Below are 226,265 nucleotides of genomic sequence, written 5' to 3'. Positions count from 1 at the left end.
TATCAGTCTCGCAAAAAGTTTATAAATGTCTAAAAAAAATTATTTCAAGGATGTGTGGGCGGAGTTTGTCGGTCAAGGTCAATTATCATGCTAGTTCCACTAAACATTATCAATCGTGTGCGGATGTACACTGAAACACTCTGCACATCCTGTTAGCAAAAGATCTTTACTCCGGAAATAGATTGTGATTGGTTGAAGTATAAAGAAACTTGAGCTTGCATTTTGTAAACATTGACACGCAATCCTTTACTTACGCAGTCAAGTGACTGGTTCAGACAATACTTTTTCTTTGAACTGTCACTAAATACGCGTGTACATCTCAGTCAGTTACAATAGAACTGATGCTACAAATTACCTGAAATTTGGTGATTCTACATAAAGGACTGTATAACGACGTGGTGTTAACAGATTGTTTTACTTGAGCATGACTCAGCAGGACTTTTACAGGCTATTTAATAGGTTGGTAGTATACAGTAGCGTAGGTATGGGATTGTAATCTATTATTCAATTTGGCTTAGCCTAAGAGGTTTTGTTGCTACGCCTAGTTACTTAAGCTATAATAATGAAGTTTAGACTATTGACCATGGTATATAATCCAAGGTGACACCATACACTTACAGCTCGCTTGGGGCTGGGTCGAATAACTAAAAATGTGTCTATGTGAGGTACAAGTGTTGTATTCAGGGAGCTCATACATGTCTATCATTTAGTTAGTCAAAGTTGTGCGAATCGGGATAAATTGTGTATGAATAAAGATTTATTTCTTCTTGTAACAAAATTTTATTTTTTTGTCCAAGCTTCATGCATGTTTGTAAAATATTGCTTGTTAATATTATTATAGGGTTTATTTGCATAAACTGTAGGGTGCAATCGTCAGTACACATCTTTGTAGATATCAATAGATGTAAGCAGAATAGAAAGCATAACGCAGCAAAGAACAGCAAAGATTATACCAAATGCTATCAAGATCACTACTGACAACACATCCGTAAGGGCTAACTTACTTAGTGTAATGAAATTGTTTATGAATAGCATTTCTTACTATTTGTAAGACTGTTAGTAGTAATATCGCTACTAGTAGCATCAGTAATACTACAACTAGCAGTAGTAGTAGTAGTAAAAACATTCGTATTATTAGTAGTAGCAGTATTACTAGTAACTCTCGTACTATTAAGACTTATGGTAATACGAGTAGTACAGTACTAGTAGCAGCAGTACTAGTAGTAGCAGTCTTAGTAATGGCAGTCGTAGTAGCAGTATTAGTAGTAGCAGTAGTAGTAGTACTAATAGTAGCAGTCTTAGTAATGGCAGTCATAGTAGCAGTATTAGTAGTAGCAGTACTAGTAATGGCAGTCGTAGTAGCAGTATTAGTAGTAGCAGTAGTAGCAGTACTAATAGTAGCAATGCTTCCAGGACTCAGTAACCATCTAAATATAAACTATTAATGTTAATATTGGGAAATTGAACCTTCACAAAAGCCGCATTTTTAACTTTTTCTATTCTTTTCGTTTTAGTATCTATTTAGCTCATTTATATCAAGAGATAGAGTGTATCGAACACTGATCACTGTGTGGAGGAACTGCAGAGAGGTTGGTCTAAAATTGCCTACATAATTATGTTATGTGTACCATTAGTCCTAGATAATGATCAACAATGACAATATGCTCATCTGCACTGTTCTATTAGCGCTCTGTCCTACAAGCTCCAAACACATTATATATACCTTAGGTATGTTGACATGTAATTATGATTTAATGGGCACTGAGTGAAATAAATGTTATGTATTACTTTCTATATTATTCGTAAAAGAAGCAGATGCATGCTCACAGCTAGCTCTTTCGTAATATATAAAGGCTGTTGTTTTAGGCTCAGGCTCAGCTCTCCTCAGATGACTCTGACCTCAGTGACGTTGAATCGATGACGAGAATTGTAAGTGAGGTCACAAATAATTAATTTTGATAGGTCAAAATTTTTATTATGAAACGCAAAAAAATATTTTGACCATAAAAACAGGTTTTTAGGATTAATATGAATTATTAACGTGTTGCACACAACATGCATGTACAAAAGAAGCTCTTCATATTTCCTCACTCATCCAGGCTCCAGAATGGAAAATGTGATGGCGTGTGGTGATTTCTATTTGCTTTTGATTGTTAGTCAAATTTAGATTAAAGTATCTTTTATTTTAACAGTGTAATTGTATAAGGTTACAGACTAATTCAGTGCATTTAGCGTAGTTTGAGCAAACAAATGTTTTTGAAGGCAATATCAGTAACAAGGTAGGACAACCCTCACAAGAATAGTGGTCTGGTATAACTCTGCTAAATTTCGTCTAACATTTTGTGGCTATGTAGTAGTTGATAAGCTGTAAGTAAATTGCCACCAAGTATTTGCCATTAATATCCATAAAAATAAATTTCAAGTAGGAAGGCCTTACCTTGAATGCCGTATTATTAGGCGGAACTTTTCCTAATTTCTTCTATTGTGTTTCCTTTTTCACCTTCTTCCTCTTAGCCTGGAAAATTATTTGCGACTTATCTAGCCTTCGTGTTCATTTACTAATAAATGGTTCTTGATTCTGCATCACCTGAGTAGAGAATTCCATCTCCCTCCTTATTTACTTCAAGCAGCCGAGTATAGCTGGATATATATATATATATATTATACCTTTATTATATATTATATCTATATATATTTATTAAATAATAATTGAACTGAGATTGCTACCGCAAGTTTAAAATTCAAACGCTCTACCACTGAGCCATACCAGCTGCACTGATTTCAAGCGTTTTCATATACATTGGAACTTCGGTTCTCGAACGCTTCGGTTCGAGACCATCTCGGTTTTCGACCAAAAAATTTGAGATTTGTTCGTTTTGGATCTCGACCATAAATTCTGCTCTCAACCAAACTGGAGCATGCACATTTGAATTAAATGTTTGGAGTAGCTCCAGAAATAGTATGTTTATAAGCTTAATGACATTGTTGTGAGCCACTTTCGGAAGGTTTTCAAACAAAGGAAGAAGTTTTGCGTCATAAATTCTTTACAAAAAGGAGCCATCTGGGAGGACGTCGCCTCTACCGAAGAGATTTTCTAGTAGACTTTCTGAAGAGCTCCTCCAGTCGAGTTGCCTTAAATTGTTTTGGAGAAGGATTCTTCTTCAAAGATGTGAAGTAAATGTGCCTTTACTGTTTCTATTTTCTTTTTCACACGATTTTTGATGTAACTGATCTGTTGAATTTTTTTGCTGTTTCATTATCAATTTCTGCGATTTTTGGTATTGTATCATAACCTTTAATGTTTTCGATGTTTTAAGAGCAAAGCATATGAAATGTTTACTTTTTGTTTTCTTTTTCCATCATCATAGATAGAAAATCTTTCATTAAAATTAAACACAATCTATATCTACCCGTTTTTATTTATGGTTGTACAGTTTATGGCGTAAAATGTAAAAAAATACTGTACCGAAGTTGTTAAATCGACTTGGAACCGATTAAAACTTACACATTAATTATAATGGGAAAACTTGTTTCGGATCTCGAACAACTCGGTTTTCAAACAACTTCTGGAATGGATTGTGTTCGAGAACCGAAGTTCCACTGTACACTATAACGTATGCTATAACACACTAATTATTTTAGCTCTGCGCCCACGTGTTATGATGCTCCTGTTAAGAAATATTTTGGGACCTAAGTATACTCAACACTAAGCTTTTTTGTCTTTTTTTTGTTGGGGAAAATTTGTTCTGTCCGACGTTAATAATTTATCTCAAACCTAAAAGTTTGGCGATTTGTGTAGTGATCATATAATGTACGTTATTAAAATATATACGTCGCTGAACTTGCCATGGCGAGTTATCCGTATACGGTATATCCGGTATCCGTTTTAATAAAAACTATTCGCAAACTGATTAATAAAATTTTTAATTCATTTAAGTTAGATTCAACGTTTATGTTACACGTCTGTCTCGAAGGTAAGAATTCTTCACGTAGTACATTGTAATGTTATATTATTTTGCGGATCATAACCACAAAATGCACTAAAGCCATTGTAGGCACCTATAGTTACTAAGGTTAACATAGTATTTTAGTACTATTTTTAATGATGATGATTTTTACCAGGAGGTGATTAAATTAGATGATGACAATGGGTTTCGATACCACTCTATGTATGTCTATAGCCTACGATATTTTCGCATGCCAACACTGAAACAAACTGAAATCATAATGGTATACCAAATAATTTTTGATTGTAATTGTAGCGAAATAGACTATATTTAGCCATTACTTGCTAATGATTTTACATTTAAACACCTTTACATTTTTATTTTTCCTCCTAGTTCATTTCAACGAAACACTTTCAAGTTATAGAATTTTTAACTTACAGTTGTTTAAAAACCTTTACAGTTGCTTTATTTATTTTTAATTTAGTTGTTCTGCACAAAAACTTTTTTTCGTGGTATGAAGTTTTAAAGTTACAGCTGTTTGACAAAGTTTGAAAACCTTTACAGTTGTATTTATTTTCTCTCAATTTATTTCAACTGCATTTCTCTCATGATGTGTAGTTTGAAAGTTAGAATGGCAAATGTTGTTATATGTTAAATACAAATCAATTTCTGTCCAAAGACTTTTTATTACCTGGGCAACACCGGGTAGCACAGCTAGTCTAATATAAGAGAAAGTAATGAAAAAGAGACTAGGTACACCGTAGACATCTTGTACAATCACCTGGCTAATAAGAAACTCGGCTTGTCTCAAATTCTTTTACAAGATGGTGATATATATATTGGTGGTGAGCTGGCTGCATTTTGGTGCTCCGAGTGTGGTGACTCTGTCTGACTCACAAAGCAGCGAAGCTCTGAGCTTACATGAAGGATGAATGCTTTTAGCAAGTACAGTATTTCATTCAAAAGAACATCTATTCAGTTAATAGAATCTACTGTGTTAACATACTCGATGGATGGTGTGCTGATCTACTTGAAAACTGATCATATCTATTGATTATTTTTATTGATAATTTATAGCACTTGATTGGGTTGTGATCTACGATTGGTAGATGCAATTATATTCATTATAAAGTTATATAACCAAGTTAGACAATAATAAAAAAGTGAAACCAGACCAGTAATCATCAATGTCGCAATATAAAAAAATATGGTTCCATCACGTAACCGTAACACTAGCTCCGACAATTTTAAGCTAGCTAAAGTCACCTGTAACAACAGCTACTGGTAATTAGTATTGCAACTGCTGGTTAATAGTATTGCAACTACAGTGGTGAGTAGTACCGCAACTACTGGTGATTAGTACCGCAACTACTGGTGAGTAGTACTGCAACTACTGGTGATTAGTACGGCAACTACTGGTGATAAGTACGACAACTACTGGTGCCTACTACTAGTATTACAACTGCTGGTGAGTAGTACCGCAACTGCTGGTGATTAGTATTGCAACTACTGGTGAGTAGTACCGCAACTACTGGTGAGTAGTAACGCAACTACTGGCGAGTAGTATTGCAACTATTTGGCTCAGTATAAACAAAACGCACATTCACACAGTCCTAAGAATTTTCACTTGTTAATGTTTATAAAATAAGGCCGTATTACTGTATCAACACCAACTGCTTCATCGATCATGCTTTTCATACATTCTACAATTTGTCATATAGCACAATTTAAAATCGTTCAGTACTCTACCAATACTCTATTAATATGTGTTGAAAGTGTTTATTGAGGGATGAGCATCTTAATATATGTATACGACTATTAATACTGTCAAACAATAAAAATCGATAACTGTGTAAAATTGATGTGCCTTATAATAAAAACGCTTACCCTTATCTTATCATAGAACAGATCAGCTTTCAGTTTCTTTACTAACTGGCTTTTTATAACCTTCTTAGTATTTGAAATGATGAATTAAGTTTTTAATAAAACTTGCTGACTCATTGCTAGTCAGTTCCTGCTTTGAATGAATGTAAGAATCAGCACTGTAACTAACGAGACAGCAGGCAATAGTTTTCGAGTGTTGAAAGTCTCTCGCTGCTGTCTATTGATAGGCGAATTTCTCAGGCTATGCAGATGAGCAGTCTCCCAAAGAAGCCTCGCTCTTTGAGGACTCCACATCAGAGCGGAGCATTTCCTGCACAGGTCTGAATGCTTGCGCTGAGAGGGAAGCTACTGCACCAAGTGTAGTGAACCTTTCAGCGCCCTTAGATAGCCCAAACCTGGAAGAAGATACTGCCGACTCCACACCATCCTCTGCTGATAGCTCAGAATGCATTACTGCAGATTCAGCACGTCTCAACCAGATGATTTGGAAACCTTGGACAACAGGTTGGTCATAATACTTCATCGATACAGCTGATAGTTTGAAATTATGGCAGTCATTATGAACAGGAGCGAGTTCCCAAAAAGTTTATTTGTCATACATGTACCAAGTTCGAGCAAACTGATTGGCTCTTGTCAATTTCAAATCCAATCACAATGCTTATATTTATGTCTATGCAGCCATGGGCAGTACGCCAGTAATGCGTAACCGCTCTATAATGCTTTATACTTTCATATCAAAATTTTATTTACCTTCTCACTAAATTTTCAGTTCAGTTTTCAAATCCAACTCACCTGGAACAGCAAGGGTCACTCTGCTTAAACAATAAAGGTATGATAGAGAAATGTAAAAGTTTGTTTGTGACCTGTAATTTGGACATCATTTGCCAGAAAAGATGCTGAACAATGCTCGAACCTTGTCAATTCGATGTTCACTCAAACTTGTAATAAGGTTTACTACCCTCTTGTTTGCTAATATATGCACGGATGTACGTATTATGCAGTCATGAGGAGCCTTCAGGGTGTCTACGCAGTCATGCAGTGGAGTGGACTGTCAGGGTCAGTCCCGGCTGATGAAGGTAGCGCTATCTACTCGGCACTTATTTTCTGGTAAGGTTCGCATCTTTAAAGCTCTTCTGTCCCTAGAGTTCTTTTTATAATAATTAAGCTGCCAGTGATAGGGCAGCATCAAGTAAGTACAGAAAGGTGTAAAAAGAAGTCCTCAGGCACAGCTAGAAGCAGGTAGCTTAGCTGCTAGTCGCAGCAGGTCAGGTATAGACTCCAGCTATTTACTCACTGTGGCAAAAGTTTTTCAGTTAATGTCAATATTTTTATCTTTAGTTTAGTTTGCCATACCAGTAGTTTGATGCATTTAGAAAACTATGTGAAGCTTGTCAACCAGTTGCTAGGTTTCTTCATGATGTGCAAAAAGTGTGTGTTACAATCATTTATGTGTTTCGCATGATGAAAGTCACGTTCATCTAACAGATGGTAGATCTTATACTGTTTCTTCCCACAAATATTGTATTCTTGCCACAACTCCAATAAAAACATTATTAGCCGATACTGATACTGATACCGATACGATATAGCGGATTATTAGCCGCTACTTTTTTCCGAAGTTTTGAGCCATGCGGCCTATTTAAAGGCTGCGGCTATTCTGTGGTTTTTTTCTTTCACCCCTAGGGTCACACTAACCAGAATCTCCGGTTAGCGCGCCTTTAGCGGTGAAAGAAAACAGTGTCTAACGGTACTGTTCCGTATTAACCGTTTGTGTAGCAAGGTTAATAAGGTTGGTTAATAAGGTTGGTTAATAAGGCTGGTTAATAAGGTTGGTTAATAAGGTTGGTTAATGAGGTACAGTGCCGTTAGGTGCATGTTAACCAGCAACCACTGTTCCGTATTGTTTTGTTTTAAACAGCAAAGTTGCTGCCGTGTTGAAAAGCACTGTTATGAGTTCTGCGGCCTATACAAAAGGTGCGGCCTATGTATTGTTTTATTATCGTTTTTTTTTAAATAGAGCAGATGCGGCTTATATAGGGGTGCGGTTAATAGTCCGTAAAATATGGTACATGTTTATTCTCTCTATACTCCCATTTTATGTACATTGTACCCTTAGAAGTATATTTTCAGCACGGGGCTGTTGATCGCTATGACTCTCTACCTTACTCTGCGGATGTTTATATTCGAGAGGGAACAGATCGACTACATGTTACAGAGGCACCCCAACCAGCATACCTTGGACATACATTACCGGGTGGATGCAACTCTTGAGCTTAACCATAGACTTTTGTTACGATTGATGGACGTGCTGTCCTCTCTTCATAAACTCATACAAAACACTTCCTCCGACCTCTGTACATAGCCCTCATAGCTAACAATTATTCTAGTCATGCTCGTTAATAAAATTTCTATTTTTGTTTCAGTTGAAACATTTTTACGCAATTTAACATCATTTTTTATAAAATTAATTTGTTCTAATCCTTTTTATTTACTTGGCAAGAAACTCGCCGTGGTGGTTATTTGAGAAGGGTGCGTGTTACATCATAGTTATGATGGACAAAGCGTGTAATACCAAATTCCATAAATCACTTTATTCTGATAATATTCCTTAGAAACATTTATTCCTAAGAGCCTTCAATTGGCTGATCTCACTTCTTGACTTATTGTCATATTTTTGTGCAATTGATGACTCAGAGAAATTGTGCATTTGTTTGTGTGTCAGATGGTATTAGTCACACGTGTTGATTTATTATTAGTTGAGTTTTAAATATATTCATTTTGGTCTCAATTGACTAATGGCTTCACTGGATGTCAGCCCATAGAAAGGAGAACAGGTCTTGATTGTTCTTTATCATGTACCGTACTGTATATTGTATGCTTCATGCTCGCTACAAATGTGCTATATGGCCACTATATACATGCCTCCACTCTCTGTACACGTGTTCTGCATGCTCTCCAGGCATGTTTTGCGCACTATGTATGCATACTAACAACTTTCATGAAAGGAATGAGATTGAGATAGGAAAGATTTGTAGTTGTTCAGGTGAGTTGAACTGCTACCACAAACTTCTCTTTCTCCCTATTTAAAGTTACCCCAAGAAAATTATTGCTTTCGACACAATAATAGCTTTTAAAGCATAGTTAATCAGTCCATAGCAGTAGGTTTGGTGAAAAGTCAAAATTTACAGTAGGTGTTGTATAAGGATATCAGTCTATAGTAGTTGGGTTTGCGGAGAAGTCACCGTTTACAGTAGGGAATTTGTGAGAAAATTGGTTTACTGCAGTAGGTTTGTGAGGAAGTCAAAATTTACAATAGCAGATTATGGGTAAGTAAACTCTATACGCAGATTAATGTGGTAAAACAACTCCTTAATAGGCATTATATTAGAAATGGGTGGCTCGTGTTCAGGGAGAGTATAATAAGAAACGGTACAGCGGCTGCACTTATATTGGAGGGTGAGTGGTTAACCTTATAACTTCGGAATCACAAACCATGGGAAAAATAGAAGGCAGATTTCTGAAATCTATCGTGAGAACATACGCTGCAACCACCCTTGAAAGAAGAAATTAAATTTGGGCCAGAATATATTTAAGGGAGAGCATCGGAGGGGAGGACTCGAACTTGGTGACATCATGATATTTCAGGTATAACAAGTTCCTCGCTGGCTTTGCAATCAGACAGTTTCCTGTTGCTGACTCTTGGAGACAATAATCTTGTGTGAAGGATTTTCCCTAATACCTATGTATTAATACACCTTCAAGAACTCACGGACTATAGTTTAAGTGCTGTCAGATTAATATTAACCCTAATATCCAAATAGGCCTAGATAGCTACACTAAACTATGATGAACAGTGTTAGCGTAGCCACATAACCCTGAAAGGATGACTTCCTGGTTATTGATAATGCCCACAGCTACACTAAACTGTGATGAACAGTATTAGTGTAACCCCATAACCCCGAAAGGATGACTTTCGTGTTATAATTGCCACTTCAATAACGTAGTCCTATGTAATTGAGACAATCAATTGACATAGGATAATCAACTTGACATAGTGATATGATGACTATGGAAAGTTGTACAAACTCAAACAATATCTGAGATTATCAGATATTGATAGACCAACGCTGTTCGGTGATAAGCCATTACAGCCTAGAATAGCATAGCATACGACTAAAATCTCTTATCAACAATTTAGATTGATAGATATAACAACAAGCTTAATTTCACAGGTTATAATTCCTTTTATTTACTAATTCAGACTAAAACATACCTTGAATATAGAATAAGACTTAGAATGATATTCAGATAAAAGCAGGAAAAAGACTGAGTAAAAATAAGGTAACACATTATTATATACCTTCTAAACATAAATGGTAGACCAATAAACTTAAAGTCTCTATATACTTGGTCCAATCATTATCCTTTCACGTGTAGGCTGTAGTTCCGGAGTCAGCAGAAATACCAAGCTGACCACCGTTCTTAGCAAACAACATGATTCATCATTTCGTAATTTCAGTCTACCTGCTATTTGTCATGAAGAAGGCAAAATGCTCAGCCAAACAAAAATGGCCAACATATCGCAGAGATAATGTATGCTATAAATCCATTACCCAGCCCCTTCCTTTAAATGACTTAATTAAAAAAAAGGGCATTTAAATCGAGATAATATACAACAGTAAGAGTAACAATAATAATAATGTGAGTAAAAGATTAGAGTCAGTGGGTTAAAGTTTCCTTGGATGCTCTCTGGAGTCTTTTTTCTTTGGCAGCAACTTTGGAGGCGAGACGACGCTGAATGGATTTCAGTTCCCTCAGTTCTTCGGGTATGGTGATGATAATATAATAAAATATAATAACACGAGACTAGGTATATATATATGTGTGTAACTAACTACTTCCCAACACAAGATGGGCCTGTGAGACGATCACAGCCGTGGCAATGGAGATGATCCATCACTTACTTGCATAATCTACGAGATAATGTTCAGTGAACGTCTGTCTTTTTTCTAACGCCTCAGGCTGAGCGGTGGCTTCTACTACATTTTCCGCGGAAGCTCCTTGCTCAGTTGACTGTCGCTCTTTTGGGTTTGGTAATAGCGGAGGAAACTCTTCTAAACTAAACAAAGGATCAGGTGCCTTTTTCTCTCTAAGTTTTCTAGCTCCTTTCATGTTAGGATGGCGCACAGGTTCCGGGATAAACGAAGCCTGACCCGCTTCTTCCACACTCTCCACAAACGGTTTTAGTCGACCTTCATTTTGAATGGATTCCTGACCATTCCGCTCCAGTTTGTAAGTGTGGTTGGGCCTCGCCTCAGTGATTCGGAAAGGACCAACAAATTTAGGACACAGTTTCTCGCTCTGCCCCCTCTTCTTTCTTTTTCATGTCATGTTAACCAAGTCACCGATTTCGTATAGTGGGGGTTCGTCAGAATCATCCGTTCGAATTTTGAGCTGCTGCCGCAGCTTGTCTTGGGCCTCTTGAAGTCGCTCCAACAACTCTAGGGCATATTGTTGGGTGGTAACATTTTCAGTATCTGTTACCCCATAAACGATTTGATCCGGGAGTCGCGTTTCTCTTCCAAACATAAGATAGTTTGCTGTCTCGCCAGTTGCAGAATGGGGTGAGGCCCGGAACCCTCTCATAATTTGAGGCAAGAGAAGATCTCAGTCCTCTTGTTGTCTTCCCAACAGGAGACTGCGCAATGAGTTCCCGAGCGTCCGATTCATTCTCTCTACCATACTATTCCCTTGAGGGTGGTAGGGAGTGGTTTTACTTTTGGCTATCTTTCAGAGCCGACAAAGCTCTACCATTAGGGCGGATTGGAATTGTGCGCCCTGGTCGGAGTGTATTTGTTCTGGCAATCCCAGGTAACAGAAGATACGGCTATCAAGTGCTTCTGCTACTACCGGAGCAGTGGCATCAGGCAGAGGTAGAGCATCTTGCCATCTTGTGAAATGGTCGGTTATAATCAGAATCCATTGGTTCCCACGTTCAGTTTGGAGGAGTGACCCTACTAAATCCACAGCCACTTTTTGTCAGGGTCGGCAGCTGTATAGCCGTTGGGGGTTTTCGGATTGTGGAACTGTGCTGTGTTTCGTTGACAAGTTTCGCAAGTGTGAACGAGCTTGCGAATTTCCGTCATCATGCCGGGCCAAAACCACTGCACGCGAACGCGACGAGCAATCCGCATTATACCACTATGGGTCAGATGATGAGTCTCCCATATAACTGTTTTACACGCCGCTTTGGGACAAATAGTGCAATTATGCATCCGTCCATTCATTTTAATCTGAATCACCAGCCCCTCATTTAGAATCTTTAGGGATGGTAACAAACTGGGTAATTTCCTTAACTCCTTACTACCGCCTTCAAGCTTTTGCCGTGAAATCTCTTGACCGCTTGCCACAGCATTGTAAATGTCTGCAACCTCACTTGGCTGCTGTTTTTGTAAACTCACAACTTTGTTATTCATAGACTGCGAGTCCACGAAAGAAATGGTGGGAGACGATCCCTCCATTTCCATCAGGTTAAAGGGCGCTGAGCCCTCCACCATGTTGCTACTACGTTCACTAGGTCCAACTAAATCAATTTTACCTCTAGTGGGATAATGGCATGGTACCGGAGATGATCCGGTGCTCCATTCTGTACGATTTGGTGGAAATAGAGATGATCTATTTTCATCCACCATAAGTTCTGCCACTATTTCTTCTTTTGTAGGTCCACCATCTCGGATCTCTATTTGTTTACATTGCTTACAATCAAAACAAGTCATTCGACTTATACCATCCGCGTTTCTGTGGGGAATACCTTTCCGGTGCTCGATCCGATACTGGAATTCTCCGAAAATTTCTAACCACCGAGCCACCTGACACGAAGGCTCTTTTCTTCTAGCCAACAATATCAATGAGGCATGATCCGTTCTGACAAGGAACTGACGACCATACAGATAAGGTCGGAAGTGTTTGACACATTTGATGACGGCAAGAAGTTCCCTTCGAGTTACGCAATAGTTTCGCTCAAGAGGGCTGAACAACTTGCTGTAATGAGAGATAACTCTTTCTTTGCCATTTTGGATTTGTAACAAGACTCCTCCTATACCTTCAGCACTAGCGTCCGTATCAAGAATGAAAGGGAGGCTAGGATCTGGATACCCAAGAACTTCTGAAGTCACCAAACTCTGTTTCAAACTTTCAAATAATTTCTGACATTCTGGCAACCAACAAAACGAAGCAGATGTAGATGTTATCCGGTGCAAAGGGCTAGCAATAGCTGAGAAATTAGGAACATACTAGCGGTAATAACCCGCTGTTCCGAGAAAAGCTTTTAGTTCACGCACACATTTTGGAACCGGCCAACTCTTCACATCTTCAATTTTCTCTGGGTTGGTGGCAACACCATCCGCGCTAACAACGTGGCCAAGGTATTTCATTTCAGCTTTGAAAAGTTTGCATTTACGTGGCTTTAACTTTAGAGCTGCTGCACGTAAGCGTTCAAACACAGCCGCTAATCTCTCAACATGTGAATCAATATCGCCACTGAACACAATAATATCGTCAAGATACAAGAGCAAGGTTTTCCAATGAAGACCTCTCATTACTCGCTCCATGAAGCGACTGAAACATGCAGGAGCAGAAGTGAGCCCAAATGGAAGTACTCTCCACTTCCAAAGTCCATCTCGAGTGACAAATGAGGATTTGTCATGCGCATCTTCATCTAGAGGAAGTTGCCAGTAACCTGAGATTAAATCGAGGGTGCTGAATATTTTACTCCCTGCTAAGGCATCTAGACTTTCGTCAATTCGAGGCAGAGGATGGCAGTCTTGTTCGGTGACTGAATTTAACTGGCGGTAATCAATACAAAAACGCCAATTTCCATCTTTTCTTTTCACCCGGACAACCAGCGAACTCCAAGCACTATTAGACGGGGTGATGAGCACCTGCTCTGATAGTTCTACTATCTGCCGCTCAACTTCCGCTTCCTTTTCTGGTCTAAGCCGTCGAACTTGCTGCTTGATCGGTCGAGTTCCTGGTTTAACAGGTATGGAATGTTCGACAAAATGCGTACGGCCAACATTAGTGTCCGACCTGCTGAAAACATCCTGAAACTCCTCTAGCAGCTTCCCAATACTATTTCTTTCTTTGTCAGTTGTACAAAGCCTTATGGCTTCCAGATACACCGAGCGAATGTGCTCAGGCATAGAGTCTACAGAGAGATGATCTCCAGTTCGACTACTACTCTTATTTAACACATCAGTTATCTGGCGTATCTCTACCTCTCCCTCACTGGGAACCTCCACCGCATGAAACATTCCAACGCAACTACCTGCATTTATCATAATCGGTGTCTGTGTTATATTTATGCAGCGTATTGGAACTTGTCATTTTTCATTTACCTGTGCTAAACATGTTCTCAGCATGAACCCAGGGGTTGCCTTGGGATTCTCTTCCCACCTGTCAACGACTCCTATTTGATTTGTAGTTTCTACACAAAGCCTACCTTTCACTATCATCTCAGAATGAGCCGGAATTGTAACCTTGTGAACAACTTGAACTTTACTTTGCAGTCTATCGCCATCTCTACCTTTCATTTTCAAACTCTGCAACCTAAAATCCATAATGCATGCATTGTTTTCTAAAAACGGCATTCCTAGTATCGCATCCTCCGTGATAGGGCATACTAGGAATTCAGATACGAAAGCAACGTCTCTGAGTCTCCCTGACAATTCAATTGTCCCTGAGATCTCCATATGACTACCATCTGCAAGTCTCCCCTGAGACCCATATGGCATCAATTGATCTCTAACTCCTGTAGACATTCTTTCAAACACATGCTGCGAAATAATATTAGATGTGCAAACAGGGTCTATCAGAAAATGAACAGGTCTACTTGACAACTTCCCGGGAAGGAAATAACTTGGGTTGATGCGTGCAGGTTCTGTTACCTGTGATGAACAAGGTAACTGCCCATCTGACCCCTCTACAGTCAAGGACGAGAGACAATCATCGTCTACAGTAGAAGCTTGGACAGAGTTTTTAAAATGTGACCACTCAATTTTGCCACAGTCAGCAGGCCTTACTGCTGTGGACCATCTCCGTTTCCTGCCTTTGAGGTTTGCGTCTTCAAAGCGGGACAATTTATTTTTAGGTGAGGGCCCCCGCACTCATAGCATTGCAAAGGAGTTCTCGATCCATTGTTAGATGCGTGGCCGGAGGATCTACCTGTAGCTGTGGATTTTTGCTGTAGAAGCTGTTGCATAACCTTTGTGTTTGTTTCCATTTGCTGTAACATTTTCTCCATCACCTACTCTATTGGCGATTTCTTCTCGACAAAAACCTGATCCACTTCTACGGAAGAAACGTGATGTTTTGTTTTTCCCGAGTTATTTTCCACTTGGAAATACTCCTGAGCAGCTGTCACAGCATCAGCTACTGACTCTATTGGAAGCACTAACAAATGGCGTTGAAGCGCATTATGATTTAGTGCTCGGGTGAAGGAGTCAATGGCCAAGGTGTTTCGTACTTCCTGACCTGCAGCTGGGTAAGCAATATCAACTAATCGCTCCACCTCAGTTCCTAGTACGTGTAACGATGAGTTAGCCTCGTACCTTAACTGTCTTAGTTTATCCCTAGCCTGTCTTGGACTAATGCCAAAACGAGCCCGTAGACTTTGAAAGACGATTTCAAGTGCCTCCCCACGACTGCAAGCCGCAGCCACCCCTTCCAAAGTGCATTTTAGATGTAATAAGGCAGCTCGACCTTCCCATTGATTAGCAACACTAATATCAATGAACTGCTACAAATACCATTCAACATCTCCGCTACCATCATACTTAGGTAGTTTAAAATTTGCCTGTCTATTTAAATTCACGTTAGCCAAAACCTGAGCTAATTGGTCCATATTTGCGCCTCCTGTTGCCATTGGTTCAGGTGACGCTTGACGACGCGGACGCATTATAAACTATATAGAATCCCACCGCTGCCACCAGTGTGAAGGATTTTCCCTAATACCTATGTATTAATACACCTTCAAGAACTCACGGACTATAGTTTAAGTGCTGTCAGATTAATATTAACCCTAATATCCAAATAGGCCTAGATAGCTACACTAAACTATGATGAACAGTGTTAGCGTAGCCACATAACCCTGAAAGGATGACTTCCTGGTTATTGATAATGCCCACAGCTACACTAAACTGTGATGAACAGTATTAGTGTAACCCCATAACCCCGAAAGGATGACTTTTGTGTTATAATTGCCACTTAAATAACGTAGTCCTATGTAATTGAGACAATCAATTGACATAGGATAATCAACTTGACATAGTGATATGATGACTATGGAAAGTTGTACAAACTCAAACAATATCTGAGATAATCAGATATTGATAGACCAACGCTGTTCAGTGATAAGCCGTTACAGCCTAGAATAGCATAGCATGCGACTAAAATCTCTTATCCACAATTTAGATTGATAGATATAACAACAAGCTTAATTTCACAGGTTATAATTCCTTTTATTTACTAATTCAGACTAAGACATACCTTGAATATAAAATAAGGCTTAGAATATATTCAGATAAGAGCAGGAAAAAGACTGAGTAAAAATAAGGTAACATATTATTATATACCTTCTAAACATAAATGGTAGACCAATAAACTTAAAGTCTCTATATACTTGGTCCAATCATTATCCTTTCACGTGTAGGCTGTAGTTCCGGAGTCAGCAGAAAGACCAAGCTGACCACCGTTCTTAGCAAACAACATGATTCATCATTTCGTAATTTCAGTCTACCGGCTGTTTGTCATGAAGAAGGCAAAATGCTCAGCCAAACAAAAATGGCCAACATATCGCAGAGATAATGTATGCTATAAATCCATTACACTTGGCTCACTAAAGCCTAAATACATGTGAATGGCATTTGCGTGTCAGTCTTCCGAGATTCGCAATCTCCATATTATATACAAATTTCTAATGTGCACAAACTTAATGAACTCACATAGGAGATGTCAGGTGTGATGTCGTCACAACAAAAACTATACTTAAATGTTGAGGAAAGGTCGGAGACATCACAGAACATTTCTTATCACACTTATTTGTATTTATCGATGTTTTGTTAGCCTGAGACACTGTAGAAGACACATTCAGTCAATATTCAGCTACTCGGTAATTTATACTTAACAACTTGTTATTTTGAGACGCTATGAGAGATACGTTTGTTTATATCATTAATGGCTTTCAAAGCTACATTTTTATATATCCAAAACTGCTAACATTAGCAATTGGAACTTTTGCTCTGAGATAGTCACCCAATAAGCCATTTATTAGTATGATTACTTATTGATTAGGGTATGCCATAGCAGTTTCGTGGCAAATATTTGAGTGGCACAACCCCAGAAGAGTGGTAGCGTTATTAAACTCTCTAGTAGTCTAGAGCTGAACAAGCCAGTGTATGTATGGAGCTCATTGTTACAAGTGAAGTTGTCATTTTTATTGAAGTTTATAGCTATTTAGAAAACCAAAATACCTGTTTTTTTTAAAGAAAAATTAAAAGTTGTCTTCTTACAGCTTTCGGTGTTCACAGTCTGTAAAGACTGCGGTAAATGCAATCACATTTATCAAGGTCAACTTCTGCTCAAATATTAGTTCTGCTTGTGTCATACCGTCGTGCATTGCTTAGTTTGCAACAAATGCAAGATAAGCTCAAAACTTTTGAAGGCATGAGCCCTGGTTGAGCCATAAAAACTTCTTAAAGCTAACAAACTCTATGAGGAACTCATGAAATCCTAGCAACAAATCCTGCGAAGCTGAAGCAAATGCTAACACTGCTAAGCCAAATGACGAAACACCGACCTCAAGAACTTGGAAAAATAAACAACCAAACCCTGCCTAGCGCAAAGAAACCTTGGTATTATTAGCAGTGCCAACGAGAAGGACATTTAAAAATATATGGAGACATATGTCTCCACAGAAAAATACTATGACACACTCCCAGTGTCTACATCTGAAGCTAAACTAACCAAAGAGCTTAAGACATCTGGACATGAACCAAGTCAAGTGGGACCATGCAGCCACATGTTATATTCCAGGGTCAAGTGGGACCATGCTGCAACATGTTATATTCCAGAGTCAAGTGGAACCATCCAGCCACATGTTATATTCCAGAGTCAAGTGGAACCATGCAGCCACATGTTATATTCCAGAGTCAAGTGGAACCATGCAGCCACATGTTATATTCCAGTGTCAAGTGGAACCATGCAGCCACATGTTATATTCCAGAGTCAAGTGGAACCATTGTAACTGCTCCCCTAGATTTTGTTGCGTATGGTACACTGATGTTGGGATGTATATACATGTATGTAGCTTTATTTATACACACCACAGAACACCGTGAAACTACAAAGATATATACACTTGCTTAACATAACGTTGCTACCTAAAATTATATAAGTAATGAAACATTGCAAGTAAGGTACAAGTACAGTTACAGTATTGTTGGGTTTAAATAACAACAAAAATAAAGGTGATTATAGTTAAGATGCAATTACAAAAAATTCAAAAAATAAAAATGTATAACCATACCTTATTGCACCTTTCCAGAAAAGAGTTAGTTAAGTATTTGTAGAAACTCCGCATACTTGCATATAACAATACTTGCAGAATATATGTATAATATGCTTGAATAATATGAGTAAAATATAATCGATTGTCACTGTCAGATATAACATATATCTGAAATACGTAAAACCAGAGAACTCACATCTTGACAGTCGAAGCTCTGGTGTAAAAGTGATGAAGACAAACACTCGCTGACAAAAAACAGTGTTGAAAATTTCAGAAAGATTGTGATTCACTGAGTAAAAAATAGCCGAAATAACATGATTGCAGCAGTGATATAACAAAGTTAGCAGCGTCTCTCAACAGGAACTTTGTTGATTGAAATAATATTGCCTGTATTTGAAATCCTTTTGAATCATCGCACTTCATTGTGCTGTGGCTATTTCTAATTCTGGTTCTGGCAGCCTTTTCTAGGATAAACAACAAGACCAAATAACAAGGGTGATAGAAATGTTATTAGAAGTTTCTGGAAACATTACAACCATGCAACCACATGTTATTTTTCAGAGTCAAATGGAACCATGCAGCCACATGTTATATTCCAGGGTCAAGTGGAACCGTGCAGCCACATGTTATATTCCAGAGTCAAGTGGAACCATGCAGCCACATGTTATATTCCAGAAAGTCAGCCTGATCTAGGTTACCTATCTTACTACTGGACAGGGGTGATCCAAATCAATACATGCAGCCCACCTGTACAACTGAATACAGAACAGTTACCCTATGTCACACCTCTAAATAGATTGTTACCAAAGGGGCAGCATATTAGCCGACATAGCATTCTCCCCATTGAAGGCCTAATGGTGCTCAACTTTGCAATAGGTAATCAAACCTGTTCACATCCACTACGAACACATCCTTAAGTTTAGACTTCCTCAATTTGCATCATTGTCAAATTGATTTGGAAAGCCCAATTTCACATACTCAAAGACACGATCTGTTGTTTTGATCCTCATGCTGGGTCACTTATAGTCCATATCTAAACTATTAGTCATACAGAAGTGTCTCCATGCGCTGAGTTCCTTTTACCTGTTTAACACAACAAATCATGGTGAGATCTTTAGAAGGAAGTGACCTTAGCCCTAAAATAAAAAATCAAGTCTTCTCTAGACAAAAAAATCGAGGACTACTCTGGCTGCATATTTGTAGTATATATATTAAATAAGGCAAAGATACCTCATTACAAGATTAATGCCACCTGATGGAGCTTATTCAATAAAACAATACTCTACTGACATGGGGTGGCCCAAAGAGAAGTAATCATAAAGTTGATCAAGGAACTATGTTGAGACAAACCCATTTCATAAGGAAAAGACACCTGGAGCTTCTGGTAGTTTTGGTTCGGAAGACAGATGGGAGTTTGCAATTGTGTGCAGATTTTTATAACCACAATGAAAGAAATGACAGATACAGTTCTTATTACTTATGTGATAGCAAGGATAGCCTTTGAAAGAGCACAGTAAGTCAATATAATAGCGAGCTTGCCTTGCATGAAATGTATAGGTCCTACACAGGCCTGCCAACCCAAGAGTGGGGCAAGGCGTGAGATTTGGTTTTGGGGCAATTGATATATCAATGATAGTATATATAAAATTGTGGAAATTGGGGCAAAAATCTCACGCATTTTCATTTTTTCTTTGGGGTGATTGCGTGAGTCTCACGCCCAATGCGTGAGAGTTGGCAGGTATGGTCCTACATACATTGGTTAATTACACGTGTGAACATCTGAAGAATTGCCTTGCTTTGCATGACAGGTATAGGTCCTACACTGGTTAATTACGCATGTGAACATCTGAAAAATCGAGGGAAAATGCAACAACCAATGCTTCAAAGGCTACATTAATTGGATGGAACCAATTATGAGCAGAAATAACCAGACTTTAATGCACTAAATCGGGCACTAAATTTACATGTTTAAAAAGCCTTGGTGTAGTGTCTTCATTACCTGCAGAAAATTGATGTAGATTTGTGAATCTTGAAGTACATGTATTGGTGCTTATGCCTCCACTGACACCTTTGGTTCTACGTACTCGCTTGAATCCGCCTCATATTCATCAGTGAAAGTATAGTAAAAAATGAATTTTCTGTTCGATTGTGGGGAGATAATATCGAAATACAAACTCGGAAAAAAAATCATTAATGTCTCGTGATGTGCGCGATACTCCGTCAAGACAAAAGGGTTAGATATAGTTGCAATACGAAAGGTATCTACTGAATTCTAAGCGAACATTCACAGACGTCTAGACTCGCTTTTTAGTTCAAACTTGTAAAATTGTTTGCCTTTATTGTGGTAACCATAGCTGAACAAAACAAACTTGTTTTGGGTTGTAAATATCGACCACCATTACGACGATGAGTTGGAAGAAGTGACGTAAGTGTATTTGCTGACGCATCGCGGACGTGTTGTTTTCATTTACGAGTACGGTTTTACGAGTGCATGGGCGTTATACGAACCAAATTATATCACAATGACCGATGTGAATGTTTTAGACATGCTGTTCAACGGAGACAGTAGCATTTTAGATTTTAAGTCGAACAGTCATCCAAACTCTGAGGCTTTCTCAACTACCGACTCTGATGGTCTACACCCTGAACAGCAACATTCGTCTATATTTGGAGGAGACTTACATCCATATCAGTACCATCCTGAAAACACCAAAATGTTGAATTTAACCTCTGGTGTATTGGATTCTGAATGGCCGTCATCTTTATTGTCACCTACATTGGTAATTTTAAACCCTTTTGACTAAACAGTTTTATTTCTACCAGACAAGCTCTAATAATTAAATCTTTTTACCTCTTATCTCAGACGAGGTAGAACTTCCTAGCGATTTAATTTAAATCTAAAGGGAAGCCTCTATTTATTGGGTTTGTTTTGAATCAGGGTATAATTTGGAGAGCAGCGCACTGCTGCTTAGGATTATTGAGTTTTGGTTGTGTGCCATTTTACAAATCTTGTTAGTTGCACTTTCTTAAATCATACGTTTTCCAAATTTGCATTAGATTTGCAGTGCGACTGTTTGTGAATGTATCATAAGCTTATACGTCCCACAACTTTTGTAGGATTCCATCGACCACAATGAGTTTTTTACTGCATTATTGGATTCAAACTTACCTGACGATGAAAAACAGCAGCAAGTTCAACATATCCAACACAAGACTGTTTCTGACCATGCCTATTCAATTAACCCTGCTTCACCCCACAGTGACAGTGGGGTGTCAAGTACTGGAGCATACTCTCCTAGCTCCGGTCATGATGTTGATGACCTTACATTTGATGTCGATCGTGATTTATTTGGGCCGTTGGGATTGGAAAAGTACAGTGATATGGACAGTGATTTGACCAGTTCGGTCAGCCCGATGCTGCTTGATTCCATCTCAGATTGCAGTTCAAGTAGTCCTGTTTTAGCTGGGAATGAATCTCCTGTTAGGTTTGGTAAGTCTTAAATACTTCTCTTTACTTTCACTGATATATTATTTGCAGTTTCAATGTGAATAGATTATAAGCTCACCTTCGTTGCTACTACCAATTGAGTGGTTTAGTGGTGCTCACGGACTGCGCGCGGCACATGACGCTCTCGGGCGTGGCGAGGTGGAAAGTGAGACGAACTTGATCACTTCTAGGAAGTTGACGATGCTGATTAGATTTTGTTTCCTTATCTGTAAAACATATGTATGTTGTATTCCGTTATTAATCGGCTATTATGTTTATTCATGAAGACTTTGAAGAGTTCGGAGGATCACCTACACAGACTGAAGTCAAAGATTTAACCATAAGCACAGATGAGACGACAAAAGTGATAAAAGTTTTATCGGTGAATGGAACTGCTCATAACCAAAATCTACAACAGTATGTATCAAAAAAGGTATGACTATAAAATCTTATTAGTTTATATAGTTTCTAAAATGTTCTATATATATCGTTGCTTACTGCCAATCTGATTCATTTTCTTGTTTTTGCATATAAATGATTTTTTACATTATGTGTCTTGTTGATAGCCAATCATCGCGGACTCTCCCTATCCAGAGCTGATGTTGTCAGATGAAGAAAAGGATCTGTTGAGAAAAGAAGGCATTGTTCTTCCATCACATTTACCGCTGACTCGGGATGAAGAAAAGGTGTTACGCTCTGTGCGGCGACGCATACGAAACAAGGTAATTTGTTTATTAGTTTGTGGATCAATGTCATCATTGAGAAACAAATTTTTATTTGTTAATTGGATCTGCTAAAATATAGCTGCCCTGTGATTACTCTACTTTGTAAAAATATTGTTAATGATTTGTAATAGGATTGTATAGTTTGGGAATTGTTGCAGAGTTTTGCTTTGTTGACAGTGGGGCACTATTTCAGCTAGCCGGACCATTAATGTAAGCGTGCTTCGATTGAATATACTGTCATATATTGATATAGGCTTCAGCGAGAAACAGCCGGCGAAAGAAACAAGACTACATGGAAGCGCTAGAAAAAAGGGTTAAACGATGCACTGATGAAAAACGACAACTAGAAAAAAAGGTTATTGACCTGGAAAAGCGCAACTCGTCTCTCATAGGCCAATTAAAGAAATTACAAAGGCTAGTTACAGACAGTACCAGACAGACAGCAAAAACTGGAACCTGTGCAATGGTGAGATTTATTTATGTTCTGTCATCATCATTCATCATATGTATGCAAGATTGTAGATTGAGATCAAAGATTAGGTTTGTACACCAAGTCAGCAGTAGCTGCCAGTATGGTGCCAGTTTATTAAAAGGTATACTCGATGTAGTGAATGTGCTTGTGCAAGAAGGCTTAACATGCTTGCAATTTAAGGTTGGAATATTTACAGCATCTCTTCTTTGTATTTTGTTTATTACGTTTGTTTTTGTTTAAAATAGAGTAGACATACTCAAATTCCACACGTTGGTATGATTTGAATGAAGGTAACTGAGAACCCATATTCTGCAAACTAACTGAACCTAAGATTGCAATATGCTTACAGATTCTGGCACTCTCCTTCGCACTTGTGCTTCTCCCAAATTATCGATCACTAGTGGGTAACGAATCGACACAGGATGCTCTTGTCAATGTTCCGTCTAACACCGCTGGCCGACAAGCTCGCAGTCTGCTCTCTAAATCTGATGACTTTGCTTCACCTTCTCAATATGCAGATAAACCGGTCAACTACATTCCTTTCACTAACCTTGGTAAAATGGTAACACCATCTAGCATACCAATCGATGACCCTGTGGATGATGGGGACGATCATTTGCTCGAGCCTATCGATGATATGATGACACTTAAGCGTGGAGGTGTTTCTTCTTGTCATAATGAAAAGGTTATTCACATGGAAATAACAAAGTTACCAGATGATAAATCTGAACCACCAACGTTGGTACACTCAGTGAATGGGACATCGAAGGATGACACTTCTGCAACAGTTGAAAAAGTTCGACATCCTCACCTGCCGATGGAAGTTGGTGATGAACTGTGAATAAACAGTGTATTTGATAGCATTATCTGTGGTTCTATAATATTTATGTCTCGCACTGTTATACATATGTATTTGTCACGTTATCAGTTGTGTGAGGAATCAATTTTTGCCATAAGAATGATTAATAATCCTGCATGTATATGGTGTCTCAGTAAAATATACAAATGTACAGATACATAAAACTTTGTACTGGAATTAACTAACCTTCAGCGTGCTCATGAATTAGAATCTGTGGACATATGGCTTTTTGTCATTTTGTCTAAAATGGTCTAGATAGCAGTATTCACCAATATGTTCAAATACGTCTTCTAGTACTGATAATTGCCATAGAGCAGCTATAATTTAGTTATTTAACATCACCAGCTACCTAATAAAAACAAAGTTGGTGGAGCTTGCTAGCAAACATTGAGCTAACAATTTTCATATAATTATGCTCACGGCAACATAGTCAATAGTGATTTAGTAAAGTGGTAGCAACATACAAAAACACTTGCGAAACATTTTGTATTTCATAATGATTTTCACATAAGTCGTTTCCATAAAAATACAGACTAATCATCAAATGAAACATTGCATCGACAGGCGTTTCTGATCTATGGTATTTCGATGGTTTGTCAAAGCCAATGAAGTTTGTTATGATAATAGGAAGAAGGAAATGAACAAGTTGGCTATCTTTACAAGAGTAGCTATTGTTACTAAACAAAGATTGTGAATAATCAAGGAAATGACGCGCAGTCATGCGCCATTTACACACATCTTCAATCATTCATTTACAAGAAGATTTATGGCCAGCTAATAAAAATTAGATCAAGTAAAGGCTACCTTGAAAATTTAAAAAACTAGACTGCAACAGAGAGATAAGTTCAAGGTAATTAAAAGTTTCTCTCTGGGATTTCTGTATTAATAAGGAAAAGAATGTTGTTGCTAGAACACCCCACAAAGCAATATAAACTCACTCTTGCTATGTGGTAGTGCAAGCCAGATTTGAAAAAAGATGCCAGTGTTGGCACACAACAATCCCTTATTTCAAGAGTTAACTAAAAAAACCGGCAATTTCCTTTTTTACCTCCATGCATGTGGAAAGCTCACTCAAAGGCTTGATTGCGCAAACAGCCTTCTTGGCCTTCAAAATAATATTGTGATAAATACATACCTGCCACAAAAAGTTGGTCATTGGAACAGGTTCTCGAATTAGACAGCTTTATGGTCCACCTTTAGGCGTTTAACAAATGAGAATTCTCAGGTCCATCTTTAAGTATGGAGAATGACAACACTCTCACTGGTCACTTCAGGTTGGAAGGACTGCAAAATAGTTTATCCAGGTGAAATACCTGCTGCCTTGAACAGCTGCTTGCTAACTTGAGCAGATCTAAAGAACTTTGAGAAAGTCACTGATGAGCATCAGTCAGTGCTAGGAAACCTATAGAAAGATGACTGCAACGCATGGTATTGAGCTAGTTAGAGACGTATAATTCTAGCTAAGATGTGTACGGTAATGAGACTTGCATGGTTCAAACCTACAGCAGCTGTTTAGGTAGTTTAAAGCTACTTGTAAGATATTGTGGTGGAAGGTAGGCTAGTAAACACATAAATGACTGACTCAACTCGAATCAGTACAGCCAAACAACCGATCTGGGACCGAATCAGAAGAAGGAGGAGCCTAAACCCTCGACAGACTACATAAAAGCCAAGCAAAGGCACAGAGACTCAGAGTTATTTGCACCTTGCTGATACATGTTTTCTACTGTATTTTAAGTAAAGCAAAATATATACCTATTTGAAACATGCTGCAATGTTTCTGCTAGCTTAGGCGCAGAGCTAGTAAAGGTGCCCCGCAAGCATGCTTTAAACTGGTGGCGGCAGCGGGATAAAGGTGATCCTTAGCTTCGCATCAAAGCTCCGAGTGAATGAACTTTTTTCTGCCTTGAAAGTGGCAGTGAAAAGAAACCCAAGAGCCCTTTAGGCCTGCCTGAGAAACGGCAGCCCTGACCGGATGAACTTTGCTCTGTCTTAAAAATGGCAGCGGAAAGAAACCCAAAAGCATTCAAGCCCTGCCTGAAAAATGGCTGGTTTAACCAAGCCGCTTCCTAAGGAGCAGCAGTACGACACGGTCTGCTTTAAAAGTGGCCGCCATTGTTGTTTCAACAGGAACTGCCTCTTTAGCAGCTCGACTCGGAAAGCATCTGCCTTAAAAGTGGCAAACCCCACTGGAAATAATCCCTTGACGGGGTAGTAAACAGATGAGCCAGAAGAGCCGACCTAAGCACTGGTCGACTAGTGGAGGCTCTGGAATAAGTCATGATAGTGCCTCGGAATCAGGTGCTAGCACACCATTTCAAGGCTTCCTAGCACACCATTTCAAGGCTTCCCAGCACACAGAACTGGAGATGTTGAGTACTTCGTCATTCAGTTCTGAGAAATGGCTGATGCAAACCACTAAACAGAGGAAGTAACTCTTTTACACTTGAGGGAAACACTGAAAGACCAGGCCGAGGACTGCAAATGAGGTGGAACTCCATTTAGGGTTCGAGGGACTGTTTGGACTGTCTCCCTGACAAGCTCAAAACCGACTCAATACTCAGAGATGAGATGAAAGAACGGCACTCAAGGAACATGCCATGAAGGCCCTAGCCGTGCCTACACTGGCAGATGTCATAAGTGCTGGTAATGATTTCCTCCAGATACAGGAAGAACGCCAGCCTACCGGCGCCCAAGTCCGAACAGTGGAAGAAGGGCCACCCAGCCAGATATAGACAGCTGGCCTAGCTGATCCAACAACTCTCTCACAAGGCGGAGCTGCTCCAAGAGCAAGCCTACTCCAATAAGAAAGGTAAGCCCCCTTAAGACACTCTTTGTTGGGGGTGCAGCAGCCAGCGTCACATTTGCAAGGATTGCCTAGGAAGTCGGCTCTGAGAAACGGCAAAGGGCCACAGCAGTAGCACTGGCTACTGGCTGTACCAAGGCTTTCATTCCCTGGAAAAGAGACAAGATCATCCGAAGCCCAAAAGAAGTAGATGGATGGTACCACCCTGTAAAGACTGGTCAGAAAAAGTATTCCGTACAAGATTCTCAATGAAACCAGCGTCACCCTAAACCTGACATGGCTAGCATTTCTGTTCTGACAGGCGAGCGGGCAGAGTGCAGCCAAAAACAAACAGAGAGGTAAGTTTAAAGGTTGACTTGCAACAAAATTTACATTACAGTTATTTGGTATCAAAAGATTCACCATGGCTTACTCTGTTGTGTTGTAAGTGCCAAATATGTGGAAATGTGATTACAAGCTCTTAAAAGCTCAAAAACGAAAAGCCGCCATAGATTGGAATTCGTTTATTTTTCTGACGTAGCCATGACAGTTTGGTTATTGTCTTGTCATGTGATGTTCTCACGTGAATTGAAAGGCCAATACAAAGTTCAATATAAAACTTATTGTAGTACTAGTTTATAGCAAACACTTCGGGTTTTACCGAAGACCCCGTATCAAATATAGATGCTCGCTACTTTACAGTTTTGTTTCGGTTTGGTGTAATTGGCAAGTCGTAATCTAAACATGTGACCTAATACTTCGCAAATAATTTCTGTAGCACTTTTCGTTTATCACAAGTGACCAACAGGCTCATCATGATTATCAGACAATGATATGTACTCATTCAAGCTAAGGCTGAAAAATTAAACGAATTTTTATGGTAAGTTATAAGATATCACTGCTAAAAGTGACAGCATTACGATGACGATAAAATAGACGCGTAAGAACAATAGACATAGTTATATTGAATGCGTGAAGTATATTTGTGAAAATATTTCGACGAATAAGGTTGCATGAAAGTGTAAACAAAAACCATCTCTCACAACTACATAACATTTGAGCCTTTTTGGAAAGAGAATCCAAACTACGGCAGTCTCATGTGGCTGCGATTTTCTGTTAGTTTTTGAGCTTTTAAGAGCTTGTAATCACCTTTCTACATATTTTGCACCTACAGCACAACAGAGTAAGACATCGTGAATCTTTTCATATCAAATAACTGTAATGTGAATTTTGTTGCAAGTCAACCCTTAACCTTTCCCAACCAGCCTCAAGACATACAAAAGATTTGAGCCAACCTCCACCAGGTGGAATAGTTGGATGCCTGCCTTAAAAGTTGCAGGGCCAATTCACTAGCCATCTGGAAAGATGAGTCAACTGAATCCTGAGAGACCGAAGAGACTTGGCGGAAGGACATCAATTCACTGCAAGATCAGGAAATGCTCAACCTCTCTGAGGGCATCGAGGAAAACTCAGCCATGGCCCAGGTCCTGAGCTGACCCCATTCCACCATTCATTTCCTTTTCGGAAGGTTGGAGGGCTAGCCCGGCTAGTTCTTGTTGAACACGTATTGACCTGTTGAACGCGAACACCTATTAAAGCAAGTATTCAACCAGTTACCGAGAACTGTGTGGGCCTGGCTTGAAGGGAAGAACAACCATGGGCTGGTGGCGGATAGAACAAGGCTGCCATTTTATGGAATAATTAGGCTCCTCATTTGGTTAAGGGATGTTGCTGACTACAAAGACTAAAGATGTCATTGTAGTCAGCTAGTTGAAATACATTTAATTATAAGACCCATGACATGATAAGATCATGTCATGTGTGATTTCAACGCCAGAGTTGCACAAGGTCACCCAACCTGGTCCGGTGTGTTAGGCATACATGGTTGTGGAAAGCTAAACAACGATTTTTTTTTCTCAATCTGCAGGGAACTCCAACTCGGCATTACCAACACCTGCTTTATGCACAGATAAACTCACAAATACTCATGAGTTCATCTGAAAAGTAAGAACTGGCACCTCATTGACTTTGTCTTGTGTTCTTCCAGACATCTGGGATACAAAGACAATAAGCGAGGCAAACTGCAGTAGTGACCACATCATGATAAGAACTGAAGACAAACTTAAAGTTGGGAAAAAAATAAAGAAAGGAAGAACATCTTGCTAAGAATGGGATGTCTCACGAATTCAGAGAGATAAAGTGCAACAAGATCTTGAGTTGCCTCTCAATGAGAAATTAGACTGTGAAACTCAAGAAGGTTTGCTACTGAAGCAAGCCTTCAGCAGCAAGTTGCTGTAGGCTATTACCAGCTGATATTTTGACGTGTTTTTGAGAATACGTATTTCGCAAAAGATTTGGTACAGTTGGTGTTCTTGAGTGCTCGTGCCCTTGCTCATGTTCTTGGCCCTGTATATAGATTTATATGTGTATAAAAGCTTCCGACCAGAGATTTGTCTATTTGTGGCAATGCGCACATTTTGATAACATGAGAACAAGGGAAAGTTTTTAAAGAGACTGTGTATGATGCATCAAAAGAACACTTGGGCACTGTCACTAGAAAACATGAAGACTAGTTCGATGGAAGCAATGCTGATCTCCAAAAACCTATTGATAAAAAAACCAGGCAAGGGCAGATATGCTTTCCAAAAATACTTATTTCAACAAATCAAAATACTGAGTGGCCAGCAGAAAGTTGACAAGCAGATGTGGAGAACTTGGTAACCAAATGAGGGCTTGCAAGGACTGTTGAACTACAGTGGTTTACCGACACCAATGACATAAAAGGGTTCTACCAAAGCATGAAGACTATTTGGGGCCCATGTGTGAGCCATCCTGACTAGCTATTGCCCAGTGACAATGTAATATTCCTAAGAGAGAAACAAGATCTTCTTGCAAGATGGACTGAGCACATCAGCAAGCTACTGAATGACACACTGAATATTGACAAAAATGCCATTGAACACTTGAGACAAGCCCCAATCCAAAACTGGATGAGCAACTCTTCGGAAATAGTTAAAATTATTGAAGCAACTGAGATGCTGAGTAAAAAGAAGTTACTTGACTCTAGTGGAATCCACACCCATGCCATAAATGAAGAAGGCCTAAACCGATGAGTGCTTTTCATGAGGTCATAGAAAAGGCATGGAAAACCTCGCAGCAAAGCCCGTAACCATCATCAAAAAGAGTGACTGCAAGGTGTGTGTCAACTACAGAAGATTTTATATTATTATCTATTTCCAGCAGTCTTCGAACGGGTCTTTCTTAATTAATAGATTGACATTATATGCAAAAAAATTCTTATCTGAGACTAAGTCTGAATTCCGTAGCAAAAGGAGTACAGCAAATATGATATTTGCTTTAAAGCAAATTAAAGAAAAATTCATCGAACTAAAAATACATTGAACAAAAGATGTCTCTGCACATAGTCTTCATCAACTTCAGCAAAGCATTTAATACTGTGGACCAACCAACTTTCTGGAAGATCCTACAAAAACTTGGAGTTCTCAATCACTTTACCAACTTGATCAATGCTCTACACACCAGCATGAAGGCCTCAATTAAGCTGAAGGGGGCATCATCAGACCTATTTCAAGTCAAGAATGGTGTTAAACAGGGTTGTGTGTTGGCTCCGTCACTACTCTCCATCTTTCTCTCAGTTGTTCTTCAATATAATTTTGAAAACTGCGACAATGGCCACTGGATACAAAGTAGGCCTAGAGCAGATATGTTAAATGTAGACCAATACAAGTCTGCAACAAAAACACGGAAAATATTAGTTGAGAAGCTCATGTTTGCTTATGACACTGCCTTTGTTGCACACATTCATGATGGCGTGCAGAAAAGAGTCAGCAGATTTGCTAGATTTATTAAAGCCTTCGGACTTGGATAAACATCAGAAAGACAAAAATTTTGCTTCAACCCATCCCTGAAGTACGTTACATAGGTTAGAGTACGTAGTGACATCAGCAATGACGAGTTTGCCAGTGTCAAAAAGCTCAAATATCTTGAGTCGACAGTTATGTGTAACAACAAAATGCATGATGAAATAAACATGAGGAAGTCCAATGCCTCAATCTTTTTTGAATGACTAAAGACGAAGGTGTGGTATAGCAAGGTTCTGAAATTCAAAACGAAATGCTCTGTATATCGGGCCATAATTCTATTGTCTCTGTTATATGGAGCCGAGACATGGCCAGTATACAAGCTACATTTGTAGCTGCTCACAAATTTTAACCCTATATGATGAGGCATATACGCCAGATTCTAAATGCAAGTTGTGGGATTTCATCCCGAATGAAGATATTCTAGCTCAAGCCAAGCTATCTAACATAATATATGAAATTCTCATCCGAAGGAATCTAAGATGATCCTGGAATGTATACAGAATGAAGGACACCAGACTACCCAAACAGGTTCATTTGTCACAACTCAGAGAAGGGAATTGTAGTATTGGCGGACCGCGGATTGAGTTTCAGAGACACCGTAAAATGCAACCTAAAGGAAACGAAGATACTCATTGGAAGCTGGCAATCTCTCAGCTGAAATCAAGGTCAGTGTAGAAATGTGGTCCATGGGAAGTTATCTTTGGATGCGGGACAGCTAATAATAGTAGCATCTATAAACTGGAACTTTTGTTGACATAAAGCATTTGTAGATTAGCTATGGTAACACATGAATTAAAGTATTATCAATGCATGGAAGGATGCCGATGGGTAGAACTTGCGAGATAATCTTGCAGCAACACTATAGATTCTGTGATTGACACACTCTGTGTAAGGGTGAATGTTTGCAGTGTTAAGTATACAGAAATATTGCTTCAGTCTAATGCAAGCAAAGTACTTATTGTGTACAGTTACATCTACTGAGCTACAAGTGAAATACTGTAGCACTTGATGTAGGAAGTAGATAAATGCTTCAGTGAATGTATGTAATGCATTTTGCTAAAACTTCACTAATGCTGCTCGTGTTTACAAGGATTCCAGCGGCTACTGAATACTGGTCTTGGTCCATTATACATGCTGTTTGCAAAACAAACATTCCTTAGCAGCTGTTTGGTGACAAATTACTAATTTATTAAATCAACGAATTGCCATTGATCCTTTTGCTATTTAGAATATCAAAAGTCATAAGGTCATCGACCAAGTGTGATATCTACTGTATATTAGAATACACTTTGTAGGTGACGAATCTCAAAATCTGAAACAAGATTTTAAAACTCTTATGTCACTGATCAGATTTATATTACTAAACCAGACTTATGGCACTGATATAATAGCCTGATTTTCATTTAGCCCCCCATTCAGCGTGCCCAAATATTTTAATGCAAGGTTATGCATCGAGAGCATTGCGAGCAGCGCAGATAAAATATGTAACAAAGTTTTTTTTAAAGAGAAACAGCAGTCCTTTTTCCAAAGTCATTTAAAGGTTCCATGTCATTGCTTTTGCTTCAACTTGTACGAGCAAATACCTCACAAAACTGTATTTGTTAGGCGGCGCAACTCATCGACTAGTATAATTAACGTAAGAGTTATTTACTCTTTTAATAAGGTATAACAACTCGACATTTGAATTCCAACAGCTGTAGCCGTTGCATTCAAGGCTATTTCTGGCGTGTTTTTGAGAGCCCGTATTTCGCAAAAGATTTGGTACGGTTGCTGTTTTTGGGTTCTCGTGCAGCAAACGTGATTTCGGCCATGTATGTAGATGTAAAAGAGCATAGATATAGTAAACCCTAGATATGCGAATAATCAAAACAAGTGAGGCCTATAATTAGCACGACGCAACGTCATGGTGATGTGCAAAGCGAATCAGCTGATCTATCAACTCCTATTGACTTAGCACTAAAAACTGCTCAATTTTTCCATAGTTTGTGCATCTGAGACTGCATATTTTATTGAAAATATGTAAAACTTATATGCAGTAATACTTCAACTTACGAGTGCCCTAACGTACGAGAAACTTGAGGTGTGAGCCAGCTTTTAAGCAAGTTTTAGCACTAAAATACGAGCCATGTTTGAGATACGAGCACATGAGACAGTTGCCAAGTATGTCGGAGGTGTTTTATGAGAACAGCATCACTCTGTATTTTTCAACTGCTCAGATTATACTTTTGTACCATGTTTTTTGTGCGCGATTTTCAGTGCAGAATTATGTGAATTAAAAGTACCGTGCGTAGACCGAAAGTTTTCCAGTAAAAGGATAGATAGTGCAAAGAAAAAGCGAATGATAACAATTGATATTAAATGGAAAATTATTGAAAAATATGCAAAAGATGTATGCGTGATTGAGCTTGCTCAACAATATGACAGAAATACATCCACAATTATCAAACACAAGGATTATATTCAAGGCATTTAGTCTGCAAAAGGACTAACCATAGTTTCTAAACGATGCATCGATCTTCACGACCACTGATGGAGAGACTGCTTAGGTTTTGGATAAAAGACAAACAATTGGCCGGTGACTGCGTAACTGAAACGATGCTACGTAAAATGGCCGGTGCTATCTATCAAGACTATAAAAAATAGACATTTGGACAAGTTGGCTAGCGGTCGTGCATTAACCCTTGGTGACAACACCTGTGTTCGTCCTGATCGCAACACGTTGAAAGGGCGACGAAGGCAAACGTCCTTAGATAGGTTTCTCTTAAAACGGCCGGCTGGTCGTGAAAGCGAAACAAAAGAAAAATTAGCAAACCAGCGAGAAATTTAAAACTATGAACGCCGAAGAAATTTTAATTGCGTTAAGTTAAAGATTAAAGTTTGCTTTTAGGTTTGCTTTTAAGTTTGTCTTTTAAGACTTGGATAAAATTTTAATTTATCAAAGTCAACTGTTGTAATGAAGGATAACTTATTTCTCCCTCTCTGGCAAATGCTAGCGTTAGCCGCTATTGTATGTATTTAATTTTACATTTTAATTAATCACATTTCCTTGCATTATTTTTATTTGTTGCTTTTTGAAAGCATGTGGTAAGTTAGGACAATAACCAACATGTTCTTTCTGTTACAATATATTGTTTTGAGTGTTTTATTTGCATTTTCAAAGTATGAAAACCTATCAATATATATTTAATTATTCTATATATAAATAAATTGCACCAACATGCGAGTAAATTGACATACGAGCTCAGTCTCTGAATGCATTAAGCTCGTAAGTCGAAGTATGACTGTAATGACTTTGGATGAGAAAGGCAAGAATCTTACACACATGGTAATGAATAATACCAATGATTTAGAAGCTTCTATATCATTGATAATACAAAGAGTGGCCAAATAGAAATTAAACTAATAACAAACTAATGAATCAAATGAGGTTTAGAAGCAGTTACGCTGGACCCGTGTATTAAACACCCATTAGACATGACTTAAAATAACTAGACGAGATAGTTTTTGTCTAAGGTTGGTTGAGCTAGATTCCTGCTTTGAAGCGGCATAGTGTTTTCTGATTTTAGTATAGCGATTTACTATAGTTTTGAGTAGACTGTTGGCATGCACTGTACATGTAAAACCTTTATGGAGGTTATGTAATAAAACATATATGTTACTGTCTGTGATGTTACTTGTTTAAAAGCTCTCTGTGTGATACCACAGCTCTCCATGTGTGAACGTAGGCACTTTTCTGCAGCAATTCATATTCGGCCTATCAATCTGGTCACCAATCCTCCTCTGTTTTTAACTGAGATTAGGGTTATGTCATCACTATTTCTACTTCCCACTACTTCGACATCGGTCAAGAACTTGATACGCTCATCTCATTTGAGTTAGAAAAAATCCTCATCACCGAACTCCTCATCTTCACCTTCCTCAGCTTTTGTCTCTTCTTTCTTTTTCTTTCTAGCCAGAGAATGTAGCAGGAGTTGGCCAGTTTTTTCAGCCCTGCTCACATCCAGATCAATACAGTTAACATTGGGATTTGGTGTGATATCTGCTTTTATGAACAGTGCTCGAAGTGCAGATCTAAAGCACTGCACATCCGGGTTATTGTTATAGCCACCCTTAGATCGTATTGTGGAAAACAGAATCTCAATGTGATCCTGGTTGATCTTAAAGGTTAGGAAGTAGTTGATGTAAGGGTAGTTGCTGAAAAGATATTGAGCAATGTCATGTACAGATTTGGCTGCTGACTCAAAACCAATGATGAAATGATGATGATTTTCCTATTATTTTTCACTAGCAGCTTTCAGCTTGGTATCTTTAATCGGCATAGATAGCTTATGATATTGTTGAGAACTTCTCGTTTTGAGTTGAAGTTCTGTTATGGGCAATTCAGGATATACCTGGGGTGTTGTGGTCTCTTCTGATGACATTTCACTAAGAATTTGGTCTTATTGTTATGTTTATGACTTAAAAACTAGCATGCCAAGCGTGCTTCCACTACTAAACTTATTGCTCAAATGAAGGCTTTGATGCTGTGATGCACATCACTACGACGTAACGTCGTGAAAACAACAGCCAATTATAGGCCTCACTTTTGCTCCATTGTATTGATAGCTATTCGCCAATCTAGGGTTTACTATATCTATGTAAAAGAGCGACCGACCAGAGATTTGTCTATTTGTGGCGATGCTCATGTTTTGATAAAAACATACACGCGTCAACTATCACCGAGTTGTCTAGTTGCCGAGCTGCCTTAAAAGCATAAATTTTATCGCCGACCTGGGCAGATAAGTTATCTACGGTTTGGTGCGTTTATCGTGGTTTGTTGATAGGTATTTCTGTTGTTTAAAATTATAAGAACACAAAAGTAGATTACAATTAACAAAATAGTTTTGTAGAATAAAATACGTAAAAGTTTCTTACGCTACTTATACGTCTTTTTAAACTAGGTCGACAGCGAAACAGCAACACAATGATTAATAAAACTAGATACAACGAAACAGTATTTAAACACCAAAGCTTTTTGAAAACTCGTTTTCAGCTTGCTTATACTCTTAGGTCTGTTTTTTTAATATGGAATGTCTGTGTGTAATAGAGTTAGTTGGTCGTACTGGGATTAAAAGTATTCTTCAATTTTACACCTAACCCACTGTGTCAAATGATGCGTAGTTAATAGTTTCAGTTTGATAATGAAATAAATGTACCTCAGGCTCTTACTTCAGACGAGGTAGAACTTCCTAGCGATTTAATTTAAATCTAAAGGGAAGCATCTAATTATTGGGTTTGTTTTAAGTCAGGGTATAATTTGGAGAGCAGCACACTGCTGCTACGGATTATTGAGTTTTGGTTGTGTGCCCTCTGATGTCTCGAATTGTTCGAGGCAAAAAGCTATTGTGGTAGATATTTTTGTTTGTTGTTACAGAGTTAAGTTCTTCCCTGGAGGCTCTTCTTGTTTTATGTCATATTTTCTCTGTATTGGTTGATTTCATCGTATGCTTCAAAGAGGGGATGGTGTTTTTCTTCATTCTGAAGAATTCTAATGAGCAGACCGAGTCGGTGGCTTGTTCGCCTGTCTTCCAGTGATTTTATACCTAGCTGGTTTCTTGCTTCCAAAAGTATATGTATATAACATATACCTAATAGTACGTAGTAATGGACTCTGAAGCTGTTAATCTCATTTTCTTCTCTCGAATCTGTATTACTACGATAAAATCATTTCTTGGCAAGAGCGAAAAACAACACTGTGTTCATGATTATTTATAGACTGTAAACTAACGACGAATTTGCTAACTTGTTTTAAAAGCGTAAATCCAAGAAGGCTATTGTCGTTATATAAAAATCTCATTGATATGGCTGACGTTTTGTAATATTTAGTTTGGATCACAAAGGTAATTACTAAATACACATATAGGTTATTGCAACATAAGTAATTTTAGCTGCTATATAATCCTAGAAATTCCATTGTCATACAGCCCACGACCAAAGTGATAATGGAAAAAAGAAAGGGTACTGTTGGTTGTTGAAAAAGTAGTTCTCAGCAGGAATTGACAGAGTATAGTGTAAATGAGACTTGTTTGAGATGATATAAAATAAATTTGAGAGAGCACGACTCTAAAAAGGTGCAACTAACAATTTATTTTGGAGGTAAAGTTGGGTTGAAACTAGGTATACGAGTAATTGGTTAATTGTTGATATTACAGTATCTGTTATAAGTATACAGTATCTGTTAAAGGTCGCGCAGTCTAGTCTCCTCTCTTTTGCGTTGTAAGATTTGGTCATTGATAGCTAATCAAGTGATGCGCTCCCTAGCGAAGTTGTTAACAAGTCATTGATGTTTCGAACATGAGAGAGAGCAACAAACGATATTCCAGTGGTCATTTCGTGGTGGCCTATATCAATGACAGCTTTAGCCATGGTAAGACCTTGACTCTTGTGTATTGTCAAACCCCGTGCTAGATCGAGAGGAATGCCTGTACGGCTAAGAGTGGCATGGCTGTACAACCTAACCTACGGTACGTAATTTAACTAACAACAACAATAAAGAAATATGTTTATTATATCTCTGAAATGCAATATTACAAATAAAACGGCAAGCTGCTGTGTAATATACGGTTTGAAAGTTGGTTGTGTTGTGAATGTAGAATGGTTTTGACAGCGATATGTAACAGAAAGCAAGCGTTGGGATTCACGCGTCTGGAAGTTTTATGCAAACTGGAGTGAAAGAAATATTCTTGTCAAAAAGGGGCATTGTAGTTCCGCCCTAGCTTGTAGATAAGATGTAAAGGAATCTGGCTAATGTTCTAGATAATTTAAAATACCTTCGGTAATTGAACAAAAACGTAGGCTGATAAACTGTGTACCACATTTTCGTACCTGTAAATCGGTCTACGCCTCAAACAGTTTACGTTAATTACACAAACCTTCGGCAATTAAACAATGCCATAGACTGGTGAAATGAGCACGTTTTTCTCGTGAAATGCGCACTGCTAAATAGTTCTACTATCTGTCGCACAGCTTTATTGGCGTATCGTAGGTTGGTCTTAACTATTATTAAACCAAGCTTTTCAAGTGTTTTGTGGCGATTTTTGGCCGAATTAATCATTCTATTTATGTATAATCCGATCAGATGGGTTAGTTTTAAGATATTGCGGTAACCGTTCAAAGACTTGGTAACATATTTAAATAGGTTTATATGTGTTTTGTATCGTTATTATACTTTAACGACTCTACAAAAAAAATGGTTAAATTTGTTGATGAGATTTCGATACAAGGGTTTCCGACGTTGTTGATGAATAATTTTCGTAAGTTGTGTGCACATGCATTTATCATAAAAACTCTCAAATTTTGCTCCGTTCGTTTGGTCGTGGGATTACCTGAAGAAGTATTACCAAAAGAATATCAGTTTTTGTTGAGTATTTCATTTGGTTTTACTTAGATTGTCTGATAGTCCAATGTTTTGTAAATGCTAGCTGCTTGCTAACTGTGTCTTTTTGCATAATCTTTGTGAAAAAACAGTTTTTATGACGATGTTTCTTTAAGATCTTAGTCGAGGAATTTAATAGGTGTGTTTGAAATTAATTTGTTGTAGAATTTATTTTTGATGCCGATTTATTCCTATGTATAGCTAGTTCGTTTCAAGTACACCATTGTTCTATTGATTTCAGTTCTCTGTTTATTGTATCAATATCTTTGTTAATGTTGTTTGATTCATAAAACAAATTAGTATAATTTGCATTCAAAGACCAAATTTGGTGTTAGATTTTTTGTAACTTGTACCTGATCCTTCAGATATATTAAAAACAAGGTTGATCCAAAGTTAGACCATTGATGGACCCCACAGCATTCAACTGAGAGCTAGTATCTTCAATTACTGTGACTTGTTTTCTGATGGTATAAATAGACTATTTGACTTTCATATGCAGCTTTTAATATCACCTGTAAGTTCTGTTTATCCTAAAACCAAAAGGTTTACGTTTCAGAATATCATTGTTTTCTAGATACGTACAAATTTCATGATTGACAAGTTGTTCAAAAACAGGTAATATAGAAATAGGTCAATAGTTTGAAGTAAACTTAGTGAGTCATTTTAAACAATGGTTTTTCTTTGGCTGTTTGAAAAATGCTGTTTTTTAAACCAGAGTTTTTAATGTAAGCTAACAGAAAAGCAAAATCTTCAGCAGCGATTGTTCCTAGTCAAGCAAGGATTAAATCTAAACAATTTTTTGGTGATGTTTAATTTGATCGACAGTGACTCTGAATGAGGACTGTCAACATCATTAAAAGGAAATCTTGCGCGTATGGAACATTATAAAACTTTTCCAGATTTGGAAATTGAGAGAGCTTTAGCAAGAAAGGCCCATATTGATGTAAAGTATATATTAAAGGAATTGGCCATGACGAGAGCATCAATTATCTCTATATTGTTTTGCAACATAATTTTTGTAGCATCTAAATAACATGGCACTTGGCAGTAGCTGGCCTAATCTTGTTGTAAGAGTAATACATGATTGTAATTGAACACATACAATGTTTATTTCAGTGTTCATGCCGATTCAAGCAATTGTAGTTGTATCCAAAAATTGTGTTTATAAAATCTCTTGGGGATACTTGTAGGCTATGTGTTCTGATTTGGTCTTAGCCAGTATTGCGAGTGCCCGTAGAGCTTCTTTGGTACTGTGTGCAAATTCTTTGTATCTAGCAGATTTCTTCACCAGATCATTTTAGGTTTTGGTAATACACAGAAAGCGCTAGCCATTGCTCAATAAATGTAGCTACATTCGTTTTTTGAAGGCTACTAACATGTATTGTTTATGGAGAATACCAACTATCCAAACAACGATGGCTAATTTTTATAAAAAGTTGGTATTTGTGCAATTTATAAAAAAGCTAGCTGCAGAAATGCTTTTGATTAAAACTTCATTCATGCACATCCATGATCATTCAACCTATGACCACATGGTCATGGTCTCCTCATCCCACAGAAATGCACAAAAGCTAAAGACGTAGCTTCAAGGTAATAAACATTAAAATCTTTAGCAACTGTTTAGGACCCACATTCTGTTAGAACAGTGTTGCTGTTGTCGACAAGCGATTCTTTCTTATTGGTCTGATACTGTCAAGTATTCCAGCTAGCTTAGTACTTGCTTGACGGTTGTCAGTCAGATAATTCTACTATACTATCACCCACCCTTTAGCTATGTTTGTTGTGAACTATGAAAAATAGTAATTTGACTAACGAGTATAGCATTGTTCTCAATGGAGCGTCTTTAAAGCTCTCAAGTCTAGTAAGTAAATGCGTAGGAAAATATTTTAGAAAACTTTGTTCTCCCAACAACTGTCAATAACATATCTATATATAAATCTCAGACTTGTCTGATATTCATCTGCCCTTCATCTGTCCAGTTTTAGCTATACAGTTTTAGCAACAGAAAATCACCTTCATACTAGATTTGAACTTGTGACATTCAAATCACATGCCTATTAACAAGCGCGGATAACCACAAGGCTAAGACGTTCTTATCACACCCATTGCTCTTACCGTATATCCTTGTCGCGATTGCACACGCTAAATGTGCACTTTTTATTATTAATTAATACAGTGCTCCCTCGGGTTACGATGCACCTGTTATACGATTTTTTTGCCTTACGAAGTGGAAAACGATGTTTTGTCGACTTTTTTCCACCCTACAATATCAACAAAAACTTCTATTGAAATTAAAGTTTGGTAGTCGGTGTGCTGATTATGTAGAAATAATGAAGGTGCTGATATGCTATTCGCCGAAATCTTTCTCACAATGCCTGAAAGAGGTATGATGCTCGCTTGCTCTCTATTTCAATTCAGCTTTATTCGTAATAAGTTGTTTTTTAAGAATTTTACTAGGGGGTATTTGCACCCCCTGGTAAAAATCATCAAAATTTTATATATGTACTGTACGTAAATAAATGTAGTAACAAAATAACATGTTAACCTTACTAACTATAATTATACAATAGGGGGATAGTATAGTACTGTACGGATATAAAATTTTGATGTTTTTACCAGGGAGTGTTTGCATTAGATATTTGCTATGAGTTTCTATACCCCACTATACGAAATTTTCACCTTACGATGTCAACACTGGAACAAATTAAAATCGTATGGCGAGGGTCCACTGTACAGTAGGATACGGTAAAAGCGATCGGTGTGATTAGAGCGGCTTAACCTGGTGGTTACGCGTGTTTGTCGGTAGACTTGCGATTTGAATGGCGCGAGTTCAAATCCACTACGAAGATGATTTTTCACTGCTAAAACTTTATCGCTATAACTGGGCAGACGAACTATAGACAGACAACAACTAAGATTTATATAGATAGATTATTACTATCCAAAATGTTGAAAAAAATCTTCAGCTCACATCTTTTGTTTTTTTTGTCATTTACTGGGTCAAAGGATACCAAAGGGTAAGAGAAAACAGCAAAATGACATGATTAAAAATAATATGCCAACATTTACATTGTCTAAATGTTGTTGTATGCAATATTCTAAACTACTGTGAAATTCCAAATTACATTGCGGTTTGTGTTTTACTGCTATGTAAGTAGATGCTACAAGCATGGCATTATGGGTCTTGTCTATAATGATGGAGTATTATTAAAAATCCTTTGTGATTTTCAAATAGTCAAAGCTAGTGCACCCATTCGTTTTTCAATTGAGGTAGAAGTAGGTATCTGTGTAGGCAATGCCAGTTAGCACCTGAGGCTACCAGCTTTTGTGGATCAAACTTAATTGAAAGAGAAAACTGCTTCATCAGAACTCAGCTACAACTTGAGCGGTTTTTAAAAACATCAATCATATAATTCGATAGAATGAAACAATGACAGGCTTGCTATTCTGTTTTTTTTTGCAGTAGAGTTTTGTAATATTCATAACAATTCAAACAAAACTATGTAGTCAAAAATATTCAATTATGCAAGAAATGCATGAATTTACTCAATTTTGAAACATCAAGGATATAAACCTCCAATATTTATGACAAATTACATCATTAAACGTTCCGTATCTTGGTGTTATTTCCGCTGTAGTTATCACCCTGAAAGGACTCTTATCACATTTCTTTAAAAGAAAACAGACAAATATGATGGCATACGCATGTTCATCTAGCTATCTGATTGATACACCTGCATGACGAAAGTGCTTGTTAAATAGTTGTTCCATGGATTTGTCTGGTTAGCATCAATGGGTCAAAAGTATTCATTACGAGTTTGAAACTTGTCCTGGTCTTTTTCTTTAGACATCTAATTAGTAGTGCATCATGTAAGTTGGTAGCTGTATGGCTGTAGCACCTATTACTTTTAGACAAATCTGCTTTTCGGTATAGAGTTGTTGTGCTGCAGCATTCAATCAAGGTGAATATTGTCCTAAAAAGATTCGCTGCTGAGCATATAGTTTAATGTTCCATTCCGATTTTTAGACAACATAATCAATGGCTCGAGGCCACCAAAAGGAGCAGTCAAAGCAGAAAAATGCCAAAAAAGCTGAACAAATGGCTAAACAGAAAGGACACTCAGCTGCTGATCAGAAGAAAGCAGCTGCTGCAGCCTTGACATATTCCTGCACAGTGTGTCGAGTAAGTAGGGCTCTTTGGGACTATCAACAGTTTAGCTGATGGCTCCTTTTTTCCTTTTAACTCTCGTATTTCTCAAAACTAAGTGTTGGTTGTTGTGTATCCAAGTTTCATTTATATGTTTAGTCTCAGATGCCTGACCCTAAGACCTACAAGCAGCATTTTGAAAGCAAGCACCCTAAAGCCACGTTGCCTGCTGAACTCAAGGATGTTGCAACGTAAAGGACTTGTTCATCTTAAAACGATTTGGCTTCATCTGGATCTGGATAGCACATATCTCTACAGTTTGAAATTATCATTATGTATTTATGAGGCATTTATGGCTTTCCTTGTGTTTCATAAACTATGTTGTTTGCAGTTATGTACCATCAATGCTCGCATTACACATGTGCCAGTCACCGAATCTAAACTTTTTTGTGTAGTATAAACCATTCACCACCTCTAACGATATCTTTATATATAATTATGCCCAACCACTGACATCTGCTCTTACTTTGTATTTTGTAACATTAATATGTTTTAGAGTGGTACATGTAATTGCAAACTGTCACAATATTATAAATGAATTGTGCATAGAATAAATCCAAAAAGGGATAATGATGACTTCGTAGGCTTTTACAGGAGATTCAAACATACGATTTAAATGCTCAGTGCTCAAAAGTGTATAAAAATGCTGGATGGACTGGCTTACAATTAAACTTGGATATAATAATTTGGATATAATGATGTCTAAATAATGTCTCGAATAACAACTTGTTGCGCGTTTCTGCCAAATAAAGCCATTAAAATATTAGGCTTTACCAGAAACAGTTGAACCATCTTCTGGTATGTAAGCTCTTTACTGCACCATATGGTCAATCAGTGGTAAGTGTTCATGAAGATATGATTTCTGGCCTGAATTGAACTCTTGCACCGTTTGTCCATTAGCTCTTAAAATCCATTTGGTCGTGAGAAGTCCTTCGACTCCAACTGGACCTCTTGCATGGATACGAGTTGTGCTGATGCCTACCTCTGCTCCTGTAAAAGACCTTAACCATGCTAAATACAGCATAAGTATGTCAATACAATCCATCAATATTATTATAGATGGTGTTCAAGCAACACAAGGCTACAAAAGTGTCAATTAAATCTGATGTTTAAAGTTTACTATTCTATACCATATTAGAAATTAGTAACAATAGTGATATCGGCTCCATATCAGACCTTGCTTGTACCAATATACTAGTAATGGATTTGCTGACATTGTAGCCATCAATTGGGTTAACATGAGCCAGGGAGTGAATACACATGGCTTGTTGTTAAACTAGATACACGCCCGACACTGAAACTCAGCGTAGGCTATAGTCGTAGGCTATGAAATTTACCTAAACCAAAACGGTAACCATCTGAGAATCGTGTACTTGCATTTCTCATCACGACAGCACTATCAGTGTTTTTCAGGAATATCTCCGCTCGCTCATCTGTAAAATCAATGAATTGCATGAGAATTCACCTAGTGTCAGCTTTGGCCTAGGATTAAGTGATTTGGTTAATCCCCTAATGGTAACGGAACTTGATTTGTGGTATCTGTTACTGTTCAGATCTGCTTTATAATGCACGACAGTAATCTCCCTGAGTTGGGTTCTCTTATACTTCCACATCATGCTCTACCGATAGTAGTAATGACAATAATCAAATGTAGGAGTCAGCTAGAGAGATTAAAAGTGAAACATCAAAGGGTGCAGGAGAAACATTAAGGAACTGGAGAAGAGACCAGTAAGAACACTCATACATTTTTCCATAAGAAGGGTTAAATTGCGAGCCTGCTGAGTTGCTAACAGAGTGTGATGCAATCTCTAGCTTAGGCATGCTTAGCATGCATTTAATGCGAGTAATTCAAGCTTTACTCCTTTGGTGTAAAGCTATCAGTTGAATCCTATCCAATAAAAAGGAATGGATTTGCATTTCTAAAATATTTGAAAAGATCTATGATTAAGAAAGCAGTTGGCTAAGAGCTGAAACTAGTAATGCTATTTGATTGAGACTCAATGCTGACCCACCATTGCTTGTCACGATAGAGTCGGTGTGACTGCTGCCGTATGCATTGATGTGGCTGACAGCATCCTCAACGCCATCTACCACCTCTATTGCACAAGCCAAGTCTCCGTATTCAGTCTTCATGGAAGCAGCCAGGGGTGGGCCATATGGCAGCATGGCATGTAGGCGGGGCCCGCTGAACACATGGACCTGAAGGGATTCACAGTCGATAGATAACCATTACTAAAGGAGCCACAGAACAGTGATCTCTATTTGCCAATGACAATTTTATTGTCAGGTTATCATTTCTATGAATTTTAAAACAAGTACATGTGCTTCTACACTTGCATTGTGGAAACCTACAGAATAGTTGTTTAGCTATGTGGGCAATCAAGAGAATAAGAAACAAACTAACAATGTACATGTACACTCAAATTACTAGGGTTAAACTCTCTGTATCAAACTTGTGGTCATAATTTCAAAATTAACTGACCCTTTCGCTTTGGAACATTTCTAGCAGGTTATCAAAGAATGAACTTTTGACTAAATTCTTGTGGAGAAGAAGAGTTTCCATCGCATGGCATGTGGCTGGGTAGTCACACTTCGCGTCTCTCACTACAAACCAAAGAGACTAATAGTGACACTCTGTACTCCTGTACCATATGCAATGTGGTCACTCTAAAGTCCTAGTCTAGAGGATATACATATCCGCTGCATGATTGTATGATCCTACAAACCATCAAACTCTACAGTTACTATAGATGACCCTACCTACTACTAGCTACGTATATAAATACGCTGCCATTACAAGCCTTGGTGCATATCTAGCTTGTACACACCAATTCTAGAGTTTTTGATATATGGCGTATAGGTCGCTATAAAATGCTGTATTAGGAACGTACCTACAGCAAGAGCCATCTCAGGATCACACTCATTGTCCACATACACGTGACACACTCCTTCGCTATGCCCAAGTACAGGTATGCCTGCACTCTCCTCTTCTATCCTTGTGACTAGTTCTTTGCTGCCTCTCGGAATGACGAGATCGACATGACCACGAAGCTGTAGCAAGTCATAGATATCTTCCCTCTTGTTAACCTACGCACATTTATAAACTTCAAATGTTTTTGTGGTTGCAAATGCTTCTGTAGCTAGCAATGAATATTGATAAATATGTAGACAGTTGAGCAAGCGCAGGAAGCTTGGAGACCGTCACAAGCAAACTCTTTGATCAGAGAGCTGATGCACAGACTGCACCAAGTAGGTGTTGTGTGTAGCAGCCGCATGCATATCAAGATTCCTATAGGGTGTAATGCTTACGCGTATGTGCATGTATAGCATTCGCACAGCCAGCATTACACTACACAGTGAAAACATGGTAAGTGCTCACATTTTAATTTACTATTTTTAATGATGCAACAAAAGCTCGCCAAAAAAAAAATTAAAATGAGGCTGAATGAAATACACCAGAACAACAGCTGTAACTTATTCCTGAATGAAAGTCACTAATATAGATAGTTTGCACAGACTCATGAAAATAATTGTTTCCATAGTCTGGTCAAAGCTATGCAGCTCCGAGTTCAAGAAATCTGTCTATATGTTTGATCGAGCTAACAACTCCAATGCCTACACGGAGCCCCAAATCTCTCCTTTCAAATGGCTCTGCAACTACTAAACGGGTGAAATTCAATAGTAATGTAGATGCTGATACCCATACCTAAGTGGTATAGCAATTTGGTAAATAGTGAAACAAGATATGAAGCAGGACATCTAACACTAGCCTCCATGCATTTAAGACAGACAAACAGTTTAAAACTTTCTATCTTGTTAGTAGAATTAAGCAAGAGTAAGCAAAAAATCAAAATATTAATAGGAGAGCAAGATCATCAATACTTTACTAATGATTGGTAGATTTGATAAGTTGTTCTTATATAACATATAAAATTTCAAATTTATAGCATATTATTCGACAGCACCATTGCGATAATCTGGTCCTACAATTGATCGGCGGTCATAACTCCTCTTCTATTACACATGAAAAGCTAGTTTTGGTTGCAAACTGTTGCAAACATACATGTATCAATGATTGCAATGAGCTTTTACGCAACATTTGCAAACATTTTATGCAACATTGGTAAATACATTTATCCCACGACCAAACGCGAGCGAAGCGATTGGTTGGGAGATTTATGATAAATGCACATGTGCACACAACTTCCGAAAATTATTCATCAACAATGAGACGAACTCTTGTCTCAAAATTTCATCAACAAATTTAACTATCGTTTTGTAGAGTCGTTAAAGTATAATAACGATACAAAACACATATAAGCCTATTTAAATATGTTACCAAGTCTTTGTAAACCGTCGAAATTATCTTAAAACTTACCCATCTGATCGGATTATACACAAATAGACAGATTTATTTGGATGAAAATCGTTATTAAAACTTGCTACGCCTCACTTTTATTAAAGTTAAGACCGGAAATTGAAACGCCGAGCAACAGAGAATAGAACGATTAAGTCGTGCGCATTTCACGAAAAAATAATGTGCACATTTCACCAGTCTATAGCATTGTCGAATTGCCGAAGGTTTCTGTAATTAACGTAGGAGTACTGAAATCGTTTCCTTTTGCTGATTTCAAAGTAACTGACATTTTAGACAATTTTGGGTACTTTGGTATTCTAACTGATGACCAACGCAGTGTAAGTAAAGGAAATGATGATGATATTTTTTTCTAACGATTCTTATGAGATTATTACGATATTTAATTATAAGTTTGGATATTCTTCTTGATATTGTTAGCTATGACGTTTTGAAATGTACACAAAATTGTGCATCGGTTTTCTATTATTACTGTATTACTATTACTAAGTTTGGATATTCTTTTTGATACTTCTTGATATTGTTAGCTATGACGTTTTGAAATGTAAACAAAATTGTGCATTGGTTTTCTATTATTACTGTATTACTATATTAATAATATTGGTTATTTTAATAATATCAGTGCATTTTACTTCTAATATTGCATTTCTCCTATTGCAAGGAGAGAGATATAAACATATAATCTTTTCCTTTCATTATTGCTGTTTGTCATGACCAAACACTTTTTTAAATAGATTTTCTAAAAATCTATATAAATATCACTTCTTGATATTGTTAGCTATGGCGTTTTGAAATGTAAACAAAATTGTGCATTGGTTTTATATTATTACTATATTAATAATATTGGTTATTCTAATAATATCAGTGCATTTTACTTCTAATATTGGCCAATATTGCATTTCTCCTATTGCAGAGGAAGAGATATAAACATATAATCTTTTCCTTTCATTATTGCTGTTTGTTGTATATAATATCACCCACACCCAGTACATTACAGCTACCATTGCAGTTATCCTATTGCACTGCAGTGCCATTTGACTGCTAATATTGCATTTCTCAACCATCAGTACCCTTTCTTTTTTCCAACATCACTTTGGTCGTGGGCTGTATGACAGTGGAATTTCTAGTAAAATAAAAATACGTCTTCAAAATTAAAATGAAATAAATATCTTCCCAAAATCCTGAAGAACCATTTGAAAAGTACAACGCCAGCCTTTATTTGCACGCTACCTCCAACTGACCACTACTATAAAGGAAGTGTTAAAAAATAGAGCGCCATGGCATTCAATTAGAGGTTTTACGGCAAATACCAAAATATGCCAACCTCTGTGGACCCAGTTCCTCGACTACCTGCAGTGCTATTGTGCATGTTGGCCTCATACCTTAATATGTAAGAACTAAGCTTTCATTTATTTTTTTTAATTTAATCAATATTGTAACTACATGTATATTATATTTTTTGCTTAATGTGATATCTCCACTAACTGATGAAATAAAACGCGCGCGCGCACACACACACACACAGTTTTAGAAAGCAAGAGCTAAGCAGCTCAACTTAATTGAAGGGAAAGTGCTAACCAGAGCGACGGTGTCTCGGGGCGCATGTGGCTCAAGGGCCTCCTGAACCAGCTCATGAAGAATGGCATTACTGTGCATTGCCTCAGAACCACCTTTGAGTAATAGCCCATTGCCACTGCTAATAGCCAGGGCTGCAATTTGAGGAAGGCATTCTGGACGACTTTCGAATATGATGAGAAGGACTCCAATAGGTACAGTGACTTGCATCAAGTCCATGCCCTTTAAATATATGAGACCATCATAACTTGTCAACACTCTTTTCTAAAACCTTTTTTCTTGTATGCATTAAAGCTTCCAACCAAAGAAAATAAACAAGCAAATGTTTATGTTGCTACACGTTTATAAACACTGCAATTTTCAGCATAGAATGGTGACTTGGGTCAGTTTGACATTCAGAATAAAACCAGCCGAATAAAAATACCTCTGAAACAACAGTGTGCTTCTTCACCTCCCCCAACACGGAATAGGATCCTGCAGCTATCTGTCTCAGTCCAATAGACAGAGAAGCGAGCTTACTTGGATTAAGCACAAGCCTAGCAGCTAGTGACTCGGCAATACCTGAATAATAGCTTCTGCAATGAGTATGCAACTCCAACATACTATTCAGATGGCTCAAAAGGAGGAAGGATACAGTGAAGCCCTGACATACAAAGTTAATCTACTTCAATATTTGTGGGTATCTCAAAACTGTCATGTGTTAAAGCAAAAGTTCTTATGAGAATACATCATAATTCCTTTAATTCGTTTCTCACGCTACAGGTAGTCATGAACAGCAATAGAAAATGCATTAGATATACTATGAGAAATACATGTGAAATACTAAACCAATAAAAAGAGTTGTTATTCTCAAATCGCCTTCAAATTAAAGAGAAGCAAACCGAGGGGTAGCCTTGGTGATAGATAGAGGAAAGGAATGTGACAGATGTGCTGATAAGTAGAGGAAAGGAATGTGACAGATGTGCTGATAAGTAGAGGAAAGGAATGTGACATATGTGCTGATAAGTAGAGGAAAGGGATGTGACAGATGTGCTGATAAGTAGAGGAAAGGGATGTGACAGATGTGCTGATAAGTAGAGGAAAGGAATGTGACAGATGTGCTGATAAGTAGAGGAAAGGAATGTGACAGATGTGCTGATAAGTAGAGGAAAGGAATGTGACAGATGTGCTGATAAGTAGAGGAAAGGGATGTGACAGATGTGCTGATAAGTAGAGGAAAGGGATGTGACAGATGTGCTGATAAGTAGAGGAAAGGAATGTGACAGATGTGCTGATAAGTAGAGGAAAGGAATGTGACATATGTGCTGATAAGTAGAGGAAAGGAATGTGACAGATGTGCTGATAAGTAGAGGAAAGGAATGTGACAGATGTGCTGATAAGTAGAGGAAAGTGGTCTAACTTAAATTATGGAAACAAATCATTTATATTTTTGTTTTCACATTTGGTATATTTTACATTTTATTCATAATTATCATTGCATATTTTTTTTATTTCCACACGTTTCCAATTTTTTCTTCCCACCAATCTACTTTCTTTCTCACAATAACTAATAGACGGTTTAGCAAATCTTTACAGAAGTGAGCTGAAAACATTTGCCCATGTTTTATTATAACTTTCTATTTAATTTTTAAAAAAGCATTGCTGTCTTTCTTGCTATGCTACTACTACCACTCATAAGAGTTTTCTTTAAAACTACAAAAGAAAGATGTGAAGCAAGATATAATGTATGAAGGTATAACATATGAAGGTATAACATGAAGGTATAATGTATGAAGGTATAACGTATGAAAGTATAACGTATGAAGGTATAACGTCTGAAGGTATAACGTATGAAGGTATAACGTCTGAAGGTACAACGTATGAAGGTATAACGTATTAGGGTATAACGTATGAAGGTATAACGTATGAAGGTATAACGTATGAAGGTATAACGTATGAAGGTACAACGTCTGAAGGTATAACGTTTGAAAGTACAACGTATGAAGGTATAACGTATTAAGGTATAACGTATTAAGGTATAACGTATGAAGGTAAAACGTATGAAGGTATAACGTATGAAGGTATAACGTATGAAGGTATAACGTACGAGTTTTCTTACATTCAGCAAAAGTTGTGAGCAAATAATTGTCTCAACATTACAAGTCACTTTCAGCAAATGACGTCGGAAGATTCCCAAACCACTCTACATTTGTAAGTTTGCATATCTTAATAACTCTCCTCTACATAATCTCGTTCTAAGGCATTTGAATAATGCTAAAGTGATCGGAAGTAGAAGTTCCGTTGTATGTATGCAGCCAATAAAAGGGAAGTAATAAATGCACCCAGTCGATAGAAAGGAAGCAATAGATGCATACTGTTGATACAAACGAAGTAATAGATGTATGCTGTTGATACAAACGAAGTAATAGATGTATGCTGTTGATACAAAGGAAGTAATAGATGTAAGCTGTTGATGGAAGGAAAATAATAGAAGCATGCTGTTGATAGAGACGAAGTAATAGATGTATGCTGTTGATAAAATGGAAGTAATAGATGTATGCTGTTAATAGAGAGGAAGTAATAGATGTATGCAGTTGATAGAAAGGGATTAATAGATGTATGCTGTTAAGAGAAGGACGGTAATAGATAGAAGCTATTGTTGATAAAAAGTAACAGATCTATCATGTTAATAATGAAGAAGCAATGCATATTGTGGCGAAGTGACTAGCAATAGATATATGCAGAGGTTGAAAGAGACATGATAGATACACTGCTGACAAAAGAGGAAATGACAGCCATGTAGACAGGTGTATAATACAAAGCTACCGGTTTTAGTTAAAAAAAGGCTACTTGTATGCTATTACGCAAACAAGCTTGACGAGTGACTCATTTGCAACTCCAGCTCTCTGTTAAAACAACTGCTTACAGATAGGCGGTCCTTCATTTTGTAGTTGGCTTCCCATGATGCAAATGAGACAACTCAGATATGCATGCAAATCTAGGCATGGCATCTGTCAAACTTGTTGACTATCATATCTTGTTGTTTATGAACTAAGCAAACAATACAAGTTGTTTAAAGGATATATTATTACCTTGTTGGTTGGCCAGAGCTACATCCTTCTTGTTGGCCTCTAAAATTGCATCCTGTTTTTCAAGCAGCAGATCAGCCAAGCGGTATATAATATCAGCTCGCTTTTCTGGGGCAATCGTCTGAAGCACTTTGCTTCCCGCACGGGCTATAAATTCCAACATAAACTGTACCCAACCATACTGACTCATTGAGAGACAGCAATATTATAACGACTGACCCCATTCTGTTCATATATGCTGGGCAGAAGAACAGGATAAATCAGCATAAGATAGCATGGTGAAGGGGTCAGAATAATGAGCATTAATGCAGACCATGTTGAATACCTTTGGAAGCCTGCAGCTCTGGCGGATTAGACTGTTGCTCGACGTTAGTGAAGAAGGTGCCAATTTTTCTACCAGCCATTATGGCTTTGATGGTATGCTGGGCTGAGCCGTTGCATATGACGACATTAACTCCATTCTTTAGGGCCCATGTAGCGGCACTGACCTGAAGCAAATGTCACAGAGGCGTGTAAACCTTATTGCTCCAACTTTAAAAGACCGATCTAACAGGTACACAAATTGACAAAGTATTGTTGGAGCCGTTGTAAACCCCCCCCCTACATAGCAGCACAGTGCATATTAGAGGCTTTTATTGCCATCATGTTTGACACTAGAGACCTTGTAACACTGCGGGCAACACTTCGAAATGGAGTATGACATGTGCTTTTGTTAAAGCAGAAGCTGTGCATGTTCTTTTAAGAACATTTTGCATAAACAATGGCTCTGTGATCTTGGATGGACATGTCTGATCCAGTGACAAAGGAAACTTGTCGACTGGAGAAACGCCCAGTTGCAGAGAGCAATTTAAGAGTGAATGCCATTCCTGTCACCGCTGGTGGCTTTTGGGACCTGAACCACAATCTCCAGCTCACAGGTCAAGTGTTTTAGGTCACTAAACTACAAATGCTCTGTATTGTAACACTACCTACATGCCATCACAATAGACATTAGACTGCAGGTGCTCTGTACTGTAACACTACCTACATGCCATCACAGTAGACACTAGACTACTGTAACAGGTGCTCTGTATTGTAGCACTACCTACACGCCATCACAGTAGACACTAGACTACAGGTGCTCTGTATTGTAGCACTACCTACACGCCATCACAGTAGACACTAGACTACAGGTGCTTTGTATTGTAGCACTACCTACACGCCATCACAGTAGACACTAGACTACAGGCGCTCTGTATTGTAACCCTACCTACATGCCCCTACGGTTCATATTGGTGATGCGAAGTGAAAAAGTTTGATTGAGCCAAGCATTTTCTATTGGATCATACGTATTTTATGACAATGTTCACATTCATATTCTATGAGTTTCCTGACAGTTTTGTGCGTGAACAGCGATCAGTGTAAACCAGGGCAAAGTGCCTGCCCTGATACGGTTTGGGAATTGCAGTACGACAGCGAGCAAAACTGCAGGTCATGAATAGGTCATGGAAGCATAGATGTACCACTGATGATCTAGGACTCATACTCAAAGTTCAGAATAGATATTTAACTTGCATCACCACAGCATGCCATAACTATATAGTACGTACACATATATATTTATTTTATCCTTACAAAGGTAGGTAGTGACTTGGATAGAGCAAATGGTTTTCGCTAGAATTAGCCAGGTATTTGAACACGAGCCCTTGGGCACTTACAGCACTCCGTATAAAGCTGCATTCACACCAGCCGATTTAAAAATAGAGTTTTTGCGGTCGATATCTGGAGCACTTTATAAGAGCTCTCAGTTTTTTCATTCATACCAAGGTAAGTTGGACCGAGAGTGGGCGACTTTGCCATTTTTTATTGCAGAGTCAGATAACTTTAGCTGATATATTTTTAGTGAGTCAGATTTACATAATAATTGAAGCAGACACTTCAATTATTTTACTGCTATAATAATTGAACATAGTAATCATTCTGTTGATAGCACCCTTCAGGGGTGCTATCAACAGAATTATTACTTACTTGATGATATGACAAAAAATGTGTACAAAAGTGAAAACAAATATGGCATTTATGGCAAATATGGCATGACCGCGTGATTCGCTGTGAATGTGATTTCGTTGGCAACTCAAATTGAAAATTGGTCTAGAATTGCCTAACGATCAGGCACAGCCTAATCAAATTTCTTTGGACAAAATTGGTTTCGTTTGCTCTTTTCACACAAAGCGATTTTCGGCTAGTGGGCCAAATGGTCCAGACAATCAGGATGAAATTGGCTGGCGTGAGCGTAGCTTTAGCTTCTAAACAATTGCTGACAGGGTAAAAAGCCCAGCACAAGAAGTGTATCTCATGGTGGCCCAAGTATAACACTTTAAAACTGTTGACAATTAGCAAGATAAAAACATTTAACCCGACATCTGGACAGCATTGATAAAAATGGCGAGACAGATAAGCAAGTAAATTCAGCCGCCACAAATGAAGTTTAAATTGAAAACAGATGAGCTGCGAGAGTTATCCTCTCTAACAGTTATGCAGGGGCAAAGGGTGCAATGACAGCACACTGCTCAGTAATTCATGTATATCAAGATGATAGGAGTCACTGTTGAGTGAACAAGCATAGAAGGCCCCAAACATAATGGCTTGCAAAGGTTGACAACCTGTACACTAAAGTGAAAATGCTATGCAGTAAGAGGTACATCATGTTGTCTCCGGTTAGTTAGTTAGTAACGAACTCCGAGGGAGTCTTGCGTGTATACACAGAGTACTCTGGAAAATGGATAACGAGACTGCTATTATAGCTGGTGTACAACGATGTTAAGCAATATTCTGTACTAAGACTACTAAAAACTACATGTTCTTATTTCATTGAAGATTTCCCTTTTAAAATTGGTGACATGAGAGAGAACCAAAATGCTGACCTTTGCCTCCATGCCTCCAAGGCCAACCCTTGACTTGCCACCAAAGACAACCCTAGAGGAATCGCTGTCAGGAGAATAGGTAGAGAGAAACCTCGCTCCGTCTGTGCCTGGTGGACTAGTATAGATTCCATCCACATCAGATAGAAGTAGCATCAGGTCAGCATTGATTTCAACGGCAAGTCGTGCTGCCAGACTGTCATTGTCTTTTATGCTAATTACCTGAAATATCGCTAGCAATGCTAAATTATGTCAAAATGCTGTTATGACAAGAATGAACTTGAAAGCATTAATTAGATCAGGTTACAGTTTGTACACGCTATCAACATTGCACAGGACTTTGTTTCGACTTTTCATTACAACAGAACATCTGACCTTGATATACATGAGATGTCAGGTAAACTAGTTCACCAAATTGGTTTGACAACGAATTTTGACAGCAAAATGACTGGTCTCAAAGATCTTGTATTAATTGCTTGTATTCCTTCTCTTTGTATCAATGCTGAAAATCACAGCAGCGCACCTTCAAGGGTTAAAAAAATGTAACCAGTAAATTAACCGTTGGTATAGCTCGGCATACTAAGTAGACAAATAAGACATTATGTGGAAAGCAGATATTCCGCATTCAGATAGTTTTAAGAGAGAAAGTGTAACGGTAATATCCCTCCATTTGTTTCTGCTTCATCGCAACAAGACAAGCAAGAATTGATAGTTAAGGTTACACATTTTCTGAGTCGCAGATCAAGTTAAAATCATAATTAGCTGCCAAATAATAGACATACAACTTCTTTCCTTTAGCTACTTGCAAAACTGGTTTGCGCTGTTGCCATTTCTCCGTTCCGCTGCATTTATATCATTTCAAAATAATACATAACCTAAAAAGGGGTACATGACAGGTACGAGGCTGCTTTCACAATACATAACCTAGGAAGGAGTACATGACAGGTACGAGGCTGCTTTCACAATACATAACCTAGGAAGGGGTACATGACAGGTACGAGACTGCTTTCACAATACATAACCTAGGAAGGGGTACATGATAGGTACGAGGCTGCTTTCACAATACATAACCTAGGAAGGGGTACATGACAGGTACGAGGCTGCTTTCACAATACATAACCTAGGAAGGGGTACATGATAGGTACGAGGCTGCTTTCACAATACATAACCTAGGAAGGGGTACATGACAGGTACGAGGCTGCTTTCACAATTCTCCCATGTTTGACAATCTTCACCTCCATTAATGTATTCATATTCCACCTGCAGTTTTCATTTGGCTCTTCCCACTTTCAGCTCCTCTCTTTTTTCCCTCATTGTAGCAGTTTATTAAATTTATTTGTAGTTAATCATTCTCCTAAAGTGTCATGTTTACCGACCCTTCTCAACCATTTCAATGATGTCTTCCTTTCATCTCATTCCTCTCTTCCTATACTTCACTCCTAATTTTAACTTGTCATGTCATGCTCAGCATTGTTCCCCAATTTTCCTTTAAGTCCTTTTTATGCATAGCACCGCTGAGCACATGACAATGTTTTTTATTGCCTCTTTAGGCATAAGAACTTTCTGTACTTTTATAAAATACAATCGATTGTCTGGCTCTCCGCCTCCACGTTGTTACTCGGTGGTTATTGTTTTTATTGTCATGCGCATGCACTCTTCTTATGGTCCTCTACTCATTGACATCTCATTGTGCCTTATCAAAGGGTAATTTCAATTTTCAACGTCCTCTTATCACCTTATTATTATATATAGCCATGGTAGTCTTTTTACACATATTCACTCTTCCTGTTGCATTATCTTCCCTTCATACTACTAACCCTTCAGCATGTATAAAATACAACTGTACACAAGGTTGTAAGATCACACATCCGTCTACTTACACCGGCCAGGTCAAGGTTTTTCTCAGGAGGAGGGGCAACAGCATCATTGGTGTTGACAATCGGTATGATGTTGAGTCTGAGGAGCTCAGACAGTGTGCTAGCAAGGTTCCTGCAGCTTGATTCATGGTACAAATCTGGCTTAGTGAGTAGCACCTGAGCTGTCCTCAGGCCGTACTGAGCAAACATGGATTCATATAGGGACATGAGCCCGCTCTGGCCCACCGCTGCACATGCTCTTGGCTCCAGGGTGTTCTCAGTCTGCAACCCAAATCTTGTTAGCATACAGCTATATGCCAGTCAAAACTGGAGCTAACCAACATATCATCACAGTGCTCCTAAAAGCTGTTACAATACATCCTAGGAAGATCATCTGTCATGCTTATGCGACTAAAGTACAATGTGACTCCTTATGTTGCCATAGAAACAAGCACCGACTCTAGTGGTTTCAATAATGACAATATAATGCTTGTCAAACCTGATTTAAAAGATGCAGTAAAGCCACAGACTTGTTAGTGAGCTCTGCATAAGCCTACACGTGAAGTAAACAATTGATGATACCGCTCATCAACGCCATATGCAATTAGTCTTGCAGTACACTTGTGAGTACTCGCTGCTTGCTGTCTTGTTTGGAACATTAAGTCATACACCATCTGCTGACACACTACTTCTGTTCAAAGACTTATTTAATATGTTTTCCATTTTTACTGTTGATAGATAGAGAGAACAGTAAAAAGAGATGCTCTATTTAACTGACTTTGGTCAATCCATAGACCTGAATTGTACATGATCTGCAGGGAAGCTTGAAACTCATGGCTTTCCACATTTTCAACAACAGCGCCTATGAGCATGTAAACAAAATGACATAAAACATATGAAGCTTAAAATACCCATAGAGTTTAACATACGTGAATTCCGTTTAGATTGTTGGTACGAAGGGTCTGCCTCATGCTTCTAGACATAGAAATTTCCTGGTAAAGCTTTTGCTTCCCAAAGGCTATAGCTCCACTAGTTATGACAAGGGGCTGATTTCCAGCAAGATGAAGCTCAGCAGTCTAAATGAATGCAGACAAAAAATTTGATTTGGTTTGAAGTCTTCTTGCAGGTGGCTAGCTAATACAATGGCTTTGTAACAAAATGTGCATAACCTCTTTGTCATAAAAACTCCAAGGCTACAGCAGAAAACAAAAGAAGGCTGCTATTTATTTACATCCGACAAAACTTCGCAAATGAATAAGTACAGATTAAATTACATGGTAAATAGACTCAAAACTTGTAACTGTGTTCATGACTTCTATACCTGCTCCACGATTGATGCCAGTCTTCCAAGCGCTATACCACACTCATCTTCTCTAGTTATCACAGCACTTCCTAGCTTGATAATAACTCTTTTAGCATGCTTCAAGTCAGACCTGTACACTAATGGAACTCGGTTATGGCCAAACCTTCTTTGAAAGCTCTGCAGATTACAACTGCTTATTCGAGCAAATACAGCCACTTGGTGAAGCATTGCAATGTGAAAGCCTGCAACATAGAAGTTAATATATTCAAAATCAACACATGTCACTAACTTCGAGTAAAATTAGTAACATGATAAAATGACGATTTAGAGTCCGAAACTACAATATCAGATAAAAACGCCACAATTAGCTTAATTTATTGAATCGACGTGATCATTTTACTCCGATAAAAGCATTTTTGTACTCAAAACCTCCTTGTGCAGATATTTTAACGTATGTCTAAATAGAATAAAAATTAATAAGAAAGTATAATGAAATAGTCTTCTCTTCGCCTCAACAAAAACGATGACTCTTTGAGTGCTCACACCTCATTCATATCTCAGTTCTATTTTTACCGATAAATGTTTTATCACAGGTCGTAATACATTCACATATTAATTCAACAGTAAAAATAATAGCGTTTGTGTTCTACAGCGGCAACACAACATACAAAATATGATGCGCATGTGAATGAATGAAAAGCCGAAATATTTCATCAGCTAAGCCAAAGTGAAACTATCAAGTCACCGCTTCAACCAATGACAACATTGTGCGATGTTTATAGCCTTAGATTTTAACACTGCAATTTATTGTTGTTGTTCAACCTAAATACAGCAGAGCTTGCGCACCGTCTCTAAAAAAACCAAAGTATAACAGACTACACTGGCCAGACGGCTTCGAATAACCAGGTAAAGGCAGGCCCTTTGTAGAATTAAAAGCGTGTCTATTTATTCGGTGGGCTACATGTATTGTATGTGGTTTATTCTCATAAGGCGTTTGGAATAGTAATTGATTAAATTTGTGCATTTCAGGTTATTCAGCTAATATATTTTACATAGAGTGTGTTACTATTCACTTCGAAAATCGTGTAGGAGTAAATTAATCAGCTGTCATAACGTTGAGTCTGTGATCTGAACTTAGTCTATAGTTATTGTATGTAACTTGTTATTATTTATGTTCTAATATATTCATATACTTGCATATGTATATATTCAAAATGAATGCATCGAGTGGTCGAGCTGGTCGGGTGTTACTAACTTTAAGGGAGCAAGTAGCTATATATGCCAACACGTTTACAATCACTTTATACTTCATTCTGATAGTTGCGTATACCAGCATTGTCTGTAATAGCAGGATGCCAACTGAACTGTTACTTTGAGCTCAGCATCATAGTAAAAATTTGAGGATATCTGGTTTCAACTCTTTCACTGCTCAGCTGAACACCAAAATGTGTATCACTTTGGCATGGAAGTCACTTGTTTTTAAATATTTCAAATTCACGACTAAGATAAAAATACAAAATATGTTTTTTGTAAATTTTGAAATTATTGCATGCATAAAAATTTAGCAAAGGATAGCATTATTTAAAACACGGCTGCACTCGTTGCAAAATGTAGAATCCTTTGTTTCTTCAGTTGTTTCTTTTCTTTAAAATGTGATATGCTGAAAATGGTTAGTTTTTAAGATGCACACTAGGGATTTTTGCCAGTATTTTCATGAATATTGTAATGATACATAGGATATATTATTATTATTATTATATGTTTGCATGTCACTGAATATGTCAACATAACTATAGGCATGTAGGATTATCAATGCTTCGTGGAGTAAAGGACTTCATATAACTGCTTTTTTAGATTATACAGTCGATACCTTGTTTTGACGTATTTCGCCTCGGCCTATTGATAGGTGTAGTTTTGTCACGCTTGTTCATGCTAACTCAGTTATATTTGGTGGCTACTAGCTCAAGTTACCATTCAGAAACATATTATATGAGGTGTTCTTAACGTTATGACTAAATCTGCAAATTATTTTATAAAAACATCAGCTATTTTAGGAGGTAAGTTTTTATTTGATGTGCTCTCAAGAGGTCTGTCAGCATCTGATTAGGCAGTGGATAGAATAACTACTATTTGGGCGGTTTCAATATTGCCTTCCACTTGTTTTACCATCACTTATACATCCGCTGTCATTATTGAGTTTGTGTACTCTTCACACAGTTAAATCTACAGTCTCTCACACTGCAGTGCTTGCTGGGCGCAATACTATGTAAATTTTTATTGGAAATATAGCAACCTTTGAATGTATAATCACAAGAGAACTAGCAGTTTGATTACAGGAGCTCACATTCTTGTAGCTCATAGTTTACCACCTGTAAATATTTTGTAGGGAGATGGCACTCTGGGCTCGCACGCGCATGCTCACTGGCAACTATTTGAGGCAGGTCCAAGAGCTCTATTCTGGTAGGTATGGCAGCTTTCCGATGGAGGTACGAGACAGTATCGCTCCATGGATCGAGATGCAGGACTGGTAGGTGTATTTTGTGCCCTTATCTATATCCTTACCTTACCTGGCTGTAGTATGCACTGTTCTGTTATCCTAGTTAATTAGCGACAATATTGTTACTATTCTGATAGTTGCCAAGAAAATCAGGTTTAATTAGGTAAATTTTTACCCCCTCATGTGAATTGCAATTTAAAAATTTTTATAATGTGACTGCGCTGATCATTTTAGTCGAAGATAAAAAGTCAATGCATTATGTGCACTTATCTCTTAAGTCTCAACAAGAAGGTCCATTGGGTCATGAGAATGCATATAGTCTCGTATAAAGTCATTACACACCCCAAGACCTTTCTTGATGTATCTTGTCTAGTTACTATGATAGACTTCACATCTGTCATCGTCAGTAGTTTGATCTCAGTATTACTCATAATTGAATAGCAGTAAAACTTGTTTCTGTATAGACTCGTCTGGATAGATTTTCTATAATCAGTCAATACCCTAAAAGAGTGTACATTAAAGGTTTGCTTGCAACAAAATTCACATTATAGTTATTTGGTATCAAAAGGTTCACCATGTCTTACTCTGCTGTGTTGTACGTGCAAAATATGTGGAAATGTGATTACAAGTTCCTAAAATCTCAAAAACGAACAGTTAGTCGCAGCCATCACTAAAACGTTGTAGTTTAGAATCTCTTTATTTTGATTACGCTTTCAAACATTTTGGTTATTGTTTCGACACGTGGCATTATCACGTGAATTGAAAGGCCAATAAAAGGCTCAAAATAAAACGTCTCGTAGCAATAGTTTATGACAAACACTTCGGGTTTTACAGAAAAGCCTGTATCAAATATAGATGCTCGCTACTTTACAGTTTTGTTTTGGCTTGGTCTAATCATTTATTCGTAATCTGATCATGTGACCCCATACTTCTTGCCAAACAGCGCGAACGATTTCTGCAGGATTTTTGACTATCCCAGGTGACCAACAGGCTCCTAAGGTTTATCAGAGGATGATATGCACTCCTTCGGACTGAGGTTAAAAAATTAAACAAATTTTTATAGTCGATTTGAGAAATCAGTGCTCAAAGTAACAGCATTACAATGATGATGAAATAGATGCGTAATGATATTAGACAAGGTTTTATTGAATGCGTGAAGTATATTTGTGAAAATCTTTCGACGAATGAGGTTGCATGAAAGTGTAAACAGAAGTCATCGTGTTCAGCTATGTCCCATTTGAGCCGTTTTGGAAAGGGATTCCAATCTACGGCGTTTTCGTGATGGCTGTGATTAACTGTTCGTTTTTAAGCTTTTAAGAGCTTGTAATCACATTCCCACATATTTTGCACCTACAACACAACAGGGTAAGACATGGTGAATCTTTTGATACCAAATAACTGTAATGTGAATTTTGTTGCAAGTCAACCTGTAAAGAAGAGTAACAGATTGCAAGCTAGTTTATCATTCTAATGTATCTATAATTAATTTACTTAGTACTTACTAACAATAGAAACTTCCATTTTTTTAACCTCGCGATAAATAATTTGGGTCTTTACACTTAACATCACAGCAAATTCTTTGCATAAGACTAGGTTACAGGAACTAAATATTCTTTTATAAAAATACAATATAAAAAACTAAATTTAAAAACTGAATTAGATCTAATAAATAGTGAGTGATAATCCTTAGTATATCAATAGCCATGTCCGTCTGTCTGTTCCAAGCCACGCTTGAAGGTTCAGAAAAGAAATTGCTCTCAATGGAACTTGAACCCACACCTTTTGGCATGGTAGACCAACACTACACCACCTGCACCAATCAACCACCTTCAAGTGTACTGGAATAATCACGCAATTAGTTATTACACTCAATTATCTCTCACTGCATACTAGACTTCCAGGGTACTACTTACTACTAATCAATACAAGAGGTCAGTTTTTACCCGTAACTTTACTTATGAAATTGCACTACGTATTTCAGGAAAGGTTAAAGTCATCAGCTTGCGGGTAGAGCCGGACGATAGCTTAAATTTTTTGTTGGGTGACAACAGTTTCATATTTTGAAGTGATTGTAAGTATGGGTTTGGCTGTACATATAAATGAATAAAAACATTTTTACCTGTAACAGATATAGGGACTGCTCATTCTTACCTGTAACAGATAGGGACTGATCATTTTTACCTGTAACAGATATAGGGACGGCTCATTCTTACCTGTAACAGATAGGGACTGCTCATTCTTACCTGTAACAGATATAGAAACTGCTCATGAAATGTTTCAGGATAAATCTTTATCTGATTAATTATATTGAAAAGTCGATTCGTGATAGATAGTTAACATGATGGTGGTGTTTTTATAATGATAATGGAAAATCCAGCAAGCATGTCCTGACCTTCACATGACTGAGGCAAATTCTCATTGGTCAATTTATCTGCCAATGTCAAATTTAATAGCGTAAGTGTGTAACCCCAGTAGATACCAATACTACACATCGGCTGGGCATTTTGCCTATGTAGCCTATAGCCAGGCTTCAGTCCTAGAATGGCAGCTATAAATTATCCCAATTTGCTTAAACGTTTGGCTTGTGTCATCAATAAATTTCTTACACGAATGGAAATAATAGCTGTATACAAAAGTTATTATTTAAAAATCAGCCAGTCCAAGTTTTGCTTTCGTGATTAAGGGTTTGATGAAACTTCTTTCAAGTATTCTTGTGCAATAATCTTAATCTAGAAATTTAAATCTCAAAGTTTGTGTGTGTGTCGGTTAATCTAGCTATAGTATTAAAATTTAGAAAGGAAATATCCGTTTAATGCTGGATTTGATCTTGGAACCTCTTGTTTGCCAGGCAAATATCTTACCAATTAAGCTACGCGAGATGCACTGAATTCTGAGGCGATATATGTCGCTATGTGAGTGAAAATACACATGCTGCTTCGCGCGGCACAACGTCATTTTATGCATGCTCTCACAGCTCTTATTAGGAAGTACTCAAAGTACTACTAGCTTACTCAAATTAGCCATTGGCAATGTGTCAGGCTAATAGCAAGTGGCAGGCAACTACATTACCTGTCACTGTTTATAAACTGATTTTAATACTCGTGCAACGCCGGTCATTTTGCTGGTTTTAATATAATGATATACCGTACCAACTGCTTACCATTAAAAATGTTAAAAATGTTTCCTGTTTGTTTCTGCACTTAAAATTGTTGCTAACACGCAAGTTTTATTTGAAATAACAGCAAAATGTTATTAGAATTCCAGTTTATCATGCTTTGTGCTCGGAATAGCGCATTGATTTTTGCGCTGTCAGTTAACCTTTATACTATGTCTGTCATTAGATACAACTGCTCGCAATATGTTGGATGTTTTTCTATGATGATATGCATATATCAGCTACCACCAGGGCTACTGTGTACAAAGGGCTTGCGGTTAGTTTTCACAAACCAGCTACAGTAAATAATCTGGGCCGAGATTGTTTATCGTTTATAGGAATTTTATGTTATTCCAACACTAAAATACATGTAAATTGCCTAATCCATTCTAGGATCTTCCCAAACTCACCCCTTTGGCCCTTCAAAAATGAAAAAAGTAAATTTGCCTTTTTGATTTAATGAGTTAGTAACTCTGGCATTATTGGTTTGGATTGACAACTTTTCTCTTTTTTCTTATCACTTTCACATGGTTTCACTTTCACGTGGTTTTGCGGCTATGATTATGGTAATTTTACGTTAGGGGGAGTGAGGGAGTTAAGGGGAGTCAACTTTTTTCTATACAACAAGATCTACGCTAAAGGAAAAAGTGTATATGTGTATCCAAAATAAAGTGAGACAAAAATATATCTTTACTATAATAAGAGCGGTGTCTGTCAGTCCATCTGACCAAAGCCTAAGCTAAACATTAGGATAAAACATCACTTTACGAGACTGCAACTCATGACATCCAGCTTGTCAGACTGACACTCTAACACTGACTAACGCTGACTAACACTAACTACACCAACGCTAACAATTGATCACCTTTGGGTATTTCTGATTAATTGTGAGCTACCTATTATCTGCGCTTTATCGACATACCTGACAATCTTTCACAGTACACTGGGCAACCAGAGTACTAGTACGTATATATAATATATATGATACCCCAATACCTCATTTTCTCTCTCAAGTGCGGCAAGAGAGAATATGATAACTTCAAGGCTTTAGAGACTCTCATTATACAAATCAATTTTGGTAACGTACACCAACTGGACGCTTTGCATTATATGAAATTTGTTACGAAATATGGAGCAAAAACTTTACATAAATTATTTACGTTAACTGGAACTTATGCTATAGGAAAGCCTGCTGTACCTATTTGACCTTGTGGTGCATTGTGGCATCTGAGAACTAAGTTTGATGCGCAGAAAGTGCCATTGTTTTTTATGGATGGTTGAGCCTGCTGGTATGATATATTTTTATATAAACTTAATGGTAGAAGTCTACTCATCTGCGTATTTTTAATTTGATCCACTAAATGTTGTCATTGTGAAGCCTTGTTCTGTCCCCAAGTTGCACTTAGATTGCTGCCTAGACCCAGACTGGCAGCAATGAGAAATAACACTGTTCAGATTGCAAGATTAAGAATGCTGGATGACACACCAGTTTTCAAGCTAAGCAGGCTTCATTGAGTCAAGTACTACAGTATTAGTAAAAATCAAATTGCAAAAAAATTTAGTAGATTTTGTTAAAAACTATCGGTATTTTTCTATCATTTGCGATTGTTTTTGATGTTTGAGGTAATCTGACTGCCAGGATGTTTCAAGATTAAAATTGACCAAACTTGATCGTGGTTAAAACGCTAAGAAGAAAAAGATGTGCGAAATGATATCACTAGTTACTATCGTTGCTATTGTTGATATCGGCTACTGCATTTACATGTAAGTTGCAGCATTACGCGTCTCTATTCTGTCAGTCTCTGCAATTATAGACGTCAGACTCGCACTTGATCTGCACGTCTTAATCGCTATCAAGTTTTGTTGAGTTTAATCTTGAGGCAACCTGGCATTCACATAACCTCAAACATTAAAAACAATTGCAAATAATAGAAAAATACGGATACTTTCTGATAAAATCTACTAAAATTTTGTGTAAGTTCATCTTTAAAGTCCAACATAATATTGGTTACTAGGCCAGTTATTCGCGTTTTCACTAATATTTTCTACTTTAGCATCGGGATATAATCCACCACAGCCGTTGCTGTGCTGACTTAAAACATGCCAGTGCAATGTCTGTTTTACTCCAGTCTCCAAATGAAGTCTCCACTGACATCACACTTAGACACTTTCACTTACCTCAAGCGACTAGATGAGCTGCTTGCTTGCAACGTGACATCACAATGTATGGCGTGGTAACCACGAAAAGGTTCCAGTAGCCATTTATGATCTTTCTCAAATTATGTGCTAAATCGCAGTTAAATCACATATAAAACATACCACAAACCGCATGATAGTGTTAAAAAATGTAAAATATTTATTTCATATTCAATAAATCATTAATGATATAGCCGTCGCTTTAAAATTGAAGAAGCATTTAAATAATAAAAATATAAAACTCGATAAAAATAAACTGTTAATTAAAGCTACTGTTATTGCAATGCATTAGTGTATGTTTTTGATAAAAAATTTGTCAATAACACTACTGCTCCTGAATAATCAGGATTTGCTCGACTTTTAAACTTTAAATTTGTTTAAATTATCTAAATTCGAAAGTATGAGCAAATATTCGTGAGATGCTACCAAATTCCAGACATTTCTCATTGCTGTGTATTGTAATGGCTTAATTAGACACGATTGTTTTGTTCACAGACTAGTTCATGAGACATCCAACTAAAACTCTTCACTTAACTAGGCTCGAAGTATTGCTCGGCATTGCTGAAACATCAGCTTCACTTAACTAGGCTCGAAGTATTGCTCGGCATTGCTGAAACATCAGCTTCACTTAACTAGGCTCGAAGTATTGCTCGGCATTGCTGAAACATCAGCGATGCAGAAAACAACTTATATGCGAAAAGTTTTTCTATTGACAGTCATTCGATAATCTTTACTCAACCCGTCTTAAAAACCTTTCAATCAAGGCTGTGTTTGTTCTCTCCCTACTCCAGATGTATTACCTAAATTGGACATTTGTTTTTTACATTTAAATAATATATAATATAGTATAACACAAATAAACAATGTTAATGGAGACAAGTAGTTGTTACATTAGTTCAAAAAACTTGTTTTTTGCAGTCCTCCACAGTTCTATATATTCCGGTGGGGGTTTTGTCTTATTCAGTAAGGGATTTGATTTGTGATTGGAATAGCTGAAAGCATGTCATTATAAAATATCATACCTATCACTGCGATGAGTGAACCTCTTTTATGCAACACCAAATCACTTTTATTGCAGTCTGCATGTTGTTTAGCTAAATTAGAGTATTTCTCCATTTTGAATAACTTTGATGGCCCCAGAGCATTGACAATAAATGACAAATGTAAAAGTGTTAAATGTAGTGTGACTGCGACAAAATCTTTGTTTGCATTAGCTAAACACTTATTACGTGACAGACAGCTGTGTGTTAATCAGCATTCATTTTGTAATAGAATAATTCATATCATTTGCCATACTTGTGGTAAGATGAGATCAGGTCGATAACTAATGATAACTTTTATAGTGACACAGCTGACTATCTCCGCTACTAGCAATAAGAGTTTAATTTCATGTGCAGCACATCATCACTATGTCATTTTCTTTTGTCAGGTTCTTAGAAATTTGGCTAATATAGCCTAACGTTCTCAACCAAACCTGTTATCTTACGATAACAGTTATGGTTGTACTGCACACCTACTTTTTGGGAATAAATTGCTGAGGGATCTAAGTCTATTGTAAGTGGCTGTTTCTAATTACTCATAATATTATATCGCTATTGCAGCAGCCGGAAAGTCAGCCAAGTTAAAATGACTTGAAGTTTTGATTTTATCAAATTTGTTTAAATAATAAAACAGAGCGCATGCACAATCTCCTATTTTAACTGCTTTAAAAATATAAAAACTGTTGACTCGTTTCAGCTGCTCACTACCTGAGTTTGTGAAGTATTGCATCGGCCAGCATTTGAATGTACCGATGTATAGAAGGCCGATCTGGGAGGCAAGTCTGAAATTATTTGTAGAAACTGAAATATGCAAGTATATCTCTTTATTGATATCCGTAATCATCAACAAAATGGTGTGTTTGTTACATGCCAAAACAAAAATGAAAAACCAAAAATCAGGAATGATTGAGTAGGGCTAACAAATGTAAAAAAACAGTTTAGCGTATAAAGTTTACATGATTAAATCAAAACTGGCTGTTGTTTTAGACCCTTACACAAACAATAAATGGGGCCAGGGTTAGCTACATACTCTAATGGACAGTACAGTAGCCGCTCCTGCAACGTATATCTCCTATAACGTAACCTCCACATAACGTAAAAAATTTATGTAAAGTTTTTGCTTCGTACCACTCAAAAACCCCATATAACGTAAAGTGTCAAATCGGTGCAAGTTCTCAAATTCGATTTGAGTAACAAGAATCTTGTAGTTAGCCTAAAACGGCGCTTTCTTTCTTTTGCTGCATTTGTGAGGCAAAATGACATACATATGGCGTAATCTCCATTACTATATAAAATTTACATATTTCACGATTTTCCGATTCGCCGTGATAGATCATGATTGATCAAGAAACCTGTCGACAAAACAGAATAAGTACTTGCACATTTGTTCAGAAATACTTGAAGGTGATCGATTAGTGCAGGTGTTACAGTGTCGGTCTACCAATCTGAATGCCAGAGTTGGAGTATCATCAAATAGTATCTATTATCCGAATTTTGATCCTCCTTGGAAACAGATAGACTACGAACAGGTAGACACCGCTCTTATGATAGAAAAAATACGTTTTTGTTTTGCTTTATTGTAGACATGTAAAATTTTTGTTATTAGTTTTCCTTTGCAGAATAGACTTTGCTATTCAGAAAAAATAAAAAAATCGTTGTAATTGGGCATCGAAAATTTACTTAACTTATTGTAAAATTACTATAAAATCATGAACCATAAAACGAGTGAAAGTGATAAGAAAAGAGAGAAAAGTGGTTGATACGAACTAATAATAGCCTACTGCAGTTACGGTACAGCCAACAAATTAAAAAGTCAGGTTTTTTTTCTGTATGGCTCAAGGGATGAGTCAAGGGATGAGTTTGGAAATATCTTGGAACGGATTAGGCAATTTGCATGTAGTTTGCCGTTCGTATAACATAAATTATCTATAACGGAAACGTTTTTGGAAAGGAATATTTCCGTTGTACTATTTCGCCTACTAAATCTCATCTTTTGGATTGTGCTAAAGAGAGATTCACGAAGTGTACATTATGATAAGGTACAAGGTGTAGACATTTGAAGTCAATACCAGCTTTAATGGTACTCTAAGTCTTGCAGTACATTTAGAAACTGAAATTTGATGTGACAGTTTATGCCTATATATATATATATATATTTGAAAAATTATTGCAAAAAAAGTAAACTTTTAGTATTTGCGTTACAAATTTGTTTCGTGCGGAGCACTCATCAGACGCGATTGTACTAAATTACATTGCGTTAATTATCACAAATTAATTAAATTACAAACTTTTAGTATTGCGTTACAAACAAATTTGTAACGCAAATACTAAAAGTTTACATTTTTCGCAATAATTTTTCAAATATTTCATACTCCACTAATAATCTTTTAGGTTTTTAGTGTAGAGTTCTCTTTTTATATGCTTTTGCACTTGCTTTTAGTTAATATATATATAAATATATATATATATATGTATATATATATGTATATATATAGACATATAATAGACATATAGGCCTATGTCTATTACTGTTTGGTGCTCATACCTTGGACTTGACATAAAAACAACCTACCTAGATCAGGGTTCCATAATAAAATGTACCCAAGGCGCTGCTTGTGTAGGGTGTAAAGAGTTTTGCTAACCCAACTTTAGAGTAAATTCTAATATATCAAATATAATCAAGGAATAATGATTGAATTTTTTTAAATATTAAAATTTCGAAATGCTGGTAGTTATGCTTCGGTTTGAGTTTACAAAGGGTCAGAAATTCCACCTACACACTGTGAATTATTGGTATACTTGACTCATAATATCACCCAGCTTTTCTCTTAGCTCTGGCATAACTTTGAGCAGATAGCTATGTACCCCTTTGTTTGAGCAAATGGCTAGCCAAACCCCTGTTTGCTACAGTAACTAGTACAAGAGATTTTGAGCATCATTTCAATCCAAATCACTTCAGCGGGTTTTTGTGGTTTGCCATATTAGAGAACTGTCAGTAAGACATCTATTCCCGCCTTGAGCCATCATTTTTACTTGTAGTTATAAAATTTGTGAGACTTGGTTGTGTATAACCGTCGATAGCCTTGTGTTTGCATTCGACCCTTGTGTGTCTACTAGAGATCCTACAGCTCACCGCCCCCTCTCCTAGACAGCTATATGCAGTCAACCCTATTGTCAACAGATTCCAAGAATTACATAGCGTTTGTATTTCCTAGGGTTAGGAGTAATTGTTTGCCAACAACTGGGCTTTTCCGCCTACATTGCCTTATCCGGACTGTTCAAGTGCCATCGTACGTAAGCGCGCACTCACGTATGAGCCATAAATACATATTCCTGGAATTGCTTCTTAGTTACCTCTATGGTGCCGTATTCATCACCACTCCATCTGTAATAGTCTTGCATTATCAGTTGCTTATCTCAGTAAGGACAACCAAACGCTTGATAGATGGCCCATTTCTGTTCCGTTTCGTCTTACCTTAAAATTCTTAGAATTGTTTGCGTAAGATTGATACCTCTGCCCTTGGTTGCTTGTATTTGCCTGTGTGATATGAGTTTCAGCGTGAAAGACATTGAGCCTACTAGACATACTGTGGCTAAGACATACTGTGGCTATTTCCTACAGCTGGAGGCATCAGTTGCGAATGTCTGGGAGCCAGTTAATTATCAAGGCATCAGCCCTCTCTTGGCACTTGGATTCTAATTATTGCCTCTCTTTAACTTAAGGCGCTGCCATTTTGTCATTCTATTTAGCCTTTGGTTGGCCGTCTACATTTGTCATTCTGTTTAGCCTGTCATCGAGCATCTACATTTGTCATTCTGTTTAGCCCGTCGGACGTCTACATTTGTCAAGTCAAGCTAGTTGGGGTCAGGGACCTATCTGAGTGCCCTTACAATCATTCGATCAACTAGAGTTTCAGTACATGTTTACATGCGTAAAGGATTCGTTGTGAACCCTTCCGGCCGGTCTTCTCCATGCCGGCCTGGTTGGTCTTCTTAGTGCCGGCTCGGTAGTTAGCGGGCATCTCTTCACCATCTGGCAGCCACTCGATCTCTTCTCTGTTTGGCCTGTTAAGGTCGGGTCAACTCCCTCTCAGCCCGGCTGGGCCAAGCTGTCTTCCTGCCGGCCTACTGGTGCGGTGGCCAGTGTTGGCATCGTTCGGCTGGGGCTCAGTCATCATCTGTCACACATTGACTTTTTTCCCTATTTATTGTTTAAGTCACCTTTAACAAAAGATTGTTGTAACTTGCAGCCGAAGCCTTTGATAGCCTTTGGCCCCACTGGAATTGTCTGCATTGATTTTGTCTAACACAAATTACAGTGCATAAGGCAACCAGCGTTAAAGGTACTAGTATTTCTGGTATATATTAGACAGTCCGTAAAGAGGCAGTATCAGGACCTCTGTTGATTTGGTACAGTTGGTGCCAGAAGAAGCATTCTATTGTTCCGATTCTGTGGCCCCACGATTCTGCATGTTATATCAACAGAAATGCCTTTCTACTTAATTTTATCATTCCAATGGCTGCTTATGTCTGGGCCTCATCACCATCTCATTCTCAATTTTAAAATTTCAGCTTGCCCAAATTCAAGCTCGATTACACAAGATGGTCATCCATTGTAGAAAGCTGTAAATAAGATAGTCGTATATTGCATGAAGTCGTAAATAAGATAGTCGTATATTGCATGAAGTCGTAAATAAGATAGTCGTATATTGTATGAAGTCGTAAATAAGATAGTCGCATATTGCATGAAGTCGCAAATAAGATATACCTAGTCGTATATTGCTTGAAGTCGTAAATAAGATAGTCGTATATTGCATGAAGTCGTAAATAAGATAGTCGTATATTGCATGAAGTCGTAAATAAGATAGTCATATATTGCATGAAGTCGTAAATAAGATAGTCGTATATTGCATGAAGTCGTGAATAAGATAGCCGTATATTGCATGAAGTCGTAAGTATGATAGTCATATATTGCATGAAGTCATAAATAAGATAGTCATATATTGCATGAAGTCGTAAATAAGATAGTCGTATATTGCATGAAGTCGTGAATGAGATAGTCGCATATTGCATAAATTTGTAACTAAGATAGTCGCATATTGCATGAACTGGTAAATAAGATGATCATATGTTGCACGAAGCCGTAAATAAGGTTGTCATATAATGCATAAAGTCGTAAATAAGATAGTAATATATTGCATGAAGTCGTAAATAAGATAGTCGTACTTTACGTGAAGTCATAAATAAATAAAATAGTCATATATTGCATGAAGTCAAACAAGGACTCAAACACAACATAGTTGTGCACCCTATAGTCATATAGGCTAGTTGAATATTGAATATAGCCATCCACTGCATAGATTTGCATATGCAAAGAGTCATATGCAAGATAGTCATGCATCAGTTATACATGTACCCAATTGAGTCATATGCAAGATAGTCATGCATCAGTTATACATGTACCCAATTGAGTCATATGCAATTGCTAGATCCACCCTACATAAAGTCGTCATGCCTCAGTTTTAAACCTTTGTTCGGGATGGAGTGTTTTTTGACAGGAACCTGTGTACTAGTTATTTCCTAAATACACAGAGTTACAACTGAGAGTGAACACAAATACATAGAGTTACAACTGAGAGTGAACGCAAATACATAGAATTACAACTGAGAGTTCACACAAATATATGAAGAGATTTTGCTAAAGCCACACAGCCACTCTCCCACAGTTGGTAATAATTGTACTTATAATTGTTGTGTCATGAGCTCTCACGCGATCATCATCTTCACACGTTTTAGTATTAACCAATAATTTTGTGGTAAGCACTGCAAGCATATGGGAAAGTGTGGACACACATTTTTTGTTTGTGCCATTGAAAATTGGCACCTGTAATAAGTATGTCCACAATTAATTCATTGTATGGCAAAGTAGCTGTGTGGCGTAAAACCAATGTGTGCACATTTATTGCTATAACAGTTACTCCTGGGAGTGAACACAAATACATAAAGTTATGTGTGAGAGTGAGCACAAATACATAGAGTTACGCGTGAGAGTGAACACAAATTTTTCCTCTCAGGAAGTCAGTTGAAGACAACGGAGATGAGACTGTAGCCTTACACCTTCTCAACCAAATGGAGATCCAAGTCACTGAATATGCCAACAGGTTTATTACCGATGAGCAGGGCTTTGCATACAGGATGCGACTGCTGGAGAGTGCTAACAGCATAAAGGTAGGTAGGGTCCACCACTAATCCAGCAATGCATTGGTTCTTGGAGTAAACCTGGCCATATAACTTATTTCTTTTGGTCGGTTATAGATGTCATTTAAAGACAATCCTCTGGCATTCATAGGCTTCATCAGGGAGTCCTTGATACGGGAAGAGCAGCTGGTCATGATGAGCTGTGTGAGTGAAACATCGCCTACAAATTACTGGAAGTAATGTCGATAAGGCATGACTGCAGTAGTTATCATCTCTTTATTACCCATTTCATGTAGCTGTTACCCTCCCAAAGGCAGATATGATTAATGACTGTTGTAATAAGTAATTAATGTTATTATTTGCAAATGTTCATGAGAGGGCAACTCTTACATGTATAGATTTTAAAGATACTCTATTGAGCTATTTATTATCTTGAAGACAACGTCCACAGACAGTTGTATTGAATTGAAGAGCGCGTGCAATATGCTGTCTACTGGTTGCAGGGAGAACCCATGAAACAGGAGCACCAGGTTTCTCAAACAGAGAGGCGTATATTAAGTGATATGGAAGCATTGCGGAATAGAGTTATGGTAGGTGGAACTTCCTGAGACATGCGATGTCGCTAAAAAGTCAAACTAAGGTCACACACACATAATCATTGTTAACATAAAAATACTTCATCAAATGGTGTACATAGTAGTGCATTAGTCATGCTAAAGCTCCTTGAAAGTAGCTATTCCAATGTACCCTATAGCATCTGTTGTATGGGCGTCACATACGGTACCAATCACCGTAAAAATAACATACAGCTAAACCTCTACATATGAATTTAATATTTCCTGATATCTGCTTTGAATGTTAAAAACATTGTATCTTAGAACAAATGTTGTATCTTGGAACAAATATTGCCATAAGATTAGACTGTAGTTTCATTTAATTTATTCCATAGCCCAGTGCCATATGATAGCCCGTTAATAAATACTGCAGGAATTAATTGCACATAGCATTAAGACAAACGCATTATGTAAAACTATCAAATAATCAAATGTAAAATTTGAAATTATGTGTAACAAAAACTAAACTGATGAAATAAAATAAATTAAAAGTTTTTTATTGTTACGTCAGGAGAGACACCCAACTGACAAACAAAAAACGAAGGCATGGCGTGTAGGCGTGCCGATGCAGAGATAGAGGTCTTGATAGAGATACATGGCGTTTCTCTGATTTAAACTAGGTCAAGGTTAAACTAACTTAGTGTTTGTGATGTTTTCAATTTTCTTCTTTTTACTTTCACCTATAAAACTGCGAAGTTTCAAGAAACTGATAACCTCACATGTTGGAGATTACTTTGTGTGTAAAGTCAGATATTAGCTCAAATTTTACATCTTATGTTGAACATTTGTAGAGAGGGTCGTAAGTAGAGTTTTAATTGTATTCTTAAAATATTCAGTGCTTTATTTTCTGAGCCTACTTACTCACTTTTAATGTTATTAATTTGTTAGCAATGCATTTCCACTGTATGAATATGTTACACATGTAACTACTATATGTGTACACTTGCACTGTATGAATATGTTACACATATAACTACTATGTGTGTACGCTTGCACTGTATGAATATGTTACACATATAACTACTATGTGTGTACACTTGCACTGTATGAATATGTTAGATGTATGTCCACCGAGCATGTGTACTTGTGACACGCACATATGTTATGCATGTCTTTCAAGCACATGTATTTGTAACATGCAAGTAAACTATTAAGAACTGTCTAACTCTGATCTAAAAGCCTTCTTGCCTATTATTAAGTATGATAAAGACATCCGTTTATGTTCTCATTGTAGACACGCGCTGCATTTTTGTGCGCTGGTTATTGGGTTAGCTTTTATAGACAAGTTTGTTAGATAAAACTAAAATATGGCAGTGACTATGAACTGTATCTACTCGCAGGAAACCGGCACAAATGTACGGGAGATGCAACAGAGGCAAGAGTTTTTTGTCTTGCAATACCAGCGCAATAAAAGGAATGAGGATACAATGAACGAGCTTCGGAAAGGCTCATTGAAACTACAGGTAGGTTCCTAATCACTCAACCTACAGGTTGATCTCTCAGTCTCTCAACCTACAGGTAAATCTCTCAGTCTCTCAACTTACAGATAGATCTCTCATCGCTCAAACCATAGGTAGATCTGTCAATTACCTATTTAATCCTCTGATCAGAACATGACGTGTATATATTGCTAGAATAACCAGCATTTGGTAGCCAGCATATAGAAACATCATGTAGTTTTTGGCACATGATGTTGGTTGTACATACATGCATTTAATTAAAGATATATGTCACTGTACAATGTATTCACTTTAATGCAGACAAACAACGACATGTAATGATACATGTATATTAATCTGACAAGTTTACAAGTAAGTCGGTTTGAGTGTCAAATGCACGAGTCTCTAAGATAAAAACCTTCATCATTCAAGTACTAAACACTTGTGTCTCATTCTGAATCCATTTCTGAATTTCTGAGTCCATTTCTGAATTGTTGAAAGTAATACTCAGGATGTTTTTACCAGACTACAAAAATGTCTATTGTTTTGTTGAATATTGTCATATTTCAAAACTTCAAATCTTCCGCAACAGCTCAGTTCACTCCGCGCCAACAGCATCAGCAGTTTGTAAGAGTCTGGAGTTATTTAAGCACAAGTATTTAGTATCTGTTGAGATTAAAGTTGTGACATGGAAGGCGGGATTTGAAGGTTTATGCCAAACAAAATTGAACAAAGAAAAACTCATTGATATTGTGTCATATGAAGACGCAACCATGGCAATAACTGGGACAAAAAGTGATGAATTCATTTGAGAGACCAAATCTGCCTATACGAGCACTAACTGCAATAGCCATGGATGGAGTGCCAGCAATAATCCGACCTGTGAACACTAACTGCAATAGCCATGGATGGAGTGCCAGCAATGATTCGACCTGTGAACATTAATTGCAATAGCCATGGATGGAGTGCCAGCAATGATCCGACCTGGGAACAGGCTTGTGAGCCTTTACAAAGAAATAAAAAATGTTTATGAGTTTTGGAGTTTCCACTACATGATTACCAGGAAGTGATTTGTGTATAAACCATTGAATTTAAACAGCATCATGGAGACTGGGATAGAAATCTTCAACTACACTCAGACTCATACGCTTAACTAGAGACATGTCAAGGACATTTCTGCTGAACTTGACCAAGGTGACCTGTCAATGCACTGTAAGAAGGCTGTAATAATGCGAAATACACTGTAACACTGATTGAAAACCTGCACGAAAGCTTTGTGAGCTGGCTTTGTTTTTAAAACTAAAAAGGTCATGGACTTTGTTCAACCCGCTTAATGCAAAATTACCAATGTGGCTGCAGCTGAGCTAGCAATGATAAATCTTTGTGAGGATGGCCAAGAATGATCTGCTATAATGGCAGGAACCATAGAGTTCTGGAAAAATATGCCAATGTAAAAATGGCCTATGTCAAACAGACTGCTCTTAAGATATTGTCATTGTTGGGGTCAACATTCATGTTTTCTAATCTGAATCATGGGAAACCATTCATCTGTTTCGACTGTAGATGAATTGTTTTAAGTGGCAACAACTGAATACATATCAGACTTGAAGAGAATTGTAAAAAACCAAAAATGTCTGAAATTCTAATAAGCATTATGTAGAGCGAAAATGAAGAAAATACTTACTGTAAATTATTATATTTTGTGAATTTCTACGTCTGTATATGTGAATGCATACAATATCCATTGTTGAATGTTACTGACAGTTTGTCTTGTGTTCTCAGTCCTGTAAGACTCCTTATCATGTTGTGTGACAGTTACACTAAGTTTGACCGAGTTGTGCCTATGTGTAGGTATATCTGTGTTGGTGGGTAATAGGTTAATGCTCATGTTTTTGACTGGCTGGCCATTCTCGGTGTATAGTCGGTTTCGTGCAGGTTCCTGTATTGTAAGCATATATTTACTTTGGTTATCCATCTCTTTAGTCTTTTTCTTATGTTTTTACACAAAGTAAATTAAAAGATACGGGTAATCAGCTCCCTCATCACAGTGTAGGTGTTCGAGGCTAGAGCAATCTAGGGAGTTACATTCTATTTTATCATATGTGGTCTAGTTAATGTTCATTTCGCTGCAGAAGGAGGAGGCCATGAAGAGTTTACAGAAAGAGATCACTGATGCTCAACCAGATCTAAAAGCTCGGGCTATGGAGCTGCATCAGATCCGAATGGTAAATATCATACTATTGTATGTATGTTCATTACTCTGGTCTTGTTTAAAGTAAATTTTGATTGAATCGCCAGTTGCTCGTGTTTGTAGAGGACCTACGAGCTGCTCAAGGGTATAATCGTGCAGTTCAAGACACTGAGTCAGATGGTGTTTGAGGTGGAACTTGTTAACTGGAAGAACCTGCAGAAACAATCAACTTATAAAGCTAACTTGTGTGATGCACATGTTCTTATGAAAATCCAGAGATGGTAGTTATTCAGCACTATCACCCGTAATATCTGCTTTATGTTTATATAAAAGCATTGTTCATGCTGAGCTTGAGAGAAAGAAAGGGAGAGAGAGGGAAGGAGATTGAGAAGAAAGAGAAAGAGAGGGAGAGACACGTTTAGATTCTGACAATGTTTATAAATTCGTCTAATCAGTAAATACTCATTTTGCATTAAGTTTTGACAAGGAGGTGCAGCCATATCAGCTGGTTGTGTCTCGTGTGGAGTGTATTTTTGAAATGTTCAGCATTGTTTAAAGTAGTTCGAGTGAGCTCCATGACCTAGTAAATACCCCTCAAAGTTGCCAGATTAACTTATCAGACACGCTTCTGTTAGTCTTTCATTTCACACATGAACAGGCCAAGTCTTCTTTATCCATTTAGAATAAGTGTATCTAGTTTACTTGCCATGGCACAGTAAGCTGTGACATCTATGGCAGGTGTGAAGAGTTTGCTGGTCTCTTGAATGACTGCAAGCAGCAAGTGATGAAGCTTCAGATGTTGGAGGAGGAGATACACTCAAAGAAAGAAGATAAAATGGTCATCAGTGAGCTAGATATGGAACTGCGGGCACTGCTGAATGTACTGCTTCTCAAGTAAGCATCTCTGTCTCAGTCAGTCACACGCTATACCGCTTACAGATCTCCTGTAAGATTATTGAGCTTTTCATTTTACTCTACCAGCTACCTTTAGCTGATATATTATATTTGGAGCAATATTTGATATGGCGTTGTTGGCATTATTTGTGTTTCTACCACTTCCTTTCAGCTGTAACTTGTGTTTTTGGAGCAATATTTGATATGGCGTTGTTGGCATTATTTGTGTTTCTACCACTTCCTTTCAGCTGTAACTTGTGTTTTTGGAGCAATATTTGATATGGCGTTGTTGGCATTATTTGTGTTTCTACCACTTCCTTTCAGCTGTAACTTGTGTTTTTGGAGTAATATTTGATATGGCGTTGTCGGCATTATTTGTGTTTCTACCACTTCCTTTCAGCTGTAACTTGTGTTTTTGGAGTAATATTTGATATGGCGTTGTCGACATTATTTGTGTTTCTACCACTTCCTTTCAGCTGTAACTTGTGTTTTTGGAGCAATATTTGATATGGCGTTGTTGGCATTATTTGTGTTTCTACCACTTCCTTTCAGCTGTAACTTGTGTTTTTTGAGCAATATTTGATATGGCGTTGTTGGCATTATTTGTGTTTCTACCACTTCCTTTCAGCTGTAACTTGTGTTTTTGGAGCAATATTTGATATGGCGTTGTTGGCATTATTTGTGTTTCTACCACTTCCTTTCAGCTGTAAGTTGTGTTTTTGGAGTAATATTTGATATGGCGTTGTCGACATTATTTGTGTTTCTACCACTTCCTTTCAGCTGTAACTTGTGTTTTTTGAGCAATATTTGATATGGCGTTGTTGGCATTATTTGTGTTTCTACCACTTCCTTTCAGCTGTAACTTGTGTTTTTGGAGCAATATTTGATATGGCGTTGTTGGCATTACTTGTGTTTCTACCACTTCCTTTCAGTTGTAACTTGTGTTTTTGTTGGCATCATGTGTTTTTTTTAAGTGAGTGCATTTTATTATTTTTAGAGCTATTATTAATGCAAGGACCTACCTCACTAGCAGTCATATTGCAGAATTCATATGACTGCGGAGAATTCAGCTCCAAGAGTTATAAATAGTTGGACCACACAAACTGTAAAAGTGTCCATTAATAATACATAAGTGCGTTTTTAATGGGCTAGCTTCATATTTGTTGGTTTCGCAGTACTGACTATATATTTAATTTGAATAGACTTGCGACTATGTTAGGAATTTCTGTGTCTTGAGTGACGATTTCAACCGGAATGACGAGCAGTATTGTCCGACTCTTTCATCCTTACCAGCATCAGTCTGTCTCTTTCCAATTACCTTCTCCTAGCTCAGTAGATTACAGTTTCAGCATTTCTATGTTTTTTTAATGTGTTTGAATCAAGTTGGTAAATATGTGGCACCTCTTGCCATCTGATAGCTTATACAGGGATTTTGGTTTTTAGTTCTTTTGTTATTGATCGTCAGCCACCTCAGGTAGTCCGGAAGGATGCCAGATTCACAGCTACAGTTCGACTGCTTGTAGGAGACAAGCTAAATGTATTCATGAGCATGCCAACTGTGCAGGCATCTATTATCAGGTAGGACATATGCTGCTGGCATACCTACGTTATTGCTCCAATTTGTGGAAAAGTACGTGTTTAATTCTGGTGGCAGATGAGTATACATGTATATGGTTGCCTGTTGGCCTACCTGTTGGCCTACCTGTTGCCATATATGACTCACTGTTAAGTGCACTGCTATTGGTAGGCGATGAGCTGATGCTGGTTTTTCTGGGTTCTTATGAGAATGTGAGGCTCTCTGCTAAGCTTTTGTTCCAATTTATCTCTACAAGCTGCGTTTTAGTGAACCTCAGGCTAGGAGGATAGCAGCTGAAAAATGTCTGCCCGAAGCGATGGAAAATGCTGGAGACATCCTCAATAACAAAGGAACCATGGAGTATTCTCAGGGTCAGATGTCAGTCACTTTCAGAAATATGCAGCTGAAGCGCATAAAACGGGCTGACCGTAAGGGTCAGGAGGTGAGTTGTAGAGAGCTCATTGAGAAACAGGGAGGTGTGAAAAGTAGAGATATCACACTAGCTTATTATATATTATCCTTTCTGTTTGTATGCCAATTATAGCTGTCTGCTAATATGATATATAGTCTCTTTTTATATATGATAGATAGTCTTTATTCGTATATGATATCCGGTCTATATTCATATATGATATACCGTCTATATTCATATATGATATACCGTCTATATTCATATATGATATCCGGTCTGTATTCATATATGATATACAGTCTATATTTATACATGGCTCGTATATTACTCGTATGACATCGTATATTACCGTAAATCCTCAGGTATTGCTCCCACCATGTATACGTCGCACCCCAAACTTTGATGATTGTTTGTTGAGTTTTAGATATACGCCCAGAGTGTATAAGTTTTAGATATACGCCCAGAGTGTATAAGTTTTAGATATACGCCCAGAGTGTATAAGTTTTAGATATACGCCCAGAGTGTATAAGTTTTAGATATACGCCCAGAGTGTACAAGTTTTAGATATACGCCCAGAGTGTATAAGTTTTAGATATACGCCCAGAGTGTATAAGTTTTAGATATACGCCCAGAGTGTACAAGTTTTAGATATACGCCCAGAGTGTATAAGTTTTAGATATACGCCTAGAGTGTATAAGTTTTAGATATACGCCCAGAGTGTATAAGTTTTAGATATACGCCCAGAGTGTACAAGTTTTAGATATACGCCCAGAGTGTATAAGTTTTAGATATACGCCCCAGAGTGTATAAGTTTTAGATATACGCCCAGAGTGTATAAGTTTTAGATATACGCCCAGAGTGTATAAGTTTTATATATACGCCCAGAGTGTACAAGTTTTAGATATACGCCCAGAGTGTATAAGTTTTAGATATGCACCCAGAGTGTATAAGTTTTAGATATACGCCCAGAGTGTACAAGTTTTAGATATACGCCCCAGAGTGTATAAGTTTTAGATATACGCCCAGAGTGTATAAGTTTTAGATATACGCCCAGAGTGTATAAGTTTTATATATACGCCCAGAGTGTACAAGTTTTAGATATACGCCCAGAGTGTATAAGTTTTAGATATGCGCCCAGAGTGTATAAGTTTTAGATATACGCCCAGAGTGTACAAGTTTTAGATATACGCCCCAGAGTGTACAAGTTTTAGATATACGCTCAGAGTGTATAAGTTTTAGATATACGCCCAGAGTGTATAAGTTTTAGATATACGCCCAGAGTGTACAAGTTTTAGATATACGCCCAAAGTGTACAAGTTTTAGATATACGCCCAGAGTGTATAAGTTTTAGATATACGCCCCAGAGTGTATAAGTTTTAGATATACGCCCCAGAGTGTATAAGTTTTAGATATACGCCCAGAGTGTATAAGTTTTAGATATACGCCCAGAGTGTATAAGTTTTAGATATACGCCCAGAGTGTATAAGTTTTAGATATACGCCCAGAGTGTATAAGTTTTAGATATACGCCCCAGAGTGTATAAGTTTTAGATATACGCCCCAGAGTGTATAAGTTTTAGATATACGCCCAGAGTGTATAAGTTTTAGATATACGCCCCAGCGTGTATAAGTTTTAGATATACGCCCAGAGTGTACAAGTTTTAGATATACGCCCAGAGTGTATAAGTTTTAGATATACGCCCCAGCGTGTATAAGTTTTAGATATACGCCCAGAGTGTACAAGTTTTAGATATACGCCCCAGAGTGTATAAGTTTTAGATATACGCCCCAGAGTGTATAAGTTTTAGATATACACCCAGAGTGTACAAGTTTTAGATATACGCCCCAGAGTGTACAAGTTTTAGATATACGCCCCAGAGTGTATAAGTTTTAGATATACGCCCCAGCGTGTATAAGTTTTAGATATACGCCCAGAGTGTACAAGTTTTAGATATACGCCCCAGAGTGTATAAGTTTTAGATATACGCCCCAGAGTGTATAAGTTTTAGATATACACCCAGAGTGTACAAGTTTTAGATATACGCCCCAGAGTGTACAAGTTTTAGATATACGCCCCAGAGTGTATAAGTTTTAGATATACGCCCAGAGTGTACAAGTTTTAGATATACGCCCAGAGTGTATAAGTTTTAGATATACGCCCAGAGTGTATAAGTTTTAGATATACGCCCCAGAGTGTATAAGTTTTAGATATACGCCCCAGAGTGTATAAGTTTTAGATATACGCCCCAGAGTGTATAAGTTTTAGATATACGCCCAGAGTGTACAAGTTTTAGATATACACCCCAGTGCTATAAGCTGCACTTGCTGTTTTTCAATTCATTTAACACATTTAATGCATCTAATTTAGCCTATTATCATAGAACATCTCATCTTATATACAGTCAAACATGGATAACTCAAACTTCACGGGACCGAGCGAAAAAGTTCGAGTTATCAGAGCGTTCAAGTTATCAGAGTTGTATTTATCTATTTATTAGTAGATACATGTACATATACAAACTATAATATAAATCAAAAGCATAAATAGCTTGTTTCAAATTAAATGCTTCTAATGTAAAGTTTAAAACTTTTTATCAAAAAGTATAGAGATTTTTCTATCACTTGAGATTGGTTTGTTGCTTGAGGTGATGTTATTGCCAGGACGTTTTTTAGATTAAAATTGGCAAAACTTGATTGTTGTTGAAATGCTCAGAAGAAAAGACATCTTTTTCTTTAGAGCGTTTTAACCAAGATCCATTTTGCCGATTTTTTTGAAGTTTATGCGAAGGTTACCTCACTTTTCCTTGCTTCCGAAGGGCGATCCCTAAGCGGATGTTTGGTAAAAATCAAATTTCACCAAACCTTTAGAAAAGTCATTGACAAAAATTCTTTGCCGATGGTGGTAATAACGACGCCTCTGAATTACGAAAAGTTGAGGTTTACCTCTAGGGCTTGGAATAAAGTGATTTTCTAAAGCGATAAACAACCGTCTCGGTAGCCGTTGGGCAAAAAACTGTTCGAGTTAACAGAGTTGAGGTCGAGTTATCTAAAGCAATTTATCATTACGTTGGAATGGACCAAAGAAACCGTTCGAGTTAACCATGTGTTTGAACTATCCGAGGGCGAGTTATCCATGTTTGACTGTATATGTTATCTTATTTAAATTTATTAATATCTTAAATAATTTTTTTTGCTTACATTTTCATTATATGCACCGTTAAGTTCCTCACGGGACAGTACTTAAACCCTGACCGTAGTGAGGAGTTTACAGATATAATTTTTAGACGCATTTATAAGCCGCACCCAAAACTTTAAAACAAAATCTTTGGTCCACAGGTGCAGCCTATACATGAGAATATTATTTAAGGTATAATGTATAGAGCATGCAGTTCTATTTTATGTTTATTGCAAAGACAAACAGGAATAGTTATAAGGGCACTATATTGTACAGGGCAGACTTGTACTTTAGTAAATGGCTCTACTAGCCCGCTCTATCAACTCTCTATCTATTGTGTTTTTTTACTGTATTTTATTCAGCTCGTTGCCGAAGAGAAATTTTGCATCCTCTTCCATGCTAAAATTCAAGCAAATATAAAGTATGAGACTTGGGTAAGTAACTTAAGTGGATTCTAGTTCAGCTCACTTAAGTTCAGCAGACTTAAGCACAGCGCACGTATGTTCAGCACGTGTAAGTTAACTCAAGGTCATTTCGATGTAAGTTGGTCCGTCTGCGGAGGTATTAATCCTGATAGAATACTTGTACTTGCTCCCCCCCCTCGTTGTACTCTTAGTTGAGCTACAGAGCTGCAACAGTCCGGCAAACCCTTCCTGCTAAATATTGGTGAAATGTTGTTGACTAAATAACTAATGTTGGTCAAATTTAAATAATTGGCAAACATCCATTCTCCATGTTTATGCATGCTTTGACCCCCTATGACGGCCTATGTTATCAACAAACTTAACGCATCTGTATTCTGCAGAGCATTCCTTTCTTCATCACGAAGCAGGTGCCAACAGGTGCCTCTAGCTCACCAATACAGTGCATTGAAGTTTTCAGCAACACTAGCCCAAGTTCTTTTCTCATATAATTAGCATGTGCTTGTAGTACCTTTCTTCGGATTAAATCAATTGGCATAAACTATCGTACTGAGTGCTTGCAGACAGCAATAATGACCTCTCACCTACATAGATTCTTACATATTTCATATTTTCAATCCTTGTAGACAATGTCCTTGCCAATTGTGGTGACTGTGCATGGTAACCAGGAGTGCCAGGCGCAGGCAACTATACTTTGGGACAATGCGTTTTCTAGTCCGGTAAGCTAGTCTACATTGTCTTCTACCGGTTCTCAAAGCGAGTTGCTAGCTTAATACTTCTGATTCTTGTTTTGCTGCTGTAGTCACTCATTACTGTTAGTCACTCGCTACTGTTAGTCACTTTCTATTGTTAGTCACTCTTCACCGTTAGTCACTCACTATGGTTTCTTATTCACTATGGTTAGTTAGTTGCTACTTCAAGTCTGCTTGCTATTGCATATCCCATATGCTCTATTGCCACCAAATTGCATTTCAGGGGCGAGTACCATTTGTTGTGCCTGATCACGTCAAATGGAGTGAACTTTCATCGTTGCTATCGTCCTGGTTTCACTTGAAAACTGGCAAAGGCCTTTCCTTTGAGCAAATGCATTATATAGGCGCCAAGCTCTTTGGTAGGTGATGACCATACTATACTCTCCATTGAGTCTTTCTCAATCTAAAGATAATGTAACCTGGCTTTGTCATTAACAACTTATTGGCTGTATCCTGAATTCGTTCCTGTTCACACAGGTAGCATTGCTATGGCCAGATCAAACTGTTGGTCTACAAAAGTTGTCTTGTTTCGCAGTTCTTTTTATAAATAGGTGCGACAAGCTTTATATGTGACGGAAGGCTATCCTCGAAGGCTTTTGTAATAAAATGGTGACACTACCACTCATATTACAGTTATTGTGTCCAACACCATATGATAAAATTCTTAGTATATGGCTATGCTATCAATAACTATATTAATCTCAGCATAGTTGGAAAGCCTCATTCTTCCTTCGTTACAAACCCAAATGTTTGCTCTCTGGGATTGAGCATGTTTCCAGTCATTGAGGTTTTCTTGCTGCTAGACTGAGACATGTTCATCAGCAAGAAAACCTGGATGACTGGAGACATGCTCAATTGCTGTACTGAGACATGTCTAGCCAAGATCATCAAGCCATTGTTTGTGTAACAATGCTCTTAAAAAACACACGCAGCTTCTCTTTGCAGTAAGTTAGGTAGACATTATACTCGATCTCCAAAGGATTGTGCACGCAAAATATTTACTGATAACTGTTAAACGAGAGCATCTTCTACAGTCTGTAGCCATAGTTTTTGGAAATTGTTGTCCAGACATCAGGAAATCACTCTTACTATTGACCATTATCTTCAGGGGACTCATCTGCTGATTTTTCAAATAACGTCGTTACAAGATCACAGTTCCACAAGGAAAATCCTGGTCAATATCACTCACCCCTTTGGGAGTGGTTCTACCTGGTACAGAAGTTGACAAGGGAACACTTTAAGGAACCTTGGGTTGATGAGTGAGTAAGCTGCAACATAGTTCTGTATGACTACAGGACACTCTGTATGACCACATGATACTTCCTATGATCACATTGACACTCTGTATGGCCACAGGGACACTCTGTATGACCACAGAAACACTCTGTATGACCACAGGGACATGCTGTATGACTACAGAGACACTCTGTATGACCACAGAGAACTCTGTATGACCACAGGACATTCTGTATGACTACAGGGCACTCTGTATGACCACAGGGACACTATGTGTGACCACCAGGCACTCTGTATGAATATAGAACATTCTGTATGACCACCAGGCACTCTGTATGACCACATGGCGCTGTGTAAGACCACAGAACACTATGTCTACACAACACTGTATCACTGTGTGACACTGTACGATTATGCTGTACTTTGTATTGTCACATGGTATTCTCCAAGGTCACATGACACCTGATATGGTGTCACGATACGGACTGGTCACACGACACTCTGTATGGCTTAGTGAAAAGTTAAGCTTTGAAGTTACTGTTAGAACCAATCTTCAGCTAATGTCTGTAATAACTGTTATGATTGACATGCAGATCTTTGGTAACAGTAGACCCCAGCTGTTTATGAAATGTTGTAGTCTTATCCTTGGCTTTGTGAGCAAACCCATGGCACATGACTTGCTCTTAACAGCTCCGCTTGGCACATTCCTGTTGAGATTCAGTGACTCAGAGCTTGGGGGAATCAGCATTGTCTACAAGTGCTTAAAGCCTGGTGAGCAGTTCCCTTTCTTTGTCTTCTACTGGTTTGCTTCTCACATGTCCTCCGAGTAGTTGTTCTTCCTACCTACATGTGATCTTTTATCATTTTGCTAGCTCTGGGCTTCCTCTGTTCTATTCTGTGATGCTATTTGTTGCTCTTGCTTCTGGCTGCCTGGTATGAATTCGTATGTTCATGTCTGTACTTCTCCAAAGGAGTAAGGCATTTCAATCAACAGAAATGGTGATAATAAGGATACTGACATGGCTAGCGCAATGTTGGTATCCTGCACACTCCTCAGTAAAGTGAAATATAAAGAGGAATATAAATAGAAGGAATTGATCAGTCACAATTGTGTTTTCACTAGTGTTCTCGACTTAAAAACTTGTAGAAAACATTAGGAAGGTAATTTTGTACATTGATTTGTGACATCACATTACGATATTCTCTGTCCACACGACCTAAAACCTTTTGAAGGTTTAACAGATTTTGTTGCGCATGAAGTTGCTGCTAAAGCCTTGTCATTGTATGATTTAGATATTCAATAAGTTGAAATAGAATTATAGACAGAAGCTGTAGACAAAATTATAGATGAGGTTGCAGATTCAGTTATAGACATAGTTATAGACAGTAGTAGATATAATTATCGACAGGGTTTTAGATATAATTATAGACAATTATAGTTCTTCTGTTTGCTTTGCTCTCCATCTAATCTATCCTTGGTCTTATTCGCTTGTGTGTCTGTATCCTCAGTTTATAGTTAGATGAAACAAAATGAAGCAAAGGGGATTGAGATAGGAACTTGCTAATTATGTTGCTTATTGCATATAGCTGCGTTTCTAGCTTGACATAACTGTTTATGACAGGCACTGTCGATGATATTGCTGTCTGCAATATAAAGCCATTTACTGACAAGGACTTCCGTGTTCGAAGTCTGGCTGATCGAATAAAAGACATTAAATTTCTGCAATACTTGTATCCTCAAATTCCAAAAGAGACTGCATTTGGTAAATACTGGTCTAGCAGTGCTGAGGATATGACATTACCTGGAGAGTACCAACAACACGTCCTCATTACTCAAATGTAAGTCTTTAATCCTGTTGTACTTGACTGAGTCATATGGAACAAAGTATTTCATGTGAAACATTTACAACTTACATTGCATTACATTACAAAACACTCATAACAAAATTGTTCTATATGTAACACTTGGATATTCTATGTGGCATATATTGATAGACTATTTTAGATTACACGTCTTATACAAAACATAACTGCTCATAGTGCATACAATATAATTGTGTACACAATCATTACATATTTGATGGATAACTCAGTGTAATGCTTAGTGGATGTCCTGGCAATTAACATGTCTATTAACAATAAACACACTACATAATTCTATGTATAGCGACGAGTAAATATTAAGCCACTAGCTGAATGCCCAGCATTGCCTGTGCAATGCTGGGCACAGGCAACGCTGGGCACAGGCAATGCTGTGCAAAAAGTCCTTGCACAGAAAATTTATTTTTATTCAACATATAACAACAGCTATAACATATAACAACAGCTATAACATATAACAACAGCTATAACATATAACAACAGCTATAACATATAACAACAGCTATAACATATAACAACAGCTACCATTCTAACTTTTAAACTTCATATCATGAAAAAAGTGTTTTTACAGTTCAAATAAAGTAAGAGAAAAATTGAAACAACTGTAAAGGTGTTTAAATGTAAATGTGAAATAATTTTTCATTGCTAATACTTTATTACTAAAACTTTATCGCTATAACTGGACAGTGAACAACAGACAGACAGACACTGAGATTTATATATAAACTAGTTGAATACCCGGCGTTGCTCGGGTAATAAAAAAGTTTTTGTACAGAAAATTATTTTTGTTTAACACATACAGCATTTAGTATTTTAACTTTTATATGAAGCTGTTTATTTATAGATTTGAATATTTATAGACATATCCATATCATTACCACATGACCTAAGAGGTGAATGATTGCATGCTCTTTTCTTTGGAGGCATTAGATTATGTGTAACTTTTCAGAATACATGTATTTAACAGATCAATTTAAAATAAATACTAACTAAATATGGAAGTATTTTGTAATTGAAATGTTATTAGGACAATGTTATTAGGACAATTATATTAGGACACTGTTATTAGGACAATGTCTGACAAAAATGGTTAGATGATAAATTAATAATAAAGGACGATTGGAAACCAGCTAAGTGATAATAACAGGGATAGGAAAATTAACATTGTTTAAACTTAACGTTCATAAAATTCAAACTATATTCAAATTATGTTTAAAAAAATGCAACTCTGAAATAATAATTATAATAAAACGAACTTTACAAACTTATATTCTAAACCTATAAATTAATACGAACTTTATAAATGTAATAATTATTTATTGAATATAAAAAATAACATAACTTATATAAGAGAAATAACTGATAATTATAACCTTACACAATAGTACAGTAAAATAGTAGACCTACTGTAACTACGGTATGTTTGTTTTAAAATGGGAAATCAATCATGAATCAGAAGGTTGTTGAATTCAAAGGAAAGATATGTAAGCTAATACGCAAAGCGAGCACTGTAATTAACTTTTGTGTAACACGTGTGTAACGGACTCAATACTCGTCTGTTGAGAAAAGGTAATTGCGCATATTAATATGCTATATCCATATTAAAGGGAACATTATATTAAAAGTAGGCAATATTCATACAACCAAAGATGTTTTAAATAGATCTAATTGAAGATCACTATACAGTAACTTTAGTGTATTTAATGGTTACGATCTGCAAGAAAAATAATGTAACATTACAGTGTACTACGTGCAGTATCCACCGCAAGGAGTTCTTACCTTTGAGACATATATAACATGAAAGTTGAATTTCGCTTAAATGGATCTAGCTTACAAAAACGTACTCAAAGCTAAGTTTTAGAATGTAATTTACGAAACTAAACTTCCAATTTGTCATCGGCTAAGATTTTATCAACTACATGTACATGTATCTGTTTTCGGATTCATTTTCACTATAACTTACACAGCTTAACGCTTAACACCTCTTTTATGCATTATTAGAGAGATTTTGGCAAGTGGCACATTGGCAATTTTATCAATAATCAGTACAACCACTGCCCAATTTTAATTTCGAGATAAATTTTTGTTGATATCATATGGTGAAAAACAAATTCGCCCTAATAACGAAAAAGCATCGAGTTTCATAAAGTTGGGCGAAAAATATTCTATAACAAGGGCATCGTAACTAATATTCTATAACAAGGGCATCGTAACCCGTTGCAGTGTGTCAATTAACACGTCATCTAGCGTGTTCAATCGAAAAAATGGTATACAGTATATGATAAGAGTGATGGAATTGCAACTTGAGGTTGCAATCTTCGTGAGTTCAAATCCAGCACGAAGCGAGCTTTTTGTTCCAAAAGACAGACAATGACGACGCCGACTGACAACAAACTTTGAAATTTATATATATATATAAATAGATAGATATATCTTATATAGAATTAGTCATAATGTCGACAGATCAGTTAATATTTCAAACCTGTAATATAGACATCACAGTATCGAAGTGAGCTGTAATATAGACATCACAGTATCAAAGTGAGCTTTAATATAGACATTACAGTATCAAAGTGAGCTGTAATATAGACATCACAGTATCAAAGTGAGCTTTAATATAGACATTACAGTATCAAAGTGAGCTGTAATATAGACATTACAGTATCAAAGTGAGCTGTAATATAGACATCACAGTATCGAAGTGAGCTGTAATATAGACATTACAGTATCAAAGTGAGCTTTAATATAGACATTACAGTATCAAAGTGAGCTGTAATATAGACATCACAGTATCGAAGTGAGCTGTAATATAGACATTACAGTATCAAAGTGAGCTTTAATATAGACATTACAGTATCAAAGTAAGCTGTATTATAGACATTACAGTATCAAAGTGAGCTGTAATATAGACATTACAGTATCAAAGTGAGCTGTAATATAGACATCACAGTATCGAAGTGAGCTGTAATATAGACATTACAGTATCAAAGTGAGCTTTAATATAGACATTACAGTATCAAAGTAAGCTGTATTATAGACATTACAGTATCAAAGTGAGCTGTAATATAGACATCACAGTATCGAAGTGAGCTGTAATATAGACATTACAGTATCAAAGTGAGCTGTAATATAGACATTACAGTATCAAAGTGAGCTGTAATATAGACATCACAGTATCGAAGTGAGCTGTAATATAGACATTACAGTATCAAAGTGAGCTGTAATATAGACATCACAGTATCGAAGTGAGCTGTAATATAGACATTACAGTATCAAAGTGAGCTTTAATATAGACATTACAGTATCAAAGTAAGCTGTATTATAGACATTACAGTATCAAAGTGAGCTGTAATATAGACATTACAGTATCAAAGTGAGCTGTATTATAGACATCACAGTATCAAAGTGAGCTGTAATATAGACATTACAGTATCAAAGTGAGCTGTAATATATACATTACAGTATCAAAGTGAGCTGTATTATAGACATTACTGTAACAAAGCGAGCTGTAATATAGACATAGTATCAAAGGGAGCTTTAATATAGACATTACAGTATCAAAGTGAGCTTTAATATAGACATTACAGTATCAAAGTGAGCTTTAATATAGACATTACTGTAACAAAGTGAACTGTAATATAGACATAATCAAAGGGACATAATCAAAGGGAGCTGTATTATAGATATCACAGTATTAAAGGGAGCTGTATTATAGACATCACAGTATCAAAGGGAGCTGTAATATAGACATTACAGTATCAAAGTGAGCTGTATTATAGACATTACAGTATCAAAGTGAGCTTTAATATAGACATTACAGTATCAAAGTGAACTGCAATATAGACATTACAGTATCAAAGTGACCTGTAATATAGACATCACAGTATCAAAGTGAGCTGTAATATAGACATCACAGTATCAAAGTGAGCTGTAATATAGACATCACAGTATCAAAGTGAGCTTTAATATAGACATTACAGTATCGAAGTGAGCTGTAATATAGACATCACAGTATCAAAGTGAGCTTTAATATAGACATCACAGTATCAAAGTGAGCTGTAATATAGACATTACTGTAACAAAGTGAGCTGTAATATAGACATTACTGTAACAAAGTGAACTGTAATATAGACATTACAGTATCGAAGTGAGCTGTAATATAGACATCACAGTATCAAAGGGAGCTGTAATATAGACATCACAGTATCAAAGTGAGCTTTAATATAGACATTACAGTATCAAAGAGAGCTGTAATATAGACACAGTATCAAAGTGAGCTTTAATATAGACATCGCAGTATCAAAGTGAGCTTTAATATAGACATCACAGTATCAAAGTGAGCTGTAATATAGACATTACTGTAACAAAGTGAACTGTAATATAGACATCACAGTATCAAAGGGAGCTGTAATATAGACATTACAGTATCAAAGTGAGCTTTAATATAGACATTACAGTATCAAAGTGAGCTGCAATATATACATCACAGTATCAAAGTGAGCTTTAATATAGACATCACAGTATCAAAGTGAACTGTAATATAGACATTACAGTATCAAAGTGAGCTTTAATATAGACATTACAGTATCAAAGTGAACTGCAATATAGACATTACAGTATCAAAGTGACCTGTAATATAGACATCACAGTATCAAAGTGAGCTGTAATATAGACATCACAGTATCAAAGTGAGCTGTAATATAGACATCACAGTATCAAAGTGAGCTTTAATATAGACATTACAGTATCAAAGTGAGCTTTAATATAGACATTACAGTATCGAAGTGAGCTGTAATATAGACATCACAGTATCAAAGTGAGCTTTAATATAGACATCACAGTATCAAAGTGAGCTGTAATATAGACATTACTGTAACAAAGTGAGCTGTAATATAGACATTACAGTATCAAAGTGAGCTGTATTATAGACATCACAGTATCAAAGTGAGCTGTAATATAGACATTACAGTATCAAAGTGAGCTGTAATATATACATTACAGTATCAAAGTGAGCTGTATTATAGACATTACTGTAACAAAGCGAGCTGTAATATAGACATAGTATCAAAGGGAGCTTTAATATAGACATTACAGTATCAAAGTGAGCTTTAATATAGACATTACAGTATCAAAGTGAGCTTTAATATAGACATTACTGTAACAAAGTGAACTGTAATATAGACATAATCAAAGGGACATAATCAAAGGGAGCTGTATTATAGATATCACAGTATTAAAGGGAGCTGTATTATAGACATCACAGTATCAAAGGGAGCTGTAATATAGACATTACAGTATCAAAGTGAGCTTTAATATAGACATTACAGTATCAAAGTGAACTGCAATATAGACATTACAGTATCAAAGTGACCTGTAATATAGACATCACAGTATCAAAGTGAGCTGTAATATAGACATCACAGTATCAAAGTGAGCTGTAATATAGACATCACAGTATCAAAGTGAGCTTTAATATAGACATTACAGTATCAAAGTGAGCTTTAATATAGACATTACAGTATCGAAGTGAGCTGTAATATAGACATCACAGTATCAAAGTGAGCTTTAATATAGACATCACAGTATCAAAGTGAGCTGTAATATAGACATTACTGTAACAAAGTGAGCTGTAATATAGACATTACTGTAACAAAGTGAACTGTAATATAGACATTACAGTATCGAAGTGAGCTGTAATATAGACATCGCAGTATCAAAGTGAGCTTTAATATAGACATCACAGTATCGAAGTGAGCTGTAATATAGACATTACAGTATCAAAGTGAGCTGTAATATAGACATTACTGTAACAAAGTGAACTGTAATATAGACATCACAGTATCAAAGGGAGCTGTAATATAGACATTACAGTATCAAAGAGAGCTGTAATATAGACATCACAGTATCAAAGTGAGCTTTAATATAGACATCACAGTATCAAAGTGAGCTTTAATATAGACATTACAGTATCAAAGTGAACTGTAATATAGACATTACAGTATCAAAGTGAACTGTAATATAGACATTACAGTATCAAAGTGAACTGCAATATAGACATTACAGTATCAAAGTGAGCTGTAATATATACATTACAGTATCAAAGTGAGCTTTAATATAGACATTACAGTATCAAAGTGAACTGTAATATAGACATTACAGTATCAAAGTGAGCTTTAATATAGACATTACAGTATCAAAGTGAACTGTAATATAGACATAGTATCAAAGGGAGCTGTAATATATACATTACAGTATCAAAGTGAGCTTTAATATAGACATTACAGTATCAAAGCGAGCTGTAATATAGACATTACAGTATCAAAGTGAGCTTTAATATAGACATTACAGTATCAAAGTGAACTGCAATATAGACATCACAGTATCAAAGTGAGCTGTAATATAGACATCACAGTATCAAAGTGAGCTTTAATATAGACATTACAGTATCAAAGTGAGCTTTAATATAGACATTACAGTATCAAAGTGAACTGCAATATAGACATTACAGTATCAAAGTGAGCTGTAATATATACATTACAGTATCAAAGTGAGCTTTAATATAGACATTACAGTATCAAAGCGAGCTGTAATATAGACATCGCAGTATCAAAGTGAGCTGTAATATAGACATTACAGTATCAAAGTGAGCTTTAATATAGACATTACAGTATCAAAGTGAACTGCAATATAGACATCACAGTATCAAAGTGAGCTGTAATATAGACATCACAGTATCAAAGTGAGCTTTAATATAGACATTACAGTATCAAAGTGAGCTTTAATATAGACATTACAGTATCGAAGTGAGCTGTAATATAGACATCACAGTATCGAAGTGAGCTGTAATATAGACATTACAGTATCAAAGTGAGCTTTAATATAGACATTACAGTATCGAAGTGAGCTGTAATATAGACATCACAGTATCAAAGTGAGCTGTAATATAGACATCACAGTATCGAAGTGAGCTGTAATATAGACATTACAGTATCAAAGTGAGCTTTAATATAGACATTACAGTATCAAAGTGAACTGCAATATAGACATCACAGTATCAAAGTGAGCTGTAATATAGACATCACAGTATCAAAGTGAGCTTTAATATAGACATTACAGTATCAAAGTGAGCTTTAATATAGACATTACAGTATCGAAGTGAGCTGTAATATAGACATCACAGTATCGAAGTGAGCTGTAATATAGACATCACAGTATCGAAGTGAGCTGTAATATAGACATTACAGTATCAAAGTGAGCTTTAATATAGACATCACAGTATCAAAGTGAGCTTTAATATAGACATCACAGTATCAAAGTGAGCTGTAATATAGACATTACAGTATCAAAGTGAGCTTTAATATAGACATCACAGTATCAAAGTGAGCTTTAATATAGACATCACAGTATCAAAGTGAGCTGTAATATAGACATTACAGTATCAAAGTGAACTGTAATATAGACATCACAGTATCAAAGCGAGCTGTAATATAGACATTACAGTATCAAAGTGAGCTGTAATATAGACATCACAGTATCAAAGTGAGCTGTAATATAGACATTACAGTATCAAAGTGAGCTTTAATATAGACATTACAGTATCAAAGTGAACTGTAATATAGACATTACAGTATCAAAGTGAGCTTTAATATAGACATTACAGTATCAAAGTGAGCTTTAATATAGACATTACAGTAACAAAGTGAGCTGTAATATAGACATTACAGTATCAAAGTGAGCTGTAATATAGACATCACAGTATCAAAGTGAACTGTAATATAGACATTACAGTATCAAAGTGACCTGTAATATAGACATTACAGTATCAAAGTGAACTGTAATATAGACATCGTATCAAAGGGAGCTTTAATATAGACATCACAGTATCAAAGGGAGATGTAATATAGACATTACAGTATCAAAGTGAGCTGTAATATAGACATTACTGTATCAAAGTGAGCTGTAATATAGACATTACAGTATCAAAGTGAGCTGTAATATAGACATAGTATCAAAGTGAGCTTTAATATAGACATCACAGTATCAAAGGGAGATGTAATATAGACATCACAGTATCAAAGGGAGCTGTAATATAGACATTACAGTATCAAAGGGAGCTGTAATATAGACATTACAGTATCAAAGTGAGCTGTAATATAGACATTACTGTATCAAAGTGAGCTTTAATATAGACATTACAGTATCAAAGTAAGCTGTATTATAGACATTACAGTATCAAAGTGAGCTGTAATATAGACATTACTGTATCAAAGTTTATTTTTAGCCTTTTAGCATAAGAATCACCTTAATAAATACCTTGGTCAGATTGTTAGACTGTGTACGTATGTTGCTCATGGTGAACGCGTTGGCTTTATATTTACAGTTGCAACGCTCCTAACCCTCCATCGCAGCAGCTCCCTCACGCTGCATCACCTATGAATCCACAGCCCATGTAAGTAGTAATAATTAATAGTAGACCTGTTCTTCACCATTAATCATCTTTCCTTACAGGGTAATAATAGTGGCAAACACAAATACAAATTTGGTTTTGGATGCACTACTTCATTTCATTTACCTTGCTTTTTACATGAAATATATATGTTTATCTTACACTTGTTACATGGGCTGCCCAGAGGTAATCTAGACTGTGAGCCACATGTAATATTTAATGTTATGTACTGCTCCATGAGTGAGTCGCCTTCTGGTTCATCAAGTGGATACCCCACTAATCGGTTGTTTCATTCGAGCAAAAAAATTTGGTGCCCTTCATAGCTCATCTATCTAAATCTGAGTTTGTCGTTGTCTGTTCAGATGTCTGCCTGTGCAGTTGTAGCTATTAAAATCCTGGAATGAAAAGCTCACCGCTCGTTGAATTTGAACTCACAGAGATTGCAACTGCAAATTTCAAACCATGCATTTAATCACTGAGCTATACAGTCCTTAAGATTTTCTTGCTCTTATCATATACCGTACGCACACTCTAAATGTGCACTTTTGATTATTAGCTAATATTACCTTTTGCATTTGTTATTTTTTGAAATTGTTTAAAAACTAATTTTTTGGCTACTATTACCTATTTTTTAATTTTTAAATGTGTCGTTTCAATTTCAAATGTTCCGTTACACTTATATTTTTAGTTTTTCGTAAGGTTTAATTGCTAAATCGGTAAAGGGTAATACTTTTCACGCTGACAGTTGTATTATCTCAAGTAGGAATAGCCTCTACATTCTCTCTCCGTTCGGTCAAACAAGGTACCAGACGAAGACAGTTCGATATCTCATTTTTACAATTGCACCAGTAACGGGAGGTACCAGTATCATCCTATTCAAAGTTTTGATGAATAGCTTCTGCTGGAACAGTAACCTTTTTTATACACACACTTCTATGCATGAATTGTTATTAATTCAACATATTCAGGATTTTTATTTTGTTTTCTCAGTTTGTATTAATTGTATCATTACCAAATTATCTTTTATTGTAATCATAGCAAAACAGACTTAATTTAGCTATTACTTGCTAATTATTTTACATTTACATTTCAACACTTTCATATTTGTTTAATTTTTTTTCTTAATTTATTTGACCTGCACAAAAGATTTTCTGCATGAAATGAAGTTTGAAAGTTACAGTTGTTTGACAAAGTTCGAAAACCTTTACAGTTTTATTTTTCTCTTAATTTATTTAGCCTGCCCAAAACACTTTTCTCATGATATGAAGTTTGAAGGTTAGAATGGTAACTATTGTCATAAATTATGTTAAATTAAAAAAAGTTTTTTTGCAAAGATGTTTATTCCCGGGCATTCAACTAGTTTAATATAAAATTTTCAAATTATTTTTCATTGGCTGTTTCTGGTTTTGACTGTAGTAAGTTGCTATCTCAGGCTTTGACTGTAGTAAGTTGCTATCTCAGGCTTTGGCTGTAGTAAACTGTTTATTTAAGTTGTTCCCGCTTACACTAGAAATTCCACTGTCATACAGCCCATGACCAAAATGATAATGGAAAAAGAAATGCATATTAGCGGTCAAATGGCACTGCAGTGCAATAGGAGAACTGCAATGGTAGCTGTAATGTACTAGGTGTTATTATGTACAACAAACAGCAATAATGAAAGAAAAAGATTATATGTTTATATCTCTCCCTGCAATAGGAGAAATGCAATATTAGAAGTAAAATTGCAAGCTGCTGTGGAATATACACAGGCTGGGGGGCAGTATATCATTGGTCATAGCAACCAATATCAAGAAGTTGTGATATTTATCTAGATTTCTGTATTTATATCTAAAACATTATGCTGAATTTAAAAATCTAAACAGATTTTAGCTGGTTGTCATAGAAATAGATGTATATCTATAAGATAAGGTAGGCCTATTACTTAGTTTTGCAGATATTAAAAACGGCTTGGCAGTACCGCGATATTGGGCACAGCCGCAGTATCATCAACAAAATCTTGAGAAAAATAATAACAGTAACATATTGAACACCATCGGTCACTATATACTTCGATCTTGTAAATTCGAATGATTATTCTTATAACTAAATCTCATAATTACCTTATAAAATCGAATAATTATTCTTACAATTAAATATTGTAATAATCTTATAAGAATCGTTAGAAAAATATCATCGTCATTTCCTTTACTTTCACTGCTTTGGACATCAGCTGGAATACCAAAGTACTCATTATAAGTGTCCAAAATGTCAGAGTCCGGTAGAATCGGCAAAAAAGAAACGATTACTTTTCAGTACTTCTACGTCAATTACAGAAACCTTCGGCAATTGGACAATGCCATAGACTGGTGAAATGTGCACGTTTTTCTCGTGAAATGCGCACGACTTAATGGTTCTACTCTCTGCCACACAGCCTTATCGGCGTTTCGTCAAGTTTTTTTTTGCGATTTTAGGCCAAATTAATCTGTCTATTTATGTATAATCCGATCAGATGAGTAAGGTTTAGAATATTTTCTACAAATTTCTAAGACTTGGTAACATATTTAAATAGGTTTATAGGTGTTTTGTATCGTTATTATACTTAAACGACTTCATTGAAAAATGGTTAAATTTGTTGATGAGATTTCGGTACAAGGGTTTGCGACGGTGTTGATGAATAATTTTCGTGAATTATGTGCACATATGCATTTATTATAAAGCTCCCGAACAATCGCTTCGCTCGTGTTTGGTTGTGGGATTATAAAAAGTTATTTTTTAAATGCCTTCACTATCGGTATAAGTTTTTGAAAAGGTGTTGTAGGTGTGTATAATATCTGACCTGAATGCATTACACTTATAACTGAGCTAAACAGTACTATGTGGCAGCTATTAGCAATAATCTTTAACAACAGAAACCATTTTAATAGTTCAGAAGCACACAAAATTCTATTCAAAGTAATTAAGCGTATCACGCTATTGGGAGTCCTACCTACCACTCCAGCTACCACTTAGAAACTATGCCAAAGTCTATTATTGATGTACTAATATATTAGGTATGAAACTAGCTAGTAACTTGAAATAACCAATTACAAACCTTGTAGATATCTATTTTATAACATATGCTCAATGCTACAACCACACTGCAGTACTGTTGCTACAACCATACTACAGTACTGTTGCTACAATCATACTACAGCACTGTTGCTACAACCATACTACAGCACTGTTGCTACAACCACAGTACAGCACTGTTGCTACAACTACAGTACAGCACTGTTGCTACAACTACAGTACAGCACTGTTGCTACAACTACTTGTACATTATAGGATTGTTGCTAGAATTACCACCAACAATCGCAGGAAATTAGTATTTTCAAATGGAAAAATGATTTCATACATCTAACATTAGTGAGATATAATTCTGATTGGCTATTATGAGTACAATTATACTGGTGCTGTAAAGTTAAAATAAACAATTACCATACTTTTCGGACTATTAGCCGCAACTTTTTTCTGATATTTTGAGCCATGCAGCTTATAAAAGGGTGCAGCTATTCTGTGGATTTTTCTATCACCGCTAGAGCGCATTAACCGGAATCTGCAGTTAGTGCGCCTCTAGCGGTGAAAGAAAAAACGAAACAGGGCTTAACGGCACTGTTCCGTTTTAACCAGCAAAGTTGCTGCCGTGTTAAAAAGCACCGTCCTTAGTTCTGCTGCCTATACAAAGTTGCGGCCCATGTATTGTTTTGTTATCATTTTTTTGAAAATAAAGCAGATGCGGCTTATATAGGAGTGCAGTTAATAGTCCGAAAAGTACGGTAAGTAACTCACCCAAACCTACTCATCGAACTAAATTAATTATTCATTATTAGGATACTTACATGTACATGTAGATGGGACTCTACACAACTTATTAGGGCACTTAGGTAGGACTCAACACGACTTGTTAAGGTACTTGGGTGGAACTCTACAGAACTTATTAGGGTACTTAGGTGGGGCTCTACACAACTTATTAGGGTACTTAGGTGGAACTCTACACAACCTATTAGGGTACTCAGGTTAGACTCAACACAACCTATTAGGGTACGTAGGTTAGACTCAACACAACCTATTAGGGTACGTAGGTTAGACTCAACACAACCTATTAGGGTACTTAGGTTAGACTCAACACAACCTATTAGGGTACTCAGGTTAGACTTGGACATGACTTTTATTGTTAAACTCGTTGCAACATGTTTAAAATTTTAGTCAGTTTGAGAACTGGTGGTGGTATCTGTAGGGAGGGGTACAGACTAACAGTACCATTGTTTTTATCTGATTTCTGTAAATTCTTGCTTGTAATTTCGGAATATTAGCCCAATGATAAACACTAAAATACTAATCATTATTTTAATTTTTACTCTTGTTCAGTACAATTTATTTCTGTTGCTAAAAACATGCAAATCTGTATTTAAATATGGTGTTGTTTTTATTGCAACATTTCATTCTATCAGCTGAGCATATCAATCATCAGTTTTTGTATTAATTCCAGTACTAATTAACATAAAAATATCAGAATTTCTCAATTTTGGCTGGCAAAATCACTGACACCGGTTAATTATTCCAGTTTCCATTGCTTAGGTTCATATGAGCTATGGCAAAAATAACAATAAAAATGTGTTGTCACATTCCCTTAAATGCATTATTAAACTGATGGCAGACTGGAGAAGACAACTCCACCTTCAATTACTACTTAAATCTTGAAATATGATTTTACTTTGAAAATTGTAACATTCTCTTGATTTATTATCGCTACAAACATTTTCTAGGCAGTATATTGTAGCACAGAAAGCGTGTCATTAGATGGCCTTGACCTGATTACTTTTATTTCAGTGAGGATCCTGAGAGTAAGGAGCTGCTGGTCTGATTAATGCTAACATTGAAGATCAATTGTTATTTATATCATTATTAGATACAACTGTATCAGATGTAGGTTTGCGATATCGACTTGCTGATTAGTTGAGTGGCCATTTTAAACAATGGCCCCTCTTGGCCTGTGATTGTTGTTACATCTTTAAAGTTGCAAAATAGCTTTCATTTCTTAAACTTAAAGAAATGACCACAAAATGGTTGAAATCTGGCCAAAAATATGTTCACAAATATTAAAATAACCAGATTAGTTGCGATTCACAGTGCAGGCAACTTCTTGTATTTAGATTAAAGCATGGTAGAGTTTTGTAAGCTACCAATATTATCCTGGTTATTATTCAGCACCATCCTTTACAAGTATCATGTACACAACATAGGAGTACTCACAGACTTGCCTGGATATTGGCCTAAGCGTGTTGATGTGTCTAAACAGGTTTATACATGTCATAGCTCATGGGTCCTTACATGTATATTCATCATATGTACTTTTGTAAATGCAACATGTGAGCAAAGACAGATTTACCCTGAGCAATACCCAAAACAGTTTTAGGATGCCAAACTTATTGCTACAGAAAAATAAAGGCAGTGATACTCACCAGCTATATACTGATAGATTATGTACCAAATTTTATTGCATCATTTTAAAGTTTTGTCTTCCAAAGTTGTATCTTGTAATTGTTAAACGGACATCATGTCCCGCTGGGCATAGAGTGACGTAGAGTTGACCTCGATGACTGTTAGATACCAAACTTCCCTCTGTCTGCTTTCGCCTCTCATTAGAGCTCATGATGTTTGCTTCTTTCTTTATTATTTGAAAAGGGGCTGCTATCTAATGTACATGTTATAGTATAAGCCTATTCCGCTAGTCTGGTATATGTTGTAGGGGCATTGATATGGACTATGAGTTGCACGGCGATGAGGATGTCTTAGCAAGCTTTTTGAATGAAGATTTTGAAGGGTTTTAGTGTTAGAAAATTAACAACTTGATCTTCTAGCCTCGAATATCAACAAGTTTGACATTTTTACTCGAGGCTCTTTACGTATTAGTAACATATATATAGTATATGTGTATATACACGCTAGTCAGTAAGAGTTGTCTTTCCATAACATGTATATATGTCGCGTGTTGTAATATATACAGCTTTTAATTGCTGTAAGTTGTTGTAACAAGGTACTTTCATTATTTTCTTTAAAAATTTCATTATTGCTATCATTTAAGATTTGTCTAGGAACATTCTGTATTGTTAATTTTGTTATTTCACTTGATATGCAGGGTGTTGACGATATTTTGCTACTTTCATTTATGTCACTTGTGCCATGCTTTATTATAGCATTTCTTGCATATCTTTGTGAGCGAGGTTTTTTATCAGTAGTACAGATACTCGATTTAAAATTTTTTATGTTTTGTAAATAGTATAAGAGAGAGTATTATACTGGAATGTTTTTTTCTGAAATTTTATTTTCTTTGAAAACACACTTAGTCAGGTTTTATTGCCTTCCAAATCAGTGCTGCTTTACATTTATATCAAAATTCAACCCTACTCTTAACTGTTTTTGTTTATAGCTGATCTGCTCAGCTCTGTCAATGCTCTGCAGCCAGTACAGGTAACTTTGTTAAAAATCTTGCAAGGAGAGAAGTGCTTGAGAAGTCAACCTCAACTGGTCTATTTTATATTACTAGAATATTACCGCTGTACAAACTCCCATGTAATTGATTATGTGCTCTAACTTCGAGTAGTGAGGTTTTATCTTGGCAAACATTGCAGCCTAGAAGTATTGCGTATCATGACATGCGTGCTTTCTTGTTATGTAATAGTATTTTATATATGTCATAATACACATTAACAGCATTTACCATACCAAATCAAGCAATTAAGCATTCAATATTCCTAAAGTTTGATTGCAGGGTCAACAAGTGGTATATCTGTTGCGTGATTACATTGTTAAGTCTATTAGCAGAGTTAACGAGTGCTGTGTTTGCTATCCATTTGTTGTGGAAATCAAATATTAGTGGAGACGTGTCGTGCTTGGCCTTTTGTGTATCGTAGAAGGAATCATAACTATTAGCTGAACCTGCGCTGCAGCAGATGAATGTCCATCAACAGCAGGTCAATCTACACAAACAGCAGGTCAACCTTGACTAGCAGTAGGTCAATCGATATTAGCAGCAGGTCAACTTACAACCAACCTGCTACATATCTTATAACTTGTGAGCAGCTATCTGTATTGTTTTTCCTATTTAATAAGTTTTTACTTAGTGTACGGATGGTTATGTAAATACAGCTACCACAAAAATGTACCTGATGAGTCTAAAATGTGTAATAGCCTACCTGTAATAACGGACTGTTGAAGGCAAGGCTATCTGTGTGGTATATAGACTGTTGAAACTAAGGCCATCTGTGTTATATTTTCAACTGAAGGTAAGGCTATCTGTGTTTATATTTTCAACTGAAGGTAAGGCTATCTGTGTTCTATATAGACAACTGAAGGTAAGGCTATCTGTGTTCTATATAGACAACTGAAGGTAAGGCTATCTGTGTATTATATAGACAACTGAAGGCAAGGCTATCTGTGTGGTACATAGACTTGAAAGTAAGGCTGTCTTCCTATATCACTGATAAACGATAAAGTGAAAGCTCAGGCCAAAAAAATATACACATTATATAACTGCTTTACTGTGCTAGTTGCATCATATTTTCTCAATATGCCTAAATGTACACATAATTTATGCAAAAGATTTGTGTATGTAAAATTGTATAATGCCTAAGGTTCTTCAAATTCAGGGATCTTACGCGTGTTACAGCTTGCTCTAGATAATACTACTGAATATTGTTTCAGTTAGCTAAAGTTCTAGCATCTGAATAGGGAAGGTATAACGTACACCTTCTCATTTTCTTGTACACTAACCTTTCACATTTACTCAAATGTTCCTTCATTGACAACCTCCTCCCAACACGCAAATAAGTGCTCAGGCTATGATTGCTCAATAAATTAATTTCTTTCAATATGTAACCCTTGTTGTTAGCAACATTGCTGAGGTCAAGATTGCTGCTAGTAACAATAATAGCTTATTGGCCTGATCAATACTGCTCGAACAATAGTTCTATTGTCAGACGTAGTATTGGTCACCAAAGCAAACTACTTTACGAAAAGCATTTAGAGCTGTGAAGACGCATGCTTTACCCTACATGCTGCTCGCAGGCACACGACTTCACTCTGATGTCTGTTATGAAAAGGTAAATTTAAATGCTGTAGAGATGGCTCTTTAGAGAGAGTAAGACTTACATACAAATGTTTTTAAAAACTGGTGGCAATGCCCTGCATTTATTGATCTAAGAGGTGATTGATTTGAAAATCTGTAGTTGTTTATTCGCAGTTTCCACGTCTTTGGGGTTTGCTGAATATAGCTGAATCTGCTGATGATATTTTGTTGGCTATCTTGGGGAAAGATTAAAATACTTGATATTTATAATATATGCATGCTGTCAGAGCTGGTATAATCTATAAGAGAGTCACGCAAACCTGTTAATTAGTTGTTGAATCAGGTTGTGTTCATTCCCAACAGGAGTTACAACTGCTGATGTTACTGTGCTCTGTAGTGTACACCGATACTACAGCATGGGCTGCACTGACTCCAAAGTGATTGTTGCCACCGATAATAATACAGCAACAACTACTAAGGTAAGACGATGCTAAGCTATTCATCTTTGTGCCACACACATCTCCCTCCTCCAGCCTACTCTCTTAAACCATTTTTGCAGTTTGTACTTGCTTCTGACAAACATTGACAAGCCTCAACATGACCTTGCAGATCTCGTATAGTCTGTTTTCACTGCTTGTTGCAAAATGTTTCAACTGTCACATGCTTTCTGCGTATTATTTAGTCGTATTTGATAAAAGAAAATAAGAAGCAGGGGGTCCAACCATTGTTCATCTGCAGCTGATGCCGTGGGTTTGTGGACCCACCGAGCGTGTTTGCCGATATTGTAAACAACATAACAAAACAAAATGGCTGGTAGGTTGTGTTGGCCACATTCCTGGGACTGCTCTTTTGATTGCTTTTTATGAAAGAGATTACTCATGCTTATAAGAGCAATGATTTTGTGACAATGAGCCCCGTCTTCCTAATTAATACCTTATACTATAGAGATGAGGGAAAATTTGAAAATATTAGTTGATTATATTTTTGTGATCAGGCTGGTGTGGAAGTAAAATGAATGCTGTATTCAAGAAGCACGTAAGTGTGGCAAATTTGACCTTTTTATCTGGCTATTCTCAGGTTCTCAGCTGCTTCAACATACCTACCACACAGCTTTGACTGTTAAATTTGGCGTATTCTAGGTACAAAACAGAGGCAAAGCGACATCCGTGGAAAAAGACGGTCAAACTGTTAAAGAGTTTTTAGAAGCAGCGTTTGAGCTTCCTAAAGCAAGCGGCCAACCTTATAGTCAGCCAGAGCTTCCAGACTTTTACGTAGAACAGCATGTCTCTTTTGTTAACGACAACCTGGATGAGAGTCTGTGGAACATCAAAGTCAATTTAGTCAAAACCACCAAAACTGCTCAAGGCAAAAATGAAGAAAAAAACCAATCTGAGATTACTTGGCATTATCGCAAAGCACCAAACATGAAATACATGGAACCAAACGACTGCCTAACTGTAGATTTAGAGTATGAGCAAGGCACGAAGAAAAAGCATGTCATTGCACTCGGAGGTCTGTACTTGAACAGTAATACAGGTACTGCAATAAATGTCCTTGAGAAAATAGATCCAGAGAGCACTCACACTTTAGTGTTACTCGGCAACTTGTTCGATACGCTGGGTGTCGACGCCTTCCATCAGAAGCCAAGCGATGACATGAGCATTGAGAGTTTGCTAACCAGCTCAGCACCCATCCTCGCCGTGATAAAAAAGCTAGCTACAGAAGTAAATGTGTACTACATGCTTGGCTCCCATGATGAGGACTTGACCAGAGTTGCACTGGAGCGTCTGCTTGGGGATTCTGTCACCTGTGTACAACAAAAGCATTTAGTCCTCTGTGTCAAGGCCGGTAGTGAAAATTATCGAGTTTGCATGACAGCGGGCAAACAATGGGACATTTTTAATGATCGCAGCTTGTCTGAGAAAAAGTTACTGATGGGTAAACCGATTGGATATTATCTGTCAAGAGCGTCAGTCAGTAATCCGTCATTCAGCGAAGGGCGGCTGTTGAAGCCTTTAGTATCAAAGATTTCGAGTGAGCTCGGTGAAGACTATTTACATCATGTCGGTAAAAGACCCATCCAAGACAGAATCACAAGTCGAATGCTACTATCCGCCTTTCAACTAACCGAGGAAGAAGACCTGATACCGATTAAGTGTGTTATAGACGAAGGGAAATACATGAGTGTCCAATCTATACTGGAGTATCCATACATAAACTACCTTTTAGAAACGGTAAGAATGCTAGTCTGGCTGAGCACAAGTAATGACATTTATTGTTTGCTACTGCGGGAGGGGGGGGGGGCGGGGGTGCCATGGCACCCTTGGCATACACAATGAGCTTGTGAGCAAATAGAAATGAGACAGCAATTTCGTCACACACGCATACGTAATTTGTTTAACAGTATACACTTGCAATCTTATCACTGTTTACAGAAATCCTAGCAACCTCTTTGAAACATAAACTTAGCAACTATGGTCTTTTCTTATAATGAGCAATACAATAGTTTAATATAAACCTGATGCCTATTTCAGTATGGAGCAGAAACATTGATGTCAATGGTGAAGGCTGTGACAGGCGATTGCCTTGATATTGTGAAGGGATACGGTGAAGATGTGATGGTGACAGGTAAGAATCTTGTTGAAGTGTTAGCCTATACCTGCCCATAGCTGGCCCCTGCAATCAAACATTCTACATTTTCTTACATAAAAAAGGGAGCAGCAGCAAAAAGCACTTGTGGCTATCTGTCGCGGAATATGCTAGGGGAAACTTATGAAAATTAAATATTTGATCTATAGTATTATGAAGTCTAACTGGAGAGGACTAGTATTCCAAAATTCCTTCTCAATCAGTGTGCCATTTGGTTGTAAAAAGGCTTGATTTTCCTGGCATTGGCAGTCAGGCTACTGTACTACTTCTGCATGCAAATAGTGCACATGACAAAATTTCACAACACAAACGCGAAATGGATATTATTGGAAAAGCATCCACTAAATGCTGACCATAGGGTTTAGAATGTGGCTTTGGGGGGTCTAAGGGCAGAACAACGAGGAACATGAGTAATTAACTCATGGGAATACTGCATGAAGCCAGTAAAAGAGCCTATTCACTGTTGCAACATGACAGGCTCGGGCTGAGCCAAATGGGTCCGAGTCGCTCAGTATTCCCTTACAAAATTTTTTTTAAAAATGAACTTTGAGCAAACCACTGGCTGGCTAGCACCCAAATGAATGTACCACCAAAATGTTAACCTATACGTGAAAATTATAGTATGCCTTGTCTCTCTTTATCATGTAACACATAATTTCATACCCACTACTAACAGAAATATTCTGATGACCGATAGAAGTAGTAAACAACAACACTACTTTATTAGGACATAAAAAAGCTAAGGCTCACAAAGCCTGGTGTTTATAATATGGATAACTAAACATTTATGTGGTTCTTGCTTTGTGGGATATCCTTAGAGACTTAGACAGGGCTCTACTCATTGATGAAGAAACAAGTGTATCTTACAACAGACAGGATGAACTGACATGCTTTGTAAGGAATAATGCCTGATGGTGTGAGGGGTCATATTAGCCAATGAGAGGGACAAGATGAATTTGTGTGAGAGATATTATGAATAGTATGAAATGGAGTCGTAGCAGCACTTGTTTTATGAGACTTACCGAAGACTTTCACTGAAGATATTTCATTACTTAAATGTTTGCGATTGTTAAATTTGTAGGATTGGGAGATGATGCTAGCCTTAGGAAATTCCCAGCTGATTCAGGAAAAGATATTATATGCGCCGTAGCCGGAAGCTGCAGTAGACGCTCAGAAAAGATATCCATGTTAAGAATACTGTACCCAAAGCCAGGAAGCAATGGAAAAGTGGAGATATTAAGCTTCCAGCATGACACGATGCCTCAACAGCATTCCCAACAGATTGAGATCATTTCTGACACCAAAGGAGACAACACGGACACAATGAGTGTGGAAAGTTTGTAGAAAGCTGATGTGCTATATTTTATATTAATAGATATTCAAAATAAAAATATATTTAAAACAATGCCTTAATTGCTAAAATATTAATGTATACTAAACAGAAAGGTCTAGCTTAAGTGCTGGCTGGTGCCACCACTCGTCGATGAGTTGATGAATTCTGTCACATTTCCGATGACCTTTTTTGACAGCCTCTTTGCTATCCTGTAGCACTGGCAATAGCACCCTAAAATACATAACACAAAATGGATCACTGGAAGTAGTCTACGAGCCAACAAGACACGAGAAAATAATTTAAATTAATCTCCAAAAACAAGCGAACCACTGCCAGACTCTGAGGTAAACATAGATTGTAGAAAGACATTTATTCAAAAGTAAACACGATGGAATCATTGATAGAAAACTTTAGAAGAAAAAAATGATTTGCCAAAAATCTCTCAGGAAGAATTAACTCCTGGTAAAAGATATATTGAGGATTAACTCCTGGTACATGATTTATTGAGGATTAACTGTTGGCGCACGATTTATTGAGGATTAACTCCTGGTGCATGATTTATTGAGGATTAACCCCTGGTGCATGATTTATTGAGGATTAACTCCTGGTACATGATTTATTGAGGATTAACTCCTGGTACATGATTTATTGAGGATTAACTGCTGGTGCATGATTTATTGAGGATTAACCCCTGGTACATGATTTATTGAGGATTAACTCCTGGTGCATGGTTTATTGAGGATTAACTCCTGGTACATGATTTATTGAGGATTAACTGCTGGCGCACGATTTATTGAGGATTAACTCCTGGTGCGTGATCTATTAATAATTAACTCCTGGTGCATTATTTATTAAAAATTAACTCCTGGTACATGATTTATTGAAGATTAACTCCTGGTACATGATTTATTGAAGATTAACTCCTGGTACATGATTTATTGAAGATTAACTATTGGTACATGATTTATTGAGGATTGATTTCTGGTACACACTGTACACCCCCCCACATCTAAACAACTAACCGGAAACTGAGAATATGCAAAACTAGTCAGCATGCAAAACTAGTTCTGTTGGCTTGTTGCTTATCTAAAATGACAACTGATTACTGCAAGTTGATAATACCAATATTTCTACATTGGCATTTTGAAAGGTCACAATCTAACATGTCTCAATTCAATTTGGGCAATATCAATCACATCTATGGAGCCCATGAACAAACCGAATCAATACATAAATGTAATGGAATAATACATACTAAGGAAAATTTACACTATCTTCAAATAATAAGTTAAACCAAAACGCTGTGCTTAGAGTATAAGATTGTAGGAGATGAATTCTAACTCTTATATTTATCTATGTACATGTATCTATCAACTGCGCCAATCCGACGGCCTTACAAACTTGCAGAACAGTCTTTACTTTACTAAGAGCGTCGTTCGGTGACGTTAAAAATAACTCGCGTGAAGGAGGAGTTATAAGAGTAGACTACCAGAGCTCCCCGTGTTATCTGCCATTTATTTAACCAGAAAAGGAAGACCCACTGTAAGCAATGCCAGGCTCAAATGATGATCTTCAAACGTTCATGTTCCATATGCGCCTTGATCTAACTGATTAGAAACTAAAAAATGCGCTTTCGCATGCATTAAGGACAACTCCCCTCCATGAATGCATGCATTAAGGAAAACTCCCCTCAATGAATGCATGCATTAAGGACAACTCCCCTCAATGAATGTATGCATTAAGGACAACTCCCCTCAATGAATGCATGCATTAAGGACAACTCCCCTTAATGAATGTATGCATTAAGGACAACTCCCCTCAATGAATGCATGCATTAAGGACAACTCCCTCCATGAATGCATACATTAAGGACAACTCCTTCAATGAATGCATGCGTTAAGGACAACTTTCCTCAATGAATGCATGCATTAAGGACAACTCCCTCAATGAATGCATGCATTAAGGACAACTCCCCTCAATGAATGCATGCATTAAGGACAACTTCCTCAATGAATGCATGCATTAAGGACAACTCCCCCCAATGAATGCATGCATTAAGGACAACTCCCCTCAATGAATGCATACATTAAGGACAACTCCCTCACTGAATGCATGCATTAAGGACAACTCCCCTCAATGAATGCATGCATTAAGGACAACTCCCCTCAATGAATGCATGCATTAAGAACAACTCCCCTCAATGAATGCATACATTAAGGACAACTCCCTCAATGAATGCATGCATTAAGGACAACTTTTCTCAATGAATGCATGCATTAAGGACAACTCCCGTCAATGAATGCATGCATTAAGGACAACTCCCTCAATGAATGCATGCATTAAGGACAACTCTCCTCAATGAATGCATGCATTAAGAACAACTCCCCTCAATGAATGCATGCATTAAGGACAACTCCCCTCAATGAATGCATGCATTAAGGACAACTCCCCTCAATGAATGCATGCATTAAGGACAACTCCCCTCAATGAATGCATGCATTAAGGACAACTCCCTCAATGAATGCATGCATTAAGGACAACTCCCCTCAATAAATGTATGCATCAAGGACAACTCCCCTCAATAAATGTATGCATTAAGGACAACTCCCCTCAATAAATGTATGCATTAAGGACAACTCCCCTCAATGAATGCATACATTAAGGACAACTCCCCTCAATAAATGTATGCATTAAGGACAACTCCCCTCAATGAATGCATGCATTAAGAACAACTCCCCTCAATGAATGCATACATTAAGGACAACTCCCTCAATGAATGCATGCATTAAGGACAACTTTTCTCAATGAATGCATGCATTAAGGACAACTCCCCTCAATGAATGCATGCATTAAGGACAACTTCCTCAATGAATGCATGCATTAAGGACAACTCCCCTCAATGAATGCATGCATTAAGGACAACTCCCCTCAATGAATGCATACATTAAGGACAACTCCCTCACTGAATGCATGCATTAAGGACAACTCCCCTCAATGAATGCATGCATTAAGGACAACTCCCCTCAATGAATGCATGCATTAAGAACAACTCCCCTCAATGAATGCATACATTAAGGACAACTCCCTCAATGAATGCATGCATTAAGGACAACTTTTCTCAACGAATGCATGCATTAAGGACAACTCCCGTCAATGAATGCATGCATTAAGGACAACTCCCTCAATGAATGCATGCATTAAGGACAACTCTCCTCAATGAATGCATGCATTAAGAACAACTCCCCTCAATGAATGCATGCATTAAGGACAACTCCCCTCAATGAATGCATGCATTAAGGACAACTCCCCTCAATGAATGCATGCATTAAGGACAACTCCCCTCAATGAATGCATGCATTAAGGACAACTCCCTCAATGAATGCATGCATTAAGGACAACTCCCCTCAATAAATGTATGCATCAAGGACAACTCCCCTCAATAAATGTATGCATTAAGGACAACTCCCCTCAATAAATGTATGCATTAAGGACAACTCCCCTCAATGAATGCATACATTAAGGACAACTCCCCTCAATAAATGTATGCATTAAGGACAACTCCCCTCAATGAATGCATGCATTAAGAACAACTCCCCTCAATGAATGCATACATTAAGGACAACTCCCTCAATGAATGCATGCATTAAGGACAACTTTTCTCAATGAATGCATGCATTAAGGACAACTCCCGTCAATGAATGCATGCATTAAGGACAACTCCCTCAATGAATGCATGCATTAAGGACAACTCTCCTCAATGAATGCATGCATTAAGAACAACTCCCCTCAATGAATGCATGCATTAAGGACAACTCCCCTCAATGAATGCATGCATTAAGGACAACTCCCCTCAATGAATGCATGCATTAAGGACAACTCCCCTCAATGAATGCATGCATTAAGGACAACTCCCTCAATGAATGCATGCATTAAGGACAACTCCCCTCAATAAATGTATGCATCAAGGACAACTCCCCTCAATAAATGTATGCATTAAGGACAACTCCCCTCAATAAATGTATGCATTAAGGACAACTCCCCTCAATGAATGCATACATTAAGGACAACTCCCCTCAATAAATGTATGCATTAAGGACAACTCCCCTCAATGAATGCATGCATTAAGGACAACTCCCCTCAATAAATGTATGCATCAAGGACAACTCCCCTCAATAAATGTATGCATTAAGGACAACTCCCCTCAATGAATGTATGCATTAGCTCTTTCGCTACCGTAAGCCGATGTATCGGCTTATCAATAGGGTTTCACTTTTCTTTTTATTACGAAGCCCACACATTAGCTAGACCAATCAAACTTTGTCTCCAATGAAGCAACCTTGTTGCCAATCATGGGCAACCAAGAGAAAATTTTTTAGTTCAGCAATTCCATTTTTAATTATTTTTCAAAACGGGAAAATCAGATCCTTATCGTCATGGCAATAAGAAACACCCCGTTCGTTTAACGCAAATAAAGGTATTTCACGAGAGTGGGATTCACTAAACAATTTTATACTTATCTTGTAGAGAATTTTGTTCTGAACAAGATGCATTTGACAGTAAAACGATATCTGTTTTGATTCTCGAGATATTGCTTAACTACTAGCGGTATATCAGGTTTTCTAAAAATCTGTTTGAAATAATTTGGGCAGAATAATCATTCGGTCAGAATTTAATGCGGGTAGCGAAAGAATTAAGGACAATTCTCCACAATGAATGTAGCAGTTTGCATTGTTAACGAAAGAAATTCCAAATAACGTCGGGCTTACTGCTGATGTATTATGAAAGTTACCAAACCGCGAGCCCCAACTAGAAGGCCTACATAGAATCAAGTTGCCAGCATAATCGGCTTGATTTACATGGGAGGGGGGAGGGGACAACGTAAAGAGTTTAGAATAAAGAAAAAATATGTTTGAATGACTATAAATTCCTACTTGAGCATAGAGCAAATATGTTGCCTCATCTCTGGTAGATGTTTGTTCGTGATGTGATCAGACAGCTGCAGTTCTTCTCTACAGGGTAGCGCACGAGCTTGCGTATAGCTTTGGAGAACTTCATTCCTTTTTCTCAAGAGCGTAAGAAGAAAGGCATCATTGGCCTATGCAGAGAGTAAAGAACTGCGATAGAGCATATGAAGAAGAGACATGTGATGTCAGCTGATACAAGACATCTAAATGGGAAAATAAAAAGTTAAATATCTGCTTACAGTAAAGTATTGAAAGTTGAGAGACCGCAAGAAGCATTGCAAATATGAGCCAGACTTTCCACCGACTCCATGTATTCCTCTGATAACCGAGTGGTTATTGGAAGAAAGACAATAAAGAGGCAGAACACAGAGCTGTCTTATCTCAGAGGCGTGGTTGGTCAACACAGAGCAGGTTGCAAGTAGATCTAGTGGCTCAGCTTCTTCTCTCTACAGAAACAGAGCCCATCACACTAAGCTAAATGCATGAACACTGGTAGTGGACATTGAGTGAAACAGCGTATTATAGCAGAGCGATATCAGCTAGACATAACCAGCCACGCATCACGCTAGTTTTTGCAACAAAGATATCAACCATAATAATAGCCATGTCTGTCTGTCTGTCCAAAGCCACGATTGGAGGTCAGAAAAAAGATTGCATCGCAAGGGATTCGAACTTCCAACATTTAGCGTTATAGATGACACTTTAACAACTGCGCCAATCAACCGCCTCCTTGCTTTCCAGAATAATTGTACACACAGTTATTACGCCTGATAATCTCGAGACTACCTGACTAGACTGCCAGGGTACTAGTCTACATAGAGATGGGAGTTCACTGTAAAGACTTTATCACTGATAAGCGAAAACTCACACTCAGTGACAATAATTTGGAAGTTTCTGTTTCCTGGTTGAACAGTGCTAACAACAACAGCAACAACAACACAGCCATGAAAATACTGTGAGCTGTCTGTTTAGCTTGGCTAGTGGAGGTTAAAATTTACAATAAATTGACCCTCAAGATGCCCCCCCTATTGGAACTGCTATGACAGTTCTTTCTGTACAAAGACACGAACTAGCATACTGTTTTACAGACATCTGAGTTTTTCTGGGCACAATTCGTGTCATTCAAATTAAGATACAGCTTATTGCGGTACTCCAGAGTTGGACAAAGAGACGAACAAGTATACAGCAAAGGTGGGAGAGTTGATGGAGGTGTGAGAATACAGGAAACATGATAACCAAGATATAGAGAACATACCATTGTACACAACAAGCATTTTATTTGCATCTGTCGACTCTCCAATTTGTCTCGAGAGGCCATGTTTTGCTTCATCAGTGAACAGATTTGTTTCTGTTTGCTCTGTACGTTGGACTTGAAACTCGCAATGGCTGCTTCCTTTTGCTTGAGCGAAGCCAGTTGTTCAGACGAACTCTTTACCTATGCCAGACAGATAGTTCAACTCGAAGGAAACTCACGTGATAAGACAGCAAATCCTTATCAAATATCAACACCATGAGTATTTCGCATCTACCGGAATCGAACCTGCTGTTTCTTTAGCTAGCTGTTTCTGTGAATGCTCTTATGGTTTACAGGAATAACGTTTAACAAATTCGAATAAGAGCAGCAAAAGAAATTGAGACCGAATGAAAACAAACAGCTTCAATAAGCAAGACTACGTAAAACATCCCAACAATACCATAGGATATGCTTGAAGGTGCATCGTTGATCATGTACTATCAGAGATAGACACGCACTATTCGAAGTTACAGAGGGCTATAATGATTCGGTATGAAATAACCTGCATCTGAAGTTCTGAAACAACGCTATGGGTGATGTCACGAGCAGCTCGCATCCTTCTCGCTGCCACAGTGTTGTCTATTACTTCCATGATGATTGCAGCTCTGTTTGACGTTCTTGCTTCAACCGATGGACAGGAGAAAAGTATTTCCCTCAGCTTCGTTGCCTTCTTTCTTAAAGCATTTGATTCGACTTTACACTTTTCAGTATTCAAGAACATTTCCTGATGATCCAGCTGTCTCTCTTCCATTAGCTCTCTTGCTCCCTGCAGCAAACTTGGCTCCTTTGATTCATCTACGAATCCCTCATTTACCACTCGAAACCTTGACAGAACACCAGAATGGTGGTTACTAACAAGTCTACGAACCGTTCTACTAACTAATGTGAGCTTATTGCATGAGACTTCAATGCAAAAACCCATATTAAGATTGAAGAATGTGCAAAAGAATGTACTAAAGCTAGAAGAGGTTCGAAGCACATTTTTACCAATAGACATATTTCACAACAACGAGAATGAAAATTCAATTTTGGAGTTATCATCTCTTACAAGGTGCTCTCGTGCTCATAAAAACTGTTGTGGGGAAGCATTGGAATCGCTTAAAAATGCATTTTCATTAGTCATTGATTTCTGCCCTGCAACTATATGCTGTAAGAAACCTTGCTAAGAAAAGCCAAAAACTAAGAAAATCCTGCTTGATAGTAGAGCAGGCGGTGGTCAGCAGCTGCATTTAAACAGTATTAACAGTCATGGAATAATACCTGGTAACGGTTGACAGGGTTCTCTGAAAACATGATACATATAAATATACTATAAGGAATGAGGTTCTCAGTACACATTTATGCCAAATTCTTAAACAAATGCACTAGTACATTAATTCAAATTAGAAAGATAGCCTCTACTGTCATTATTTTTGCAGATATCATAGATTCTATAAATGATCTACCATAGGTCTAAAATTAGCCTGTCTTGACAAACTTGTTTTTGCGGAGTTGTCTCTCCGTCGAGCAACACAACAGCTTGTCACAAGACGTACTGCACCCGATGCATCAGCTGCACTTATAGGGAGTTGTTTTCTTCCATCTATTCGGCTTGGCTGCGATGTTATGGTAGTCGCTCCATTGGCAATCATAACGGATTTCGCGCAAAAATTTATGCAAAAAAAAAGATTACAACGCTTAACTAAAGACCAGTTTCTGTTGTAAACTTTAGTAGAACTTAAGAATAAAATAAATTGAAAATAAAATCCATAAGAACAAATAAAACTGACTGATACAAAAATAGAAATATAACTGACTGCACGCACAAATAACATCTGTAGTCGCTGTTGCGGCCTAAGTTCTAAAGTTCTACTAAAGTTTACCACAGAGACTGGTCGCTGGTTATACGTTGTAATCTTATTTTTTTCCACATACATTTTTGCGCGAAGTTAGTTATGATTACCAATGGAGTGACCGATGTAACATCGCAACCAAGCCACATAGACGGAAGAGAACAACTCCCTATAAGTGCAGCTGATGCATCAGGTGCAGTACGTCTTGTGACAAGCTGTTGTGTTGCTCGCCCGCTCGACGGGGAATAACTCCGCAAAATCAACAGTTTGTCAAGACAGGCTAGTCTAAAATGGGCTTTAGACATTTTTTTATTACTTAACCTTTTCATCTAAGTTGTGTTTTAAATGTATAACTATTTTTATTATTTGCACTTTGTGCAATTAGAGCCTAATAATAACTGACTGCTCCCAAGCAATGCTACACTGACATTAAGTTTACTGTATGAAAGGGTACATCAATCAACCAGAAAAAACCTCACATTAAAATCACAAATACTCTAATAAATTTTGCTCTGTACTGCAGTGAGGGATGTGAAGTCCTACTAGGACAGGAAAGGCCAAAAAATGGAGTGAGTCAGAAAAAAATAACAAGTCATAATCATGCATGCCGGTTTGAAAAACAAACATTTGTGAGCGCTCATTTATTGTCAAATTCTAGAATGTTAGGTACCATCACCTCCCTAGTTAAAAAACAAGAGGTCATAAAGTCAAGTCAACCAGCTTGGTATACTAATTACTCTTTGTGCTTAAAACATTTCACTGATGTAATTTCCCTGGTAATCATCAAGCCCAAAATATGTTATTTAATCTCTACCAATACTGCATGGATTTGCAAGGCTATGTACATGGAAATCCTACCTGCTGCAGATATAAGATGTTGCAAGGTTTTTTACAATACATAGTTGCAAAGTAAAAATCAATATTTATTAAAAATATTTTTGGAGTCACTAAGTTCACACAATTTTTATGAGTAATTTTCGAGTTGTCAGCTCTTACAAGATATTGTAAAAGCTGACAACTCTAAAATTATTTTTGTTATCTGAACACTATGAAACCTTTCTGCAGAATAAATACTACATCAATAATGTATATAACCAGTACAATCGTGAACCTACCTCAATCTCTCTGCATCTTTCTCATAATTAATCATTGCAGTCTCCTCATCTAGTTGAGTTGTACCTCTCACCGTGTCATGAGTGATGCCGCTCAACACGCCTTCTGACCCCGCTCCATGCATGAGCTCAGTGAGCAACATCTTAATCTTTGCATGATCTTCCTGAAGGCGGTGCTTACTCCCACCTTCTAGCAATGACTGGAGAAAGTCAGCCACAGCTTTCTTTAAAACTCGGGCTTGAGCCAGACTAGCGGTTGGGGTCGACTGGTAGGATTCGGACTTTAGGGAGCTAAAAACAGACTCTACAATAGCAGGAAGGACTTTAGTTAAGAATTATCTGAGCAGCCGATGTTAAACCTATGACAAACAGGAATGATGTCAGCTGCCTGAGTGAAGAACATGATGCAACTTAAATAGAGGGTACATGACTCACCTTCTTTCAGTTGAAGAGTATGCCTGTCAATAAACACTCGCAGACTGGTCTCAAACCTGTAGAGAGTATCTGTGTGATTATTCAACACTGCGGTGTGTTGTGTAAAGAGGCAAGCTTTAATCTTTACATCCCTGGCTCTAGAGAGAGTCGTATTCACTAAAGTCAAACAAAGAGACACATCACACGCTTCTTTACAAGTATTTGTAGCGCCACACTCGGATCTGAGGCTAAATCTGAATAGGACCTGACCTGTGATGGAGTTAGCGCTCAGCTCAGCCTCATCTCGCCTGATCGCATTTTCGAGCTTTGACAACTCTCTTCTTCCCTGGCTCAGCTGCTCTTGCAACAACTTGTATCGAGTAAGTTTGCTGTCTGGATTGAATGACCTTAGATTATCTTCACCTTTAACAGCCAATGAGCAATGCGTAAAAATAATATTTTCGGGCCATCTCAGTCCACTGTAAAAAATCTTCATGGCTGAATTAAGGACACTTCACCATTTAAGCCGGTAAAGGCCTGACTACTCATATGGAAGAAATGCATCTTTTGTGTAGTGAACACAATCGTGATGTGTTAGCAACCCATTGTAGATGCGTCGCTTTACAACAAACATGCTAGTTTACATCTGTAGAAATAAAACTGACGCATCTATGATTGGCTAAAATAGTTTATTAGAATGATTCAATTTTATTCGTTTCTAACCAAAGCAAGTTGCGTCCAAGATGGATTTAAGAATGACAATAGTGCTCCACACTAACAACTATTTACTATCCTCGCATGTAAGATCATCTTACGATCATCTTACATATTTTCAAGTCAACTCTAAAAAACAGCCCATAAACGGTGAATTTATAAAAATTCACATATAAGCCGATCCTACAAATCGTAACATGCAATATACACCCATCACAAGTTCACAACACAAAGTTGCCGAAGAGAATTAATGAAAATGATAACCATTATTGTTCTGTTTTACTTTTATTAATAAATGTAAATTTTTCTACCTGTGCTAGCGGTGCTATTAATGCAAATAAACTGCATGTAAAGTTTGTATGTCACGGGTATAAACACGCAAACGATCGCATGTATGACCAACCAATCACAGACTTATAGCTCTCCTAGCCTACTATTATCAATCAAGCGCTGAAGGGTAAGCGCTGAACTGTAAGCGTGCACACTCTTATTATGAGCACAAAAGCTGGACAAACAAAAACCTTAAAAAATGCTCACACGCGGCTTTTTTCAAGCGCAAGCCCTCACTATGGTATAAAACACAGTGTAAGTAACAGGCTACCAGTGGTATGCTTAGCAAGGTACAAGTTGTAGTTTCGGAATTGGGTTAGCATAATGTGATTTCATTTTAAGTAGCTTTTCTTGTTTAAACTCCGCTTACCATATGTACACCGATATACGGTATACACAGCCAACAATATTCTCGCATGTAACATATATATGAAAACCATGAGTATTAATTGGAACTGTTTATGAAACTTCTCAGACATGTTTTTCAGTAATCACATATTTTAACACCCTTTTTAGATTCATGTCATGAACTCAAAGTATTATTGTACTTGGCTCTCATCATTGATGTCTAGCGTTTTTACTTGGGACAATATAAAGCAATGCAAACAGTTGCACAGATGCTAGTGCTATCACCAAATTCTGATGATCCATGTTATGACAGAAATATCCTGATGATACTTCAAAAATGGTACTGGAAAATCCAGCAAGGACGCCATGCCATTCGCAGTTTAAAAGCAAATAGCTATCCCACACATTGAGGATGCATTTCCTTGGTTTGTGTAGCCAAGCCTTAAGAGGTACGAGTACGACTCCTGTTGACCAGACAAGCAAGTAAGAAATGTAGGTGCAACTGTCAGACTTATGAGCAATCGACGAGTGGGTACAACTCCTGCTACTCATAAATTATGTAAAAGGCACGACAATAACTGTTATTGGCTATGTCAGCTATGATGGCTGTGCTGAGCACAAAGATCTGAAATGAACAAGTCCTCCGTAAGTTATTAGATATTTCAACTAGCTATTTACTCCTATTTTTTTTAGCTATTTTCTTATTTTATTGGCAGCATGCAAATCTTTACCCGGCCTGGCTATGTCATAACTTATGCACTATCTTTAGGGTAAGTTCTGCTGCTATAAGTACCTGTGCCAGACAACCTTGTAGCCCTCTTTTGAAGCTGAATGTTACCATGTATGAGTTTGGCAGTCTCTCTACTCGTGACATTCTTGATTAGATTCTGCCAAATATTACACATTTCTCCACGACAAATATAACTCAAGTCCGTTTTGGCAGTTATGCCTGGCACTTTCATCTCCTCCGCTGCCCATCTAGCCAAGGATTTACTGTCCACTGTATGACACTCACTTCCTTTTAACATCGCTGTATGTGCAGCCACAACTGCAATGCAGTATAAAATTAATGCTTATCCAAGTTGAGGACAAATACATAAACTCACTTTCAAACTCAACCCTATTGGTTTTCGGAGATTTAAAACAGGATACGGTGTCAAAGCATCTATAAAGCTATTTAATCGATACAAACACGATACCACAAAGAGTATATCACTAATAAAAGTGTATCACCCATAAAAGTATATCACCCATAGAAGTAAATGACCAATAGAAGTATATCAGCCATAGAAGTATATCAGCCATAGATGTATATCACCCATAAAAGTATATCACCCATAGAAGTATATCACCAATAGAAGTATATCACCCATAGACATATATCACCCATAGACGTGTATCTCCCATAGACGTATATCACCCATAGACGTATATCACCCATATAAGTATACCACTCATACACGTATATCACCCATAGACGTATATCATCCATAGAAATATATCACCCATACACGTATACCACCCATACACGTACGAGGTCTGATCCCTAAGTTCCCAGAATGGAGTTGTATACTCGTGCATATTTGCACGATGGAAAAATCCACTGCATGGTTGGCTGGGAAACACCTCTGGAGTGTTGTTACCAAAATTTCAGGTTGCTATGACAATGCGTTCTCATGTGAGCTAACGATATGTCAAGGTCTGTCCGGTTCTTCCGTCGTTTTTTTAACAAATTTATCGACATGTCTAATCAATCGGAACAGCGTATTTGCATTAAATTTTGTGCGAAATTAGGGAAAACAAGTACTCAGACAGTTGAAATGTTAACTATTGCTTTTGAAAATGCTGGTCTAAAGAAAACACAAATTATTGAGTGGTACAAACGTTTTTGTGAAGGTAGAGACAGCACTGAAGATGACGCGAGATCTGGCAGACCAGCGTCGGCAAGAACCTGCTCGTAAATTGACAGTGTGAGGTCACTAGTCATGCCAGATCGACGTTTAACCATTACAGATATCTGGAGAGACTGGACTTGTTTTTGGAACAGTTCAAAAAATTTTAACTGACAATTTAAACGATTTTTTAACAATTTAAACGAATCATAGCAAAGTTCGTGCCAAGCTTGCTAACTGATGATCAAAACGAGCTCAGGATGCACGTTTGCAACGATTTTAAGGAAGCTTTCAAGAATGATCAAAGCTTTATTTTAAAGGTCGTAATATCCTTGTTTTTCCTAATTTCACACAAAATTTAATGCAAATGCGCTGTTTTGGTTTATTAGACATGATGATACAAATTTTTTTAAAAGCGACGGAAGCACCAGATAGACCTTGACATATCGTCGGCTCACATGAGAACGCGTTGTCATAGCAGCTTGAAATTTTGTGACAACACTCCAGAGGTGTTTCCCAACCAACGCTGCAATGGGTTTGTCCATCGTGCAAATATGCACGAGTATACAACTCCATTCCGGGAACTTTTGGATCACACCTCGTATATCACCCATAGATTAGCCTGTCTTGACAAACTGTTGTTTTTGTGGATTTGTCTCCCGTCGAGCGGGCGAGCAACACAACAGCTTGTCACAAGACGTACTGCACCTGATGCATCAGCTGCACTTATAGGGAGTTGTTCTCTTTTGTCTATGCGGCTTGGTTGTGATGTTACGTCGGTCGCTCCATTGGTAATCATAACCGATTTCGCGCAAAAATTTATGTAGAAAGAAATAAGATTACAACGTTTAACCAAAGACTGTTGGTTGTTTACAACTCTGGTGTAAACTTTAGTAGAATTTAAGAATAAAATAAATTGAAAATAAAATCCATAAGAACAAATACAACTGACTGATACAAAAATAAAAATTAAACTGACTGAACGCACAAATAAGGACATGTTTAGTTGCTGTTGTTGCTTAAGTTCTCAAGTTCTACTAAAGTTTACCGCAGAGACTGGTCGCTAGTTAAACGTTGTAATCTTATTTCTTTCTACATAAATTTTTGCGCGAAATCGGTTATGATTACCAATGGAGCGACCGACGTAACATCGCAACCAAGCCGCATAGACGAAAGAGAACAACTCCCTATAAGTGCAGCTGATGCATCAGGTGCAGTACGTCTTGTGACAAGCTGTTGTGTTGCTCGCCCGCTCGACGGGGGACAAATCCCCAAAAACAAGTTTGTCAAGACAGGCTACCCATAGATGTATATCACCCATACACGTATATCACCCATAGAAGTATATCACCCATAGACGTATATCACCCATAGACATATATCATGCATAGAAGTATATCACCCATAGAAGTAGACGACCAATAGATGCATATCACTGATAAGTGCTTGTATGTCACCAGCCCAAAGGCCATATACTGTAGAGGCCTCTATAATGGATTTTAAGTATCAACATGCTGAGGGCTGCCTTCAGCGCTCATTAAAATGAAGGATAAACTATCTTCCTACCAACATCGTATCTTTTGTAAAAAGCTGATCATTGCAAAGTCACTAAAAAAACAATCTATAAACTCACATGAAATACACAAAAAGGTAAGGGTAAAATTTATAAGCCAGTAATAATGAAGCAAAGTATTAATGAATTCAGTTGCACGCAACTATAAAAATTGGGAGCTGATAAGCTAGGAGTGTATAAACATGTTTTACTTTCTCATAAAAATGCCATGGATGCCTAAGTTACTTTCTACCTTTATGTATAATAATAACACTAGTTCTTTTTTTAAAGAGTTTAGCAGTCTATGCAAGTTCAGCTTTCCATAGATCTACCACTATTGCTTATTTTGAATGTATTTGGATACATATAACGTACACAATGTCATATGACCAAGCCATTACTTTTTGCACAATAATTTTTTAGCAATCCTAATTTACTGTTGTTAGCCACAGGGAAAGATGATTCATGAGAGAAAGGGACTAATTTCACTGAGCACTATTCAAGTACACCATTTATTCTTCTACAGTGCAGAACCCTTCTATGGGTAATTTACAAAATTTTAATAACTTGGTCATTGATAAACTTTCGTGTTAAGCCGTAAGCAATAATAATAATGGCACAAACGTGAAATGCTAAGCTTTTGTTTTGCATGCATTAGCATTTTCAATGCTCTTAGCACCTGGGATGTCTCACCAGGGCTGCTATGCATATTTGGGATGTCTCACCAGGGCTGCTATGCATATCTGGGATGTCTCACCAGGGCTGCTATGCATATTTGAAGGACCCTGTGTGGTTTAATCTTGGTCAGCCACGCTTATTTAGCAATTTGCAGCTTGTAAAAGTGTTTTAAACTACTTCCTGGACTTAATAACATCGTTTTAATATACCATATAATATAATTCATTGGTCAATTATATTTTTGAAGATTAAAGGTTGACTTTCAACAAAATTCACATTACAGTTATTTGGTATCAAAAGATTCACCATGTCTTACTCTGCTGTGTTGCAAGTACAAAATATGTGGAAATATGATTACGAGCTCTTAAAAGCTAAAAAACGAACAGTTAATCACAGCCATCATGAAAAAGCCGTGGTTTGGAATTTCTTTATTTTGATGACGTTCTCAAACATTGTGGTTATTGTTTTGACACGTGATGTTATTACGTAAAATGAAAGGTCAATAAAAGGCTCAATACAAAACGTCTCGTAGCTCTAGTTTATGACAAACACTTCGGTTCTACCGAAAAGCCCGTATCAAATGGTCTAATCATCGTCTTAATCTGATCATGTGACCCATACTTCCTGCCAAACAGCACGAAAAGGTTCTGCAGCATTTTTCGACCATCACAAGTGACCAACAGGCTCATCATGTTTATCAGAGGATAATATGCACTCCTTTGAGATAAGGTTAAAAAATTAAACAAATTTTTACAGTGGGTTTTGAGATATCAGTGCTCAAAATGACATCATTACGATGATGATGAAATAGACATGTAAGGACAATAGACATGGTTTTGTTGATTGCGTGAAGTATATTTGTGAAAATATTTAGACGAATGAAGTTGCATGAAAATGTGAACGGAATACGTCCTATTTGAGCCGTTTTGGAAAGGATTTCAAACTACGGCGTTTTCGTGATGGCTGCGATTAACTGTTTGTTTTTGAACTTTTGAGAGCTTGTAATCACATTTCCACAAATTTTGCACTTACAACACAGCAGAGTAAGACATGGTGAATCTTTTGATACCAAACAACTGTAATGTGAATTTTGTTGCAAGTAAACCTTTAATGGAGGCCGATGTCTGCTAGGCTGTTACACCGGCTGGGAAAAACAAAGTCAGGCATTGACAATGAAGCAAAGGAAGATAACCAGCAGTGCACATTCCAATTTATAAAGAAATGCGAGAAGTTCTTCATGTGCTACAGCTAGAGAGCAAAATGAAATCTTCAGAATTTGAACTGCAGTACGAGTCCTTTATAAAAGATTTGTTGCGAAAAGACATGAAGCAGACAAGGCTAGATGATTTTCTAAATAAATAATGTATCGTACTGGTTCTGTTGTGAGTTTTATTGTTTAAGTACCTTATTTCATTTGTGTGAAGTTTATTTATTATTTATTTTTGCGATACCTAAAGTAGGATGAAGTTTCATTTTTCATTTTCTCGGTTAATGTTTGTTATCAGTTGGTTATTGTTATCATTTTTGGTATTAACAAAATTGATCACATTAAGTGGTGTCTACTGTATTACAACAAAATTGCGTGAACAGCAAAAATTTTTTATCAGTCATATGAATGCTGACCAGGTGTCTACGGCAGAAAATAAAGCAGTAATTCATTTGCAACAGTCTAAATGAAGGTCATTGGCCACTTATAGATCACATTGAACAATTACTCAAGATAGCTCCAGTAAAGCCATAAAGCATTTAACATATAAACTATTTTATTTACTACCAACACATCAATATAAACAAAAAAAAACTAGAATTTTGCTATAAACTTAACTTTCAGTTATATTTTGATGTCTTTAGCTGTTGTTAAAGCAGCTCCGGTGTGTAGCACACCTCTGTATGGTGAATCATATCAGCTAATTGCACTGACCCTTTGCTCACTTTATTTGTCTGTTATGTTTGAAGCAGCTTTTAATGACAGCTTATTTGGAACAGGCATTAATAATAAAGGAGAGGCAGATCTGTGTAATATGGCTTGCAAACTAGCAAGAGATTTGCTTTTCGTTAATGATAATGCTGTAGTGGCTCACATACTTGATACATCTAAGCTCTCAAAACACATTTGCCAGGACAGTAAAAGAATCCAGTCTCCGAATCAATATTAAAAACCAGAGTGCCTTAATCAGCCATCAAAGTTTCTAGATGTCTCTCAAGCAAGTCTCCAATCGCATTATTAATGATGAGCCACTGAAACAATGTAAGATCTTTAAATATTTTAGAAGTATTGTAGCTGACCAAGGGAAGCAAAATGAAAAAATATTACTGAAGATAAATGTGCTATCACAGGGCATAAATCCTGATAAAGATTATGGTTAACAGTAACTACTATGTTTAAACCAAAGTGAAATGGTGTGCAGCTGGCAGCTTCGCCGTATGATGCCGAGACATGAACTGTTCAGAATACGCAAACTGACACACTGCAATCATATGTGATTAAATGTTTACAAACACCTATGAGTATCTCATGAAAAGATAAAATCACTAACACTGTACTGAGGAATTAAAAAGTCTAGGGATACTATAATTCAAAACCATCCTTATTCAAACGAATTTAAGATAGCTTGGACTTGCTAATAATGGATAATGATAATCTGCCCTCAAGAGAAATCAGGGGAGGCCAAGATTGGTCTAGTCTAGACTTCGATTTGACCTAGACATCATCACGAGAAACATGGGTATGGGCTATAATAAATGGAAAGGATTGACTAAAAATAGATCTGTCTGGGTGCATTAGATCAAAACGAGAGAGTTTATGGTCAGATCAGATAAAAATTTTCCGCAAAAGACCCTCCAATGGAGGTAAAAAACAAAATAGCGGAACTCAGCTTAAAAGAGCAAGCTAGCTATTCAACCTCGGCACGAACTTCCCTCACCGTCCGAGGCCAAAAAGAATATCTTAACTGATCGGTATTAATGTGGGGCAAGTAATACTTCCTAAGTCGAGTAGACAATGCAGGAGGCCTTCCCTCTTTATCAGAACCACTTTCCCTGACTTTAACTCCCACATTTATATCAATATCGCCTCCGACGATTCTACCAAAAATATTTTTACGCAGTCTGGATCGTCTCTCCTCCAGCGATTCAAAAGAAGTATTCTCTTTTAAATCAGTGAAACTAGTAATTCCTTTTTTCTTGAAAATAAATCTCAGTGCTAGGTTTTGTGTCTGCTCTAATGATAAAATATCTTTCTTAAGATGTGGATCCCAAACCACGCACCCATATTCAAGGCCTGGTCTTACCAAGGATGTATATGCAGCTTTTCTAGTTCGAGCATCCGCATCTCGGAGTACCCTTCTAAGCATCCCAATTAATCGTTTCCCTTTAGATTCAATTTTGCAAATGTGTTTATTCCATTTTAAGTCACTCTGGAGCTCTACTCCGAGATACGGATTAGATAAGACGCTTTCTAGTTTTTGGGCACATAAGAAAAAAGAAGTCTCTTTATTTGACATGAGATGGGATTTTCCCACTGAAAGGTGGTAACATTTCTTTGGATTAAAACTCATCTGCCAGAGATTCGCCCAAGCCTCAAGTGAATGCATATCTTGTTGCAATGTATTGGCTTGATCTCTTGTGGCATATACCAGGGCATCATCTGCAAAAAGTCTACACTGAGAATTTATCTTATCAGGAAGGTCATTAATAAAAAGTAAAAACAACAATGGTCCGAGCACCGAACCCTGCGGCACACCAGAAGTTACAGACACAATATTTGACAGTTCATTTTCTACCTCGACTACTTGAGTTCTATTCTCTAAAAAAGATGTTATCCAGTTTAAGACTTGATCGTGTATTCCATAATTTCGAATTTTATAGACCATGGTAACAACAGCAGACTGCGATGCTGATGACTATTTCACTATATCTAAAGCTTTTAATACGATTACTGTGTGTATATCATTACCTACCAGAGCTCTTCTCAGATTTTGAAAATTTTCGGCTTTTTGTATTATTATTCCATTTTATTACATATCTTTTACCCCTTTTATCCTTATTTATAATCACTAGCACAACATATTGTTTATTGGTTTACGATTGGGCAGTTTGGCCACTTCAGGCTCTGCTTTGAGCCTTTGGCTAATACATAGTTGGACGACACTGAGTGGGACAATTTTTGTTTCATTTTTAAAGTCCTGATTTTTTTTAAAATTTTGATTTTAAACTCAGTGATAATGGCTGGTGGTAGCAATAGTAGAAGAGCAGGTTCTGAAAGCAGTAACAGAAAGACCAGTAAAAGTCTGACATCAAATGCTGTGAAATGTGAGAGCTGTGTTAAGCCAGTATCAGATGAGGATAGTTGCATTGAGTGTGAAGATTGCCTCAAATGGTTTCATGGTAGCTGTGTTGGTATCATGGATCCTAAGCTGTTTGACTTGTTTTCGGCTCTGCCGGGTGCTCATTGGTCATGCTCAGTATGTGACAAGGCAGGCTCGAGATTGCTGAAGTTGGAAAGAAAAGTGGATGAAATTCCAAATGAAATAAAAAAACTGAACTCTAGTTTAGAGGAAATTCAAACCATGTTCACGAATACAGTGACACGTAAACTTGATTCAATAGAAGTTTCGTATGCTAATGTAGTTAAAGGACTTGAGTCGAACTCAACAGCAATCAATGTGACAGCTCAAAAAGTCACTAAACTAAGCGAAATTGAAGCTCAAGACATGAGAGATAAAAATCTCATAATTTTTGGTATCAGAGAATTTAAGACCAAGGAGGAAACAGTTGAGGAATTGCAAAATCTTCTCAAAGACTGTCATCTATCAAAATGCATAGATCAGAAAAACATGTACCGACTCGGTAGACCTAAGGTAACTTCGGGCGCTGATCAGAGTCAACACGAAAATAGTAAGCCTAGGCCTATTAAAATAAGCACTACCTCCAAGGAGGAAAAATGGGAGATAGTCAGGAGGATAAATGGTCTTAAAAAGGGGGGTGTTTTTGCTAAGCTTGACATGACCAAGGAGGAAAGGGCCGAGGATTTTCAATTATACAAGACATTGATGAAGACTCGAGAAGAAAATCCCGAGAACACATACAAGATAGTAAAAAAGAAAATTGTGCAAACAAACATCTAAATTTGGTGCTGGCAAATGCTAGATCCATTAAGGGCAAGTTAAACGAACTGCATATCCTTTCTTATCAATTTAATATACTTTGTCTCACGGAGACGCACATTGATAGTACATTTACAAATGATGAAATTATATTCTCATTAAACAAAACAATTTATAGAAAGGATAGAAGTATACACGGGGGTGGAGTTTTGATTGCGGTTGAGCCCTCATTGCCTCACCAATATTTCAGTATTGATTTCGAGATTTTCCCAGTGGAAGCCGTTTGTGTCCAAGTAGAACTGGACTCACATAATAATTTTAGATTAATTATACTTTGCGTATATATTCCACCTATCATGGTAAAAGACTCGATCGTTCCTTTGAGTGATTTGCTAGATTTTATATTCAAGAGGTTTGCTGGTGACTTTGTGATGATAGTTGGAGATTTTAATTTTCCAGATGTAGATTGGGAGCATATGGCCGTTAGGCCCGGTTCAAATCAAAGAGAGGTGCACAAATGTTTTTTAAACTTAGTTTTGTTTTATGGGCTCCACCAATTGGTGACACAGCCGACTCACGTTAGAGGGAATATCTTGGACCTTGTTCTTACTAATAATGAGAAGCTGGTTGACAATCTGAATATTGTTGAGCCTGGCCTGAGTGACCATTTCATGGTGGAGTTACAGCTCCAGTCAGTCCAAAGCCATCTTGCTACCTCAAAAAAGTTTTTAAATTTGTACAAAAAGGCTAATACCCCAGCTGTCATAAAACATCTGGATAATACACTGGTGAAAGTAAAAGATCTAATTAGGGATAATGCAAATATAAATGTGATTTGGAACTGTTTTCAGAGTGATTTACAGATGGCAATTGAAAGGTTTATTCCCAAATACCAGATCAAAAATTCGAAACCAAATGAGCCTATGTGGTTTAATAAAGAGGCCAAAACAGCTGTTACGCAACAAAAAAAGATGTATAACAAAGCTAAAAGATCGGGCTTGCCAGAGGACCTTGAAGAGTACAAGATACTCAGACGAACAAACAAAAAGGTTTTCAGAAAAATGGAACATGAGCATTATATTAGAACTCTTTTTGAACCGCTAAGCAAGGGGGACAGTAAGCCTTTTTATTCTTTTTACCGAAGAAAGTGTGGCCGGAGTGGTGGCAGCGGTACGTCAGCTTTTAAGGACAAGTCTTGCTCAGAGACAGCTGAGATTTTTAACACATTTTTCCAAAGCGTATTTTCAAAAACAGACCACAGGCCTACTTTTTATAGTGATGGGGTAGCAAAAAGTCAGATAGTTGTTTCTAAAGATGGTGTCATAGTAATGTTGAAAGGTCTTAGAGATGGCAAAGCTCCGGGCCCAGATGGCTTGACAAAAAACGATCTTAGTATTGATATAAATAATACCGCTGAAATTTTAACACTAATTTTTCAATACTCTTTGGATACTGGAGTTTTGCCAGACATCTGGAAAACTGCAAATATTGTACCAATTTTTAAAAAAGGGAACAAAGAGCTCCCTGGAAATTTTAGACCGGTGTCTTTAACATGTATATCATGCAAACTTTTAGAGCATATTATTCTTAGCAATATAGGCCCAATACTTGAGGAGTTTTTAAGCCCTGACCAACATGGGTTCAGGAGAGGACTCTCCTGTGCTACTCAGCTTGTTTCTACATCAAATGAAATAATGGCGGCTGTTGATAATGAAACATCAGTACATGCAGCAGTCTTGGATTTTTCCAAGGCTTTTGATAAAGTCTCCCATAGTCTGTTAATTGACAACTTGCTTCGTACTACAATTGACAAGTCAATAATCAAATGGATAGAAAATTTTTTGTTCGATCGATTTCAGAGAGTGGTTATCCAAGGAAGTAACTCAAGCTTTTTGGCAGTTACATCCGGAGTCCCCCAGGGTTCTGTTTTGGGCCCTTCACTGTTTTTAGTTTATGTTAATGATATTGGAAGTTCTCTTCAACATTCTTCTATAAGCCTTTTTGCTGATGATGCTCTCTTATACTGTCCAATTACAACGCCTAGTGATACGCTTTTATTTCAGCAAGATCTTTTATCTCTTGAGCGATGGGCTAACACATGGAAAATGGAGTTTAATGTTAAAAAATGCCAGGTAGTTTTGTTTGGCTGGAAGCCACCAATCAACCAAGTTAATTTATCGTATACCCTTTATGGCGTACACTTGGAGATTGTGGAATCTTTTAAATACTTGGGAGTGAATGTCTCTAATGACTTTAAATGGGACATACACATAGATGACATTACCTCTAGAGCATATCAAAGGTTAGGGATGTTGAGGAGAGTATTACACGGAGCACCCAGAAACGTCAAAAAAATTGCATATCTTAGTCTGTGCAGGCCCGCTTTGGAATTCGCTTGTGAGGTATGGGATCCATACCTCATAAAACATGAAACACAACTGGAAAATGTCCAGAGGCGCGCTGTGCGTTTTATTGCGGATCTTAAAGGAGTGGAAAGCGTAACTATGGCCAGAGACAAATTAGGGTTGGAATTGCTTAAGAACAGACGGAAGTCGGCTCGAATGGTTTTACTTATAAAAATTCTCTCCAGCAGTGTGCATGAGTCTTTAATCAATAATTTTAACAATATACACAATGACACACACTCACATCATACCAGATCGGTATCCAATGACGTACCTAGGGCTGTTCCAGTCAGCAAAACATTTTATCATAACAGTTTTTTACCGAGAACTTCTCGCGACCTACGAGGAAATTTTTAACGCACTTTGTATAGTCATGATTTTACTTACTTCGAATATTACTTGACTTTTATTGAAAACATTTGAACTAGATCTAGATACGTACATGATGGCCCTTTTTTTCCTCGGGGATCGAGGTCTTAGGGTTCGATTGACCAAGACCAAGACCTATCTATTTTTGACATCAATAAGCTGTGTCGGCTAGGTCTAGGTCTAGGTGTTTTAAGAACCCGTAAATCCCGAAATCGGGCAAAAGAAGGCCGTTGAGAACTTTATTTAAAAATAGTCAATAAAACATAAAATTATGGTAAGCCGCGCAAGTTGCGCGATGTTCTAGGTAAAAAACTATTCATATAAAACCCGGTGTTTGCACATTCAGCTGAAGGAGCACCCCCCGTAACCAGTCTTGTTTCATGACTGTGAAGAACATTTTGTATTTGGTTAAAACTTTCGATAAGAGATTCATGGCAGTCGTCAGATAAAATCTTTAGCATGAGAGACATTCTTGCATGTTTGCGTCTTAGTTCTAAAAGTTCTAGATCTATAAAAATTCTTGCCTCTGTAACACTCTGCCTACCTTTCAAACCAGATATAAACCTAACCGCTTTTCTTTGAACTGCTTCCAATGATGCTACCTGTCGCACCAAATGAGGGTCCCATACTTCACTCGCATATTCCAATATTGGTCTACACAGAGTGAGATATGCAACCCTTCTAACCCTCATCGGCGCATTAAACAAAACATGCTTCATCATTCCCAATCGCTGACTTGCCTTAGATATGATTGAGTCTATATGTAAATCCCAATTAAAATCATTTGATATAAAAACTCCGAGGTATTTAAAACTGTCTACTACAGATAAAGGTCTGCCACTTAGGTAATACACCACATCTGGGTTTCCGCCACTCTGCCTTGCAAAACGAACGATTTGGCATTTATCAGTGTTAAAATTCATTTTCCAGTTATAGGCCCACTGGTCTAATATGTTTAAATCCTCCTGGAAATTCACTGAATCCTGAAGGGTGTTTACCTGAGAAAAAAGTAAAGCGTCGTCTGCAAAAAGCTTGATAGTAGAAAAATTTAGATTATCGGATATATCATTTATGTACACCAAAAATAGGGTGGGCCCGAGGACAGACCCTTGTGGAACGCCCGATGAAACCAGCAGGTCAGAAGATGCAGCACCCTCTATCACTACTCTTTGGAGTCTGTTTGACAGAAAGTCCCTAATCCAATTTACCATGTACGGGTTTATGTTTGAATAATAATAATAATAAATAAATAAATAATAATTGTATAAAAACTACACGAATTTGTGTGAACCAATCATCTGATCTACACAAATAAATGGTATCTCAACTTTTACTTTTGGACTTCTACTCTCAAACCAATCCGTACTCTAAGCGTTTGTGCGAAATATGCAGGGAATTGGATAGATCATGCGCAAAAATCGAGTTCGCATTTATTATAACGAGAAACAAAATGATTCAAATTTTGCAACCAATTGATATCGTGCAACTGCGTTTTAGAATCTCAGTCTATGAGTTGTAGAAGGCTGAGAAATACCATGGGAAATTGGGAACCAAATCATTGAAATGTATGTATTTAATTAATTTAGAATTTCAAGTAATAATGAGTAGTAATAGTAGTGTTGACTTTGAAACAATATTGGTTTTATGTACATGTATTTATCCAATAGCAAACTATATCAAAATGTTACAAATTTAACTACATACCTACATACATATAATGAAGCAACATAGACATCTGTCGTGTCAATTTGAATCAATTCCCGCGTACATGTCATATATTTTATGGACTTAGCATGTTCTATAGCCCACTGATGTACATAGCTTCTATTGTCTGTAATTCGTTTGAAACCAGAAAAAGCGGTCGTCAATAAAGCTAGTACATGTACTAGTAGACTAAAAGTTATTATGGAAGTGCAAAGTACATAATTTAGGTATAAGTGATATTGTTAGCAGAGCACCAATCGTGCAATAGAAGTATCCCATCTGCTGAAGCGTTCGCTTCCCTCAAAGCCGACTATTTCAAGCATTACATCGATGACAAGACAGGCTATAGCTTAATTACAATTTGTACAGATTTGTACAGATTTTTTGTTCGTTAACTTGTATTCCACCGAGATTTTTGCAGCTCGAATTTTAAACTGTTATGATTTTGATATTATAGGAGTGACGTTCTTTCTGTTGGTGATATTTATTCATGATGTGTTTATAGATGATTGTGATTTCGAGTCAGGTTATTCATATGAAAAGACGATGAGCCTTCTTATGAAGCTATTCGTCAAAAGAAATATTTTTTGTCAAGTACTTTGAACTACAAGACTCCAAATTTGAATTCACGTATTTTCCTCTGTTTTTTTTTCTTTCTCTGCTGACATGAACATTTTAAAAAACCAAAATTTCTCTCAGCATTGCTAAACCACAAAATTTTGCTATTCGTGGGGTGTTTGTAGTATTAACCAACAGTGTTAAATGGTGAGATGTTTTTTTAATTTACGGTGCTTATACAGATTATTCATTTTACATAGACAAGAATTAAAAATGTTTTTTTTTCTGTCACGCCATGAGATGGCGAGAGTTGGATTTATGTTGATAAGTGTTATACGTTTTACTACGTTTTATATGTATATATATATATATATATATATATTCGAATACCCGTTTTTGTTTCGGTGCTGAGGGCCAGTTTAGAGCAATCCCATGTGCCTCTCGACTGGAAACTGGCTGATATTGTCCCAATTTTTAAGAGTGGTAGGCGGGACCTACCGCAAAACTACAGGCCAATAAGTTTGACCTCAATAACCTCAAAGATAATTGAGCACATTATCTCTAGTTCTATGTGGCAGCATTTAAGTAGTTTTAACCTTTTAAGTGACAATCAGCACGGCTTTCGCAAACATTTTAGCACTACCACCCAATTATTGGATGTTACACATTTTGCTTCTAAAGCACTGGCAGAACGCCGAGAGTATCACATAGTCTCGTTTGATTTTGCAAAGGCCTTCGACAAGGTGCCCCACCAACTTTTAATACACAAATTGAAGGCTTACAGATTTGATACAGGTACCCTCAAATGGATAGAAGCGTGGCTCAGAAACAGAGCTTCTGTGGTTCAAGTGAATGGTTATACATCACATAATTTTAGTATTAAATCAGGAGTACCTCAGGGCTCAGTGCTGGGACCCCTATTGTTTATTCTTTACATCGATGACTTGCCACTCTGTGTGAAAGACGCTGACTGTCGACTGTATGCCGATGATACTCTGCTGTGCATGGATTTGACAAACACCAGCCAGCTGGCTTTGCAGACTAACGTTACAGCATTACAGCATTGGGCCACACAGTGGGGCATGACATTTAATCCAGAAAAGTGTATCCACATGCAGGTGGGCAGGTCGACACCAGATTTTAAACTTTTTATGAACGGAATTTTTATACCACAGGCGAATGGTCTGAAATATTTGGGGGTTTTCATACAAAGCGACATCAAGTGGCACGAGCATATTTTAAACATTACTAAGAAAAGTAATAAGGCACTCGGACTTATCCGACGCTGCCTTTTTAATGCAAGCATATCAACAAAAATTGTCGCCTATAACACAATTGTTCGACCATTACTCGAATATGCCTGTCAGGTATGGTCACCGCACGCAAAAGGCTTAACTGACAAATTAGAAACAATTCAAAGACGGGGGGTTCGATGGATTTTCAGACTCGGGCCTATGGATAGTGTCACAGAGTGCATGCGTGTAAATAACATCCAAGAACTAAAAGATAGAAGAGAAGATTTGGATTTGAAATTTTTAAAAAGAATTGTGTTTGGTCTATACGATCTAGACCTCAATAACTATATCTCTTTTAACCCATCCCACCAAACCCGTCATGGAGTAGTCCACCCACATTTTAGGATAGACCAATATAAGCACTCTTTTTATAATAGAATGGCACCGAATGTTGTGGGTCAGGGCGTTGATGACTCCCTCAGTTTTTAATACGATCTTGGTATTGCAACAAATTAGGTTTTAGCGTTCTTATCAATCATTTTATCTCAAATTTTATGTTCATATAATGCCCTCGGGCGTATTGGACAGATTCGAATATATATATACAACTCATTAATTACCACCTATGATGAATTAATGCAGGACCGAGTTAGTACGACTGTCACACGAGCTGCTGGAAGAGGCGATCCTCCTACTATATATGCAAGAACGTCTGTTTATCACAACAGCTTTTCACCAAAGACTGTTCGTGAATTTAAAAACTGTACATCACATCAACAATAAACAATTATTTGCTAATATGGCAATAAATTACAATATTATCTAGTGTTAACAACTGCTCAACATATGAGGCGTGCCGCTTGCCGCAACCGGCTCTAGTACGTCCTATGAAGAAGATGAAGTGCAAAAAGTTATAGTTCAATAGTGAAGCCAAAATGCTGCAATCTGACAAGAAAAGCTCATAGAATAACGTCAGCATGCGAAGATTGAAGACGGATGCAACCAAGAGCAATGATAGATGCACTCAAGAAGTGGAGACTGGCTCATTTACTGCACGTCTTATAGCAGCCAACCAATCGATTCAGAAGCGAAGACAAATGCAATCTAAAAGCTGTCACTGCGTCTTCGAGTATCAGTGAATAATAACCACGAAGAAATAATTAGGAATTAATGTAATTTTCTGCATCTACTTTTCATCATGTGGATAGTGCGTGTCATCCGACTAGGCTGCATAATTACACTAAACACTTTCTTTCCACTCATTTGTTGGCTTATCGATGTAATATCGTATGATGTATCGGTGTCAATATATTCTATCCTGCAGTAAAAACAGAATACAGCCAGAACACTTGAACATCCCATAAGCTATACCAAACATCTACAAAATGCAACGGTGTCTAGTTCCTTACTCTCATTTGCTCATCTGATGCTGAGCAAATGTTCTAAAAACTAGGTTTGAGAGTAAACTAGCTGCTTACGGTAAAGTGTAGCTTTTATTGGCTATTTATAACCTTTTTCTCTAATTATTTTAGAATTTTGTTAGTTTGTATATGTAAAGTGTAAAACTTGGAGAAACAAAATTTATCTTTTTTTTTAAGTTTTGGTATTAATTAAAGGACTTACAGCACTTTCACTAATGTCTGACTTAATGCTTATCAATTAATTCATACTTACAAAATTCACGCAACTAAACATAGTCTAAAATTAAACAAGATGACAAAGCATATTCAAAACTTCTGATTGAGTGGTTGCAGAAAAATTGGGCATACAGGATTCTTCCAAAACCATATGTAACAGCGTTGTTGAAAACTGTTTGCTATATGCTTTTGACTAATCGATTGACTTACCAACTAACCTACAAAGGTTAAGCAAGTAGTAATACGCACATGCATAGTTGGTCAATTTATGTTCTGTTAAATATATCTATTTTGATGGTCTGTTTAAGACTATTAAACTTTAAAGAAGTAAATACATAATGCTGAGCAAATCATGGTTGCTGAGCAAATTTTGTTTGAGGAGGTTGGCTCAAAAATAATCTGAGATGGGAGATGGGCAACTTAACAAGTCATGGTTTATGATCTTGGGAAATGAAAGAGAAGATGATCAGAGAAGCTTCTTCGCTTCCTGGTGTGGTGCCAGGCACTCACCTCACCTTAGCCTCATTTTGTTCAAACAGGTCAACAAGCAAGAACTACTGAAATTCTACGCTGCTGTCTGGCTATACTGGGTTTTTTGATGTAGCTCTTACATCTTCCTATATATGGCAATTGAAAAATCGTGTGTAGACATTGATGTTTCTTCAACAGTTAGAGCCTGGTGAAGGCTTAACCTCGGTGCATGTGATTGACAAGAGGAATTTGGGCCATGAGGTTGTTGATGACAAAGCTTCAGCTCTTCTCAAGGGGAAGGTTTTTAACCAGAATTGAGAAACTTTTTTCCATTCAGCATTCGTAGCATAATGTCAAAAGGTGTGACTACTTATCGAGAAAACAATAAAATGGTTACAAAGACAGACGTTTGTGAATAAACGAACTGGATGACAAACATGGTAAAACAAACAGTAGACAGATACAATACCTTTATGGAAAATTATTTTTGAAGCTTCATAGAACTGCTGGACAACCATAAAATTAAATAATGTTTAATAACTTGGGACTACATTACGAAAGGTTTATATCATGGTTGGGACATTGATTACACCACTATTTTCAACTTTTAAATCTGTAGGCTACACACAGTAGCAATCAAGACACGTTTGTGGATAGATCAGTCGTCATAATACATTTTAACCAGTTGAGAGTAATGGAGAAGAGATATCGAGACCAGTATATGCTGCAGCCTTTGATTCAACCAGTACTTGTACTGCGATCAAGCAATCCTCTGAGCCTTTGTCTATAGTACTCTTTCAGATCAGCTATATGGCTGGCAAAATTTGTTGATAGCAACTATTATGTTGTATTATAGTACAGTGTAGTATTATACTACAATGAATCAGTGTAGTATAATACTACACTAATTCAGTTATACTTGTATACGCCAAAAATTTGGCTATGAAAGGATGAAGGTACTGTCTGTTTTCAAGTCTGTATATTTGCTTGATTATTGGTAACTCCTTACAAAAAAGTGAATCTGCATGTTACAGCAACTGAGACAACACTCCATCTCACAAATATGGTTCTTGCAACAAGAGCGACTAAGGCTGATGAAGGCAATGTAATATTATGACTTTTCAAGAGACTGCCAAATGGCAACTCGCCTCATTTTTTCTACACAAATATTTTATTAACACGTATACATTGTACTTTAGTGGCTAGAGATGCTTCCATATTTATTTTCCTTGCTGCTGTTTTGGATGAGCTATGGTGTGTTACATAAAGGCACGTTTAGCCAGCTACCGCTACTCACAAACCCATTGTAGTTCCTTTCACCTTTTAACAAGCTAAACATATCAATCTGTTTCAGAATTGTTTGGAAAAAATCTTATGTGTAGTGGACATTTCTTCTTCATCTTTCTTAAAATGACTTTGATCAGATTATTAAAGTAAAAAGTTTAGCTAAATGCCTTAGCTACCAATTGGTTTTACATTACATAGCGTTTTATTAGAAGTAAGCAATAGCTAAAAAATTTGCTTAACTGAAATTAGTGTTTTGATCAATGTCTATAAAGCAGTCTTGATCTGATGGATTTATTACTACAGAACAACGGATCACATACTGATATCTAAACTTGTAAGCATACAACTCTTGCAATATGCAGTGGAACCATAATGAGTAACATCAAAGCATGTTTGTATTTATGGTGTAGAACTTTGGTAACTAGTTATTCCTTAGCGGTGGGATGACAAATATAAACAGAAGTGCAGTTTAAATTAATTAGCTTACACACATTTATAGTTTTTCTACGTGTCAGTTTTAGTCGTCACCCGTTTCTTTACTGTTTCTTATAAATCTACAATGTTCTGTTGAACTTCAAGTCATTTATATTAGAAAGTAATTTGGTTGTTACATTAGATGGTGAAAATTTTCATGTTGAGATAGTTGAAGATAAAAATTAGAATGTCTGTTAACGGTATCATGTAGTTTGTTGCTCTTTCCAAACCTGGCATTAATAGCAGAAGTTGCTTGTTATTTATCAAATTTGTTCGACTGCTAGTGTCTGCGAAAGCAAAACTAATTTTTTTGCTTGATGTTATCTAGGCTGCATAAATACAGTGGAACCTACCTTCTCGAACGCTTCGGTTCTTGACCAACTCAGTTTGCGACCAAAGATTTTGAGATATGTTTGTCTTGGATCTCGAACATAAATTCAGTTCTTGACCAAACCGGAGCATGCGCATTGGAATTGGAACAGCTCCGAAATGTTCATGGAAACATTCGTTAACAAACGGAGAAACAATTTACGCTTCATAAATTCTTTATGAAAAGGGATCTGCGACTACGTCTCCTCTACCAAAGAGATTTGCTAAAGAGATAATCCCTTCAGTTGAGTTACCCTAAATTGTTTTGAAGAAGGATTCTCCATCAAAGATGTGAAGTAAAAGTGCCATTGCTGTTTATATTTTCTTTTTCCTACGATTTTTTAGGGAACTGATCTGTTGCATTTTTCTGCTGTTTCATTATCAATTTCTGCAATTTTTTGTATTGTATCTTAACCTTTAAAGGTTGACTTGCAACAAAATTCACATTACAGTTGTTTGGTATCAAAATATTCACCATGTCTTACTCTGCTGTTTTGTAGGTGCAAAATATGTGGAAATGTGATTACAAGTTCTTAAAAGCTCAAAAACGAAAAGCCGCTGTAGATTGGAATCAGTTTATTTCTCTGACGTTGTCATTACATTTGGTTATCGTTTTGTCACATGATGTTCTTACGTGAATCGAAAGGCCAATAAAGGCTCAATATGAAGCTTGTCGTAGCACTAGTTTATGACAAACACTTCGGATTTTACCGAAGACACCGTATCAAATATAGATGCTCGCTACTTTACAGTTTTGTTTCAGCTTGATCTAATCGGCAAGTCGTAATCTGATCATGTGACCCAATACTTCTCAAATAATTTCTGCAGCACTTTTCGATTATCACAGGTGACCAACAGGCTCGTCATGAATATCAGACAATGAGAAGTACTCCTTCGAGCTAAGGTTAAAAAATTAAATGAATTTTTGTGGTAAGTTATAAGATATCAGTGCTAAAAGTGACAGCATTACAATGACGATAAAACAGACGCGTAAGAACAATAGACATGGTTTTATTGAATGCGTGAAGTATATTTGTGAAAATATTTCGACGAATGAGGTTGCATGAAAGTGTAAACAGAAGTCATCTTGTACAACTACGTCCCATTTGAGCCGTTTTGAAAAGAGAAACTACGGTGGTCTCGAGTGGCTGCGATTAGCTGTTCGTTTTTTAGCTTTTAGGAGCTTGTAATCACATTTAGACATATTTTTGCACCTACAACACAACAGAGTAAGACATGGTGAATCTTATGATACCAAATAACTAATGTGAATTTTGTTGCAAGTCAACTTTTAATGTTTTGATGTTTTAATTGTGAAACATACGAAATGTTTACTTTTTTTTCCATCATCATGAATAGAAAACCTTTTATTAAAATTAAACACGATCTATATACCCGTTTTTATTTATAGTATGCAGTATACAGTACAGTTTTTGGTGTGAGGTGTTGAAAAAATACTTTACCGAAGTTGTTTTCTCGCCTTGGAACAGATAAAAATTTACATTCATTTATTTTAATGGGAAAAATTGTTTCGGATTTTGAACATTTCGGTTTTTGAACAACTTTCTGGAACAGATTATGTTCGAGAACCGAAGTTCCACTGTACAGGCAGTCAAGAGATCAACAGCTTATTTTCAGAAGTTTCACATGTGCATCAAACTGCTAGAAAACTGTTGGGAATTACAGTTCATGCAACAACAAGCGATTGATGTAGCACAACTCAAATGCTTAAAACTATTAAGCAAGATTGATATGCTACTAAAGTATGTGCATTCTCTTATCAGCAGCATTTTTAGGGTCATCATATAACCTAAACTTATGATAACATGATGAGTTGTAACCAGATTTATGCTCATCTCTCATGCATTCCAACTCGATAACTCTGATCTATTTTTTTAACATTTATTTTGCATTTAGATATTTTGCTATTTAATTTATTGTTTTATGATGTTGTATTGTACTCACAATTTACAATACAAAATATACAAAAAAATGCTTCAATGCTTTTTGAATTTCTTTCCAAATATCCATACATAGGCATTAACCACTTTCATAAAAAAATTGATTACATATGTCACCAATCATGTATCAATGAAGCAATAAATAAAACATTTACCTCACCTAGTAGCTTAGTTAGCACAAAAAAGGACTCAAAACATTTTTCCTGTTGTGTTTGAATACAAAATCTATTGCTATTTTCAAAGCCGAGTACATTGCTGACAATGTAAATGATATCAGGTGCAATATTTTTTATTAGAAGGCAACGCTGATAAGGCCATGCTGAGCCGGTATATTCACTTATGTAACTTTAAACTTTTAAAGACATGTCATGTTCTGAAATGTCAGTGTTTTTGCCAATTATTTTGCTGCCATGTTTCAACTTTGATAGTTGGTAATTGGCTTACAACATTTTTAGAGATGTGATTCATTTCGCAAAAAATATGACAAAGAAAGTTGCATGGTGGGAACTATAACAGTATTATAACTCTGTTAACAATTTTTATCAACATTAAAATAATTATACTGGTAAACTATAAAACTACAAACACTGACTGGCTTTAGAATATATCATTGGCCTTGAAAGTTCCAACAACTGAATGACCGAGTTTATTAAGAGCATTTGAAGTGAGGTGGCATCGTTATCAGAGCTTTTTAATAGTGGGCAGGCCTCAGTAAAGTCAAACATTTGGATTTTTGTCATTTGTTAGGTCTGACTAGGTTCAATGCACAACTTTTTAATAAAAAATCATTTGTTTTGTTTTTTTCAATAGACATTAATTTGATAAAAGCTTCACCAGGTACTTCAATAAAAGAAAATGCTTTATAAAACTAATGATTTATGCAGATTATAACAGATAACATTGGATATATTTTGGTCTAGTCTTGATCAATAAAACTTGGTATTGCCTAAACAATCAATAGCAGTGATGTTGGGGACATGCTGGCAACCTTTATTTTGCAATAAAATGCCCATTTAGAGTGTTAAGATGGAAAGAACAAGAGATGAAAACCAACAAAAATACCGTCTAATTTATTGTGGTGACTATCCATGTGTATCACACAGCTCATATCAATAAGGGCTGGTAAAATCTGTTCGTGTATGTAACATAAACAGAACATTGTACTTAAAACCTGACACATAAAAATGTTTTAAATAGCTAAAAGAATTCTATTATACCTTGCTAACCAGTCTCCAATTCGGCAATTCTATGTATCTTGAAGTAGTTTTGTGTACCCAGTTTATGCTATTACAACATTTATCGGCCGCTTGTGCTGTTTTAATGGTTGTATGTTACATATCTGTATAGCAAGGTTGAATCAATCAAGTACTTGCATCATGAAAGCTGCCTAGACAAAACTAGAGAGTTTTTTACCTCCTTGAGTATAAGCTCGTCATAAGAGCAAGTGTTGTGTTGGAGGATACTTATCTAAAGAGCTTTTCATACAAGCAGTTCAACCAAGTAATTGGGCTAGTATTGATTTTACATAGCTGGAAATTTGAAGTATCATGTGTGTGTAACAATTCTATGCCAACATTTTAATTAAGTTCTCATAATTGCTTAACTTTTTTTATTTTTAAATTTCCAAGATGAAAATAGTCTTCACACCGACTCTTTTTCATATCATGTGCTGACCTCAGCACATAGAAAATAGCACTCTATTCTTATAAAATGTTAAGTCAGTGATCCAATGATGCTAAAAGACCAGAAATGCTCACATTATGAGAAGTTATTGTTTTTCATGTCAAAAGATCAATGATTTTATGTTAAGTTTTTGCATTAAATTATCAATAAAGATAGTAGATGGATAATACGCTTTTTAATCTTTAGCTACTATTGTTTGAGGATTTGATAACGAGTGTGTGCTAAAAATATGCTTGCTTACTATAATAGTTGGAATGCAGTGTGACAGAAGCCTAGCTACAGCTTACTCACTATAAGCTAGGTTATTAATATCTTTTAAAACAAATTTAACTGAACAATATCATCTAATGGAACTGGTGTCATCATCCATATTTTTGGCAAATTTAAATTAATTGTGAACTAGCTGTTCCATATAGCTGAAAAATTGTCAGCATAAATTCATGTGCCTAAAGACCCTCTCTTGAGAATGAATATATCGTAACATGATCTCATTATTATAATAAGATGATAAATAATAATAATTATCAATAATAAGATGTTCCTCATGATAAAGTGTTGAATTTTAGATGGAATTAGCAATTGGAGAGATAGAACAAGAACGCGCAGTTCAAAAAGAAGACACTCATGCCCTTCAAAAGGTTGTGCCAGAGCCTGTGATCAAACATCCACTGCAGAACAAATGGGCATTGTGGTACTTCAAAAATGACAGAACAAAAACCTGGAATGACAATCTCAAACTTGTGGCCACATTTCAATTTGTAGAAGACTTCTGGGCGTAAGCATCTATTACATTCTTCCGATCATTTAGACATCCTAACACGTTTGATTCTTTGTTATTAACTCTTCGCAGTTTATTCCTTCAAAGACCAGATTCCACTCCCTTTGACCAACCTTGCACAGAGTTTTTTTGACAGACTATCACATAACAGTCTATCCTGCCACGTTATTCTCTCAGAGGCGTTTCTTCCACAGACTTTTCTTCCAAGGTTTATCCTTCAGCTGAATAGAATTTTACAAATTATCTTTGCTCCAACTACGCACCCACAGATTTTCCTACAATTTTTTCATGAATTATGTGTTCACAGTAGTGCTGGGCACGAGTACTTCTTGGCCAACGAGTTTAGACTCGTCCCCTTTGGTTCGAATTTTTTGAGTATCGGGTAGATGGTAGTGTTTCACATGAGTACTTGTTGGACTACAGGTTTTTTCGGGTAACGGGTTTGTTGATACGGGTTTTATGTCTAAAGTTACCAAACATCAGACATATTTTAAAATTCACAATGCAATTATAATTCTTTTCAATTTATTTATTGTTTTTTACTATTTTCTACCGACCGATATTTATGCTCGCAGCCTTAACGCTTTGAAGTTTGAACCCCAACTCTCTATCGGCCAGAATTCTCTCTGAATCTCGATTGGCTAGAATTCCGGCATTCCCATGGCTTTGTTTACAAAAGCTGTAACAGCGTAAATCAATCAAATTAATTTTAGCACAAGATATTAGACCAGATATTTTACTGCTATTTGTAACAATTTTCAAATATCTTCACCTACTTCCTTCGTTTTAATAACAAACTTTATTTGAACGGCATTGCAAAAAGATTGATACGACACGTTTGTTGGTAGGTCATGAATGATTGTGATGCAAATAAAGAACTTTATAGTACTAATTACAATTTTCCAGTATATTTTGAGTCATAAAATAATGATGAACATGTGCTCAATGGATATGATGCTATTGTAGGCATAAATGTTTTTACGAGTTTTTTAAAATCGTACAAACTTTTATAGTTTTTGCCCGAATAATGATAAAGTACTGTTTTTTCTATTTGATGACATTTTCTGCGGGTTGCTCGACTTTTTTACTAGTGTTTTACCAAATATCATTGGATGATGAGCACGTTCATATATATATAATAAAAGATTAAAAACTTCAGTTCTTTGGACAGATTGCCCAGGGTTACTGACACGTAATGACAAACAAGGCCAGTGTTCAAAGGATTAACAGGGGGTTATTAAACCGTGTTTTAAGCTCAGGGCGCAATAGACCGACCTTTTGTCCACTCTACTCGACGGATCTGTGTAACATAACTCGAACTCGCAAGTCAAAACCCAAATCTGCAAGACCGAAATCTCTATTACCCGATACTCGAGAGTAGATAAACCCGCCAGTTCAACGAGTTTTATTACCCGTGCCCAGCACTAGTATACAGACTATCTCTACAGACAATCTTTACACAGACTATCTTTACACAGACTATCTTTACACAGACAATCTTTACACAGACAATCTTTACACAGACTATCTTTACATAGACTATCTTTACACAGACTATCTTTACACAGACGATCTTTACACAGACGATCTTTACACAGACTATCTTTACACAGACGATCTTTACACAGACTATCTTTACACAGACGATCTTTACACAGACCATCTTTACACAGACTATCTTTACACAGACCATCTTCACACAAATGATCTTTACACAGACTATCTTTACACAGACTATCTTTACACAGACGATCTTTACACAGACTATCTTTACACAGACCATCTTTACACAGACTATCTTTACACAGACTATCTTTACACAGACAATCTTTACACAGACGATCTTTACACAGACTATCTTTACATAGACTATCTTTACACAGACGATCTTTACACAGACTATCTTTACACAGACGATCTTTACACAGACTATCTTTACACAGACCATCTTTACACAGACTATCTTTACACAGACTATCTTTACACAGACTTTCTTTACACAGACGATCTTTACACAGACTATCTTTACACAGACTATCTTTACACAGACGATCTTTACACAGACGATCTTTACACAGACGATCTTTACACAGACTATCTTTACACAGACTATCTTTACACAGACAATCTTTACACAGACGATCTTTACACAGACTATCTTTACATAGACTATCTTTACACAGACTATCTTTACACAGACGATCTTTACACAGACGATCTTTACACAGACTATCTTTACACAGACGATCTTTACACAGACTATTTTTACACAGACTATCTTTACACAGACAATCTTTACACAGACGATCTTTACACAGACTATCTTTACATAGACTATCTTTACACAGACGATCTTTACACAGACTATCTTTACACCGACTATCTTTACACAGACTATCTTTACACAGACTATCTTTACACAGACTATCTTCACACAGACCATCTTTACACAGACGATCTTTACACAGACTATCTTTACACAGACGATCTTTACACAGACTATCTTTACACAGACGATCTTTACACAGACTATCTTTACACAGACTATCTTCACACAAATGATCTTTACACAGACTATCTTTACGCAGACCATCTTTACACAGACTATCTTTACACAGACTATCTTCACACAAATGATCTTTACACAGACTATCTTTACGCAGACCATCTTTACACAGACTATCTTCACACAGACTATCTTTACACAGACGATCTTTACACAGACGATCTTTACACAGACGATCTTTACACAGACTATCTTCACACAGACTATCTTTACACATACCATTTTTCTGCAGCCGATACTTCTTTGCTGTACTCTTTCGTGAATCATTTTTCTGTGGATCACCTGTTCACAGATTATCTTTTTACTGACCACCCTTTCACAGGCAATCCTATAAAAAAGTCCTTTCATGGACTATCCTTCCACCAACTGCATGTATGTTTCCATAAACTTGCTTCTATTACAGCTAGTTTCATGTTGATCTGTATAAGTTATGGTACTCATGCATATAGCATTTCTTTTGTCAAATTGTCCATTTTATATCATTGTTTATTTTGAAGGCTATATAATTTCATACAGCCCGCGAGCAAGCTTCCAGGTGGATGCGATTATTCTGTATTCAAGGTTGGTACAAACGTGGTTGCGGTGACCCTGAAGTATTTTATAGCGCTCAAGTCAACTGCATATTAAGTTAGACATGTCATTGACTATTGCAACATTGTAAGACCTTACCACTCTATTACTATACTTTTTGGACTATTAGCTGCTACTTTTTTCTGATTTTTCGAGCCATGCGCCTTATATAAGGGTGCGGCTATTCTGTGGTTTTTTTTCACCGCGAGGGCGCATTAACCGGAATCTCCAGTTAGTGTGCCTGTAGCAGTGGGAAAAAATGAAACAATGCCTAACGGTACTGTTCCGTTAGGCACTGGGTGGAAAAGCGTCAATTAATACGGAACTGTGCCGTACGGCACTGTTCCGTTCTAACTAGCAAAGTTGCTGCCGTGTTAAAAATCACCGTCCTGAGTTCTGCGGCCTATACAAGGGGGCGACCTATGTATTTTATTATCGTTTTTTTTTTTAAATAAAGCAGATGCGGCTTATATAAGGGTGCGGTTAATAGTCCGAAAAGTACGGTAGCTGTTTTAAATGTAGATAAATGGGAGGAAGCACCACCATTGATTTTGTTTTATTGTGTCTGCAGGATGGTATTCAACCTGCCTGGGAAGATGTTCGAAATCAGAAGGGTGGTAGATGGCTCATCAACGTGAACAAGAAACAACAAGATCTTGATTTTTACTGGTTGGAGCTTGTAAGTTGTGTCATGAGTCCAGCTAGGATCGACACGAATATTTACAGCAATGAACATTGACTGCCTGGATTGTACCGTATGTCAACATAACTTGAGGAGTGCGTACTGGTCTACTCGTAGCTTTGATTCCAAATGCTTTGTATGAAGATTGAATGCACCGACAAATGAGCTAAAATAACATATCTAGATCTCTATGTCTATATATCTCTAGAATTAGTACTCAGCTGGTAAATGACAGAGTCAGTATATATCTGTAGATCTAGTACTCAGCTGGTAAATGACAGAGTCAGTATATATCTGTAGATCTAGTACTCAGCTGGTAAATGACAGAGTCAGTATATATCTGTAGATCTAGTACTCAGCTGGTAAATGACAGAGTCAGTATATATCTGTAGATCTAGTACTCAGCTGGTAAATGACAGAGTCAGTATATATCTCTAGATCTAGTAATCAGCTGGTATACAGACTGAATCAGTGTATATCTCTAGATCTAGTAATCAGCTGGTATACGGACTGAGTCAGTGTAGATCTCTAGATCTAGTAATCAGCTGGTATACGGACTGAGTCAGTGTAGATCTCTAGATCTAGTAATCAGCTGGTATAAGGACTGAGTCAGTGTATATCTCTAGATCTAGTAATCAGCTGGTATACGGACTGACTCAGTGTAGATTTTATTTTTATCTCTAATTGGTAGAACTCTCAAGTATACTTTCAGTTGCTCTGTCTCATTGGAGAGGCGTTTGGGGAACAGTCGGATGATATCTGTGGTGCGGTGGTGAATATTCGTGGTAAAGGTGATAAGATTGCTCTCTGGACATCGGATGGGGACAATGAAGAAGGAATAAAATATATAGGGTTGGTATCACATTCTTATTCATACTTTTTCCGCAGACTTCACTCTGATTTTAACATAATGAGAAGTTGAATTTTTTCAAATAAGAACTTATTGTTGGTAGAACAAAAAATGTCCTTGTCCTTCTCTAATGCAAGTAATTTTCTTCACTATTTGGGGTGGCTCGAGCTGATTCTATTCCAGATATTGTTCACTGCAAATGTTTCTAAGCATAAATCTTAAAATCATTTTTGGTGCGCGTAATTTGAACCTCAAAACCTGTTCTCCTTAAATGATCATACTATTCATTGCAGTTCTAAGCTTTTTCGTAAAATGCTACAAATCCTGTACAAGTCACATTCCTATTGGACATCTTCATCTTTATGAGCGAATGTCTAGACAGCTTTTATTCCATTCGAGATATTAAAGAAGTAAAAATACCTGGCATGCAAATGAAAAGATATTGGATGGCAAAGAAAGAAAGATGTCACGGCTCATGTCAAACTATTCTAACATGGCATTCCGCTATCACCTGGTTATATTCACTTACATGCAGTAATCTGCCGTTTGCTCTCGCCATTAGCGACACATAACAGCATTTTAAAATATCCCTATGCTATTTCAGATAACTATAGCTATTTATTAGGATGTGTCGTCTGCTTACACTACTGATGTCTCCTATGAAATATGACAATGCAGTCTTTGGATCCTGTAGTAGTCCTCTTGTAGCTTGACTGCTCAGTTGGCAGATTTGTATTCTCATTCAGTGTTGATATACTAGAGCTTCACGATTCCCAAAGGTCACCAGACGTTTTGATACAGTCATACCTCGATATATGAGTCCCCCAACATACGAGAAAATCGAGATACAAGCGACATTTCCAGCAAGTTTCTTCCTTGAGATACGAGTAATCTTTGAGATACGAGCTGGTTCTTGATCGCTACTACCTATATGGCAAAGAATGTGAGAGGCTGCTTTCGGGAACAGCATTGCTTGGTATTTTTCCTCAAATCAGTTTTAAAAAAGTTTTTTAAAAGATTGGCTGAAAGCTATAATGAATGCAAGGCAAAAAGCGCTAAACCGGAAACAGATAATAAAAATAAAGATGATCGAATTCAAACAAGTTTAGTAAAAGATTAAAACTTAGCTTGAAGTATCTGTGTTTAGTAAGCTAAAATTCATTTAAGTTAATTTCAAAAGTTTCTGTCACGTAGCGTCACAGAAGTTCAATATTCCGAGCGTGTTGCTGTCAAGTCTCCCTCCGGCCGCCGTTAGCCACTACTTGTGTCTCGAAGGTAAAAACTTACAGTAGTGTACATGGTAATGTTACATTTTATTGCAGATTTTAGCAACTAAATAAATATTTGTAAACTTTGTTAGCGTAGGCACTGAATTACAATTAAAAAACCTGTTTTTTACCGTAATATCCTGTTTTATATGGTTTTTTCATAGTATGGTAATGGATTAGTTTGTATTTAGTTATTTTATGTAAAAAACAGTGCCTTGAGACACGAGTAAATTGACATGAGAACTCAGTCCAGAACGCATTAAGCTCGTATGTCAAGGTGTATTGCAAATGACGATTTGTGATATACTATACTACTAGATGAATGTTGGCGTCTCGCTGGTAATAAAATAAGTACCTAATAAATTTGAGCAACTTCCCTGGTAAGCTAGTAATATGGCTAGTTTAAACCTTAACAATAATAGTGTAATGATGTTACACTCTCATCAAGCTGGCCAATAGTATTTTCGCAAGCGCTGCTTAAGTATGTGCCTTGTAATTGTTTCCTAGTCTACAAGATTAAGGACTGCGTAGTGTTACACTACGTTAGTCCATTACAGTAGTGGACTAGCTCGCCAGTCTGCAGACCTGGAGGTTCCGAGTTCAAATCCAATGCGAAGCAGGTTTTTTGTTCCAAACTGTACTGATGAAGAAGAAGGTCGCAGTTCACTAGAAGAGAGTGCTCAATACTAAAATAGAGCATTTATATAAAATTTATTAAGAACTGAAAACTTTAAAAACTGTTAGCTACTTGAAGTTTCATGGTTTATCATTTTATTATTCATCAGGTAAAACTAAAATGATCTGTAGCTCATGTAACTGTATGCAAAAACACATCAAATAGCCTAATCATCTACTATAGATTAAAGCCAGCTTTAATCTATAGTAGATGTAGACTAGATGAATTCTCGACGTTGCACGGGTAATAATAAGGCTTTTGCAAAGAAAATTTATTTTCACTCAACATGTACAGCGTATACAACATTCACCTTTGTAACTTTTAAAGCACATAAATTACATAATTTTATTGTATATTTCAATACATCAGAGTCATGGCTTTCGAATAAGCTATTGTTTGCCATGGTGAGACAGACAAAACAATGGTGTTTTGTTTATTTTTGCATACACTGTTTATTTTTGTGCACAGTGTTTATTTCTGTGTAATTCATACTGTTCCAGCTGCAGTGCCTACTACAGATCTTTACTGATTGCAGTAGTCTTGTTGGCTATGTGAGTTTAAGCATTTTTCTTCAAGTATGGGCACACTTTTTTTCTTCTGGTATGGCTTCACGGATAATGTTAGCTGCAGCGTTAAACGTGAAGCCATGAAAGATTGGCATGTGTTATAAGTATGTGCTCGATTCATTACATAGTATTATAGTCAGTTGGGACACCCAAGTGTATTGAATAAATACCTGCCTGTCTGCGCAGTAGATTTTAATCGCAATAACTTTATCGCAATAACTGGACAGACCGGCAGACAAACAGACAACCATTGAGATTTTTATTTATAGATTGTTCCCATTTTCTTCTCTGCTTTCTTGTTCCACTTCAACATTTTCTAAATCTTAGAAAAAACTCCCAAATGCCAGAGAATTTTCTTTCAACTCTTGACACAACTTTGTTGCTAGCCTTTGTAATATAAATTAAACTTTACAAAAGGTTAAAAATGTATGTGCAGAATGGCACCAATGTCCTTCTGCATTCGAATGATGCAAAAATTCTAGTAATGTGATCCCATAGCCTCAAAAATCAATGCAAGAGATACATTCTCATCTGCTAAAAAAATTAGTTTTTATTCTTATTATGTAAAAAAACTTGTAAATTTTTGTTAGTATATTTTGTATCTTTTAATTTAACAAAACTGTTTTATGTTCGTAACAATTAGAAACATTTATTTCAAGATTTTCCATGTGAAGCAAGGTCCATGGAATGAGCTTTTTGTTATAAAACTAGAAGGCCTGTGTGTTTTAGTACTAGTATCACTCATGCTGAAAGTCATCAGGGGTGAGATACATCGCCATTACACAACTATACCATTTATGCAAATTGGCGATATTTCTTTAAACGGTAGTGATTTTCAAATCGTCTTTCTAAAAGTTGGCACCCAACAATTAAATCGCCATATCGTGAAGCTCTATGAAATACTGTAGTGTTAGCTATATTATAATACATACAAATGGCCAGTTCTGTGGTTTTCAATTTTATATAATCTGGTACATTATCGTTTTACTTATATCATGTTAGAATACTCTGGTACATCATCGTTTACTTATATCATGTTAGAATACTCTGGTACATCATCGTTTTATTTATATCATGTTAGAATACTCTGGTACATCATTGTCTGACTTATATCATGTTAGAATACTTTGTAGGCAACTGGTAAAGGAGCGGCTTGGCATGGGTGCCATGTCAGAGATAAATTACTTTGTACATGAAGATTCAATATCGAGGACTGGCAGTCAGACTCAGTGCAAGTTTAAGCAGTAGCTCCTCACACAATCTTTAGGCAATCTGTACAGTTTGTAACTATTATGTCTGTATTTTCATCCATAATATGACTAGTGGTGTACTTTTCATGTCCGTAGTGATGTAATCTTGTTAGCTTATGTTTCAAAAAAATTATTTTCAAATTGGCTATTTTGTATTTTGAGTTACTATGTTCACTTTCACTCTAAACCTGTAATCACACTCTCTTCTATACAGAGATGCGTATAAATGACGAGCTTGATGACGAGCCCACAACTTTGAATCGCTTCTCTGGTCAATCAATTATTATAAATATAGATTGATATTTTACTAGTTATTCATTAGTGCAGCTGCTGGTTTGCTTAATGGCCCACTTTGCTTTCTTATAATGCATTGAAACAGTGTATATACAGTGTACATCTTTCATATATATATATACACTCACAAGCAATCTAATTATTTAGTTTTGCAGTGTATATACTTGTTTATGTAAAATGAACTTGCTATCGATGATACACTTTTTCAAGTTTGCAAATCCTACCTACTAGAAGCATAGCGAAAAAGGATCAAAATAAATAGCCATTCAACACGCTATAAGAGCGTTTGTTCCAAGCCTAAAATCATCATATCTGCCAGGCTAAAAACCTGTAGAATGTAGGCTTAAAACCTGTAGGTTGTAGGCTAAAACCTATCGGCGGTTTGTTAGTGAAGTCAATGATACACAGCCCCCCCCATGGGGGGCTGTATATCATTGGTGTATATCATGCGTATACAGCCCACCCATGGGGGGGGGGGGCTGCCCAATGATATACAGCAACTTCACCAATGATATACAGCCCCCCATGGGGGGGGGCTGTATATCATTGGTGAAGTTTTGCTATACCTGTACTCAAATTCCAAGATAGCGATAGGTTGGCACTTAGCAGTAGCACCAGACCTGCCAACCCAAGAGCGGGGCAATGCGTGAGATTTGGTTTCGGGGCAATTGATGTATCAATGATAGTATATATAAAATTGGGGCAAAAATCTCACGCATTTTCATTTTTTCTTTGGGGTGATTGCGTGAGTCTCACGCCCAAAGCGTGAGAGTTGGCAGGTATGAGTAGCACCAATGCCTCAAGCTTACAAAAATAATCCAACGATTTGGTTGCTCAAGGAGTTATTTGTTCACGTCGTAACAAAGGTTCCCATTTGACGGCTTCATTAGCACAAAGCTATTATAGTGGATGCGCTGTCATTCATATTCGATAATGACGCTACTTTGTTTGGACTTGTTTTTGCTGAGACTATCAGTGTACGTATATCATTAACCAAGGTTCACAGTCTTTATCACCAACCAATTGCTGACGCAAAATCTTTGGAAAACCAAGCGCGTACTCATTTGAGTACTCATTTGTCATATTAACAAATTTCAGAATTTTGTCGTCTCTGCTTTCGCCATAACGTTGGCAATATCTTCTAGTCTGTATTACAATTAGATATACATGTACTTATATTTGTCAATAGCTAGATTGGTACATTTACATTGATTGACAACTGACATAAATTATTTCATAAATCATCGTTGAGGAGTGTTGGCTTGTATATTGTACTAGCAATATTAGACTACAAATGCTAAAACATTTTACCATCAACTATTTGACAAATTTAAAGTAAGAGAGTTAATGGGTTAAGAAGGTTTTTATGCTTATCATTAATTAACTTTGTTAGATGAGAGGTGTATTTGAGTGTGTCAAAAGGTTACACGAGAGATGTGTATAAAATTGATTGATACTAATAGGAATTGAAGAATATCTATAAACAAAGAAGCAGCAGTACTACTAGAACAGGTAGTACAGAAATGGAATGAGTTACAGCAAAGTTAGATGAGAAATCCTTTGGGCTACAGAGATTTATCATGTCGATATCATAGCGATCAAAGTAAATGTGTTTTTGTACGAGGTACAAACGATGATATACAGCTCTGGGGGCTGTATATCGTTGGTGCAAGCTAGAGTATGAGACCACGATTTTGTATCCAACATATAAAACAAATCATAAACCGTGTCGAAACATAAGTAAGACAAATCTAAATAACAGAACAGTCAGATCACTCCACAGCCAAACTCCTGGAACAATGTGCAATCGTTGCAAAATCAAACAGTTCAACTCGAACCCATTTGAGAACGATAATTTGAGCAAAGCTTTTCATTTGCTTTTCATAATTTAAAAACATAACATTAGGTGCTGTTGACCGGTTGGTGCTACTATGAGACAATTGTTAATGCTGGCTCTCATTTTTGCACTTGACACTATCCTTTGCTTTATACATTTGTACCCACAGTGCTGATAGGCCTCACTGACTTCAAATGGTATGAATGCTTTTTCTTGCTGAGTAAAGCAAGGCATGTCTGTTTAATCAGAATAGTAATGCTCTATTTGTCTTATTGCTTGATAATTTTCAGTTCAAAAATCAATTGGCTGTGGACAATAAAATTGAATGTTTGTTATCCAGTAAGATGATATATTTTTAGACATTCTGAAAATTTCATTATATTTCAAAGAAGAAATATGATTAATTTGAAGCACATAGGCTACCATTAAAAGCAGTCAAAGCTTTTCCAATTTACAAGTTTGTTTTGTAGCATGAAGATAAGAAGCGCTTGTTTGTATGAATTGTTTGTTTTGTCCATTTTTTGATTTCATGTGTTTATTGTGGGTCCAAGTAAAATGAATAATGAATTGGTGGTAAGAAGAATGAACTTACTGTGATAAAGGTGAAAAAGAAGAGCAAGACAGGAGTGTGTGGTGGACTAGGCACAGTAATACTGCCGAAAAACTTCGACAGTTTGCACTCTTCTGAAGAAGAATAACGTAAAGGGCTTTCTATCAGCAAATGGTGTCTTCAGGCTGTTTGAGCAAAGATTTTGATGAGTCAATAATTTATTCTCAGCTCCATCTCCGTTTTAATTTTAGTTAATTAATGATTAGCATGATTATTTCGTGCATGCACTCTTATTTTTCATACTAGTATGCTGGCAGTCCCATATGCTGAGAGATCATCAGGTGTAATCAGCATGTCCACAATTATTTTGTAATACTGCAAAGTGGTTCAGCGGAGCAGTTGGTAGCGCTCTTGGCTGTAAATCTTTATATCTGAGTTGAAGTCTCGCTTGGGGTGATCATTTTTCTCAACATTCTTAGTGTAGATTCGGAAGGACGGACAGACGCGTCTCTTGTTATAGTAAAGATTGTATGTGCAGTACGTGTTCTTTATTTTTTCTAATTGACCGTTTTTGTTTTAAAAGTCAACTTGAAAACCAGCATTTAGTAATGGAAGGGATTACTTATTTTCACATTAATTTTATTTTGGAAAAATGTTTCACAATCTGATTAAAGCACAACATGAGCTTGGTCTAGAAATGATTTAAACCCGTACTGCAAGATTCTACTGTACTAGTTAATTTAAGCAATTTAGCTTGTTTTCAATTATTGAGACCTCAATATAGGTCGTTTCTTTGCATGGCACCAGTAAGGAGACAAATGAAGTGTGATTGGTTGCTGCCTTTACATATCTAGGCTGTTGGCCTATTTAAAGGCAGTGGTTACATATATGGGTTCATTACAGTTGATCCAATAGCATTATCGATCCAAACAGTGAATCTTTTTGAGGACTGGATCTGATTTATAGAGGATAGCAGAGTGCATCTAAAAATGCTGTGCACATATACTCACTCAAGCTACTAAACTGTAATGGACAGTAGTAAAAAAACACAACCACAAATTCCTTCGAATTCTCTCTGCATACCCTAAAGTGGTGCTCAAGATCAAGTATCTAAAAATATATCATATGGAGATACGCAAAAAGCATTCGCTAAGGGGTTTGTGCATCCATAAACCTGGACATGCCTTCTACATGTTGCTTTCAGCATGGTAATTACTCAATCAATTAGAGGATGACTTGCAGACGAATCTAATAAATGTATTTTTTACATTCACCGAATGTACTTGTTATACAACCAGCATTTGATTATTGTACCCTTCAAACCAACTATTTTAAAGGTCTCGGGCCATGTCTTATGACTATTTATCTACAGGCATACGCTTATTCACTCTTAATAAAACTTACTGACTCTGTTATTGCAAAATCTTTTTTTGACTGGCGTGAGGACTATGTGTTTAGAATACAAACGCCTTAACACACCAACTATGTGTGAGGAATCCAAAATCATCCAAATTTGTACGCTTCAAGCTCTATAGCCAACTCAGAAAAGACAGAAATATCGCCCAGGAACCACTAAGTATTGATGGAAATAACTGTTCAATAGCCATCAAGAACCAAGCATCAATAGAAATGCAGTAATTGTGATAGCCATAATATTTTTGTCAGTAGCTTTTCAAAAGTCAGTAGCAGGTTGTTTATGTATTTTCTTATGTATTTTAGCAATTGGAAATGTCAAAGCAACAAAAGGAAATTTTAAGAGACCTAGCTGAACAGGTAGGCCGTGTACAGAATCTCGCATCAGTTAAGATGCAATTAGCAATATAATAACATGAAGACAGGGTCTTCCGTATAATGACATATCTTGACATGGCGATGTTTTTGTATAAAACCAGTTACGTATCATAAGAAGTTTCAGTTTTCACTTATCATGACTATTAATCTGATAATGAAATGGTGTTTCTGAAATGCGTGTAGCCACTGCAATTGTGGCTAAGGTATAATCAAAAAACATCAGCAATTAAGTGTGCTAATACACAAGCACAAAAGCTAGTTACTTGGTTACAATTTCTGCTTAGTTTTATTCATTGCACCTTATTTTCATCAGTAGAAATAAACGATGCGTTGTGGAAACTTGATACTTTAACAATTGTTATGCATTTTCGATTTGTTTATTTCAAGTCATACTCTGTTTGACTTGAAATAAGTTATTAAAAATGTATGTGGTGTGATCATGTTTGGACAGATTGTTATTTTCAACCATTAAAAAATGAAATGTCCAGAATTTAGCCTACATTTATTCAAAAACAGTTTTACATGTCTGGTTACATATTTGAAATTAGAACAAAATGAGAGCTAGGGTAATTTAATATATAATTTATGGCTATTGACTAAATTTACATTGTGTTACAATGTCCTAAATGAGAATTCTAGTTTTTCAAACAAGGAGTCCAAACAAGTAGTCTAAACAAGGAGTCCAATGTATTTCACATGCGAATTTAACTAAGAAAACAAATTGGTATAAATGAATAAGATTTTTTCAATGCGTTATTCATTGAGTAATAGATAGGACCCTGGCACCTTAGGGAAATCATCTCACCTTCTCAGCTTCTTTATATGCAAGGCTTATGCATTGACTGCTGTTATTTCTGCATATTTATTTAAAAGAATTCTATTCTTGAACATAGCTGAAGTTGTGAATGCCTAATATATCTTAAGCATTTGTTAAACATATAGACTCTCCATAGATGTTGCATATGTAAATTGAGATTACAAGTGAGCCTGTCTACATGCAGGAATATTATTGATAAGCTGCATGAACACAGTCGATAACCTGTCGTTAGATGTTAACTGAATTCTGTGTCAGCCAATTTCGTATGTAAGCAATCTCACTCGTTGGTTTAAAACTAAAGCGACTTGGAGCGATAATTGTAGTCCCGTTAAAAGTTCAAAGGTTAACTGCTTTATTTGTAAGTTTTTTGGTGACTTGATGATATTGCAACAAATCATAATACTCTTTCCTTATATACGAGTTTATTCTGGAATATCAGTCATTACTACCAATTTAAAGTTTCAATTACATTGTGGATATTGCTTACGTTTTATACATATTCAGTTTACAGCGATTTAACGATTTTCATTGTTATGCACATTGCAGAGGCGCAAACTTGGTTATTTCTAGTGATACTCCTTTTCTAATAGACTAACTACAAAAATATTCTAATAGATGGTGACCTAGTCTCATGCTTAGTATGTTTGTTTTATATTTTTAATTTTTTGTTAAAAATAATTTTCATTACATTGGTTAATCAAATAACTGCGGAGTTTTAGAGATTTTGTGTAGTCCATCTAAGTCTCAGTGTATTAACTCAACTTTACTCTGTATAAAATGTAGTTAATTCATTTTATGATTAAACATGGAGCGAAAATAATTAGTGTCATTGAAACATATTAGATTCTTTAAAATATTTTTGAAGTAAGGTTGAACGTAGCACTATCATTTGTATTTAATTAGAAACTTGCGTTAGCTGTACTGAGAATAGCCTTTTAATCTGATCATAATTAATTGTTCTTTCACTCAGGGTTTCAATGATAAAGTTGGTTGAAATTGCAGCATCACGTAGTCTTTATTTGGTGTAGAAGGTTTTTCTATAGTAAATGTTTAAAATGTTGGTATCCCTTGGCAGGCTCTGTACTCGGTGAATGCTCAGATCACCTCCTGACTGAGAACTTCCTGCTCTATTTACACCCAACAAAACATATAAGACACAAAGAAACTCTGTAAAACATAAAGCAAAATGCATTTTTTGAAATCATAAAAACAGTGTACCCTCAGACTCATAGAAAAAATCATTGATTGTGGCATATGATTTCAACGAGTTGAACATGGTGAACAACCAGTGTATACTCTGAGAACTTCAAAATGAAGCACAGTAAGCATGATGTTTAACTCGCTGTGTTTACATGACATGGAAAAATCTAAATTGATACAAGTTACCTAACACAACGCATATAAGATAACTGCTGAAAAACCCTGTAACTCAAAAAAATCTTATAACAATATTTTTCCTTTCCAATATTTTGCCACATTACACAGCAGAGAACTTTTAAACAATCTTCTGATTTCCTGTTAATATAATAAGTTAAGTCAAATGTTAAACACATTATTTAAAGTTAGAAGTGCATCGGTTTTTTACATAACAAACTGTCCATCCTTGTAGCATGAAGTACACAACTTTTAACGCTAAAAGGGTTAATAGTGTAAAATGTGATAAATGCTCATGATGAAAGGAAATTCCTCTTGTTAGATGTTGGAGTTCTGTTTGGTTGGGTATCGTAATAGCGTAAACATATAAAACTCCAACAAGAACCATTTGGGTTCAATACATTTCTCAGCAAGTTACAGACCAACGATAAAACGTTTCCAATTATTTACGATTATTAATTAGATTATTTTCAATTATTACGTTTACCTGATTATTGGCTGATGCGCCTACAACAATATTCAATACAATTCTTTTCTCTTATCATTTATATACGAGGCGTCTGATTGTATTTTCAGCTAGATGACTGTGAGAAACAGCTATCTCTACCATGTAACCCGCAGGCTTTGGTGAGTTTTCAGAGGAAGGCCAATGTTATATTATAGGATAAAATCATACATATTCATACAGACTCTAGGCAGGCCTGTTCAAATGTTTGGGTGATACAGACTATACATTATTTAGCAAATAGTTTCTTACCAAATGTACCTTTATCAAACCTTAGGAGTGTTAGTGAGTGGTTTGGTTAGTTATATGCTGAGTGCAATGCAGTGAGTCAAATAACTAACCTATGGGATGAATCCTTTTATTATCTGTTGTCGAGATTTCTGTACATATTGACTCACCTATAGAACATTTCAACTACAGTGTCCACCTGTACTCGAATTGGTTATTACTGGCAATTAACAGTTTGTTTCCTTTTCCTTCTGTTCTCAACCCTCCCCCTTGATTGATTGCACATGAGAATTTATGTTTTCTCTCGCCCTAACTTCTGATAACGCCCTAACTTCTGATAACGACTGCCGTGTGTAACATCATGTCTCTTTCTGCCCTTCTGTAATTTGTTGATTACATTTGGCATGTACTTCTTTTTGTCCATCCATTTCTATTGATTATAATTGGAATGTGCTAAAGCATATGCCCAGCTTCCCAACCATTCTGATTGCTTGCGACTGGCGCTGGACCGTTTCTCTTGCTTATTCTTCAGCAATCGTCACTGAGATTCTTAGATGAAAAATTAAAAGCATGTGAGAAAACACATGAAAATATCTGTGCGGATACTGCAGTGTTAAAGGAAGCCGCTACCTGCCTCGAACTTTCCCGTTCCAATGAGCAGCAGATGCATCGCCAATGCAAGTAGGCACCTCACAGTCCAACGTCATTTAGTGTTTTTTACTGCGCTTCTGTAATTTAAGATGGATAATGCCTCTTTTACGCCTTAATCTACTGTCATATAATTGTTCATAGACATTAAAATACAGAATGTAATGACTCTTTATAGAAAATATAAATACTATGCTAGGTTTCTCTATAACCGATAGGTACTGTAATAGACCTTGATGTAACTACTAACTGATAGGTACTGTGATAGACCTTGATATTACTGACAGGTACTGTGATAGACCTTGATATAACTTATAGGTATTGTGATAGACTTTGATATAACTGATAGGTACTGTGATAGACCTTGATATAACTGATAGGTACTGTGATAGATTTTGATATAACCGATAGGTACTGTGATAGACCTTGATATAACTGATAGGTACTGTGATAGACCTTGATATAACTGATAGGTACTGTGATAGACCTTGATATAACTGATAGGTACTGTGATAGACCTTGATATAACTGATAGGTACTGTGATAGACCTTGATATAACTGATAGGTACTGTGATAGACCTTGATATAACTGATAGGTACTGTGATAGACCTTGATATAACCGATAGGTATTGTGATAGACCTTGATATAACTGATAGGTACTGTGATAGACCTTGATATAACCGATAGGTACTGTGATAGACCTTGATATAACCGATAGGTACTGTGATAGACCTTGATATATCCGATAGGTACTGTGATAGACCTTGATATAACTGATAGGTACTGCGATAGACCTTGATATAACTGATAGGTACTGCGATAGACCTTAATATATCTGATAGGTACTGTGATAGACCTTGATATAACTGATAGGTACTCTAATAGATCTTTATGGATATGGAGGTCAGTAATCAGTACTGACTGATATTTTTTGTAATAAACTTTAAGCTCAAGATACTTATTGTAATAAACATATCAATAGCATATCAATAGCATATCAACCAACACAAGAGCTAACAAATGTAATAAACAGCAAGTTTTAATCACGGATAACGGAATTCTGATTCCGGACAAGTACATTGTTCTGATATGAATACCTGAGATATGTAGCTGATCAATTTGGTGAACAAGGTTTTTTTTAGTCAAGATGTGTAATTAATGTATGTTGCATTTCTCATTTGCAGTAAAGAAAATTCTTACCACTAACCATGGGCTTGAAATGCATTACAGTAGACACTCCTAAAACGCAAATAATCTGTTTCGATAACGTTTACGGTATAGGATTTTTATGTTATACGAACAGTAAAATACTGGTTAATTACCTATTCCGTTTCAAGATCATCTCAAACTCCCCCTTTTGGCCCTTTAAACAGAAAAAAACTAAAAGTTAACTTATTAATTAAATGACTGTACAGTAAATGTGGTATTACTGGTTTGTATTGACAAGTTTTCTCTTTTTTCTTATTGCTTTCACTTGGTTTAACTTTCATGATTCCGGTAGTTTTATATTACGTTAAGGGGAGCGCACACCTTCAATATCAATTTAAATCAATCTTTTCACCTTTATTCCAGACAGCACAGTCTTTGCTGCATAGAAAAAAAATGGTGTATGTCTAAAATAAAGTAAAACAAACAAATATATTTACCATAGTAAAAACGGTGTCTGTCTGTCCGGCAGTCTGTCTGAAGCCAGGATTAGAGTTTAGGATAAAAGATTGATTTCAACTGAATTTCGACTCCAATTCGTGACATTCAGATTGGTAGACTGGCACTCCAACAACTGCACCAATCGACTGCCTTTGGGTATTTCAGAATAATTTTTACAGCTACTTTTTCCGTGTGCTTTATCATCACAGCTGATGATCTCTAGCAGCGCAGTAGACTACCACGGTACTAGTGTGTATAATACAGATACTACCATATGTTGTTTTCTCTCCTAAATTCATTAAGTGCAACAAGATAAAAAACTGTATTTTTAAGGCTAATCGAGAGATTCTTGTCATTCAAATCAAAATTGAGAACTCGCGCTGACTTGAGGCTCTACATTATATCGAATCTCTCACATAATACGAAGCAAGAATTTGTTTTATATGAGGTTTAAGTTATAGGAGCGTCTCCTGCATTATCCTTTTATTTACTAGTATTATTAAGTAAAATTTATAATTGGTTTTTCTTCAATACTAAATTTTTTCTCTACATTTCTTGTAATAAACAATACGATCAACCGTGCAACGCTAAGGATCTCGATTGGGTTAGCCTTGAGTGAAGATGCGTGGATCAGATTAATGTTTGAATGGCTCTAGTCTTTTGAATCGGGCTTCTCTAATACATAAGCTCTATAGTTTTTTCTTTCACGTAATCCAGTTGGTTTCAGTAACAGTGTAGTTTTTTTGGGTTTGGTTGTGTTATTTCTCTTCATTACAGCTGTATACTGGAGTAGTCTACTGTTTTCTCTCATGAGTCTGTTATTTGCTGTAACTTACAGAGCATACAGTGTGACTCTCGAGTGGCTGAGCTACCTGTCTGGCCTGACGATCCAGTCATGGAACCGATCAACCGGAAGGATGGTCATAAGGCTTGTCTCCCCTGGTCTCCATGGCCATGATGTGGATATAGAGATGAAACTCAATAATAAGGTCAAGTCCAGATTCACGATTGAATCTGTTGAGGTATGTATCAGTCTTATTGAGGTACGCATCAGTCTTATTGAGGTATGTATCAGTCTTATTGAGGTACGCATCAGTCTTATTGAGGTATGTATCAGTCTTATTGAGGTACGCATCAGTTTTATTGAGGTACGCATCAGTCTTATTGAGGTATGTATCAGTCTTATTGAGATACGTATCAGTCTTATTGAGGTACGCATCAGTCTTATTGAGGTACGCATCAGTTTTATTGAGGTACGCATCAGTCTTATTGAGGTACGCATCAGTCTTATTGAGGTACGTATCAGTCTTATTGAGGTACGCATCAGTCTTATTTAGGTATGTATCAGTCTTATTGAAGTACGCATCAGTTTTATTGAGGTACGCATCAGTCTTATTGAAGTACGCATCAGTTTTATTGAGGTACGCATCAGTCTTATTGAGGTACGTATCAGTCTTATTGAGATACGTATCAGTCTTATTGAGGTATGCATTAGTTTTATTGAGGTACGCATCAGTCTTATTGAGGTACGCATCAGTCTTATTGAGGTACGTATCAGTCTTATTGAGGTACGCATCAGTTTTATTGAGGTACGCATCAGTCTTATTGAGGTACGCATCAGTCTTATTGAGGTACGTATCAGTCTTATATATCTGGTATATCATGGTTTCAGTGACACTTAAAGTGACACTTTATACTTGTGTAAACTTTGTATTTAAAGTAATTCATTTATGGAATACGGTAATTTAATTGGGCAGCCAACATGTTTAGCAGCAATTACAATATTGTTTATATTCAATTTTTTCATAGAATCTTGTTCACAACCACTAAACATCAGCCAAACTGCTGTTGCGATTATAAGATTACATACATATCTATCTTGTCTTCTATCTTTCCAGAACACCTGCTTTTGCTGTCAAAATGCTAATAACTACCCTTAATAACTACTACTAATAACTACCATTAATAAAAATTTTGGAATATTGTAGGATCAAAATGTTGGTTTGCTTAATTAAATTAATAACATTTCCTTTTTCATATTAGCATTACATAACAATCGCCAAGTGTTGCCTACTCAATGCTTTTACTTCTATCATTTCATTATTATAATGTACTTATTCTGGTTAGTTCTAAATGCTGCTATAAACAGTGGCTCTTCTCTGTTTTACACAAATGGTCTAGAAAAAACAGTAGTCAACGATGCCTTCAGTCAGATCACTAATCAGCACAATACTACAGGCCAATTACGATGTTATACATGATGATACGTAGGCGTATATGACCTAGTAGGCATCACCCTTAGGTACATATCCAATACACATCACCCTTGAGCACATATAGTGACCCGATGGGCATCACCCTTATGTGCGTATAGCTCAATAGGCATCACCCCTGAGTGCATATAATGTAGGAATGTTTTATACTAGGTAAGTAGGATTTGATTACAGCTTCTAATTTGCATTTTTTTGGTCACTTCTTACTTTTGGCAGCCATTGAGTCGCTACATTTCATTGTAGTCAGAGGACGTGGCATTTAATACAAAGATCAGCAAGGCTGCAATGGTGCAAGATTTGATTGGCTCACCTAATCTACCATTGCTCATTCACTACCTGAAGGAGCAATCTATGTATGACTAGACTTTTTATTACAATTTATGAATATATATTATTTAAATATTTTAAATAGAGGTAGAAATACAGTAGAGGGTTTCATATGTTGCAAACCAGCATTCTTCACTGTGGACAGATTATTAATTAGCCACACTTTGTTTCATTGAGCAATCTGGATAGAGACTCTGTAAGCTTGCGCAGTCATCACGTGTGATACCAGGACAAAAGCTAAGATCTAGGAATAGCATACGCCTGCAGCGACTCAACAATGTTTTCACACCATCCACAGACACCCCTTCGCTGCCAAGGAGATCGAGCTGCTCTAATAGTGCACAATTACAGGAAAGTTGCTGGAGCTCTCTGTCCGTGATACTTCGGATGGCTGTCAGAAACAACTTCTTCAGGCTATGACACTGAGATACGAGCTCAATGACTGCTCCTTCATCAGCAAGGACCTTTGTGCACCAACCTAGAATTGAGTGTACAAGAAAGTAACGCATTAAAGCTGATGTGTCACACAATGTTAATATACTGGTACAGAATATTGTAGTCGTAAGCTGTGCAGCTTACGCAAAACTAATACATCATTTGATTACCTCTTACGCGGCGAGTGATCATAACAAGTAAATGGAACTTACCAATATCGAGCGACTCCAAATGCCTAGCCTTCATTGCTAACTGTTTCAAGCCAACGCTTGTTAGAGATCTGGCTCTCCATAAGTCGAGGTGTTTAATGCTGTGACAATGATTGGCAATAGAGGTTAGTACCTGCGTTAAACCATAATCGCCTTTAATCAATCTTTGTCTTTTCAGGTAACGCTTGTCTAATGGTTACAACTAAGTCTAGACTTGATATGTGTTTCCATTACATACAAAGTAGAAAGTGATTTTAGATGGTTCATTTCCAACTGCGTGAGAGAATAAAATTAGTGGTGGAGGTTCTATTTTGCTTTCTTCTATATGATGCACACCAAAGCTGCAACCGAAAGTAAGCGGGTCTCTGTGTTATATATCTGTAGCCATTATATTATTTATTAGCTGTTGACCATCCAAGCCAAGTACTGGCAAGGACTCTGTACCATGGCAGCCACCCATAACACAGCAAGGGGTAAGCTTCGCGACAGCACTGTTGATCTTTAGAAGCTCAATTCCTTCAAGAGGAAAACGCTCCGTGGGGAAAAACCGCTCCAAGGGGAAAAACTACTATATTATTTCAGATCACAAGCAAACTTAGCAGGACATTAAGTTAGAATGTGATGCTTTGCTAGGAGCACTAGCTACAGCTAAAGAGAACCAAGATAACTTAATGAGTGACAATTAACTAGAGGAGCACTAGCAAGAAAATTACATGAGTCACTTACTTCATCAAAACTGCAGATAGCGAAGCAAGATCCAAGATTTATGCTCTCAAGAAGAGTGCAGTTTCTTGTTATGTCTATGGCACAGGAAGTGGTTATAGATGTCAGGAATAAATTCAACCTGAAGAAGACTGTAGTACATGTAACACCGCATTACAATATACCAAATCATGACACGGACATTCCATAGACGCTTCATGAATGTCTATCCTAACTACTGACTAGCTACTGAACGGTAGCATGATCTGCCTACCTAGCTAGTTGCGGTAGTGTCGAGATCATCTGTAGAGAACCACTAGAAAGATAACTTTTGGTTGAAGAAATATTGAGCTCTTTCAGCGCCAGGCAGAGTGAAAGCATCTCCTTAAACATTCGGTCGGAAAGTGGACAGCAGGCTAAATCTAAACGTGTCAATGTTCCTGGCTCGAGAAGTCTCAACAGCAAGTTAGATTCAAAAAAGTTGTTATAGACACCGCACCATGACAAATTCAGTGAGCTAAGATTTTTACATTTCTTTGTGAAACCTTCAAGTGAACTTTCACTAATTCTGTGCCAATATGGCTGTAGGTTAAGATGTTGATGAACCTTTAAGAGTGAACTGTAACAGCTCTCATAGAAGAGGTAGGACACCATTGCGAGGACTGACAGTTCATCCACAGATAAATACCCTAATATAGCGAATAGAATTTCACCAGGAAGCAAATCAAAAAGTCCATTGTCGCTAGAGCTAGATGTCGACAGCGATAATTTTCTGTTGAAACATTCCATCAGCTCATGACTTGGAGAGGAGCTAACATTTTCCTGGTCCACATCTACATCAGTGACCCTGCAACAATACGGCTACATTGAAGGGTTTTTGTTTTCAAAGAATTAAAAAAACCCCATCAGAAATCAGCATACTATACTACAAATAATATACTACAACTATAATATACTACAAATCAGCATATTATAGCAATAATTGTAGTAGCAATCACAGAGCAGCATAATCTTTTGTTTCAAAACCTTATAAACCAAAAACTTTCCAGGTTTTGACCTGGAAAGTTTGTTTTATTAGGAAGAAGAAATGTATCTTGTAACATGTAACTTTGTATTTTATGTAAGATAAAATTTCATTACATAGATAAATAAAAATAATAAATACCTAGGTTACTTCTTAAGCATATAGGAATGTTAAGCAAACCATTAAACCACCCAGATTAACCCAAACAGCATCATAAGTGTAGCTTATGAGCAGGTAGTGATCCAGCGCTACAAATACAGGACATACATTCACCTGTTTATGTATGTCACACCAATGTTTCACTACTTACCCAACAATTTGGACAGCGTCCAGCTCTGTGTAGTAATCGAGTTCATCATGTACAAACTCAATGCGTAACACCTTTGACGGAAATGGAGGAGGCTTAATGGGTGGCCGGAATATCCTTGAGGATTTTTGCTCAACCTTCAGGGGAACCCCTCCCTTTGACTCCCACAACACAAACCTGCAATTAGTAATAGCATGTCAGCCACAACATCTTAGGACAGTAATTATACTATGCAGCAAAGTACATGTTTTGTGACAAATGTAATCCTCACATTAATAGCGGATTTCCTTACCAGCGTCTGGAGAATTTATTCATAATGTTTTGATTGAGCGCCAGTATTCTCACAATCGCTCCAGGATTGTATGTTTCAAATATGTTGACATTTCGTATGTAGACATTTCTATTTAAAATAACTTCTACAAAGTCATCGGTTGTGAAATATTGACTACTGCTGTTCAGCAATGGCATTTGGTATTCAGGTGCAATCTTCCACCATTGACCTAAAATGTGTATTTACATACGCCAGTCATTAACTGGACAAAATGACAACTTCTGTACAAAAAATTGCCAACATTACAAGTCTATAATCAAACTGCCAAAATTTATGAAAATGGTGATAACCAACCATGCCTTACCATAGGTACGGAAAACGCAAGAACTTGTAAAGTCGCCATATCGAGGGTATGATTTGGGTTCGTGTAAGATGTTTCGGACCACATAAGACATGGTGTCACTCGATCCATATTCTGAGCTGTATCCACCAAGGTCTGTCACATACTGGGTTAATGCCCTATCAGCCATTCTCTTTCATTTGCTAAAGGTAAATAAAACATGAAAATTTAATCTCATCAAACTTCGTATTTGTAATGAACATAAAAGTAGGACTGAAATAGTGGCAATATTGTACTGCAATAAAATATAGAAGACAAACCAAATAATTGCAAATAAATGTAGTGCTAAAGCATATCAATTAGATAACTGATAAAACATAATACTCGCACATTCAGTACTAATCTGAATTTAAATAGTACAGAGTCTGCAAATATGACATGAGATACAGTAGGAGAATAAGAAGAAAAACAGATATTCTATCCAAAAACTTATCCCATACTGAAAAGCATGAAATATAGAATATTTACTGGAGAGCATGAAACATGGAATATGTACGAAAAAGCATCAAACTTGGAATATGTACTGGAGAGGGTGAAATGTGGAATATGTACTGGAGAGGGTGAAATGTGGAATATGTACTGGAGAGGGTAAAATGTGGAATATGTACTGGAGAGGGTGAAATGTGGAATATGTACTGGAGAGGGTGAAATGTGGAATATGTACTGGAGAGGGTGAAATGTGGAATATGTACTGGAGAGGGTGAAATGTGGAATATGTACTGGAGAGCACAAAACATGGATATAGACATATAGACATAATTTTTTAGATTATTCTAGACTCTAGAGAGTATGGAGATGGAATATACATTGGAGAGCATGGCATATATGTATTAGCGAGCAAACAACATGTTCTGGAAAGTGAAGAATATATGAGAAAGAGAACGAAAGATGCACTGGAGAGCACAGAAAATAAACTGATATATATATGTTAGAAAGATGAGTGATTTCCTGGATTCAAAGTATTCACTATATAAATACAAAAACATGAGTTGAGTTTGCCTTTCTAATGTGTACCAAATTGAGCTTTTTACCAAATGGAATTTTAACTGTATGAGTATCAACAGCCAAATGGCAAAGCAAAGGCCAAAGTCATCAAGATGTTTAGAGAAGTCTTGAGGCGAGCTGAAGATTCCTGTGTTTTTTGCTAGAATACCAAAATGCTCTGCCTATTAGGTGTATAATATCGATCACAGGAAACATGTTTGTAATATAATTAGGCTCATACTGCCTACAGAAGTCTCAAACGAAATCAACACAAGAGAATAGCATGTCGAGTGGTCAGTTAACATGCGAAACTGAATAGATCAACTTTAATAATAATAATGGATTTTTAGTAGAAAAATAAGCGGCAGTAAGGAAAAGTTGTGATAGCTTTATTGGAGTTATCCTTGCATGTTTAGGGGTGTGAAACAACACATACATGTATCTGTTTCTTTGAACTAGACTGCCATGTTTTAGCTGAAGCTTTTTTGAATCGATTACATAAAAAATGAATAAGATCACTAACACTTGTTTTCTAAACCAAACTGATACAATTTTATATGATAATACAAAACATGCCCTTGTTTTCCAGAGTTTTGCAAACAACTTAATGTTATAAGACACTCTAACAACTGAGGGAATAGCTAATTTGGAAACAACAAATTTGAAGATTAGAAAAGTTAACAGAATGCAAGCGATGAATTTCAGTTCAGCTCGCTATTGAGATTCATCAGTTTAAATAGAGAGACTGACTAGCTGAAAAATGAATTTACAAAAAGCATCAAATAAGGCCAATTCTAAGTTAAGTCACAGCAAAACTGGCCAATGTGAAAAAGATAATATAGCAGTATCTATGGTGTAGGGTCTAGAACACAAAGAGCCAAGGAAAACAAATGAGCAATTCATCAGAACTCATAAGCTAGCTGCAAAATGTACTAACTTCAATCTATGTAGGTAACTGTCATGGTATACCAAAAACAAAATTACTTACTGGCATGAGTGATAAGATGCCAAATCATAAGCTACAGATGAATCCCGAGATAATTCTTGATCTAGTTGAACTCTAGCTCAGAACATAAGAAGGTGATAACCATGAATAGCCAAAAGAACTTGATAAAGGAAAAACAATATACATGGTAAATAGATCCATCGAATCACATGATGACTAACAGATCTGCCAAATTTCCTGTGATACTAAAAACCGTATGTATTGCAGGTCAACGTGCTAACAAAAAGCAAATACATTGTATACAAAAAACTGCCTCAAAACTGTGGCAATAGTGAACCTTTCAATGAAGTGTACAGCAACATTGATGCAAAGTTGAGTGGAGCCCGCAATAAATGTGATACGACAAATGCATGATACTGTATGTGAAGAGAGTAGACAGCCCCATGGGATTATGTATAGGAATGCATGGCCGCTATATATCAACATAAAAGAACAATGTATTTAGGATTAATGAGATATATGTGTGGGTGACTGCAATATCTGAGGGTAGCTTTTCAAAACTGAATGACAAACAATAATTAGATCAAAGCCCAGGCTTAAGGATCATAGCGATGCTGGATTGTCTGTTTTGAGGTGAATAAAGCTAGATGTTCCACACACCATACAATAAGATTAATTATTTTAAGTTTTATGTAACCAAATGAAAAACAACCAGACATTAATAGGAATGCATGCTACATCAGAGCTCTATCTAAGTAGACAAAAGAGTGAGTCAGCTGAACTTGTTGGGTATGCATAAAACCTTACGATGTTTGGTAAGATTGGTAGATCCAATACCGTAACCTCAAGTTGAAATCTAATGCACTGTCACAAGTTATACAGCTAAGGCAGATTATAGTTAAATTAAAGAAAAAGCTGAACAAGTTGAAAAACTAGGGTGTTATAGTTGAGAACGGCTAGCACAATTAGTACTAGTTGATGAACCAAAGTGGACTGAAACATTTGCTATTGTTACAGGTTGAAACGTGTCTTCACTAAGACTCAATATCTGATTTCCATTAAATACCGCTTGATTGGTAATTTCTTTCACAATATTGACAAGTTTCCTTTTGTCCACCCAGGTATGAGCGTCTAACAGAGATATTACATCGGATAATAATTGATGCTTGTGCTAATATTATAAAAAGATCACAATGCTTTGACAAAATGATTGGTAGTCATCAGCAGACATCATATCATACCCAAAATTTAAAAGCAGTTGTAGTTGTTTCTTGTTCATTTTAAAACTTGTTTTACGTGATAAATGTAAAAGAACTTCCCGATGGAAGTACTAAGATGATTTTACAGGTCTTATAGGACATCCTCTAATATGTTGGTATATGGAACATTTCAAAGTGAGATAAAAAGTCCCAAATTGTTAGTCATGAGCATAGACACAATTGCAAAAAGTAAAACATGAGATTAGTTCTCACAATCAGTTAAATGGAAGTATAGGAATATTCAGAGTGATAATAAAAGTCTTTTAATTGGAGTAACGATTGGCTGGGTGATTTGACCGCATTCAGAAACACGCAGATGTTGGCTACAGTGTTATCACCTGTTCACTCGTCGCAGAGAAGACTACTGCATGAACACAAAATTAACTTGTGCATGTAATTCAGAATAGATAAAAACTAAACTCGATAATGCAATTAGCATTAATTTTATCATGATGGTTACGCAAAAGGTAAAAAACATTTTAGTATTAGGCCATTTGGTACATTTAAGTTATGGGTAATGGTAAAGGAAAATGGAGGTAAGAAAAGATAACCATTCTAGAATGCAGGTAGTGTTTGATTGATACAGGTTATAATGAATGTCAATATAATTGCGACTTCTTTCGCTAGCGCTACGAAGGAATTCGCCAAAAGAATTGCAAAATGTTTCACATGATAATAAATAGTCTGTAAATGATCATGTTGAATGCAATTACATGACACTATAGCCAGACCTCTCAAAGTCTGTTGCTTTTTGCATTTGAAGAGGCATAAATTTGAATAGCCCTTGAATAGGCATAAAACTTATATCTCAAACACATAAGAAGGTGAAGCATAAGGATTGTGATTTAAGTATGTTGAAAGAAACTTCTTCATATAGACATAATTTTTTAGATATGTAATTTTCACATGTCGAAAAACAGGAAATGTTATGATTTTTGTTAGAATTATCACTTTTATCAGATATTGTGCAAGAATTTCATGTAAAAATAAGTTGTCTTCTCATGGCGGTTATATGTGTTAGTTATATCAATACCTTCCTGAGATGCGATATAAATTATGATTGTTCATCTTGCAGCAAATCTTATTAGGTGATTATTTATTGGACAGGATGGCCATTCTTTGTGCATTTTATACAATTATACTGTCGGAGCAGTTAAATTAGACATCACTAAACGCAAGGTGGCAATTGAGGCTATAAACCAACATTTGCCAGACAATTAGTATTAGAGAATGGGTCGCAAAATGTAAGTAAACCAAATACCAATTCTGTAGCACCACCAGTTGTTCTCACTTTTTACAAGCTAATGTAGGAACATAGAAATCCATAATAACCATAGCATATTTTCTCAACAAGCAGGACAGAGCCTATTAGGAACACACCTATTTATAATAGTTACTCACCAGCATAATTTCTTATGGACAGAAAAAATAAGCACTGATTTAGTCATCAATTTTAATCATCAATTAAGTCATCAATTACGTCCACGATTTAGAGCCACTGACATAGCAATCCTAAAAAAACGAATTCGACGCTTACACACTTCAGAGAAACTCGTTTTCATATCATTTACCCGCTACATGATTGACACTGAATTAGGAAACAATATCCTAACCGTACTATTACAGCTGCCCCTTAGTAAACCTGTTATCAATATACCTCTGGCAATTGGACATTTAGATCTGTCAACAAGATTAACAGATCTAGCAGCATTCCAGAGAGAACACAAATGGCTTGGAAAATATTTGTTTGTATTTGGGCAAGTTATTAATGTAGTATAATACGCATTCATTACTCTATAAGATGATTTATTAGATATATTAGACTCATGTGCACATGAGTCTAATATATTATGAATAAATCATAAATATGAATATAAATAATAAAAGAACACATGAGTCTTCTTTTGATAGTCATATGCCTTAGAAATATCATTGTCTTTTTTAGTTGCAATATAATACTCAGTCCATTATTGCTCATCTTCTAGCAAATGTAGTCAGCTAAATATCTTTTGATAACTTAGCCATTTTATTGTGTATTGTATTCAACTTGAAAATACAACAATATCCTATCTAATACGCAGTCATACATGCACATTGACATAACCCATTGTCACATTTTATTTTTATTTTAAGCTCCCATGATCATTTTGCAACGTTCTTGTAAAGAGTGCTTCTATCAAAATAGCATGAATATAGTTATTAACTTATTCCACAGCCAAAAACGACATTTTTTAAATGATTATATTAAAGAAAGCAAAGTAAAAAAGTAACTATCTGACCGTTTCTGTTGTGTCTCATAGGACATAACAAGCAATAAAAAATAAGCAAAGTTGTGATGTTACCATTTCATATACAAACAAATAAGGCTACTCAAAGGTTTTAAAGGAATAAAATGAAATTCATGAGTTAGCAAAAAGTCCAGTAAACACATAAGTCATAAGCATGAGTAATTCAAGCACCTAAAAGTCAAACAAGGTGGTTTAAGAAGAATACTCATCAACTTGGTTAGAAACAAATAAATAACCTGGTCGATGTAATGACTATAAAATGATCTAGATACAAAGGCTAACCTAAACTAACCAGCTATAGTGATATTCACTGAAGAAACAAAAAGACATTGTAAAAGAGCTTTTATACCTCATCAACTGTAAATACCGTACTGCTTCAGCGAACTATTAAACTGTTTGTAGCTATCTAATCTAATCTAAAAATTTTCCCACTACACCCTTCTAGAAAGAAGGAAAGGCGTGGGAACTCTTTTATTACAAAAATTCTTTACTAAAAACCTCTCAGGTCTCGAGTTGTTCTCGGCCAAAAAGAATTAAAAAACGCATTTGTCCTGATTGTTGGCACAAACAGACCTGCTTTCTGTCGAGTGTTGTGGTGCTTGATAGTATTTTTAAAATCAGGGACCGTAAAGTTCCCCTCCACCGCTTTTAAATAAAATGCACACCTAATATCTTTTCGCCATTTAGCTAAACTCTCGATCCCTGTATTTGCTCTTATTTCTGTAAAACTGACTTGCCCCTTTAGTTTAAAAATGAACCTTAAAGCGGTGTTCCGTATTTTCTCAAATCTTTTGATATCTTTTTTCATAAACGGGTCCCATACCATGCAACCGTACTCTAAAAGTGGCCTCACCAAAGAAAAATAAGCAATCTGCCGAGTTTTTGTGTCAGCATGCTTTAAAACTCTCCTTAGCATATGTAATGTTCTATTAGCTTTGCTTATTATTTTTACATAGTGAGTTTCCCATTTCAGGTTTTTTTGCAACTCAATGCCAAGATATGGATGTGAATCAACATTGTCTAAACGTTGGTCACATAAAAAATAACTTGCTTTTGAATTCGACTCTCCAACTGAAAGAACAGCACATTTAGAAACATTAAAAGTCAATTGCCACTCATTAGAATACTTTTGGAGTACCCTAAGGTCTTGTTGCAATACCGCTTTGTTGACGCGGGAATTAAATAAAAGAGTATCGTCAGCAAACAGCCGGCATTCTGACACCATAAGGTCTGGCAAGTCATTAACGTACAATAAAAAAAGAAGGGGTCCCATAACTGACCCTTGGGGCACTTCTGAGTTAATTGGACAAAATGGAGAGTTGGCATCTTCCACGGAAACAAATTGCCTTCGGTTCGATAAAAAATCCTCTATCCAAAAAATAAGTTTCTCATTTATACCGTAATAGCTGAGTTTGATTAAACGTTTACGATGATTCACAGTATCAAATGCCTTAGAAAAATCTAATATGATTACATCTGTAATAATTCTATTATCCAGATTAGAAGCAAGATCGTTAATTGTATAAACAAGCTGGGAATCACAAGATCTTCCACTTCTAAATCCATGCTGACTATCGTGCAAAATGTTGTGTGTTTAGATGATCATGAATTTTAGAAGATACAATATGTTCGAGAAGTTTACAAGTAATGCAAGTCAAAGACACTGGTCTGTAGTTAGTGGGTAATTCTTTACTTCCTTTTTTATAAATAGGTATGACCCTAGCAACTTTCCAGATTGATGGTATTGTGTAACTGTCTAACGAGTATTGAAAAATCTCCGTAAGACATGGAGCTATAATGCGAGAAAACAGTTTTAAAACTTTACTAGACAAATAATCAGGTCCACCAGTTTTACTTTCCTCTAGATTTCGCAACAGGTTGAATACTCCTTCTCTAGAAATTATCAAGTCAGTTTTATCTTTAGGTATATCCACTGATTTCATTTCAGGTGATTGGCCATCATCTTTGACAAAGACAGATTCAAAAAAGGAATTTAGAAACATGTCTTTCTCAGCTGGTATTTGAGCCAACTTATCATCATATTTAAGATCTGGAATGATGTTGCTTGCATTGCTTCTACACTCTTTTAGGTAGTTGAAAAAAGGTTTACTATTGCCAGTGAGTAGTGGTTTTTATAGTCGTGTATGTAAATATGATCTCTTAGCTTGTTGCACTAACTTTTTATTGGATTTTTTCATACCTTTGTATTTTTTATAGCATAGTATGTATTTTCACGTTTCATTTTTCTGTGAAACATTCCTTGCTTATTCATATTTTTTTGATATTTGCAGTCATCCATTTTGGATCATTTTGCTGTGTTTTCAATTTTTTGGTAGGTATACATTCGTTTCTCAGCTCGTTGATACCGTTAATAAACAGGTCGTAGATATTACTTGTGCTTTGTTTGTTTTTTATCATAGAAGAAATTTGTTCTTGATACTTGGGAAAAATTGATTCCGCTTCTTCCATATTTGTTTTTAAATGCAACCAAATAATATCTGTTTCTGATTTATAAATATCTGGAGTAAAATCAAGTTCCATAGAGATAATACTATGGTCACCATACAGTGGATCTGATACCTCAACCCTAGATACAAAAAAGTGTTTGTAAGGACCAAATCTAAAATGTTTCCTTTAATGTGGGTAGACTGGTGAACATGTTGTTGCAAATTTAACTCTGCTAATTTATATAAGAATGGGTTACAGAGTGAGAAATTGCTATTACTCTTGTAATGATCCCAATCAATTTGGGGAAGGTTAAAGTCTCCGCAAATACAAAGTGGATCTTTCTTGCTACTCATTGCTTTCCCTATTTCTTCGAGTAAGCTTGGAATAAGCAATACATCTTTATTATTAGGTGGTCTATAAACAACTGAAAAATAAAAAACCAATTTTGCCACCTTGCATTTCAACAAAACGTACAGCAGCAAATTGTACGTAGCACGTTCTTATGTACGTGCTACGTTCAACAAACGTAGCACGTACATAAGAATTATAATCTTTGCTTAATGACGTTAAACAAATAAAAAATTTTGAATACTATTATTACAAAACATGATGTACTAAATAACTTTTTACTTTTATCAATTCTAACATGTATGCAACACCCTTTTTGCATAACTGTTTATGAAGAGGCTACTCATATACATGTATACGGATTTGTGTATACAGATTATTTGTAAAGCTAAAATAAATCTTAATAAAAAATACTGAACAAACTAATATTAACATTACATAGAGTCAGGAGTCATTGCTATGGAATCTACTACCGGTTACACTGCGTAAAATTGTAAATGCTAATTCTTTCAAAAATGAACTGAAGCGCTACCTCAGACAACCAGACGAATAAACCAACTAGACATACTTCTGCTGACTCTACTTTCAGGTTCCGCGCCTTGATTAGCCTTGCTATTGCGCACAGGGATCTCATCATCACCTTCCCTGGAGTGACATTTTTTTTCTATTTCTCTTGTATTTTTATACTGTTAGAAACACTCTTCATATTATTTTTTGTGGTTATATTATAGATGAAAATAAACAAACAAACATCTTTAACCTTTAAAAAGTAAGATGCTACGGTAGCTATGATAAAACATGTAGGGTACAAGTAACTAACGAACGGTTATTGATATAATCGCATTTGCTCCAAGGGAAAGTTAGCAACAAATGGTTGTGTTTCAATCGCTGTTCTAAAAAATTTGAAGCTTCAGACCTAACGTTGAGTAGGCAAAGTGTTTGCGTATCGACATCTGTTTGTAAACATTTGAAATAACTTGCTTCATAGCTCAGATCGAAATTGCTTCGGAAGGAGGGCGTGAAAGTTGCCAATAACGCAAACATAGTTTGTAAACAACTCTGCTTCCGACAAATGTCATACTACTAAGTAGTGCAAACAGTCCAATGATGAAATACATGTAGTTATAATATGAAGAACAAAAATGATCTCTTAAATCGATTTTGCATTGCAAAAGTTTGATAGCTTTAAACTGGGTTGCTGCTTACTTTGTGAAATTTAGAGATTATTCTCAGCTTTTGCGATTTTTCGCGGACGGAAGTTTATTATTTGCGATTATTAATATTGTACGCCATTCTAACAGCGAATCCAGGATTATAGTCCGAAATATCTGTGTTGGTATTTTGTGTGCTTCACTCAAACTATAATGTTAGAGACTTCAATGTGGTCGAGCACATTTTGGCAGCGCCTTTTCTCCCCGAGCTAAAACCACATTGATAAATTTTTATGAATGAATGCTGAGATAATAAAAGCGCATTTCTTTGTTTGGGAAATCCGAGCAGTTGTGGCGAGAATTTTTAGACGCTGCCTATTTGAGTTCATGTTCTGATTATCATCAGTTCAAGAAGTATTCTTTAGTAACTATATTGACGCTCACTTATGGTATGATTATAATGATGGTAACCGTTCTTATAGTTGAATAAGATTATAAAACCACGGTAATTTTTACACGTACGACCCTCTGCATTTCTGATTGCTTTTACCATCGTTTAGAATTTAGATGATTCATCTATGATGGTGTTAGCTATTTGAATGCAGATTATTAAAGTTTAGCTATGACTGACCCATTAAGTAAACACAAGTGATGTTGTCTTGCTGAAGTCATGTAGGAACTCGGCAAACGACTTGACAGAACGTGTTGGATGCCTTTCATTTTGGTGTATCTTTATTTGCACGGGTTCGCAATTTCAATCCATCTTGTTCACACGTATAGCCGTAAAATTATACCTTCACATTTTAGTAAACATGCTAAATATGCCATCAACATATAATAACAGAGACCTTCAAGCAGTTTTGTATTTCTTTACTCAAATATGAGCTACCAGCAATGCCAATCTGTATACTTTCCTCTAAATATTGGCAGTAGAATGCCCAAAATTGTTTTTCAAATAGTAGAATTGGCCGCTACTAGCCTGTAAATATCAGAAACGTACAGGGAAAATTTGCTATTGTATGCAGGATGGCAGTAAAACACTCGAACATGATGTCAAATCAATGACTCTACCACCTGTGGATCCTGTCATAAAACCATAGTTGTAAACAAAGAAATCATAGTGAAAACTCTCTTCATAATGGAGCTCAGACATTTGTAGTGAAACTAAGCGGATGGCTATCATTACAGATGCTATCAGCAATATGTTCAATTGTTGTAGTTGACTAGGTAAGATGTGATGAGTGCAAAAATAACAGTTACTAGTGAAAGCATTGAAAGCTAACTATGGTATCACCTACTACTCAACCCACCGAACCGATTGTTCGACAGTCTCCTCTCCAACACTCTGGTGATGCTGAGGATGACAGTGGCAAAACAGAAAACTATGAATCTCTCAACCTTATTGGAAGTGGTGCGTATGGATCGGTATACAGGTGAGCATACACTTCTACCATGTAACTTTAGCCGCGCTTTACCTGCTAGCAGATATGGATATTTGGCGGAGTTCTGTCACAGCTCAAAACTAATTGACAAGCATTTCAGGGCAAGAGATCTGAGAGATGGCAGTAAGTTTGTAGCTTTAAAGAAAATTCGGATGAAACTGACGGAGGAAGGTGTACCTCTCAATGCACTTAGAGAGATTGCTGTCTTGAGGAGGATGGACAAATGTGAACATCCCAACATTGTCAGGTTAGAAAGGCATTTGTTTTTGTAGTTGTTGGAAGTTGTAGTTCTTGCGCAACTTTATTGCCTGGTGATTTATATATTTTACTTTTTGCTATTTTACTTATTCTAGTGAATCAGATCACGTTTATACTTACCTTTTATCAACCTCCTCTAGTTAATCAGGTCATGCTCACACTTACCTTTCCTCAACTTCCTTTGGTTAATTAGGTCGGGTTTATACTGACCTTTCACCAACCTCCTCTAGTCAATCAGGTCATCAGTCTATCTTAAAGGTTGACTTGCAACAATATTCACATTACAGTTATTTGGTATCAAAAGATTCACTATGTCTTACTCTGTTGTCTTGTAGGTGCCAAACATGTGGAAATGTGATTACAAGCTCTTAAAAGCTCAAAAACGAAAAGCAGTGGTAGATTGGAATCCGTTTATTTCTCTGACGTAGCCATGACAGTTTGGTTATTGTCTTGTCACGTGATGTTCTCACGTGAATTGAAAGGCCAATAAAAAGCTCAATATAAACCTATCGTAGCACTAGTTTATGACAAACACTTCGGGTTTTACCGAAGATCCCGTATCAAATATAGATTCTCGCTACTTTACAGTTTTGTTTCGGCTTGAACTAATCGTCAAGTCGTAATCTGATCATGTGACCCAATACTTCGAAAATAATTTTTGTAGCACTTTTCGATTATCACAGGTGACCAACAGGCTCGTCATGATTATCAGACAATGATATGTACTCCTTCGAGGTAAGGTTAAAAAATTAAATGAATTTTTACGGTAAGTTATAAGATATCACTGCTAAAAGTGACAGCATTACAATGAAGATAAAACAGACGCGTAAGAACAATAGATATGGTTTTATTGAATGCGCGAAGTATATTTGTGAAAATATTTCGACGAATAAGGTTGCATGAAAGTGTAAACAGAAACCATCTACCACAACTATGTCACGTTTGAGCCGCTTTGGAAAGAGAATCCAAACTACGGCAGTCTCGTGTGGCTGCAATTAACTGTTCGTTTTTGAGCTTTTAAGAGCTTGTAATCACATTCCCACATATTTGGCACCTACAAGACAACAGAGTAAGACATAGTGAATCTTTTGATACCAAATAATTGTATTGTGAATTTTGTTGCAAGTCAACCTTTAGCCGTTCATCAATCTTGATATGGATAAGCGTATGATGGATTTAACATTCCCTGTAGTATTTATAATAAATCTGCTATCACATGGTTGAATATCTCGTAAAATCAATTCAACCATATGAATTTTCCAACATGTGATGCAAAATTCAAGCAAATATCCGGCTTTACACCCAGAGGAATTTTCATCATAGAGCATTTAATATTATTCAAAACATTGCAGTTCAGTAAATCAGCACTTATGTCCGCAGTTGTCCTTCGCATAGTTGGGTTCCATGGCATTTGAATAATGTTAACCAGCGTTTCAAACCATCCTTTCTCAGTTTTAAAAGTGTGAATTGCAAGAGGTCTAGTGCAAGTAGTGGCAATGGTGTAATGTTTTTCTTTGGATTGAAACCACATATTATAATAAAAATGAGCCAATTGGATTAAATCTATTATTAATTAATCTAATATTTTTAAAGCTGTTTAGTAATTGGAGTGAAGAAGAGCATGCAAGTGATGCAAAGAAAAGAAAGCCCGAAACTAATAGATATGGAATGAGTGGATCATTAAAACTAACATGTCGAAAAAATCAAATATAAAATAACATAAGCTAAATTAATTTCAAATTTACAGTTCTTGTTACCTATGTTCAGATCTTTATCAATGATTGTACTTCTGTTTTTATCATTTCTCGCGCATCTTAGGCTATATCTTCGTTAACCACTCTTTACTTCACAGACAAAATGGCTATAAAATCTCTGGTTATTGATTATTACATATATTAATTTAGTTTCATATATGATATGAAATTTAGCTATTTTTTTATTCAGCTTTAAATGCAATTGTTTAATTGTCTGAAATGTTTATTAAGGATTGCTAATGGGTTTTTACTAACGTCGTGTATACTGACAAGTTAACAACGTGTATACTCTACAGTGTATACTAACAGTATATACTAACAGTATATACTAACAGTGTATACTTGCGTACACTGTAGAGTATACTTGTGTATACTTTACAGTGTATACTAAAATTGTTATTCATATACTAAAATACAGTGTATTCTTACAGGGCCCTAATTAAAATACTTATTCATATAACAAAATACAGTGTATTCTTACAGGGCACTAACTAAAATACTTATTCGTATACTAAAAGGAATAGGAAAATTAACAGCATTTTAGTAGTTAAACTTTACAAATATCTTGAGTTTCACAACTTTAAGCACATTTAAAAACCAATTAAGGTGTTCTAAATAACAAAATTTGTCAAACGAGCCCACTACCAAGCCGATTTTTCAACATTCATGATGGCGGTTAACGGAGGTGATTTTTACAATGGTATATATTTTGCTTTGGCTGCGCACACATCTACTCCAAAATGTGATAGTTTTGATGGTTTCGCATGTAGAGATTAGACTGTGTCTCTGTTAGTAAGTTAGAGTTCTTGTGTGGATAAGTGGGACTTAATCAAATGATCTGCCCTGCTCAGTTTGCTTTAATTGCCATTTCCTCTTGCAGGCTGCTCGACATTTGTGTAGGCGACTATACTCAAGGAGACAGAGAAACGACGCTTACCTTTGTCTTTGAATTTATGAGTATGGATCTGTCACAGTATATTAGGAGGTGTCCACCGCCAGGTCTACCTCTCTGCACAGTTAAGGTCTCTGTCTATGACGGTCTCTCAACATATTTTTAGTCTGAAGTAGCTTTGAAAATGAGAACGCTGGCTCATAGCTGTAATGGCTACCTTGCTTAGCATTGTGTCAGCAGGCAGCCATTATCTAATGTCTTTTGGAAAGTGTCCTGTTTTATTTAGGCCATTCTAAAGAAATGCATGTATTCATTCAAATGTGTTCTTATGATTTACATTTTGTGAACTACTGTATTTTAGGACTTCATGTATCAGATGCTTCAAGGTGTCGACTTTCTGCATTCGAATAAAATCGTTCACAGAGATTTAAAACCTCAGAATATTTTGCTCTCAAATGGCTGCCTTAAGCTCGCTGACATGGGACTTGCAAGGGTGAGTCTTTTCTTTCGCATGCCATACGTGTTGTCCACCTACGCATATTGCTTTGCTTACACAAGTGTTTTATGTCGAACGATACATCGATATACCTACTCGTATATGTGCACTATGTTTTATATAACACTACACACATTTGATTTTCATGAGTGAATTGTATTTATGTGAGTATCAAGAGGGATAAATTCATTATTTAGAGCATTCCATCTAAACAACAATGTATAAAATATACAACATATATATTTAATTTTTTGGAGTTCATGAGATTGTGTGTCGGTTTGTTTGTTCCTTATAAAATCAAGACACTTGGAGAGCTGAAGCCTGGCATGTAAGATCCTTGGGGCAAGAGGAACTTAAAAGATGGTGCACTAATGTCGATGGCTGCCTTGGGAGGCCACTGCCGTGGCTAAATTAATGATCTTCCTTGAAGATTACATAAGTTTTTGCTTTTGCTGTAAATTTAGACTTGAACAGATTTTCTCCTCAATTCTTACAAGCATGCTGCAATGATTGAGAAAAGTGATGCGACAATTAAAAATATTGTGCAATACTTCATACATGATCAGTGTATGTCAGCATATAATCAGCATATAATGATCAGCAATGAAGCAAGTTCATTGCTGATCATGCATGAAGATCTTGCAATATAAAAGGATTATAAAAGCCCAAGTACCTGTTTTGATCGTAGTTCTAAATGAATCTTCAGAAAGTACACAAGTTGTCAGTTTTCACAATCATTGTTATTGCCAAAGCGAAACCATATGCAAGGTCAAATTTACTTTTACTAAAAAGGGAAAGTTTTTATTCGATGTTCATTTACTTTCATTAAAACTAAAAAAGTTTAAATCAAAGAAAGCCAAGAGCTTTTTTGAAAATAAATTTGCCTCGTTTATAAATCCAGAACCACTGTGAAGAGCCTAGTAAGCATTGTCTCACATTTCTGTGACTGCTTTGGCCATTAGTTTTTGCGCACTCTGGTTACCCTGAGGGGTGACTCATGGCCTGTCCTCTTCACTGATTTTTTGGGTAGTCTGTTGATGATGACCAATGATAGCATTGCTTGTGGGTCACCAAATTTTGTTTGTTGCCGCTTTTTTTTCTTAGCAAATAAGACTTACCTTTGACATATATACAGCTGTTTTACAAATAACAAATAGACTAAAGAATGTGACGCTAGTATGCTAGTAATATGATTACGGAGGCACAAGGGCAGTGAAACAGATGTTATCCATAATATGTCATTTTGCTTGCTATTCTGTATTATTTGTCAGTTTTCCTGCATGTTATATGTTTCTACATAATGCTTTATACATTTTACGTTTTTTTACTTTGTGTAGTAATATTCCACTAATTAGAGTGCCTTTATCCATTGTATAGGTTTCACGATCTACATATCTTAAAATAGACTAGTGAGCTATAACTCCAAACTTATCATGCTAGTATATAGCAAAACACTACAACCACAATGTCTCCAAATAAAGAACAACATTTACAAAATTCAAATTCGCACACAAAAAGAAACAGCAGAGATAATGTGAGTCACTGTAACACAAACTTGAGAGAATTGAAGAGCAAAAAGAAAGATATCTAGGACTTACCTGAATAAAATACTTACCATACAGAAAAGATTACTTAGAATCATTTATCATAAACCTTCCACATATTCTTCTGCTTCACTGTTTAAATTTAGTAACATTTTACCTATTCATCAACTTTATAGTAACATTTTACCTTTTCATCAACTTTATACTTTACGCATTTGTATTTTAGCACATAATAAATTCTACAACCATCCTTCATCACATCCAGCTTACCCTACTAGAAATTCATTACTATCTCTTCCATTCCCGTCTTCTTCTACTACGTGTGGACATAGACAGGTCTCCTGTCAGATGGCACGGGCTTGGAACCTATTACCTGGCAGTCTATGCTTGATTGCCAATGCTCACAAATTTAAAGTGACTTTGAAACATCTGCTTGGATTACTGGGATAGCTTAGGTCTATTGACTTTTAGCTGCTTTGTCTGCTGACTTGGGTTCGGCGCCATGATTAGCTCTGCTATTGTGCATATGGACCCTTATTTTTCTACAAATTTATTACCTTTATATGTTGTATATTAAAATAATGAAAATACATACATACTTGGATAGAAGGAAGCCCCAGAACAGGCGGTGACAAGAATTACGGACCAAAGCATCAGAAGTTCACAAATTTGTCAAAATAAAACTGCTGAAGAAATTGGAAAAAGGAACAAAGCTAAAAGAATTTTTATTGCACAAAAGCATCAAAGTCGAACAGTTCAGAAAACTGCTCAATGAAATGAAACACCATGCATTAAAGCTGCTCAGACTAGTCAAAAATTAATCCATTGAGAGGCTTGAACAACAAACATTTAAGGACAGCCCAATTGAGGCAAAAAATCAGTTGAAAGAAGATGAAAGAGATTTCAAGATAAGACTGAGCAGGAAAGTCAAAGAATCCAAGCACAATCCACTGATCAAAAGTTAGAAAGGCTTGAATCACAAAGGGAAAGAAGAACACTTGGAGGATATGGTGACATTAGTGCAAGACATTTATGCGCTTTTTATAGGATCTTAGTCAAAGTTCAGTTCTGAACTAACAGTACAAGTTCATGGAATGAATGTTACATATGCGAATTGTGAAGCAAAAATGTGGAGGAATGAAACATCCGTTCTCTGCTGCTCTGGAAGAAAGTTATTCTTGAGGTATTTTCTGATCTTTTGAAAAGTCATTTTGGCAACAATTTAGAACCCAAGCATTTTCTTCAATGCGTTCAAAAATATAATAATGCTGTTTAAATGATGGCCTTTGGATCCAATGATGCATCTAAATCTGGATTTAAGCCAACATGAAAGCCACAAGGACAAGTGTATCACAGACTAGGGTCATTGCTGCCTCTCCAAAGAGAACGGCCTCAATTTTTTAAACCTTATTTCAGTAGTGATATGAAGCAACAGGCGGAAAAAAAAATCTGATTTCAGTGCAATTATTCGGCAAGAGATGCAACATATGCTTCATTCAAGGGACAGCTACATTAAAAGTTCCAAACTTGCTTTGGAACATGCTCCGTTGCAAGAAATGCAAATAATAATTATTATTAGTTTGGATACACCTCAATAATTTTTAATATCAGAAAATACCATGTTTTATGTGTTTTCTTTGAATTCTTATTAGGAATTCTCATTATTAGAATGTATAGCATTATTGAAATCGACACTCTATTTTACAGAAATAAATATGATTCTTTAGCGGCCAAAACAGCTCTTGATTTGATACTTTTGCTAGCGTAGTATATAATTATACATTTCTATCTAATGCTATACAATGTGTAATATAGAGTTATATTGTTCTATCTGAAGATATTCAACACGTAAAATATGCTTATTCTGTTCCATCTAATTATACTGTATCTAATAGGTAGTTTCAGGAATAAATTCCAAATTACATAACCCATATAACTGCCGTTTCAGCTAGCTATGTTTGTGCATTTGTAGATATACACATTCTCCATGCTACTTACTGCCACTGTTGTCACACTCTGGTACAGAGCTCCGGAGGTCCTCATGCAAGATGCCTATGGTTCTGCCATTGATCTATGGAGCATCGGGTGTATGTTTGTTGAAATGATATCGAAACGTCCTCTCTTTTGCGGACAGTCAGAGATCACTCAGCTCCAGAAGATATTCGCGTTAGTTATTTTTGACTTCTTTGCCAACTTTAGAACCCTAGTGATATCATGAAATCCAGGTGACCATATACCCTAGTGATCTCATGATATTCAGGTGACCCTATATATACCCTAGTGATCTCATGATATTCAGGGACCCTATATATACCCTAGTGATCTCATGATATTCAGGGACCCTATATATACCCTAGTGATCTCATGATATTCAGGTGACCCTATATATACCCTAGTGATCTCATGATATTCAGGGACCCTATATATACCCTAGTGATCTCATGATATTCAGGTGACCCTATATATACCCTAGTGATCTCATGATATTTAGGTAACCCTATAATATACCCTAGTAATCTCATGATATTCAGGTGACCCTATATATACCCTAGTGATCTCATGATATTCAGGGACCCTATATATACCTTAGTGATCTCATGATATTCAGGTGACCCTATATATACCTTAGTAATCTCATGATATTCGGGTGACCCTATATATACCCTAGTGATCTCATGGCATCCAGGTGACCCTATATATGCCCTAGTAATCCCATGATATTCAGGTGACCACATACCCTAGTGATCTCATGATATTTAGGTATGCTTACTCTTGTCTACCACATGTCAACATGAACATTGTTCTACATTTCTAATTAGGACCCAAAATGTGTCTCTTTCACAGATATCTCACATTTTATAGGTAGGAGATTATTGCGGTGTGTTGGCATTCTTTAGAGAAATCCCCCAGCCAATGGTGTTAAGTAAAAATAAGAGGCCATTTGTGTGTTTTATAAAAGTGTCAATCTTTAAGCTTCTTAGACTTAAATGCTAGCATATAGTAATCCTAACTATGAGCGGCTCATTTTTATAGATTATAGATTAGAGTGTTGATGATATGTAGACTTTAGGTTAGTGGAAGGCCAGTCTTCATTCTGTGTAATCAAATTTCTCAGCACTCAGTAAAACTCATAGAGAGACACAAGCATTAATCATTATATAGATACAGAGTAAATATGTCAACTCATAGAAAGACACACAAGCATTAATCATTATATAGATACAGAGTAAATATGTCAACTCATAGAAAGGCACAAGCATTAATCATTATATAGATACAGAGTAAATATGTCAACTCATAGAAAGGCACAAGCATTAATCATTATATAGATACAGAGTAAATATGTCAACTCATAGAAAGAGACACAAGCATTAATCATTATATAGATACAGAGTAAATATGTCAACTCATAGAAAGACACACAAGCATTAATCATTATATAGATACAGAGTAAATATGTCAACTCATAGAAAGACACACAAGCATTAATCATTATATAGATACAGAGTAAATATGTCAACTCATAGAGAGACACACAAGCATTAATCATTATATAGATACAGAGTAAATATGTCAACTCATAGAAAGACACACAAGCATTAATCATTATATAGATACAGAGTAAATATGTCAACTCATAGAGAGACACACAAGCATTAATCATTATATAGATACAGAGTAAATATGTCAACATCAGAATTTCGCTAAAGCTGGGCTTCCTGGATCAGAAACTGGGTATTCTAGCTTAAGGTTGTGCATTCATAGTGAGTCGATCGCTTCTTGACTTGATCCTCATTTTTAACTGTTGCTTCATGCATTGACCAGGCAATGACGTGAAATTTATTTGGTCCGACTATGCGGTACCAGCATGGTCAAATTTTATTTCATTGATAAAAATGTGTATTTTGCAGTAAACGGAAGTTTTTTTGTTCATTTTTAAAATCGGTTTTTCTATGCCTTAGTATCCCATAAAAAACCGATTATTCTGGTTATCGCTGAGCAAATTGTTGGTCTCCAGCTTTCAAACTACTCTTCATTCTTTGACTCAGAGTACAGCTTTTTCTATTCTTCAATGTTTTCCTATTGTTTAATCCCGCAGGCATCTGGTGTTTCTCAATTTCAGTCATAACGTTGGAGAAAACAACAGTGTTGCTGATACTCGCATGTTCTTGTAATTTCAGAATAATTGGGCTTCCAGATGAGAATGAATGGCCAGCAGAAATTTCATTACCTCGAGCATCATTTCCCTACAGCCCTCAGCTTCCAATGGAGGACATAATTCCTGAGCTAACTGACCGATCTGGACCAGATTTGCTGGAGGTAATCTTTGTAGACAGCTCACATTCGGTTGGAATGGCAGCAGCACTCTAACATCGGTGTGTCACCCCAAGCATGCATAATTTTATAAAATAACCTGCCCTACATTGTCAATGGCATGTGGTCCTCAACAGTAGCATGTTCTTTGTACCATTGTTACAAGGGCTGTGTGTGGGGTGGAGAGCCAGATTGGCATTAGAGCACTGAGCATACAGAGAGAGAAATTTTTGCTGGAATTCTACCGGATCAAGCTGTCATCAAACTTCCTCGAGCGAAAGCATTGTGTAGCCCTTTAGTTTGTCAAGTAATTTCTTGCTACCTACTTGCTGTACAGCTGAAGATCTCCCTATAGCTAATCTTCTATTTTATTCAAATGCAACATGCTTCCTGTCATTAACAATGCCATATGCCTACATGTAACTTCGGTGATATTTCAATTGCAATATTTTTATTAACTTGGGTTTGAAAGAAAAAATAACTCAGAAATAACCTACTGGTATTTCTAAAAATTGCATTCGCTTTTATGATCCTTAAATGAAATTTCATAATTAAACTCAGTGAAAAACATTGGAAATGTCTGTTAACTTGAGAGCTGCGTGTAGAGTTCACATGGAACAATAACATTAAATAACTCTCCGAGGGTTCAACTCTGTTCAACACTAGATATAATTTTTACTGTCAAACTGATACAAAACGATGTAAATCACAGGCCATTTGGGAACTGAGTGTGCAAATCTTTACGTAGCAAGAATACTAGCTGCTACAATATAAAACATTCATATTCTTGCTGTGGGATCCATATGCACACTTGATATAAACTTCACGTTCAAACTCAACATAAATCATTAACTAACTGAAAATAGCGACACCTTTTTATTCGTGTATAAAAATTGGTATGAAACATGCTGTCGTGTCTTATCACTAATTTAATGGATAACTCCTGACATTCATGTGGGACACCCCATGTCAGGTTACACTAATTTTATGGTTTGTTTCCTGAATGGCCCATGTAACAACACTATAGTCTTTTGGTTAATAACTTTGTGAATAATACGCTCCTCTTCAGATGCTGCTGAAGTTTAACCAATACGAGCGAATCACTGCCAGCGCTGCCTTGCAGCATCCTTACTTTGATAGCTACAGGAAGGATCTATCAAGCAACGGGAATACAGACAATGAAAATGGAAGCACTGGCAAGACTGATAAAAAAAGTGATACATCAATCAACAAGCAAGCTCTATGATATACTTTTACTATCCTGTGAACTTGTGCACCACAATATTTTACCCAAAAAATGGATACTAAAAATTTTGTGCATTTTGAGAATTCTTGTATTGTAGTAAATACGGTGCCTTTTAGTGATGTTTTATAAATGAATTTTAGTACTGCTTCGTTAAGGTTTCTCGCTGTAACAGACTCCTTACGCTAATAGATTTTTTTCATACCATGCCTTTTATTTAGACGAATAATATCAATCAGCAATGATTGATATTATTGTTTATTAGTTGAAATAAATTAAAGTGAAGAGTGCTAAAACATCCCTCAAAAATTATTTTATGTATTCTGTCGTCGTATCGCTATCCTCATATCTCCATTGTCATATCCGATATGTGGTACCACATCTGTGACTTCATGAAGCCCATCATCCATGCATTATATTCATCCATGAAACTTTTTGTAAGCGACCACACTAAATACGAGAAAATAATTGGTTATACTTTTACGCTCTAACTAGGTAACTAGGGTGTGTACTAAGCACTTTTCCCTTGATCTCGCTACTTGAGACACCTAGGATGCTACTGTCAGACAGGGAGCTGTCAAACAATCGTTTTTTAGCATATATGGGCTTACACAAATTAGTACGGGGCTGGTACAACTGCCACAAATTAGCTTGGCTATTGCCTTGAGTTAGACGAGTGATAGGACAGACAAATCTTTGTCTCCAGAAGTCTTAATCTGCTCGTGTTTCATTTATACAATGTTTCTTGCATTCACTAGACCTGCAGTCCTGCACTGCTGCCAAAAAAATTGTTAGCCGATTAGGATCATGCTAAAATATTTTTACATGTTCTAGTGACTATTGTTACCATTGGAAAATCTGTACAACAGGTGCACTTGATAGCACCGTAAATACATGAATGGGTGACCAGCAACTACATATAACTAACCCTAAAGCAATGAAATTACCTGCACTATTTTGGCATTAGTGCTGCACGATATCGTTGCATGTATGGCGCCTTACAGTGCCTCGCGTTGCGCGTTCACAACTCGAGTTGTGAACAGGCAACGCGAGGCACTGTAAGGCGCCATATGCATGTACATTCGATTATTTGGTCTCAAAATATATCGAACATTGGAGTTGTCTTCTTTCGATATATAGGATTAGGCTTTAATATGAACGATATTGGTTAATATCTGTCGAAAAATAGGAGTTGTCACCTCGTTACAATAAAGAGAATAGACAACTCCATTTTTGCAAAATAAAATCGGCCGATGTTTCGATAAAATATCGACTTCGATATTCATATTGATTTGAAAACTGGCCAAATATAAAATTGTCCACTGAAATATATCGTCATATCGAATTATATCGTGTTATCGTGCAGCACTACTTGGCATAATGATAGATCAGGTAGAAACAATATTTGGTTTGTTTGTAGGCCATATGCCATCTGTGACACAACCTGCATCTTACCATTTAAGATGTAAGTTACTATCACGTTCTATAGTGATGTATTACTGGTGATAACAAGGTAAGGGATGATCATCATGGTATACTCAATATTTTAGCTCTCTAGCCAGTGGGTTAAATCCACTTAACCTCTGAAGGACAGGGACACTCCACTGCTTAAATACAAAGATGTAAGACTACAGAAAAAAACAATACATTAGCTTTACACATACAAATGTACGTAACACACGACGATGTAGGGTTTTTAATTAATCATACGCAAAATGGGATTATAATAACAAACGGTTTATAATATCAGTCAGACAAACTTCTGCAAAAATATAAGAAAGGTTTTTCCAAACACAACAAAGTTTAGAAAATATTGTATAGCACAAATTCATTTTCAATCATGAGCAGGCGTCAAGCTCTGTATGCAGGCCAGTCATACGCTGGTAAAGTGAACATAAACACGAATTCATGTTTTTTTACATTCACTTCTTTCTGAATATGATAAGCAGTGAAATTTACCTAAAATATCTGTGAGGATGTCACTAGTTACAACGTGTAGGAAGGTCTATGTTATACCTCATTTTGCCACTTCAATTCTTCTAATAAAGCAATTTTTTGCATCGTGTGCAGAACGCTGATAATAGTCGATTTGCACGCTGGGCGTAAGCATTTCAGAGAGCCCATCTTATGAAGTTTATGCCAATGATCCAGCAAGACTTCGACCACCTGACACTTGTATTTACAACTGAATTCGTCAATCATCTCCAGGTCATCATTGTCTAAACTCACTATATGCTGTGCAAACTCTTTCCAGCCCGGCCCTTTTAAAACATCGTACTCTATCAAGTCAAGCCTCCAACAGAACAACTCTCGTTCGTGTGTGGAGAGACCTATAGGGCATACCTCTTGCTCAGGATGGAATGTGTAACGAACAATTTTGCGCAAAAATGCTGCGAATGTGCTCTCTACATTATCCTGTGGAAAATGGTGGTCTTCTGTGGGAACTTCAACTGGTTCGGATACAGTTGGAATTTCATAGAGGCGATGGTTCTTCTTGCTGTTGGAAGCGAGCACTGCCTTCAACATGGCTGGCTTTATGCTCACGGCTGTGACAAATCTTCTGAATCTCTTCTTTGGTTCCCTTTGGCAGATTTCTTGCCTCCGACTTTCATGGTAAATTATTTCATCCTGGAATTCAGGTATAGTTCCATATATAGATGAAGAACGCCATTTTACTCTATCCTCGCGCAACCAAAATGGTTTCTCAAGTTTTCCTGGTGGTTCACCACAAGATGTGATACTAGGAACTTCGTTTGAAGGAATTTCTGGAGTCTCGGGAAGAGGTAAAGGTGGTAATGGACCTTGAGATAGGTGGCTAGAACACTCCTGTTTAATCTTCATGAGCACCATGCTGTCTGTAAGGGTGTAGTTTATACAGTTGCTCCAATCCATCTCATACACACGTTTAACTTCTATTGAGTTTTCACAAGTATTGCATTGGCGTAGCAAACTACGTGCACTAATGCCTTTTCTTGATATAGAGCCTAAAAACAACAAAGATTTATGAGCTGTTAACCAACAATAACTTGAATAGTTGTTATTCTTCTGCAAACATTGTAAGAGATTCATAAAAGCAATACAGTCAGTTTATTTGACTTTCTGAAAATAGCTGTTGTTGGACTGTGCCAGACACTTGCGCTTTCGCGGAAGGCTAAAAAGTAGTTTAATTGAAAAGGTTTGAACAAATATAACTACATGTACAGTATTTGCTATCGCCTAGTCATGCTGAGCTATGTAGGTGTTCAAATAGACAGTTAGTAAACTAAAGCACACACACAGTATCAGCGCTAGTACACTGAGGTCATTATTCACATACTGTAATGTTTTTACTAGCTTGGCACTAATGAGTACATAATTACTCTCATTCTATGTTTTGAATTCTAAAGTCAGACAGTTCATTTACATGTATATTATATATATTTCTCATTGTTGGGTGTGCGTGTATTTGTGTGTCGTTGTGATTGTCCAGCTATTGCTACTATTTTAGCATTGGGCCCACGCGTTACGATGCCCCTGTTAAGAAATATTTTGGGACCTATTATATGCAACACGATGCTCTTTCGTTAGGGTTAATTTGTTCCACCCCAAGATATCAACAATAATCTATCTCGAACTTAAAATTTGGCGATTTGTGTACTGATTATATTATATTATTAAGGGATATACGTTGCTCGCCATGGCGAGTTCAACGTTATCTGTTATGGTAAAAATCGATAAAACGGATAATAAAATTTTAGTTCAAAGTTTGAAGTTTATTAAAATACATACTAAAACTTCCTGAAAGTATGTGTTTAGTAAGCTAAATTCATTCAAGTTAGATTCAGCGTTTATGTTACACGTCTGTCTCGAAGGTAAAAACTCTCCACGCAGTACATTGTAATGTTATTTTACTTTGCAGATCATAACCACAAAATGCACTAAAGTTATTGTAGGTACTTATAGTTACTAAGGTTAACATATTGTTTTGTTACTATTTTTAATGATGATGATTTTTACCAGGAGGTGACTGCATTAGATAATTACTACAGGTTTCTATACCACTCTATGTACATCTACAGTCTACGATATTTTCCCATGCCAGTGTTGGCATGATAATTTTTGCATGCCAATACTGAAACGAACTAAAATCATATAATTCTATGCCAAATAATTTTTCATTGTAATCGTAGCCAAACAGACTATATTTAGCCATTACTTGCTAATGATTTCACATTTACAATAAACACTTTTACATTTTTATTTTTTCTCCTAATTCATTTCAACGAAATGCTTCTTTCAAGTTATGAAGTTTGAAAGTTGCAGTTGTTTGACAAAGTTTGAAAACCTTTACAGTTGTTTTTATTTTCTCTTAATTTATTTCAACTACACAAAACATTTTTCTCATGATATGTAGTTTGAAAGTTAGAATGGCCAATGTTGTTATATGTTTAATACAAATCAATTTTCTGCTTCAAGAATTTTTTATTACCCGAGCAAAGCCGCGCAGTACTCTAGTTTATATATAGAAATCTTAAAATTTGTGTGTCTGTGTGTGTGTAGTTCTGTTTGTTCAGCTATAGCTACTGAAATGTAGAAATGAAGAACTCATATAGCAGATGATTTGATCTTGGAGCCTCCTGTTCACCAGGCAAATACCATACCAATCAAGCTATGCGCGATTGATGGGTTCATTGGGCGATATATGTCGCTATCTGGGTAAAAATACACTACCGCTCTCCGTTAGGCGCAACCTAATTTTATGCTTGCTCTCATGGCTCTCATTAGTAAGCTTACACAATTTAGCCATTGGCATTGTGCCAGGCTACTGGCAAGTAGCAGGCAATTGTATTACCCCTCACACTTTATAAACTGATTTTTAATACGCATGCAACGCCAAGCATTCCGCTAGTTTAGAATATCAAGAAATGGTTTGAGTTGAGTACGAGCACCAACAATGCATTTGTTGCAATAAAAATAAATTCTTTTGCAATTGTGATATATCTTATCTATAAACTCACTTTAAAACATTTGCAGTATTACAAATGTAATCAGAAACTAATGTGAGCAAAGACCAATTTATTTACTAACTAGTATGAACAGAAACTAATGTGAACAGAAACTGATTTGAACAGAAACTAATGTGAACAGAAACTGATGTGAACAGAAACTAATGTGAACAGAAACCAATGTAAACAGAAACCAACGTGAACAGAAAATAATGTGAGCAGAAGATAACGTGAACAGAAACCAATGTGAGTAGAAACGTGAACAGAAACTAATGTGAACAGAAACCAACGTGAACAGAGACCAAGGTGTACAGAAACCAAGGTGTACAGAAACCAACGTGAATAGAAACCAACTTGAACAGAAACCAATGTGAACAGAAACCAACTTGAACAGAAACCAATGTGAACAAAAACCAATATTAACAGTAACCAATGTGAACAGAAACCAATATGAACAAAAACCAATGTGAACAGTAACCAATGTGAATAGAAACCAATGTGAACAGAAACCAATGTGAACAGAAACCAATGTGAACAGAAACTAATGTGAACAGAAACCAATATGAACAGTAACCAATGTGAATGACAACCAATTGATGTCTACGTAAATCATTGATGTCTATGTAAATCATTCATGTCAATGTAAACACATTGATGTCTATGTAAATCTGATAAAAATGAAGCTGACGATGGATATATTTTAAGTAGGATAACAAATTATAATTTGACTGCGGCGTATATTAAAAGATTTTGCGGTACTGAATGACTCATAAAAGACACTATCAAGATGGAAGAACGCTGACTTTATTTCAGATTGAATGGCTATGGCTGAAGCCATAGCCATTCAATCTGAGAGGTTAAAATTAAAAAGAACAATTTTGAACTCTGAAGTTGGGCTGTTGGTCAAAATTTATAGAAAAAGATGAATAGTAATAAAAACATAAATTTTGGGCACTTGTGCATGTACATACATGTACGTACATACCAATATATAGCCATGATAGTTTAGCCATATGCTTAGCAATTAATCTCATTTGCAAATGAGATTAATTTTTTATAGTATATCTTTGGCGTCTTGAGCTAGAAATTTCACCCAAATTATCTTTAGTCTATAAGCAAGCATCATTCTACAAAGCAAACTAGCTTTAACAGACTAGACAATAAAAAATCAAATATGTGAGAAAAAGCCAGGCATAAGTTTGCTGTTCACATTGAAAAAAGCTAAGAGATTTAGCTGATAGTTGATTGCCTCATGCCGCATACTCATAGTCCTCAACAAGAAGAACTTGCACAAAAGTTCAGTAGATTTTATAAGAAAGTATCGATATTTTTATATTTTCGCGATTGTTTTTTATGTTTGAGGTGATCTGACTGCCAGGATGTTTCAAGATTAAAATCGACAAAACTTGATTGCAGTTAAAACACTCTGAAGAAAACTATTCCAAATGACGTCACCAGTTGCTATTGTTGATATCGGATATTGCATGCAAGTTGCAGTGTTACATGTCTCTATTCTGTTGGTCTCTTTGCAACTAGAGACATCATAATTGCACTTCCGATTGACCTGAGCGTTTTAATTGCAATCAAGTTTCATCGATTTTAATTTTGAAACATCCTGGCTATCAGATCACCTCAAACATCAAAAACAATCCCAAATGATAGAAAAATACCGATACTTTCTAATAAAATCTACAAAAATTTGGTGTAAGCGCATTTTGGAGAGTATAAATTGTCTGTCAAATTGTCTGTCAAATTGTAAGGATGTGTCACAGTTGAAAATTTTGTGATTAGGTAGAAGTTAAAGGGTCGACACTGTCTGTTACAAAGTTGTGATTTTTTGATTTTGATTTGATTTTTATTGCGTAATAATAACATGACAGTATGAGTAAAAAAATACACAGAGTAGCAATAGGACATGCCAGATAGCCAGAGGCTAGAGTCAAGGCAGCCCCAGCAAGCAGTAGGAAAAGAAACAGAATCAGCGATAAGCGCACACTCCGGAGCACCAGAGTCAGGAAGGACAGTCCCAGGACGCCCACAGGCGCTCCACCAACTTCGCCTTCAGCTGACCCGGAGCAGAGCCCGCACAATCACTCAAAAATTTATTATATAATTTCATTGCACTAAAAAATATCGATCTCTGTCCCTTAGAAGACAAACACTTTTTCAACTTTAATTGATTTTTACTTTTTAAACGGGTATCTTGACAATGATCTATCATAAAATCTTGCAACTCTTCCATGGGGAAAGAATTTGTTAAAAACATTAGCAGGCGATACTGGAATAAAATTTCAATTGGCATTATTTTTAAAATTTTAAAATTTTTGGAAACTGTTTGATTTGGTTTAAAATTGAGTATTATTCTGATTGCCTTTTTTTGCATGATTAAAAGTTTGTTTAAATCAGTTTTGTTGCCGTGGCCCCAAAACTCGATTCCATAAATTAAAAGAGAATAAAAAAAACTGTAGTACAAATTGATCATGGTTGATTTGTCTAGGTAGGGGCGAATGAAACGTAATATTAGTAATATGTAATTTAGTTTTTTGATGAGACTTTGGATGTGTTTTTTAAAAGTCAAGTTGTTGTCTAACGTGATACCTAAAAATTGAGTCGAATCTTTGATTTGTAGTTGAGAATTGTTTAAAGAAAGGCTTAGATTATAATTTTGAGTGTTTTTAGACGGATTTTTGAAGACTACTTGAAATGTTTTACTGTTGTTTAAAATGAGTCTGTTTGATAGGCACCATTCATTAATAATATTTAATTCCTCTTGGAGTTTAGAATTATCTGTTGAAAATATATTGGTGTCATCTGCGAATAAAATACAATCCAAAGCAGGTGCAGCATTTACTAAGTCATTTATAAAAATTAAAAATAAGAGGGGTCCTAAAAATAAGAGGGGTCCTAAGAGGGGTGATAGAAAAGCCTGTTGTCTATCTGCTAGTTATGATAAAGAAAGCGGAAGGCATGGTGTTTTCACAAACCCGTGGGGTAAGATAAATGAGTAGCAGCGGTGGAAGGGTACAATAAAAGAACTACCACTGTTACATGGAATACAGGAGAGGAAATAGAAACCGAAAAATGTTCTGGAACACTTTTGGCACACACCAGTTATCTGGCTTACACCAGAATGGGTGAACAGCGAGTCGCTTCCATCATTTAAAAATGTGGTGCGTAATTTTACCCTTATAAGACGACTTTGTCAAGACATCCATGTGAATTTTCCCTTGTAATACTGGTCAAAAGAATAGGCTTCAGATGGCTAAAAGCAAGTAAAAAAAAGCAAAAAGTGTAGTTGTATCGGCTTTGCACCTAACCTTTCGCAGCCTCAGTTCTATCATGCAACACATGGAGGGAAGGGCAAAGCCAACATAAATTTTAAAATGGCTCGAATAAATAAAAAACGTGTCGTTTATTAAGTAAAGGTGAAGGTCAATCACATGAATTGTTTTGGTGGTAAGATCTGCTGGTGGCAAATTCGTTACCTTTGGAGAGAGAGATGAACAAGCTTTTACCAGCTTTTATCAAGCGAAGTAACAGAATAAATTAAATATCTTAATTAAAATGGCTAACAAAGCAAACTAAAGGTGATATGATGTACAGAAAAATTGATGGATATTTTGCCTCATAGTTGGTCATTTTTGGCGATGAATGCTGATGCCCCCATTAACCGCCTAAGTGAATCATCTGTGCAAATCATTAAAAAATTTAAGAGTGGCTAGCATCGGGGAAGGTGGGAGGGGAGTTTCATACAACAATGGCACCAGTGAAAAAAGTCAACAAAAAGTAGATAAGAAAGTGTATGATTGTGGAGTTGTCAGAACAACGCTGTAACAAAAATTTCAATCCATTTATCTGTTTAGCTGTCATAATTTCTGCCCGTTTCAAAAGCAGCTAATATTTTAGTAAAATAACTTACAATGCATTATGGAATAATTAGCGACGTTTTATTATGTTTATATATATATATATATATGTAAATATGCTTGCATCAACTAAATTACATGTAGATCATGGCTTTTTACAAAGATGTATTGGATGAGATAAAAAAAGGAAGAGGCACATAGCCATAGACATGCTTCGACAAACTGGGTATCAGTGTTATTCGTGACGATGTCACATATAAAATATGATGAAAAAAGTGAAATAGACACGGTTGGTGTAACAAACTACCATCTAAAAACCTAGGCTGTAACAATATAACGATTGTAGAAAATGTATAGCATTGTCTTAAAACTATATAGCAGCTTCCATATCCAACTACACCATATATTGCAATTATGCATAATGAAACGGAACACAGGTGCAAGAGAGATAACTCTATTTTTGATAAACTGGCTACATTGTTAAATGTTAGTATTTTTTCTCAACTTATAGAAGTAAAAATTTTATATTCCAGTGCAGTAGAACTTTACTTACAAAAAGTTCTACAAGCAAAATTTTCAAGTCACGATACATCTTATGGTAGAAATTTTGCTTCGACTTACGAAAGATACCTCTAAAACACAGGTCTTCCGTATTTTACCCCGTTTATTTCAGCAGTGGACCTGTTCGTTTCCCGAATGTGCGACATTACGCTCGTTTGTTGTATAATTTGGAGTTATCATATATTACATACAGGACAGGACAACTTTGCGTTATAGAAATTGAAGTTTTTGTATGACGGTTTTTCAGTTCGGACTGATGCAATTTTTCAACATACCTTTGCAAAAACATTTATTCTAAGCAAAACAAGACAACGCCCACCTCTTCTGACCGCCATCTTTATTTCCTGTGGTCTTTTCTTAGCCTCCTCTAGATGGCCAATGCCAACGGCAAACAAACATATCCTTCATAGTATTTATTTGTTATTTTTTGTTGTTTTTTTTTGATAAAAAATTTTTCTATTTATTATGTAGTAACATAATTTTAACACGTATCTGTTACAGGTTTTAACCATGTACAGTCAAACATGGATAACTTGCCCACGGATAGCTTGAACACATGGTTAACTCGAACGGTTTCTTTGGTCCGTTCCCACGTAATCATAAATTGCTATAGATAACTCAAACTCAACACTGTTAACTCGAACTGTTTTTGCCCAACGACTACCGAAACGGTTGTTATCGCTTTAGAAAATCACTTTATTCCAAGCCATAGAGGTAAACCTCAACTTTTCGTAATTCATAAGCGTCGTTATTACCACCATCGGCAAAATATTTTTGTCAACGGCTTTTCTAAAGGTTTGGTGAAATTTGATTTATACCAAACATCCGCTTAGCGATCGTCCTTCGGAAGCAAGGAAAGTGGTATTCGTTAAGAGCAACACTCCGAGGCAGTTCAATTAGAAGTTTCACGAGGTTTTACGGTACATTGTATATCACTCTATCACTCACGCTTTTTGAATGGATACTTATTGAACGTACGTACATGTATTCTGTGTTTACGTCAAACGATGAATAGTTAGTTTTCCGACGTTGATTCCGTGTTGAATCAACGTCGGAATGTTGAATGTTTAAAACGTCTTAAAAATTGTTGTAAGTAAACGTATACGTTGTCTTAGCTAAAAAAACTTCATCGTTTGACCTAAACACAGAATGCGTGTGTATGTACGTTCAATAAGTATCCATTCAAAAAGCGTGAGTGATATACAATGTACCGTAAAACCTCGTAAAACTTCTAATTGAACTGCCTCGGATTGTTGCTCTTAACAAATCCCAGGTAAAGTGAGGTAATCTTTGCATAAACTTCAAGAAAAATCGGCAAAATTGATCGTGGGTAAAACGCTCAAAAGAAAAAGATGTCTTTTCTTTTGAGCATTTCAACAACGATCAAGTTTTGCCAATGTCAATCTAAAAAACGTCCTGGCAATAGCATCACCTCAAACAACAAACCAATCTCAAGTGATAGAAAAATCTCTATACTTTTTGATAAAAAAGTTTTAAACTAAATACATTAGAAGCATTTAATTTGAAACAAGCCATTTGTGCTTTTGATTTATATTATAGTTTGTATATGTACATGTATCTACTAATAAATAAGTAAATACATGGACTTGTGACAGTGCTCTGATAACTTGAACGCTCTGATAATTCGAACACTTTCGCTCGGTCCCTTGAAGTTCGAGTTATCTATGTTTGACTGTATTTAACATGTATTTATAATTTATACAAATGTTATATCTGGGTGGAGGCTGTGGAGACTTGGAGCAAATTAGGGCATTTACATGATAAAATCAGTTTTCTTTATAAAACGGCTTCTGCATCAAATTACTTTCATAAGTAGAGGTACCACTGTACTTTGTAAGTGTGCCAGAGGAACAACTCTACTATTTGCAATGACTAGCGGAATGCTCGACGTTGCACAGGTGTTAAAAATCAGCTTATAAACAGTGACAGGTAATGTAGTTGCTTGACACTTGCCATTAGCCTGACACATTGCCAATGGCTAATTTGAGTAAGCTAGTAACCTATTGCTAATGTTACTAATAAGAGCCGTGAGAGCAGGCATAAAATGACGTCGCACCGCACAGAGCGGTATGTGTATTTTCACCCAAATAGCAACATATATCGCCCAATGAATCCATCAATCTCGCGTAGCTTAGTTGGTAAGATATTTGCTTACTGAATGGGAGACTCCGACATCAAATCCAGCATGAAACAGATATTTCATTCCTTAATGATAATAGCTATAGCTGGACAAACCGAAACACACAAACTTTGAGATTCATATAGATAGACCGGCTGCACTCCGAAATACTTGGTAATATAACTGAGCTGACCTCTCAGCTGGGTCAGGACCAATCAGAGGTAGGGTTACAAAGACTCACCAGTAAAAAGTGATGCACCAAGCTCAAAGAGACTATGGATGTTTTCACAGAAGTGGGTGCCATCAGTTGGCACAATCGCTACATAGGTCTTGGTGAACTGCAGCTCGCATACACTCTGGTCTACAAACATAAATCAACCTGGACTGACAACTCACCATCACTGTCAAATCTATAAAATACTATATATGAGTATGTTTTTTACGCAGAAAATTTATTGCAACAAGGACAGTTCATGCATTTCAATATAGGAATCGAGCGTTTTCTTGTATACAAGTTCTACTCATATCCAAATACATTGGGCAATTTGAGTGGGTGCTATGTGGATAAAGTTCATACAAAATCAAACACATTTAAAGGGCATCTAAGCTGTGTAGTGACATCATTTCCTTCTAAGCCAAGAATGTGGAAAGTTGTAATTTTACCGTAAATACCGGCGTGAAAAACACACTTTTTTCTTTTAGAAATTGACCTAAAAACCCAGGTGCGTCTTATCCATGGATACTTTTATTATAAAAATTATGCATTTATCATAATGTCGAAAATTTATTATAACTAGAAATTCCACTGTCATACAGCCCACGACCAAAGTGATATTGGAACAAATAAAGGGTACTGATGGTTGAGAAATGCAATATTAGCAGTCAAATGGCACTGCAGTGCAATAGGATAACTGCAATGGTAGCTGTAATGTACTGGTTGTGGGTGTTATTATATACAACAAATGGCAATAATGAAAGGAAAAGATTATATGCTTATATCTCTCCTCCTGCAATAGTAGAAATGCAATATTGGCCAATATTAGAAGTAAAATGCACTGATATTATTAGAATAACCAATATTATTAATAGAGTAATAATATAAAACCAATGCACAATTTTGTTTACATTTTAAAACGTCATAGCTAACAATATCACGAAGTTGTGATATTTATATAGATTTTTAGAAAATCTGTATTACGTAGTCATTGTTCTGTGGTCATCCAAACTTTTAATTAATTATTGTAATAATCTCATAAGAACCGTTAGAAAAAATATCATCGTCATTTCCCTTACTTACACTGCGTTGGACATCAGTTAGTATACCAAAGTACTCAAATGTGTCTGAAATGTCAGTTACTTTGAAATCGGCAAAAATGAAACGATTTCAGTACTCCTACGTTAATTACAGAAACCTTCGGCAATTTGACAATGCTATAGACTGGTTAAATGTGCACGTTATTTTTTTTCGTGAAATGCGCACGACTTAATCGTTCTATTCTCTGTCGCTCGGCGTTTTAATTTCCAGTCTTAACTTTGATAAAAGTGAGGCTTAGCAAGTTTTAATAACGATTTTCGGCCAAATAAATCTGTCTATTTATGTATAATCCGATCAGATGGGTTAGTTTTAGGAATTTGCGGCAACCTTTCAAAGGCTTGGTAACATATTGAAATAGGTTTACATGCGTTTTGTATCATTATTATACTTAAACGACTTTACAGAAAAATAGTTAAATTTGTTGATAAGATTTCGTTACAAGGGTTTGGTGACGGCCGTTAACGGATAATTTTTCGGGAGTTGTGTGCACATGTGCATTTATCATAAATCTCCCAAACCAATCGCTTCGCTCGTGTTTGGTCGTGGGAAAATTCCAATCTTACAATATTTATCCTCATGGCCACGATTGGCAGATCGTAGGCATTTTGACTTTCCTTATGTTGCCGCCTTTGGTGAAAGTATGCTCACCATTAACCATCCATTCGACCCATTTCTGCTTTAATGCTGCTTTGAATGGCTTGTTCAGAATGACATCCATCGGTTGCAGAATACTGGTCATGCTGCTGGGGATGAAGACGAGGTCTGTATTGTGCCGCTTCAATTTTGATTTTAAATTGTTTGTTGTACGGCATAGGAAAGCGTCTAACATCAGCACCAATCGCTGTCACCAATCATTCGACATGACGAATAATGTCGAATGATTTCACAAAAAATTTATATGAAACACCACCGTTTCTATAAAAATTAATAGAAATTTAGGACTAAAATTAGGATGCGTCCTATACAGTCACACAGTTTTTCCATCGTTTTTGGGGTCAAATATCCACTGCGTCCTATACATGGTATCCTCCTATACGCGGGTATTTACAGTAACAAGTATGAAATCCATAAAATGCTGGAATTCTTTTGCTAAGAACTTAGTATATAGAACTTCAAATTAAGTGGTTTCAGAGTTTGGATCTCACAAGGGTATAGCCTTGGGCTAAAAGATTGCAAGTATTGTGAAACCTCAAATTGAACGCCACAACGCTCTATTTTTCAACCCTTCCTCTATAGTGGCAGTCAATTGGAGGCGGCATTCAAATAGAGGCTGGCGTTGTATTTTTCAAATGGCTCGTCAGAATTTTCGGAAGATAAATTTAGCCTTTTTACAGGCAAAGCGAATGTCCACTATATTTTGCCCTCTTTTTCAGGTGGAGCGATATTAAACCTTTTGGATGCAATAAATCTGCTAACTTACCTCCAACTTGTCAAAGATCTCTTAATAAATATGAATTAAAAAACCGAGAAATATTTCTACCAGTTGCTATATATTGCTTGCAATGAACCTGCGATGATATTCTAGCACGTGTACCGCTTTGCAATTTATTAGAGCTTTTAATTTTTATTTCATTCCAAATTTGAAGAGATTTTTATTTTATGTTTATATTTAACAATGTTACACAAAGGCTCATTGCCCTCATTGATATGTTTGCTATAGTTTGTAGCTAAAACTAGCTTTTTATGTGCAATAGAAGAGGAGTTATGAGCATAATTTTAAGATCAGATTACCGCAATGATGCTATCAAATAATATGCTATAAATCTGCAAATTTATAAGTTATATAATGATAATCTATCAAATGCTACAAATATATATCCATGAACATGTGACATAAACTAACCATACTTATATTACATGCAGAAACAAAAATTAACGTTTTTAAAACAAAAATATTTGCATCGTTTGCTGAGATAGCTGCATTCTGATTGCTGCTTTCGATAAACCGAACATCTTCTGGATGTTCAATACCTCTCGCAATATCTCCTGACCTCAACTCTTCTTCTGCACCGCTGAACTAGTCGATATTAGCGTCCAAACAACTTTTTGGCAGAGCAAAACTTTTGAGGGTTGCATTTAGCACAAATGCAACGCGTAAAAGTTTTGATCGTTAAACGTAACCTTCGGCCCAACACTGGCAGTTATCTACTATCGTAAATGTAGCCATTTTTTATATACATGTACATGTACTTCGAAGTATCAAGACCGCGTTAAACAAGAAACTACTATTAGCCTGATACAGTTATTCATTATTTCTATGGTGATGTTTTTAAAGTTTTAACCAAAAAAAAGCAAAAGCTTTGGAGTTGGACAACAAGATAATTGATTGTTATTGATGTAAACGATTCATTATTAATACGATTTTGTGGACACTTCTCCTGATCACTTGATAGTACGGTTTCATAAAAATCAAAGATTGTCAATGTGGCGGTCAAATGGAGGTGGTGTTCAAATAGAGGGTGGCGCTCTATTTTTCAACCCTTCTCACATAGTGGCAGTCAAATAAAGGTGGCATTCAAATAGAGGTGGCATTCAAATATAGGTTTTACGGTATATTAAAACCGATTTTGTTGTTTATAACTTTATATAGAACTAACTACAACTAAAGTTATGAATCAGTGAACCAACAGGAAAGAGTTAATATTAATAAATACAAAGGAGTAGATAAACGCATAAAAGGTATATTCAGTCTCTGATATATTCAAGGGATATAGCGATGTCTGATACAATAGACATTATCTACCATCCATTAGTCAACCGTCAGAAAATGTTAGTCAGTAATGTTAAATCATTACTACAGAAATACAAGTTCTCTGCTGAATTCTCAGATTGTAAAAAGCTTTTAACACATTAGAGGCCGGAGCATGCAAGCTCCTCGTGTAGCTTCACTACTAGGCGCATGCGAGGCGAGGTCAAAGTTCACAACAGGGCATCAGGTTGACGGTGTACATTATTGAGACTAAATCTCGAAGTTCTTGCTGCAGCGACCATGTACACTTAATGCACAGTCAACAACAGTAATTATTTGATTAAGCGATTTGCTTTGAATCTCATGGCAACTCATAAGACTGCTGCAGCACAAGTAATGTTTTACTGTTAAAACCACCAAATGCATTGGCATAGCAGGCGTTTTGATCAATTTGATATCATACGAAAATGTGACAGCAATTTGTAACCTTTTGTGTTCACGGTATTTTGTTTAACAAACACACTAGCCTTTTAGAGAGCTAGAAACTAAAATCAATACAATTTTCTGAGATTCGCCGTACACAAAGACATGTTTGAACGGTTAGCACCTCCCAACTCGTATTCGTAGTTGTTATTAGCGATTGCACAGCTCGTCAAGTCGACAAAAATTGCTGAAATTAGGGGCATAAGTTTTACCTACATAAAATTGCTGTAAAACATAATATTATTATTAAAATAATGTTTTACATATGGTTCCACACAAATTGTATTAATTAAAAAGGGGGATATTTACTTAGAAGAAACATGCATCAGGCGTTTGCAAGTACTACATATATACTATGCTACGGCACATACACCTCGGCAGCTGATATCCGACATGCTTGAAATAGAAGAGGTATAAACCTCAAGGAGACAATAAAGGAACTATAGTCTCTCCAGTCATAGCTTACCGGTGTTCTTTGTAAGCGTGAATGAGGAAGTAAAGCATATCTCAGAGACTTTACTATAGAATTGAGCTACGCAGTTGAACTGAGTCGGTTTCTCCTTGTCAACTATGACAAGTTGAGTCCAAGTATCTGTATCGGGTGTCTTATGAATAAGCAGCAAGCACTGTCTAGCTGGCTTCCTCGCTAACCTGTAGTTCATATATGTATGTATTTATACGGTATATGCCAAGAGTAATAAATGGTAACTTACATATACTGAACAAATGTAAAAAACCTTTACATGTGAACATAACTTCTCTTCACCACGGCATAGAGAACATCATTTGAACCAAACTTGAATGTTGCTTGGGATGGGCCAGCCTTTACAATCACATATCACTGTTTACTATAAATGTACGCATGCTATAACACTATAAGTACCCTATTTAAACCATGATGATATATTTTACGAAATTCATTCAGAACTGCTGCATATTGCTAATCACCTCATTTGAGGGTCTCTTCAAGGCAGCTTGACACCAATTTGTTTTTAGTCCTTAGAAATGGACTAAACATAATGTTGTACATAACAGATGGACTAAACATAATGGTGTACATACTCGTGTATATACACATGTATATACTCGTGTATATACTCGTGTATATACACGAGTATATACACGAGAATATACTCGAGTATATACACAAGTATATACACGAGTATATACACGAGTATATACACGTGTATATACTCCTGTACCACTAAGCCTGTAAAGATCCTTGATATGAAAATTGCAGCACAGCAAAATCCAACCTGTCTTTACATAGGTATTATCAGCAGCAACAGGTTGTAGGTCGGATACGGGTACGGTCGCTTCCTACTTCAGGACTAAAAACTCAAAGATCTTGTAGACAAGAAGTAATTGTGATGCTATGTATGATTGTTGATGGTCTCAGAGTATCACTCTTTCACTTATATGCAGATATGTTGACATAGAAAAGCTAAGAAATATCGCTGAAACACAAATTGCCACTTAAGATCTCTCCCTTCAATATGTAAGCCTCCGGGGTGTAAAGATTTGTCTGCTCATGAATGGCCTTCTTAATAGCCTCTACCAATCGTTAAGGTATGAGAAAGCAATTTCTTTGGATCATCTGTTTATATAATAAAATCTCCAAATGGAGTCGGTCAGAAGAAAAACAGAGACTGGCACACGGCATATTCCATATGATAATATGATAAGTAACTTACAGGCCTTTCTGGCCAAGCTTAACGAGAGAAGCTGCGGCCAGTCGGTCTAGATTCAGCTCATACATGGTTTCTGGTGAATTGTCGCTTTCAGTCGCATTTTTAACTCGCACCAACTTCCTGCCTCCTCCCATCAGCAGCTCCACTCTTACTAAACGCTGACTCGGGAAGGCAGCAGACTTGATATACACCAATTCACAGCTGTCGACGAGAAGCAGGTTTTCGTTGCTCATGCTGTCACCTCCTCTGACACCTTTTATCTGGTGCAGAGCTATCCGCTAGCGGTAGGTGGGGACAGTCTAAGAACCTGCAGCGATTGAAGTACACTGAAAGTATAGCGCTCAATAAAATGATTTGGCACATACATGTACATGGTGAGCGGAGAGCATGCAAGGATACGATCCCACCATTGGGTGAGTGGTTGAAAAGCAGACCCATCTCCAGAGGCGTACCGACTAACATGAACATCAAGAGTCTCAAGACACATTTCAGTAGGCGCTCAGACTATTTCAAGAGAATCCAATGAATGTACCAGATCTATGGATCTCAGAGACTAGGAGCAATGGCTAACGTCGTTCTCGCAATGATTATTGCTGTCTAGCCTTGTCATCCAATTTGTCAGCCTACACGATGCTTTCCTGCTGACTTCGCAATGATTGTCAAGACAGTACAGTCATACTTCGCCATATGAGTGTTCTAACATATGAGAAATTTGAGATACGAGCAAAATTCCTAGCAAGTTTTTCCTTGAGATACGAGTAATCTTTGAACTACGAGGAACATTCTGAGCAAATTACTTCCTTGAGATACATCAGAAATTTGAGATACGATCATACGAAACGGTTCCTGATGCAGCCGCTAGGCAGCCAAGTAAGCGAGAGGCCGGTTGTGAGAACAGCATCACTCGGTCTATCTCATCGATCAGTTTGAAAAAGTTTTTAAAAGTCCGGCTAAAAGTGAAGATGAAAGCGAGGCAAAATGAGCCAGGCCGGAAGAAGATAATAAAAAATGAAACCGAAGACACAACTAGAATTAAGTTTAGTGAAATATTAAAACTTGTACTTAGAAAGCTAAATTCATTCAAGTTAAATTTAAGGTTTATGTTATGCTATGTTATGCTATGTTATGCTATGTTATGTTATGCTATGTTATGCTAAGTTATGCTATGTTATGCTATGTTATGCTAAGTTATGCTATGTTATGCTATGTTATGCTATGTTATGCTAAGTTATGCTATGTAGCATCACATAAGTGTAGCACGACAAATGCATTGCCAGCAAGTCTTTCTCACACCGACATTAGCCGCGACCATCTGTCTCGAAGGTAAGATCTTCATACAGTACTGTGTAGAATATTGCTACATTTTATTGCAGATCACACCCACTAGATATGTATTTGCTACTTTGTGAGTGTAGGTGGTGAGTTAGAACTATTAAAAACACATTTTTTTCATCACAATATCCGGATCTTATGTATTTTTTAAGAGTGGGAGCTTATTAATTTGTATCAGCTATTTTAATAATGGATAAATTGAGTTGAGATGCAAAATAATTGACATATGAGCTTGGTCTCAAAAAGCATTAGGCTCATATGTAGAGGCATGACAGTAGTTGTATTTCAGAGTTCAGTAGAAAACCCTTTTTGCGTTTTCAGTTTACAATTTTAATTACATTAAGTCAAGTTTTATAATACAAACCTAGAGGATGACCAGGGTACCAACTATAGCCCAGGGTCTTTGGTGTGTTTGGACACAAAGCACATATCAATCACAGTGGTTAAAATCCTCAAAGATTACCATTTGAGGTCATTGAAGGATCCTTCAAAGGAACTTTTCTTAAAAAAATAACTAGTGTCGAATGAATTTCTCTCAACAAGTCAAACAATCTTCAAATCACATGAAATTATACATGAGTATACCTCCTATAAAGTATACCTCCTATAAAGTATACCTCCTATAAAGTATACTTCCTATAAAGTATACCTCTTATAAAGTATACCTCTTATAAAGTATACCTCTTATAAAGTGTACCTCTTATAAAGTATACCTGCTATAACGTATACCTGCTATAACGTATACCTCCTATAACGTATACCTCCTATAACGTATACCTCCTATAAAGTATACCTCCTATAAAGGATACCTCCTATAAAGTATACCTCTTATAAAGTATACCTCCTATAAAGTATACCTCCTATAACATATACCTCCTAGAAAGTATACCTCCTATAACCTGAACTTCAGATAGCTTAGAAGATTTATGTAGTTTTTGCTTCGGACTACGTAAAAGTTCCCTATGACGTTAAGTGCCGAGTCAGGGCGAGTTCTCAAATTCGATTCAAATGGTGATATATCTTGCCACACTTGTGAGAAAATCGGATTAGCTAATTTACACGAATTTTATTGTTTGTATAACATAAAATCTCTATAATATAAAAGTTCCTGAATTATTAGCGTTGTAGGAACACCTACTGTATTATCACAAACTGTTCGTGATCCATAATTATAGATAATTGATCTGCTGATGATACTTCAATAATGATAGATGGCAATTCCCATTGGTCAAGGAACTTTTCAGGGTAACAAATCATTTGGTATAATCAGTATGTATCCAGCCCATAGAGTTATCTCCCCTAGAGTGATAACTGTGCTCTCAACATCACGAGCGTTTCCGGTGCCAACAAGGAGCGTTTAGGCCACGCCCCTTTTTTGTGCTAGTCGATCGTAGTGATTGACAGAACAATAACATCAGCCATGAGAATGATCAGGAATTTCCACAGTTAAGATAGTAATTATTGCTCATATTAAAGAAATGATGATTATAGCTTATTACTTTAATATATGCTAATTATTTAAAACAATTCAATATCTACATGCCTTGCAAAGGCACTGAATAGATAGTGTTAAGCAAGTGAGTTCATGCAATCAGTTACTCCAATGATAAACACTTATACAGCCCCCACACATTGGGGCTGTATATCATTGGTTACTCATAGATAAGATAGATAGTCATACTGGGGTTGTATTACATTGGTGTGATGGGAAGCTAATCGACTGCCATCAACTGAAAGTATTGACATTGTATGGTGATAGAGTGATTCATTGACACCCCAGTTCACAAACAACCCTTGCATGTAATATTAGATTTCAATACATATCAATCAAATACATAGACTAGCTTGAAGCAAAGATGTCCACTAGTTAGTGGACATCTGCTTGATGTAAGCAAGCAAAAAGTTTGAAAGTTAGAGTGGCAAATGTTGTTACATGTTAGATAAAAATAAATTATACTTAATTATACTGAATTATAATTATTTAAAAATAAAATAGACTTTTTTATTACTTTATTTATTAAATAATTTTTTATTGTAATCATAGTTAAACAGATTATATTTAGCCATTACTTGCTAATTATTTCACATTTACATTTAAACACATTTGCAGTTTCATTTTTCTTCCTAATTCATTTTAACAAAAAACTTCTTTCATGATATGAAATTTAAAAGTTGTAGGTGTTTGAAAAAGCTTAAACACATTTACAGTTGTTTTTATTTTCTCTCTTCTTTTCATTTATTTCAATTACACAAAACACTTCTCATAATATGTAGTTTGAAAATTAAAGTGGCAAATGTTGTTATATGTTAAATAAAAATAAATTATACTTAATTATACTAAATTATAATTATATAAAAATAAAATAGACTTTTTTATTACCTTATTTATTAAATAATTTTTCATTGTAATCATAGCTAAACAGATTATATTTAGCCATTACTTGCTAATTATTTTACATTTAAACACATTTACAGTTTTATTTTTTTCCTAATTTATTTCAACAAAACACTTCTTTCGTGATATGAAATTCAAAAGTTGTAGTTGTTTGAAAAAGCTTGAAAACCTTTACAGTTGTTTTCTTTTTCCTCTTAATTCATTTGAACTGCTTAAAAATATTTTCTCATGATATGAAGTTTAAAAGTTAGAATGGTTAATGTTATACAAAAATAGATTTCCTGTCCAAAGACTTTTTTATTACTCGGGCAGTACAGCTCATAGTTGATGGCAGTCGATTAGCTTCCCATCACACTAATGTAATACAATCCCAGTATGACTATCTATCTTATCTATGAGTAACTGATTGCATTAACTCACTTACTTAAAGAATAGAGAAAGCATAATATTATTATGCTTTATTATTTATCTTGAGGTGTTGACTGATGTTCTAAAAAAAGAATCAAGGAGATTGACCAACCAGAAGCTGAGATATAGCCAGCCAAACACAGGTCTACCAAAAAACATAAGTGTTTTGGTAATCATCAATATATGACACATGAAATCGACTTGTGTGCCATTGGTCAAATAAGCCAACTAATGCGCTCTCCAATAGCAATCACGGCGTTTTAATTGGTTTAATCCCTGGAAATCTAGAACAATCAAATTGGGCCTAACAATCATTGCTCTGAATTCCGAACCAGTCCCTCTGACGTGTAGATTAGTTTTAGAATAAAATAATTACACGCATCTATTATTTCGCAACATTCTGCTATCACTTTCTACAAATTATATTAGTTACATCATTTATTCTATACGCAGTTATATTATTATTTTGTATAATATGCATTATGATTATTATATTAATCATAAAAAATAATCAAAGATAAGAGAATAGATCAATAGAAAAATCAAATCAAAAGTTATCGTTTTCTTTTCTTACAGCAAGAGCAGCACGGTCAAGTTAGTCTTTTTAATATTATGGCTGTAGTGAACTTCCAGTCTGTTAATAGTGACGATAATCATGAAAATCAACTGAATACTGCAGTAGATACACAGTAGAAAAATGATGATTGAACAAAAATTCACATTCTTATTCTAAGCGAACTGCAATCGCGGATGTCGCATATAGACTATACACGCGCCGTTCGTTGAACAGAGGATCTTCGGAGCATATCCGTGGAGATCGAGTTAAAATTTGAAGCACAATAGTCAAAATCTGCTCTTCTGTTTTAAAAAATAACGGCGAGGGGTTGTGGGCAAATGCCTTTACCGCACAATGTTTGCTTGATTTTCCTGAGAAACCAGAGCTAATCTGTGAATTATTTACTATCGCGAGAAGCGTTTCACATCTCGTAGCCAAAACAATCATTATACGTAATCGCGGTAAGGGTGTGCAACTCTGGCACATGAACATTAAGTCGATTTCATACGTCACAGTTTTCGGGATTTTCGAAGGGTTTTCCTCTGATTCTTTATTAGGTAGACCTGTGTTTGGCTGGCTATATCTCAGCTTCTAGCGGGTCAATCTCCTTGATTCTTTTTTTAGAACATCAGTCAACACCTCAAGATAACTAAGAAAGCATAATAATATTATGCTTTCTCTATTCTTTAACACTATCTATTCAGTGCCTTTGCAAGTCATGTAGGTAATAGGTATTGAATTGCTTTAAATAATAAGCATATATTAGAGTAATAAACTATAATCATCATTTCTTTAATATGAGCATTAATTACTATCTTAACTGGAAATTCATGATCCTTGTTTAACCCTTCTCATGGCTGATGTTATTGATCTAGTCAATCACTACGACTGACTAGCACAAAAAAGGGGTGTGGCCTAAACGCTCCTTGTTGGCAACGGAAATGCTCGTGTAGTTATCACTCTAGGGGGAGATAACTCTATGATCCAGCCATATCAGAGATATTGGCTATGCATTTGGTCAGAGTGTGTAGTCAGACCTATAGTTAATCTTGTCAAAGAATTCGAGATGTGGATGTTACTAGCTAGAATAAGCTGACTTGAGCCTGCTGCCGCATGACAGCCTTGGAGTGACTATATAACAGTAAACTCTCTATATATAGAGTCAATTGATTCCAAAAACTGCCTCGTGTGTTAAAACCATCATAAGATAGATTACATATTAAATAACGAAATCACTGTAATTCATTTAATTAGTTTTCCAGACCAAATGCCTACAAGAACTCCTTAAAAAATACTGCAGAAGTTACAACTAGCGATAAAACAAACGCACCAAGAAGAAAGCTAAAGCAGGATGTAGATAAGAGATTGATAGAGAGGCGCTCAGTAAATAAAAATGTGTTACTGTTGCTGTACCTTGAAGACATGTGAATGGATATGCATACTTAGAAACGTCTAAGTTTGGAAGTAGAGGCAGTAGTGTAAACACACAGAAACGTCTAAGTTTGGAGGTAGAGGCAGTAGTGTAAACACACAGAAACGTCTAAGTTTGGAAGTAGAGGCAGTAGTGTAAACACACAGAAACGTCTAAGTTTGGAGGTAGAGGCAGTAGTGTAAACACACAGAAACGTCTAAGTTTGGAGGTAGAGGCAGTAGTGTAAACACACAGAAACGTCTAAGTTTGGAGGTAGAGGCAGTAGTGTAAACACACAGAAACGTCTAAGTTTGGAAGTAGAGGCAGTAGTGTAAACACACAGAAACGTCTAAGTTTGGAGGTAGAGGCAGTAGTGTAAACACACAGAAACGTCTAAGTTTGGAGGTAGAGGCAGTAGTGTAAACACACAGAAACGTCTAAGTTTGGAGGTAGAGGCAGTAGTGTAAACACACAGAAACGTCTAAGTTTGGAGGTAGAGGCAGTAGTGTAAACACACAGAAACGTTTAAGTTTGGAGGTAGAGGCAGTAGTGTAAACACACAGCAATGTCTAAGTTTGGAGGTAGAGGCAGTTGGAGGTAGAGGCAGTTGGAGGTAGAGGCAGTTGGAGGTAGAGGCAGTTGGAGGTAGAGGCAGTAGTGTAAACACACAGCAACGTCTAAGTTTGGAGGTAGAGGCAGTAGTGTAAACACACAGCAATGTCTAAGTTTGGAGGTAGAGGCAGTAGTGTAAACACACAGCAAAAGCTACTCTAACTTACACTAAATGGAACTTGAATTAACTTGGCACACTTGAATTAACTTGGCATACTTGAATTAACTTGGCACATTTGAATTAACTTGGCACACTTGAATTAACTTGGCATACTTGAATTAACTTGGCACACTTGAATTAACTTGGCATACTTGAATTAACTTGGCACACTTGAATTAACTTGGCACACTTGAATTAACTTGGCACACTTGAATTAACTTGGCACACTTGAATTAACTTGGCACACTTGAATTAACTTGGCACACTTGAATTAACTTGGCACACTTGAATTAACTTGGCACACTTGAATTAACTTGGCACACTTGAATTAACTTGGAATACTTGAATTAACTTAGTTTCACTAGGCTAACTTAAGCTTACTTAAACTTTTACCATCTTTTTTTCACATTTTGTAAAATTGTATCTTCAGCTTTTTTACTTTCACTTAGGAAACTTCAATGTATTGAGAAAACTTGCCATGTCATGCTAGAAATTATTAGTGCTGTGGCCAAATCTTTGTTCCAAGTTTACAGCTTATGTTGGGAAATCTTTAACGTAAAGCGATATTACAATACACCTTGGCATATAAGCAAATATCTTACAGATAAGCCATTCCTAGAAAAACCTCGAAAAAAGGAGATAGTGTAGAAACTGTAGCAATAGGGCTGACAAGACAGTACAGCTGATAAGGAAGGATAGTGTAGGTACTGTAGCCTTAGGGCTGACAAGACAGCACAGCTGATAAGGAAGGGATAGTGTAGGTACTGTAGCCTTAGGGCTGACAAGACCACACAGCTGATAAGGAAGGGATAGTATAGGTACTGTAGCTTTAGGGCTGACAAGGCAGTACAGCTGATAAGGAAGGGATAGTGTAGGTACTGTAGCCTTAGGGCTGACAAGACAGTACAGCTGATAAGGAAGGGATAGTGTAGGTACTGTAGCAATAGGGCTGACAAGACAGCACAGCTGATAAGGAAGGGATAGTGTAGGTACTGTAGCTTTAGGGCTGACAAGACAGCACAGCTGATAAGGAAGGAATAGTATAGGTACTGTAGCCTTAGGGCTGACAAGACAGCACAGCTGATGAGGAAGGGATAGTGTAGGTACTGTAGCAAAAGGGCTGACAAGACAGCACAGCTGATAAGGAAGGGATAGGATAGGTACTGTAGCCTTTGGGCTGACAATACAGCACAACTGATGAAGAAGGGATAGTATAGGTACTGTAGCCTTAGGGCTGACAATACAGCACAGCTGATGAAGAAGGGATAGTATAGGTACTGTAGCCTAACACGACAACACACGATAACACGACAACAGGGCTGACAAGACCATACAGCTGATCAGGAAGCTCAATTCAAGTCGACCAGGAATGATCTCCTTTCACAACTTCAGCCAATTGCAAACCTGATTGCAATTGGATCCGCCTGATTGCTCAACCAATCACAAATTGTGATTTGTTTACTCAGTGCATGGGTTAATACTAACTACTAGAGAGCATACTCAGTGCATGGGTTAATACTAACTACTAGAGAGCATACTCAGTGCATGGGTTAATACTAACTACTAGAGAGCATACTCAGTGCATGGGTTAATACTAACTACTAGAGAGCATACTCAGTGCATGGGTTAATACTAACTACTAGAGAGCATACTCAGTGCATGGGTTAATACTAACTACTAGAGAGCATACTCAGTGCATGGGTTAATACTAACTACTAGAGAGCATACTCAGTGCATGGGTTAATACTAACTACTAGAGAGCATACTCAGTGCATGGGTTAATACTAACTACTAGAGAGCAGCGAACAGGAATAAGGAAGAAATGAACAGCATATCCGTTCACAGTTAAAATTTATATCAAAACTGAGAAGATGGATTACTGAAAATTATCACAGGTACAACTGGTGATACATACAACAGTCGCTGTTGTATGTATCACAGGTACAACTGGTGATACATACAACAGTCGCTGTTGTATGTATCACAGGTACAACTGGTGATACATACAACAGTCGCTGTTGTATGTATCACAGGTACAACTGGTGATACATACAACAGTCGCTGTTGTATGTATCACAGGTACAACTGGTGATACATACAACAGTCGCTGTTGTATGTATCACAGGTACAACTGGTGATACATACAACAGTCGCTGTTGTATGTATCACAGGTACAACTGGTGATACATACAACAGTCGCTGTTGTATGTATCACAGGTACAACTGGTGATACTTACAACAGTCACTGTTGTATGTATCACAGGTACAACTGGTGATACATACAACAGTCACTGTTGACACACAATTTTTGTCATCATTGACTTGAAACTGCAATCTTTCATACGCGCCGAGCATAAACACAGATTGTTTCTTTAGCTACTGTTGACAAGTCATCTGGAGTCTATTGCTTCTCTTTAAAATTAGATAAAAACAAACCTGAAAGTTTATGGCTGAACTATTTTTATACTGACTTTATCTTTTTTTTAAAGAGTTATTGGAAATATCCAAACTAACACATAAGCTCGTCAGTATAAAATTCATGTAAAAACGATTGCATGTACAAAGATAAACACTTACCTGCATCGAATGTCTAGACTCGAGTAACCGAGTATCGTCAACCGATGCTGTCACTATCCTCACTTAGTTGTTAAATCTCGTCTGCTTCAGACTGTTAGCCGGAGATTAGAGGAGAGGGGGAATATCTGACAGCATGAGTATTTCATAAAAACACTAAAACAGCCAAGCAAAGAACGACCATAAAACATGTTGCAAGCAGCGATGTTTCGTTAAACTGAAAAACACTTGTGGCTTTATTCCCATTGCTCCAGATGGGAACCTCGCAATGATAGGATACCAAGCAAGGCTAACACGATTAATTGCTGGTCAGGCGATTGGCAATAAACCAGAGGGGCCAGGCAGACCACATGAGCTCGCTTGGAACCTAAATCTAACCACCAAACAATTAATTGATTACACCATAAGATGTGACCTGATTACATGTAGCTAAGGTGTTTACGCTGCCTCTACTGAGCTTCAAAATAGAAATTTTCCTATACAAGTACAAGTACGCATTGAGTCTGACAGTCTGACAGCCTTACAGATACAACTCATTTTAAATGCTAATCACAACATTGGGCACAATCAGAAGTTTATATTCTAAACAAGACAATATTATTGCAAGGCTGAATAGGAACATAGTTGGGTGACTTGTGCAAAGGTGTAAAGTTGGAAGCCTGTCATAGATCAGCCCACACCGCGAGCAGAGCCCGGGTAGTATTATGAGGACGCACTAAATAAATTAATATGTCCTCAAAATACTATTGGACCATATAAAACAATCTACAGATTCTATAAAAACTTAGTAGATCAGTTGGTACCAATGTACCGTACAGGATGAAAATATTCGTTGGTTATAAAAATTCGCGATTTTGCGAACAGTCAATTCCGCGAACTATTAAATTCCGTGAATAATTAGTTCTATTTTTAATCACAAGGGAGAATAACTACTGCATCAAATTAAAAACTAGCTGCTAGGCTAGTTTTTAATATAAATACTAAACGTAGTTGAGTTCCAAAACATTTTTAAAATCATTGCCCGTGCTTTGAGCTAACACCATTGCCAATGCATCATATTTCTTTACAAAATTATTCAAGGTTGTCACAAGATATGCAGAATGGCGTCATCACAAAAATAGCCGCTAGGCAGAAGTACTAAACGTAGCCGAGTTCCAAAACTTCTTTAAAATCATCGCCGGGCTTCGAATTTTATTGCCATTGCATCAAACTTTACAAAATTATTCAAGGTTTTCACAAGTTATTCGGCATGGCTTCGTCATAGCAAAAAATCTCTCCTAGTCTTTTTACATTGAAATCAACTCCATCAATCTCTAATACCGAAGTTGAGGACGATCATGATTCTGATCTGGACATTATGGTATGTATTTGATTTGCAGTGCAGATACGCTTTACCATAAATAACTGCATTAGTTAATTCTTTTGTTTAAAAACTGTTTTTGTACTTCCTTAACACTTATTAATATTTTTTCTTTTTTGTGTTTACTGCAGATTGAGAATGAAACAACCTACTCCGATTACGAAAACTAGAGACAAGTAGTAATATTCATCAAGGCAGGAATATTGGCAGAGAAGCAACCAGTCAACCTAGACCCCTTCATTGACAACAACTCCTTGATATTGCTGCAGCAAACATGATTAAATTATATATTTTATTTCATGTATAGATATATTATAATTTATTACAAACTTGAGTGTACAAATAAAATATTTCAAATACAAATAAAATTTTACAAACGACGAATGGAGTATAAATATAAACAGTTTAGTCTATATGGCGGTTGTCTAGAGCAATAAAATTAAACTGATACTCTTGATAAGTGAATACTAGCGTGTAATGGTGCTCTCTGACTAGTTATTTTGGTAATAGCAGCTCTATATCGCTGTCACTGTCTTGGGTAGATGTTAAAGGCGATTCTCTCGCTACTACATGGCTGGCAAGGAAGTTATCATCAGAACTCTCCTCGTGGCTTACTATTGCAATGTTCTGCCGGTTGGCCAAAGACTTGTGCTCGTAAAGGCGTTTTTGTTCCATTTTTAAAACATATATTCTCCTCGTAAGTAGCTGCGGTCACTTCTACCTCAATTTCCAGACCTCCCTGAATGATTGGTGATCTTCTAAGAATGACATATGCCACCCTTGCAGTCATTGTGCTGCCGTGTATGATGAAAAATCTCTCTCTCACACTGAAACAAATAATGAAGCGGTAGGAATGGAAAAAATAAATATTGCGTTTTACCGAAGAACCAAAGTAAAATTCAACTAATTTAGTAAATGGTTTTGAAAAAACTCATTACTTACCACAAATTGTTGGTTCATCAAAGGCCTCCAAATCTATGAATATTCGTGAAAACCTATGAACGCAGCAAAAAGGTTATAGCTTAGCACGATCAACCCGTAGTTGTAAGCTAAATAGAAAACGAAACACGCAATGCGCTCATGCATAGGATTAACTCTATTGCTAGACGTAATAGAGGTAACTTTTCATAGAGAGTGACAGTTTTCAGTCGCGAATAAATCAATCCGCGAATATGCATGAAATGGCAATTTTCGCGAAATTTAACTCCGCGAATAAATTCATCCTGTAGGGTAAAATATTACAATGTTTTGTTTCTTGGACAAATATTTGGGACAGTGGAATACTGCCATGTAGGTGATAAGAGAATATGGGTTACATCAGGCAATCTGAACTCATGTGCAGGATGACGCTTTCTAGAGCTTTATTATTAATCTATTACTGCATTTCCATGCTTTGAATTGGTTCAGAGTTGCCTATTGCCGATGAATTTGTACCCTACTGTTTCAACGATTCAGAGTTGCCCTATATAGATCTTTCCAAGATTTGTGATGTATCCTTCCAAACAAAATCCGTTGAATAGACTTGCTCTCTGGGCACAGTCACTTTTCAATTAATGCGGAGTCAACTAGTTGTGCTAACTAAGCCAAGATGCCTGGTCGCTATGCTAGATTTTTATAAGCTCCACGAGAGAAAGTTTAGCCAGAGTATTATAGATTCGGATCCACCGGTTATGAGCGTTTCTATGATATTGAATATTACTCCTACATTGAATGCCTTCACACAAAGTTAGCGAAACGGCGTCAAACTTTACTGGTTCTATCATTTGGAGTGGAAGCAACTCTAAATCCATTAGGAGCATGGAAACACAGCGAATATGTTCAAGCAATTGCTCGGTAGCTAGTGAGTAGTAACCCATTTAGTTGAAACATTCTGCTAAGTTGTGCAACTGTCCAATAGTAATATAGTCAAACCTTGGCTTAGCATTTTAAGTTTCCAACATACGATGTAACATTCCATCAGATAATTGACTGCATGCCTAAAGTACTTTACTGCCTAAGACGTTCAGAGCTATTCGACACAATAGAGTTTTGTGGAAGCGAAAATGAAGACTAGAAAAAAAACTCCGTTTTAAGATAATAAAAATATACCAGCTGTTTGTTGAAACTTCTCCGAGTCTAAATTAAAGTATGTCACTTTGTATATATCTTTCTCATAGCCATGACTACTTCTAAACCTTCTCATCCACACTACTTCTAAACCTTTTCATCCCCACTACTTCTAAACCTTCTCATCGCCACTACTTCTAAACCTTCTCATCGCCACTACTTCTAAACCTTCTCATCGCTACTACTTCTAAACATTCTCATCCCCACTACTTCTAAACCTTCTCATCGCTACTACTTCTAAACCTTCTCATCCCCACTACTTCTAAACCTTCTCATCCCCACTACTTCTAAACCTTCTCATCCCCACTACTTCTAAACCTTCTCATCCACACTACTTCTAAACCTTCTCATCCCCACTACTTCTAAACCTTCTCATCGTCACTTCTTCTAAACCTTCTCATCCCCACTACTTCTAAACCTTCTCATCGCCACTACTTCTAAACCTGCTCATCCACACTACTACTAAACCTTCTCATCGTCACTACTTCTAAACCTTCTCATCGTCACTGCTTCTAAACCTTCTCATCGCTACTACTTCTAAACCTTCTCATCCACACTACTTCTAAACCTTCTCATCCCCACTACTTCTAAACCTTCTCATCGCCACTGCTTCTAAACCTTCTCATCGCTACTACTTCTAAACCTTCTCATCCACACTACTTCTAAACCTTCTCATCCCCACTACTTCTAAACCTTCTCATCGTCACTACTTCTAAACCTTCTCATCGCCACTACTTCTAAACCTTCTCATCCACACTACTACTAAACCTTCTCATCCCCACTACTTCTAAACCTTCTCATCGTCACTATTTCTAAACCTTCTCATCGCCACTACTTCTAAACCTTCTCATCGCCACTACTTCTAAACCTTCTCATCGCTACTACTTCTAAACCTTCTCATCGCCACTACTTCTAAACCTTCTCATCGCCACTACTTCTAAACCTTCTCATCGCCACTACTTCTAAACCTTCTCATCGTTACTACTTCTAAACCTTCTCATCGCCACTACTTCTAAACCTTCTCATCCCCACTACTTCTAAACCTTCTCATCGCCACTACTTCTAAACCTTCTCATCGCCACTACTTCTAAACCTTCTCATCGCTACTACTTCTAAACCTTCTCATCGCCACTACTTCTAAACCTTCTCATCCCCACTACTTCTAAACCTTCTCATCGTCACTACTTCTAAACCTTCTCATCGCCACTACTTCTAAACCTTCTCATCCACACTACTACTAAACCTTCTCATCCCCACTACTTCTAAACCTTCTCATCGTCACTACTTCTAAACCTTCTCATCGCCACTACTTCTAAACCTTCTCATCGCCACTACTTCTAAACCTTCTCATCGCTACTACTTCTAAACTTTCTCATCGCCACTACTTCTAAACCTTCTCATCGCTACTACTTCTAAACCTTCTCATCCCCACTACTTCTAAACCTTCTCATCGCCACTACTTCTAAACCTTCTCATCGCCACTACTTCTAAACCTTCTCATCCACACTACTACTAAACCTTCTCATCCCCACTACTTCTAAACCTTCTCATCGTCACTACTTCTAAACCTTCTCATCGCCACTACTTCTAAACCTTCTCATCGCCACTACTTCTAAACCTTCTCATCGCTACTACTTCTAAACCTTCTCATCCACACTACTTCTAAACCTTCTCATCGCTACTACTTCTAAACCTTCTCATCCACACTACTTCTAAACCTAGGCAATGCAGAGCCTAAACTTCCATTGAGCAAAAGTCTCCATAAAAAAGAGTAACAAAAGCCTCTAAAGACTATCACTTTATCAGTTCTTTGCATATAATTTAAGTCTTACCATGGTATCCGTTCTAATGAAGCATTTATTAGGAAGTGCTCATAGGTGCTTGGGCTGTGCAACAAAGCAGATAAATAGTAGGTATGTGATTCACATATGCAAGCTAATAAATTAGTCATGCTGTGATTTGTTTACTCTGTGTATGGGTTAATATTAACTACTAGAAAGGAGCTAAAAGGAATAAGGAAGAAAAGAACATCATATCAATTAATTTCAAAAATTATCTTCCGAAAATTCTGATGAGCCACTAGAAAAATAGACCGTCAGCCTCTATTTGAACGCTGCCTTCAATTGACCGCCACTATAGAAGAAATTTTGAAAAATAGAGTGCCATGGCATTCAATTAGAGGTTTTACGGTATGTTAGTTTTGCTTCATTCACTTATCATATAAACCAAATTATGGCTTTTGCGTATCCGGTTAAAATTGTCTATTCCCAAATTAAATCTTTTTATGCCATTCATCCACTGACAGTTTATCATTAACAAGCCAACACTCGACTAAAGCAATTGCGATGATAGTTTTCTATCTTTTACGGATAACTTGAGGTGCGTGTACAGTTGTTACGTGTACAATTGTGCGTGTACAAAAATTCTGCAGCAGTATGGCTGTTGGGCAGAGCAGCGTTGGCTAAACTAGTTACTTTTAGTTTCTTCGCTGACCTCTCATACTGATGCTTAAAAACATCAGCACCCTGTCTTTACTAGCTTACACGTACTCATCTATGATACTGATGAATTCTGCTAGCTACAGTTGACTAATACTAAAGCTTTCATAGATCTAGTTCATCAGTAACACCCATATAATTTACTTAGAAGAAGCAACCTAATCTGCAGAGAGCTACCCTTTGGTAAAACCAAGCTGGCTGCTCATAACTAAGTTTGAGATAAGTTCTGATTCAGTGTATGTAACAATACAACATGAATTATTCCAGTGAACATAGCAATATTCGCAAGGATATGTTTTCTTCGTAAGGCCTAATGTCAGACATTGTATACATGTACCTTTGTTTTCTGCTTATAAATCTATACTATATTAAACCAACCATGATACGTTAATAGACAGGAGTAATAGTGAAAGTAGCTGTGTAAATACTTTTTCAAGTAAAATTCTAATATATCCATCTTATATCCATGAATTCCAACAGAAAAAATATGACCACATCCCAGCAAATGCTGCAATTCCAATGTAACATGTAAAACTTGATATAAGGGAAAATGGTAGGAGTTGAAACTGTTACAACTCACCCCATTGTCTTGACAGAAACAATCAGCTGAATTTCATAAAATGCTAGTCATCGTACCATTGTTTATAAAGCTGCTGTCCATATTAATAACATAAAACTAAGAGCTCAATTATCTGCGCCACATGCCTACTTCAACACTTTTAATTTACTGGTTTGGGAATATTTTAACCAAAAATTAAAAAAAATTAAGCTGACCTATAAATTGATAATATTTCTGTCTCACACTGTATCTACTGCATGATCCAGAATAAAGAAAAATCAAGGAAGCAGCCCAGAGTGAATAAAAAGCACAAAGCCCCGTAGCATTCAGCCCCGCGGCATTCAGCCCGCGGCATTCAGCTCCGTAGCATTCAGCCCCGTGGCATTCAGCCTCGTGACATTCAGCCCCGTGGCATTCAGCCCCATTCTGCTCTATGCTAAGATTTCATATGTCCATAAAAAAACTCTCTCACTAGATGTTGCAGCTTATATATGTCACATATGTATATATGTGACATGTATATATGAGGGCAAGCACTCTTTGATGAGTGTGTAAGTATATCCATAGAACACGTGTTCAATCAAACCTTCACATGTATACAAAGTTACCCAATTCACTGTGATATTTGTTTCGTACATTGTAGCAAAAATGGAATGCTTTGGAAAACTAAAACTAAAAATTTCTTTGTAGGCTATGCCAAGACAAAAATATGCCCAAACCTTATGTATATGATATACCGAAACATTTGTATGTAGAGGTTTGTTGTTCTTAAAAAAGCTAAACTATCAACAGTTTCTGCACATACATGAAGTACTTACATAAATCTGCTTAGTGAAGCATACAACGAGCAGCTAAAGACTACACGGTGAACTTTATTTGGACTAGTTGGCGTTGAATCACATCGAAGCCAACCAATGACTTCTAGAAACTGTTCAGCCTCTTGAAGTCGCCAGTTGAACTCTCTAGTCTTCTGAAGATCATTACTGTCATAAGGACACATTACAGCTTGTGAAAACACCCACACAAAGCTTGTTTGAGCTTAATGTTTGAGTATCAGAGACAATATATTTATGTGAAAGGGATCGCGACGACCCTTGTGGCACACATGATGGAACCTGCATAGACACACGTTGCTGCACACACGGTCAAGCGCGGTCGGAGCTCAAAAAGGAGAGCTATACGATGATATTTAAAGTAAGCAATAGATAAGTCTTGTACATAATGATAATTGAATTCAAGCAAAGTTCAACTCGATAAACCGACCGAGTTTGTAACATCATTGTTAACAAGGTAAAGCAAGTGTTTAAACGATTAAATCATTACGAATTCTGACGTTTGTGATGTGTTGTACATGTGATTATTCGATATCAGATCCGATTTGATCTCATCACAATAGTCAAACGATACAGTAGCGAGGGAATTCGTTAAGAAGCCTTTGTAGATAGTTGGGATGTTTTCTTTACAGATCTAGTGCAGTATTGACATCATGATACATAAACGATACAGTTTTGATAAATTGTATACATACACTTCAATGCAGAGCGTCGTAGAAAGTTTTGGCTCAGTTCTGCGGAAGGGTATTAAAATAGAACTAGAAAAGTATGTGAGATACCTGCCGAGCAAAACAAAACAAGCGTCTACTGGCGAACAGGAAGTAGGTGGTGTTTAGTGTAGCCGTGTATTTTCACATGTGAAACTATACGGCTCTGAAGTATAATTTCTGAAGCCACACCTATTTTGGATCAGCGTGTGATTGGTAACAACCGGTAACCGGACTTTTTTGGCGACATTTAATAGGGCGACAACTTTTAACAAAAAAGCGACACGGCAGACAAATTGGCGACAATTTCAGACAAAAAAGACGACAAATTGGTTTGCCAACCGTTTGATAGGAGGTGTGATGGATTTACTAAGCTGAGTTGTTTTAATTGCCATAAGCATTCAGCTATTCTCAGATTAGCCCTATAATTTAAAAGCCAGCTTGCGTGGAAAGCCCGTTGATTAACACTCAGCCCTTGCTATATAAGCAATGGTGCTTCAGTGTTAAGACGGGAAAACAAAGAGCACAGAGCTAGCGATACGGACTCCAAACAACGGAACTAAAGACTGAGAGTTACGTCCTTAACCTGCATCAAGAACAGTGTGGTAACATTAACTTACCTTTGTGCAGCTTTGTATATCTTTGGTAACATATATATTGCTTAACATTCTTACATTTACAAGTGTAACTGTTTTGGGTATTTATTATTGTAACTCATTTCAGCATTACGCTTGATTGTAGTGAATTGTTCTAATTGTTCTATCTTCTCATGTTTATAGAGCTTGTGTGAATAAAAGCCATTATTCACCAGACACTTTGTTGCAACAATTACAGTTGTGCATGAGAGCTATTACTCGTTCAGTATAAGACAACTTGTACGCAGAACCCACTTGCTAGTGGTTAGTCAGCGCTGACTTCCACAACAGGAGGCTAAGTACAGGAGTACAGGACGTAATGTACATGTACGTACTGACAAACTACATGTATTAGATTCTGTCGTCGTATGCAGTGCTTACATATATTTTCTGAAACGTAACCTTAACAGTGTTGTTGTTGTTTTCTTTTTATGGACCTTTTATATAAATAGTTGCATGTATCTTTATACGTTATTAGTGAAAGTTCTCTGATTACGCTAGCCCAGACATTAAAAACTACCCTTAAATTTTTAACAAAATTTTGAGGGTAGTTTGTAAAAATGCATCTAGCATATTCAATTAAAATACGAAAAAACTTAAAATTGTCGACAATCTTGTCTCTGATAGTTGAAATTTTAGAGTTATCTCACCTCAAAAAGAAATAGTTTTATGGTTTGGATCATCAAATTCACAGTAGCCTGCGTATCAAAGACCGGTGCGCCATTTGCGATTTGCCAGTAAAAATGTCATATTCTTTATTTTCCTTCTGAAGTGCCTATTCATTTATTTCTTTCTAATTCTTATTTTAGACATTCTTATCAATCTTAATCAACTTTAATTTTTATCATTCTTTTACTCACTATTACTTTAAAATATACTTACACCTGTCCATAAACGCCTTCGAATTCATCATCATAATTCACGTATTAACTCCTGTATCTATGCCCTGTGTTTATGGACAGACGTAAGTAAGTATATTTCGGGGTTATAGTGAGTAATGAATGATGGAAATTTAAGTTCTTTCAGATTGATGAAAATATCTATAAAAGAATTAGAAAGAAATGAATGGGTAGGCACTTCAGAAGGAAAATATAACCATTCTAATGGCAGATGGCGCGCCAGTCTTTGATAAGTTTGAGAAATTTGCTTTTTGTGTGAGATGAAAAGACAATTCCCTATTATTGTGTTTTCTCGTTTTCTCATTTACTTATGGCAAGGATGATTTTCTTATCTTTCTTTCTTTACCATTATTATAATTATCCAATATCGTTATAATGCAGATTGAATAGGTTAAATTGCGATTTACATTGATCTGTTTGTTGAGATTTTATTTGAGTATGAAGAATGTGTCTTATTCCTACTGGTCACTTACCAGCAAGAAGAATCGTATATAAAAGAAAGCGCACCGCCTGGTCTCCCAATATATGTAGTGGATCTAGACTTTTTACGTCATATGACATCCTGATAGGATTAGGATCCTCTAGTCTCCGTAGCCTCGGAACCTATAACGTGCATAGACGCATATATAACATGCCTCGTTTGTTGCCCTTTGAGCCCTGAACATAGACACTGTAACTATTGGTGTTCAAACATAGGTTTTACCACCTCCAGGAATCATGTTAAGAAGCAACAAGCTTCAGACATGGTGTCTGACACACATGTATACTATCCTTTAGCACACTAGTAAGGCCTGCAGTCATCATGAGCTCGCTAAGGTGTTAGTGACGCTGGGATAAGGGGAGGTTATCAAGCTTACCCAAGGTTTTAAACGGGAGCATAGCAATTGTACATGAGCATGAAGGTAGCCTGTAAACCAGATGTTAACCCATACTAAAATCAAAAGTGGCCTTTCCTGTATGGGTTGAGTCATCCTTTTCCCACACTCACTCTCTGGGCCATAGTAGCTCTCGCCAGCCTAACCTGTTATCGTCAGCTCTAACCTGCAAGTTCTGGGTACATACCTGTTTCTGTTTTTACCTGCTCCCGTGCTTTGACTAGGCGCCTAGGTCTCCCTTTACCGACATCGCCGAGTCATCTAAATCACACATAGGGTATATTCCAAAATCTTCCTCAGAGTCTGGCTCACCTTCCATCAGGGTCTCTTCCTCCGCAATCGCTTTTGTCCTGCTGAGGCATGCTTAGCCTCACAGCTAGTACAGGTTGCTGTCAAAACACCATCTTCTGCACCTCCCTGATTTGGGGTGTGGGGACCCAAGTGAGCCTCTCCGTCAAAAGACAGCTTGTTGTCTGTAGGTAGTTTTGATTGAGCCTTACTAGCCTCTCGGCT

The 226,265-nt window shown here is 36.6% G+C and overlaps 12 protein-coding genes across 15 annotated transcripts in view; 8 read left to right on the top strand and 4 right to left on the bottom strand.

Moving 5' to 3' along the window:
- LOC137391280 (protein Aster-B-like) overlaps nucleotides 1-8,619 on the top strand; it is a 22,597-nt gene extending 13,978 nt beyond the window's left edge. For both annotated transcript variants that reach the window (XM_068077702.1, XM_068077701.1), the window contains exons 7-12: nucleotides 893-988; nucleotides 1,515-1,589; nucleotides 1,867-1,929; nucleotides 6,059-6,335; nucleotides 6,833-6,938; nucleotides 7,962-8,619. In XM_068077702.1, the coding sequence (XP_067933803.1) occupies nucleotides 893-988; nucleotides 1,515-1,589; nucleotides 1,867-1,929; nucleotides 6,059-6,335; nucleotides 6,833-6,938; nucleotides 7,962-8,193 (849 nt within the window). In that variant the 3' untranslated portion in view covers nucleotides 8,194-8,619. The remainder of the gene's footprint in view (nucleotides 1-892; nucleotides 989-1,514; nucleotides 1,590-1,866; nucleotides 1,930-6,058; nucleotides 6,336-6,832; nucleotides 6,939-7,961) is intronic.
- A 12,193-nt stretch (nucleotides 8,620-20,812) lies between these two features.
- Nucleotides 20,813-24,091, top strand: LOC137391011 (cyclic AMP-responsive element-binding protein 3-like protein 3). The gene is made up of 6 exons (XM_068077343.1): nucleotides 20,813-21,176; nucleotides 21,514-21,886; nucleotides 22,171-22,316; nucleotides 22,450-22,605; nucleotides 22,862-23,074; nucleotides 23,430-24,091. The coding sequence occupies exons 1-6, from the start codon at nucleotides 20,919-20,921 to the stop codon at nucleotides 23,919-23,921; spliced, it is 1,638 nt and encodes a 545-aa protein (XP_067933444.1). The 5' UTR covers nucleotides 20,813-20,918; the 3' UTR covers nucleotides 23,922-24,091.
- Nucleotides 24,092-30,133: 6,042 nt separating this feature from the next.
- Nucleotides 30,134-30,613, top strand: LOC137390974 (uncharacterized). Its single transcript, XM_068077288.1, has one exon. The coding sequence runs from the start codon at nucleotides 30,134-30,136 to the stop codon at nucleotides 30,611-30,613; it is 480 nt and encodes a 159-aa protein (XP_067933389.1).
- Nucleotides 30,614-42,684: 12,071 nt separating this feature from the next.
- On the bottom strand, nucleotides 42,685-58,005 carry LOC137391307 (delta-1-pyrroline-5-carboxylate synthase-like). The gene is made up of 14 exons (XM_068077736.1): nucleotides 57,975-58,005; nucleotides 57,325-57,548; nucleotides 56,933-57,079; nucleotides 56,028-56,285; nucleotides 54,151-54,369; nucleotides 51,573-51,735; nucleotides 51,251-51,394; nucleotides 48,604-48,740; nucleotides 48,183-48,401; nucleotides 45,121-45,316; nucleotides 44,712-44,833; nucleotides 44,242-44,428; nucleotides 43,567-43,662; nucleotides 42,685-43,219 (listed from the first exon to the last, which is right to left on the bottom strand). Exons 1-14 carry the CDS (start codon nucleotides 57,988-57,990, stop codon nucleotides 43,041-43,043), a joined length of 2,307 nt encoding a protein of 768 aa, XP_067933837.1. The 5' UTR covers nucleotides 57,991-58,005; the 3' UTR covers nucleotides 42,685-43,040.
- Nucleotides 56,566-102,179, top strand: LOC137391308 (signal transducer and activator of transcription 5A-like). The gene is made up of 19 exons (XM_068077738.1): nucleotides 56,566-56,626; nucleotides 59,693-59,833; nucleotides 72,268-72,421; nucleotides 72,509-72,595; nucleotides 72,895-72,981; nucleotides 74,346-74,468; nucleotides 76,577-76,669; nucleotides 76,759-76,916; nucleotides 77,374-77,529; nucleotides 78,973-79,107; nucleotides 79,373-79,547; nucleotides 83,054-83,125; nucleotides 83,740-83,832; nucleotides 84,089-84,224; nucleotides 84,974-85,124; nucleotides 85,739-85,872; nucleotides 86,724-86,940; nucleotides 95,363-95,431; nucleotides 101,199-102,179. Exons 2-19 carry the CDS (start codon nucleotides 59,697-59,699, stop codon nucleotides 101,278-101,280), a joined length of 2,259 nt encoding a protein of 752 aa, XP_067933839.1. The 5' UTR covers nucleotides 56,566-56,626; nucleotides 59,693-59,696; the 3' UTR covers nucleotides 101,281-102,179.
- Nucleotides 102,180-103,888: 1,709 nt separating this feature from the next.
- Nucleotides 103,889-107,563, top strand: LOC137391107 (uncharacterized). The gene is made up of 4 exons (XM_068077468.1): nucleotides 103,889-103,996; nucleotides 104,657-105,751; nucleotides 106,052-106,145; nucleotides 107,248-107,563. The coding sequence occupies exons 1-4, from the start codon at nucleotides 103,934-103,936 to the stop codon at nucleotides 107,508-107,510; spliced, it is 1,515 nt and encodes a 504-aa protein (XP_067933569.1). The 5' UTR covers nucleotides 103,889-103,933; the 3' UTR covers nucleotides 107,511-107,563.
- LOC137391106 (HAUS augmin-like complex subunit 5) lies at nucleotides 107,510-130,420 on the bottom strand. Its single transcript, XM_068077467.1, has 10 exons — nucleotides 130,414-130,420; nucleotides 119,301-119,555; nucleotides 117,386-117,538; nucleotides 117,137-117,292; nucleotides 116,705-117,005; nucleotides 114,260-114,581; nucleotides 113,719-113,898; nucleotides 112,703-112,909; nucleotides 112,431-112,594; nucleotides 107,510-107,730 (listed from the first exon to the last, which is right to left on the bottom strand). Exons 2-10 carry the CDS (start codon nucleotides 119,533-119,535, stop codon nucleotides 107,601-107,603), a joined length of 1,848 nt encoding a protein of 615 aa, XP_067933568.1. The 5' UTR covers nucleotides 119,536-119,555; nucleotides 130,414-130,420; the 3' UTR covers nucleotides 107,510-107,600.
- Nucleotides 130,421-132,023: 1,603 nt separating this feature from the next.
- On the top strand, nucleotides 132,024-151,605 carry LOC137392165 (eukaryotic translation initiation factor 4E-like). 2 transcript variants are annotated; one of them, XM_068078799.1, is made up of 6 exons: nucleotides 132,024-132,073; nucleotides 142,454-142,662; nucleotides 145,729-145,792; nucleotides 146,373-146,480; nucleotides 147,196-147,335; nucleotides 150,977-151,605. In XM_068078799.1, exons 2-6 carry the CDS (start codon nucleotides 142,454-142,456, stop codon nucleotides 151,089-151,091), a joined length of 636 nt encoding a protein of 211 aa, XP_067934900.1. In that variant the 5' UTR covers nucleotides 132,024-132,073; the 3' UTR covers nucleotides 151,092-151,605. The 2 variants fall into 2 exon arrangements, with proteins under 2 accessions (XP_067934900.1, XP_067934899.1); XM_068078798.1 differs by lacking the exon at nucleotides 132,024-132,073 and adding an exon at nucleotides 132,681-132,738.
- Nucleotides 151,606-155,497: 3,892 nt separating this feature from the next.
- Nucleotides 155,498-163,542, top strand: LOC137390720 (uncharacterized). Its single transcript, XM_068077043.1, has 5 exons — nucleotides 155,498-155,547; nucleotides 158,333-158,383; nucleotides 159,022-159,170; nucleotides 161,626-161,809; nucleotides 163,304-163,542. Exons 1-5 carry the CDS (start codon nucleotides 155,503-155,505, stop codon nucleotides 163,421-163,423), a joined length of 549 nt encoding a protein of 182 aa, XP_067933144.1. The 5' UTR covers nucleotides 155,498-155,502; the 3' UTR covers nucleotides 163,424-163,542.
- LOC137390719 (F-box/LRR-repeat protein 4-like) lies at nucleotides 163,391-166,873 on the bottom strand. The gene is made up of 7 exons (XM_068077042.1): nucleotides 166,700-166,873; nucleotides 166,357-166,564; nucleotides 166,068-166,241; nucleotides 165,008-165,580; nucleotides 164,758-164,875; nucleotides 164,035-164,164; nucleotides 163,391-163,865 (listed from the first exon to the last, which is right to left on the bottom strand). Exons 1-7 carry the CDS (start codon nucleotides 166,863-166,865, stop codon nucleotides 163,537-163,539), a joined length of 1,698 nt encoding a protein of 565 aa, XP_067933143.1. The 5' UTR covers nucleotides 166,866-166,873; the 3' UTR covers nucleotides 163,391-163,536.
- A 9,547-nt stretch (nucleotides 166,874-176,420) lies between these two features.
- LOC137390216 (cyclin-dependent kinase 4-like) lies at nucleotides 176,421-188,387 on the top strand. Its single transcript, XM_068076525.1, has 8 exons — nucleotides 176,421-176,608; nucleotides 177,379-177,592; nucleotides 177,702-177,848; nucleotides 180,494-180,635; nucleotides 180,867-180,998; nucleotides 184,518-184,711; nucleotides 186,727-186,865; nucleotides 187,929-188,387. The coding sequence occupies exons 2-8, from the start codon at nucleotides 177,444-177,446 to the stop codon at nucleotides 188,103-188,105; spliced, it is 1,080 nt and encodes a 359-aa protein (XP_067932626.1). The 5' UTR covers nucleotides 176,421-176,608; nucleotides 177,379-177,443; the 3' UTR covers nucleotides 188,106-188,387.
- A 1,191-nt stretch (nucleotides 188,388-189,578) lies between these two features.
- On the bottom strand, nucleotides 189,579-223,462 carry LOC137391226 (uncharacterized). 2 transcript variants are annotated; one of them, XM_068077633.1, is made up of 6 exons: nucleotides 223,332-223,462; nucleotides 215,284-215,436; nucleotides 205,836-206,139; nucleotides 204,608-204,792; nucleotides 199,896-200,015; nucleotides 189,579-191,086 (listed from the first exon to the last, which is right to left on the bottom strand). In XM_068077633.1, exons 3-6 carry the CDS (start codon nucleotides 206,063-206,065, stop codon nucleotides 190,113-190,115), a joined length of 1,509 nt encoding a protein of 502 aa, XP_067933734.1. In that variant the 5' UTR covers nucleotides 206,066-206,139; nucleotides 215,284-215,436; nucleotides 223,332-223,462; the 3' UTR covers nucleotides 189,579-190,112. The 2 variants fall into 2 exon arrangements, with proteins under 2 accessions (XP_067933734.1, XP_067933735.1); XM_068077634.1 differs by having other exon boundaries at nucleotides 223,416-223,462.
- Between the last annotated feature and the right edge of the window lie 2,803 nt (nucleotides 223,463-226,265).

This window comes from Watersipora subatra, chromosome 3 (assembly GCF_963576615.1).
Source record: "Watersipora subatra chromosome 3, tzWatSuba1.1, whole genome shotgun sequence".
Lineage (NCBI taxonomy): Eukaryota > Metazoa > Bryozoa > Gymnolaemata > Cheilostomatida > Watersiporidae > Watersipora > Watersipora subatra.
Note: the sequence above shows the minus strand (reverse complement) of the source record. Positions and strands in the feature narration are given on the sequence as shown.

Excerpts from the sequence above, each read along its gene's own strand:
- LOC137391011 (XM_068077343.1), top strand. The coding sequence starts at position 20,919 with ATGACCGATGTGAATGTTTTAGACATGCTGTTCAACGGAGACAGTAGC. Across the intron at positions 21,887-22,170 it reads TGAATCTCCTGTTAGGTTTG|ACTTTGAAGAGTTCGGAGGA; the intron begins GTAAGTCTTAAA and ends TTATTCATGAAG. Across the intron at positions 23,075-23,429 it reads AAACTGGAACCTGTGCAATG|ATTCTGGCACTCTCCTTCGC; the intron begins GTGAGATTTATT and ends ATATGCTTACAG.
- LOC137390974 (XM_068077288.1), top strand. The coding sequence starts at position 30,134 with ATGTCTCTGCACATAGTCTTCATCAACTTCAGCAAAGCATTTAATACT.
- LOC137391307 (XM_068077736.1), bottom strand. Across the intron at positions 51,736-54,150 it reads TTGGAGGCATGGAGGCAAAG|GTCAGTGCCGCTACATGGGC; the intron begins GTCAGCATTTTG and ends CATTTGCTTCAG. Across the intron at positions 43,220-43,566 it reads TGGTTACCGTTTTGGTTTAG|GAGCAGAGGTAGGCATCAGC; the intron begins GTAAATTTCATA and ends GGTCTTTTACAG.
- LOC137391308 (XM_068077738.1), top strand. The coding sequence starts at position 59,697 with ATGGCACTCTGGGCTCGCACGCGCATGCTCACTGGCAACTATTTGAGG. Across the intron at positions 72,982-74,345 it reads CATTGCGGAATAGAGTTATG|GAAACCGGCACAAATGTACG; the intron begins GTAGGTGGAACT and ends ATCTACTCGCAG. Across the intron at positions 86,941-95,362 it reads CACGTCCTCATTACTCAAAT|TTGCAACGCTCCTAACCCTC; the intron begins GTAAGTCTTTAA and ends TTATATTTACAG.
- LOC137391107 (XM_068077468.1), top strand. The coding sequence starts at position 103,934 with ATGGGCTGCACTGACTCCAAAGTGATTGTTGCCACCGATAATAATACA. Across the intron at positions 105,752-106,051 it reads TAAACTACCTTTTAGAAACG|TATGGAGCAGAAACATTGAT; the intron begins GTAAGAATGCTA and ends TGCCTATTTCAG. Across the intron at positions 106,146-107,247 it reads TGAAGATGTGATGGTGACAG|GATTGGGAGATGATGCTAGC; the intron begins GTAAGAATCTTG and ends TTAAATTTGTAG.
- LOC137391106 (XM_068077467.1), bottom strand. The coding sequence starts at position 119,535 with ATGTTAAAAGGAAGTGAGTGTCATACAGTGGACAGTAAATCCTTGGCT. Across the intron at positions 117,293-117,385 it reads GAGCGCTAACTCCATCACAG|TGAATACGACTCTCTCTAGA; the intron begins GTCAGGTCCTAT and ends GTTTGACTTTAG. Across the intron at positions 117,006-117,136 it reads TACTCTTCAACTGAAAGAAG|AGTCTGTTTTTAGCTCCCTA; the intron begins GTGAGTCATGTA and ends CTGCTATTGTAG.
- LOC137392165 (XM_068078798.1), top strand. The coding sequence starts at position 132,718 with ATGATTGTGATTTCGAGTCAG. Across the intron at positions 132,739-142,453 it reads TGATTGTGATTTCGAGTCAG|ATGGAATTAGCAATTGGAGA; the intron begins GTTATTCATATG and ends GTTGAATTTTAG. Across the intron at positions 142,663-145,728 it reads TTTGTAGAAGACTTCTGGGC|GCTATATAATTTCATACAGC; the intron begins GTAAGCATCTAT and ends TTTATTTTGAAG.
- LOC137390720 (XM_068077043.1), top strand. The coding sequence starts at position 155,503 with ATGTCAAAGCAACAAAAGGAAATTTTAAGAGACCTAGCTGAACAG. Across the intron at positions 155,548-158,332 it reads TAAGAGACCTAGCTGAACAG|CTAGATGACTGTGAGAAACA; the intron begins GTAGGCCGTGTA and ends TTGTATTTTCAG. Across the intron at positions 159,171-161,625 it reads CAGATGCATCGCCAATGCAA|AGCATACAGTGTGACTCTCG; the intron begins GTAGGCACCTCA and ends TGTAACTTACAG.
- LOC137390719 (XM_068077042.1), bottom strand. The coding sequence starts at position 166,865 with ATGGCTGATAGGGCATTAACCCAGTATGTGACAGACCTTGGTGGATAC. Across the intron at positions 165,581-166,067 it reads GACGCTGTCCAAATTGTTGG|GGTCACTGATGTAGATGTGG; the intron begins GTAAGTAGTGAA and ends GTATTGTTGCAG. Across the intron at positions 163,866-164,034 it reads TTTGGAGTCGCTCGATATTG|GTTGGTGCACAAAGGTCCTT; the intron begins GTAAGTTCCATT and ends ACTCAATTCTAG.
- LOC137390216 (XM_068076525.1), top strand. The coding sequence starts at position 177,444 with ATGGTATCACCTACTACTCAACCCACCGAACCGATTGTTCGACAGTCT. Across the intron at positions 177,849-180,493 it reads GAACATCCCAACATTGTCAG|GCTGCTCGACATTTGTGTAG; the intron begins GTTAGAAAGGCA and ends TTCCTCTTGCAG. Across the intron at positions 180,636-180,866 it reads TACCTCTCTGCACAGTTAAG|GACTTCATGTATCAGATGCT; the intron begins GTCTCTGTCTAT and ends ACTGTATTTTAG.
- LOC137391226 (XM_068077633.1), bottom strand. The coding sequence starts at position 206,065 with ATGAGCAACGAAAACCTGCTTCTCGTCGACAGCTGTGAATTGGTGTAT. Across the intron at positions 204,793-205,835 it reads AAGCTTGGCCAGAAAGGCCT|GTTAGCGAGGAAGCCAGCTA; the intron begins GTAAGTTACTTA and ends TATGAACTACAG. Across the intron at positions 191,087-199,895 it reads TGGTGCATCACTTTTTACTG|GCTCTATATCAAGAAAAGGC; the intron begins GTGAGTCTTTGT and ends TGTTGTTTTTAG.